Below are 247,443 nucleotides of genomic sequence, written 5' to 3'. Positions count from 1 at the left end.
AGTGAGAAACACTGTTCATTTATAAATTAAGTATTACTGCAAAAATTAGAACTTAACAATCTCGACCTAAAGACAAAAATTACAGAATTTAAGATCAGTAACCACTCCTAAGCAAAACTGTAATAGTGACCAGAAAACAGGGAGTGAATGTACGTAACTTCGTAAATATCATGTATGTCACAGGCGAACGACCTATAGAAAAATATTTAAGGTTTAAACTATACTGATGGGTCCATATACAGAACACAATAAAAAGATGAAGATGCCCTAACGAAGTTCTACAACCTAATGGCAATACCATCTATACTCTGTGGCAATGACATCTCAACAGTAAAATGTGGAAACGATATGAGCTACAGAAATGACGTTTTTAAGAAGAGCAGCTGTTATGATAAGGAATATATCAATCAGACAAGAACTAGGACTTAAAAGCATGTATTGCGAGATAAGGATTATATGAATAAATGGAGGGTGATCATGTCACAAGAATGGATGAAAACAGAATGTCTTCTAAACACGCCTGTGTTTGGTAATAAGTAAGTGTTATGTTTGCATTGTGTGCACTATTCCACTTAGCGCGCATAGTGCAGTTTGAAACCGACCTGTAAGGAAACGTGCTATTTCTCGCCTTCAGAAGAACGGCTGCCATCAATGTTCCTAAAATATTCCAGTGAGGCAGGAAGGGGATCTCTATTTTAGAACAGACACGAACTATTCCCTGTAATTGTATTTATTGGAATCACTTTTGCACATATTGGGTCATTACAATACACAAGAGCAATCAGACCTGTTCAGACAAAGGGAACCCGGTATTAAATTTCTCAAATAACATAAAATATAAAAGATCAATAATACCACAAAATTAAGGATAATTAATTATTTTATCTGAAAGAAAGACTCTCTGGGGGAAGACTATCCTAAGGTCGAGCTGAACAATGTTACCGGCTCTAACAAATTTTATTGTTTCCCCACAAATGTTAACGAAACGTGGCCATCGAGGGCACTAAGTAAATACTTTAATTTCGGGAAATACTACAAGGAGGACAGGTCTTCCTACTTTGAACTTCGTTATCACTGGCGTAATAAATGGCTTGTGACACGACATTTACATTTAACGGCGTGCTCCGTTCTTTACCTTGTGTTGCACAGCGTCGTCGGCTTGGCTGCTGCCATGTGTTGTCAGATCTGTAAATCTATCAAAATCCTGTATTGAGCCTGGCTAAATCTATATCAGAAAACTTGCCCTACGTGTTCGTGTGGCGAAAAACGTCAACTTCACCCTAGTCTGCTTTTAATGGCTAAGCACACGCGCGAGGCTGGCGCGCCATGTGTTGCTCTGCTGTCGCTGTTCTTCCAATAATTTAAATATATTGACACTTGTCTTTTTCCGCTCAGGAGATGTGCGAAAAGAATTCAGCCAGCTCTTGACTGAATTCTGAAGCCGGATGAACAAAGTGTTCACACCAATACATCTCCTTTCCCTGTTGTCAAGTCAGAGAGGGTTGCCCTCTGACCACACTCGACAACATCTGAAGGGAAAGTGCCTGTTGCCCTGGGTAGTTGCGCATCTCTTCAGCCTAGCTTCGCTTCTCTCTACAGTGGGTTTGGACACTGGGTGGAATAGCCAATGGCAATCTTTCTTTCATTTCTAGTAACCATGGACGCCCAAACAGCAAATGGCTTAGTAAGTATAGTGTCGTATAATTGGCTGGCTTTCAAGTGAACAGCCAGGTCTGTTACCCACCTTATTAACACTCCCATCATCCACAAGAACGGTACGTTATGTCCTCACGCGCCGCTCACGTGATATACTGTTCTTCCCCCAGTTCTCTGCCGTGCCCGTCACCTGCACTTGACCTTGACTAGGCTGCAGCTCTGCAGGCCGTTGTGTCACAGCATGGCTAACTAAAATTGGCTACCCTTCCAGTGATGCTTCCACCCCGCTTCTACCAAACTTAAACATGCAAATTTACGTAAGAAAGTTATTTTCCTCACTCTCGATGACACATGTATTAAATCTCAAACACATAAAGTGTACACACAGAAACCCTTCCCATGTCGCAAAACCAGTGTCTTGCAACACTATGAACGACACGTAAAACTGAGGCACCAAAATGTAATGTGTCCAAAATCCCGACACCTACCAGTCTAAAATAATACTGAATTATCGGCCAATAGACCAAAAGAGAAAACGTCAGTAAGGTAGTAAGACATGGTCGGAGAGATGAAACAGAAACTAAAAACAGACAATAGAGGCACTGAAAAAGAGAACAGGAAATTGTTTAACACTTCATGAAAGAACAAGAAGAAGATGGTTCAAATGGCTCTAAGGACTATGGGACCTAACATCTGACGTCATCAGTCCCCTAGACTAAGAACTACTTAAACGCAACTAACGTAAGGACATCACACACATCCATGCCTGAGGCAGGATTCGGACCTGCCACCATAGCGGCAGCGCGGTTCCGAACTGAAGCGTCTAGAACCGCTCGGTCACAACGGCCGGCCAAGAAGAAGATTAAAATTAATTTCCAGTCACCGAAATTTATATAACCGGCTCTATGTGGTGGAATTCCCAGATGTAATCAGCAGTGAAGAAACAGACTGTTTGGTACATCTGTCAGTTTAAACCAACAGTTACAAGTGACTCAACACTTAGAAAAGCAAGAGCGTCTAGCAACAAAGAGTTCGTGAGCTCCTCAAGACGTATAAAACGTTGATTTAACTTACGGAGAAGCATCATGGAGATGTCTTCGATCCGCCGATATTTTCAAGGTAAGAGATGTAAAGCGCTGAACAAGGAAAAATAGCACCCACACCCACACTGTAAACACTAGTGTCTCCGCACAACCAAAGCTTATTTTCATAAAACGCATCTCTGACTTCAGAGCACTTTGAATTATCTTGGCAACAGCACATGTGGCTCTTCTGTGGTCATCTTGGCGTTCTTTCATGAGGGGAGAACAATTTATCATTCGAACGATCAATTACCTATATTTTCTGGATAACGAGCTTTCAGCGATATTAGAAGAGGTTTCTTTGTCTACAAGGGTGGTTATGTTCTTCCACTACGATGGAGTCCATGAGCATTCCAGTCGACAGGTTACAGATTACCTATACCTTTCATTCACGAGAAGATGAATCGGCAGAAATGGTCACGCTTCGTGATAACCAAGTTTCCTGGACTATACCCACTTCACATTTTTGTCTGTGGGGAAGATTGAAAAGAGAAGTGTACAATGAAATGTGAAACACAAGAGACGAACTGATCATGTGGATTATGAGTGTTGCTGCGCTAATGAAAGATCGCCATGACGAGCTCAGATGAGAATTCGGAAGTGCGTTAAAGTCGGAGGTGGAATTTACGATATTCAACCTTGAACTTAATGATTTGCCTTTCCGTAACATCTTGTGTATTTGTTTCAGTTACATTCTAACAGGTATATCTCTGTAATCAATTAACACTAGACCTCCTAAAATATGTACCATTTCTCCTGAAACGCTCTTGTGGCCTCCAAGGTTATCATTAGGTCAATCGTAACTTACAGATGCAAACCATAAGACATCAATGAGGGCGTATGCACGTTTGAACACTAGGTCAGAATATACGAACTTAGGATCCTGCACAAGGTTTACGAGCCAGTTCATAACAATAATAATAATAATGGTATATGGAGGCTTGAACCGCTCTGACACTGTAAGATTTATAAAAAGCACCAGGATAGGCTGCGGTGGACGTATTCTTAGCTGGATGCTGGAAGAAAGACCAAAAAGGTTTTTGGACAGATACCGAATGGAAAACGAGACACGAAATCAATGAATGGAAAATATGGAGAAGAGTATGAGTATAAGAAGTTTTAGATGTAAGAGGATGGAAAAGAACAGCACCGGAGAAGCCAGAAAGCAGGACGCTTATTGAAGAGGCTGAAACCCGTACAGGTTTTCATTGCCAAAAGATGAAGAAGGAGGAGGAGTACTTTTAGAAGAATGTGTGATATTTCCTACCATTGTAATCACTCGTAAAATATGTGATAAGACATAAGAGAGAATACGGCGCATATAGAGACATAACTGATAGTCATTTTTCCTTCTCTGAATACTCGAATGGAATTAAACAAAACATTGCAAATACGCACACAACATACGCTCTGCCGTGCATTGTGCAATAGCTTGCGATGTAGACAAAAATAAAAGCAGCACTAGCTTTACAGTTTGCTCTATAAATATATAAAATTTATTACCAATGACGACATGTCAGGTCGCACAAGACAGCTAGGAATGTGAGAGTGGGACTTTGTACAATGGGGTGCCAGCTGTCGTTGCACGAACTTTACATTTTGCCCAATAAATATGTAAAATTTGTTGCCGATGATGACACGTCACGACGGGACAGTAAATAAGTTAGGGGAGTGGGCCTTTTTACAGACAGTGCCCTAACGTTCGCGTTTGGTGTCAAGGAGCGAGGGCCCGCACATCGCGTCCATGTGCAACAAAACGAAGGACTGATGTGGCGACAGGCCATGCACGCCCTCGCGAAGGCTCTGCTCCCTCTGCTGCAACAGCCTGCGGGCCGCCGCTATGCGCTTCTCTTGGTTGACGTACGCTGTACGTAGCTTCTCCAGGTCCGCCTTCGCCATCCTTAGTCGCCGGCGCACCTCCTGTAAACAAGTACAGCAGCTATGTGAAGTATTATTACCAGCCGTGCCACAGTATCGTGCATCTGGAGTAGTAAGGGGCTTTTGTACAGTCTGTGTGAGTACTGCAGGCGCGTGGCTGTAGTGTGCCACAAAGAGGGTGAATAAACTTTGTGTAGAATGAAGGCAGCTGCCAAGGATGACACATACCAAGTAGCCTAATACACAGCCTCATGCCCAGCATGTAGACTATCTCATTAGAAGTATCTGGATGCTCTATGTAATCCGGAATTGGCCATTAGATGTCACAAGACGCCGACTCGCAACTATAGAAGGATAGTGGGCGGTTGGGGGTCAGTAGAGAAACATATGCAGGACCTTGAGGATGAAGTGATCAAGAAAAGCTTCGAAAGCGATTTCACAGTACAACTCAGAACAGAAAAAACGGGAAGCGAATCCTGAGGTTGCAAAAGCATGGGACTACAGAAGAGAAAGCCCAGTACTTGTTCGTAACCCCTGATGAATATAAAAATTGAACGGCTTAGCCCCTATAAGAACTGACAGCTTACTGCGTAGGTGGAAAAAAAGGATGAAGATTTGAAGTCAGACGTACTGTGTCTCCAGGAACCGTATACTAAGGGGGAAATAGCTCCAGTGAGCCAATAGCCGCCCTAACCATCACCCGAGACCGACGTCATACGGCAGAAATGGTAGCATTCAACAAGGCCATTACACTGACGTTATCACACAAAATCTGTGAGGATATGTTAACCAGAAAGGAGAGTTACATCCTGTGTTCCATGTTTTTACAAATTAATGATGAGATCGAGAATACCTACTAAGGCTAAAAGATATTAATCACCTTGGATGATGTAAGCCTCTTGTTCAGGCCTTCGATGGAGACGAGACGACAGTGGAAAGTGAGTAGAAGAAACCAGCATGAAACTCAACCTACAGGTATTGAATACATCTCACCGTCCACGACACGGCGAAGGGAGAGTCGGGGAAACTTCAGACACAAACGTCAGCAGCGGCGCTCCGTGTGAAAGGCTGGAATGACGTCGAGTGATCACAACATATGTTGTATCACCACCGAAAGGGAAACCCAAGACACCACAGGAATCGGGTGCCTGTGAGCAAACTACTTGGAGTAACTAAGAACGGTGGGTGGTGGTGTAGACTTTGAAGTGCAAGAATTGACAGAGCCTATTACATAGAGTAGTGAAAGCACCGATGTCTGTTGTGAAAGATTCTAAATGAGGAGTACCTTGCATGTAGACTGAGGTAGAGTAGAAATTAAGATGTGAAACAAGGAGCCAGCGGGTGGGGGTCAGTAGAGAACAGCATAATCCGCGTAGAAAGAATACGATGGCTGCATGAAAAACTTTTTAAGAAACATGCAAAACAAAAATTGAGCTATGGAGATCATTCGTGGAAACTAACTTAGTCTGGCGTGAGGTCGGTCGCTTGACGGCGCGGCCCTGCCCGTTGCCGGCGCGCCGTAAGGCACGGAGGCTCGCACTAGGGCGTATCGCTTCTAGTCGGGCGTACCGTGGCAGTCCTCACAAGGAGAAGTGACGCGTCTCTCATAGCCTCTCCTTCCCAAGTGGCTCTTTCCACCTTCCCGTGGTGCCAGACATTAAGCTCGGCATTTCTGCCTTGCGACAAAAGGGAGAGCTGCGACCCAACCCGATGCGAAAGCGAAGGGTGCGTGGCACAGGGGGAGCTGTGTCGAGGGACCGAACATCAGTCTTTTTCTGTTCGCAGGGCACAGGCCAGCAGGTGCTCTGCATGCCGGCGACTTCGTTTGTCGGCGTGGGATCGCAGCGCGAGTCGGCAAGGGTGCTTCGCCGCGCCCCTGGGTAACCGGGGCGTGTTCTGCCAAACCCAGGAGGTGGTGACATCGCCTGGGCCAGGTTAGATGGGTCCAGACCGCCAAACGACTGTGGGACCGGCCCACCACCTGAGTAGGAGTGGGTCCTTGGCCGAGAGGGGGAAACTCGGGCAAGTAGACGGCGAAGGGCGAGAGGTGCATCCGCCTCTCCGGAGCGCGGGGTGCGGTTGCCGAGGAGCGTCGCGTTAAATCGTCGATGACGGAGTCACCGAGGGGGACCAGTGCACTGGCGACAGTGCGTTGAACCCAGCAGCTCAGGAGTGCCCTTGACCTAGGTGTGAGGTCGGTGGGTGAGCTGTTGAAGCCCCCCCCCCCCCCCCCCTCCGGGGCAAGACACCAGCTCCCACGTTTTTATCACTCGTTACAATCATGGCGACAAATGAAATGAGTGATTCGAGTGTGCCTCAACGGGCTTGCGCTGCACCTGATCCCTCTCCCCAGGACGAGCTGGGACAGGCAGAAAATGAGACAGTAATGCAAAGACATTCGAGAATCACGTTGCTCATGGAGCAACACGTCAAAAATGGGAAAATAAGTCAGGACCACATTCTGAGGCTGTGTACCAGGGAGTCGGCATGCACCAAGTGTGGTGAGACTGGTCATCTGGTCATAATCGTAAATATTGTAAGGCAGCAGCAATTTGCATACCCTGTAGAAATCGAGGTAAAAAATCTTGCGAAGCCACAGGACGATACTGCCCGACATACCGAATGCTCGAACAGAAATTAATCTCTAGAATCGACTATGGTTGAGCCCGACATACCGAACAAGATGCCAAAGCGAAAGTCTCCGAGTGAAAGGAGAAGGGACGCTGTGAGGGCAAATAAATTCAAGGAATTTTTGAGGTCGCTTTCGGGCGCCGCTAAAATTGAAACAATGGACAAAGCTATACAAACTGAGTTCCACACGCTGAACATAGGTATACAAACTGACCTTCCCCTCATAGTTGCAGTTCCCTCCTCTGAAAGCCGGGGAACAAAGCCGACAATACACCAACAACGGTAAGGGCATCCTGTGGCTGTGGCAGTTTCTAAAGATGAGTAAATAAATAAACAACAACCGATCCAGGAAAATATAGTGACAAGTTTAAGTAAAAAATCCACCACACAAGGCACTCCAATTGTTAGATTATCACCTGTCGACCCGGTAAGGGTGTACCCCAACTTAGAGTACACCATGCAACCATCGAGACTAGAGCAGCCGACAACAGCCGACAACTGCCTTACGACATGCGGTCCGTGTAGGACACGAAGAGGGTAGGAAGGCAGCCTTCTCGGTTATGGAGGCTGTTGACAGAATTCAGCTAAAATCAGTGAATCTCCCCACTGACTTCGGAGCCTTGCGAGACCTGCTAAAGAAAGTATTCGAAAGACGAGGAGAGAAATTCGATCTTGACGACATTTACCAACAATCAGTACTGGCACACGGACAAATTGTGTTCGACTGGAGCAAGACTTGGCCGAATGACCGAATACACACGTACTTTCCTTAATGACAAAAATAAATATTGGACAACTTAATACTCTTAACAGCCGACTTGTGATGCAGGAGCTCCGAAGGGAGGTGGAAGAGAGGAGACTAGATGTACTCTGTCTACAGGAGCCATACTCCCAAGCTGGGAAAATTGCATTTGCTGCCGCTACCTGGCAAATAGTCAGCAGAGGGGATGACCCGAGAGCGGCAATCATAATCACAATCAAACTTTTTAGGGTCACTACACTCCCACAGTTCACAACTAGTCATTGTAACGTCGTGGAGCTGCAATCCCCAGTGGGAATTATCACTCTCACAAAAATGTATTTTCAATACGGAGATAATATTGAACAGCATCTAGACCATCAAACGAGAGTAACCACGGCGTTACAGGGAAGAAAGGTAGTGATAACAGCTGACATCAACGCTAAATCCCCCCTGTGGTACACTGGCACAAGAGATGCAAACGGTGAAAAAGTAGAAGAGTTTATTATGGCATCGCAACTTGTGGTGGCCAACAGGCCTGGCAACCCTCCTACCTACGCTGCAGGAGGTGGACAATGAACAAATACTGATGTTACTCTCGTAACACCAAACATACCAAACATCATTCAGCACTGGAGGGTTATAGGAAACGCCACCACAAGCGACCACAATTTAATAACTTCACTTTGGGCGAAAGAGAGTGCCGCTGGGCCATGGTGTGGGAGGTACAATTAAATTACAAAAGAACTGACTGGGAACGCCTACCGAGGGAGCGCGACATTCCTCCATTACCGGAAGTTGACATACATCAGGACATAGACGTGGACGAGAGAGCAGAGGAACTGGTGAGTGCAGTAACCAGATCGGTGAGGGCTGCTGTACCAACTAGGAGGAAGGCCATGGCGGCCTCTCCGCCACCATGGTCGGCCGAACTAGGAGAACTGCGTGAATCTGTCAGAAGGCTGAAGAGGCACTACCAGCGCAGTGCCGTCTGGCAGCAACGACAAAGGTCCCAGTTGCAATATAGAGAGGAAAAGCAGAGGTTCCAAAAGGAACTGCGAGAGGTGAGGACGCGAAGTTGGGAAAGGTATGTGCTAAACCAGCTAGTCTTGGACCCATGGGAGCTCCCCTATAAGCTGATAAGAGAGAAAATCCGCTCTCCTACCGAGTTATCGAGAGTCAGGCACGGGGACAGGATGACGGAGTCTTGGCGGAAGACTGCAGAGGTCCTCCTCCGGTCCCTGCTGCCGGACGACAGTGCGGATGGGGAGACTGAAGGTTAACGGCAACTGCAAAATGAAGATCAAGATATATACAACAATGAGACGGCTGTCTACCCGTTCTCTGAAGAGAAGGTGGCAGCCCATATAAGATCATAAGAAAGAGGGAAAACACCTAGGCCAGACGGCATTGTGGCGGAGGTGGTGCAGTTCCTGGCCCCCCAGCTGACTACGCCACTTACTCAACTCTTCAATGAGTGCCTAAGGCAAAGGAAGTTTCCGAGGAAATGGAAAACAACAAATGTAGTCATAATAAAGAAAGGACCTGATAAGGACCCTGCAGAAATAAAATCATATAGGCCGATTTGCTTGTTAGATCTGTTTGTAAAGATACTAGAGAAATTGCTGGCTGACAGATTGGCAGCACACCGGGTGTTGTGCAGGATGAGCAGCAGGCAGTTTGGCTTCAGGCCGGGGCGGTCGGCATCTGATGCAATCGCCCTGGTGGCCGAGGTCTGTGGCTCGACCCCGCACAAGTACGTGGTTGGCATCATGGTGGATATCAGTGGCGCCTTCGACAACCTGTGGTGGCCTTTGCTCTTCTCCTGCTCACGGGAGAAAGAGTGTCCAGGGCCGCTATATGGTTGCCTGAGGAGCTATTGTGAGGATCGGGAGGTCTGGCTATCATCCTCTAGCGAGAAAGTTGGAAAAGCAATCACTAAAGTATGCCCCCTAGGATCCGTTTTAGGACCCCTCTTCTGGGACATCCACATGGAGTCACTACTAGACAGTTTACAACAAAGCGAAGTAGTGCTAGAGATGATAGCCTACGCAGATGAACTCCTCCTGTTGGTCAGCGGCCGCAGCCGGGAAGACATAGAACCGAAAATTGAGAGAGCCATAGAGAAACTCCAACAATGGTGCCACATGACTAAAATGACAATTTCACCCAGAAAATCCACATACCTGCTGTTAAAAGGACATCTAATTAGAAATCCCACTGTCAGAATTAACGGCTCACCAGTTCTCTGGTGATGTGAGACACGCTACCTAGGAGTCATTATTGATGAGAGGTGGAACTTCGGGAAATACATTGACACTGTAACCCAGAAAGTTCTGCAGATATTAAACAATCTCATCTCGATAGGACAGAAAAGATTCCATCTCCCCCCCACCCCCCCACACACACCTTATTAAACTTTACCATAACAGCATCCTAACCTCAATAGTGGATTACGGCTCGGGAGTCTGGGCGCAGAGGCACACGAGGGTTGTGTCCGCCATGACAGTAAGAAGGGTCCAGAGAAGTATGATATTGAGATCTGTGGGGGCCTACAGAACATCTCCAGGGGGGGGGGGGGGCTATTAGTCATAATGGGGCTTTGCCCTCTGGACATCAAAATAAGGGAACAGGCGGCTGGTACTGGGCGAAAAAGGGGAATTATGAGAAAATTGTAGACATCATGGGTGTAAGGGTGGAGGACAAAAGGGAAATAAGGAAAAGAGGAGAGGAACTTTGGCAGGGGTCTCGGGAGGTAGAAGAAACTGGACGTAGAACTTTCCAGTTCATACCAGAAGTGAGGGAGCGCTTGGACATGAAATACTTTGAGCCAATACGAGGACTGATCCATTTTCTCACTGGCCATAGACTCTACCCGACATGTCGATTTCGGAAGAGGGCTACAGCCGCGTGTGACTGTGGCGTGTCAGAGGGTACTCCGGACCATGTGGTTTACGAGTGCCCCCTCTTCAATGATGTTGCGACTACATTTCGAGACAGACTTCAAAACCACGACACATATCAACTGCTTAGTCGTGAGGACACTTTCCATCTGCTAAATACATTGGCCGAAGAGGTATCATGGAAAGTTTTAACAGAATACTTGAGGGACGTGAACTGAATAACTGAGACAACCAACACTGATTGCGTCCAGAGCCCTATTGCCATACCGCCTGTACGTGAACTGGCCTACTTTCCATCATAGTTGGAATCCGCCACGTGCAGGATTAGGGGAAGTGGGGGTCAGTGCTACCGATAAGGACATGCACCGGATATGACGTAGGATAAGTTAGTTTGTAGGACTTATTATAGGAAAATTATGTTAGGGAACTGCAGCGAATCAACATCGTGGCCTGCCCAGTGCCAGGGGCACGCTCTTCGGGTTTAGCTCGATGAGCAAGGCTATCAAAGTAGGTTTATATCTCACTGGCACACATGTGACGCTGCAGGTTATAGGAACTAGTTATAAGAAATGGATATAAGTCCTAGGTACTAGACATTAAATGCCCATTGTATGTAATACTAACTGTAGTTCACTTGCAAACTGTAATTAGCTGCAACATAATTACCAGTTGTATAATTATTATGACCCACTAATCAGATAAGGGAGGAGGAGGAGATTAGTGTTTAACGTCCCGTCGACAACGAGGTCATTAGGGACGGAGCGCAAACTCGGATGAGGGAAGGAAGTCGGCCGTGCCCTTTCAAAGGAACCATCCCGGCATTTGCCTGAAGCGATTTAGGGAAATCACGGAAAACCTAAATCAGGATGGCCGGAGACGGGATTGAACCGTCGTCCTCCCGAATGCGAGTCCAGTGTGCTAACCACTGCGCCACCTCGCTCGGTCACTAATCAGATAAGGAAGTGGGTTAATATTGTATAATTATTATGGTTTGTAATAAAGATTTTTTTTTAAAAATAAACTAACTTAGGAACTTTTTAACAATTTACACAAGAAAACAAATTTCACAGCTGAATACAGAAAAACAATAACATTAACCTAGATTTGTGCACAGAAAATTGCAAGAGCCATAATTTCAAAATCTACAGTTAAAAGCTTACAGCACCACAATTCCCGCCTCATCGCGTCACCCGATACACATAAAAAAGCTGCATATAAAACGATGTTACACAAGGCAAACAAAATACGATGGAACAAAGAGGGCATGCAGTTCACAATGTCGTGCCAGGTAGCGGGTTCATCGACGCACTTTCAGGCTGTTTTTCTACCGTTCCACTCATGAACAGCGCCTTGGTGAATTAGAAAGTTAAATTATTCTGTAAGAACTGTGATTTCTCTTATTTCACTACAATGATCATTTCTCCCTAGGTAGGTTGGCGACGAAATACGTTCGCACTCTGAGGTGAAAGTTGGTGATTGAAATTTTGTGACAATATCTCGCTGTAACGAATCACTTCTTCGTCTTAACCCACATATCAGATTCGTGACACTCTCTCTCCTATTTCGCGAAAATGTAAAGCGAACTGCACATCTTTCGACTATTTCTACGTTCCGTGTTGTCCTATCTGATGCGGATCCCACACTGCGCAGCAATACTCCAGAAGAGGACAGACAAGCATAGCGAAGGCATTCCCTTTAGGAAACACGTTGAATTTTCTAAGTGTTCTGCCAAAAAATCTCAGTCTTTGTTTCACTTTTCCCACAACATTATCTAAGTGATCGTTCAAATATAAGTTATTTGTAATTGTAATTCCTAAGTATTTAGATGAATAGACACCAATAAGCAAACAATCGTGGCTAATGACTTCCCCATCTCAATGGTAGGCAAAAATGCAAAAACAAATAGCCAAAAAAAGAAAAATTCTTGGCTCTTTAGAGGGAACAAATAATGTAATCGGATGTATGGCCAACACACCTTATGTAGGTAACATCTGACAGGAAAGAGAAAGTCCACTTAGTTCACATAAAGTAAAAGTACGAGCGAAGTTCAATAAGTTATGCAACATTTTTTTGTCGGGCATTTTCGATTGAAACAATGCGGAATTTGTTGTGGGACAGCGTGGAATGTAGTTTCTCGAAGTTCTGGTAGGTGGCGACCCTACATATAGCCTTCAAAATGGCATCTGTAAGGGAAGTGCGTTCCAAACTGAGAGCTGCCACTGCTTTTCTTTTCGTGGAAAGCTAGAGCATCGCAGATATCCATAGGTCCTTGCAGTATGTCTATTTCCTAGGAGCGAACAAAAGCATGGTGAGTCCTTGTACGAGGCATCTGTCACCACCGTAAGATGGTCGCGCAAACTTGTCCGAGCTCCCGCCGGCCTGCCGGCTGTACAAATCTGCCATTCCTGCAATGTTGGAAGGCGCAGATACTCCCATTTGCTGTGATCGACGGATCACAGTCAGAAACCTTGTGGCTCTATTGAACGTCTCTGTTGGTAGTGTTGCCATACTCTTTCACCAGTTGGAGTATTCAAATGTTTGTCCACTGGGTTCTTCGCCGCCTAACACAAGACCATAAAAAGCAACGAAAGGCCATCTGCGTGGAATTTCTTGCGGGTCACGAGGATGATCGTGACAATTTTTGACGAACATGGCCACAGGCGATGAAACATGGATTCATCTCCACGAGCGGGAAATAAAACTGGAATCCATGGAGGAGGAGGGGATCCAGTGTTTGACTTCCTGTCGACAAACAGGTCTTTAGAGGCAGAACACAAGCTCAGATTAGGGAAGGATGGAGAAGAAAATACGCCCTGTCCTTTCAAAGGACCCAACCTGGCATTTACCTGAAGCGATTTAGGGAAAACAGGAAAAACTAAAATCAGGTTGGTCGGACGCGGGTATGAACTGACGTCCCTTCTAATGCGAGTCCAGCATGATAACCACTGCAGCACCTGGCTCGGTTGCAATCCAATTGTGTGGCATCACGTCACCTGTCCTCCGAAGATGAAGTTTAAAACCCGACTCTCACCGGTAAAGTCATGGCGACAGTCTTTGGGGATTGTGAAGGGGTTATTCTGTTTGATGTTCTCCCTCATGGTACAACGGTCAACTCTGAAGAGTATTGTGCTACCCTAAGGAAACTGAACAAAAATGTAAACGAAATACCCCCTCACCATGAGAATACAAGACCCCACACAAATCTGCGCAACCGAGAGGAGCTCACAAAACATCGTTGGACTGTTCTTGTTCATCCACCGAACAGACCAGGTCTCGCACCTCCGGTTAGCACCTGTTTGGCCCAATGAAGGATGCACTCTACGGGAAGCAGTACGTATGTGATGAGGAGGCTTTTGATGCAGCAACACTTTGCGTCGGACGTCGACCAGTACAGCGGTACCACGCGGACATACAGGCCCTCCCAGTAAGGTGGCGTAAGGCTGTCGCACTGAACGGAGATTATGTTCAAAAATAGGGTTTTGTATCCCAAAGAGTGCAGAATAATATGGTGTACTGGAGTCCTGAATAAGACCAAACTACTTTCAGAAAAAACTATGTTCCTTTACTTATTGAAAACCTCTTGTAGCTATCTCCACAAACAACAAACAACAACAGGAATTAGTGCACACCTTAAACAATAAAGAAGCTAAATTTTCATGGTCAGGAACATACAAAATGGCACGTAAAATTTGCTGAAGCTAGTACATAGGACAGACTGAACACATGAACTGTTACACACATAACCTATTGATAAAATCAACGGTAGCAACATAATCAAAAAGGGAGGACAGTCATTCAAAAACACGGAAGAACACTTTAAGAAACTCTCCCCACTTCCAGAATCGCATACAATGGATTTAATGGAGGAGCAGGAGATTTTTGTACCTCACAAAAAATACGGGAAAAAATTCTCACTGACAGAATAGCAATCGGCTGTCTTTTCTTTACCCCGGCGTTAAAAGCATCCGAAAATTGACGGAGAACGCTTGTGACACTCGTTGGCATTCTTCTTCGGTCCAGCCACATCCTACTCGCATTTTCTTCTCTGCTTTGTCTGTAGTGGTAGCTGTGCATGACTTCCAGTCGATGGCATTAACCCTTTCGAATTATTTTGTTCCGGAAAAAAATCATGGCTTTGCTACCCAGCTCTTCGAATTAAATTATGATTCTTCAGATGTATGAAATATTGCGTGGTGCCTCCAAAGGGCGGATACAATGCGTCCCCAAATGAGGACATTGTGTTCAAGTGGGTGTAGTGTAAGTCTAAAAGTGAGAGTACTTTGATTTTATTTCACCAAAATACATAAATTACACAAAGCTTACCAAATGAATATGTACATAAACGATGGTTTTACACTTGTGAAGAATGATAATCAAAGAAACAATTGTCTTCTATCGACACATAAGTGTGACATTTTACACAATAAAATTTGGTTTTGCCTTTGCAACACGGTTTCTTCCACCTGTGAAACGATTTTGTCACTGATCACTGGAAGATGCCCAACATTGTCCAAACAAACATCAGCTTTTGGACGAACTTCCACATTGGCTCGTTTTGAAGTACTTGGAGTCGTCATTGGACTCACACTAGTGGGACGCCCCCTTTTCCTGACAGCTGGCTTATCTATTTTTCTCATTACTTTGGTCACACTTACCCTAAAGCGAAGCAAATCATGGGTCTTATTTTTAGTAACCCGTAATTCTGACGCGTTTTTCTTGTACTCAACCCATGCTTTTACACATGCAACATCAATTGCAAGAGCAAACATGCGAAGGGCACATTTTAGCGATCTGATGATGTGCTACAAATTGCGATCAGAAAATCCATCTTTTCGACCCCTCCCATATGTGTTTGTAGAGTTGAATAACTTCTACCGTTCGATTTCAAACGTTTCTTTACAGTTTTATCCCATCGTTTACACACATCTTTGCTTCCAATTCCCACTAAATTCGACGCCATTACCACTGGCTTATTGTCATACGATTTTGTTACTATAAATTATCCATCTTCACCTATCCGTTCCTCAGCAGAGCCTCTACCACTTTCTTTCATCTCTTCGTCACTCGAAAATGGTTGGTTCTTGAAGCGATTTTGGCGCACTGTACATATTGCGTACACATCCTTATTTCTCAAGTGCTGCAGGAGACCATAATTTGAGAAACAATTATCGAAATAAGAAGCACATTTGTTTGACTGAATGTTTCTGCTAATTTCACCACTACTGATTCACTAAGACCAAAACTATTTGACATTGCTGGATCAAGTTCTGTCGTCGAGCATTGATATATCATAAAATCAAACATCTGACCGCTTGTTACACAGAGTGCTAATATTTTTATTCCCCATGTTTTCGATTTGACCTTCACATACTGTTTTACATTCAATGATCCCTTGAAAGGCACCATTTCCTCATCGACACTCAGATGTTCTTCTATTGGTAAACTCAGCAACCGTTCTCTTATGGAATTTTATATTGGTCTGACTTTCCAAAATCGATCATTTTTATCAGGATCACTTCTTATGTCAACACATTGGAAGTTCTCTCTCAATTTTAGGAAACGGTTAGATGACATAGTATCTGCTATTTGGGAAATAACGTAGTGCGGTTTCCAGTAACGTCTAATCCTGGGGTATTTGAGATTTCCCATCAGAATGTTAATTCCTATAAGTGAAAGTATTTCTTTATCTGTCGAAGGAAAAAAATAACCTATGTTTCTGTGAACTGCATAAATATTTGTGCATTCCACACATTTCTACGCAAGAAAATCAGTGAAATATTGTATTTAAAAATTGTTACGGGCTCTCAAGGTTATCCACCGGCTCAGTGTAACTTTTGTACTATTCGATAAAAGGTAGATATATAAGTGAGTCCTCTTTTCCTCTACCGTATATTTTTTGTCCCTATTATGATGCCACTCTAGATCAACAACGTCCATCACATCAGTTTCAAGCACAGTATCTGTTTCAGCTTCGTCTTGTTCAATGCTGTTACAAAAAGGAAAACTCATAAAAAACGTACATCTGAGTAGTCGAGATGAAAAAGCCGCTAAATTCATTTTATGTCGATTTTGAGGTGAGCAGACGGCCGCATAGATTTTTTTCAGCGTCTACAGGATGTAATACGTTTCAGGTTGCAAAAGAGGCTCTAAACCGTCCAAAATGGCTGTCAAAAATAATGTTCGGTTTCAAAAGTAGCTAACTGCATGTTGTCTTCGGGTGCAAAGCCCGCCAAATGCCCAGTAGACGTGTCTATCGCCCTGCCATGTCCGGATGCAAAGCACGTGAACAGACCTCAGACTTACCAATCTGGACATTCAAAGCTACCTTTCAGTCTGTTACGATTAGAATGGACACTTTTCTTATTCAGCTTTAGGTTGACTGCGCTGTAACAAATTCGTACGCAACAATATCATTCTCGCTGCCAATGAGTTGTCGTTTGGATGGGACAAATGTTTCGAGATTATCTCAGTGTTTCTTATCATGCAGTTAGCGGGCTTTGCGTCTAGGCTACTCAGCTTCAGTATACCGTATGATATGTCTAACATTACCTCCATCATTACCCTCTTGTTCAAAATTATCGCCAGGATCATCGGATAGATCGTCAGTGTCAGATGAATTAAGGAGCTCTATAACTTCTTCTTCTGTAACTGGGCTTTGTCTGTCTTGGACTTGGGGCATTGTGAAATCACCGTAAGATGACTAAAAAGACAGCGAAATAATGTCCTAAATTTCTATGCTATAACAACCTTTCAATCACAATGTCCTCATTTGGAGAGATGTATGAAGTTATAAATATGTCACCTACCTTTCGTTCTGAAAAACACCTTTAGTTTTCGCCTTCAAGAATGCACCTTTCAACGAACATATAACTTTTTTAGCTAAACTGAGAAAATATTAACTTCCTGATGAGCTAAACTGAGAAAATATTAACTTCCTGATGGGAGGTACAAAGATTATTGGAAAGCATCCATGTGACTGTGAACATTCATTTTTGTTTTGTGGTACCACAGATTAACACGAGATGTTGACACTGTTCTCAAATAAACTCTCCGCTTATGACAATATAAAGACAACTATCACAAATGCTAAAATTTAACGAATTTTCATATACTAAGCATTTATTTAGTACATCCTTATATGAGGACGTTACGACCGAGAGGGTTAAGCTGCTATTTTTGTACTGTTTCGACTGCTTCTCTAGCACGTTCCTTTAGTGATGTTTTGTGTCTGCTTGTGAACCAAAGTTCTCCTAGAATACTTACAATGCTTATAATCATAGCTAGCATGAATATTTCGTTCGTAAGATGACCAGCATTTTTCAGTCGCCAAAAGGTTCCTAGTTTAACGACAAACAACCGCCCACAGCAATCTTTAGGTTTCGTCAATGTGGAGCTATTGTCTTCCAGTCTGTAACTGCTTCTGAAGGCTGCAAGAGGTCCCCGCTGCTAAAATGACATATTCTATGGGCTGTGTTCTGTCACTGATAGTTATCTTGCAATACATTTTCCTGTCGGCTGCACGTATTTCCAATTTGCGAGCATCAGCAAAGTCGCTTCCGTATCACAGAACATAGTCTTCTTCAGCTGACGACGATAAACAACCAACATTACGGAAAAGGAAGTTCCTGAGTCGATTAACGTCCAGACACGTTGACCATCGGTGATGACATCAATGAGACCCCGGGACATCACAACGACAGTCATCATCAAAGACTTCACCGCCACTGATGGTCGCCTCGCTAAGTTTTCCCGAATTCGGCGGCTACAAGAACGGCTCGTACCTCTGCACGGCGACAAGGAACGGCTACGGCGTGTTAGGGAGGGAACCCGTTTTGTGTACCGCGTTGGGCTTTGTCCCACTGTTCCGCTATAATCGTCTGCACTTGACTGGCGTGAACGGAAACACCATTATGCAAAGAGGTAGGACTTTCAGCAGGTTAACAATCATAGGATTTATTTCCTATTCTCACCAGAGATAGTCGTACTTAATAACAATAGAACATTTCTGATAAAAATAAAACAGTGCAGAGTGGGTTATTGGTCAATGGAACCAAGTGTGACACTGTCAGGATAGAGTTTCACCTTCCAGCTACAGTTACTTGTACCATGAGACTGTAGATGAATTAATCATTTCAGAAAAAGAACAAATTTTCGTAGCTGAAACGTTACAGCATGTTTGGCAATATCGACAAAAACGTAGATGGAATATCAGTAATATCAATGATCAACCACCAGTGTTACTGGGATACTACCACTCATTTGTGCAGGTTCCTTTTGTCTAAGATGGAAAATCACTCATGCAAAAGAAGGAACCATTCTTGAGACTCCTACGGAGTGGATGCACACTACCAAGTAAGAGATTACGGAGACCATAATACATCAAGAAGTAAACTAGGAAGATAATTTTAAACTATAGTAATATTTCGGTTGTGATTAAAGGAGCCGAAGGTTCAGTGTAAATTTAAATACATAAGACAGTAAACCACAAACAAGGAAAGAGCAAAATTCGGGACGAATTTTGTTAAAGTGGAGGAGACTGTTAGACAGCAAGATAGTAAGGGAACGGAAGAGAGAAAGTTTTTCTAAGTCCCTACAACTTGGCGCTGCTCAAGCACATGGAATTATCATTAGCCAGCCACTGGGTATAAATATTTCGATGCCGTCAGTCGGTCTCCAAGAGTGCAACATCAACACTTCTGTGTGTGAGTGCAAACGACCTCAGCGGAAAAGTGTAAGACAAGTCCAGACCAATCTGCTTTCATTATTCTCGTAACATTCTGTAAGAAGCAATAGGTAGGACACAATGACACCTATCAGGGGTTTGACAGGGCAGGTACAATACTGAAACAATTTGACTAAGCTAATACAGCGAAACTGGAGATCGCTGACGAATCGTAAAAAGTGGGGCCAATCCGTTCATTATAAATTACGTCATACAGCAAAGTTTCTCCTCAGCAGCACAAATACTCCAGACCGATAGCCTTGAGTCAGTCGATCAGTAGGATCGATGGCATTCGCGTTGTTCACACTCCACTCTCTGATTATTCCAATACAACATTTTTTGTGAGACTGTTGCAGAATTGGTCATACTCTTGCTGCCTGCTGTGATGACCATCGAACCTTAGCCATCGATAACTATTAACCAGCATCGACTACTGAAGCCGCCACTGATGGGTAGTCCATGAGTCTGCTAACACCAACAACTGCCCCTGCTCTGAAATCAGCATCTTTTGGGTTAGACAACCTTCTGAACTGGTGGGCGAAGATCAGCATTCAGCACAATATAACAGCCTCTGACATCACGTTCCACCTGAGGGGAGAACGTGGGCAGTGACCTGAGGTGGACAGAGTACTCTCAGGACAGCGTATGAGCCAAAGACACACTTGCCGCAGTCACGGCCTCATCCGTAGCAGACTAGCTGACAGGAAGTGCTTACTGAACCAATGGGCGGGCAACTGCCAGACTCTGAGCCACCGGCCTATGTTTGGGACTGATGCAGTGATCTTTGGCCGCCCTGAGTCTGGCTGTGCATTCAGCAGATTCAACTCTGGCTTACAAAGCCACCATTCAACGCGGAAGACATGGCGACAAGATTTATTCTGAAGAATAAAATAAGCAATATTTAATCTTGTTTTATTACCACACAGGTTCGTCAGCCTACATCCTGATAAAACTGTAGAGCTTTCCAGCCTGGAAGTGGGCGACCCATACGGAATTGTCAAACAAAATGGCAGTTGTCGAGCTGCTTACTCTCTCGAGAGCTTCATGCGTTAGAAGGCAAGTTATTTGCAACTTAATGTCCACCCACATCGGTAGTTTAATCTAATGACACTCAGACCTGTTGGCCAACAACGCTAATTCGTATTGTATTGAGCACCCCTTTGTAGCACATGTGTAAATAGTTCTTTCTTAATGTAGGTTCATCTAGAACTGAATGTGTTGTGTGCTTGCCCAAAAACTGTCAGAGGTGTGGTTCCTTCGGCTTCTCCAATGGGATGTTGCAAGACATCATCCTCTCAAACAAGTCCTTAAAAAGTGATCGGACATTTGAAGATGGACCAGTCTACTCAAATAGCAGGGTTTGTGTGCTGTCATTTTCAGCACTTCTCTCCACACAGTGCTGTATTTGGCGGTATGACAGTGTCGTTGCACAGTAGAATGCTAACTTTAACTTCATATAGTTTACAAAAAGTAATATTTTCCTATCATTCCTGAAGAGCTCCTCTTCAAAACCACTAACGAAACCTTGCAACTTCACGTTGTTGAAACACTTCACTCTCGGCTTGTTGAACCAGACTGAGTTTGTGTTCAAAATGAATATTGTGAACAGTTATGCGATATTTATTACATTCGAAGCCACCTTTGTCGGCTTCATGAGTATTTTGTCGACCTGCACCACAATCTCTTACTTCAGTGAACCGACTAATGTGTTACTTTCCGTGTGCACTACAGTTCTGATAAATAAAGCTTTGCACAAATAGTTGTAGTTTTTGTAACATCACCTGAAACAGTTTTTATTGTTGTGTCCTTAAAAATGTGACAAATATATGCATTTTGGCAAAAGTTGGTCGAAATATGAGTTATTACGGCAAATTCTGACGAAATATGACCCATTACTAACACAGTATAAATATGACTTTATATGAAGGTTTTGTGAACGAAATGCCACTTGTCATCTAACAATTGCTCTGTTTCACCCCCAGTCCAACAGATGTAGAATGCTTCGTACGCACTTTCTAGCGACATTTGCAGCTACCCACTGGTGCCACCAGGGCATCCCAGTAAGAACAGATGGATGATGCACCCTCGCTCCCGCCTTCCCCGGTCGCCGACCCAATGGACCTGGACCCACCATCCCCATGGCCGTTGCTGTCGCCTTCATTGCCCCAGGACATGCCCTCAGGCCTGGACATGTGCCCTGGCAGCAGTTTTCTGGAGGATGGTTCTATTGCCTCGCAAGCCAAATGGCGGGGTATGGTCGAGAGCATGCCGTCTTCCACAGTCATGGTTCCTGGCTCATCTCAATGTCCAGCGTCCTGCCTCTCTCCCCACTGTCCTTCACATCTTCCTTACACGACAATGGTGTGGCATTTCAGGGGGAAGAAAGTGCTGGCATAAGCTGTCGCCAGCACACCGGTCGGCCAAGATGTAGCAAGAAGATCGATAGTAGGCGCTGGATCAAGCACACCTTTCAGGAGAGAGGCCAAAGACAGACTCGCAAGCAACACGCCGACAACGCCCTCCCGACCACAAGTAATAAGATCGCCGCCGCTGATTGGAGTGCCTGTCTCAGTCTCAGTCAGTTAATCTTAGTGACTAGCTCAGTCTCAGACATTAGCTCAGTCACTATCCTAATTGCCATCTTTCAATTCACATCACTGGCTACAAAAGTGTATAGCGACTGGAATAGTGTTTAAACCAGGGCTTTTACTTCACCAGCAGTAAGGCTAACGTGGACTATTATTTGAAGAGCTTGTACTACAACACATGGATTCTCTTAAAGACACGTTGCCTCTTGTTCATGTGATAAATCACACTGTACCTGTAGCAGTCCTACCGGAGGATTGGCGTATGCCTGCAGAGCATTACATCCCATCGTATGTGCGAACAAGAGCGAAGAGCGGACGAGGTGAAGTTACAGTATTGGGATGTTTTTCGTGTTTAGTATATGGCATACGTATTGTGATTGGGAAAACGAATTTTACAGCATTATTTACTGTGTGCAGTAGAGGAACAATTCGGAGACTATGACAGTTTGTATAAACGTGACAATGCACCCAAGTGTAAAGCAGCATCTGTGAGGCAATGAATTGTGCACAATCACATACCTGAAGTGAACTGACCAGCCCACAGTCCCGTCCTGAACGAAATGGAACACGCCTGGGATGAGTTAGAAAGTAGACTTTGCTCCAGACCCCTGCGCGTGCTTCCATTCATCCATAGGCATTCAAGCATCTGTCTGAAAGTGTCCCTAGCAGAGGCGAATCATAGACGTACTACAAAGTTTCAGTGTATCTTTGGTTAGGCAGTGTAGTTCTCTACGATCTGGGCGTGATCAGATACTCGTACCACCATATTTTGCCCCTCCAGTGAACAGAGCCTTCCAGATGGACAGAACAATGTGTCATGACACGGCATGTCACGTACTCCACCAAAGCACTACATTCGTCGATGAGACAGCAACGCCTACGATATTACATATAGTAACTGAGCTAAATGTAATGGAAATACTCGTAAATTGACGTAATAGGCACTAATTGTTAACGCCGATTCAAACACAACGTTGAAAGCTGCCATTTTCCACACCCTTACGCTAAATGCTAACAACTATCCAAACACAAATGTGGTGGCAGGTCTCAACCGTGTAGAAGGCCAGCAGCTTGTGAGTTCCATGACTCACCTCGTGATCATGGAGTAGCTCCGGGTACGCCAGGAGTTCCATCTGCTGCGTGAGTTTGCTGTTCTCCTTGTACAAATCGTCACGCCGCTTCTTCGTGTTCAGCACTTCCTGTCGAGCCTGTGGGCAGAGACATAGTTCCATAATTACTATTTCTAACTTTTCCGTTAATGTCCACAAGTCAGGAAATATTTAACCTGCCGATTCTACCTGTCTGCTTTCATCGATTATGTTCTCAAAATGGTGGACATAAATCACCATGCGAAATTCAGGATGCTTAAAATACACGCCATAAAAGTAACTGTAATTCTTCTGATAACATCACACTCATTGACATCGCCAACTCAAAACTATACTACCAATTTCTAAAATTAACTTGTCTTTGGTTCATGTTATGGTTCAAATTCAAATGGTTCAAATGGCTCTGAACACTATGGGACTTAACTCCTGAGGTCATCAGTCCCCTAGAATTAAGAAATACGTAAACCTAACTAACCTAAGGACATCACACACATCCATGCCCGAGACAGGATTCGAGACAGTAGCGCCTAGAACCGCTCGGCCACCCCGGCCGGCCCATGTTATGATCCAGTACATAATCAGAACTGACATTTCGCCTTCACATTCGTTGGCTTGACCAAGTCACTATTGAAGTACACCCTTTTAACACAATTTAGACCTCGGATTATGTAACGATTAGTCTCGCATACCCAATACACAACACACATTCCGGAAAATGAGACAGAAGCTAAATAAATGTGGTCAGTCATCTGATCTCTCGCCTCCCCCCCCCCCACCCCCCTACCCCCCTTGAACACGTATGTCGACATACACCACAACTACTTTACGTCGAGCGTCAAAGCCAAGTAGGTGCTACACACTTGTAAATAAAGGGACCTTCATTACGGACATGCGTGTAAGTCACTAGGAGATTGTTTAGTGTGCACGTCGTGTGGACTCAGTTCTTGGGTATAGAGGTCCTTAAGAACTAATGAGCAGATTAGATGTATTTCTAGTCTAGGCTAGTTCTAGGGAAGCAAAATGCTCAGAAGTCTCGTTTGGGTGACATTATACATGACCAGATTCCTAGAATATACAGGATACTTCAAAAAGAAACATTTTGTTCACAAGTCTTAAGTATTCTACATGACTGGAAATTCAAACATGGGACGAATTGTAACTTAATAAAATGTAGCTATAGGATTCCAGACACCTTTTCAAGTCTCGAACATCTGCAACGTGCATGGGAAATTGCACTGAGTAGGGAGGAAAGCTAGACTAGTCTGAGCAGTTGTGCAATACCGCTGTGCGAGGCTGGCGTAGTGATCAGTGCATCTGCCTAGTGAGCAGGAAACAAGTGCTCGAATCCCAGGCTTGACACAAATTTACATTCATCGCTAAAGTGCGCATATATACCACATAGATGTTTGCTGCTGTAGCTCAAGCATTCACTCGAATTGGACTTTTTAGTGTTTTGGACACTTTCAATACGAGCTTTCCTGACCTGTGTTTTCAATCATTACGAGCGTATTTACTAGTCATGTGAGACAATATTTTTCATTATGTTCAGTTTAATACCGTTCTGCACTTGTATTTCGGCGAATATTCTGATTGACTCACTTTGCAACACAGTACAGCTCCACAAACTACTCACAGTGAAATGTGAGTCAATGTCCTAACTAAAAGCTTTCCTCTCTACAGCAATTTATGTTGTATGAAGACAGATCTGGCGATCTCACCATCAAGCAGATTGTTCACAGATAGAAGTGCCATGTATGGACGAACACTGTCCAGCTGAAAAATGGCTCCAACGTACAGTAACATGAGAGGTAATACATGAGGACGCAGGATGTCGGTGGTGTACCAATCTACAATCACAGTGCCCTCAGCCACTACGAGACCTGACCTCAAGTGACACCGATGTCTCCCCACACGGTGACACCAACTGTTACAGCCCTGTGCCTCGCCGGGTCGCCACCGTACTCCCCGACAATGGTCATCTGAGTTGGTGCCGAATGGAGATTCATCGCTGAATACAATGCAACGTCATCCATCAGCAGTCCATGATTCCGGATTATGGTGACTCTCCATACGCAGCTGTCTGTGTTGTGGAGTTAATGGCAGCCTATGCATGGGACGGTAACTGTCTTGTCTCCTACCAATGGTGTTCTGTTGTGTCTAGACAAGACAGCCTAGACACAATGAGAGGAAGCCGAAAGGCACGCACTACGTTAAAGCAGGATGGCGTGAGGTCTGAAACAGGATACGTAATGAATGCTATAAAGAAAAGTACGTAGCTTCTGGAATACTTAACTTTAATCCATCCTTTTGGTACATCTGGAGATTGTGGCGATACAAGTGAGACTCTTTAGATACATGCAATGTTACTAATGGCGCCTTGCTAGGTCGTAGCCATTGACTTAGCTGAAGACTATTCTAACTATCTGCTCGGCAAAGGAGCGAGGCTTCGTCAGTGTAGTCGCTAGCGACGTCGTCCGTACAACTGGGTCGAGTGCTAGTCCGTATCTCGAGACCTGCCTTGTGGTGGCGCTCGGTCTTCGATCACACAGTGGCGACACGCGGGTCCGACATGTACTAATGGACCGCGGCCGATTTAAAACTACCACCTAGCAAGTGTGGTGTCTGGCGGTGACACCACATGTTCAATGACACAAGATGTTCCAGCGGATCCATTACTTGTTCTGGAACGATAGCCTCAGATGTGAAGGGCCTATGATTGGACTGGTGAACAACAAGGTGCGATCCGCCCTTATGGAGGTCAGGAGTGGTCGACCAGAATGTTGACGGGGAGTTTGGCGACATTCGCATTCAGTCCAACACAGGGGCCAATGTCACATCCAAATGGCCCGCAAATCTGAATGTTGCGCAATTCTGACAGTAAACCAAATGGACACCAAAAATGAAGCACCTTTGAAACTCTGTCAACTAACGATAACACTAACTCACTTGGGTATGTGGCATCTCTGTATCCTTGACAGTGATCTAGAAGCATCTGACGCCATTCAAGCACCTTATACACTAAACACTAAAGCACAAAAAAAAAAAAAAAAAAAAAAAAAAAAAAAAAAAAAAAAAAAACTAACTGGTATAGGCGTGCGTATTCAAATACAGAGAAATGTAGACAAGGCAGAATACGGCGCTGCGGTCGGCAAGTGTCTGGTAGATCGGTTACTACTGCTACAATGGCAGGTTACCAAGACTGGTGTTATAACTGGCGCACGAGCGATGGGACTCAGCGTCTCCGAGATAGCGATGAAGTGGGGATTTTCCCGTACGACCATTTCACGACTGTTCCGTGAATATCAGGAATCCAGAAAAACGTCAAATCTCCGACATCACTGCGGCAGAAAAAAGATCCTGCAAGAACGGGAGCAACGACGACTGAAGAGAATCGTTCAATGTGACAGAAGTGCCACCCTTTCACAAATAGCTGCAGATTTCAATGTTGGGACACCAACAACTGTCGGCGTGCGAATCAGTCAACGAAACATCATCGATATTGGCTTTCGGAACCGAAGGACCACTCTTGTACCCTTGATGACTGCACGACACAAGGCTTTACGACCCGCCTGGGCCCACAAGAACGACTTTAGACTGCTGATGATTGGAAACGTGTTGCATGGTCTGACGAGTCTCGTTTCAAATTGTATCGAGCGGCTGGACGTGTACGGGTATGGGGACAACCTCGTGAATCCATGCACCCTGCATGTCAGCAGGGGACTGCTCAAGCTGGTGAAGCCTCTGTAAAATTGTGGGACGGTGCAGTTGGAGCGATACGGGATACTTGATACATCTAGATAAGAGTCTGACAGGTGACATGTACCTAAGCATCCTATCTGATCATCTGCATCCATTCATGTCCATTGTGCATTCCAACAGACTTGTGAAACTCCAGCAGGACAATGCGACACACCATACGTCCAGAATTGCTGAGTTTAAACACTTCCGATGGCCACCGAACTGCCCAGACACGAACATTATTAAGCATATCCAGGATGTGTTGCAACATGCTGTTCAAAAGAGACCTCCACCCCCTAGTACTCTTACGATTCATGGACAGCCCTTAGGGATTCATAGTGTCAGCTCCCTCCAGCACTACTTCACAAATTATTCGAGTCCAATTCATGTCATGTTGTGGCACTTCCGCACGCTCGCGGGGGTCCTACACGATATTAGGCAGGATGTGTGCCAGTTTCTTTCGCTCTTCAGTGTATATCCTACCAGGACTCGCAACAAAACTAATGCACTTTGTTGACCATCCTGTCACAGAGAACAGCACCACTAATTATTTGCGTAACAGATGATTGTGTGCGCGTGTATGAAGATACCCTGATAAAAAAAATGACTCTGAGCACTATGGGACTCAACTGCTGAGGTCAATAGTCCCCTAGAACTTAGAACTAGTTAAACCTAACTAACCTAAGGACATCACAAACATCCATGCCCGAGGCAGGATTCGAACCTGCGACCGTAGCGGGCTTGCGGTTCCAGACTGCAGCGCCTTTAACCGCACGGCCACTTCGGCCGGCGATACCCTGATATCTGGCCACGTTCTCTGCGTCCTTCACATTTTCGGTAGGCAGCGTATTTTCTGGCCGCTTTAGAGCTTCACAAATACTAGCACATGAAAAGCAGTGGCCTGGAGTTCATTTGTGCCTGTACATAACAGAAAACCGCAAGTTCGAAAAGTAAGATGGCTGAAGGTGACCGGAGAGTGGGGAAAGATAAGTATGCCACGCACCTAGTGCAAGAAACTGGGCTCTCGTAATCTAATGCAATACCACAAGCTATGACGATTAAAATGTATAGTTACTCAGATTAAAGAAAACGAAATATTTGAGGCTAAAAAATAATTTAGAGATTTCAATAATTACAGAATGTTCAAATTGACATAGCAATTTCATGTGAGATGTGATGACGGCACAGAGATGATAAATAGATAATGTGAGGTTTGCACAGCCGGCCGGTGTGGCCAAGCGGCTCTAGGCGCTACAGTCTGGAACCGCGCGACCGCTACGGTCGGAGGTTCGAATACAGCCTCGGACATGGATGTGTGTGCTGTTCTTAGGTTAGTAAGGTTTAAGTAGTTCTAAGTTCTAGGGGACTGATGACCTCAGATATTAAGTCCCATAGTACTCAGAGCCATTTGAACCATTCTGAACACTTTCTTTTCGTGAGACCGCGAGGCCTAAATTTTCTTATACCCAGTCTCAATGTGTTTCTAAACGCCTCTCTGTAATTATAATCAGTGTAAAATTTCACGGAACTTTCATTTTGTTAACATGTGTTCACTATTTGTGTGATTTAATTTTCGCCCACGTGCATGCTTATCTTGTGGTTGGAAACCCGCTGTTTTTATGTTCCTCTCAATATAACTTAATTTGAAATTGTGGTTAATGATTATCCACAAACACTTTATAATGCCATAATACTCGGACTACGTTTTCCTACAGTAACGATTCCTTTTCCATATTAGATTCATCTGCTGGTATGTACATTTGCACACACCGGTTACATCAACGTTCTTCCTTTCAGCATAATACGCAAGTTTGTCGCTGCAAGAGATTGCTAGATGCTAAACACGAGTTGATTCACTTCAGAGCTATGATTTCAGGGCTTTGTGATGTTTTGTTAATAATTATAAGTTATGGGCCTCTATCAGTAGAGGACATAATGTTGCTTCCCAGTAAACAAGGAACGTGTAAAAATACGAAAGTTTCCTTAGGTGACCCTAACATGATTTGATTTTCTCTGCTTGTTCTAATTAGTAGTGAGATTAAGTTAGTGAGACCAGTGAAACAGTTTAGGTAAATGCTTTGAGCCCGTTCTCCATACATTTCAATGTGTGCCTTCTGTGCATTGTTATTTACTTTTGTGTCTTATGTTTATAAGCATTTGTTGGATGATTTAATGAGTCAGGTGCAATTAAAATTTTGTCTTTTGGAAAAGGAACTAATACCCAGACATTCACATATTGTAACCATATAAGTATTAAATTTGTTACTTATTTTCTTAAAATAGTTTGCCTTATGCTTTTGTCTCTGAGGAAGGATCTGTGAATGATCATGCTTTACAGTTAGCAGATTGATCTTCCTGGAATAATTCACCATTCCATGTGTCTGGAAAATATTCACTGAACTCTCTATAGTACAGTTAATACACATTTCTTTTAATAAGTTTTTAGAAATTGCATAACATTTTTTTCTTTGTACTTTGTCTTGCAATGTTTTTTTCCCAAGTAAGCATAACAGCCTCAGGATATTTCTTCTGCGTTTCGTGTTAGTATGTAAGCTTCATTTACTAAAAATTAGGCTGCAATTTACTATGCTAATAAACGTGATATTGTGTGTTTTTTCGAGTGATTAGGTGGTAACCAGCTGAAGTATCATCTTGTACTAAGTCCTATTACTTTGGTTATTTTCAGTTCAATATTTGTATTCGCTCTTATGTTGAACTCTTTGTTGAAGTCTTTAAAGTTGCTATTTGTTTATAGGAATGGATGTGTTCGCGTAACTTTTTCACTGAATTATTTTGTAAGATTTATTGAAGAATTTGTGCTGTGTAAAATTTTGAGTGAATGTATGGAAATATGATTCAGTAGTTGGAAATTTACTGTTCAAGCGCCCCTTTTTTTATTTCTTTAGCTTATGCATGAGAGATTGTAGGGCACTCTCCCTTCTGATTCGGTGTAGGGAATACGATCTACGGCGATTTGACTTTATACATTGTGATGAAATGGTGGGCAGCAGTTTATGCTCTTGTTTGCGAGCTCTAGGGAAAGAAATATGGTAATCTTTACCTGCGTTCAAAGGAACAGGACGCCGACTTAAACGACTGCAGTAAAAGCACGGCATTGGTGGGGCGACAAAGCGCGTTTTTTCTGGAGAACGATGAGGAGACATTTCCAGACGGCCATGTGCCATGGTCGCATTGTGCAGAAACACATTAAGCTTGGCGCCAGACTGGGAGCAGACGTCCAGGTATACGACCTAGCGCCGAAAAGTCGCCGACAGCGCATTGTATGCCTTGTTAGGGAGCAAGCCGCCAAAAGAAATGTAAACGTTCTGCAAATGTCCGTGGTACAGGAAAACTGGCGCCCAGACGTCCAGACTCTGTTTCAAAACATTTTTTGTCAATGCACGAAGCTGTTTTCAAGTTTATGGCCATTCTTTGCAAACTTTGAAATGGATGCAACAGGGGAGATAAAAAGCTGTTTATGGTGGGCTGTGCTTCCACCCTGTACTGTGTTGGCAAATGACACGGCAAACATGTGGGAAAGAAGTCTCTGATTGGTCAAATCGGTTTGCAGTGCAAAGACCATTCTCCGAGATTAGAACGCCGGGCTCCTTATGTGAAAGTGGGGAAGTCAAAAAGAGAAATGTGCATTTGGAACAGAGCTGAAGAGGAAATGGGGAGAAAGGAAGAAAGATCAATCTTGTACAAGTCTCTTGTACTGGCGCTTCACTAGTAAAGAACTGCAGGTCTCTATCTAAATGGTGAGACTTGTGTCCTTTGCTAGTGAGCGACATAGAGCCTGTACCAGCTACCTTCTGAACTGTCAGAGGTACTGCTTATATCATCACAGGCACAACGAGTGACACGTGCATTTACTTATTTGTCTTGAGTCGGCCATCTAAACATTTGACGTATTCCGACAAGCACAGTCGTGGCACGGAGCCAAATTGGTTTGGCAGACCAGAAAACGGGTCCATATGCACACTGGAATCCATCAGGGTTTCAGAGGCTCTTAGGGAAGTACCTGTGTTCTGAATTAACTGAACGCGAGACCGCGTACTTGCATTTTTCAGGAACGCGCATTTAATAACAGATTGCCACCGTCCATGACTTCAGTCGCGGAACGGATCGTGGTATCCCGCCTTGACCAGTAGGATGGTAAAGTATTCGCTGCTGCGACGTAGGGCTATAATATCTATTTGTCAGCACCCTGTTCTTTCGAACCATATTTTTCGTTTTTTTTGTTTTTTTTATGGTATAATATAGATGCTTTGTGGTGGCGTAGTTTAATGCCATAACCTGGATTCATGTGTGTGAAGTGACATAGAGCGAGTAGTGTCCTGGTTAGTGTCGTGTGTCGATCCCCAGCAGATCACTCTGTCCACCATAGATCCCATTTTAGTAAGGCTTTTGTTAAATAAATATTTTTTTTTTTTTGTGTGATGTTTCTTTAATAATTTTGTTGTCTTGTCATGTTTCACATCAATAAATCGATTGTGAATTAGACTACAACTTCCCCCTGAGTTCTGATTAACAGTTCCTTCGCATTTTTATGGCAGTCTAGATCTGAAACATAAGGAGTAGCTTTTTCACTTGGTGTCCACTGCGTGAAACTTTTACTACATTTACAATAATCATCTTTCATGCTTATTATCCAGTGAAGTTGCATTGTGGTGTTCTCTGACCAAAATGGTAATAAATCCATGGAAAGGTTTGTGCCCTGTTGTGTAGCTGTGTAATCTGTGTCTGAACCGTTATTAAAATAAGAATGCAATCCATGGAAATGGCGCAAAGGCTTAAGCTGAGAATCAGTCGTGTTCGAGACAAACTCTCGATTAAAACCGAAAATATGCCCATGCAAATTAGACTAGAAATACGTGGGGCTTTCGAGCCTGATGTAAGTAAAATAAAGGAAAGGCTTGAAAATATAGAGGCAGAATAATTTAGGCAAAGCCCAGGAGCCATGAATGGAAACAGAAGTTGAGAGATAAATAGATATTAGCGAAAATATTGTACTGGCAGTTGCTAACGTCATTCACTTTAAATACCAAGGAGATAAATGTGATTCCCTCGGATGTGAATTAGAAAATCGAGGCCTGTTCTGAAAGTCCAGTACTGAATAACAAAGAAAAGTTCAGCAAGTTCGAAGACCTAGCATCAACATTAACTCTGGAAGTAATCCTGACGCCACGCTAGAGACTGTGACTGGAAGTAGTTCAGTCGTCGCAACGGATTAAAGAAGGCCAACAAACTGTTAATCGCCAACATAAACGAGCTTTCAACGAACTATATGAATACCTTTGCCGTGTGGAGAGTAAATTATATCACTGAACAGCGCTAACGATCTTTGTGGTTCCATTAGTAGCAACCAATAACGAGCAGCTTGGTTTGGAGTGAAGATGAGCGTACTTGCGGGCATGATCTTCTTGCAGGTCGTGCGTTAACTCGACATGGAGGACAGAGGAAAATTTGTATTCACATGAAGTTAATTGTTTCGATTAGAAGAAATCTTTTTTTCCTTTCGGAAATTTAATGTAGTTCAAAAAGCCGGAAACGATATGCATCTTTTAGCTTAGATTGAACAGTTCAATAATTCACTACCACCAAAATGGCCGTTTTGCCACAAACTTGGGGGAATATGAAGGTATCTTGAAAGGCATCCAGAATGTATCCTCTATCTCGTAAATTTCATACATACAGAGATTTTTGTTACACTTTCCTGTCTGCTTGTTGGATACAAGTGTCGCAAGGGACAAAAGGCCATGTGAAATACATCAATATATTCTGAAGCACTGAGCGATCTAATCTTCCGGAATCCGCACATTATTTTGAGCACATGGTTCGAAAGAAACAATTTCTGTGTAATGCTTACAGCCCTGCAGAGCTCATTTGGAAACGTGTAACTCAATTATTAGTTAAACTGACACAGATTATATTCAAAGGAATTAGAGACGTTGGCTGTGAGTGGACATTGATTTAAATCAATGGAGAAAGTTGAAAATTTGTGTCAAACTGGGATTTGAACTCCGGACTCCTGCTTACTAGGCAGATGCTGTGGCCACTAAGCCACCTGGGCACAGTAGCTTCCCACCAGACCCAAATTCTCAACTTATCCACATACTCCTAATGTAGTGTCCCTTGACCATTAGCCTCATCACACGTTGCATTTCACCAATTCCCGTAAGAGTTCCAGCCTGGTGTGCATCCTCACTGAAGGTGTCATCTACCACCTTCGACTTAATTATATGCAGCGTGTGGTGTCTGTTCTTTCGAACCCATCTGGACACCGTGGTCATCGCGACTGTACGGACCTAGTAAGTAGGAGACCCGGGTTCGACTCCCGGTCAGGCACAAATTTTCAACTTTCCCCATTCATTTAAATCAATGCCCACTCGCAGCCAATGTCTGTAATTCTTTCTTAATTCATAGTGCCTGCTGGATCAAAATGGTGTCTGTTCTTTCGGACATTACGTTAGTTGGCTGCTGCAAGGATGACACTGAAGCATTGAAAGGTCCGTTTCTAGATCTCAAATTTGACAATAGTAGCCACGCGCCAAAGAATAACAATATTGAGAATAACAAAGAATTCCAACCTAAACCCTACAGGCCACGTCGCTGGCAGTCCAGGAGCTAATTTAACAACCAGGTCCAATTCAGAAACAAGAAACGAGAAGGGGGCCCTTCGGATCTGAGGAGACTCCACAGTAATAATAACTACCACAGTGGTTACAGGAATAGATTCGGACCAAGCTGCTGAAATCAGGATAGTTTTCTCTCTCAGAGTCGTGGTCAGGTTGTTGACCCACAAAATAGTCAGATAGTACGCAGTTCCCCGCAAAATGACATATAACAACTAACTGCCTTCTCTGCGCGATATCAATGGAGATACTATCGAAGACAGTGCTGGCAAAGCAGAGTTACTAAACACAGCCATCCGAAATACCTTCACAAAGCCTCGTGATGCCAATTGAGGAGCTACTCGAACGAATAGTGGCAGCTCCGGTCAAAGAAAACCATCATAACGACCGGGAGAGCGGTGTGCTGACCACACGCCCCTCCCATCCGCTTCTTCAGCCGAGGATGACACAGCGGCCGGATGGTCCCGATGGGCCACTTGTGGCCTGAAGACGGAGTGCTATTGTGTTCAAACATTATGATTTAGATCGAAGAAAACTGTCTATTGACACACAGTCAGCATAGGGTTAGAAAACATCGTTCCTGTGAAACAAAACTGGCTCTTTATCACATGAAGTGTTGAGTCCTATTGACAAGGGATTTCAGATCGATTCCGTATTTCTGGATTTCCAGAAGGCTTGTGACATTGTACCACACAAGTGGTTTGTAGTGAAATTCCGTGCTCATGGAATATCGTCTTAGTTATGTGCCTGGATTTGTGATTTCCTGTCAGAGAGGCCACAGTTCGTAGTAATTGACGGAAAGTCATCGAGTAAAACAGAAGTGATTTCTTGTGTTCCCCAAGGTGTGTTATAGGCTCTTTGTTGTTCCTTATCTATATAATCGATTTGGGAGACAATCTGAGCAGCCGTCTAGGATGTTAGCAGATGACGCTGTCGTTTATCGACTAATGAAGTCATCAGAAGATCAAAACAAACGGCAAAACGGTTTAGGAAAGATTTGTGGTGCACAAATTTGCAATTGACCCTAAATACGAAAAGTGTGAGGTCATCCACATGAGTGCTGAAAGGAATTCGTTAAACTTCCGTTACACGATAAATCAGTCGAATCTAAAGGCCGTAAATTTTAATATATACCTAGGAATTACAATTACGAACAACTTAAATTGGAAGGAACACACAGAAAATGTTGTGGGTAAGGCTAACTAAAGACTGTGTTTTATTGGCAGGACACTTAAAAAATGCAACAGTTCTACTAAGGAGACTGCCTACACTACGCTTGTCCGTCCTCTTTTAGAATACTGCTGCGCGGTGGGGGTCCTTACCAGATAGGACTGACGGAGTACATCGAAAAGGTTCAAAGAAGGGCAGCACGTTTCGTATTATCGCAGTATGTGGGAGAGAGTGTCACAGAAATGATACAGGATTTGGGCTGGAAATCGTTAAATGAAGGGCGTTTTTCGTTGCGACGGAATCTTCTCACGAAATTCCAATCACCAATTTTCTCCTCCGAATGCGAAAACATTTTGTTGATACCGACCTACATAGGGAGGAACGATCACCACGATAAAACAAGGGAAATCAGAACTCGTACTGAAAGATACAGGTGCGCGTTCTTTCCGCGCGCTATACGAAATTGGAATAATAGCCGGCCGAAGTGGCCGTGCGGTTAAAGGCGCTGCAGTCTGGAACCGCGAGACCGCTACGGTCGCAGGTTCGAATCCTGCCTCGGGCATGGATGTTTGTGATGTCCTTAGGTTAGTTAGGTTTAACTAGTTCTAAGTTCTAGGGGACTAATGACCTCAGCAGTTGAGTCCCATAGTGCTCAGAGCCATTTTTTTTTTTTTTTTTTTGTGAATAATAGAGATGTGTGAAGGTGGTTAGATGAACCCTCTGCCAGGCACTTGAATGTGATTTGCACAGTATCCATGTAGATTTAGATGTAGAAAATGAAGCATTTGATAGGATGCAAGAGAATGCAACTAGTATAATTAATATGGTACAACTAGAGGCTGTAACGGATTTACTATTTGACAAGAATGTGGTCTTTCAAAATACTGTGGCTCAGTCTGTTGTTACTATTTCGATTGATCAAGTCAATCTGTCCAATGATCTAGATTCTGGGAGCCGTTGCTCTATCGTCAATAAACAGCATCTGATTAGTGTGAGAAGATAGCAATGTGGCTAGTCTTTCCCTAAAGGCGACAAAAGTTATGGAATTGATTCTGGATACAAGACCGCTACGGTCGCAGGTTCGAATCCTGCCTCGGGCATGGATGTTTGTGATGTCCTTAGGTTAGTTAGGTTTAACTAGTTCTAAGTTCTAGGGGACTAATGACCTCCGCTGTTGAGTCCCATAGTGCTCAGAGCCATTTGAACCATTTAATTCTGGATAAAAGTGTGGAAGTTCTAAGGCAAACATGGGGGCACAAATTAGCAGCGCAATTTTTGACAGTACCATTCCTTATGACAGATGTAGTCCTAAGGGGTAAGTTTTCGCATGAGCACCACACAGTGTTGAATTTTCGTGATGCAATGGAGAATAATCTTTCGTCAGTCAGGTTGAAGCTTGAGGATCATATATTGAAATGGAAGATTGAAATAAGTTGCCTAAAATTTCTCTCTCCCTCCAGGTTCCGAACCAACCTGGTGCTTTTCTAAACCAGTTGGTTGGTTGTTTGGGGAAGGAGACCAGACAGCGTGGTCATCGGTCTCATCCGATTAGGGAAGGAAGTCGGCCGTGCCCTTTCAGAGGAACCATCCCGGCATTTGCCTGGAATGATTTAGGGAAATCACGGAAAACCCAAATCAGGATGGCCGGACGCGGGATTGAACTTTCTAAACCAGTATGAGATTCTTTGAAATGTTATACTGTGAGTACAACTGATCTGCCGACGCACCGAAAACATGCCAGGGACGAACTGATGATTAGGTCAACATAGCGCCCAGTCCCTGAGCGGAGAAGATCTCCGACCCAGCCAGGAATCAAACGCGGGCCCTTAGGATTGACATTCCGTCGCGATGACCACTCAGCTACCTGGGGCGGATGGCGTAATGGTTCGGACGATATTTACGTCCCTGCCGCACTTGTGCGCGAGAGGTGTTTACGTTAAGAGTGTAGCGGTGTGCCGCGGTAATACATAGAACGAATCATGCCCCTGTCGTTCCGCAAAATCGACACTGAAAATTAGTATTGTTAACGAATATGCTCGACCGAAGGCTTAAGAGACAGAACATTATCTACAGGACGAGGTAAAGATCGAACCTGACGTTCTAGTTGGAAAACACTTATCTATAGTCAGCAGCGTCGTCTATGTCAAGCTCATGAAGCGGCATGTGACGAACTGCTACTCCTAAACCGCCAAGGACTTCGTTTCTGTCATTCAGATGGGAATGTTGGAGCGGTTACAGTTGAACAAACCGGGATGGGACTAAGAACGATCTGCGTCTTTGAGCTTCCATTCGAAGTGTCAGAAGAATTGCTGACAGACGCGCTGCGTTGTTACAGAATGGTCCTATCCCATGTGGTTGAAAAATGGACGAGTTTCAAAACGTATCCTGTCTTCAATGGCGTCAGACAACTTTGGATAGAGCTCCGAAAACGTATTCCGTCATACTTGTACATCGCTGGTTGTAGGGCGAGTGTAATCTATGACGGACAACCAAGGACGTGCTCTGAGTGCGGGAAGGAAGAACACATACGTTCTGAGTGTACTAACACCTGCACTTGCACATAAGGACTAACAATTGCACTGTTAGCAACGCGATGTTTTTTCGAACTTTGTTTTAATATCTATAAATACTTTTTTAAAGGGTGCCAGAGGTGGCCCCACTTTGATTTTGTTATTATTTAACGCTGCATGGTAGGATGGCAGTGAGGTTCCTTCCAGGAAAGTTATAATTTATAACGACGTACTATGGTTTTGGGAATAATAAAGGTTTGTATTTGTCCTATCTTCCTTAAATAAAAAAAAGTTGGTAGAGCAGTTGCCCATGAAAAGCAAAGGTCCTGAGTTCGAATCTCCATGTGGCACACAGTTTTAATCTCCCAGTAACTTTCAGTTATCTCAGTACTGGACCAAGGAATAACTGAATCAGCAGAGAGTTCTTATAAATTCCATTGATAGTAGTTCCAAAGAGCAATGATTCAATAGGGACAGTACTTGATTCAAGACAGATCACGGTTATTATTATGCCAGTGATGGATAAACTTCAGAGCTTAGTTGACTTATTACTAACGTTTCATGGTGTAAATGTGTGCCGGCCGGGGTGGCCGAGCGGTTCTAGACGCTACAGTCTGGAATCGAGCGACCGCTATGGTCGCAGGTTCGAATCCTGCCTTGGGCATGGATGTGTGTGATGTACTTAGGTTAGTTAGTTTTAAGTAGTTCCAAGTTCTAGGGGAATGATGACCTCAGAAGTTAAGTCCCATAGTGCTCAGAGCCATTTGAACCATTTTTTTTTTTTTTTTTTTTTTTTTTGTGAAATTGTATTCTTCGGTGGATTTAGGAGAGAGCTGAGAGAGCTACTGGTAAATGTAGCTCCACTCCATCTGTTGACTGTATACACTTCCCTTTGTGTTACCAGTGATACCAGTTTTGCACTCTCACTTGCACGAAATGTCTCCTCCGCCACCTATTAAGACTATTCTACCTAACAATTTGAAGAAAATAGTCTCACTCTTTGCTCATGATCAAGTCATGGTCTACCCACAGTCGTATCGTGTGCACTCTGTTGCAGTAGTTTCCTAATTCTGGCTTTATTGCAAACTTAGAAAAATCAGAGTTTGGGAAATCAATTATCAAATTTCTTGGATATAGTATTTCTGCTGAAGGTGTCCAGAAAAGCCAAAATCCACAGAAGAGTTCGTTATTCCTACACGCAAAAGCCAAGTGAGGACATTCTTGAGCCTTACTAATTTCTACTAGCAATTTGTCAATGTTACTGTCATGTCTGCTCCTAGGCTATGTGAGCTGACAGGAGACAATGTAGTATGGAATTGGGATAACAAGACACAAGCGAAATATCAAAGTGTTAAGTATACTCTTACTGCTGCTCCACTCTTATCAAATCTCAATTGCTCTAATGCTTTCTGTATCTATACTGTCAGTTGAAAAACTGCTTTGGGTAGCTATCTACTCCAATAAGTAGAAGAAAATATTGTAGTATGTCAGAAAATGATGGCGTTTGCCAGTAGAGTGTTGTCAAAGGGTGAACACACTATTCTGTCAAAGAGCCGTAGATTCTTGCAATAGTTCGTTCCTTCATGGAGCGAGTGCTCATCAGAGACAAGGGTGTCGTCAGGATTGCCCCAGGGAAGTGGGCTAGTGACCTCTGTCAGGTCACTGGTCACCCCCATGCTGCATTTCTATGGTTTGCATTTGGTACAGCTCCCGCTCTGTAGTCTTGGCCGAAAGCCATTTCCTAAGTGCAATCTGAAGGACCTCTGTTTCGACTCTTCCCATGGTTTCCAGTCCTCTCCTGTAAACGCAGGGCCGGCCGATGTGGCCGAATGCTTCTAGGCGCTTCAGTCCGGAACCGCACTGCAGTTACGGTCGCAGGCTCGAATCCTGCCTCGGGCATGGACGTGTGTGATGTCCTTAGGTTAGTTAGGTTTAAGTAGTTCTAAGTCTAGGGGACTGATGACCTCAGATGTTAAGTCCCATAGTGCTTAGAGCTATATGAACCTTTTTTTTGCAAACGCAGGTCATGCGTTTCTGGCGTCATACAATAGTCCATCCTGACTGAGAACTCTGCTTGTCTACCCAGCACTTAGTGGTTGTTGCACCGTCCCGACTTAAGAGAATCTTCTTTGATAATTGGCTGACCCATATTCGTAAACTAAAGACTAGCCGCCTGGGGAAGCGTAACGCTCTCTGCTTCCTTAACCGCATTTATTGAGGGGTGGATAACGCAACTGTTCTTCCCTGTTTGTCAAATCGTTTATGTGTATAGAGAATAACAGCGATCCTATCAATGGCCCACCGCTGGCAGCCGTTCTCTTGGTCATGTGGACAGCTGAGTGAAGTACGAAATCCAAACTGGGTACCCAGTGGTAGGAAGGCTCTGAAGCCCCAGTCATGGAGTGTACGTAAAATGTGATGAACAGAAAGAGTGTTGTATGTCTTATCGACGTCGAGAAAGACGGTAATGAGTTCCTGGCGGTTAGAAAAAGCCTGCCTGATTGCCGTTTTCAGCGTACACAGCAGCGGAGGCTCATTCTTAACGGCCAGGCAGCCTGGTCGCACCTGAAATTTTGTGACATAACTTTATTCTGTGCATTTTTTCAGTATTATATCAAGTAGTTTGAGTATGACATGATTTCGTAAGTGACAGAGACCAGAGGTAATTAGGTCCAGTTTCCAATGATCCATTGCAAGAACCCATGACGTTACTACGAGCTGTTAGTAGTGGGTCGACAGGGTCCAGTCGCCGTCACTCCTCTCTCATTCCCCCTCAGCGCTTCCATGCACGTGAACCTCTTTTCTTTTCCCCAGCCACCTCGAGGGCCAGCGCCAGGTGGCTCCAAATACTGCGGTCATAGTGGCGTGACCAAGGTGCTCCCTTTCTCTACCTCACCCCTCGCCACAGAATAGCTTGAGGTTATCTCGGATGGACCCGGTGAATGGGCCAGTTCACGCAACCTCTCTTTCCCTGCAACCCAGCTAACCCTGCCGTCACTGTCACATTACCACTCTCCCATCTGTCCGCTTGTCTACACAATGTTTGGGGCTAACTGACTTGGGCTTCTAGCCAGAATTTTCAGTCTTATAACTTAATCCACTCTCTTATAGCCGTTGTAACGCGCCTTTCTGCATCCGCCCCCCCCCCCCCGCCCCCCTCTTGCAACATACTGCCCCTGCTATTGCAAGCGAGTCAATCTCTCAGTAGTGTGTGGTATCCTGGAACTATGTGGTTGAAACTCCGGTATTCTTGCAGTGATTTTAAATTAATAGACTGTTTGCTAAAAACTTCCATTAATTTACTAATTATGGAAGAGAAGCCTAGAAATCAAGTGGATGGATACATATAAACCAAAAGATTTCTTAATGTCTCAACTCAATGAAGAGAACAACAGAACTTTCAGTAATACATGGTTCTGCATATGTGGTTAACCATGAGCGAAAAGAAACTTTGAGTTGGCTGTAAGGATCTAAAGCATTTGAGTGGTCGAATTAATACACATCACGAAAGTGGACTACATTTAGAAAATGCTTGTAAATACAAAATGTTTGGTACCATTAACACTCCTGTTCAGATTGATTCAGTGCATGAAATGTCAATTCACGAACGTTATGCATTAGTTATCAAGAATAGACATATATTAAACCGAATAGTGGAGTGCTGCAAATTTTATGAAACTAATGAGTCAGCACTAAGGGCTATCAATAACAAACAGGACTCAGCTAATAGTGGCAGTTTCTTAGAAGGCTGGAAGATTAGGGTTTAACAGTCTATCGACATTAAGGTCATTAGACATAGAGCACAAGCTCACATTGTTTCAAGGATGGGGAAGAAAATCGGCCTTACCCTTTCGAAGGAACAATCCTGGCATTTGTTGAAGCGATTTGGGGAAAGCATAGGAAACCTAAATCTGAATAGCCAGTGGTGAATTTGAACCATAGTCTTCTCAAATGCGAGTTCAGTGTGGTAACCACTGCACCATATAGCTCAATGCAATTACTTGGATTTCTTATCTCTTCTAGAAAAACTTGACAGTGTGACACACGACCACTTAAACAGCTCTAGTATTTCCATCTGTAAATATACGTCACACGTCATACGAAATTAACTTTTAGACTGTATGTATCAAGTTTACATTGAAGAACTGATAAATGACATTAATGCTGCTATTTTTGTTTCTGTGCTGGTATATGAAACAAGAGATATTACATACAAATGTCAGTCTGTCATTATTCTGCGATATATTGCAGAATAGAAACCTATTGAAAGATTCCTTTCCTCTGACATAAATGACAAAAATGAAGGTTACATAACAACGGTTCTGAACAATTCCGTCTTGCAGTTCATTGAAATTTTGAGCTCCATCGATGAAAATGAGCATGAGCTACAACTATTATCCATATGGTTGGATGTGAATCATCCCTCATGTAAGTCACACTGACCAGGATACAAAAATCACCGAGAAATTAGAACCGAGCACAATAAGAGGGCTACCATTCTTCTAAGCATTTTGCAGAGAATGTTGTTGACCCTAAGAGGTCTGTAGCTGCCGGTGGATGTTGGGCAATGATTTATATTACCCCTGAGAAGGAAAGACACCTTCAAGCCAAATACAGGTTGAAAACCCTGAATAGAGCTTTGAGTAACATTCAGATGTTGGATCGTCTGATTATTATTTGAGTCGGGGCCTAGGGCCCTAGTGTGAGATGTGGCAACAACGTGAAACAGTTGGCAGTCAGTGAGAGGTCCATTACATGATTCGAGAAGGTGACGGCTGAAGGAGAGGAAGATGTCAACTTCTTACTTTTTGGTAGGCAGCCGGGTAAGAAATGACGCCGACGCTGTCGCAAAGTGCGTTGGAATCGATGAGTCATTACAAAGACTAACCCAAAGGAAGAGATGCATACACTTGTTGATTTTTCGGGGCCCAGAAAACTACAGAGCTTGGTCTACACCTGTGACAAAGAGGCATGTGTTTGCAGCAAGGAGACATAGCACTCCCAGGTTTCCTTCTCACTGTGCTTCATTAGATGGTGAGCCTTATAGTAAAGTCATTTAAAAGTGAGGAGAGTGATGTGTGAACAATTTTGTTAGAGTCTCTTCAATGGTCTTTGATGGTCCTTAATGGCTGCTGCATTCTCTTTTGTCCATTATGACACCAGCTGATGGCGAAAGAGGTGATTGGAAAGGGATATGGTGATAATAATATAGGATAATCATATTGGAGACATATTCTACAACCTTGCTGATACAGTCTGATGAAGAGGGTGCAAAGCTGACAGGAAATGAATACAGTTTCTAGTTGGCTCTTCAAAGTGGCTAACATGATAATTGGCCCATCAGGTGGTACCAAGGAAGCGACAGGATCACCAGAAAATGGTCTTAGTCACAAAGCTAGCTATCATCTACTTCTACGTCTACATGGTTACTCTGCAATTCACACTTAAGTGCCTGGCAGAGGGTTCATCGAACCATTATCATACTGCTTCTCTACCATTCCACTCTCGAATGGCGCGTGGGAAAAAGGAACACCTAAGTCTTTCCGTTCGGACTCTGATTTCTCTTATTTTATTATGATTATCATTTCTCTCTATGTAGGTGAGTGTCAATAAAATATTTTCGCATTCGAAAGAGAAAGTTGGCGATTGAAATTTCGTAAATAGATCTCGCCGCAAAGAAAACCGCCTTTGTTTCAGTGACTGCCACCCCAACTCGCGTATCATATCAGTGACACTCTCGCCCCTATTGCGCGATAACACGAAACGGGCTGCCCTTCTTTGCACTTTTTCGATGTCCTCCGTCAATCCTACCTGGTAAGGATCCCACACTGGGCAGCAATATTCCAGCAGAGGACGGACAAGTGTAATGTAGGCTGTCTCTTTAGTGGGTTTGTCGCATCTTCTAAGTGTTCTGCCAACAAAGCACAGACACTGTAGGAGGCCCATGAGACTGGGTGAAGAGATTGTAAGGCCGATAGCTGAAAGATGTTATGTACAACAATAAAGTTTATATAGTGCCATCACAGACGGAAAACAGGTCAAGATCAGAAAGAAACTGGTCACTCAGAGGACTCCTATCGGAAGAAGTCAAACTCCCCCACAGAGACTCGCGTGCATTGAAATCATCAAGCGAGAGAAAAGTGGGGGAAAGTTGTAGGATTAAGATGTTCATCTCAAATTAAACAAGTGGTCTGTCTGCAGATAAATAAACGTTACAAATGGTAATCCGTGGGGCCATTTGCACTCTCACCACTACTGCTTCCAATGAGATACAGTCGCTGATGATATCTGTGTGAACGAATGTGTAGATAACTTCAGGTGCCTGCTTGGCACCTGTATCACTCTGACAGAATACATGGCAACCTTGGAGCTTTGGTGGATGGCCATCAGTGAAGCATGTCTCTTGGAGAGCAATACAGAGAACAGAAGAGGAGGAAATGAGTCGTTGTAGTTCTGGCACATGACAGAAATATCTATTACAGTTCCACTGGATCACCTTGTAGAGACTGTCCTGGTTAGCTGTGAACAGAATAAGACAATTGGTCATGTTCTAGGATCACTTCTAGTCACCAGTAGGGTTACCTCACAAATCAAAATTGATTCAGAATCTGATGGTGTGCAGGTATCAGGCACCTCTGGGGCTCCAGAGTACCCTTCTCCCAAAATTTCTTTTCTTCTCTTTGACTTTTGGCAGTCGATATTCTTGGGAAGGCTTGTGCTTTGTTGCTGTAGGAACAAACGAAGAGTGGGCAGCCCTCAGATCCACAGGCTGTGATACCTTCAGCCACTGGTTGGTATAACGTTTCTTATCAATAGGTTTCAGCAAAGAGAGCCGTAAGAGGGAGCTCTCTCGGTGGAAAATGGTAGATGGAGCTGCTTCTCCATGTGGGTGTGGGATTTTGTTTCCAAAAATGGTGCTTCAGAGGAGGGAAAGGGCTGTGGTATATTTAGTTTATCCAAGGCAGAACGGGTAACAGCTGTGAATTTTGCATAATTTGTCACCATGTAAACTGGATGCATGTTTTCATATTTTTTTCCTTGCTTCAGTATATGACAGGTGGTCAACTAATTTATATTCTTGCAGTTTCTTTTCTTTTTTTTTAAGCACTGAGCAATCTGGTGAAAGTGGGGGATGGCGATGCATACAATCTACATACAAAGGTGGTTTTTTCCAAGGATGACCTTCGTGAAGGAATGTCCTTGTTTCTGCATTTTAGGTCTGTTGCGCAGTAGGATGACATGATGTACCTGTAAAAGCATGAGCACCAGAAATAGCTCATGAACAGTAGGATGAAAGGTTTTGCATTGCATCTCTATGTCACAGCATTAACATTCTCTGGGACAGAGGGAGGAGGGCTGAGCAGATATTTCCTTTAATAATTAAGATAAAAACATCTGTACCTATTTGGATATCTTTTGGACATTTTTGTATTTGATAGACAAAATGTGTACCTTGCTGTTCTAGATTAGCTCATAGCTTTTAGTCTGCTGGAGTGTAAGGTCTCTATGAAAGGTAAATCCTTGTACCACAATCAAAGTTTTATGTGGAGTAATAACCACAAGTAACTAATGAGTCCACTTCAATTTTGTCTTCTATTTCTTCCATGATAAATAATGGTTTCTTCACTGTAAAATTAAATTCATCTGTTCTAGTACACACCAAGTATAGATTTAAGTGTTTCATTACCATTCTTATGGTTTGTTTCTCTTGCCAAGGGGCAGATGGTGTAGGGTTGGTTGGTTAGTTTGGAGATTAAAGGGACTAAACTGCAAGGCTATCGGTCCCACCAGCGTAGGGAAATCAGCTGCATTATGTGCTTACATTGAAATGTCAATACCTGTCTCTTTAGACAGCTGGATCATTAAGGCCATTATGACAGTGTAATCTCATGCATTTCATGTGCGAAACATCCTCTCTGATGCCACACACTCCAATCCATGGCAATCTCCACAGGCACCACCCAGCTGCAGCAACTGTCATTTGGCACGACAGCCATTGCCAGGAGTAGTGATGCTCCAAAAGAATGGGCATCTACTTCTTGGCAGTGCAGGAAGTTAGTAGCTCAAGTACCAGAAGTATGATTCCTGTGTTGAGGCTTTTTTGGAAGGGTACCTGACGATCTGATCCCACCATGTCAGAGTATCTACAACATGGGCTTTGAAGCATGTAAACAAGCCTTAATTGTTATTGTGTACAGCAGATCTTTACTTCTGTAGACAGGTGGCACGATGGAAGGCGTTCATCCCGAGTCAGATCATACTGTGGATCAAAAGATGTAAATGGATGTTAAACCCCAAAGGGGATGAAAAATTCAACCAAAAAGCTGATGTAAAGAAATGGACGAAGAGGAAAACAAACCACAACATATGAGAGTATTAGCCAGATCAATATCATGTCACCATGGGAAGGAGAGCAAAAGAAGTAAGGATAGTCAGAGATGAGGGATTATAGCACAAGAAAGGAGGTAGGTGCTGCAACAGCATGGGAACCTCTGCTTGACATGCACCTCATGACAAGAGAGTCATGATCTCCTTCACAGGAACATTGAAGCTACCAACTCATGCTGCATTCCCTCTTGTTGTATTAATTTATTCATGTCTTCTCAATTATTATTTTATTGTTTACTTTGTTTGCATGATACACTGTGTAGGTTGTGTGATGGTTAGATATTTTCCTTGCAAGTCTTCTGTCACAAGAGACCACAAATTTCTGAAAGTAATATAACTGTCAATAGTTTAAAAACCTCAACATAGAAAGAGCATACACAGTGTGTAGATATGAATGTAAACAAATAAAAATATTTTATGAAAGCTGTTTCAACAATTCAAAAGGCAATTCTGCTGGAAAATAGTTTCAGATATCATTTGGGACTTAGAAAGAAAACAAGTCACAAAGAAGGAACTAAAAATGAGCCTTGTACTGCTTTCTAAATATTGTTTCAAGTGGTTTTTTTAGTTTCTTGTTTCCAGGTAAGTAAGTGATGATCTTTTATAATTTTTGGACGATAGTTTCCCAGTCTTTCAGTTTACATCAGTGTGGAAGATTTACCCCACACATTTGTCAAGAATATTTATTGCAAATTTAGCTTTGATTACAAATAAACTATGCTATTTTGTTAATTCCTTAATGATGTTAATGATTTTTTTATAATTTTTGGACGATATTTTTCAAAACTTTTCAGTTTTACTAGTGTGGAACACTTACTGTACACCTTTGTCATGAACATGCATTGTGACTTTGACTTTGATTATAAATAAATTTTGCCGGCCGCGGTGGCCGTGCGGTTCTGGCGCAGCAGTCCGGAACTGCGGGACTGCTAGAGTCACAGGTTCGAATCCTGCCTCGGGCATGGATGTGTGTGATGTCCTTAGGTTAGTTAGGTTTAAGTAGTTCTATGTTCTAGGGGACTTATGACCTAAGATGTTGAGTCCCATAGTGCTCAGAGCCATTTGAACCATTTGAAATAAATTTTGCTACTAATGTTATTACAGAAATAAGGGTGGCATGGCATAAGCCCACGTTCACAGCAATCAGTGACCATAATACATGTAACTTTGGGGTCAACATTCTAAAGAAAATTGACAATTTGTGATAAGAGTGTCTCACTATATGTATAATACCAAGGGCACTGCAGTACTCACTTGCCATTTGCAGTTGATTGAAACGAGAGAGCCACTCACGTAAAATGGACTTGAGTATGTACTCCAGTCATGTGAACGATGAGCAGTATCATTGATTGGTTGGGTGTATGCTCCCCTGGTAAACTGTTTTGGCATGGAGAGATGGGCATAAATGTAGCACCACCTGCTCTGCTACTGATAAGGTATAAGTAAACTCCATGAAGTGCTGGGCACAGATGTAAATGTTCAAATGTGTGTGAAATCTTATGGGACTTAACTGCTAAGATCATCAGTCCCTAAGCTTACACACTACTTAATCTAAATTATCCTAAAGACAAACACACACACCCATGCCTGAGGGAGGACTCGAACCTCTACCGAGACCAGTCGCACAGTCCATGACTGCAGCACCTTAGACCGCTCGGCTAATCCCCTATGGCGGCACAGCTGTAGATCAAGTTGCTGTACTACCGGTGTGGTACACGGAAGATCTTGGCTGACACTTAAACTGGTATAGTGCCAGCTGCTATGCTACTGATGTGTGTGTACGCACCTTCTGCAGGAATATGGAGGCGCGCAAAACGCCGCGGCGCGTGTCGGCAACGTTTTGGTGAGCACCCTGGAGTGACTCACGCAGATGCGCCGCCTGCTGCAGGTCCCGCTCGGCGTCGTTGCGCAGTGCAGCCAGCTGTTCCGTGCGCTCCTGCACGTGTTCCGCCAGCTTCACGCCATCGGCAGACAGCTGTTCGTAAGCCGCTACTGTGCGATTCCTCCCAAACACCTCCAGTTCGCCCACCTGCTTTCTGGCACTTTCCAACTCTTGTGTGGCACGCGTATGCAATATCCGCTCCTTGCGCAGTCGCAGCAGCTGTGGCCATACGCGGTTCAGCATCTGCTCTGCTTCCTACGACAAAATGAGTTGGGAAAGTTCACAGCCTGCTAGTAACAGTGAGTGAGTGTTAATTACACTTAACTCATTCACTTACTTTTTTACTCTGTTGGTCATAATATTGAAACACCAGAAGATTAAAAACAACGAAATTTTATTTATTGTGCATATACAGTATACTAATTTCGAGGTGCAATAGAACTGCTACTTATTGGCAGCCACAATGACTCCAACATGGCTGAGCATCGAGTCAAACTGATCTCGGCTGACAGATACGTGTATATTATTACATGCTGCTTTATGTTGGAGTATGTGTGTGTTTGCAGTTTACAGGCACTCGACAGCTCATTTATCAGCACCCAAGCGAAGATTAGTGGCAACAAATGTGGTTAAAATGGCTAAAAATGTCAGAGGAAGAGGCGTAACCCTATAGAATTACACTCACTCACTCCCAACATCTCTAGCGGTCACACCCGCAATTACATTATCTCATATCCCTTACAGTAACATAAAATCACTAAAATGTTCTGAAACTGTAAATAAAACGCAAGTAATACAAGAGAAGAGCTAAGATAACTACCAAGGGAGATGTGACTGGCTCATCACTTACATGAAACATGGGTGAGCCAGCGACCCTGAATAACACACCCAAAATTTCTGCCCAAAAGTTTAGGCAAAAAGTAGGACAATTCACAAACATTGAAAATCATACCACTTACGTTTAATTGTCAAGTAACTAGTGCCTAAATCTGTCTGCAAACATCTGTTGCCCTATGGTCTGAAAATAAAACAGTCTAATAAAACGTGGCACACTATGATTTGTATGCTACAAGTACCATATAGTGGTGGGTCCTCTAGCTGGGGCAAGACACCATGCGACATAGCACTGTGTTGTATATGAAGACGAATAATAAGGACTACATCCTCCCATTATGGATGGAAGATTGTACGCCCTGGCCACGTGGATTTTACCAGATGCAGCTTAATGACATCTACACCACATCAATCGTAGTCGCTATCCATGGCTGCTGTGCCTCTTTCTCGGTAACCCATGAACAGATAATTTCTGAAGGTGAGTAATCTTGAGAACGTGTTGCCCAGTGCAACAGGCGAATATCCTCTCTGTCAAGATGCGTCAGTACAACACTGACAGCAGTCCTGGGTTATGTTGTTGTAAGATAACGTCGTGGATACCTTGAAGATATGGCACAAGTACTCGCTTCAAAACATCACAAATATTTGCTACATCCACATAAGTATTATGCAAGTCAGCACACGATGCACGGCGTGTACCTTGTAGTACTACTAATGTTTGCCTTTCTTGTTCCACTCGCAACTGTAGCAAGCGAAAAGTGACTGTCTATATTGTAAGTAGGCTGTTTAGGTTTTCTTACTGGTAACGCCACGTAGCGCTCTGTATGAAAATCACTGGCTGTGCTGTGTGCAGTCTGTGGCTAGTTTGCATTGTTGTCTGCCATTGTAGTGTTGGGCATCTGGATGTGAACAGCGCATAGCGTTGCGCAGTTGGAGGTGAGCCGCCAGCAGTGGTGGATGTGGGGAAGTGAGATGGCGGATTTTTGAGAGTGATCTGGACGTGTGTCCATCAGAAACAGTACATTTGTAAGAAGGGATGTCATGAACTGCTATATATATTATGACTTTTGAACACTATTAAGGTAAATACATTGTTTGTTCTCTATCAAAATCTTTCATTTGCTAACTATGTCTATCAGTAGTTAGTGCCTTCAGTAGTTTGAATCTTTTATTTAGCTAGCAGTATTGGCACTCGCTGTATTGCAGTAGTTTGAGTAATGAAGATTTTTGTGAGGTTAGTGATTTGTGAAACGTATATGTTAATTTAGTCAGGGCCATTCTCTTGTAGGGATTATTGAAAGTCAGACTGCGTTGCGCTAAAAAATATTGTGTCGGTTCAAGCACAGTCATGTATAATTCTTCTAAGGGGACGTTTCATATGGCGACCATGCCAGGATTTGAACCTGGAATCTTCTGATTTTTTCTTGTAGTTTGTATAATTGGTGTAGCTTTTGTTTATTGCTAGCGCGAATTGTAGACAGAATCTCCTTTGTAGATGCAGTCTTTCATTGTTGTACAGTAAAACAGTTGTGGCATGCATGTAGATTTGCACCAAGTATTTCGCAGCTGCACTTGCAATTAACTAGATATTATTTTCAATGCTATGTTAATGTGTTCTCATATTTTTGCTCTTCAAATTGTGCTTTTCTGTGTTATCGTGTGAAATATTGTGACAATAATGGCGTGTGAAAAACGTAACACTAGGCTCCAAAGTAAACTGAGAAATAATAGTGACAATGAGCGTAGCTTATCAGCACCACTGTGTAATGAATTAACAGCCATTTGAAGTAGTAATTTGGTAATTGTGCATAGGGAAACGGAGCGGGCAGCAAATAATGGCGTAGACAGTGAAACAATTAGTGAACAGGGAAGCATTATCGATCGATCGGTCGGCAACAGCTCGCCTCAGGAATCCGAAATGACAGGACACTATCTCGCAAATACTGTAGATTCAGGTTTTGGGTCCTCACCGTTTTCCCAAATAAGTCAAGACACATTTTCTGCTTGTCAAAATGTGAATGTTGCCGGTGCAAATTCGCTGCCAAAAAGCACTGAGGCACATGTTTCAGACACCAGTGCACTGTTGTTACAATTAATACAACAAATGGGACAAATGCTTCAAAAGTTAGACACAATCGAACAACATCTTCAAAAGTTAGACACAATGCAACAAAATCTTCAAAAGTTAGACACGATGGAACAAAATCAGAGACAAACACAGCAACAGCTTCGAAAGTTAGACTCATTGGAACAAACACGAGAAGGTTTAGCTGCTGAGTTACTTAAAATCGAACCGAAATGTCAAAAAGTCTGTAATGACTCAAAAACACAAATTTGTGAGCATTTTCAACCTATTTTTTCGTGGCATGAAAATGCATTACAGAATCATGAAGCAGCCATAAAAGAACTGCAAACTATTGTTCATCAAAATCATGAGACCTTGCAAGCTAAAATTGACTCAGTTGCATCTACCGATTCGGTTACGCAACTTTCAAAAACTCAGGAAAACTTAAAGGACACAGTAGATACTCAGAAAATTGGTTCAGAAAGACACATGGAGGAAATTAGTTCATTATTAGATAAAGTAGTTGAACTTTCGGATCAGCTAAATAATTTATCTACAAAGGTAGATGATAATCTGAATGACACAAAACTGGTAGTCTTTAATGACACAGAAGAGTGCGAACAAATTAGGAAATTCAAATAAAATCAGAATCAAATTAATACGCAACACCAAAGAGAAATCCGGGAAGAACGAGATCAGCTGAGACAGGTAATACAAGAATTAAGTATTTCAGAGGACACTCGCACTCCAATACGTGAAGAGGGACATAGAAATATGGAGCAGCCACAAAATAATAACACGGGGTACTTCGGAAATTATGAAAAAAATTGGCAAGGTACACCGAATTTTGACCGCCGAAACGAAGTAACAATGACCGATATGCAACTCGCCGACATGATGATTTTGACTATAAGCTGTTTATTACTACACGTATATTCAAAACATTTAAGAATTCCGGCAACGACATTCATCCACAAGCGTGGCTTCATCAATTCTATCATTGTTTTCTGCCCAACTGGTCATTAGAACACAGATTAGAATTTATGTGTGGCTATTTAGAGAATGAACCAGCTGTAAGAATGCGATCTGTCATTCACGATTGCCACAGCGAAGGAGAATTTTATCATGCCTTCCTCTCAGCATATTGTTCTCAAGCTACACAAGACCGAGTAAAACATAGCATCATAATGATGAAACATTTCGAACAATCTGAATTCTCCAGTCTTGTGAAATATTTTGAAGACATGTTGCACAAGAATTAGTATCTGTCAAACCCATACAGCCCCTCAGAACTCATCCGCAATTGCTTAATCAAATTACTTGAACATTTACGACATATTATTTTGGCAGGACGTTGCAAAGACGACATTGAAACTTTTCATGGACTCTTACGAATATTAGAAACTGACACTGACAATCGCGGAACGCGAAAACAGGAACACAACATTTACAGGTCACACCCATCGCAATTCCGCGATGAAAGAAATAATAACTGGACATGACAAGGCTATTCTCACAACACAAATCGTGACCAAAACAGACACTACCCGTATGAGAACTGTTGGCAGAGTAGTAATAATTACAGGGAAAGATCACCTCTCCATGGTAGTGACTATCACAGAGACAATCAGAGAAACAGACAATATGGGAACCAAAATAATTATTATCAAGGGAGACAGAATAACTTTAGACGCAATGGTCCAGCGCGCAGTTACGATTCAGGGAGAAATTCTCCACCACGTGACCGACAAGAAAGAAACTATGGAATCTACCGACATGACAACAGACTATATAATCGTAACGACAGACCTGAATTGCATCAGAACTGGCGAGATTCAAACAGGGCAGGGCCCTCTTGACAAGGTGAATTTGTAGAAGTTAGGTCTCCAAATCCCAACAACGACGCGCGCCATCAAAGAGACAATAGGCAATGACTCATACCACTGGCAGCCACAAAACGTACTAATGAAACTTACAACGCAGCTGCCGTAGCTAGTAATTACGTAACAATGGAAGACATTAGGGACATCTTACTCCAGAAACACGACGTAAAACATAACAACATTGCATATCCTGTGATTCACATTACAGTAAATGACGTAAAATTTACGGCAGTACTTGACTCTGGCAGTCCCATTTCAGTAATTAGTGAAACAGCCTTTAGAAAATGCAACAAATCGAACGATTGCTCCACACTTCCTTTACGTAAGATTAAATTACAAGGTGCAATCTTTGGAAAAAGTGTAGATGTACGCCAACAAAACAACTTAGAATTCTTTTGTCAAAGCCGCAGCTTCTCTATGAACTTTCTTATTGTTCCGTTATTGTCGACGGAAATTATATTGGGAGTAGACTTTTTTAGTGAATACAAAGCAATCTTAAACTTTCACGATGCTGAAATAAGTTTAGAGAAAGAAGGTAAGTCAATAGCTTTGAAATTTGAAGATTGGCTCTCAAACCATGACTAAGAAATTAATCGGCTTTACCTCCTGTTAGACAACAGTTCGGAATTTTCAACGGAACTTGACACTAACAATCACTCTGCAAGTACTGACAGGGATGATATCGACAGCGCATTTGACACTAATTTGTTAATTCAGAATAAAATTCAAACAATTGAGAATTGTAATGACACTGATAGGCAAGACCTTTTTGAGATTTTACAAGCACATTCCACAGTTTTTACTCACAAAACAGGAACAATCAAGGGATTTCAATACCAATTTCGTGTTCGTGAGTATACTAAATTTTGTGTTAGACCATACGTAAATCCGGCACATTATAGGGACCGTGTTAGAACAGAAATACAATCTATGCTTGACGACGGCATTATTGAGCCGGCAGTAAGCTCATACAACAATCCATTACATGTTGTTGAGAAGAAAAATGGATCGATCAGGCTTGTCTTAGATTCGAGACATATCAATACTATCATAATTCCTGAAACAGACAGGCTGCAAACGTTGGAAGAACTTCATCAAAATTTTAATGGTGTAAAAGTGTTGTCTTCTATTGATCTCAGATCCATCTTTTACCAGATAGAACTTTATCCAGAATGTAGAAAATACACAGCTTTCCTATGTTTCGGCGTTTGTTATCAGTTTTGGAAACTTCCTTTTGGTTTGAACATTTCTTCGGCAGCATTCTTCGCGGGCTAAATTCCATATTCCTTGAGTTCTTAAAACGTCACATCACCTTATATGTGGACGATATTCTGATAGCAGAAGCCTCATGGGAACAACATAATCGCATCCTTAACAGCGTGTTCATATTTTTGCAGAATCTGGAATTACAGTTAACTTGGAAAAGTCTGAATTCGGTAGGACAAAGGTGAAGTTTTTGGGACATATTATTTCTTCTGAAGTCATTCAGCAGGATCCTGAAAAGTTAGAAGCAAACAGAGCCATTCCAGTTCCATCCACAAAAAAACGAGTCCGCAGTTTTCTAGGTCTCGTAAATTTTTACCGTCGTTTTCTGAATATGCAAATTCTAGTTACACCAAAACCTTGTTCTCTCACTGGAAAAAATACTATTTGGAACTGGGACGAACAAGCACAGTTGGAATTCAATTCTTTGAAAGAATCGCTACTTAACGCGCCAATACTAGTTCTTCCAGATCTGTCACAAGATTTCTGCCTTAGCACGGATTCTTCTAAAGTCGGTCTTGGTGCTCATTTATTTCAAGTAGCCAAAGAAAATGACACTACTGTTCATAAAACCATTGCTTTTGATAGCCGAGTGCTAACAAAATCTGAAAAAAATTATTCCGTTACTGAATTAGAAGCCTTAGCTATGGTTTGGGCATTTAACAAATTCCGTTTCTTTCTTTCTGGTAAGCACGTAAAAGTATACAGTAATCATCGTGCATTACAATTTCTTATGTCTTCAAAATTAAATCATACCAGGTTAAAACGTTGGGCATTGTTTCTGCAAGAATTACACTTCACAATAGTCTACATTCCCGGCAAGGAGAACATTGTTGCGGACGCACGGTCACGCGCACCGGCTGGGCTTGGGAAAAGTAACACAGAAGGCAACCTCGAGAAAAATTTCAGTATTCTTTACATTCAGAAAGTCGCCTTTGAAAACTTCATCTTTAAAGGACATTGCTCATGAAAAAGATAAAGATCCGATTTGGAAAGAAATCAAAAGTAAATGGCATGAAAAGACACACACTCAGATTCGGCATACTCTTCAAACGCTGCACTGTTGATGACAAGCTATGGCTACTTTGCATTCCAGATGATTTTGTTAATAAGCTCATTTGGTACATTCATTTCAGCTACGCACATTATGGTCCACGAAAATGTTATAATATTCTTCGAACGACTTGTTATTTTAACAATATGGAAAAGACAATTCGAAGAGTCTTGTCTATTTGTAAACTTTGTCAAAAGGCGAAACCATCTACTATCTCACGTCGTGCTCCGTTGTTTCCTATCATTCCTTCTAAATTAAAAGAATTTGCTGCTGTTGATCTCTTGGGACCCCCTGTCAGAACATCGAATGGGTTTTCGTACGTTCTGGTCGCTGTTGAACTTACTTCAAAATTTGTTTCTTTCACTCCGTTACGTAAAGCCACTGGACAGTCTGTATCCAAAGCCTTTGTTAAAAATTTCTTGCGTGAAGTTGGACACGTTAGTAAAGTCATTTCAGATAACAGACCGCAATTCAGATCTGCTGTTTGGTCATGCATGCTTTGGAACCATAAAATCAAACCTGTTTTTATTTCATTGTACTCACCACATTGTAACCCATCTGAACGGATTATGAAAGAAATCAATAAGCTTTGCAGACTTTATTGTCACAGAAAGCATCAGCATTGGGACAGATATTTACACTTATTTCAAAACGTGCTGAATGAAATGCCTCATGACTCGACTGCTTCACCACCTACTCTTGTACTGAAGAATGAAGAACCACCTAACAGAATCAGAGAGCTTGTACCTTTCCTGAATACACGTAAACTTCGACACAAAGACATAATTGATTTGGCTATTAATAATATAAAATCTGCAGCAGACAAAAAGAGAAAACTACACGGTAAAGCAAATGCAAAGAAATTATATATTGGACAGAAAGTTCTCATTAAAGCTCATTCATTGTCACATAAGAAGAAACACTTGGGTCACAAATTCTTTCTAGTTTACAATGGACCTTACAGAATCCGACGTATACCACATGATAATTGCGTTGAAGTTGAAACTCTGCGTACTAGGAAGCGTAAAGGTTTACACCCCATTTCACATGTAAAACCGTTTATTGAAAGATAATCTGCTTTTTAACTTTGTCTTTGCCATAAAACTTTTCACTTCACATTTCTAGTATGCTTTGTCAGACTTAAGAAACTGTTAACATGCAACAATGTTTGAAGTTAAATATCCAGTCTAGAACCTAGGGAACATTTTTAAACAAAAATTACGAATGCATTGTTATAGTGAACAGATGACACAGTGTTGTTATTTGTACATTCTTGCTTGTTAGTTGCTCGATTATGTAACGACTATCAGGCTTACATACATAGAACATATACTGCTAATGAGATTTTAATGCAACATTTTGGTACTTGAAAAGATACTCTTTATTTGAAGTACATTCGGTGAGATTAAAGATGACTTAGCATTTGGTTTCTTTGATAGCTACACGATTATATCACGACGTTACTAATATGTGACACAATTTACATTGTTGCTTTTGCGGTGTATCTGTTTTATATCTGCACAGTTTTTCTGTATTATTCTGGAAAGTAAAACACCTTTTAGTAGTAACTTTTGTGGTATAGCTACAATGAGACAGCCTTTTTCATAGCACAACAATACGTTACACTATAGTACTTTCTTGATCACGGTAAGGTACGTAATAACTACGATATCTATACACAAAGCATTTCACTTTCGTTTATGATGAGGTAAGTACATCGACTTCAGCAGAACTTTGCTTACAGAGGACGATAACTACGACACTTCCACAGAATTATCTTACAGCAAGACGCACATTTAGCGCTACAGGACACGCATTTGAGTGATTAATTTTGTACTTATTTTTCAAGATTTTTGAATTACAAAGAAAGTTTTCCATGATACATTTCATTCCATTGCTGTAATCTGTAACACCTGAGGGTATAATTACATTAATCCTCAGGGGTACACGCCTACACTGTGTACTACGTTTTGGCAAGCACAAGGAGTCCTAGCTAATATGGCATTTGCTTATACAACTTTACACATCGGTACCATATTTCTCTAACACAGAATTACACAGCTATCTGATTATTTAACAGAGAAACAAAATTTTTTTTACTATGTCAGTGACACATGTTTACGCAATTACACAGTTGGATAATTTCACACTTACGAAATTGTATTTTGTTTGTACTTTGTGAACAGTTTATATTTTTCGGAACCATTGTGATACTATGAGAGCTTTGAATGATGTATTTGGTATGGGATAATGATTTTCCACTACTGAAATGAGCAGAGAATTTTTTTTAGGGTTTGAAATTATTGCAGAACGCTATGGAGGTTTTATGATGCTACTATTACGATGACAATGTGTATAATGCTGTTGAGGTATGTTTATGATCAATAAGCTGATGCTATATGAGGAATTTGATTATGCTATGTATTTATTATGATGAAATATTGAAGAAGTGTCGACGAATATGTATATGTGTAATAAGATAAGGAATAATGTGTAGTAGTTAGGGGCTCTGACTTGTGAAAAAGGATGTTGGAAACCAAGAATCGTACTTTAAAAGTTATGAAATGTGTGTAAATGCGTGAATGCATCACAATGCCGGTGACAATTTTTTTGACACTGTTATATTTATAGGATTTTGTTTCTACATATTTGTAACGCAAATATTTCGACCTGTGAAATTTTATTTGTATCAAACTGTCACTGTAGCGGAAACTGATGTCGTAAATATTTCGGTAAGGAAGGTAGGTCACCTTGACGTAATGCACTGTAAGCACCCAGCTGTGTGAGAGTCGCCTGGAAAAAAGCCATTAGTGTGTGCCTTTCAGAGGCACAGGTGGAGAAAAAAGAGGCCATTAACCTCGCTATTGACATTCCTTTGCAGAAAGCATCGCAAATATGACACGCTCAAACTTGAAAACATGATTACACTGTAGAGTTCTTAATTTATGACATTTACTGAAATGAAATGATGAGAAACACTTCACATCTACTGTCTTGCTACTTGAAAGATTGTTTACTGCATAATGAAATGTCATATGGCTAGTGAATGATGTTTCACGCCTTGCTTTGCCTATTTTGTATAATGATGTTTCACGCCTTGCTTTGCCTATTTTGTATAATATCTAGTTTCTAGCTGCACTGCAGCATTGGTTAAAATAAAATTTTATAGATGTACTAATATAAATATTTTCTGTCTACAGACCCAGTAAATAATAATTTTGTGATATACTTCCAAAAAAATGAGGGAGCACAAAAAGACATTTCCCTTCACAGGAACTGCATACATGATTTTCTTTTCAAGTACTTGGTAATTTATTTCATAGAATAAGTTTTAGTGGTGCACCACTTTAATTACATAGACACTAAGATGTGACATAGGTATTAGACATGGCCATCTTTACTGTAATATTTTATCTGGTTGAGCTTTGTCATGTTTAGGTATAAGTTATAGCATTTGCTGCTGCTGTTTGCCAGGCATAGTGCTACTGAATTTCACTTTGTATTCCTCTGTTAAGCCAGTTTTACTACTGATTTATTTTTCTTGTTGCTGCACATTGGCTCATATTAGTTGTAATGTTGCATTTGCTCTGTTAATTTACATTTACTGCTGCTTGCTTTGCCAATTTGCATTTTTTTGTCATTGCTGTTTGCGTTAATTGTTTTGTGCTGCTGCATTGCCTCGTCCCTTAGTTTAGCATGTGAGCTCAGTAGATTTAAGTTAGCTTCAGAGGGGGTAGACTATATAAGAGAATGAGTTGCGATGAATTGGAAGAAATGCATTGAGAAGTTATACGAAAAAAGTACAGAAAGCAGGTATAGAGAGGACTTTTTGGAAATAATGAAGAATGAAGGGAGAGCTCTGAGAAGTAAAGAAAGTTTTGTTTGCAAATGGCTGCAGTACCAAATGTTACACTGAAAACAAACCCTGTACTTTCCTTGTGTAAACCCACTATGTGTTTGTGTACTCTTGTGTATTTGTCTTTTTCCTGTCATTATGTGTTTAGCTGATATGAGTTATGTTGTGGAATTTTTCTAATAATATGTTATCTACTTTGTAAAGATGCTTAGACATTATTTATCTGTTCTGTTTTGTTGCTCATATTTGAAGTTAATGTTTCAAAAGTTATTCTGATCTTTATCTATGTACTTATGTCATTATTCTTGTAACACTGATGTGCATGTTTATTTCTATTCTTTTGTAAAGCCTGTTTTACTGCAAATGTTATCTGTATTGTTATGATCTTTAATGTTGTATTTTGTACCTTTGTTATTGTATTCTTATGTTATAAAATTGTAATTGACACCAGTTCATCAAATTAAGTAACTTGTAAGTTACATTTCACTGCACACGTTTCTGTTGGTCACAATATATGCACAGTATGTGAGAAGTTGGGACTGTTAGTGCTTGCACGTGTGTTGATAATTCAGCAAGGGACTGGATAACAGCATTGCTGGTTCTAAAGACAATTCCAAAAACTTTGTGAGTGCACAAGTGGTGGTTCATGGACTTGCTATATTATCTACAAGACTCTTCAATGGTGATCGTGCACCCACACAGTCACAACGGATGGCTGCTAGGCGTCTCTACAAGGGCTACAGTGGGTCTGCATCTTTGATGGCCCTCCAATACCATTATTTCTACAAGGACTGCAGTGGGTCTGCACCTCTGGTGGCCCAGCAATACCGTAATTTCTAACAGGACTACAGTGGTCTGCTCTGTGATGATCTACCTACCAATATTCTTCAAAACTTCGACTGACTCTGCTGTGGGCTTGCTCTGTTGTGGCCCATTACCTGCCTGCATGTCAAGAGTCAGCACTGTCTTTCCGTTAGAAGGACAACACTACTTCTTCAAGACTGCATGGAAATCCACTACTTCTGTGTGCATTTTCTTTTACTGCTCAGACTTTGAGAAAAACACTGCTATTTTACTGTGATGAACGATCAGGACTGTCTTTATGGACTGTGAGAAAATTTTAGCTTTTGACCAACATTGTATCAATAAGTGTGTGCATTTGATATCTTTGTCATTGTTATTATGAAATTTTTTTTTTCAAATCTGTACTGGCCACTGCCCAAAACAATTTGTAAACATTTTTGTGGGGACCATGGGGGCTACGTTTAGGTTTTCTTATTCGTAACGCCACGTAGCGCTCTGTACGAAAATCACTGGCTGTGCTGTGTGCAGTTTGTGGCTAGTTTGCATTGTTGTCTGCCATTGTAGTGTTGGGCAGCTGGATGTGAACAGCGCGTAGCGTTGCGCAGTTGGAGATGAGCCGCCAGCAGTGGTGGATGTGGGGAAGTGAGATGGTGGATTTTTGAGAGCGGGTGATCTGGACATGTGTCTACATCTACATCTACATCTACATCTACATTGATACTCCGCAAACCACCCAACGGTGTGTGGCGGAGGGCACTTTACGTGCCACTGTCATTACCTCCCTTTCCTGTTCCAGTCGCGTATGGTTCGCAGGAAGAACGACTGTCTGAAAGCCTCCGTGCGCGCTCTAATCTCTCTAATTTTACATTCGTGATCTCCTCGGGAGGTATAAGTAGGGGGAAGCAATATATTCGATACCTCATCCAGAAACGCACCCTCTCGAAACCTGGCGAGCAAGCTACACCGCGATGCAGAGCGCCTCTCTTGCAGAGTCTGCCACTTGAGTTTATTAAACATCTCCGTAACGCTATCACGGTTACCAAATTACCCTGTGACGAAACGCGCCGCTCTTCTTTGGATCTTCTCTATCTCCTCCGTCAGACCAATCTGGTACGGATCCCACACTGATGAGCAATACTCAAGTATAGGTCGAACGAGTGTTTTGTAAGCCACCTCCTTTGTTGATGGACTACATTTTCTAAGCACTCTCCCAATGAATCTCAACCTGGTACCCGCCTTACCAACAATTAATTTTATATGATCATTCCACTTCAAATCGTTCCGCACGCATACTCCCAGATATTTTACAGAAGTAACTGCTACCAGTGTTTGTTCCGCTATCATATAATCATACAATAAAGGATGCTTCTTTCTATGTATTCGCAATACATTACATTTGTCTATGTTAAGGGTCAGTTGCCACTCCCTGCACCAAGTGCCTATCCGCTGCAGATCTTCCTACATTTCGCTACAATTTTCTAATGCTGTAGCTTCTCTGTATACTACAGCATCATCCGCGAAAAGCCGCATGAAACTTCCGACACTATCTACTAGGTGTCCATCAGAAACAGTACATTTGTAAGAAGGGATGTCATGAACTGCTATATATATTATTAAGGTAAATACATTATTTGTTGTCTATCAAAATATTTCATTTGCTAACTATGTCTATCAGTAGTTAGTGCCTTCAGTAGTTTGAATCTTTTATTTAGCTAGCAGTATTGGCGCTCGCTGTATTGCAGTAGTTTGAGTTACGAAGATTTTTGTGAGGTAAGTGATTTGTGAAACGTATAGGTTAATTTAGTCAGGGCCATTCTCTTGTAGGAATTATTGAAAGTCAGATTGCGTTGCGCTAAAAAATATAGTGTGTCAGTTTAAGCACAGTCATGTATAATTGTTCTAAGGGGACATTTCAATATACCTCCTATCTTGTCTTCAGGAACCTTGCGCAAAAAGTACGTTGGTGGCAACAGAACTGCTCTTCAGCCAGCCGCAACTGCCAGTTCTCTAAATTCTCTCAATAATGTTTCAAAAAAAGGTCGTTGTCTTCACTCCATGTATTCTCATTTGAGTTCAGGAAGCATCTCTGTGATTTTCGTGTGTTGTTGGAAGACATTGGTAACAAATCTAGCAGCATGCCTCTCCATTGCTTCGATGTCTTTCTTTAATGCGGCTTAGTGGTGATCCCAAACACTCGAGAAGTATTCAAGAATGGGTAGCAAAAGTATTTTCCCTTATAGACGAGCCAAAAGTTCTTAGAATTCTCAAAATGACTCAAAGTCGACCATTCAGTTTTGTTACAGTGGTACCCTGTGCTATCATGGCAGATACTGAGCCCGAATGCCGATGACAATGAAATCTGGAAATGTCCATTCTCGTGGACCCTCCACTCATGGATATGTCCATTACACTGCTGCACTAGGAACTGGGAGACAGCTGGAAAGAACATGTGGTGCCATTTCTGTGACCAGTGTTGCTGTCAGGTGAAAATTGGGCACACACCACTGTCAATGTTACATTCTGAATGTAGAGCAAGTATTGGAAGAAAATGAGAACAAATTTAGAAAAGCTATTAAAGATAAGGGAGAAAACTAAAAATTTTAAATTTTTCTTATGACGTAATTATGTCGAGGATAAAAAAAATCGCATGGATAATCTCTTAAAAACAGGTCATTCTGAGAGAATTAGATTAGAAAATGAGACGCTGAAAGTAGCAGGAGGCTTTTACAATTTAGGGAGCAACTGATGCTGGCAGAAGAAAAAAAAATATGAAATGTACTTTGGCAATAGCAATAAAAGTGTCTCCTAAGGAGAGAAATTTTTTAACATAAAATATCAATTTAAGTTCTTGGAAATTTTCGTTGAAGGCATCTATATGGAGAGTAACATTGCATGGAAGTGAAACGTGGATGATAAACGTTCAAAAGGTTTTGAAGTGTATTGCTTGAGAAGAATAATAACGATTAAATGGCTAGTTTAAGGAAGTAATGGAGAGATACTGAATCAAATTCGGAAAAACAAGTAAAAAGACTACCCACGCTACGTATGTCTGTCCTCTTCTAAAGTACTTACCAGATAGAAGGAAGACTTCAAAAAAGTTCAAAGTAGGTCAGCTCGTTTTGTATAATCCCGTAAAACGGGAGAGAGTATCACGGAAGACGTTTTTCGTTGCAGTGACATCTTGTCACGAAATTTCAGTCGCCAATTTCGCCTCCTGAAGGGAAGATACTTTGTTAATTCGAGCCTATATAAGAAAGGATATTTTGTTAATTCGCGCCTATATAAGGAAGGATACAACTGACAGCCTTGGCAGAGCCAGTCCTGACAAAACTCTACCATCTGGTGAGCAAGATGTATCAGATAGGCGAAATTCCCTTAGACTTCAAGAAGAATATAATAATTCCAATCCCAAAGAAAGCAGGTGTTGACAGATGTGAAAATTACCGAACTATCAGTTTAATAAGTCACAGCTGCAAAATACTAACGCGAATTCTTTACAGACGAATGGAAAAACTGGTAGAAGCCGACCTCGGGGAAGATCAGTTTGGATTCAGTAGAAACGTTGGACCACGTGAGGCAGTACTGACCCTACGACTTATCTTAGAAGAAAGATGTAGACTCAGAGAAAGCTTTTGACAATGTTGACTGGAATACTGCCTTTCAAATACTGAAGGAGGCAAGGGTAAAATATAGGGAGCGAAAGGCTATTTACAATTTGTACAGAAACCAGATGGCAGTTATAAGAGTCGAGGGGCACGAAAGGGAAGCAGTGGTTGGGAAGGGAGTGAGACAGGGCTGTAGCCTCTCCCCGATGCTATTCAATCTGTATATTGAGCAAGCAGTAAAGGAAACAAAAGAAAAGGTCGGAGTAGGCATTAAAATCCATGGAGAAGAAATAAAAACTTTGAGGTTCGCCGATGACATTGTAATTCTGTCAGAGACAGCAAAGGACTTGGAAGAGCAGTTGAATGGAATGGACACTGTCTTGAAAGGAGGGTAGAAGATGAACATCAACAAAAGCAAAACGAGGATAATGGAATGTAGTCGAATTAAGTCGGGTGATGCTGAGGGAATTAGAGTAGGAAATGAGACACTTAAAGTAGTAAAGGAGTTTTGCTATTTGGGGAGCAAAGTAACTGATGATGGTAGAAGTAGAGAGGATATAAAATGTAGACTGGCAATGGCTAGGAAAGCGTTTCTGAAGAAGAGAAATTTGTTAACATCGAGTATAGATTTAAGTGTCAGGAAGCCGTTTCTAAAAGTATTTGTTTGGAGTGTAGCTATGTATGGAAGTGAAAGATGGACGAAAAATAGTTTAGAGAAAAAGAGAATAGAAGTTTTCGAAATGTGGTGATACAGAAGAATGCTGAAGATTAGATGGGTAGATCACATAACTAATGACGAGGTATTGAATAGAATTGAGGAAAAGAGAAATTTGTGGCACAACTTGACTAGAAGAAGGGATCGGTTGGTAGGAAATGTTCTGAGACCTCAAGGGATCACCAATTTAGTACTGGAGGGTAGCGTGGAGGGTAAAAATCGTAGAGGGAGACCAAGGGATGAATACACTAAGCAGATCCAGAAGGATGTAGGTTGCAGTAAGTACTGGGAGATGAAGAAGCTTGCACAGGATAGAGTAGCATGGAAAGCTGCACCAAACCAGTCTCAGGAATGAAGACCACAACAACAACATAAGGAAGGATGACTGTAGTGATAAAATGAGAGAAATGAGAGCTCACACGAAAGATTTAGGTATTACTTTTAGCCACGTGCTATTCGAGAGTGGAACGATCGATAAACACATGACAGGTATTCGCAGTTGCGAATACGGACAATCATCAGATATATATGACAGAATGACGACAATGAAAAATTATGATGGACCAGGACTCGAACCGGGATTTCCTGCTTATCGCTAGCGGTTGCCTTATCATTTGGCTACCCCAGCACGCCTCACGGCCAGATCTAAGCATCAATATGTCGGCAATCGTGTGTCTACAACCTGCTGTCGTACATCTCTTATGTAATTCACATACAGCACAGATATTTTAATTGAAAGTCACTTGCTCGCTGTCGGGGGATAAACACGATACTGCAGGGCATGAGTCATTCAGAAGTATAATGCAGCGTTCCTTCAGACATACATGAATGTCCGAAGTAACGAATACTGCACCGACAACAGCCCTTATGAAATACATTAAATGTCTTTGCAGCTGCGAGTATGGACAACCATCGGCTGTATAACGCAATGACAACAATGAAAATTTTTGCCGAACAGGGCCTCGAAACGGTATTTTTCGATTATCGCTAGCAGTCGTCTGACCATTTTTTTAGATGCTACCCATTTTTGAACGCTAACCACATTTTTTAAGTTTCTGCATTGTTTTACAACCATTGTACAAAAACAAAATAGTTTAAACAATCAATATACATTCTGTATACTTCTTCTAAATGAAGAATACAAAATTATATTTTAATTGCAACCTATAAAAATAATGTAATAGTAAACCCCTTAAAATAAATGTCAGTCTCATATGAAAAACGTAGAATTGAGAAAATAACCAATAGATCACATTAACTTGTAGAGACAGCAACGTAGCCTTTTTTCTTTTTTTTTTTTACACAAATTGATAAAGGCCTCTCCGGCTACATAACCAGAATAATAAAAGTCGTCCCGTTACGACTTAAGGCTGCTCCATGCCATAACCCGCTTCGGATTTTTCGATGGTTGTCGTCTCTTCGCTGTGTTGTTTCCGTTGTTTGTTCAGTCTCAATAAAAAGCGAAAACTGGAAAGAGGTTCGTAGGTTACCTTCTCATGTCATGGATAATCCAGCTGCGAGGCGGGTTATGGAATGCGCTCCAAAGAATATTAGAAAAATATTGTCTGTATTTAGGGTTCTTGAAGATCGCGTAACGTCGTTCGTTGAGATAATACCAAAAATCGAGTACTGTCTTTTCGTCATTACCGAATAGGTAGTGAATAGCGTGGCCGCTAGTCCACGTCACAGAGTTCGTTATTGCTCTTGGGAAATACACCCCATCTGGGAAAAGAAGTGAGCGTGTAGTTATCAAGAATATTAGAAAAATATAGTCTGTATTTAGGGTTCTTGAAGATCGCATGTCGTTCGTTGAGATAATACCAAAAATCGAGTACTGTCTTTTCGTCATTACCGAATAGGTAGTGAATAGCGTGGCCGCTAATCCACGTCACAGAGTTCGTTATTGCTCTTGGGAAATACACCCCATCTGGGAAAAGAAGTGAGCGTGTAGTTATCCAGTTGGGAGTCGTGCGTGTGAGAAAAGCCAATATCTGACACACCAAATACCAAACGTCCTTTGCCGACCCGCATTCGAAATGATGTTCATCCGAATCAATCACTTGGCATGTGGCACACAAGAGTGAGCCGGCGAGGTGGTTGTGATGTAGTCGGGACTGGCACAACTGTACCAATTCGTTCCTGCGCATGACAGACACATTCTAACTTTTGTGGTGCTAGCTCACCATAGTGCCTACTATCAACTTTTGATTTTAATGAACTGAAATCACCGATACCAATGAATTTAGTATAGCTATACCCATGTTGTTCTCGACAGCGCTGAAAGATCTTCACAGCTGAAGCACTTACTATTCCTCCACTGAATCCTTCATATTTTTCTGACAGTTGTGTTCTTGCAGTAGTTTCTTTTCACTGTTGATACTCACTTTGGAGCATGAATTGTAATGTTTTGGCAACGTTCAGTATCAAGCATCTACCCAGTATCAATACTTATTGCAGCTGTACAAGAATTTTTATATTGATGGCCGCTTTTCTGCCATGATCCGCCCAATGCAACAGAAGTGTCGTAACTACCGTCATTTTCTTCAACTGCTACCACTGTTGCAAATTTCATTGATTCTTCAGAAGTTACTTTTACTGTTTCCCCCAAAGCATCAGTATATTTCGAAAACCTAGAAGGGGAGCATGACAGATTCATAACAGCACACAAACTTTTTCCAGCCCTGGGGCCTTTACGTATACATCTCAGCCCACATAAATAACTGACGTTCGTCTAAAAAAATGTTATTGTTTCTTAATTTTTCTGATGTTCAGAATTCTTCCATACTCTTACAGCTCGAACAAGAGATTCCAAATGAAGAACTAAACAGTTTCTCTTCAAGACATTCTCAGAAATTCCTATCTCTTCAAGCACACAAATTACAGCAATCAGTTTGCTCAAACATTGCACTTAGTACACTTAAACCTAATATTAAGATGATATCACTGGCACTGGTTTCACTGTACATTTCATTGCTGTTCTAAGGCTACTTCCTGGAAGCATTTGATGGGGAAGTACTCTGAGTGTTGCTTGCCCTAACCTCATTTCCTGGATGAAAACGTCAACAAGACATGTTCTGTACAATCTATTTCCCTTCTTTCTTTTCTTCTTAATATTCACTTTGGTGGAGTCAAAAAGAGAAACACAACTCAATGAGCAGCAAGTCCAAATGTACACAACGATAGGTGTAAAGCGCCTAACGAAAGTGTGGATGATACTATGCATTATACCACAAACTGGAAGTGATATCAAAGCAACGAATGAAGCCAGCCTACACAGTAGGATGTTTACTACAAATCAACATACATAACCGCCTTCTACAGCAAACAGCTCCTGAAATATCTTGTAACTGAACATGTGCTCATTGAACCTGTAGAAATTACTTGTACAATAAATTAATTCAAAATAAATTAAAAATATTTAGTTATCCAAAGTCAAAGAAACACATATCAAATGAAAGAGAAAAATTCAAACACAGTTTGATATTTTTTAAAAAAAATCCATATTTTATACCCACAACACTTTTTGTGCTCCCATTAGTATGACAGGACCATGAATAACATAGTTAAAGTGGTAATGCTCACTCTTCTCATTAAGTTTGTTAAAGAATGACACCACTTATATTAAATTGCATGTTTAAAATAGTGAATGACTATTAATAGTCATAGAGTGTGCTGCAATTTTTTGTGTTCAGTCTGTTAATATACATTAGAAAGTCTGCTGATTACAATTTCACTTTAACGTACATTCACTGAGTTCATATCAACTGTTCTAAGCAGTCTTTAACATAGTAAAGAAAATATGTATCTAATATCTTGTATAACACATTTTAGCTTATATCAATGAGGCTCAAAAAAATAAAATTCAATGTAAAAAAATTCTAATTTGTGGGAAACAAACATCGAACTTCATAGAAAAGTTCCAATGATTTTAATACTGCTAACGCTTTATTCTGCAGTTTCATGTTAGACATTATCTTCTAAAATTATAAACGCAATTATTTTGGCTATCTAAAAGTTTTCTATCACTTTTCTGACATTGGTTGTTTTCGTACTGAAAGAGTTTCAGTGACGTTTATCATATTTGTTGTCTTGATGAGATTTATTAAGTATGAAATATGCCTATTTTTGCCGTTTTAGACATCACAACAAAATTAGATACTTCGGTAATTGCACGTTCTGAATGTTCTACATTTCACTCTATATGCCATACTTTAATATGAAGAGAGACAATGTTAGATAATACTGTATTTTACATTATATGAAGTCATTCTCCATATAAAATTATCACTATATTTATTAGTCCATATTAGAGGACGATGAAATAACTCTTACACTCAAATAAAAAGTTTTTCCTCACTCTGTAACTTTATGCATAATCATTTTTATGTAATAAGTACTCTACCCAGTCTAATGGATGGCCTCATAACAGGTTATGATAAAATACTCTACTCGATGGATGTATAAAGTGCATTAACAACTGTTGGCATTTGACCTTTTCTGCAGATAATCATATACATGTTCTAAAAATGGGTTGCAAGTCTTGATTCACCATATGTTTACCTCTTCGTGTTAGATGTCATATCCTGAACACCTTGTGGACTGAAGGAAAGTTTGTAGTACACATTTCCTGTCACTCACAGATGCATCACAATTGTTTTATCTTTAATGAACGAAATGACTCTCCCAAATTGTTTTGTTGTCTATGAATATAACATCGACAAAGATCACTAAAATTAAGAAAATCGTTCTGCTAAAGTTCGGCTACATTTATCAGTGGTTTTATAGGAACTAATCTGATCGAATTAGCCAATTCCCTAGATGTATAAAATTTTGCAGATGTATTCCACTTTTTTCAGCTTCATGTATGGAGTCAGTTGACATGTAGTAATGACCAAGTTGAAGGACTTTATGTGTGTAATAACCTAATGCCTACTATTGTACTTTTTTCCCTCATGAAATATATTCATGGGAATGAGTGAAGCTAATATTCCCATTTCATCTACATATTGACTTTGGCTGGTCTAGATGTGAAAAACATGGAAGATCCTTCACCAATGTGTACACTGATTACTGTTGCAAGAAGAGCTCATATGTTTATGATACAACATTAGTTTTCCAGAAGACATGTTCTGTAGTTCCAGTTAAAGTTAGACTTTGATTATTTGTTTTCTTATTTATTTAGTCATCTGTTGTTCCAGTTCCAGTTAGAGTTGGCTATTTATTTATTTATCATGTAGCAATGACAGCAAATATTAAGAAATTAATATACTTATCAATTACACATTTAAGGATTTAGATACAAAGGCAATAGATTAGAATTTTGAAATTTATAATTTAATAACTATATCAATGAGAACATTTAAAATACAAAATTAAGGTTGTTAATTAATAAAGATGCAATTAATGACAGTTCATTACCTAGTGAATGAAGCCAATTGATAGCAGAGGGAGCAGCATTAATAAAGCCACTGAATGGTCCTGGATATTTTCTCACAGGGCAGTCTCTGAGAATATGTTGTACGGTTTGTTCTTGTGGCCCACAGTCGCAGGCTGAAAATTTCGGAGTTCACACATGTGCACTTGTGCAGCTGTACACCTGGTGTGACCAGTGCTTATCCTGTTCCGTCTTGTCCACCCAGTTCTGTTCAAATCACACCCTGGTAGACTGGCAGATGGAGCTTTAAAACCTTGATGTTTTATTGTTGCATCAATCCATCTCTAGCATCACTCTTCTTTATTGTCAAGCTATTTCTTGTTTCTTCCGTTACACCACAGTAGAGAGCGTGATCTTTAGCAGTGTGGAGGAGGGTAATTTAAGACTGTATGAAATGGAACATCTTTGGTATAGTTGGAGTGAAGCAGCTTCCTCTATTCTTCATTGGTTGCTTCTTGGCGTTGCATTTCAGGTGGTGCAATGTTACGAACGGTGTGCAGATAAGGTATGTGTGTGGATTTTAGTGCATACTTAATAATTCTCATTGATTGATTCAAACGGATGTCTATTTTCATTGTATGAGCTCTGACTTGCCATACCAAGGCACAGTAATCAGCTATTGGGTATACTAGTGTCAAAGTTGCAGCGCCTGGAGTGGATGCATGAGCACATTTGGATGTGCCAAATTGTCTCATTATGATGTTATTTCGGCTGTTTAGCTTTGAGCTACTTTTTTCCAAGTGTATGTTATATATCAAAGACAGATACAGTGAGGCATGAAGGTATTTAGAATGGAAATTATGTCTAATCCTCTGTTGACAAAAGTTTACATTGTGCTATAGGTTTTCAATTCTGTTGTTTAGGTTGAATGTGCAGACTTCTGTCTTGGGTGCATTTGCCTGGAGTCTCCATGCTTTTTAATATGTGTTGAGATTTTCTCAACTCCCTATACAATATATTTTCTACTTCATGATGTGTGCTGGTTTGTATTGCTATGGCTAGGTCATCGGGGTAGCAAAACGTTTTCCAACACGTGTTTAGTATGTCACTGGTATACAGGTTGAAGAATAAGAGTGCTAGAACTGATCCTTGAGGAAGCCCATTTTTACAGTAAATGGCTTACTCTGGTTTTGTTCAAAGTCAACCTTGAAGTAACGATTGGTTAACGTGTTTCCCATAAGTGTCATCAGTTTCTTACTTGAGACATGCCTTTTGGGGTTCAGCAGTAGGTAACATAGCCATATCGTTAGACTTTAGTTCTATTAGACATAACACTATTAAACCTACACAGCTGATTGCCCAATGTACCTAAAATTCCATGAAAAATTTAGACTGAAGGTTATTGCGTTAAGCCACAGATAGAATATTTATTTACTTATTTACTTATTTAACCTGATCAGATTAGGGCCATCAGGCCCTCTCTCACATCGGACCAGTGTTCCACACATGCAGCATTTCACACATCAGAGTTACATCATGACCATAGTTTAAATGAGAAAATTAGCTTACTCTAGTGACAATATGAATAAAGAGTAGTGACTAAGACCTAATAAAGTAAATGCGGAAGTATTTTTACAACATGTGCTATACATACAGATTATGATAAAAGCAATAATAATAACAGTAAAAAAATCAAATAATAATGACAAACATGAGAAGGATTGGCAATAGTAATGAAGGTTTGTGCAGATGTACACAATATCTTGGTGTGTAAAGTAGATGTTTACTAGTATAGTGAGTTTTGGGTAAGGGAGATTTAAGGAGGGGGAAAGAGGGAAGTAATGAGGTGAAGTGCATTCATGTACAGAGGAAGGCATTACTGTTGCTTAAGTAGATACGTCATTAACTGTTTTTTGAAGCCGGACATGTTTTTAAGTTCTCTCACATAACGAGGGAGGTTAATCCAGAGTCGGGTTTCCGCTACTGTAAAGGACTTGGAGAAGGTGACTAAGAGCTGCAGTGGAATGAAGAGGATTTTATTATAATGAGAACGTGTGTTTCTGTCATGTTGTTCTGACATGAACGTTAGGTATGAGGAGAGATACGAGGGACGGTGTACATTTATAAGGCAGTAGATGAGACAGAGTCTATGGAAATCTCTGCGTTTGTCTGCACGCAGCCAGGACAATTTTGCATATGCTGGTGAAATGTGATCAAAAAGTCGAACGTCACAGATATATCGGACGCAGGCATTCATGACCAGTTCTAGATGTCGGGAATTTTCCTGAGAGAGGCCTTGTAGGATAATATCGCTGTAGTCAATGATTGGGAGTATAAGCGTTTGTACGAATTTCTTTTTCAGATCGAAAGGGAAGAGTTTTTTATATTTTTGTAGGACATGAAGGGAAGCTGATGCTTTTTTGCACACTGCAGTTACGCGCTCCGTCCAATTTAGATTTTCATCTATTATTACTCCCAAACTCTTTGCCTAGGGAGAGAAGTTAATATTTGTTCCATTTAGGATAAGAGGTGGTACGGATTCCCGATGTTTTGGGCTAATGAGGTTAGAGTGACCAACAACTACTGCTTGGGTTTTAGACGGATTTAGTTTTAGACCTATGTCCTGTGCCCATTTTGACAGTGCATCGAGGTCAGTATTGAAATTTTCAATAGCTTTCTTGCGATTGCTTGGTTTCGCACTTAGATACAACTGAAGGTCATCAGCATACATATGGTATTTGCAATAGGTCAGAACCGATGACACATCATTGACATACAGAGAGAAGAGTATAGGACCTAATACTGAGCCTTGGAGAACGCCTGACACTACCTGCCGCCATTGTGATTTTATATTCCCAGACAGGACGCATTGCTGACGAGACGTCATGTATGAGCGAAACCACTGCACTGCACTTGGTGAGAAATTTAGACCGCTAAGTTTGGCCAGTAAGATGTCGAAGTCGACAGTATCAAATGCTTTGCTGAAATCTAACAAGCAAATGATAGTCGCTTCTTGTCTGTCCATGGCAAGTTTCAGGTCATCTGTCACCTTTATCAGAGCGGATGTTGTGCTTCGATGTTTACGGAAACCTGATTGGTATTCGTCTAGTAGGTTGTTAGTAGTTAGGTATTGGTGAGCTGGTCATGAACTATACATTCTAAGGCCTTTGATAGTGCAGGAAGAAGGCAGATGGGGCGGTAGTCAGAGGGTGCTGTGGCGATGTCCTTTTTAGGCAGTGGCTTGATTTGTCCTGAATATGAAACAATTCTTCCACAGTAGTGGGTTATTGATCCTATAGTGTTTCATAAGTAGTTTCTAGATGAGAAGTCTCCTCATCAACTGCTTCTCATCATGTTCCACAAATAAATAGTTTTGAAAAGCAGCCAACAAGAAACAATTTATGATGATGGCTGCATCTTACAACTACTGTTTTGTGTACTAACATTTGTTAACAATCCCAGCTACAGAACAGCATGATTGGTTTGAGAAATCTTTAGCAGTGTGTCGACTTACAGGTTGGATTGCTATTGTTTCAATACTTTCAATCAATATTGACCTATGGCATAAACATTCTGGGCAAGGCAACTAAGGCCAAAATTATCAATTCTATAGCGCTGCACAGTAACAGTACTGTATACAGTTGTTAACCGAATATCTTCCAGTAGCCTTTTGGAGACTACAGAATCTTATATTTGCGTAGCAATACATATAGTCCCTAATAATATACACTACTGGTCATTAAAATTGCAACACCAAGAAGAAATGCAGATGATAAACGGGTATTCATTGGACAAATATATTATACTAGAACTGACATGTGATTACATTTTCATGCAATTTAGGTGCATATATCCTGAGAAATCAGTACCCAGGACAACCACCTATGGCCATAGTAACGGCCTTGATACGCTTCGGCATTGAGTCAAACAGAGCTTGGATGGCGTATACAGATACAGCTGCCCATGCAGCTTCAACACCATACCACAGTTCATCAAGAGTAGTGACTGGCGTATTGTGATGAGCCAATTGCCCGGCCACCATTGACCAGACGTTTTCAATTGGTGACAGATCTGGAGAATGTGCTGGTCACGACAGCAGTCGAACATTTTCTGTTTCTAGAAAGGTCCGTACAGGACCTGCAACGTTCGGTCGTGCATTATCCGGCTGAAATGTAGGGTTTCGCAGGGATCGAATGAAGGGTAAAGCCACGGGTTCTAACACATCTGAAATATAGCGTACACTGTTCAAAGTGCCGTCAATGGGAGCAAGAGGTGGCCGAGACGTGTAACCAGTGGCACCCCATACCATCACGCCGGGTGATACGATAGTATGGCGATGACGGATACACGCTTCCAATGTGCGTTCACCGCGATGTCGCCAAACACGGATGCGACCATCATGATGCTGTAAACAGAACCTCGATTCATCCGAAAAAATGACGTTTTGCCATTCGTGCATCCAGGTTCGTTGTTGAGTACACCATCGCAGGCGCTGCTGTCTGTGACGCAGCGTCAAGGATAACCGCAGCCATAGTCTCCGAACTGATAGTCCATGCTGCTGCAAACGTCGTCGAACGGTTCGTGCAGATGGTTGTTGTCTTGCAAACGTCCCCATCTGCTGGCTCAGGGATCGAGACGTGGCTGCACGAATCGTTGCAGCCATGCGGATAAGATGCCTGTGATTTCGACTGCTAGTGATACGAGGCTGTTGGAATCCAGCACGGCGTTCCGTATTACCCTCCTGAACCCACCGATTCCATTTTCTGATAACAGTCACTGGATCTCGATACGATAAACCACAATCGCGGTCGGCTACAATCCAACCTTTATCAAAGTCGGAAACGTGATGGTACGCATTTCTCTTCCTTACACTGAGACATCACAACAACGTTTCACCAGGCAACGCCGGTCAACTGCTGTTTGTGTATGAGAAATCGGTTGGAAACTTTCCTCATGTCAGCACGTTGTAGGTGTCGCCACCGGCGCCAACCTTGTGTGAATGCTCTGGAAAGCTACTCATCTGCATATCACAGCATCTTCTTCCTGTCGGTTAAATTTCGCGGCTGTAGCACGTCATCTTCGTGGTGTAGCAATTTTAATGGCCAGTAGTGTATGTTGCTAATAAGAAGAGTGAATTTTTGGATGAATTGTGCAAATCTTAACCACAGTTTTTGGAGCGGAAATAAATTATATACATCTTGTCTAGGGTTTGGTACGCAGTTTTTTTAATCTGGTGAAAAAGTCTATAAGAGATTGCTGATAGATATCAGACAGAAAACTGGAAGTACTCAGACAAAGTATAACATTACCTTATTTGCCACTCCTTTTATACCTTATCAGAACATCGTGAACCAGTGATTTACATTCCATTCAACTTTAATGATCACATTGAAAAGGTTTCAAATTTTGCCAGCACATTGTCAGCTGAAAGCGTTCCGTGTAAAGTTTCGACTTTTTTATGTTTTAGATCTAAGCAGTAGTCTATGAGCAGTTACCATAATTGTCAGTGTGACTATCACCAATCATAATTTGTTGTTAGTGTTCTTTACAAAGTAGATTGTAGTGATTGCGTCTGTAATTTCACGAATAACTTATTCCTTTAACAAATCTGGAGGTTCTGTTTCATAACAAGTCTTAAACACTGAATGAATGAATGACTTCAGACGTTAATCACAGTGTTTGCCTCTTCAGGTTGGTAATATCGTTGCGAGAGTCAACAACTTTTTTATTGTGTGGTGTGGTAGACCTACCTGCCGACGCACAAGCGGTGCCCGCAGCTTGGACATGGCCTTTTCCTGCAGCACCTGCAGCTGTGCCTCCTTCTCTGACACCAGTCGGCGCGCAGTGCTCAGGCGCAGCCGCAGCTCCTCCTCCACTTCGCTACAGTGAAGCTCAGCCTCCAGCTGACACCGCACCTGTGCCCACAGCTTAGTCAGTCTACAGTTGACATAAAAAGCCGTAGATAGCGTATTTTTAAGTTTTCAGTCGAGCTGACGATTCCATCTAGACCTCGGGCAGAGGTAGTAGCCAGTCGTCTGGCGTGTTGTAATTGTACCGGCTCCAGTCAGGTTCTGTCTCTAATGTGGCTGGATTCTAAGGAATGCTCACCAATGAAAATAATGCGTGGCTCTCTGACGTCCCCAAATTATTTCAGCAGTTTAAAATCCTTGAACTTCATGCAGTCTGCCTTGCGTTCCGTATACCATGTCCACACCTATCGGCATCCTGCACCAGCTGGTTAAGTTCCGACTCCTCCTCCAACACCTCCAATATCTTCATCATTCCCATCTCTCATACAACACCAATCCCCAACACACCACTGTATCCCTTAGCCTTAAGAATCCAAATGGCTGTAAGCAATATGGGACTTGACATCTGAGGTCAACAGTCCCGTAGACTTAGAACTACTTAAAGCTAACTAGCCTAAGGACATCACACACATCCATGCCCGAGGCAGGATTCGAACCTGTGACCGTAGCAGCAGCGCGGTTCTGGACTGAAGCGCCTAGAAGCGCTCGGCCACAGCGGCCGGCCCTTAAGAATCTAAGCACCCCATATCCGTTCCCATACTAACTTCCACCACAACCTCTCCTTCTCCACCCCAGTTCATGAAGTCATTGTTAACATCTACCCAACATAGCAGTCAGAACCTGACTGGTGTCACCGCCAGACACCACACTTGCTAGGTGGTAGCCTTTAAATCGGCCGCGGTCCGTTAGTATACGTCGGACCCGCGTGTCGCCACTATCAGTGATTGCAGACCGAGCGCCGCCACATGGCAGGTCTAGAGAGACTTCCTAGCACTCGCCCCAGTTGTACAACCGACTTTGCTAGCGATGGTTCACTGACAAAATACGCTCTCATTTGCCGAGACGATAGTTAGCATAGCCTTCAGCTACGTCATTTGCTACGACCTAGCAAGGCGCTATTAACAGTTACTATTGATGCTGTAAAACATGTACCGTCAACACCGATGTTCACTATTTGTGGATTAAAGATAAGTATTCCACAGCTACGTCCTTTTTTGCTAGTCTCATTTCCTTGACCTGTTCCAGACCTCACGCCAGCCTGCGTGAGCTAAAACGCGTGCCTTTCGGCTTCCTCTCATAGTGGGTTGGCTCTCTTGCCAATCCACAACATATTCTACTCCAAATGACGACTGACGACTCTGCCCTAATCTTTCCCTCAATAACAGCAACTCCACCCACCTTCTATCACCTACATCCCGTCTCATAACCCTGTACAAAACTTACCATTCTTTCGCAAATCACTTCATCTCCAGAGCCATCCGCATCGAAATCACTCACATAGGTAATGTTACTATTCGCTAAGCGACTATCAGCCTTACAGGTTTTGAAGATATTTGTGCATTTTATTTAAATCAAATACTAAATTTTGGTAATAATATCGCTGTCATTCTCCCCCTTTCTTTCGAAACCCCTGCAGAGGACAAAGCAAAAACAAAATTTAATGAACAAATGCACTTAAAACCACAGCTACATACGGATAACGGTTAGGTCAATCACTGATATCCTGTGCACTAAATGGAATCGCCAACTTGTGCAGAAAGCTGTAAACCTATCATCAGTCAATCACGCTGAGAAAATTTTAGAAATTATTTTTCAGGAATGATATTACAATATGACGTCAGATCTTAACACAACAGATGCCGAAATCACCACAGAGTGTAAGACGTCATTGTTGGAAATTTTATCACATTGAAGAATGAAGGATAACTACAGCTGCCAGGACATTCCACTGCGAAACTCTACTATGAGGTGACAGAAGTCATAGGATAACGAATACATACATTCAGATGGTGGTAGTTTTGCCTACACAAGGTATAAAAAGGCAATGCATTGGCACTCAGGTGATTCCAGTGAAAAGATTTCCGACGTGTTTATCACCGCACGACGTGAATTAATGGAATTTGAACGCGGAGTAGCAGTAGGAGCTAGGCACATGGGACAGTCCATTTCAGAAATCGTTAGGAAATCCAGTAACACCGAGATCCACAGTATCAATACCAAATTTCAGGCAGTGCTGACAGACAAACAAAACTGCGTGAAATAAGCGCAGAAATTAAACTGAGGCGTACGACGGACATATCCGTTAAGTCAATGCGGCGAAATGGGCTATGGCAGCAGACAAGCGACGCAAGTGTCTTCACTAACAGCACGTCATCGTCTGCAGTGCATCTCCTGGGCTCCTGACCACATGAGTTGGAGCCTAGACGACTGGGAAACCATGGTCTAGTGAGATGAGTCTCTTTTTCAGTTGGTAAGAGCTGATGGTAGGATTCGAGTGTGGGGCAGACATCATGAAACCATGGGCCCAAGTTATCAATAACGCACTGTGCAAGCCTGTGGTGGCCCCATAATGGTGTGGGCTGTGTTTACATAGAGTTGACTGGATCCCTTTGCCCAACTGAACCGATCATTGATTGGAAATGGTTATGTTCCGCTACGTGGAGACCTTTTGCAGCCAATAATGGACTTCATGTTCCCAAACAACGATGGACGGATTTTTCGTGAATGACAATACGGCATGTCATATGGCCACAATTGTTCACGATTGGTTTGAAGAACGTTCTTGACAGTTCGAGCGAATAACTTGGTACCCCTGACATTAATCCCATCGAACATTTATGCGACATAATCGAGAGGCAACTGCAGATGACTTCCAACGACTTGTTGAGTCCATGCCGCATAGATTTGGTGCACTATGCCGGTCAAAAGGAGTTCCGACAGACCATTAGGAGGTATCCTACGACTTTTTGTCACCTCAGTATAGGAGCTGGACAGGCTCTACTCTGTATGATGATACTACTCATATTCCTCTATCCGACTCGTTCCCGAAAATACTACGTACCCGCACACTGCCTTTTGTTAATTTGACAATTGTATTTACTTTATGGTACTCATAAACAGCAATACAATTAAAAAATAATCATACCAATAGGAAAATTAAGGCTATATCAAAAATAGACTCGAAAGTACATGTTGCAGAAAAACTAACAGAATTATGCCGTTGGCTAGTTTATCGTGTCGTACGTTAGGCCTTGCTATTGTTCCACAGCCCATCACACGCCTTACGTGCACACCACTTCTGATTGCTCTACTATGTTGGCCCATTGACGGTATTGTCAATGGCAGCGTCAGATCGACAAGTATACTGAATTTCTACACAATTAACCATACCTGAGTTCCAGTTGATGTACCAATAGCTAGCTGAACGAAGGCAGCGGACAGTTTAATATCCAGTCTATAATGGCGTCATTTGAGATACAACATTAGTTCAGAGTGTACTAGGATAAGGGAAGGGAATCGTAGCATGTTGGCATAAATGCTATGACACATGACTTAAGCCATATTCCACAAAAAAAAAATTAAATCGTGAAGTCAGATCTCAACCCCAGTGCTTTCAAACATGGTCCCACTGTCTTAAGTACGGTCCTGCACAAACGCACAAGCACATACACTCGCACGCGTGCGCGCGCGCGTATTCTTACTACTTCTGTTTGCGTGAGCTACTTGCTGGGTATGCTGTATTTTATGAGGATTGTTCAGTACCTAAAACTAAAGCCGAAAATTGTAGTCTCGTACATACATATGAAAAGTCTTTTAGGTGCTTTGATGTTCCTTCAGCCCATGTGTTCAGTTTCGAACAATTCCGACAGAGGGCAGAACTGTAGTGAATCATCAAAATGACGTGTATGCAAGGCACTCTTCGTAACTGAATTCTTGGTTGTGGAAAAAAAACCTGGCGAACATTCATAAGCGTATGTGCAGACTATATGGAATGATGCCGTTGACAGGAGTAACGTTGGATGATGGTAAACAGATTTAAAACATCAGGAAATGCTCCATGATCCGTCACATACGAGACGTTTTGTCAGAGCCACTGCTCGCGACATGGTGAATCCATCTGTCGGTTTCTACTAACAGGAATTACATGCTCTTACACAACACTGGCGTAAGGCCTTAGAACACGATGGAAGTTATGTAAATAAGTACAACATGTAAATGAAATGTTGGCTGATATTGATACCAAATTCTAACCCTAAAATAAAGGTTCTTAAAAAACTATAGGCATTGTTTATTGAACGAACCTTGTAATTTTCATCTAATGCACAAAATATAGATGGAACTCCTTTTCTTCTACTTATCTAACCTAATCTACTTATTTACAAATGGCTAGTCTCAGTTAAACACTTTGCCCAAGCTTCTGCTACTTTCCTAACTCAAATGGCTCTGAGCACTATGGGACTCAACTGCTGAGGTCATTAGTCCCCTAGAACTTAGAACTAGTTAAACCTAACTAACCTAAGGACATCACAAACATCCATGCCCGAGGCAGGATTCGAACCTGCGACCGTAGCGGTCCTGCGGTTCCAGACTGCAGCGCCTTTAACCGCACGGCCACTTCGGCCGGCTCTACTTTCCTAACTGAAACGCTTTTACACCAAATTATATTCCGAGTGAAACACAGAGAAGGCTAATCTTATGAAAAACGGATGCACTACTTTCATAGAGAAGAGTGGAAAGCACACTGTGAAATACACAGTCCCATTTATTACACACTTCTGGAAAAAAATAGTATACCTGGAGAGACGACGTCGATTTCGGCCCGATAATGGCAGATGCCACTTACGGACGGCGGTTATCACTGGAACAAACGGTTTTCGGTTTAGTTCAACGCCCATTTAACCTGGCTGTTACAACTTCTCAAAATATTCGCTTTCTGAAATAGCCGATTTTCGGTTAGTTTATTCCTATTATTTCCTGTAATAAACGTAAAAATCGAACAAAGACCGAAACTTTTTGGCTCTCTCAGTTTCATGATACATAGAATCAAAATATTAAATTAAATAGTTAATTGGAAGAAACCATAGTCCGTCCACTGTTCGCTGTTATTCTCGAAAAGTGATAAGTGGTTGAATACTACAGAAAATCACCAGTATTCTCATATTGATTCTAATTTTTGAAACTACTCTAAAATCATGTAGTAATCGGGAAACATACCATTGTTTGGGCATCATAAATTGTCAATACTAAAGTGTGAAAACTGAGGTTGTAGAACTCTTGCTTTTCGTGTTACTTTGCGCTATTTCACGGCTACAAGCAGATAAGGTGATATTATGTAGACACAGGCAACAGGTCAGGTACTTTTTATTTTTATTGTGTGCTATGAACGCATTTTTGTCAAGATTTTAATTTACTACTGTTACCAAAATTTCCTTTCTCTTTTGTCATTTCATAGAAATGGCAGACAAATCTTTAATCTCTTAAATCAAATGAAGAATTGTACTTCATTGCTGCGTTACTTCATACAAACATTTCCAGACTGGGGTTGATGCCATTCTGCAATACAACACATATCAGAAATTATCATACAAACCTCTTGGGGCAAGACCTGCAGAGTGCACATACAAGTGTACTTTAATCCACGATAAACGGCACATGTACATTATTGTCTCAGCAATGCTGTACCAATTCTTATGCCATGTGTTTATTGCTCGTTTCTGTCGGCATTGTTGTTAAAAAGGCACTGATAAATTTTCCTATTTCCTATAATAACACAATATTTCAAACCAATGTAAATTTTAGGAATAAAAATTTCTCCTTTTTAAAAATAGCTTTATTTAAAAACAAAAAGAAATTTAGCACTGCTGCTGTGTCTAATACACACACCAAAAAATGTTTTGCATTACCTCAGAAATGAGAGTTCCGGAACCCATACAGAAAATTGGAATAGACATCAACATAAACATCATTTCCACTCTTTTTATTGCTCATGAAAACCACACATTGCCTGTTGTAACACCATACAGCGAGACCTTCAGAGGTGGTGGTCCAGATTGCTGTTGACACCGGTACGTCTAATGCCCAGTAGCACATCCTCTTGCATAGATGCGTGCCTGTATTCGACGCAGCATACTATCCACAAGATCATCAGGGCACTGTTGGTCCAGATTGTCCAACTCCTCAACTGCGATTTGACGTAGATCCCTCAGAGTCGTTGGTGGGTCACGTCGTCCATGAAGGGCCCTTTTTAATCTATCCGAGGCATTATCGATAGGGTTCATGTCTGGAGAACATGCTGGCCATTCTAGTCGAGCGATGTCGTTATCCTCCAGGAAGTCATTCACAAGACGTTCACGATGGGGGCGCGATTTGTCGTCTATGAAGACGAATACCTCGCCAATATGCTGCCGATATGGTTGCACTATCGGTCGGAGGATGGCATTCACGTATCGTACAGTCTTTACGGCGCCTTCCATGACCACCATCAGTGTATGTCGGCCCCACATAATGCCACCCCAAAAACAGCAGGGAACCTCCACCTTGTTGCACTCGCTGGACAGTGTGTCTAAGGCGTTCAACCTGACCGGGTTGCCTCCAAACACGTCTGCGACGATTGTCTGGCTGAAGGATTATGCGACACTCATCGGTGAAGAGAACGTGATGCCAATCCTGAGCAGTCCATTCGGCATGTTGTTGGGCTCATCTGTACCGCGCTGCATGGTGTCGTGGTTGCAAAAATTGACCTCGCCATCGACGTCGGGAGTGAAGTTGCGCATCATGGAGCCTATTGCGCACAGTTTGATTCTTAACAAGACGTCCTATGGCTGCACGAAAAGCATTATTTAACATGGTGGCGTTGTTGCCAGGGTTCCTCCGAGCCATAATCCGTAGTTAGCGGCCATCCACTGCAGTAGTATCCCTTGGGCGGCCTGAGCGAGGTATGTCATCGACAGTTCCTGTCACTCTGTATCTCTTCCATGTCCGAACAACATAGCTTTGGTTCACTCCGAGATGCCTGGGCACTTCCGTTGTTGAGAGTTCTTCCTGGCACAAAGTAACAATGCGGAAGCGATTGAACCGCGGTATTGACGGTCTATTCATGGGTGAACTAAAGACAACACGAGCCGTGTACGTCCTTCCTGGTGGACTGACTGGAACTGATCGGCCGATGAAAGCAGATTCTACCTGCAAGCAAGTGATGGTCATCTGCACTTTTGACGTAGACTTGGTGAGCACTGTATTGTAGAGTGCATTCGTCAAAGACACACTGAACCGACCTCAGACCTAAGCCGCGCCATGCTTCTACACAGAAAAGTGCATTTTATCTAAATCTTCGTTACTTTGCACTAGTTCTAGAACAGCAGCACTTATTGTGGCAAATTCCTATCTACATAACTCCAGGCCAACTTTCCTGTACCTCGTCATACATTAGCATGAGAACCAATACTCAGCATACATGTTTTCATTCACTTGGCGACACCTTCATGATTGGTGTACCTTGCAACATTGCTTCAGTTGCAGCTGCTGTCCCTAGCGGAAATAAAGTTCTGTGAGTTCAGTCGTATCCACAAAAGATCTATTTTAACACGATGTTTATCAAGGAATTCTAGTCCGATAACCTTTACCAACATGCGGCAACACTTCCATGTACTCACGAAAACTCTTAGCTCCAGTACTGAAGTCGAGCAGTGTTGTCCCCAGTGATTACACGGCATTTGCACCGTCCCACGTAACCTGTACCGTCAAGACCTAAATCTCTTCCTGCCTAAGAGGTTCAGACTAACGACTCACATGTGTGCATCTTTGCATACTAAAAGCTTGCTCTGTATTACGCCTGACAAACAGCATTCTGTCTCTTCATATGCATGTGTTGTATTTCGCTCTACACAGAATGATTTCCGACAAGCGATGCCTTCCCCTTTGCGTTTGACGGACGCTTTTTATGGTGCTGTTTCCTTTGCTGCTGATTTATGTACTCTCATGCCTTATGACTGACTCGACCACACTCGGAACTCTCTGGTTGGTTACAGTACTTTTGCAGATGACCCTTACATCCACATCTGCAACGTCCTTCCGTAGCAATATCGATTTCTTCCAACTTTGTGGCGACGCTAAGATCGGCGGTCAGGTTGTGGTATCGATAGCAACGATGCCACGGTGTAGGTGCAAGTTCATAAGTTGGCACTACGAGACACCGACGATAGCGCCCTCTAGCCGGCGCTGTGGAGCTCTACGAGCATCGCTCCGGATTCAGCCCAATTTGATTCCGAGGAGACGACCTAGCAACATTGTTTCCGTTTCACAGTGGGAGAATCACTACTTGTACGCAAAGTTAAATAAAGGTGATTTTAGTTCACAGTGCAGTGCCGAGAGTTTTACATCACCTGCTAATACTCGCTTCCTTCATTCGGCCAACCTCTCAGTTTTCAGAAGCAGACCCACGTGCCACCTTCCAGGTGGGATACAAAACAGGACACTTGGATTCCCCACCTGACTCGGTATGACCTGTTGGCGGGGAAGGCCTAGAGGGAGACACTGAGAGCCCTATTATCAGCTTCACGCAAGGTAACTGCATCAGCTTCAGCACTTTGCTTCAGTTAATACGTTTATGCACTAACCAACCATATTCCATTTAAGGAGGATTCAGTTGACTCAATGTATTTCCGCGTAAAACTATTTTGTTTTTCTCTTACAAATCCCGCGATATTCTGTTTGTAATAGCGCTGGCGCAAGCCATCAGTTAGTTCCTGGATTATTTCTGCATTACTAAATGCTTTGTGAAACATTACCGTTCACATTTTTGGTTCGCCCACTAACCATAGGTTACTCATACGTAAGCATGGTTCATCCATCCAATTGCACATTTAATGAACACAGTTACGTCCTCCATTTTCTTCCTGCAAACAGGTGTTATCAAGATCACTGCTGATGGGTTGAGAGGAGGAGAGGGTACACTCAACACTGCCTTAACTTTAACTGATCTGACTGCAACTGCTGTACCAAAACTTGAAAAGTTTTAATCTGCCTACCTCTGTTTTCATTTTCTTGCTCTTTCGTTTGTACTCGCTCTGTTAAAGAAGTTAACGGTTTCACTCGTCGTAGAAACACACGGTTCTAACATTCTGCATATTCTGCAACTTCCGCTTCAGTAACGGAGATACAGGAATAAAAGACACTTGTCTTACACACAACATTGAAATCAATTAATTTCTACGCTGGACCATGGCCTAACATTATTGAGAACAGTCCTGTGCCAAATGAGCAGACTGTCTACAAATGTCACACATAACTGGTACTGTCTTAGTGCATGGCGACTGTGATGTCCTTAGGTTAGTTAGGTTTAAGTAGTTCTAAGTTCTAGGGGACTGATGACCATAGCTGTTAAGTCCCATAGTGCTCAGAGCCATTTGAACCATTTTTTGCATGGCGACTCATGCCTTGATAAATTACAAAATTTGAGCCTCACTGGCTTTAAACACACTTCCCAGGTATTTCCCCTAAGCAATGACAAGTATGAAGACTTACATTTATTCGATTTAAGTGTTACAGTTGAATTGACTTCTCCAAGGCCATGACAAGGGCAGTTGAAGCACCAAGCAGCTTTGTAATGTACTGAGTTGAGCACCACAGCAGATTCTCTAGACTGTTTCTGTCACATCTGCTAACTTAATACGATGGCTCCACGCAAGGCAGTGCGTGACAGCGTAGTTCACACACTGGCGTCGACCACGATAAATCGTCGACTGTTTTGTAGTACGTATTTTCATAGACATCGAGACGGTGTGCCATGGTAAACTCCAGCAACTCTGCATGGGATGTAGAAGATAGTGCAGAGTTGCAGCATGGCCTCTTCACCAGCGGCAGGCCATGGACGCCGACGTCGGCGGCAGCAGCCTTTAGTACACCTCCATGGTACACCAAGGTTGATGGTGTGCCAAACACCATCAGTTAAGCCCTCAGAATGCTAGAGGTAGTAGTCCTCAAGACTTCGACATCAGCAGACGAGATATTTATAGCTCACAGTGACCATGTTCAGCAGACCAAGCGTGCAGCAATCTACAAAGCATAAGTTCTCTGGCTAATGGTAGGCAGCATGTCACAGGGTTTGCAACACAGCTGGCTCACTGCAGTTGAATAGCATACGGGCTTGGAAGCCTCAGTATTGACTGCTGTCCATTTGAGGCAATGGCATTATGTCTTGTTAAAGATGATTGCATGTGTCCACACTTTGTGGCTCATCAGCATTCTTCAAAGGACCTCAGTGTCACAACAGTGGCTTTTAATGCTTCGGATTGGTGCTTTTTCTCCATGTCAGTGGCCTCATAGATGTTCTTGTGGAAACATTTACCCATTCTTGTGGCATAGTGCTTTGCTGTATGAATGACACTATGATCCCTCCTTAGCGAAATCATGTTGCTGAATTAACAACTCAGACTTCTCGCTCAGGCATAGCGGAGCAATCAGTTCTGGGGTAAGTCAAATTATTTGTAGTATCAGCTCCACGCCTGTTTGTCATTCTGATTGCTACATGGCACGCTGACGTCCGTTGACTTGAATTAGCTCTGGGCGGAGAAAACTATAAGAAAAATTTGATTTGCTGATGATGCGCTTCTACAAGGCAACAGTAACCTCAGCAGCTTGTGTCCTAAGGATGGCCACTACATCTTATTACCACTATTAAGGACAATACTTATGGCCAAGAGTTCTGGATTTTTTCCGTCCCCATACATTCATTATTTCTTTAGACAAAGTTGACTGGAATACACTCTATGAAATTCTAAAAGTAGCAGGCGTAAAATATAGTAACCAGACACAATTGACAATCAAAGTATATTTTACTGATATGGCTTACACCTGCCAATTCTTACCTCTCCGGCCTCCAAGAGTTCCTTCTCGAGAGATTCAGCCATCGCAGCTGTGTCTGCTACAGCCGGAGCTGATGTACGTGACACTGTCTGCACAAGACACGTTCACGTAATGCACTAATATGCAAAAAGTTAGCATAATCAAGAAATAAAAGCAATTTTTACTTTTGAGCATGTAGGGGATTACAGAACCTGGTTGAAGAGGAACAGGTGGCAAGAATGTGTAAGCAGTGTTTAAGAGCCTACAGCGAGGCTCAGCTACTGTGGGAACCCATCTGTACTTGGTGAGATATATCACGGTTAAGACCACGAGTAACAAAGAAATATTGAGACTTTACAGTATTTATCGGTAGTGTGACTGAGTGTAAATTTATCTGATTATCATAATTTTTATCTTACTTACTTACTCAAACTGATATGATTTGGATCTTTAGGCATTTTCTTACATCTGACAAGGCTTTTATGTGTACAGTATTTTTTAATAATATAGACAAAGTAATAATGATAATTGGAATTTGATAAATAGTAACAAAATGGTAGTAATAAATCTAAAACTGTTTTGAGACAAGATTGAAATGAACGAATAACAGTATTGATTAAGAACTAATAGCGATAATACCAACACTTTTACTGCTACTACTACCGTTACTGCTGCTAATAGTAATAATAATAGTAAACAGTAGCATATACAAAATATATTCATTGGTGTAGAAAAGCGATGTAGCGAGTTCTGAGGAAGAGAAATTTAGATACACTGCACCAGACAGGAGCTGTGGGAAATGACGAAGGTCTCGTTGGAAAGAAGGTTATTTAGCTATAATGGCGTACGGGGTGTGTGCAGGGCAAAAGCAGAGGTTGTTGTTGGCTTAGTAGATCTGTCATGAACTGTCTTTCGAACCAGTAGATGTAATTCAGGTCACTGACGGTGTCGGAGATAGTTCCAAATCCGGCTTGCCGCTACTGTAAAGAACTGAGTGATGAAGTGGGACAGAAAAAAACTTATTCCGATAAGAACTTGCGTGATGCATTTGAGCGTAAACACAAGCAAGATGTGAGGGTTGTACTCGTTGATAAGATGACAGAGGAGACGGAGAGTTTGGAAATATTTGCACTCTGAATGAGATGGTGAAATATATCAAAAAGTCTAACATGACAAATATGCCATAAATAGGCGTTCATCACCATTTCCATCTGCCGTGAGCTCTCCTGAGGATGACCTTTAAGGATAACACAGCTGTAATCAACAAACAGAAGTTCAAATATTTGTACAACAGCGTTTTTGAGGTCAAAATGGAAGAGACTTTTATATTTTTGTAGGGAATGATGAGTTGCTGATGCCTTCTTGCTGCGTACTCACCCCTATACATTATTATTCTAATACTTTTTTTCTGGGAGAGATAAAGTTATATTGGCCCCTTTTAGAATTAAAGATGTTACGGCTTCTCAATGTTTCAGGCTATCGAGCCTGGAATTTCCAACTAGAACCGCTTAGGTTTTGGGTGGATTGACCTCTAATACACCCTATGCACACTTTGATAAAACATACAGGTCGGGCCGGCTATTCTTGAGTACTGTTGTGAAGACGATTTGCATTTGGGTACAACTGGAAGTCGCCATGTAGAACGTCATATGTATCTAATCTGAGAAAAATACCTTCAGTAGTTTTTCTGTTATTTAATTTAGATCGAAACATTCAATATTCATAAAATTTTGAAGTAGGAAATCAAAAGTGGCTGTAACATGTAAGTACGAGGGCCACTCCAAAAGAAATGCACACTATTTCTGTAAAAATACAGTTTTCATTCTGCATGTGTGAAAGTTTTACAGCGTGTAGATACATCCTTCCTGCTTGTTTTCAAACTTATTTCAACCTGTTCCCGTGAGTGGCGCCGTCGCAGCATGTCTTCAAGGTAGCTGCTACACTCGGCGTGCGTCACAAGCAACGTGTTGTCATAGAATACCTGTGCTGGAAAACGAGACATTGGAAAACATCGACAAGAGGTTGAAAAAGGTGTATGGAGATGCTGCTGTCGATCGCAGTACAGTTAGTCGGTGGGCTAGCAGGTTACGTGATGAAAGTGGGCACGGCAATATTGAGGATTGTCCTCGCAGCGGCAGGCCTCGTACTGCACACACTCCAGACAATGTGCAGCGAGTTAACGAATTGGTGACTGCTGACAGACGCAACACAGTGAATGAATTGTCACGCTACGTTGGATAGGGGAAGGAAGTGTTTGCAGAATACTGAAAGTGTTGGCGTTAAAAAGGTTTGTGCCAGGTGGGTTCCCAGGATGTTGACAGTGGCTCACAAAGGAACAAGAAAACCGGTATGCAGCGAACTTTTGGAACAGTACGAGAATAGTGGAGATGAATTTCTTGAAAGAATTGTGACACGTGATGAAACATGGCTCCATCATTTTTCACCAGAGACGAAGAGGCAATCAATGGAGTGGCATCATGCAAATTCACCCAAGAAAAAATAATTCAAAACCACACCTTCTGCTGGAAAAGTTATGGCGACGGTGGTTTTCGATTCCGAAGGACTCTTGCCTGTGGACATCATGCCAAAAGGAACCACCATAAATTCTGATGCATATGTGACAACACTGAAAAAACTTCAAGCTCGACTGACTCGTGTTCGACCACATCGACAAAAGAAGGATGTTTTGCTGTTGCACAACAATGCACGACCACATGACAGTCAAAAAACCATGGAAGCGATCACAAAACTCGGATGGACAACACTGAAACACCCGCCTTACAGTCCTGACCTGGCTCCATGTGACTATCATCTCTTTGGGAAACTGAAAGACTCTCTTCGTGGAACAAGGTTAGAAGATGATGACTCCCTTGTGCATGCTGCCAAATAGTGGCTCCAACAGGTTGGTCCAGAATTTTACCGTGTGGGTATACAGGCGCTGGTTCCAAGACGGCGTAAGGCAGTTGAGAGGGATGGAAATTAGGTGGAGAAATGAAAATATTGTTCCTAAAGGATGTATCTACACACTGTAAAACTTTCAAACATGTGGAATAAAAGATGGATTTAAAAAAAATAGTGTGCATTTATTTGGAATGACCCTCGTACATGCACTGCCAATGACTAAAGCTACTGGGTTTTTACTAAATTTGATGAACATCGCTGTGCATCTGAGTAACTCTACAGATATAAAGGGTGAGTCCCGTAGCACTCCTTTTATTTTATGAAAAGTTGAAGATATGAGGGCCTGCCTCTAAAGCTTAGTGGTCCATTTGAAGTACCGATCTTAGATAGCTGGTACCGCCAAGGACATTTTCTTGGTAGGAGGACTGGTATGAGGCGCACTCACTCTCGTGATGCCAACTGAAGGGCTACTTGACTGAGAAATAGTGGCTCCAAGGCGCAGAAAGTCAGCAAAATGGCCGGGAGACCGGTGTGCTGTCAACAGACCATTCCATACAGCTTCGAATGACGCCGTTAGCACAGGATGACGCAGTGGTCAGTGAGCATTCCTTCGTCCTTCAGGGCCTGGTCGAGGAGCTCATTTTTTAGGATATAGAAGCGTGGTGTTTGGGAAATGATATAAATCAGAGGGGAACATAATTTTATGTTTGTTTAATCTTACTAAGTCTTGTATCAAGAGAAATATTTAAACAAATACTACGTCTTAAATTGAACGATACAATTTTTCTACAGGGCTTTGAACGCTGATTAAAAGTCTAATTTAGTCATAGAACGGTTGTTAATTTTGATGTTGAAACCTAACTTTTTGCACACGTATCCGAGAAACTTGTTCAAATTGGGAGTTAAAGCGTCTAGAGTTGGCTGTTGTGGTGTAAACATCGCCAATGGGGATGTTACAGCACAGAATAGCAAGAGCTATAAATTAGAAAAAAATTATTAAAATCATTCACATTGCCACAAGCACAAGCAAACTGGAGTCATGCAAGACACAGAGGCAGACGCATAAAGTTAGCCAGTACGTCTGTCGAGTGAGGATATGCATTCAGCGGAAAGGACACTGCAACAGAAAACCAAAGGAAGCGAGACACGCATGTTTGTTAGCTCATAAGAATATTGCTAAAAACTCTATCTCTTTCATAAGAGGGCATAGTTAACAGCCTGTTAAGTTAATATATCAGAATAAGGAGGACACATGCCTTCATAGCCTCACGCTACCTCCCTTTAAGTACCTCTGCTCTCCAGCTGGCATTCATAAGCCGACCGGGGTGGCCGAGCGGCTCTAGGCGCTACAGCCTGGAACCGCGCGACCGCTACGGTCGCAGGTTCAAATCCTGCCTCGGGCATGGATATGTGTGATGTCCTTAGGTTAGTTAGGTTTAAAAAAATGGTTCAAATGGCTCTGAGCACTATGGGACTCAACTGCTGAGGTCATTAGTCCCCTAGAACTTAGAACTAGTTAAACCTAACTAACCTAAGGACATCACAAACATCCATGCCCGAGGCAGGATTCGAACCTGCGACCGTAGCTGTCTTGCGGTTCCAGACTGCAGCGCCTTTAACCGCACGGCCACTTCGGCCGGCAGTTAGGTTTAAGTAGTTCTAAGTTCTGGGGGACTGATGACCTTTGAAGTTAAGTCCCATAGTGCTCAGAGCCATTTTTTTGACCTCAGAAGTTGTCCCATAGTGCTCAGAGCCATTTGAACCATTCATAGTAAAAGCACGCGATTCCATGCTTATGATACTGTAGCGAATCTTTGTCCTAGATGCTCCAGCACTGTCTCTTAACTAGCCGAAGATGTACTCAAGATGATGGCCTTCACCTAATGAACTTCGTACTGCTTGCCGGCCACCACCTACTGATGGAAAAACTGTCTTTCCACAACACCACATCGCAGAGTGCTGCCAACACAGAACTTCAGTGCGGAAGCCAGAAACAGGGTCTCTTGAGGCCCATGTTCCTGTTCAACATTCAGGCTCTTCTGGGTGTTGAAACCCACCAGGGATCAATCGACCATCAACTGCTGACATCAAGTACATCATGGATGGGTCATCAAGGGCCATCATAGAACTTTGAGTGAGACCGAGGACACTCCAGCAGCTAGCGCAAAACTACTACGTGCTGGGAAACAGCTATGCCTGCTCTCTGGCAGTCAGCCATGGCGTCAGTTTCGCTGATTATTATCCCGGGCGTCCAGCTGCTGAGCTGGCTGGACAAACTAGAATCCAACACGCAGCTGTAGCTTATCTACAGCCGTAGCTGTTGAGGAAGAACGATGACCTGCAAACATTGTGAATAAATGACTGAACTCGAATAACACTTTACTAGCGTCGAAGATCCTACACAGGTTCCCAACAACTATCATGACTTCACGTAGAGGTGTCTCCTCCTCTCGGCACTCTGCAGGGCTCTCAACCGAAGCTCCATCGTTATATATAACAATATTGAATGGTTATGCTCATACATACATATGAAGACACCCCATATCAAGACAGCTGTAGGAGAAAAAGAAAATTTTAACGTGTACACTGGACTGAGACAAGAAGGCGCCGTTTCACCTATTTTATTTAACCTCGTCTTAGAAAAATGGTTCAAATGGTTCTAAGCACTGTGAGACTTAACATATGAGGTCATCAGTGCCCTAGACTTAGAACTACTTAAACCTAACTAACCTAAGGACATCACACACATCGATGCCCCAGGCAGGATTCGAACCTGCGACCGTAGCAGCAGCGCGGTTCCGGACTGAAGCGCCTAGTACCGCTCGGCCACAGTGGCCGGCACCTCGTCTTAGAGAAGATCGACAGCAAATTTCGTAAAACTAAACCACAAGGGACCCAAATGCAGGAGATGAACATTATTAGATTTGCCTAAGCAGTTGATGTAGCATTAATAACCAGTCTCAAAACAGAATTAATCAAGATGATGCAAAATTATTACAAAATTGTTGAGAAAGCAGGATTACACATTAATGAAGAAAAGACGGATATCTGGTCCTAAGTAATAACAACTGATTGTTCATTCAGTGTTCATCCTAGTTGTGACCTTCCGGATGCCATCTCTCCACCTACTTCTGGGTCTTCCTCTTCGTCTCGTTCCCTCTATTGTCCTTCCGAATGCTAATTTAGGTAGTCTGTTTCCTTTCATTCTTGCTTTATGACCTTCCCAGTTCAACCTTCTCTTCTTTAGTACATCTACGATGTTACAGTGTTTGTACAACTCTCTTACTTGTTCATTTTTCCTTATCCTCTATTCCATGTTTTCTTCTTCATATACTACAGCAAAAATTTTTCTTAGTATTTTTCTTTCAAATATCAACTGTTTCTCTTCATCTTTCTTTCTAAATGGTAATGCTTCACATCCGTGTAATGTTACTGGTGTAATGGCCGACTGACAGAAGCGGATTTTTGAGTTAGTGCTAAGTGATCTTTTCTGTAAGTTTCTGATAAAACTAAAGAGTGTTTTGTCCACTGTTGCTAGTCGGGCATCTACTTCCACACCCATTCGATTATTGTTACTAAACAGACTCCATAAGTCCTTTAAGCGGTCAACTGTTTTGAAAGTGAATCCATCTGCAGCTAAAGGTGCATAGCTTTGGTTGTTGTTACTTAGGACCAGATATTCCGTCTTTTCTTCATTAATGTGTAATCCTGCTTTCTCAACAATTTTGTAATAATTTTGCATCATCTTGATTAATTCTGTTTTGAAACTGGTTATTAATGCTACATCAACTGCTTAGGCAAGTCTAATAATGTTCATCTCCTGCATTTGGATCCCTTGTGGTTTAGTTTTACGAAATTTGCTGTCGATCTTCTCTAAGACGAGGTGCCGGCCACTGTGGCCGAGCGGTACTAGGCGCTTCAGTCCGGAACCGCGCTGCTGCTACGGTCGCAGGTTCGAATCCTGCCTGGGGCATCGATGTGTGTGATGCCCTTAGGTTAGTTAGGTTTAAGTAGTTCTAAGTCTAGGGCACTGATGACCTCATATGTTAAGTCCCACAGTGCTTAGAACCATTTGAACCATTTTTCTAAGACGAGGTTAAATAAAATAGGTGAAACGGCGCCTTCTTGTCTCAGTCCAGTATACACGTTAAAATTTTCTTTTTCTCCTACAGCTGTCTTGATATGGGGTGTCTTCATATGTATGTATGAGCATAACCATTCAATATTGCTATATATAACGATGGAGCTTAGGTTGAGAGCCCTGCAGAGCGCCGAGAGGAGACACCTCTACGTGAAGTCAGGATAGTTGTTGGGAACATCTACTTCCAGTCCAACGATGGAAGTTATGGTGCTCGTAACATTAACATCGAATCGTGTAGAAGCCATTCCGTTTCGCGGACAAAAAGGGGTACAGTCTCTAGGAACTGTGGCAACGCATCTCGCAGGAAAACCAGGTAACGTGGACCAGTCAAATGGGGAGGCAGCAAATGAGGTCCTATTAGGTGATCTTGGTTAATTCTGTTCCAGTGTACGGCAGACACCCGACATCTTTGCGAGAGTGCGCCAGAACTGCACGTGCTGGTACAGTACGTCCACTGAGACTGGCAGTCGTCGGTTTGAACAATCACTATGAGCTAGGTTCTTACGTGTTATACACTGTGTATATCCGTGCACAATAAATGTCCATTTCCGACCATTGGCTCCCTGTCTCAATATAATTGGTTGTGAGCCCACTACCACCAGTTCCAATTTGAGCCAAAAGGTTGAAAAACCCTGCACATGGCTTGCTTTGACATCTGCTATCAAGTCAATGAGTGACATTTTTGAGTAACCAACTTTCAACTCTTTTTAATCGGTTACATTCTAACACGTTCTCCTTTGCTCCTTGGCCTCCAAGGCACAATCAAGCCGCGACCCCCAAAGAACAATCGTTCACCTGCACATTCATAAAACGAGAACGCGCACAGCGGGATATCCCACATTTAACAGCTACGTAAGACGACGTTCTCAAATTGGAAGAACATATTTCGTCAGCCTAAGAGGACAAAAGTGTAACATGTTATCCCATAGGACCACATATTACCCTACAGTGTACAGATGACGTCCACCGGAACCCTAACGAGGACTATGCCTGCTGTCACGTTCCCCTGCAGTTCAGCATCGGGTTACGCACGTACGAATGCCCCACAAATCTGGATACTGCACGATTCGACCAGTCGGCCAAATGAGGACCCTTTCAAATTCTGATAATGCTGATAACGCTGCCACACACCAGTATGCGGCTTCTCTGTGTCCTCCACAGCGATCACACAACATCTCACGCAGTTCTCGTTCCTTAATATAACCCACGAGTCCTAGAAACTGCATTAAATACAAACATGAGTAATGATCTCTGGTGGCCGTTCTACCTGGCACACACATCTATAACTCTAATAATTTACATACCCGCCGTTGGCGTGTACATGCTTCAATTTTAATGTCAGGAAAAGTGTTTCGTTTTATTTTCAAAAACCATTCTTGCTTCAACATCTCAGTCACTACAAGAAGTAACAGGACTAAACATGCAACAAAATTACGTGCCCTCCTACATGGTATAATTTCCCGAAGCAATGGGCGTTTTACGCCCTACGCGACTCTACTTGTTGTATATGCTTTGTTGGAAAACTTATTATAAAATTACAGATATTTAACAAACAGTACCGTAGCGGCAGGAAATTTTCATGTAAGTAGAGTGTATCAGTAAAGTTCTGTACGTGACCCGTTTGAAAAATTTAAGTTTATGTGATTTTATGGTGGGAAACTTAGGATTTGTACAGTGCACTGAAGTGACAAATGTCGTGGGATAGCGATATGCACTTATATATATAGCGATTGTGTCACATACGCAAGGTATACAAGGCCAGTGCATTGGCGGAGCTGTCATATGTACTCAGGTGAGTCTTGTGAAAAGGATTACGACGTGATTATGGACTCACGACAGGAATTAACAGACTTTGAATGCGGAATGATAGGTGGAGCTAGAGGCATAGAACATTCCATTACGGAATATTCTGGGATTCACAGCATCAAGAATGTGCCAAAAATACCAAATTTCAGGCATTATCCCTCACCACGGACAACGAAGTTGCCAACGGCCTTCACTTAACGACCAAGAGCAGCGTCGACTGCGTAGAGTTGTCAGTGATAACAGACAAGCAACACTGCGTGAAATAACTGCAGAGAAGAATGTGGGATGTACGACGAACGTATAGGGTAATACAGTGCGGCGAAATCTGGCGATGACGGGCTATGGCAGCAGGCGGCAACTTGAGTGTCTTGACCAACAGCACAACATCACCAGCAGCGCCTCGCCTGGGCACGTGACCTTGTCGATTGGACACTAGACAACTGTAAAACCATGACCTCGTCAGATGAGTCCCAATTTCAGTTGGCAAGAGCAGATGGCAGGGTTCGAATGTGGCGCAGATCCCACAAAGCCATGCATACAAGTTCTCAAAAATTTATGGTGCAAGCTCATAGTGGCTCCATAATGGTTTGGCCTTTGTTTACACGGAATGGATTGGGTCTTCTGGTCCAACTGAACCGATCACTGACTAAAAGTGGTTATGTTCGGCTAGTTGGAGACCGTTTTCAGCCATTCATGAACTCCATGTTCCCAAACAACGATGGAATTTTTATGGATAACCATGCGCCATATCACAGGCTCACAATTGTTCGTGATTGGTTTGAAGAACATTGGGAACAATTCGAGAGAATGATTTGGCCACCCAGATCGTCCAACAAGAATTCCATCGAACATTTATGAGACATAAGCGAGAGGTCAGTACGTGCACAAAATCCTGCACAGGCAACACTTTCGCAATTATGAACGGCCATGGAGACAGCATGGTTCAGTATTTCTGGACGGGACTCCCAAAGAATTGTTGAGTCGATGCCATACCAAGTTGTTGCACTACGCCAGATAAAAGGATGTCCGTCAAGATAATAGGAGGTACCTCTTAACTTTTGTCAGTGGGGATATATGTGCTTATTACGAAAGTTGTAACATGATTAATGACTGTTACTAAAGAAACTACGGCGGTACAAGCTTTTTCATACACACAGACAATATCAGAGAACTGTTGTTCATGACCTATTTTTTAAAAAATATAGTCTTCTATTTTTTATAGTTGGGGACTTACGATAGGGTAGTACATAGATACCGCTAAGCGTTACTAGAATCAACTCAATGTCCTTTGGTGAAATAAGAACACCTGTATAAGGAGCTGGCAAATGATGTAGGAAACCTACAAAACTGGACCTTGCACTGGCTCGTTTAACCACCCTATACAGATATCAACACAGCCGTGAAGTGTTCCCTTAGACGTACATCCACAGTGGGATGCGGCTGAGTTCTTTAGAGAAAGTTTTTGAGTGGAATACGATGAGAAGTTTTTCCCGCATGAAGTGTGTTATACCACACGTGGTAGAAAGCGCGCCCAACCTCAGGTGACTGACTTCTCGTTAGCCAGTGCTTCATCTTGGAGAATGCGTAGAGAAGCAGTTTTAGTACAGGACTGTGTGGCTGAATTGTTAGACATTTCATACCTGTACTTTGCGATTGTTTGAAATTTACAGATCAGTAGAGAGTCTATGTTGCAGCCTTGACTTTAAACATAATGAGCTCAAGTGCCCGTGAATTGGTTTCGGTTTACTTTCAAAATTACAGTACTTCATGACATGAGGGTTCCTTTTGTGCTTGTTCAACAACGCGTTTTCCCTGTCAGTTGAAGTATAACCTACCCGCTCAAATAGCATAAGCGAACAACTAAAGATATAAAGAAAGATCAGTTTGACTAGATATAAACAATCGTCGCTTAAGAATGCTAATTAAAAGATAAATCATTGTCTAAGCATGAAAGTGACCTTGCAAGGAACGAAATATTTTCAGGCTTTTAACGCTACTTAAAAACTAAATTATTGTCTCTGAATGTAAATGTTCTAGTACGAAATGAAATATTTTCATACTCTTAATACGAGGGTCGCTCCGAAAGATGCACATAATTTTTTTTTAAAATCCATCTTTTATTCCTCATGTTTGAAAGTTTTATAGTGTGTAGATACATCCTTTAGGAACAATATTTTTATTTCTCCACATAATTTCCATCCCTCTCAACTGCCTTACGCCGTCTTGGAACCAGCGCCTGTATACCCGCACGGTAAAATTCTGGACCAACCTATTGGAGTCACTGTTTGGCAGCGTGCACAAGGGAGTCATCATCTTCAAACCTTGTTCCACGAAGAGAGTCTTTCAGTTTCCCAAAGAGATGATAGTCACATGGAGCCAGGTCAGGACTATAAGGCGGGTGTTTCAGTGTTATCCATCCGAGTTTTGTGATCGCTTCCATGGTTTTTTTACTGGCATGTGGCCGTGCATTGTCGTGCAACAGCAAAACATCCTGCTTTTGCCGATGTAGTCGAACACGACTCAGTCGAGGTTGAAGTTTCTTCCGTGTCGTCACATATGCATCAGAATTTATGGTGGTTCCACTTGGAATGATGTCCACAAGCAAGAGTCCTTCGGAATCGAAAACCACCGTCGCCATATCTTTTCCAGCAGAAGGTGTGGTTTTGAATTATTTTTTCTTGGGTGAATTTGCATGATGCCACTCCATTGATTGCCTCTTCGTCTCTGGTGAAAAATGATGGAGCTATGTTTCATCACCTGTCACAATTCTTTCAAGAAATTCATCTCCACCATTCTCGTACTGATCCAAAAGTTCGCTGCATACCGTTTTTCTTGTTTCTTTGTGAGCCACTGTCAACATCCTGGGAACCCACCTGGCACAAACCTTTCTAACGCCAACACTTTCAGTATTCTGCAAACACTTCCCTCCCCTATCCAACGTAGCGTGATAATTCATTCAATGTGATGCGTCTGTCAGCAGTCACCAATTCGTTAACTCTCTGCACATTGCCTGGAGTGTGAGCAGTACGAGGCCTACTGCTGCGAGGACAATCCTCAATATTGCCATGCCCGCTTTCATCACGTTACCTGCTAGCCCACCGACTAAATGTACTGCGATCGAAAGCAGCATCTCCATACACCTTTTTCAACCTCTTGTGGATGTTTCCCACTGTCTCGTTGCTTCTGACGAACGTCAAGTGTAGCAGCCATCTTGAAGACATGCTGTGACGGCGCCACTCACGGGAACATGTTGAACTAAGTTTGAAAACAAGCAGGAAGGATGTATCTACACACTGTAAAATTTTTACACATGCAGAATGAAAACTGTATTTTTACAAAAATAGTGTGCATTTCGTTTGGAGTGACCCTCGTACAAAGTCCAATACTAATATTGTAACTTCGTTTACAGTTATAGGTATTTGTGATGCTACTGAACTGTATTGTCTGTGCTTTCGATCTGTTTATGTATGTTGGACCGTATTTCAAACACAAATCATGTTTGTATTGACATAGTGCAGTTACTAACTATTGAGAGGTACGTACTAACATATATATACCTGACCAATAATATTTTACATGGGAACCTATATTCTATGAAGAGTTCTGCAAACTTAAAAATTTGTTGATCCGACACTTTTCATTCCAATTTCATGGGATAATAAAGGGGCAGGCGGCGTCACAAGCCCAATTGCTAACAATGATTATCAGACTAATGAAGGTGGTGTAGATGAAACTGTTGCGCAGTGTCTATCAGGGAAGAGACGGTCTATCATAAGTATTGGTTGTGGATCTGTGGTTTGATTGAGTGGAGTGTCAAGCAGTGAGGGATCAGAGTACCATAGGTACTGGACATGGATCTGCAACGTAGTATAATGTACACTACTGGCCATTAAAATTGCTACACCAAGAAGAAATGCAGATGATAAACGGTTATTCATTGGACAAATATATTATACTAGATCTGACATGTGATTATATTTTCACGCAATTTGGGTTCATAGATCCTGAGAAATCAGTACCCAGAACAACCACCTCTGACCGTAATAACGGCCTTGATACGCCTGGGCATTGAGTCAAACAGAGCTTGGATGGCGTGTGCCTGTACAGCTGCCCATGCAACTTCAACACGATACCACAGTTCATCAAGAGTAGTGACTGGCGTATTGTGACGAGCCAGTTGATCGGCCACCATTGACCAGACGTTTTCAATTGGAGAATGTGCTAGCCAGGGCACCAGTTGAACACTTTCTGTATCCAGAAAGGCCCGTACAGGACCTACAACATGCGGTCGTGGATTGTGGTGCTGAAATGTAGGGTTTCGCAGGGATCGAATGAAGGGTAGAGCTATGGGTCGTAACACATCTGAAATGTAATGTCCACTGTTCAAAGGGCCGTCAATGCAAGAGGTGACCGAGACGTAAAACCACTGGCGCCCCATACAATCACGCCGGGTGATACGCCAGTATGGCGATGACGAATACACGCTTCCAATGTGTGTTCACCGCGATGTCGCCAAATATGGATGCGACCATCATGACGCTGTAAATAGAACCTGGATTCATCCGAAAAAATTACGTTTTGCCATTAGTGCACCCAGGTTCGTCGTTGAGTACACCACCGCAGGCGCTCCTGTCTGTGATGCAGCGTCAAGGATAACCGCAGCCATGGTCTCCGAGCTGATAGTCCATGCTGCTGCAAACGTCGTCGAACTGTTCGTGCAGATGGTTGTTGTCTTGCAAACGTCCCCATCTGTTGACTCGGGGATCGAAACGTGGCTGCACGATCCGTTACAGCCATGTGGATAAGATGCCTGTCATCTCGACTGCTGGTGATACGAGGCCGTTGGGATCCAGCCCGTCGTTCCGTATTACCCTCCTGAACCCACCGATTCCATATTTTTCTAACAGTCATCGGATCTCGACCAACGCGAGCAGCAATGTCACGATACGATAAACCGCAATCGCGAAGGGCTGCAATCCGACCTTTATCAAAGTCGGAAACGTGATGGTACGCATTTCTGCTCCTTAAACGAGGCATCACAACAACGTTTCACCAGGCAACGCCGGTCAACTGCTGCTTGTGTATGAGAAATCGGTTGGAAACATGTCAACACGTTGTAGGTGTCACCACCGGCGCCAACCTTGTGTGAATGCTCTGAAAAGCTAATCATTTACATATCACAGCATTTTCTCCCTGTCGGTTAAATTTCGCGTCTGTAGCACGCCATCTTCGTGGTGTAGAAATTTTAATGGCCAGTAGTGTAGCATGTAGCAGTGATGGTCTAGACTTCAAAAGGTTCTGGATGTGAACCTGCTGTGCACAGGTGTGTAGTGGCTAACAATGAGTGGTCGGACTTTGAACAGCAATGGATGTTAACGTGCTATGCAGGGGACTTTAATAGCTAACAGGGAGAGGTCTAGTTCTCAAGAGGCCAGGAATGTGAACGTGCTGTGATGTTCATTGTAGTAGCTGGGAGCGAGCAGTCAGACTTACGAAGGCGTGAATGTGGTATATGAAGAGAATGAAACAGGTACCAGTGAGGTTCAGATGTAACAGAGTTAGTGGTTGTCATCCTGCCATGCAGTGGAGTGTAGTGCCTAGCAGTGAGGTGTCAGGCATACGGTGGTAGTGTACATGGTCCTGCCATGCAGTGGTACGTGGAGATTAACAGCGAGAGAGTAGTGTTCCAGTGGTAACAGATGTGAACTAGTTGTGTAGGGGAGTCTAGTAGCTACCAGTGAGTTGTCACGTTTTTAGAGGCACTGCCTGTCTGCCTGCTGTGCAGAAGAAAGTAGTGAGAGAAGGCGAGGAGCTGGACTTACGGAGACCGAGGATGCGTGGGTTTTGGCCTTCGGGCGGCGCTGCATGCACCGCAGCACCTTGGAATGCAGCAGCATGTTCATGATGCGCAGCCGCTGACCCTCGTCATACAACGCGTCGAATTCCTCCAGCAGCAGCTGCCGCCTCGCCCACGCCTCCTGCACACTCTTTGACTCCGCCTCTTCCTCTTCTAGCACCTTTTCCTCCAAACTCCCCTCAGGAGACACGATCTCTTCCTGATAACACAGTACATCACTCTTAAATTACTACTGAATCATAAAGAGGGTGTCTTTAAGCTTAAGCGAAAATTACATATATGGATGAGGATCATAAACCGAATATTTTCGGATGTTCTTTTTTTTTTAGCTTCAGCCCAAAGACTGCTTTGATGAGGCTCTCAATGCTACTCTAACATGTGCAATCCTGTTCATCTCTGAATGATTACTGCAACATCCACTTTAACCTGCTTACTCTTCTCTTGGTATCTCTTTGCAATTTTTATCTCCCCCCCACCCACCACCCCCCTACATACCCTTCCCATACTATACTACTGGCTATTGCTACACCACGAAGATGATGTGCTACAGACGCGAAATTTAATCGACAGGAAGAATATGCTGTGATATGCAAATGATTAGCTTTTCAGAGCGCTGGTGGCGACACCTACAACGTGCTGACATGAGGAAAGTTTCTAACCGATTTCTCATACACAAACAGCAGTGGACCGGCGTTGCCTGGTGAAACGTTGTTGTGATGCCTCGTGTAAGGATGTTAAATGCGTACCATCACGTTTCCGACTTTGATAAAGGTCGGATTGTAGCCTATCGCGATTGCGGTTTATCGTATCGCGACATTGCTGCTCGCGTTGGTCGAGATCAAATGACTGTTAGCAGAACATGGAATCGGTGGGTTCAGGACGGTAATACAGAACGTCGTGCTGGATCCTAACGGCCTCGTATCACTAGCAGTCGAGATGACAGGCATCTTATTCGCATGGCTGTAACGAATCGTGCAGCCACGTCTCGATCCCTGAGTCAACAGATGGGGACGTTTGCAAGACAACAACCATCCGCACGAACAGTTCGACGACGTTCGCAGCAGCATGGACTGTCAGCTCGGAGACCATGGCTGCGGTTACCCTTGACGCTGCATCACACACAGGAGCGCCTGCGATGGTGTACTCAACGACGAACCTGGGTGCACTAACGGCAAAACGTCAATTTTTCGGATGAATCCAGGTTCTGTTTACAGCATCATGATGGTCGCATACGTGTTTGGCGACATCGCGTTGAACGCACATTGGAAACGTGTATTCGCCATCGCCATACTGGCGTATCACCCGGCGTCATGGTATGGGGTGCCATTGGTTACACGTCTCTGTCACCTCTTGTTCGCATTGACGGCACTTTGAACAGTGGACGTTACAGTTCAGATGCGTTACGACCCGTGGCTTTACCCTTCATTCGATCCCTGCGAAACCCTACATTTCAGCAGGGTAATGCACGACCGCATGTTGCGGATCCTGTACGGGCTTTTCTGGATACGGAAAATGTTCGACTGCTGCCCTGGCCAGTGTATTCTGTAGATCTCTCACCAATTGTAAACGTCTGGTCAATGGTGGCCGAGCAACTGGCTGGTCACAATACGCCAGTCACTACTCTTCATGAACTATGGTATCGTGTTGAAACTGAATGGGCAGCTGCACCTGTACACGCCATCCAAGCTCAGTTTGACTCAGTGCCCAGGCTTATCAAGGCCGTTATTACGGCCAGAGGTGATTTTCTGGGTACTGATTTTTCAGCACCTAAATTGCGTGAAAATATAATCACATGTCAGTTCTAGTATAATATAGTTGTCCAATGAATACCCGTTCATCATCTGCATTTCTTCTTGGTGTAGCAATTGTAATGGCCAGTAGTTTAGTTTGACGATTCTTTCGTTTCCCAAAAGGTGTCATATAAAACGATCTACTCTTGTATCAAGTTGTTACCATTTTTATTCAATTTGCTATCGTTTTGACGTAATTTGTTACTGTTTTGATGCAATTTGTTATAATTTTGGGCCAATTTGTTACAGTTTTGGAGCAGTTTCTCACAATGTAGTGCACCTGGTTGCAGTTTCTGGGGGCAGTTTGTTACAATTTTGCTTTACATATAAATCTATGAGGTTAAATGTCATGTAGTCTCCGCTGTGTCGTGCATGAATTGTTCCATTTCCTCATCATATTCGTGATTAATGTAAATTACTTAAAGTGTAAACTCATTCAAAATATTTCAGAGTAGCCTTCATAAAATCACACTCCCCACAAACTTGGATAAATCTATATACAACAATTGTCAGAAATATTTCAGTTTTACTACAGTTGACCTTGTTTCAATGTCCTACAAACTTGCAGGCTTGAAGAATATCCCCCCAGCGTACATGTGCAATTGTTCCGTCACATCTGCTGACATTTTATATTGTGATCAATAGAACAGCTCGTGCACAAGCAACATTTTAACTGTCTGTGGTATATGATTAAAATTGTTTTGCAGTGCTTCAAGAGGCACTAAAGTTGATGTAGTTAAGAATTCGTGTGATCTGAATGCATGTGGAGTGTTATTGGACATTAGCTCTTCACCCGCAATTCAAGGGAATTGTATAAACATATACACCTCTGAAAACCTGAAAAGACTCATCATTTGGAATTTAGTGAAAATCATAACAGAAAACCCTTGAATTGTGTGAACATATGATGTCACATCCTCTAAAAACTTGGAAAGACTCGTCATTGGGAGTTCAGTGTAAGTCATAACAGCAGACACTTGACATCGGCACCATTCAGAACCTTGGTCGGCAAAAGACTTACTGCACAAACAGTCTCATTGAAGGAATCACAGCTGCATTCGTTGGAAATTATTTAGAAATCCCATGTAAACATCGTACAGTACTACTGGAGTTATAGGTATTTCTACTGCAGACCAAAGCAGCTAAGACTGGTGTTTGTTAGAAGTGTCATGTGGAACTCTTAGTTTCCTAGTTGTGGTCCTCTGTCGTATCTGATATACTTGCAAGTATCTTGTGTATAAACCAAGTCGTTCAGTTTTATACCTGTAGCTACACTGAATTAATGACATGAACTGGTGAGAGTCTGTCAGTGCTACATGCATATTCCTCTTCCAACTTGCTTGGCAGTTATTTTGTGTGTGTGTGTGTGTGTGTGTGAGAGAGAGAGAGAGAGAGAGAGAGAGAGAGAGAGAGAAAGGTTATCTATTGCTTTCCTCTTGTTTGCAAAGATAGTGTAATATCAGGAGCATACAGTTAGGTTTGTACCACAAACGCCGATGCCTTGCATTTTTCTATTTCCATCAAACAATTTTCTTTCACAACATTTGTCAGACAGATTTGTACTGATGACAGTCATTGTCTAGTAAGCATAAACAATGGCAAACTGTGAAATGCTAGCGTTTTGCCACAAGCACTGGTTAAAATCAAAAGATGGTTTGAAATATGCATACACTGCGTACAGTTTCATACATGAGATGCAGCGCTTATGGGTAGGAGACTTTAAAGTTGTTTCCGTCAAGTTACAGACTGTGATATTAGAAATACTAAATGACAGAAATTATGAACAGCACATCTCCATCCCAATGTTTCCACTGTCCTAAGAAAGGCAATACCACAGATCTGCTCTCATGACGTCTTTCTGTAAAGTATCTAAGCTCATCTTAGTTATGATGACATTGAGATCCATGACTCACACACATCCATCTAATGTTCAACCTCGAAATCAGTAACATTACAATTCCACTGGAGATGTTAGGACATCCTATGTACAATGTAAAACAAACTTTATCTGAGGAATTGCTTATAAAATACTAACCCAGCTTGAATACTAGATCGCTTTCTGTTTATAGGAACATTGACTCAGGTCTAACCTACCACTGACATCAATGAATTAGTGAAATTATCGTATTAATCCAAGATCCTCTGATATGTGATTCACTTGAACACTGATGGTTCTTTTCAGTTGCAGCACTGAGATTTCACCCATCACCACCAAAATAAGTGGAACTCTACACAGAAAAAAACATTAATAGGTTTAAGTATGTCAGGTGCTGGAAATAGATTTCCTACATTGGAATATTATTAGTGTCGTATTTCTGATGATTATGAGACAGGAAACAGCTCCCACAAACCTTATAGAGGTGTAACATTGGTGCATTTCTGTTACCACATCCCTCACAACAGAAAATGTGAATTATTGTGCTACCTGTGACAACTGTGTGTTCTGTAATCTTTCACATTAATGTTTTACGAAAAGAGTGTTGACAATCCCAGGCACGCTGTAGCCCCCTTCCTGTCAATGTGTGGTCATAATGGATTTGTTAGTTCATGCATCACAATATCACACTGCTCAGTTCTAAAATTAACATGTATATCGCCATAAGAAACTGTCTGTGTAAGGGCCTGTTGGATTGCACTGCATGTCTAAACACCTCAACGAAGATATCTCACAATTACTGTGCTGGGTGAATGCTGGAGGAGACAGGGATGAGAAGCATTGGCTGCAGTCGCTGCAGCTGAGCTGGCTATGCCCATATGGAATAATACGAGACTGACAATAGTTGAGGATGTGGCATCAGTCTTTCCAAACCCATATAGTGCAGGTAAAAGCTGGACTACTTCACAGGGCCATCTTGGAGGGTGTAGGCAGCATGAGTGTTTAGTGGTCAATTCTGAGTACAGCTCTGCTGTGGTAGTACATTGGGTTCATATTAGAATCTGCTTGAGCACGCTAATGGGTCACTGTACATGGATGTTGCTATCCTGCTGACATCTCTCGACACATAGTGTGGTATAGTGGCTGTTTTCCATCAGACCCAGCCATCGAGAGGTACCCAATGCGCACTGTCACCTCAAAAGTGACTGTGGCATTGGGGGCAGTAGAGGCATATGTGGATTCCCAAAGGATAATTCCAGTGTGGTATTTGTTTAACTAATAAAGATGTAAGTGCATACCTCTCCCAGCCGCTGGCCGAAGTGGCCGAGCGGTTCTAGGCGCTATAGTCGCAGGTTCGAATCCTGCCTCGGGCATGAATGTGTGTGATGTCCTTAGGTTTAACTAGTTCTAAGTTATAGGGGACTGATGACCTCAGAAGTTAAGTCCCATAGTGCTCAGAGCCATTTGAACCTCTCCCAGTCCTGTGATACCTCTTACAATAGTGACCATTCATGAGACATACAATTTTAAGAAAAGTCAGCTCTTTCATTCCACACTCACAGTGACCATTATGTAAACTCTGATGTCAGAGGAGTAAGGGGTAATTTTTTAAACATAGCACAAGTAAACTTCAACTTAAGGCTAGTTAACTGTAACATAATAATAAAACCAATGACTGTTCAATTTTCCTGCAACTTAAACTTAGGATGGTCCAATATACACAGGCTGCCAATTTAAATCGCCATCCTGAATTCTGATGTCATAAAGGCTTGCCCAGCAAGCCAAGTTCACCATCTTGAATATCCATTTTGGACTGTGATGTCATATAGGTTGACCCAATATCCTAGGTCAGCCATACATAGCCATCTTGGATTCTGACACCATAAAACTTTTCCTGAATTTTACACTGAAAAAATAATGAACGATTTTGGATTTCCCACCAGTTTATACTCCACTTCTTCTGCGATGTCAAAGGGGTGGGGGAGAATCCCTTTAGTGTAATTGGGTCAATTTACCACCATTTTTGAGTATCCTGGCATTTTTTGAATTTACTGCAATTTTATCCATAGAGCTACTGCTTTATGTCAGAGAGGTGGAGTAAATTTGGTGCTGTAGCATACTGGCAACGATGATATCAGAAGGGGAGGTAGAACCTGGCAACAATAGAGGATGGTCCAGAACTGTTGCAGCCACACTACTCTCACTGTCTGTTGAAACAGAAGGTAGGTCATCTTCTGAACTAACCTTTGTTCTCGTGTATGCACTGCTTGTTGGACAGTTCTCTCACCTGAGCAAAAAGCCGTGTGTCGTCTGACTGTGCCTCACAGATAGTCTAGTGTTATATGAAGATGGTATCTGTTCTTTCGGACATGTCTGAAGGAACAGATACCATTGGTGACCATGCAGCTCTCTTAGAATGAAATGATAATTAAATCAAGGCACTAAGCTGTCGAGAGGCGTTGATATACATCAACGGGGACAGTTGAAAATGTGTGCCCGACCGGGACTCGAACCCGGTATCTCCTGCTTACATGGCAGACACTGTATCCATCTGCGCCACCGAGGACACAGATGATAGTGCGACTGCAGGGATTTATCCATTGCACGTTCCCCGTGACACCCACATTCGCAACTTAATGTCCACACACTACATTCGTAGTGCCCCTGCCCACTACACTCATTACTCGTCGCAGACAATCTTACTGAGTCCCGTAAGAGTTCGGACAATGCGTGTGCATCCAGCACAGAGGAAGGAGGTCAATGGCCGGTTAGCCTTAACTACAAATGTAGTGTGTGGACATTAAGTTGGGAATGTGGGTCACACAGGCAGCGTGCAGGGGAAAAATCCCTGCAGTCGCACTATCCTCTGTGCCCTCGGTGGCCCAGATGGATAGTGTGTCTGCCATGTAAGCAGGAGATCCCGGGTTCGAGTCCCGGTCGGGGCACACATTTTCAACTGCCCGCGTTGATGTATATCAACGCCTGTCGACAGCTTAGGGTCTTGATTTAATTATTATTTCACGCTAGTGTTAAGCTGACCTACACTTAATGACACAAAGGATGTACGGAGAGGATGAATTAAACAACCACAGATTATTATCTGTCAGTTCCAGGCAATTTTCTTCCCAGTGATAAATGACCCTACACTGAGAATACAACATGCAGGAAGACAGAAAATTATACTATGGTGGTTCTTTGGCTATCATTTCCACTAATTAATTTGCCTAAATTCCCATGTGCCCTGGTACTATGTAGAATGATCCTTCTTTACATTTACATGTTCTACATTTCTCCTTCATCACGAGCAGACGTCACGCTAGGCAGAACTTGAGGAGCAGTGTGAGCGGTCGTTTGACGCCGCTGAGGTAGGAGAACAAAAGAAGGAAGAAGAGAATCGTTGACCTGTAAGTACAATGCACTGAGAATGTCTACAGATGTATGATGATGCACTTGAGATATGATTGACAGAATTTCTGATGTTGAGCGGTGATTGGTGGAAAAAATTCTATGAGGGTAAATGAGGTTTTAGGTTCTCAGTACAATGTTTTGTCTAATGTGATGTACGCCAGGGTCTTACAAGGGAAATTCGTGAATGTGTCATTACTGAATTCAATGGGACAGCTGATTACAAAAACACAATGGGGGATCACCAAAGTCACTGTCACCAAAGCAGAATTGGGAATGCGTAATGTGTGTGTTTAACAACTTCATTTTCAAGGCCGAAAATGAGGACATACGTACGATTTTAGCAGCTTACAGAATAATGTGCGAAATCACCAACAAGAAATGGCAAAAGAAAAATATTTCAATGTGGTTAATGGGTGCGAGTCGTGCTGATGTTATAATTAGTTGCACACATACCCGATATGCGAGTGGTGAACAAGTCAATTTGGCTCAAAATCGGTTAGAAAGCTACTCCAATATCACAGACCTCAAGTCACGTAAATGATGGTCACTCTCGTTTTAAGCAGGGACATAGGATAAACACAAAGTTATTCGAGACGTATAGGCATGTGGACGTAAGTCCACTTATGCCTTCAAGTACAGACAAAGATTCATCGGGTTTATCAACTTGTGCTACCTATTACTTACATAAAGTTCAAAATCGTACAACAGCTGACGGCCAATATACATCTCGCAATTATACTGAAACTCCCGCGACAACCAATGATTGAAAAATACTCAAATAAGAATTCGGACAAAACATTTGTGCCACATGATCAGCATCTGTTTTTGCAACAATATCGTCATCTGGAAATGTATTTAAAAAAAAACACTGAGTGGATCAGAGGAAACACATGTCTTATTCAGAAACAAGTGTTTTTCACTACTGATTAACATTTGTGCCACATGATCAGCATCTGTTTTTGCAACAATATCGTCATCTGGAAATGTATTTAAAAAAAAAACACTGAGTGGATCAGAGGAAACACATGTTTTATTCAGAAACAAGTGTTTTTCACTGCTGATTAACTTCTGCTGTTTTATTTATAAACAAAATTTTACATTAATAATTATGTATTTTTATTGCACTTCTGAAATCGAAATAAATTACTTACTTTCCCAAAATAATATCATTAAGTTGACATCCTTCTTATTGGACTCAAGTTCGCAGCCTCTTCTCATAGCTTTGCACGGCCTTCTCTACCTTTTCGTTCGACACAGATTCAATTTCTTGAGGAATGATAATTTTGAGGTTATCTATTGATTGGGGCTTTTTCACACATACAATTGATTTCTTCAGACTGACCCACAGAAAGAAGTCAGAAACCGATACATTGGGACAGCATCCAGGTCAAGAAACATCGCCGAAACACGAAATGATATTTCCAGTAAACAGTTCTCGAAATGATTCCATGGATACTCTCGCCGTGTGAGCTGTGTCACTATCCTATTAGAACCACATTTATGTCACGTTCTTGTGACTTTCCAATTGACGACGCAAGGAACTCTTTACCTTTTACACGAAGCGCACTAACGCCATATCGAGTAACTAAAGTTTCTCGTCTTCAAAAAAGTAAAGACCAACGATCCCTATCTTGGAGACACTGCACATCACTCTTACTTTCGAGCTGTGGAGAGGTTTCTGGTATTGTTCACATTGGTTCTGATGCCCTGTGACGACAGTTGTATACATTAACGTGCCCATCAAACTGGAAATGGGTTTTGTCTCTCATCATTATTAGAGTGTCTGCGTCTCCTGTAAAAGTGCTGTCCATTATGCCGTAAATTTTTTGGGGTAGAACTAAATTCCTTTGATTTATCTTATGGATGATTCTTATTTTCCATGGCTGAAATTTGAGATCGTTATGTAACATGCTTGAGGGGAATGGAAGTGTTACAGCCTGTCGCCAAGAAGACTGTTTCGGATTTGCAAGAACCACCCCTCTCACTCAGTTTATGTTTTCCGGCGTTACAGCTGAATGGGGAAGACCAGGTCTTTCCATTTTTTTTCTTTTTTCCATCACAGATACAGTACTTCCAAATGCCTCAAACTAACAGTACGCTGTTTCAATCTCGGACTGCACATCAACGTTCGACATTAAAATTTCCGCGTGAAAGCCGTTGAACCGTGAATCTCTATCTATAAATAATTACATCTGTAAAAAAAACTGCTCGACAACCAACACGTGATGCTCTACGTTTCAACGCTTCGTACTGACTGAATCTGCGTTGTCGAGGCCGTCCCCCATACGTCGCCCAAGGTCAGTACCCCCATACTCCACTGAATACTAGCAGCTTAAAGAACATACGTTTCCTTCGTTCAATCTTACATAATGCCTCTCATACAATAGATGTCACAAGTATTTTGCAACCAGACATCAAATTATTTCCTCTCCAAAGCATGAGGCTTACACTCCCATAGTGCTCAGATCAAATTATTTCCTCTCCAGAGCATGAGGCTTACACTCCCATAGTGCTCAGAGCCATGAGGCTTACATGTACTTGGATAGCGGGGCACCAAACCCATTACATCACCAAACGTGAGAATTCAGATGCACGGGATTTCTTCAAATACTTACGAGACTAATACAGGGTGTCCGAAAAGACTATCCCTGATTACATAAATTGGTAACTCAGGCTAGAAGTAAGATACAAATATGAAACTTGTGTCGAATTGTTTACACGGGGATGTATTTGTTTTTTGAGTCTGTTTAATTGTCTTCTATCTTCCGGGTTGCGTGTTTTGAGCCATCGGCGTCTAGCTGCGTTTTTGAGGTACTTGAGATCTTGTATAAGTGGTGGCAGAGTGTGAACGTTTGTTTCAGGAAATATGTTTGTTGTAGATGCTTTCTTATAGGCTGTTTTAATTTTGTCTGTTAGAGAGCCGATGGCTTCTTCTATTTTTTGAGTAGTTGTTAGGTCTAGTGTGGGACGAATGTTATTATTTAGCCATCTCTGGAATTGGTCCCAATTTATTGTGGTTCTGTGTCGTGGGTGAGGCGGTTCTATTGCGTTACCGGTGTGGCCGATTACAGGTAGATGGTCGGAGGTGAGATCTTGAAAGGTTCGGAGATGCAGGTCGGGATCGAGGTTCTTGGTTATGCAGATACCTAGGACGTCCGGTTGGTGGCGGTGATTGAATGGTATGTGGGTAATATCTTCAGGAGCGGAAATTGCAGCATTCAGTCGTCCTTGTAGGTTATATAGTGTGTTTCCGCGTGCATTGTTACGTCGGGCATTCCACGTGGTGTTTCTTGCATTTAAGTCGCTGGCCAGTAAGATTTTGTTGTTGTTATCAAATATTTGTAGCAAGTCGTTTTCTTCGAATATTGCTCTGGGGCTGAGGTATGCAGCCACCAGGGTTATTTTTCCTTGTACTGGTTCTATTTTTACTATTGTGGCTTCTAATGATGTCATTTGTGGCGTAATTTCAGGATTGTGTCGTATATGTGAGCGAATGAAGATGGCCGTTCCGCATCCCTGCCGGTTGGTTCGGTCTGTTCGGTGGCATACCATATTCCTGAGTTTAAAAGATTGTGTTGGACGTAAATGTGTTTCAGTAACAAATAGTATGTCGATCTGGTTTTCTTCTACGAATTCATTTAATAGGTCTTTTTTGTTGAGTAATCCTGAGGCGTTAAAGACAAAAAATCGTAGGTTTTGTTTCCTGGTAGGTCTAATTTCCATTGTCGGTACCAAAGAATTTCATTACTCCACCGACAATTGCCATTATTTTTGATAGCATGTCTGGTGCAGTCATAAATTGCTGAAATGCGGTGGTGATGATTGATATGATGTTCGTCCACTGTGTGTTTTGCCAGAAGTTTTTAATACGGTTCAGGAAGTCGAGGAAGGAAGCAGGTCCAGTTGTTTGGTTTGAGGTTGAATTTGGTGCCTGTTGTGTCTGGGTACTTGAGGGTGATTCCTGATTTGTCTGGAGATTTGCCCATGTTTTGCGTCCTCTGCGGCTGGCTTCAGCTGGAGTTGGCATTGGTGTGTTCTTTATGGCTGGTTGAATTGTTGCTACTGCTGGAGTGGTGGTTCTTGGTCGTTGGGCTTGGTAAATGCGTATTGCTTTCTGGAATTCTTCGCAGTCGCGAAAGGACGCGGGGTGGCCATCTTGTTTGCAGTTTACACAGTGTGATGTAGCATTTACTGGTAGGCTGCGTTCTCTTGCTCTATGGGCGCCACCGCAGCGGACGCAGCGAGTCGGCATAGAACAATAGTTTGCGGTGTGAAAGAAACCCTGACACTTTTTACATTGTGGTGGACCGTCTTTATTTTGATAAGATTCAATTGTCTCCTTTGTGTCAAGGATGTAGCGGACGTGGTAAATGGCGTCGTTTTCTGGTTTTTTGTCAAGTGTTACGCAGAAGACATCCATGGGTCTTAATTGTTTTGTATTATTGTCTCTTTTCTTGTATTGGTGAACGTTTCTTGGCTTGAAGTTGAGGTATCGTAAGTCTTTGTCTACTTCTGCTTCTGTGACTGTTTCTGGTAAACCTTTTATCACTACTTTTAGGTGTCTTTCACTTTGCGGTTGATGAGTAAAATTGCAAATGTTGTGGTGATGAAAGACGTCGAGTGCTGTCCGTTGGTCTTTCATTGAGTCAAAGTGATATTTGATAGTGTCTCCTTTATAGATAGCCTGTATTGGTCCTTCCATGTGCGTTGAGCGTTAAGTAGTGGCCTTTGTATTGGATAGTAATGGGCGGGATCCTTGGTTTCTTTGGGATGGCTTGAGGTGCGTTTGATGATGATGGAGTTGGTTGGGTTGCAGTTGCTGGATTTCTGGTACTATTGCTTCGTTGTGTTGGAGGTGAGAGAGGTTCAAATCCGTTTTCTGTTTGAATGGTGAATTGTTTGTGCGATGCTGTGTCGTCTTCAGTGTTCTTCCGTTTTGCTGTTTTCCGTGGGGGAGGAGTTTGGAAATCCCCTTCCCCATAGTCTTGTTCCATCTCTTCTTGCTCAGATGACTCATTTCTGTGAAATGTTGTCATCGTCGTATGTTTGATTTGTGTCTTCATTGGTCGAGTTTTGCTCTGTGTCCTGTCGTGGTGCGCCGTGATTGGTTGGTTGGTTTTGGCGGGAAGTCGCCATGTTGTTGTCTTGCTGTGCCTGTTGTAGCTTCTGGATTTGTTGTCTGAGTGCATGTTCGACATCTGTTTCCTGTGTGTTGGTGGTGTTTGGCTCAGATCTACTCGCGAGATCTACCTCAGCCCTATTGCTAGTTCTTTGCCTGGAAGGCCGCGGACGTACAGCTCGCGGGGGGCCGGCCTGCTCTCGGTCGGGCCCCTGCGTCTGAGGCCCTGGGTCTTCATCGTTCCCTTCGCTATCCATCCTATCCCAGCTATTCTGGGGAGGCTCTCCTGAGTCCTATTTCGCTCTGTCAACCTATCGACACGACAATTCCGCAATACATTCACAACGGTGCGACGTAAAAACGCCGCCCCTTTGTGACCGTCACACAGCTTGCGCTCCTCGGCGCCCGATCACGCTCTCCTGACATAACCCCATTAGACTTCTTTTTATGGGGTTATGTCAAGGACGAGGTCTACCGAACACGTGTACCAGATCTTGAAACCCTGCGGCAACGGATGACCACAGTCGTTGAATCGATCCCTCCAGTGATGTTGGCTAATGTGTGGACGGAAATTGAATATCGCCTAGATGTGCTACGTGCTACCAAGGGTGCTCATGTGGAAGTTTATTGATCTGTGAAAAATAATTTGATAGTTTGTAAATAATTAGACACCAGTTTCATATTTGTATCTTACTTCTAGCCTGAGTTATCAATTTATGTAATCAGGGAAAGACTTTTCGAACACCCTGTATTGGTGACTTCACAAGCTTCAATAAATTACAAATTTCGTCATTTTTTCAGTACTATTTAAATGTAGTATTGTAAAGGTAGACACTAATGATGCATAAGTATTACACACAAGCCGTTTTAGAGGCAGGGATGGCGGATATCGCTGAAACAATCGGTTTTCGGATATATAGTTTTTTTACGCCAGTTTAACCTGGTTGTTAAAACTGCTCGAAGTAACTAGTTTCTGTAATTACCGATTTTCAGTATTCTGTTCCCATTATTTCCTGTAATAAACGGAGAAATCGAACAAAGAAAAATAGTAAGTGGTTGAAGACTAGAAAGAATTTACCAGTACCCTCGTATTGATTATAATTACTTGAAACTCGGTTCCAAAATCATGCTGTAACCAGGGATCATATCAGTATTTGGCCATTATGAATAGTCAGTGCTAAAGGGTGAAAACTGAGGTTGAAGGAATCTATTGTTCCTGTTAATTTGTCCGTTTTCAAGGGTTACAAGCAGATAAAGGCATATTATGTAGACAAAGGCATCAGATCAGCTTCTTTTTATTGTTCATTATGAATGAATAGTTAAGTTTTAAATTTATTATTGTTATCATAATTTCCTTCCTCTTTCATTGTTTCACAGAAATGGTAGACAAATATTTATTCTTTTACAGCAAATGATGCGCGGTAATTCACTGTTACGTCACTTCGTTGAAATATCCCCAGACTAGGATTGGTGCCATTCTGCAGCACAACGATGTCCGGCCACGACAGCGAGAAACTACCATATAGACCAGGTGGGGGCAACTACAGAAAATATTTCAAAATAACTCAAATTTTTAGTATAATAATTACTTCTCTTTTAATAAAAGTTTATTTAAAAATGAAAAATTTTAGCACCGTTGCTATGGCCAATTAACATTTCGTTTTTTTACCCGGATATTTAGTAAACAATAAAAAAACCATGCTATAACCGAGACCAAACAAATACCGAAAAACCGGTTACTCAGGACCAAAATACCAGTAACAGTTTTAACCGGTGGATTTTCCTCATACCTAATTAAGAGGTCGACACAGCAACACAACTTCAGATAAAGGACTACGAGGTTCAAGACTAAGCAAGGTCTAATTACAATAAAGGTTAATATCACACATCATATACCTTATAAGTATGCATCGCCTTTAAATAGCACGAGCCGAAAAATTTAAACAAAATAGCTTACTTACAAAACAAGTTCTAGCTGCAACCTACATCTGGTTAAGAAAGAATTGATTTTATTTCAAGGTCTTTATTTTAACGTTCTTCTTTTCTTTATTATTTCGAACAGTGGCTAGCCTTATTTTGACCAAAATGCATAGAAAGTGTCTGAATAGTACAGTGTCAGCAGGTGGATATAAAGGTCGATCCCTGGTCAGTCCCAGAACTTTTATCCACCTCTGGCAACATATGTCAAGATGAAAAAAGGCGAGTGCATTCTGATTTGGTGCCCATTATGACCTCTACGTCTCCCTATAACTGACAGGGTAATCCCGCTTAAAGGTCAAAAGAAGGCAACGGCATACCAAATCCTACAGGATCGTGCCTCGTAATGCACTGAGGTATGCAAACGAACTTTGGAGTCAATGACAGCTTTATTGTATATACCCCACAAGCCACTGTAGAGATGTCGGTCCTGGACATACTGGACATACGAGGGTAATCCCAAAAGTAAGGTCTCCTATTTTTCTTTAAGAACATAGACCTGTTTATTTCTACAATGGTTTACATCAGTTTGCAGCTTGAACATTTAGCTATTTTTCGACATAATCTTCATTTTGATCGATAAATTTTTGTAGACGCTGTGGCAGTTTTTGTAGGTCCATGTCATACCAGCTCGCCGCCATGCTGTTCAGAAAGTTATGAACTTCTTCTTTCACCTCGTCGTCGGAGCTGAATCGCTTTCCGGGCAAATGTTCTTTTAACTTAGGGAACAGGCGATAGTCACTGGGCGCGAAGTCAGGGCTATAGGGTGGGTGGTGATTACGTTCCACTGAAACTGTTGCAGGAGAGCAACGGTTTGACGAGCGATGTGTGGGCGAGCGTTGTCGTGGAGGTTGTTTACGCCCTTGCTCAACATTCCTCTTCTCCAGTTCTGAATTGCCCGTTTGGGTTTTTTCAGAGTCTCACAGTACCTGTCAGCGGTAATTGTGGTCCCAGTGGGCACGAAGTCGACCAACAATACTCCTTTCCGATCCCAAAAAACGGTTGTCATGACTTTACCGGCAACCTGTGTTTATTTCAATTTCCGCGGATTTGGCGAAGAAGGATGCCGCCACTGGCGTAATTGTTGCTTGTTCTCAGGTGTAAAGTGGTATGCCCAGGTTTCGCCACCCGTGACAATTGAGTCCAGAAAGTTGTCCTGTTCGGCTGCAAGGCGATGAAGAAATGCGCGGAAAGCATCAACTCGTTGCCGCATGTGGTCCTTAGTCAGCATGCGTGGCACCCATCTTGTGCAACCTTCCGGTAATTCAATGTTTCTGTTAAAATTTTGTGAGCGGTGCTTCGGGAAACCTCAGGAACCAACGTGCAGAGATCATCCAGGGACAAAGCGCCTCAGCGTGGCGTGCGCATGTTTACACACAACGTGTGAAGCACTCTTCGTAACAGTGGGCCAACTGCCACACTAACAGAGTTATGTACTTATAAAAAAACAGGAGACCTTACTTTTGGGATTACCCTCGTATTTGTCTGCTGGATACACACATTATATAGATTTAACGGCATACACCATTCCTAGCAGGCTGGATATTCGCAACAGAGCATATATATGCATATACAGGGTGATCAAAAAGTCAGTATAAATTTGAAAACTGAGTAAATCACGGAATAATGTAGATAGAGATGTACAAATTGACACACATGCTTGGAATGACATGGGGTTTTATTAGAACCAAAATAATACAAACGTTCAAAAAATGTCCGACAGATGGCGCTTCATCTGAACAGAATAGCAGTAATTAGCATAACAACGCAAAGATGATATTCTTTACAGGAAATGCTCAATATGTCCACCATCATTCCTCAACAATAGCTGTAGTCAAGGAATAATGTTGTGAACAGCACTATAAAGCATGTCCGGAGTTATGGTGAGGCATTGGCGTCGGATGTCTTTCAGCATCCCTAGAGATGTCGGTCGATCACGATACACTTGCGACTTCAGGTAACCCCAAAGCCAATAATCGCTGGTCTGGGGACCTGGGAGGCCAAGCATGACGAAAGTGGCGGCTGAACACACGATCATCACCAAACGACGCGCGCAAGAGATCTTTCACGTGTCTAGCAATATGGGGTGGTTCTAATAAAACCCCATGTCATTCCAAGCACGTGTGTCAATTTTTTTTACCTCTCTATCTACATTATTCCGTGATTTATTTAGTCTTCAAATTTATACTGACTTTTTGATCAGCCAGCACATTTGTGTCGGTGGATAATTAATTACAACACGAACCCATTTCTCAGTCCCAACCGTTCGTGTACCGCTAACCTCAGTTTCTTCCTCTTCTAACTCCTCCACTTGTCGAGGTGCCAAAAGATCTTCTGTGGAATCCACCTCCTTCATTTCAAATTTGATTTTCCCTGCCAACAAAGACCAAAAGTTTTAGTTCGTTATTGTACGTCGTCCACAATGTGCAAAAGAACAAGAAACGAAAATCACAGTATCAAAACAAAAAAAAAAAAAAAATGTATAAAATTCTGCAGTTATTGGCTTGATCGAAATTGATTATTACTGAAAAGCAATGTGTAAAGGAAAACTGTCTAAAACTTTTTGCGAATACGTACTAAAAGAGCTTAAATTGGAGATTACACATTACAGATTATCTTACACGCTTAATATCAGAAACATTTGCTCTCTGAGTAATTGACTCTAATACTTTCCACTCATTGTTTATTAATCCCATTCCGTATGTTACGACAAGCTTTGGAAATTCTACTTTTACAACAGCTTTTTTCACTGCAAAGGAACTAACTATGATGCTATGGGGACTATACAGGCTGTCCCAAAGTCTAGGGTAAAATTTATAGAGACAGTATAGCATCCTACACAGTGGAATTTTGAGACAAGGAGCCAATGACCAAAACGGTATACTTGAGACGGTATGAAGTTTTGGACTTGTAACGGTTTCTTCAAGAGTGGCGATCAATTTAGATGCGGTACAAGTATCTTAAGTCCTTCCAACAAAATCCAGTCGTATAACAACACAACATGCACCTAAAATTGTGTGTGCTTTCAGTTTCGCCTCGTAATCTTCCCGTCGTAAATTTAATCGATGCAGCAGATTCATGCGTCTCACAAGCAGTGCTGTAATCGAACTCACTAGCTTATAGTCATTGGAAATTAGGAAGAGTCTTTTGAAAATATTTGTCTTCCTACTAGCTTACATAGACGTGCAACGTGTACGGTAAAAGATACATGCAATAAGAAGCTTTTGGACTGTGGCGCTACACAAGAACGCTAAACTTACGGTATGTTGATGATTTTTTCTTTTTGTTCGTCTAATTACAACTGCTATTTTAAATTTTGTTTTTGAGATTTCCAGCACTAGAAACTGAACACTTGTTTTGACGCTATGTTGTACCAAAACGTAGCATCAAAACAAGTGTTAAAAAAAAGCACAAAAAATGGAACAGAAACACAACATATAGAATAACATTCACGGAACCCGCCACTGAAGATTCCTTGCAACGGATAAAGGCGAAACGCGTGTGGCACGAAAGCTGTTTCATTAAGTTGTAATTAGACGGTCCAAAAGTAAAAGTTATCAACATACGTTAATATTACACGCACCTGAGGACGACAGTACTTCAGAAGTTGAAGACGACGCTATACTTAAGTTTGCTAGATAGAGTGACTTGGTGCCTGGATCGAATTTTTCCCGAAGGGTGCTTGTCTCACAAAAAAAGAAACAACTGCCACAGTGATGTTGGGACGGTGCCTTGAAAAACGAGAGACAACAGTCTGTGATGTATCTACGGTGGGACCATTATATGTAACAATAACTTGCAGAAACGCTTTTTAGTATTTGGCGTAGTAGGATGTAATTCCCGCAAGTTGTGGTCCACTGCTCGTGGTCTAGTGGCTGCTTAGTGTTGCTGCCTCTACAGCGTAAAGTCCTGGAACCGATTTCCGTCCTGGTCAGGATTTTCTTCACTCGGGAGCTGGGTGTTTCTGTTGTCCTAATTATTTCATCTAATCTTCACCGTTGAGAAATTCGCTGAAATGGCGTCGAATAGAAAGACTTGCACCAGGCAGCCATCCCAGAGGTGTCGCCTGGCCAATAATGTTATTTCCAGAAAGTCGAACAAATGCACAGAGAAGATTTTCACAACCGGCGTCATCGTTTTTGGAACATGTTGTCCTGAAAATAATTTCCAAGCTTTAGTTTGCCAAAGTTCTTGACAAAGAATTATTCACAGAGTAGACACTGAGGAAATGGTGTTGGAACGCTTGGGAGAAGATGTATCAAAAACACCCATCAACTTAATTGTGAAGTTCACACATCGAAGAATACAGTGTGGAGAGTGCTGTTGTACCAGCACGTACACCACTACCATAAACAACGTGTGTAAGCAACAGGACCAGATAACTACAGACCAGAGAACACTGCTATCAATGGATTACATTGCAATACATTCACTGACACTGGTACTTGTCACTTGGACTTGTTGCTCATAGCTCAAGGTGTTTTCTACACAGGGTAACTTGCTTATATCAATAAAGATTAAATCTCCGACTATGAATTCCTTATCTCACAGCAATCAGTTTAGGATTGTCTACTGTAGTAACTATTTTGTGACATCCAATATACGTAGTACATTTGAGGGCGGCGGCTAAAAGTGAATCTTGAATTTGTTAGCCGTGTTTCTCGCGCGAGCATGGCAACTAATTTTGTGGTCAGCCAGAAAGCGAAGGGAGACATACTGACCTTAGTTTCCAGTCTGCACTGCCACATTCTGGTCCAGCTCACTGAAAGAAAAGTTACTATCCACTCATTTCTATGCGGTGTCATGACTATGATTTTAAATAAAAGTACACTACTGGTCATTAAAATTGCTACACTAAGAAGAAATGCAGATGATAAACGGGTATTCATTGGACAAATATAATAGAATTGATATGTGATTACATTTTCACGCAATTTTGGAAGTCAGTACCCAGAACAACCACCTCTGGCCGTAATAACGGCCTTGATACGCCTGGGCATTGAGTCAAAGAGAGCTTGGATGGCGTGTACATGCAGCTTCAACACGATACCACAGTTCATTAAGAGTAGTGACTGGCGTATTGTGACTAGCCAGTTGCTCGGCCACTGTTGACCAAACGTTTTGAATTGGTGAGAGATCTGGAGAATGTGCTGGCCAGGACAGCAGTCGAACATTTTCTGTATCCAGAAAGGCCCGTACAGGACCTGCAACATGCGGTCGTGCATTAACCTGCTGCAACGTAGGATTTCGCAGGGATAGAATGAAGGGTAGAGCCACGGGTCTTAACACATCTGAAATGTAGCGTCCATTGTTCAAAGTGCCGTCAATGCGAACAAGAGGTGACTGAGACGTGTAACCAATGGCACCCCATACCACCACGCCGTGTGATACGCCAGTATGGCGATGACGAATACACGCTTCCAATGTGCGTTCACCGCGATGTCGCCAAACACAGATGCGAACATCATGATGATGTAAACAGAACCTGGATTCATCCGAAAAAATGACATTTTGCCATTCGTGCACCCAGGTTCGTCGTTGAGTACACCATCGCAGGCGTTCCTGTCTGTGGTGCAGCGTCAAGGGTAACTGCAGTCATGGTGTCCGAGCTGATAGTCCATGCTGCTGCAAACGTCGTCGAACTGTTCGTGCAGATGGTTGTTGTCTTGAAAACGTCCCCACCTGTTGACTCAGGGATAGAGACGTGGCTGCACGGCCCGTTACAGTCATGCGGATAAGATGCCTGTCATCTCTACTGCTAGTGATAGGAGGCCGTTGGGATCCAGCACGGCGTTCCGTATTACCCTCCTGAACCCACCGATTCCATATTCTGCTAACAGTCATTGGATCTCGACCAGCGCGAGCAGCAATGTCGCGATACGATAAACCGCAATCGCGATAGGCTGCAATCAGACCTTTATCAAAGTCGGAAACGTGATGGTACGCATTTCTGCTCCTTAAACGAGGCATCACAACAACGTTTCACCAGACAATGTCGATCAACTGCTGTTTGTGTATGAGAAATCGGTTGGAAACTTTCCTTATGTCAGCACGTTGTAGGTGTCGCCACCGGCGCCAACCTTGTGTGAATGCTCTGAAAAGCTGATCATTTGTATATCACAGCATCTTCTTCCTGTCGGTTCAATTTCTCGTCTGTAGCACGTCATCTTCGTGGTGTGACAATTTTAATGGCCAGTAGTGTATAAAGTTCCAATCAAAATTGTATTGCGTAAAGTTTCTAACATACAATACTTGTAAATTCACTATTGGCAATTGAAAGCAAATCTTTCTATTCTAACAGCACATTTAGCAGTTCAGTGGCGACCTCTAAGGTACGTTCCTACCAGATTGTCTTTCTCCCCGACTAAAATTACTGAAATGAAAGTTTTCAGTAAATGTCAAAATTAAAACTCGCCATGAACGTGGAAATAAAGTCACCACTTGCCATGTCGAATTGTAATTCACACGGACGGCACATTATCAGTTAATTTGGCGAATTCTAAGCGATCCAGGACGCTGTACAATCCTCGCGAGTTCACTATCCGTTTTTACCGCAAAATACGCACTTTGTCACAGCACGGCACTGATGTCATCCGAGGCAGAGCGCGTCCCGACGTTTCACAGACGTGGATCTTACCGTAGCTGAGTGGAAGTGCCCTTATTACTGCTTGCTTGCTTTGTGTCATCTCGAAGCTGCAACTTCGTTAGGTTGAAGGGTTAGCAGGTCTAGCTGCTTTTCCTTCTTCTCCCTCTGGTTGATTTCCAGTTCATCGCGTCTTGGTTTATTTCTTCTGGTTTGACACTTTTCCTTTTCCTCCCTCTTGCTGCCTCAGCAGCGTTGCTACTGAAAGTTTGTCCACCTCGTTGTCTCTCGCCAGTGAATCTGGTTGCCCAGATTCCTGATGAGAGGATTCGTAGATCTTCTCGTGTCGGCATAGAAAAGTCTCGCCGACTGCTTGAAGCAGTCCTTCAGCATCGGCATGCCCGTTAGCCGATGTAGTTCGGCCGTGCTGAAGCATTCACCCACACCACGGCCGCGTATTCCAGCACGGGTCTAATAAGTGCCAGATGTAGCGTCTTTCCACTGTGTGGAGACAGTGTGGTCGTGGAATTGAGGAAGCGGTAGAGAAGGCGCATTCTGCCAAGCGCCTTCCCCCGTATTTCGGTGATGTGCATCTTCCACGTAAGGAGCCGATCCAGTGTTACACCCAGGTAGCGGCCGGTGTTCGACCATGGAAGAGGGCCTCCTATGGCTCTTACCGTGGCTGAGTGGAAGTGAACCTTTCTACTGCATCTCAGTCTTCATTTACGAGGGTCACTCCAAAAGAAATGCACACTGGTTTTGTAAAAATACAGTTTTGATTCTGCATGTGTGAAAGTTTCACAGTGTGTAGATAAATCCTTCCCGCTTCTTTTCAAACTTAGTTCAACCTGTTCCCCTGAGTGGCGCCGTCTCAGCATGTCTTCAAGATGGCTGCTACACTTGCCGTTCGTCAGAAGCAACGTGCTATCGTAGAATTCCAGGATTTTGACAATGGCTCACAAAGAAACAGGAAAAACAGTATGCAGAGAACTTTTGGAACAGTATGAGAATGGTGGAGATGAACTTCTTGGAAGAATTGTGACAGGTGATGAAACATGGCTCCATCATTTTTCAACAGAGACGAAAAGGCAATCAATGGAGCGGCATATGCAAATTCACCCAAGAAAAAAAAAAAAAAAAAATCAAAACCACACCTTCTGCTGGAAAAGTTGCGGCTACGGTGTTTTTCGATTCCGAAGGACTCTTGCTTGTAGACATCATGCCAAGTGGAACCACCATAAATTCTGATGCATATGTGACGACACTGAAGAAACTTTAGGCTCGACTGAGTCGTGTTCGACTACATCGGCAAAAGCAGGATGTTTTGCTGCTGCACGACAATGCACGGCCACATGACAGTCAAAAAACCATGGAAGCGATCACAAAACTCGGATGGACAACACTGAAACACCCGCCTTACAGTCCTGACCTGGCTCCATGCGACTATCATCTCTTTGGGAAACTGAACGACTCTCTTCGTGGAACAAGGTTTGAAAATGATGGCTCCCTTGTTCACGCTGCCAAACAGTGGCTTCAACGGGTTGGTCCAGAATTGTACCGTGCGGGTATACAGGCGCTGATTTCAAGATGACGTAAGGCAGGAATAGTATGAGAATGGTGGAGATGAATTTCTTGGAAGAATTGTGACAGGTGATGAAACATGGCTCCATCATTTTTCAACAGAGACGAAGAGGCAATCAATAGAGCGGCATCATGCAAATTCACCCAAGAAAAAAAAAATTCAAAACCACACCTTCTGCTGGAAAAGTTGCGGCTACGGTGTTTTTCGATTCCAAAGGACTCTTGCTTGTGAACATCATGCCAAGTGGAACCACCATAAATTCTGATGCATATGTGACGACACTGAAGAAACTTTAGGCTCGACTGAGTCGTGTTCGACTACATCGGCAAAAGCAGGATGTTTTGCTGCTGCACGACAATGCATGGCCACATGCCAGTCAAAAAACCATGGAAGCGATCACAAAACTCGGATGGACAACACTGAAAAACCCGCCTTGTAGTCCTGACCTGGCTCCATGTGACTATCATCTCTTTGGGAAACTGAAAGACTCTCTTCGTGGAACAAGGTTTGAAGATGATGGCTCCCTTGTTCACGCTGCCAAACGGTGGCATCAACAGGTTGGTCCAGAATTGTACCGTGCGGGTATACAGGCGCTGATTCCAAGATGGCGTAAGGCAGTTGAGAGGGATGGAAATTATGGGGAGAAATGAAAATATTGTTCCTATAGAATGTATCTACACACTGTAAAACTTTCAAACATGTAGAATAAACGATTGATTTAAAAAAAAAAAAGAAAACAGTGTGCATTTCTTTTGGAGGTACCCTCATATATACGTGTCAGAGCGGATGGCTGAGGGACCATGTGTTGCCTACGGCTATCTGCATACTGCAGCAGCCTCCGAACGACCGCTTTCTCGGGCACATAACCTTTAATAATATAGTTAGAAATTACTCCAGAAACCTCTTAACTTTTGTTTGTATTCAGTTGTTTGAAATCACCGAAAAAGTTTCAGCTTGCTAGAATGGAAACTTTGTATTTTAGAATTTTTATAGTGGAACTAACGGTAGATCGTTACCTCTGAACCATACCTTTACTAACACTATACCAGCTGTTACTGATACTAGGACTCTCAAATTTGGTATAGCTTTATCGTTTGGTATGTTTTATCATTCACTTTAACCAAAATTGCCTCTCATTAGTATTACAAAAAAAATGGCTCTGAGCGCTATGGGACTTAACTGCTGATCATCAGTCTCCTAGAACTTAGAACTACTTAAACCTAACTAACCTAAGGACATCACACACGTCCATGCCCAAGGCAGGATTCGAACCTGCGACCGTAGCGGACGCGCAGTTCCAGACTGTAGCGCCTAGAACCGCTCGGCCACCCCGGTCGGCATTAGTATTACAGGTACTTAATGTACAACAATTGGGTACATTTTAGTTACATAATTTGTTTTCATTTAATTACTCAAAAACTACAAGAGATAGCTTAACGTGGTCTTTCATTTATTATTTTTGGGGTGAACTGAAGCATAAAACAAATTTTCCTGTTTCTAAATCCATTATTTAGCTCTTCTGATTTTTCCTAAAAACGTGGAGTTCAAATGGTTCAAATGGCTCTGAGCACTATGGGACTCAACTGCTGAGGTCGTTAGTCCCCTAGAACTTAGAACTAGTTAAACCTAACTTTCCTAAGGACATCACACACATCCATGCCCGAGGCAGGATTCGAACCTGCGACCGTAGCGGTCTTGCGGTTCCAGACTGCAGCGCCTTTAACCGCACGGCCACTTCGGCCGGCAAACGTGGAGTCCGGCGTTAATTTTTATTATATGGTTTTGGGAACCAGCACCACTTATTTATGAGCTCTAACTGCACCTTCTGATCAAATTCTGGCTTTCTAGCTTCATTATTTAGCGCCAGTTATTTTGCTCTTAAAACGGCATTTGTACGTAAACTGTCAAGTCTAGAACATAAAGACTTGGTATTTGGAACATTATAACACTAAACTATATTTTAACAAAGTTTTAAACGTAAATTTTGATTTTAAATTTCATACTTGGCGCGCTACGTGCAGGCGCTACGTGACGTGGCGCTACTAGCAGTGAACTGGGATAAGTCCTGGCACACTCGCTCGCATCTGTATCTCACACACCATACAGCGCTTGGCTTGCTTCACATTCTTCAGCTTCCTGTGGACAGTTGTTTAAAATATCTTTCCTTCCTTGTGAAGTCTGTCGTTATGAATCTCACAGAATTTGGAAACAACACAGTGTTAATACATGTAAAATTATGAATTAAAGTGCCTCCACTGTTTGCTACTTATGAAGACTGGTATAGAAAGAGCAAATTAAGTAGTGTTGTGGCTACACAAGAAGCTGGTAGTCGTAACAGAAAAGTGAGGAATGATGATGTGTGTTTGAAGTTATCTGAACCTGTAGATAGTGTGATAATGAATACCACTGTTGGATATTATACCAAAATGTTACTATTAATTCATACCAAACTCTCACGATAGCAGAAAGAGTTTTCGACTTCAGTTCTGATTAAGGGGGCACTATGACCGCTGGATATATCAAGTTATAAACTTTCTTCACAGGACGCCAGTAGAACAGAAACGAGGCAACACAAAAAGAAATCAATAACATTTATTGGTAACGATAATACACAATTGTTCTTAACTTCGGTAACAGTTTGATACGTTTCATTTGAAGTGTATACCTACTTCAAAGATATCTAAATAACTTTGCTGCCTCTTGGCAGTTCATAATTTAGTCATGATGACTGTAAGTATTATGCAGACACTTCTAGTTAACTGTTCATATTGCTCCGTAAATAACGAATGTTAGTCTTCTAATAATTTCCGGGTATGCAGCCGGATCCCGTCGACATTCTGCCACGATATTTCGGCCCAGAGACGTCCGGCCATCATCAGGTGAGTACACAACTACTGAAGAGCCCAGGTGCAGTCGCGGTATTTATGCCGAATACCCGGAAATTATTAGAAGAAGAAATACGCCGGGAAAATTTCAGAAGTCACAACGAATGTTAGGTTAGAACTGTGATCTTCTGAACGAAACTGCCAGAACTATGTGAAACTCGCCTAACTGTGAAAGTGCTTCAATCCGAGGGAATCGCAGGAACTGACTGTCAGCGGAACGTCGCCTTTTGTGCCTGTTGCGGGAGGATATCCATCCGCTCAGTAATCCACCGTTGACGAGGCTCTCTCTGGTGGCCTGCAACACAAACTCAAACGTGCTGATAGACGTGGGGCAGAAGGAGAAAATAGGTCTAACTGGTGAAACCGCCTGGAAGCTGCTGTTTACAGTTAGGATGGCGTCTGGTTAGAGATGTCCTTGTGTGGTGATGGTCTGTCGTGATATTGGTATTCCTCATGGGTTACGCACACAGCAACAACAATAAGCAGTTCATTATGTTTATAATAAGCCAAACCGCTGCTACATTCAAAGATTTTTTATTACGCTGTTATTTTCTGTTATAAGTTACAAATAGACATAGCTACATGCGGTAAAAACTCAGTATATTCTCAGATAGCTTGATAATGGCCTTGGAGCAGAAATAAGCTTATGGCATTAGAATGTAATATCGTAATTGTAAGTTTTAGGGTATAGCACACAATGTGCTTACAAGATGTCTATAATGCTGCAGGCCCAGAAGAATTCAAAATAGGCAGTTCAGCTGAAGCGTAATGGACATCTCTAAAAAGGATAATCACGTAAGTTTTACAGACCAATATGGGTATAAGGTATGAAGCTGCTAAGAAACCTTGAATGACAGAAGAAATACCGTAAGTAATCCATGAAATAACGAAATATGAATACAAAAATATTTAGAAAAATATAACAAGAGCAGGGAACCCTAATAAAACGGCTGCAGGAAAATAATGAATAAATCAAGAAGGTAATCTACAGGATACATTCAGCGTACAAACAACAAAAAATAGCTTATTGTGAAATTAAAAGCGAAGGCGTCAACATTAAGAGTGCAAAAGGAAAACAACCGTTAAACGCAGAGGAGACAGTAGATAGGTGGAAACAGTACACTGATAGTCTCTACGAGGGTGTAGGAACTGTCTGCTGACGTATGGAGCTTTAAAAAAGGTAATAAAGTCGTATGACATGAATGGCTGGTAGTCCCGGAACAGCAGGTTCAGCCGCCGAAATGGAAAGGTTTTCCACATGCTTTGCGCACGCAGGCACCTTCCCTTCGCGAAGTATGAGACCTGTATGAGTAAGCGTAGATACTGTAATGGGTGTGTGTATACTGTAGTGTCATGTTCGTATTATAGACGATGAGAGAAGGGAGAGGTGAAACCCAGTGCCGGCACATAGTCTACTCCTGCCGAGGAGCATCGAAGGGACCGCCAAGCTTTAACTCGCCATCTAACGGATGGATCACCATCACCATCAACAGTGTCACGTGCCCTCACTTAATGAGACACTGCGGAGAGGTTTTGTATTTATACCAGAAACCTGGCGCAAAGTCTGGTGATCATCAGAAATTTCACGCCACCACCTCTCCCCCCTCCCCCCCTTTTGCTGCCAGCAAAATACCAGCAGTGAAAATGTTCACCACCAGGATTCGAATCGGCTTACCTCCAGATAGATGATTAGGAAAACACATGGGATCAGGTGTAGGAGTCAGGCCGGCCATATGTTGCCAAGGTTGTTTCGATTACGCTGCAGAAGTTCCGCTGGGAAGCCCTTACACATCCTCCACACAGTCCCGATGTCTATATACGTACATCACATCTACCAACTTCAGTTCCATTGGGATAATTCCTCAGTAATTTGTCTTAGAGTGTATTTCTAAAGCTGGCGAACTAAATCTCTGTCCGGCATTCTTGAACTGAAAAGTGAATCTCACCACAAATTATGTTAATCAACAACTTAAAAGTGCACTCTAGTCGCATTGGAAAGCTGTGGATGCTGTAGAACTGATACCAATCGTTCATGGGACCCTCCACCAATGACATATACTAAGGTGACAAAAGTCATGGGATATCTCCTAACATCGCGTCGGATCTCCTTTTCCCCAGTGTAGTGCACCCACTCGACGTGGCACAGGCTCCACAAGTAGTTGGAGGTCCCCTGCAGAAATATTGACCCTTGCAACTTCAGTAATCTCCCACAACTGCGAAGGTGTTGCTAGTGTACGATTTTGTGCACGAACTGACCTCTCGATTATGTCCCATAAATGTTTGATGGGATTCACCTCGGGCGATCCGGGCGGCCAGATCATTCAGTGGAATTGTCCAGAATGTTCTTTAAACCAATCTTGAGCAATTTTGGCTCAGTGACATGGCGCATTGTCATCCACATAAACTGCATCGTTGTTTGGGAACATGAGGTCAATGAATGGTCTCCATGTAGCCGAACATAACCATTTCCAGTCAATGATCGGTTCAGTCACACCAGAGGACCTAGTCCATTCCACGTAAACAAAAACACACCAACACACACCACTAAGGAACCACCAGCAGCTTCCACAGTGACTTGATGACGATTTGGATCCATGGCTTCGTGTGGTCTGTGACACATTAGAACCCTGCCATCAGCCCTTACCAACTGAAGTCGGGACTTTTCTGATCGGGTAACTGTTTTCCAGTCGTCTAGAATCCAATTGACGTGGTCTTGACCCCCGAGAGGCGTTGCAGGCGATGTTATGCTGCTAGAAAGGCACTCATATCGATCATCCGCTGCCGTAGCCCATCAATTTCGCCGAACTGTCCGAACGGATACGTTCGTCGTACGTCCCACACTGATTTCTGCTGTTATTTCACGCAGTGTTGCTTGTCTGTTAGCACTGACAACTCCATGCAAACGTCGCTGTTCTCGGTCGTTAAGTGAAGGCCATTATACGTGGTGAGAGATAATGCCTGAAATTTGGTGTTCCCGGCACACTCTTTGCACTAGATCCCCTAGCAATTTCCGAAGTGGAATGTCCCATGCGTCTAGCTCCAACTATCATTCTGCGTTAAAAGCCTGTTAATTCCCATCATGCGCCTAAAATCACGCTGGAGACCTTTTCACATGGACCACCTGATTAGAAATGGCAGTTCCACCAGTGCACTGCCCTTTCATATCTTGTGTACGCGATACTGCCGCCATCTGTAAGTATGGATTTCGCTGTCCCGTGACTTTTGTTACCTCAGTGTAAGTCGTGACAGTGAAGTGGTGTGTACATACTACATGATTTATATAATCATCACACTAGTATGGGTCCAGGATCACATTGTGAAAGATGTTGTCCAATTTATTGGTGTATCAAAGTGAATTATCCAACGAGTCTACAAGTAATTGTGTACCACTAGCAGATAGGAAACACGATAAAAGAACAGTGGTCATTTAGTTTCAATTCCACCAGAAATTGCTGCTGCTTTAAGGCTGACGTTAAAATAAACGGTTTTTGTGCTTTTATAATTCAATATTGTCAGACTGCTACTTGAAGCAATGCAATATGTGACTTCTATTTATTGCTGAACCGAATATTAACTGCCAATTTTGCGACACCCTGTGGTGTGAGTAATTGAAGGCATTGGTACAGTAACCTGGTAAGCCACGTTTCCACAATTTCGAATAAAACATAAAATACTGTGCATAAACTGGGAACAAATTTTAATCGGTCTTGGCTTTTCTCAAAATTTATATACAGTGGTCGGAAACAGTCTGAGGAGCTTGTAAGAGTGTTGCAGGGTAGACTGTGCTGAGAAATAATTGTTAAGAAAAAATTCGATACGTTGCGCCGCTTCCGAGTTAATTCGCATTGAAGTTAGCCGATCAGGAGGTTGCGCGCGTAAATTCAATCGGTCCCCCAGATATAATTAGTCAGCCGTTCTCATGGCGTAGATGATAGTGAGCTAGACTGCTCAGCTTTTGGCTGGCGTTCGATCCTTATTACCGACCCATGCCCAAATTTTTTAATCACACCCTTGTTAGGTTTTAGGAAACCAAACTAAGTACACGTTTGGCGACACAGCCTCCAGAGGGCCGCTTGAACTGGCGCGCTCAACGGCGTAATTGGCTAACTTCAGTGCTAATTAACTCGGAAACTGCGCAACGTATCGAATTTTGTTCGTAACAAGTAATTCTCGGCACAACATTTCCCGCAACATCCTTGCAAGCTTTTCGGCCTGTTTTTGACCATCCTGTATATGCCATAAGTACACTGTAGTGGCTTATTACTGAAGCAAACAAAGATTTATTGAGACATTTATTAAATTTAAAAAGGAGATGGACCTGTCACCTTCTTGCACTAAACAACTTTGTTTTATGAATATAAGCTTCCAGCCTAGACCTTCACATCAGCACAAGCAGTGGTAAGGCGCTTTCCTTGGTGCGGCGTAAAACAAACACAAGAGATACTACGTCAGAAGGCGCGAGTTACAGTTTTCAGAGAAAATAAATTTATAGAGAGAAGAGAGTGCGTCAGAAACAGAATCAAGAGCACAACCCAACGTTCCAATTACGATCACCTGAGGAGAGAACAGCTAGACCAAGTGGGGTGGTGCATTGTGGGACGGGGACGGAGCCGCCATCTCTGTCTGTGCAGAATCCATCACACAAACGCCATTTTACTTGAAACTTCCTGGCAGATTAAAACTGTGTGCCGGACCGAGACTCGAACTCGGGACTTTTTCCTTTCGCGGGCAAGTGCTCTACCACTTGAGCTACCCAAGAACGACTCACGCCCCGTCCTCACAGCTTTACTTCTGCCAGTACCTCGCCTCCTACCTTCCAAACTTTACAGAAGCTCACCTGCGAACCTTGCACAACTAGCACTCCTGAAAGAAAGGATATTACGGAGATATGGCCTAGCCACAGCCTGGGGGATGTTTCCAGAATGAGATTTTCACTCTGTAGCAGAGTGTGCGCTAATACGAAACTTCCTGGCAGATTAAAACTGTGTGCTGGACCGAGACTCCAGAATGGAAACATCCCCTAGGCTGTGGGTAAGCCATGTGCCCGCAATATCCTTTCTCTCAGGAGTGCTAGTTCTGCAAGGTTCGCAGGAGAGCTTCTGCTTCTGGAAGGTAGGAGACGAGGTACTGGCAGAAGTAAAGCTGTGAGGACGTGACGTGGGTCGTGCCTGGGTAGCTCTGTTGGCAGACCTCTTGCCTGCGAAAGGCAAAGGTCCCGAGTTCGAGTCTCGGTCCGGCACACAGTTTTAATCTGCCAGGAAGTTTCATATCAGCGCACACTCCGCTGCAAAGTGAAAATCTCATTCTGGGTCATTTTACTTGCATACCATTCTACGCATCGCTTAGAAATAAACTTGAATTCTGGAACAGCAGGCTTCAGCTCACCATCCGATAAACTTGATTCAGGTTACCTGAGCTCTCATAAATCATTTCACGCCTTCAGGAATGCGCCAACAGATTCCTTCCTTCATACTCGTCCAGATGGAACTAGCGTTAAGCGTCTAATGCTCTCAGCGTCGTTCAGATGCTAAACTTCTTTCGTGTCTTTGGATGCACCCTGAATGTGGTTGAAGACGTGGAGCCCTGGAGACTCACCTTCTCTCTCTGGCAGTTTGCCCTCAGCTGCCAAGTTCAGAAGAGAATCCAGGACCTTCTCCATGGCGACGATATTTTCTTCATGCTCCTCGGCGGAAATTTCCTTTGGTTCCGCTTCCCCTTCGTCCTCAGTTTCCTCCCTGAAACAATGGTTATTAAGCAGCTTTACAGTGGCATGCTACGAAGGACTACTTGCAGAACTCAAACTAGCAACTACAAAGATGTCCAAAAACTAAGCAGAACCTGAAAAAAGGAGAAGAGAAGACTTGCTGCGAATGACTCTAAGTCCTTCCCTTCAAACGGCAACTGTGCTATCGATATAATGAAGTAGAAGTACTCCCTGCTTCGAATAAGCACATGGTTCGTAGATAACGGAAAGCAGTGCATGAGATCCATTATGTCTGACAAAGAGTTGTGTTCAAAATTCCCATGTACATTGCGTCTCACGTCTATGCCACTCCGAAGGTAAAGCTGCACACATTCGAAGATCATATGTAAAGTTATTAGAGGTATTTAAATTCCGTCTGTGCAACTTCTTAAGACGAAATCCTTGCGAGCGGTCTCAGGCGCTGCAATCATGGACTGTGCGGCTGGTCCCGGCGGAGGTTCGAGTCCTCCCTCGGGTATGGGTGTGTGTGTTTGTCCTTAGGATAATTTAGGTTAAGTAGTGTATAAGCTTAGGGCTGATGACCTTAGCAGTTAAGTCCCATAAGATTTCACACACATTTGAACATTTTTGAAAAACTCGAAAGCTGCACATGTAGGGCCATATGTAAAATACGACTAAGGCACAAGAAGTAAACTGCGGACCTCAACATGTACCACACAAATACTCAAAACAGCAACCACAGGCCGAACGGGTGCGAACCTTACTAACATACCACTAACAAGTGAACATTCCCAAGTGTAAATAAACGATCTTATGTAACTTCGTGGATGCATGTAGAGAGGACAACATAATGCAATACGTATTTTTTTTTGGTGCCCAGTTTTACTTTCCAGGATCAAAACATATCCCAAAATGTAATTTCGCATGTTAGGCTGAAAGGGCATGTCTTTGAAACGATGATATATTAAAAATGTTTTTCATATAAAAGTTGGTATGTAATGAACGTAATTTTATAATAATTTGATACTCTGTAAAATCGCCATCACCACTACCTAATTTTGGAAAATGAAAACTTGTTAAAACACAAATTAAAGAAGCTTCCAAGTCATATACAATTATGTGTAATAAAGCTGGTTTCTGAAATTCCATTTTTGGAAAATAAGCTGTCCACAATGTGCTGTCAGAGTATCTACAACATACGCAATTAAAATACCTAAACGTTCACTGATATTCTAATTATTTATTTTACTTATATTTTTTGTTTTAAATTGTTATTTTATGTTTTACATTCATGTTTTTTCGAATGTTTTTTAGTTTACCGTTTCACGTACATGGAGCTCGTTAAACGATAATACATCCCCATAAAAGTCAGACGGTATGAGGAATCGTATTAGCGTCTGGTATCGGGGCGCAACTTATAGAAACCATGGCGACAGCGGCGGTCATCTTTAAATATGCCATTTTGCATTTGGGTTACGTGTTTCAAATGGAAGGGAATCGGGTGGCACATCATTTTGAACTGTCTCTTTCTCAGGAATACATATGAGAAATATGTTTTAGAATATCTTTAATTGCTTAGGAGTTACGATGTGCGAAAGTTTAAAATTTCAAGGAGGTTATCAATTCAGTTTAGGGTTGCAGGTGAAGTGAAATGTCGCGTGGCTAGGGCCCCCCGTCGGATAGACCTGTCACCTGGTGCAAGTCTTTCGAGTTGACGCCAAATCGGCGACTTGCGTGTCGAAGTGTTGCAAGGTAATACAATGGCACTTACACAGCAGGAACGTATTGAACTTGTGTTAATGAGTGATGAAAGAAGTACCAGAGTGACTGCTGCCTGGTATCCTGAGAGAAATGACATTTCGCATATGACAATATCCAAGTTCCTGGACAAATCTCGTACAAAAGGTTTAACGAGGAGACTTCGACAGCAATTATAGCAATATTCCTGAACGTCCACACGCGCCGGTTATCAGCAGTATAAGGTTCAGCGTTCAATCCTGCGTGTGTTGCATACACATTAACGACACCTGAACAAGTCATAGTTGCAACACCATCTCTCAGAGAATGACCCTCATCGGCCGGTACAGTTTGCAGAATGATCTATGGATCAGTGTAAAAGGAATCCAAACTTCCTATGACAGGTGTTGTTCAGCGACGAAGCTAATTTTTATGTGCAAGGAGAAGTAAACCAACAGAATCATCTTCACTGGTCAGGTGCAAGTCCCTCGTCAGTGGATTCTTCTGAAGGTGCTGGTGGTGAAAAATTGATCGTTTGGTGTGGGATTTGGGACGGAATAATCCTGGGTCCGGTGTTTACTGATGGAATCTTGAATGGGGTGATGTATCTTAACACTATGCCGTCCGGCGACACCACAGTGGTGTCGTCTGCATTGTATCGCTCAGTGGCTAGCGATACCAGAGTGGTGTCGTGAGCATAGTACCGCGCAGTGACCGGCGACAGCACGTTAGTATCTTTTGCATTCTGTTGGTGTTTTGTTACACACGTCAACGAGTGTTCTGATTTTATAAGTACTTGTGCTCTTTCATCATGGCGGACGAAAGACACAATAGGATTGTTTACGATGAATGCGCGGACGTCTTGTCTGACGTTCCGGACGACTTGGCCGATTGGGAAGAAGACATTGGATACCAAACAAATAAAAGTGAAGCAAAATTGTAGGAAGATAGTGAAATACGTCCAAGAAGAATTCGGCGAACACTACGGTTGCCAACTGATTCGGCCGAATCAGACGAAGAAGACAGTCCACCGTGATCAGACTTTGATTTACCGAGGACCAATAATAAATTTGAAGGTTCCCCGGGTCCAAACGTATTTCCCAAAGATACACAGAGCATCGAGGATATCGTACAATTATATATTGGGAACGATCTATTTGAATATATTAGCAACGAAACCAAAAAGCATTACAGTCAAAATTGCAATAGAAGGAAACTGGATTTAAAAAATGACAAGTTTGTCGACGTTACGGGACCCGAAATTGGAAAATGGTTTGGGCTTGCTATCCTTATGGGAACTGTAAGAAAAGCAAGGATCAATGATTATTGATCAACGAATCAGTTGATAGACACGCCGATATTTCGCAAAACGATGTCCCGCAACTGATTGAGACAAATATTATCATTTTTACAATTTTCCGACAGCAACAATAAACTGGATAACGCCTCCAAAAAGTTTAAATAAACGTTTAATCTAAGTCAAAACATCTCAACTGATGAAGGAATGATACTGTGGCGTGGATGGTTAAATTTTAAAGTTTACAATCCGTCGAAAATTACGAAATACAGGATATTCATTCGGATGCTGTGTGATTCGAGTACGGGATACATTTACTCATTCAAGATATATTCCGGCGCTGGACAGCCTTTAGCAAAAATAGTGATGGAACTATTGACACCTTCTGATGCAAAGTGGCATCACCTCGGCATGGATAATTATTATAACAGTGTAGAACTTGCAGAGAAGTTACTTGAAAAGAAAATTCGAGTTTGTGGAACGATAGGGCAAAATAGAGGATTTGCGGAAAATTAAAGCGAGCAAAAGTCAATGCGTTTGAAGCTTGTCATCAACGGAAAGGTGACAAGCGGCCGGCGACAAGCCAGGTAATCCGACTTAGCGCTGCCGGCGCCAAGCGAATAAATTTGTACGACACGTGCGGACGGCAAAGTGTTCATATGCTCCGTGATTATGTGCTTCCAACGCTACTGAATCCGCAGGATGATTTCCCAACCTTCTTCCAACAAGGCGGTGCACCTTCCAAGTTTGTTGCTGAAGACATTTTCTGGATAAACAGTTTGGAGATCCGTGGATAGGTAGGAAGGGTCCTATCCAATAACCAATAGGGTCGCCTCTTGCCCTTCATCTGTAAGGACATTTGAAATCAATTGTGTATGAGGTGAAACAACATCTTTGCTGGCATATTGAGGAGGCGTGTGCCTCTGTTGACCGACATGCAGCAGGACTGGCAAAAAAGACTCCGATTGTGCCCAGCGCAATGGAGGTCATGTATGCTGTAATGCCGACTCTGACAAGTGTCCTACATTTTAACAGGTTATAATTCAGCCAGAAATAACGATAACATGAAATAGATTTCACATATGTATTCTTGAGAAAGAGGCAGGTCAAAATGAAGTGCCATATGAGCCCCTTTCCATTTGAAACACGTACCGGTAGCCCAAATCCAAGATGGCGTATTTCAAGATGGCCGCCGCTGTCGTCATAGTTCCCATAAACTGCGCCCCCACCTACAGACACCCCATACCAGACGCCATTATAATTCCTCACACCGTTCAACTTTTATAGTGACGTAACCAGACTTTTGCCTCACCCTGTAATAAGTAACTGATTATTGTGGTACATAATCGTTACCATAATGCCAACATGTAAAGAAATGCTTAAAACATAACGTTTCTTTACACCATACACATAAAATGAATGGAGTTTCTTCACATAATACACACGAGAGAGAACACAATATAAAACAACATTCAGCAGGATTTCGAATTGTCACGGGTGATCCTCTAAATATCCTGATTTGTACCAGGCATATTTCAGTACATAGGTAAGCCATGGCGAAGAGAATCGATTATGTACTAGTGACTGCAGCTTCATCTTCATTACATTGCTTCTCAAATGGGGACTGACATCGTAATCATTCAGGAGAACTATATCTGAAAATTTTCTCACAAAGATCGTCCAACATCGAAAGCCATAGATATCCAATGACTGTATCTGTCCTATCGAGCTTTTTTGGGATCACCAGATGGACAAGATTATTGTCCTCAGGTACGATGGTCTAAACGGTTCTTTCACAATGACCGCCTGAAGAATCTGACAATAATATAGATTTTTCTCTCTAACTAGGAAATAAAACCACTGTAAAACATCTGCTAACTTGGTCAGACGTTGTTTACCAGATTTCGGTGATGTCATAAAGAAACCTGGGGCTTCAAAAAGAGATTCTCGAATGCTCTACCCAAACTTACTGTTACTTTCCTTTAAACCTACGAAAAGGCGGTAAAAACGTTTTGGCATTATACCTGAGGACAAGGAATTTGTTCAGCTGATGATCCCAAAGTGCTCGCCGTCACAGGTAAAATCAAGAGAAGTATATAGCTTTTGACACCGGACTAACTTTGTGAGATTTTCAGATGTACTTCTGTTGCATGATTATGATGTCAATCTACACTTGAGAAGCAATATATTCAAGCTGCAATTACTAGTACAAAAAGATTCTCTTCGCCAAGGTTTCCCAGTTTACTGGAATATGCCTGACACAAATCAGCATATTTAGACGATCACTTGTGACAGTTTGAAATCCTGACGAAGTTTGGTTCAAATGGCTCTGAGCACTATGGGACTTAACATCTGTGGTCATCAGTCCCCTAGAACTTAGAACTACTTAAACCTAACTAACCTAAGGACATCACACACATCCATGCCCGAGGCAGGATTCGAACCTGCGACCGTAGCAGTCGCGCGGTTCCGGACTGAGCGCCTAGAACCGCTAGACCACCGCGGCCGGCATGACGAAGTTTGTTTTATATTGTGTTCTGCGTCGTATATATCACGAAATGTATTTTATATGCATGGTGTAAAAATCGTTATGTTTTAAGCATTTCTTTACAGATTATCATTACTGTGCTGATTTTGTATCATAATGAGGTTCTTACTTTTCAATTACCAAAATACAATTGGTGAGGCTTAAGCTAAAAAATAAAAAAAACATGAATGTAAAATAACAATTTAAGACACAAAACAAATATAAGTAAAATAAGTAACTAGAGTAATAAAGAATGTTTGCTTATTTTATTTTAATTAGGTGCATCAATAAAACTCCGACATCAAATTGTGTATTGCTTATTTTCCAAGAATAGTATTCCATAAACCAGCTTTATTACACATGTATGAATGTGGCTTGGAGTCTTTTTTAATTTATGTTCTAACAAATGTTTTCGTTTTCCAAAATTAATTAGTGGTAGTGTGTATTTTGCAAAATTTCCAATTGTTAAAACGTTCATTGCACAGTTTTCAAGAATGCTGACTACATATCAATTTTTATGCGAAGAACATTTTTATATACCGTCGTTTCGAAGATATTCCCTCCAAACCTAATACGCCAAATTAGCATTTAAAAGTGTTTTACCTCTTAAAACTGAAATCGGACACAAACAAAAAAGCATGTATTGCATTACTTTTCCCTCTCTACACTATCGCAAAGTTTCATCAGCAGCGTTTATTTACAATTGACAATATTCTCTTGCAAGTGATAATGAATAACACCTCTCAGTACAAGGTTTAAAACACAGTGATGAGCCGCCAGCAAAAGAACACCGTATAAAAGATCTCTTTTCAGGATCTGAACATATTCTCACCACAGAAGAAAGGAACGACCATACTGTAATGTAAAAACAGAACTAACAAGAGTATAAAAGAAGAAATTAAAAACGTAGCAACACAGATTAAAACAGAAAACAATAACGCAATGGTAACTGTGATGAATGAATCAAAACTAGAATTCTCGTTGCCACTGCAGACCCAGAGGTGTGCAGTTGTAAGCTGGCACTGTACGTTACTTTATTTTCAAAGTAGGCCTACTGTTGGAAATAAAGAGAGAGTCGGAGGTCACTATCGACTGGTAGACAACGGGATGTTGATTCAGTCGCATAATTGACAAGTTCTTTTCTGTTCTCTATGCACAATGGCTCCTTCCCATGTGTGGCGTGATAGATGGTTCTCAGGCAGGGAGCCTACCTATGTAGCGTGACAAGTGACATGATGCATGCCGTGGCAGAAATGTGTCTATGGCATGTACCTCAACGACAACAGTAGTAATGCAGTATCATCCAGGCCTGCAGGTGACACTGAATGACACAGACAGAAATCATAGAGTGGGGTGTAGGACGCCAAGACCTTCAAAACCTAGACCGAAAATGGGGAAGTTTGCGTCATAGAGGAAAAGATCTGAAACCATAGCGAAGAAGAAACTCGTGAAGTCAGATCTGGCAATATGGGAGGATCTCAGTTCCGAAAGATTAAGGATATTTAACACTGTGATCTCGAGAGCGGGGCTACAAAACATGTGGACAAATGACGGCAGGATAGTGCTGAAGACCGAAAATGGAAAAAGATCAGTCTGCAGTGCAGATGAATTCGAATGCCCATGCCGTAGGAAATAAAGACATTTACACTCTTGCTGCCTCTAGTGTGTGTTTATTTTTGTATTTTTATTTTGTAAACAAAAATTTATTTTTGTAATGCTTTTCTTAAAATTGTTTCATATTAATATCATTTGTTTGTTCAGGTATGTTTTTAGTACTAATTATAAATTTTTGGTCAGTTCTCATACTTCCAGTTAATGATCTCAAAGGGCACTAATTCAGATAAATAATTTACCGTCTTACTTCCAGTTTTATTTAGCAATTTATTATCGCATTACTGTTGTTACTTATCACTGGAACCATTCGTAATACACTTTGTTTTTATTCCATTTACCTTGCTTTCAGTTCTTTTACGCACAGATTATTCCAACTCTCGTTAGCGAATGATTCCTCCTCCTGTCTCCAGTCGGCTGTTCAGTGACTGGCTGGCCTTGGCCACAATTCCTTCCCTCTCCCTGAAGAAACCTGCCAATCTGCACGTCCGGGAACCCCACTCTCCTACCATCTATACCTCCCCAGAGCGCTCCTCGGGAATGCATATCCCCCCCACTCTTACTGGCTCAGCGCCTCTACTGTCCACGAGTGGCACCCTTGCAAGTTTCACGCCCGAACTAAGCTACATATTGTACACACAAATGTCCAGTATCTGCCATCTCGTCTTTACGAGTTCCGACATATATTTCAAGACATAGAAATCCGTGTAATACTTCTACCAGAGACCTGGCTCAAACCAAGTAATCCCACAAGTTAGGTAAATCTAGATGGCTACATCTTTCTAAGACACGACAGATGCAGTCGATGGAGGTATGGAGTAGTGGCGCACATACGCTCTGTTTTATCGTCTATTGTGCTATACACATCTAACAATAATGAAGATAACCTAGTGGAATATATGTCCATGAAGATCAAACCCCGTAACGGAAAGTGACTGATATGTGTCCTCTGCAAACCTCCGTAAGTAGGAGGGTTTGCCTTCGAAACTGCTCTTTCAAGTCTCGGATCGTCATATGAGCATATAATTTTAGCTGGTAACACTAATATAAATTTTCTATACAACAGATCATTCGGTGTGAAATTTAAGCGGTTACTTTCTTCTTCGAATGAGTCGCTACATCAGCTTGCTCCTATCAGTCATACACACAGTAGTCACACTCTCGCAGATATTTCTGCAACGAAATCCCCAAACAGATCAGCTTTCACTTCTCAGTTATCTGCATCCATGACATAATCTTCGTGACATAATCGCTAGAATGTCCCAGAAATGAACCCACATGACTACATACTCAGACTTCAAACGCATTAATTTATCTTAACTTGCAATCCAGGTACAAGAATTAGCTTGGGGACGTCATCTGCTCCTTTCTCGAACATAAAGAAAAATTTCGTGAGTTTTCTCAACTATATGACAGATATACCCCTTAAGTAAGAGGCAAACCTGCACCTTCGGTAACTGAAGAACTAAAAACAACTGATGAATCTCAAAGACGCTGCACATCGAGCCTACAAATAGCGCCCCACGCCTGAAAATCATAAGCGGAACAGACTCAGTCAAGCTGTGTGAAATCCAATACTCAGGCGTGACCATAAATTAGCTGACAACAGAAAACTGTTCTACGGGAAAACCCTATTGGTGTTCGTAGAATCAAAGTAAAAGCTGCACTTGAGCTCATTGTCCCAGCCCATGAACTGAACCGGTACTTTACATTACCAACAACGACAATTGAACGACAAACGGAACCGAGATACAATGATTACTTCGTGGGGATAAACGACTGTAGCTACGAAAAAAATCTATCTAAAGCAACACTGTCAAAAAAAGGCATTGCGTCTGGAGACCAGCATCTACTGACCACGATGGCATTACAGTCCAAATGATGAAGCTTGTTATTGACTATCTACTGCCCTCTATAACAGATGTCTTCAAGCACTCTTGAACCACAAGTGTTTTTCTGAGGCCTGGAAACAGGGACTAGCTAAGCCATTACCTAAAAAGGACGCTGTTGCAGCACCCTCTGATTACCGATCTACTTGAATCCTTTCTACACAGTCCAAGCCCTTAAAATATATAATCTGCCACCAGCTAAGAAACTACCTAAATACGAACAACCTACTAGACGAATACTAATCAGGCTTACGTAAACATCACTGCTCATCTCCTTAATAAAGGTAACAGATTACCTACGGCTTGCCCAGGTTCCACAAGAGACAAATATCATGTACTTCTTAGAATTCAGCAATGCCATTGACACCCTCGACTATAAAATTTTACTTGCCAAATTTAGCAGCCTAAATTTCTCGCCAAGTGCAGTGCAATGGTTTCGCCCATACCTGACATGTCCCCAGCATAGCGTCATGTCCGGCACCATGAAGTCACAACGGAGGCAGGTAGTATTAGGCGTGCCCAAGAGTTGGGTGTTAGGTCCTGTACTCTTTTCGTTGTATGTAAATGATGAGTCATCAGTTTTGTCCTACTACAAATATCACACATATTCTGATAACCTCCAGTAGCAGGATGTTGGGTTAAAGCTAAACGCCTCAGTGGTACTGGTTAGTCATTCTAGGCTCATTAGCCAGAAATATCAGGAATCACTACCATCTTTAAGCCTAAAAGGTACAAATATCAAGTTCTCTCCTTCATCAAAGAGTCTAGGAGTAATTATAGATGAAAATCTGAATTGGACTGAGCACGTACCTGCAATGCGCAAGAAGGCATCAGCATCTCTTCATGTCCCACAAAATTATAAAAAGCTCTTCGCTTTCGACCTGAAAAATAAACTGCTACAAGCACTTACAGTTCCAATTATTGATTACGGCGGGGTCATCCTGCAAGTCTTTCCTCTGGAAAGCTCACGGTGCCTGGCACTGTTAAGAATGCCTATGGTCAATATATCTGTAATGTTCGATACATTTATCACATTTCATCTTCATATGCTCACCTATCTTGGCTGCGCGCAGACAAGCACAGAGATTTCCATACCCTCTGTTTTTTCTACGGTCTTATGAATGAACACTGTCCCTCATATAACTCCTCGACCTTAACGCTCTTGCCTGAACCATACGGCAGACACACGTGTTCCCATCAGAGTAAAAACCTTTCTGCCCCACTCTATCTTTTAGCCATCTTCTCTAAGTCCTTCTCAGTAGCAGGAACCCTACAGCAGAACAACTGTGTGCTTTATATTGGAGAACTAAATAAAATTTCCTGCATCAAAAGACAGGTAGTGGCATATCTAGCAAAGCAACAATAAGGATTACCACTGTCCCTGTATGCACTCGTTACCCTTGTACATCCTTCTTCCCAACCTGATCTTCCTCATTTCCCACTATTCTTAGCCAATGAAGTCTCCTTAAATTTCCTTTTCCCAGAATTCCCTAATCAGAAAACATCTCTTTTGTACATCTATACATTCTTCTTATATCTGCCATTATATTGTTCTTAATGTCACTGTTATTGTCATTATTTATTACTATTATTACCGTTATCATTGTTAGCGGGAGCAGCTGCAGTAGTACAAGTAATGCCAGTATTAACTTTGTCAGTTCATGGTGATTACGGTTTACTCACATTGCCACTTCACACACACCAATCATTTTTAATACTAGTTATCATATTAAAATTGTTATTTCTGACGTAACTACAGTGTAATACATCCTGTATGTGTGAAACCGTGGTCCGACGTAAGACAGGGCCCGATAGCCCTAATCCAACCATATTATACAAATAAATAAACAAAAGTGTCTTCTTTGGATGATGAAAGTGTTCTGGTCTTAGTCAATCAACATTTTATAAAAATGAGCTAAAACTATACCCATCTCTGTACTTAGTTTCTAAGTAGAACTGTTACTTTCATGTGAACAAATTGAAAACCACTCTTTTGGGATTCTCGTGTTTTCTCAAGTAGACAATTTTTCTCTTCTGTTATGAAGAAACAAATCGATAAAACAATTTTATTCTTTCGCCACTTATAATCTCACATCTTAACTTTATAATGAACAGGCTCTCTTGTCTTTTTTTTTTACGAGGGTTGAATGAAAAGCAATGCCTCCACCTTCGTTAACTGGGTTTGGATAGGAATATTTTAATAAATAAGACGCAGAAATAATCCTTAGAATGTGATCTTTAATTACCAATATTCACTTTTCCACATAATCAGTAGCCAATTGGATACATTTCTGCCAACGATTAACAGGTTTTCTGAAGCCGTCACGGAGGAAATCGACGCTCTGTTTCCGCAACCACAGTCTCACAGTTCTCTCAACGTCTTCATCAGAAGCATCATGATGTCCCCGCAATTCGTCTTTCATTATCGGGAACAGATGGAAGTCAGACGGTGCTAAATTTGGTCTGTACGGGGATGCTGTACGGTGGTGAGATTCAGTCTGTGAAGTTCTGCTGCGGTGGCACGTGAAGTGTGTGGTTTGGCTTTGTCATGCTGAATTTCCACTTTCTTTTCGGACCTTTGTTAGCCGTTCTCTCTGAGTGATACGAGGATCGTCCTGAACCAGTCTATCAATATTTTGCTTGTGAAACTCGGTGGTTGCTGTCACAGGACGTCCAACTCTGTTTGTCCCGCAGGTCAGATGTTCACGCCCCATCATCTTTAAACTTACTCGTCCAACGACGCACAGTACACACATCAACACAATCACCATAAGCTGCTTTCAGTCTCTGATGAATCTCCTTTGGGGTGACACCTTCTGCTGTCAAGAATTCAATGACTGCACGTTGCGAAAATCGCATTGACCGACCGTCTGCGCAGGGCTCCATACTTTACACTGTAACAACACAACCGTTCAATGCTGAGGCTTCCCGCCAACTAGAGCTGTAGAGAAGAGGCTACGGAACAAGCCAGTACCTGCCGCATAGCAATGATGCCAACTGTTGAAGGGTTGCGAAGGTGGAGGCATTACTTTTCAGTCAACCCTCGTACTTATTTGGTACTTCGAAATTAAGTAGGCTCCTGCAGATACATCGAAAAGTTTATGTAGAAAAATATAGTCACTGGTCAGCTTACGTTAAGTGCATTTAAGTCATACATTATTGTGTACAAAATGTACGTAACCATCGAAACTATTTAATACTGGAAAGAGAGGAATACAGGTTGCCAGTCTTGAGTAAATAGGTGGCACATTTTGGCAGTTGATTATGACAGGCTACAACTTGTCACCCTCAGCACTATGACTCTGTGCTATGTGGAGTGGTAGCTTGTGTTACACCCCTTCATAAGTGGTTTATGAAGTCAGTTACGGTCACACTCTAAAAAGTTAAGATAACAAGAGAATATACAATCTCAAATCCAGTGGAAAACTTAGTTTTATGTACTATGAATCAATTTTTCTTGTCTGCACTTACACTTTCATTTACGAAATGTTCAGTGACAGTTATCGTTCACATATTGTCGAACAAATGATATGCTTTCGAGTGACCGGTGAACAGGAAATTGGATTTTGCTATTCATATAACTAAAACATACTGTGTTCTGGATTATTATGCACACGAGAGAGATGTTGTTCAAGTTGAACGTACTTTTACTGTGGCTAGAGTCTGCCACAAACTTAGATAAAAGAAGAAGAAATGTGTCAGCTATGTCGAAGGTGTTACATAAAGCAGAATATGAGTTGCCAGTCATAAATTTATCAGTTTGACCTGAAACTGTATCAACTGTCACAAAAGATTTATCAGCATGCCACAAAAATGTATCAACTTGTCCCAAAAATGTATCAACTTGCCGTAAAAAATGTATCAGATTGCTCTGAAATGTATCAGCTTACCCCAAAAATTAAATACAAATTGTATTACATCCTTGTGGTGCCAATCGAAATTCACTACAGGACATATACGATTTCAAGCAATAAGTAGCTTTTGCAATCTACCTTGCGTGATGTATAGCCTCTGGAGCACAAAAGTGTGCTTCCACAAGAGAGACCTAATTCTGAAAATTCAGTAGAACTCTCTCTGAGCCGCTGTTCTTTCGAAGTATGTGTAGTAAAATCGAGGTATAAAGACTCATCAAGTTGCTCTATGTGTTCCTTGACCGAAATTCTGATTATAATTTGCTCCCTTACCAAGCATTTTGAAGCTTTCTTAATTTTCATGGGGTCGTACCTTTGTTTCTACAGTTCATCTTTTCATTAAAAAGGCTTCTGGGTTTAATTTCATATACTTAAGTCTGTAAGATAAGTACAAGAGAACATTTTCCACAACGTTTTCAGTCTAAACATGCACCTTTAATAGTGTCTGCAATTAATGATGCTGCTTCAAAAACTAATGCATCAACACATGTCTCAAAACTCCACTCATCGAGACTTTTGTAGTTAACTTTTGCTATTTATTTTCCATAATAAGTTCAACATCAAAAATATGCGTAAAATTACGAGTATTGAATGAATATTAAGAGACGAGTTTTTGACGAGGGAATAAATTGTTTACTTTGGTAATTCTCACTGATGAGATCACTTTAAGCTGTGGATCAAAAGTTGTGTGCATTTTTGTTTTCCAACGAATCATGTGCGTCATATTACGCCATGCTATGAGAGTCAGATGCAGTGAGGTCAGGAGGACAAAGACTTCGCGGAACAACCAAAATGTTCAGTCAGTGAGTTCGGTTTTGTGACACTTGACAAGCATTATAGAACAATTTAGATGTGGATAATAATTAATTTATGATCCGTTGTGTACTCTCTGAAGTACTTTGAAACAGTACACGTTACATCCGTTATAAAATTTTTCAGAGAAATACTTTTGATTATAGCAAAAAAAATATCATTTGGATGCTTTTAATCGCCCTGTAAAGTACTTTCAGAAGAGAAAACGCAGCATTGTAGAGCGATTCACTAGAACTCTTAAGGGTAAACATCTTTAAACATTTCACTGCACGAAGTTCTTTCGAATGGATTGGCATAATGCAAGATTGTCAGAAAGCATGGGTACTGTATAAAACTCATATAGTTGGTGTAATGGTCGTAACTTTAATATAATCAGCATGTAAGCTGAAAAAGTGAACGGTAATTTGATGTGCACGACATACAGAAGCAAAGGTAGTAGGAATCACATTTAGGTAGTGATCACGTCAAGCAGCTCACGTAAAATCAGTATTCATCTTTTTTTCTATGTTGAAAGCCTCAATTGTGGAGCGATTCAACAGAACTCTTTACGGAAGACGTTTTTAAACATTTCACTACACAGAGTTCTTTTGAATGGATTGACAGGATACAAGATCTGCTAAATCATAAAGTAAGAATATGATCTTCATAATACTGAGGACAAGGGTTGCTTCTTGGTTCCTGTGTTCCGACTGAAAACATGTGTTACAAATGCATTAAACACAGGTTCTACTGAAGGTGCGTATGTTATCTATAAATGTTTTGGAAAAAGATCTCCTGTAATTACCTCGCAAGACTCTGTAGCCAACTTCTGCCTGTATTTTTCCATAGTAAGTTCAACGTACAAAATATGCATAAAATTACGAGTAATGCATAAGTTGTCAGATACAGGTCTTTGACCTGGGTAAAACATTGTTTATTTCGGTAGCTCGTGTTGACAAGTGCACTTTAAGCTCTACGTTAGATTGGCAGTAATGTCCATGTGTGTTTTCTAGTGCAGCATGTGAGCCATGTTACTTCAAGTCAAGAGTCCAATGCAATGGTTGTCAGCAAGACAAGATTTGTCAGAACGAGCAACACGCCCAGTGAGCAAATTCAATGTTTTTTATGTCTGCCAACCTTCTTGGTAAATAAACGCCGTGTGACTAGGGCCTCCCGTCGGGTAGACCGTTCGCCTGGTGCAAGTCTTTCGAGTTAACGCCACTTCGGCGAGTTGCATGTCGTTGGGGATGAAATGAGGATGATAAGGACAACACAACACCCAGTCCCTGAGCGGAGAAAACCTACGACCCAGCAGGGAATCGAGCCCGGGCTGTTAGGTATGACATTCCGCCGCGCTGACCACTCAGATACCAGGGGCGGACACCTTCCTGGTGACACAGAACAATTTGGATGAGAGAGATAATTAGTTTGACGCTACGTTGCGTCTTACGCCATTTTTGGCAACGAAATCTAACTTTGCCCGTACACAATTACTGCTTTTCATAATATTTGGGTAAATACTTTTGAAGATGGTGTAAATTTTCAGAGCATTAAGGATACTTTTGGGCTCCTGGTAAAGTAAATTGAAACACTTTAAGTTGCACCCTTTGCACAGTTTTCTGGATAAATACTTTCAATTATGGTGCAAAAATTTTAGAGCATTCCGATACTTTTGTGCACAAGTGTACCCGTAAAGTGGTCTGTATGGGGGTTGGAGCAAGACCTGGGATATGGAGTAGGAGATCCCGGGTTCGAATCCCTGTCGGGGCACACATTTTCAACATGTCCCCAATGATGAATATCACCGCCTGTTTGCTGCTAGGGTGTCGAGTTAATTATCATTTCATTCTAGAGAAGCTGCACGGTCATCAATGGTATCTGTTCTTTCGGGAACAGATACTACTTTCATATATAGTTAAAATATGGCTACCCGGCCATTGGCCTTCTTGTGCGAAAGCACACGCTATGATCCAACTTGTACGGGACTTGGTAGATTAATCTTCCACGAGTAATGAGAGTGTGATGGGAAAACATCTATTAGGCGCACTACGAATGTAGTGGTGTGGACATGTTGGGAAAGTGGGTCTCACGGGGAGCGTGCATGTGATAAGTCCCTGTAGGCGCGCTATCCTCTGTGTCCTCGGTGGCTCAGATGATAGAGCGTTTGCCATATAAGCAGGAGATCCTGGGTTGGAGTCCCGGTCGGAGCACACATTTTCAACATGTCCCCAGTGTTGTATATCAACACCTGTTTGCAGCTAGGGTGTCGAGTTAATTATCATTTCACTGACTTATAAGTAGCCATAAAAAAGTTGCAGTTCTGATCCTATTAAAAACCTGCGTAATACTGGCTTTTAAATCATTTTATTGAAAGAAAAACACCTGACAACATTGTAATTTTTCCTTTTCCGGAGAAGTATGGGTGCCGCGGTCCTCCTTGCCATGATAATGGTTCAGAAAACACAATTCAGAGAGTTTGGATACTTTTGAGCACCCTGTAAAGTACTTTGAATTACAGCAAGTTACTCCCATCACTTAATATTTAGGATAAGTGCTTTCAAAAATGGTGCAAAAGGAAGTCTGAGCGTTCAGATAGTTTTGAGTAGCCTGTAAAGTACTTTCTAAAACTGCAACATATAGATTTAACGTAATTTCTGGATACATACTTTTGAATATGGCGCCTATTCAAGCAAAAAAGTATGTTTATGTTTTGTGTGTGTGTGTGTGTGTGTGTGTGTGTGTGTGTACTTACGAAATTTTAGTGATACGGAATCAAGATGCTTTTACACACAGTGTCCAATTCAGGTGCAGAAGTAGTGAAAATATGTAGTATAACTGGGCACTTCTGAATACTATACAAAAAGAAGAAAATTTGTATGTCTGTGTGCACACGCAATTTTTGATAAAAGACGCTGTGGGAAACACTATTATGGATACTTTTGAACACGGTGGCTTTGGCAAAAAATATATACTGCACTGTGAGCGTTTTTAAAAATTTTCTTGTCAGTGCCATCTTGCAGGGGGATTGTTTGAAAATATCGCCCCCGCCCCCAATCTGCCATCTTCATTTTTTTCTAATTTACCACTATCTACCATCTTCAATTTTTTTTACATTTCCAACCATCTGCCACCTTGTCTTTTGAAATTCCTGGCCATCGTTGATAAAGGGTCGCGGCTTGTGACGGGATGATGATCGCTTTAGTAAGGGGGGTTGCCTTGTGACATCACAAACGTAAACAAATTAAAACAGTTTGACTACATGTAGAGCCTATAGCCTTCCTACTTTACGCTTTCAGCGTTTTCTTAAGCGCCATAATGGCATACGGAAAGAGAAAGTATTTATAGTAGGGGTGGCTGTGATTCCGGCTCTCAAGCCGTTCCCGGGCACCAGAGCAGAGCAGAGCAAATGTAAAACCGAGTCGTACGCAGTGCGGCTGCACTGCCATATTTAAATGCAACACGTTCGCAGTTTTCCCCTCTTCCCTCTCCTTCCCCTCCTCGAGCTCAGACAGCGTTGTGTGGCGGTTGGGGGGAATTTGAAGCGAGACAGAGCGCTTTGCTCTGCCTCGCTTCAAATTCCCCCCAACCGCCACACAACGCTGTCTGAGCTCGAGGAGGGGAAGGAGAGGGAAGAGGGGAAAACTGCGAACGTGTTGCATTTAAATATGGCAGTGCAGCCGCACTGCGTACGACTCGGTTTTACATTTAACACTTCTCAACAAGATAGGTCACAAACAAAACAAATATTCAGTATTATTTAATTGTTTTTGGCGCACTAAAGACATAATACAATTCTTATCTTGTAGAAACTGACGGCATTCGGACAGACTCAGAAAATTTCACAGAGTTTTGCACTCAAGTTGCCATTTAATTGTGATCTAGTCTCGTTGTCGAAAAAGGATCTTTGTCACAAATATGTCGATCGAAATATTGTAGCATGTTTTCAACCACATTATGAAGACTTCGAAACTCTACCCAAGCAAAGTAATGTAGACGTCCTGGGCAGTTTTAATGTATAAGGATTTGTCATTGAAATGGGAATCACCCGGTTGGTCAGTTAGTTACATCTGCACATTCACAGGGCGCTTTCAACTGAAACGGCAAATGGTCTCGCAAACAGCTTCGAAGCAGGTGTGCGATTGACAATGTCGTCAAAAGTTTGACGAAACTATCCTTGTAATTCTTTCAAGGCCACAATGAATTCCTGAAACTCTGTGTTTTCTTTAATGGCAGTAAGGTTAGGGAACTGCACTGTATTTATCAGAAAGTGTTCCTTCTACTCTGTGATTTTCTTGTTAAATGCATCATCATCAAATCAGAAAGACTTTGTTTCTCACCTTGCAGTGTCTTACCTTGGGGAGTCTGCAGTCAAGTCCACTTAAAATGCAGATTCAAAAATGGTTCAAATGGCTCTGACCACTATGGGACTTAACTTCTGAGGTCATCAGTCATCTAGAACTTAGAACTACTTAAACCTAACTAACCTAAGAAAAATCACACACATCCATGCCCGGGGCAGGATTCGAACCTGCGTCCGTAGCGGTCGAACGGTTCCAGACTGCAGCGCCTACAACCGCTCGCCCATTCCGGCCGGCAAATGCAGATTCTGCCCTCCATTTCCGACGTTCTAATTTTCGTTCCTGCACTCCTTTTTCCTTAATAAACTCGATAGTAGCGAGTGTTAAAATGAAAAATCGTTCTAGGCATGCCCCTTGACTTAATCTTCGTACTTAGCAGTAACATATGGAGTTTCCATAGTCTTCCTTCGTTCCACGAACAAACAGCGAAGGTTAAACAGTGCTGAGAACACGATTCTGCAGAACTCAGAGAGTTGCGCCGACCGAAAAATACCGCACCGCAATGCTAAATGAAATGTAGCACTGTTCCGCTACTTCCGAGAAGGGCCGAGCAAAGCCGAAAAACCGGCTTACACATCCTACACCCCATGGCCGACGCTGAATTTTATACACTTTGACTGAAACAGTATTGTGGAGTTTGCGGTACTACCTGTCCAGGTTGACATGTGACGTAATGCACTACGCGACTATGCGCCAGACTAGTAATCAACATACCTACTGCAGCCTCATATCTTTGGCAATGTTTTTCATTATATATGAAAAAGCAGTTACCGTTACTCGATTTTTGTACATCAGAAGAAAATAACACGAGTTACAACTATGATAGTGTATCGTAAAATGAGTTTGAGGCTGCAGTAGAGACCACGATACACACTTTGAAATAAAAAAAAACTATATGTCGTAAAATAGTAGAAGCTTATATCTTACAATAAACCTCATCTATACTATCTTATCTGAAGTATCCGGACACCCCCAAAAACATACGTTTTTCATATTAGGTGCATTGGCTGCCACCTACTGCCAGGTATTACATATCAGCGACCTCAGTAGTCATTAGACATCGTGAGAGAGCAGAATGGGGCCCTCCGCGGAACTCACGGACTTCGAACGTCGTCAGGTGATTGGGTGTCACTAGTGGCATACGTCTGTACACGAGATTTCCATACTCCTAAACATCCCTAGGTCAATTGTTTCCGATGTGATAATGAAGTGGAAACGCGAAGGGACACATACAGCACAAAATCGTACAGGCCGACCTCGTCTGTTGACTGACAGAGACAGCCGACAGTTGAAGACGATCGTAATGTGTAATAGGCATACATCTAACCGCACCATCACACAGGAATTCCAAACTGCATCAGGACCCACTGCAAGTACTATGACACTTGGGCGGGAGGTGAGAAAGCTTGATTTCATGGTCGAGCGGCTGCTCACAAGCCTCACATCAGGCCGGTAAATGCCAAACGATGCCTCGCTTGGTGTAAGGAGAGTAAACATTGGACGATTGAACAGTGGAAAAACGTTGTGTGGAGTGACGACTCACGGTACACAATGTGGCGATCCGAGGGCAGGGTGAGAGCCCGGTGAACGTCACCTGCCAGCGTGTGCAGTGCCGAAAGTAAAATTCGGAGGTGGTATTGTTATGGTGTGTTTTTCATGGAGGGAGCTTGCACCCCTTGTTGTTTTGCGTAGCACTATCACAGCACAGGCCTACAATGATGTTTTAAGCACCTTCCTGCTCCCCACTGTTGAAGAGCAATTCGGGGATGGCGATTGCCTCTTTCAATACGATCGAGCACCTGTTCATAATACACGGCCTGTGGCGGGGTGGTTACACGACATTAACATCCCTGTAATGGACTGGCCTGCACAGAGTCCTGACCTGAATCCTATAGAACACCTTTGGGACGTTTTGGAACGCCGACTTTGTGCCAAGTCTCACCGATCGACATCGATACCTCTGCTCAGTGCAGCACTCCGTGAAGAATGGGCTGCCATTCCCCAAGAAACCTTCCAGCACCTGACTGAACGTAAGCCTGCGAGAGTGGAAGCCGTCATCAAGACTAAGGGTGGGACAGCACCATATTCCGGCATTACCGATGGAAGGCGCCACGAACTTCAGCCAGGTGTCCGGATACTTTTGATCACATAGTGTATGTGAACAGTTGTGCAGATAAGCGCCAAATAGAATTGTTGGTTTACTGTCTGGTTTTCAGGGACAAATTCAGAATGTACGATCCCTTTGATGTCAATAACACAGATCAACATCGTTTTCACATTCGATTTCACTTGTCGAACTTTTTTGGTCGAGGTGAGCCAGGTGACTTGCATTGTGATGACTGTTGTTTACTTTCTGGATCGTACCCATAGCACCATGACTCATCACCTGTAATGATTTTGTTGAAAAAATGTGGATCATCTTTGAACGCGTCCTTCATTTCGAGACAGGCTTGAACGCAATGATCCCTTTGATCTCCAGTAAGAAGCTTCGGCACGAATTTTGCTGCCATTCGTCGCATCCCCAAATCGATGGTCAAGATGTGCTGAATTGAGCTCCAGGTCAACCTGGACAAGTTCTATAGTTGGTCGATTGTCCTGCGTCGATCTTCACTCATGAAATCACGGATTTTGTTGATGTGGTCTTCGCTTCGAGCAGTTGAAGGTCGACCGGAACGAGGCTGACTTCAACCACCATTTCTCCCTTTTTTAAACCGATAAAACCATTCATACACTTGCGTTTTACTAAGAGCATGGTCTTTGTAGGCTGTCTGAATCATCGCAACAGTTTCTGCTGCGTTCTTGCCGAGCAAGAAACAAAGCTTGACTACCGCAAGTTGTTCGTAAGAACTAGCCATTTCCTCGTGTCATGTCTGCACTGTACACACACTCAAAGAACTGCCAAAGAAACCGTACTTCTCACTGTTGGGTGACGCCGCGTGGCAGAATGGCTCAGCAGAGCTCCTACTACAACCATCTGGCGGCGCAACCTGCTACTACAAGTACACGATGTGCAGCATTACGATTCCGGTTACGTTTGGGTCCCCCCTCATACATCTCAATCGGACAATACGCTACACAGTTAATAAATATACACTATCTGATCGAAAGTACAAGCGGACTGTGCCTGTCCGTCAGTACATGAGATCTACCCGGTCTTGGTTCAGCTGTGGTTGTTCCTTCGCATTTTCGCTTCACAGTAACATCACCAACAGTCGACTTCGGAAGAATTAGAAGGACTGAAATGTCCATGATACATTTGTTACTCAGGTGGCATGTTCGTTGATGTTCGAAGTCACGGAGCACTAGGGACTGACCCACTCTGCTGTTACAGCTTCTCTAATGACAACACAACACTCTCGTAACATTTAGTGGTCAGGACGTCTGGACATTTTCATCAGATAGTACAGGTTTAACAAAACCGAAGCATTACTGACGAATATTACTTCAGTGAACTTCAATGGACTTTTGATGAAAAATATTTTAAATCATCATCATCATTTAAGACTGATTATGCCTTTCAGCGTTCAGTCTGGAGCATAGTCCCCCTTATAAAATTCCTCCATGATCCCCTATTCAGTGCTAACATTGGCGCTTCTTCTGATGTTAAGCCTATTACTTCAAAATTATTCTTAACCGAATCCAGGTACCTTCTCCTTGGTCTACCCCGACTCCTCCTACCCTTCTCCCATGCGTGTAACATGACACCACCATCTAAGCCTGTTCGCCCTGACTGCTACATCTATAGAGTTCATTCCCAGTTTTTCTTTGATTTCCTCATTGTGTGGACACCCTCCTGCCATTGTTCCCATCTATTAGTACCTGCAATCATCCTAGCTACTTTCATATCCGTAACCTCAACCTTATTGATAAGGTAACCTGAATCCACCCAGCTTTCGCTCCCGTACAACAAAGTTGGTCGAAAGATTGAACGCTGCACAGATAACTTAGTCTTGGTACTGACTTCCTTCTTGCAGAAGAGAGTAGATCGTAGTTGAGCGCTCACTGCATTAGCTTTGCTGCACCTCGCTTCCAGTTCTTTCACTATGCTGCCACCCTGTGAGAATATGCATCCTAAGTACCTGAAACCGTCCACCGGTTCTAACTTTGTTCCTCCTATTTGGCACTCAATCCGTTTATATCTCTTTCCCACTAGCATTACTTTCGTTTTGGAGGTGCTAATCTCCATACCATAGTCCTTACATTTCTGATCTAGCTCTGAAATATTACTTTGCAACCTTTCAATCGAATCTGCCATCACAACTAAGCCATCCGCATATGCGAGACTGCTTATTTTGTGTTCACATATCTCGATCTCACCCAGCCAGTCTATTGTTCTCAACATATGATCCATAAATAATATGAACTGATGTGGATAGATTAGACAGTGTCTAGCAAGAAAATTAGGATTGTGTCAGTATATTCGCATTGTGAAGAGACAAATCTAGATGGATAGTTTTTATGACGCACTCAGTGATGTAGTTGTTAGAGTAAAGGACAAGGACAGTGTTCTGCTCATGGGTGATTTTAATCGTTATAGGTACGGAAAGCTGGCTGAAGCCAGAGATAAATTCTGCCGAAATTTTTACAAAGGCATAGACGGTGTTTAGAAAAGATAGATTGCATGCTACCGGAGGTGGCGTGTTTGTCGCTGCTAGTAGTAGTTTATCCTGAAGTGAAGTAGAAGTGGATAGTTCCTGTGAATTATTATAGGCGGAGGTTACACTCAACAACCGAGCTAGGTTAATAATTGGCTCCTTTTACCGACCTCCCGACTCAGCAGCATTAGTGGCAGAAAAACTGAGAGAAAATCTGGAATACATTTCACATAAATTTCCTCAGCATGTTATAGTCTTAGGTGGAGATTTCAATTTACCAGATGTACAATGGGACACTCAGATGTTTAGGACGGGTGGTATGGACAGAGCATCGAGTGACATTATAGTGAGTGCACTATCCGAAAATTACCTCGAGTAATTAAACAGAGAACCGACTCGTGGAGATAACATCTTGGACGTACTGATAACAAACAGACCCGAACTTTTCGACTCTGTAAGCGCAGAACAGGGAATCAGTGATCATAAGGCCGCTGCAGCATCCTTGAATATGGAAGTAAATAGGAATATAAAAAAAAGGGAGGAAGGTTTATCTGTTTAGCAAGAGTAATACAAGGCAGATTTCAGACTACCTAACAGATCAAAACGAAAATTTCTGTTGCGACACTGACAATGTTGAGTGTTGATGGAAAAAGTTCAAGGCAATCGTAAAATGCGTTTTAGACAGGTAAGTGCCGAGTAAAACTGTGAGGGACGGGAAAAACCCACCGTGGTTCAACAACAAAGTTAGGAAATTACTACGAAAGCAAACAGAGCTTCACTGCAAGTTATACGCAGCCAAAACCTCTCAGACAAACAGAAGCTAAACGATGTCAAAGTTAGCGTAAGGAGGGCTATGCGTGAAGCGTTCAGTGAATTCGAAAGTAAAATTCTATGTACCGACTTGACAGAAAGCCCTAGGAAGTTCTGGTCTTACGTTAAATCAGTAAGTGGCTCGAAACAACATATCCAGACACTCCGGGATGATGATGGCATTGAAACAGAGGATGAAACGCATAAAGCTGAAATACTAAACACGTTTTTCCAAAGCTGTTTCACAGAGGAAGACGGCATTGCAGTTCCTTCTCTAAATCCTGGCACAAACGAAAAAATGGCTGACATCCAAATAAGGGTCCAAGGAATACAAAAGCAACTGAAATCACTCAACAAAGGAAAGTCCACTGGACCTGACGGGATACCAATTCGATTCTACACAGAGTACGCGAAAGAACTTGCCCCCCTTCTAACAGCCGTGCAGCGCAAGTCTCTAGAGGAACGGAAGGTTCCAAATGATTGTAAATGAGCACAGGTAGTCCCAGTCTTCAAGAAGGGTCGTCGAGCAGATGCGCAAAACTATAGACCTATATCTCTGACATCGATCTTTTGTAGAATTTTAGAACATGTTTTTTGCTCGTCTATCATGTCGTTTCTGGAAACCCAGAATCTACTCTGTAGGAATCAACATGGATTCCGGAAACATCGATCGTGTGAGACCCAAGTCGCTTTATTTGTTCATGAGACCCAGAAAATATCAGATACAGGCTCCCAGGTAGATGCCATTTTCCTTGACTTCCGGAATGCGTTCGATACAGTTCCGCACTGTCGCCTGATAAAAAAAGAGCCTACGGAATATCAGATCTGCTGTGTGGCTGGATTGAAGAGTTTTTAGCAAACAGAACACAGCATGTTGTTCTCAATGGAGAGACGTCTACAGACGTTACAGTAGCCTCTGGCGTGCCACAGGGGAGTGTTATGGGACCATTGCTTTTCACAATATATATAAATGACCTAGTAGATACTGTCGGAAGTTCCATGCGGCTTTTCGCGGATGATGCTGTAGTATACAGAGAAGTTGAAGCATTAGAAAATTACAGCGAAATGCAGGAAGATCTGCAGCGGATAGGCAATTGGTGCAGGGAGTGGCAACTGACCCTTAACATAGACAAATTTAATGTATTGTGAACACATAGAAAGAAGGATCCTCTATTGTATGATTATATGATAGCGGAATGATTTGAAGTGGAATGATCATATAAAATTAATTGTTGGTAAGGCGGGTGCCAGGTTAAGATTCATTGGGAGAGTCCTTAGAAAATGTAGTCCATCAAGAAAAGAGGTGGCTTACAAAACACTCGTTCGACCTATGCTTGAGTATTGCTCATCAGTGTGGGATCCGTACCAGGTCGGGTTGACAGAGAAGATAGAGAAGATCCAAAGAAGAGCGGCGCGTTTCGTCACAGGGTTATTTGGTAAGCGTGATAGCGTTGCGGAGATATTTAGCAAACTCAAGTGGCAGACTCTGCAACAGAGGCGCTCTGCATCGCGGTGTAGCTTGCTGTCCAGGTTTCGAGAGGGTGCGTTTCTGGATGAGGTATCGAATATATTGCTTCCCCCTACTTATATCTCCCGAGGAGATCACGAATGTAAAATTAGAGAGATTCGAGCGCGCACGGAGGCTTTCCGGCAGTCGTTCTTCCCGCGAACCATACGCGACTGGAACGAAAGGGAGATAATGACAGTGGTACGTAAAGTGCCCTCCGCCACACACCATTGGGTGGCTTGCGGAGTATAAATGTACATGTAGATTGGAAATCGAACAGAAGGGTATGAAAAGGTTATGGGTAAATTTGGAGAGGATATGGAGGCCAACAGGCACGGAAAAAAATTCTTGGATTTCTGTGCCAGTATGGGCTTAGTAATCACAAACTCTTTTTTTAAACATAAGAACATTCACCGGTATACTTGGGAAGGCAGGGGAACCAGATCTGTCATTGACTATATAATAACAGATCAGGAATTCAGGAAGGCTGTTGAGGGACACACGTGTATTCGGGGGATTCTTTGATGACGCTGATCCCTATTTAATATGCAGTGAAATTGGTATTGTGACGCCAAAAGTGCAGGAGATCAGGTCCATATGTAGGAGGATAAGAGTGGAGAAACTTCAGGATAAGGAAATCAGGCACAAGTACATAACAGTGTTTTCAGAAAGGTACCAGTTAGTTGAATGTAGTCAATTACAGTCATTGGAAAAGGAATGGACAAGGTACAGGGACACAGTACTAGAAGTGGCTAAAGAATGTCTTGGAACAGTAGTGTGTAAAGGTAGGATATTTTAAAAGACAAATTAAATATATCATGTAGTTATTGTAGATAATAAATTACGAATCCTGCAGACGTTCTAAAAATACCCAAAATAAAACATAATCAATATCTTATTGTTTACGGCAGCTATTTTGTATTAACTGAGGCGCTGAGAAGCATAAGGGCCCAAAGCGCAGACACAAAGCCTTGAGGTAAATAGATGTTTGTGAAAACCGATTTTGTAGTCAAACCAAACGCATCATAGGACTGAATTGTTTTTAACCTAGTCTCAACATCCTGTATTTCCTACGAAGAAAATAGTGTAACCGCTGTATATTACGAAATATTAGTCATAAGGATTATATTTATTGTTGATCTTAATTCCAAAATTTTCATACATAAGCTATTACCAACAGTGTCTTTCGTAAAAATCTGTAATTAATGTGAAAACAGAACGTAAAGGACAATTACTAAATGCATCACATACACAATTATGACCTATTCCAAACTTCATGCTCTTTGTCAATGTCATATTCATTATTTATATTCAAAATGGCTCTGAGCACTATGGGACTTAACTGCTGAGGTCATCAGTCCCTTCTCTGCCTCGTGACGACTGGGTGTTGTGTGATGTCCTTAGGTTAGTTAGGTTTAAGTAGTTCTAAGTTCTAGGGGACTGATGGCCATAGATGTTAAGTCCCATAGTACTCAGAGCCATTTTTTTATCAGTCCCCTAGAACTTACAAATACTTAAACCTAACTAACTTAAGAACATCACACACATCCATGACCGAGGCAGGATTCCAACCTGCGACTGTAGCGGTCGCGCGGTTCCTGACTGTAGCACCTAGAACCGCTTGACCATTCCAGCCGGCTCATTATTTATATTCTGCGACTTGAGTAACACTTGTAACTGCCGATATACCTCCGATTACGAAGTACTAGCATTACGTTCATGGTGTAGACACTAAATTACTTTGGCAACCCCAGGTAACAGTTGAGCAGCGCAGACCAAAATGGGAGGTTCAAAATTATTATGCTTTGTGCCTTGGGCCCATTCTTTTTTTTTTTTTTTTTTGGTCGTCAGTCTACTGACTGGTTTGATGCGGCCCGCCACGAATTCCTTTCCTGTGCTAACCTCTTCATCTCAGAGTAGCACTTGCAACCTACGTATTCCAATCTCTGTCTTCCTCTACAGTTTTTGCCCTCTACAGCTCCCTCTAGTACCATGGAAGTCATTCCCTCATGTCTTAGCAGATATCCTATCATCCTGTCCCTTCTTCTTATCAGTGTTTTCCACATATTCCTTTCCTCTCCGATTCTGCGTAGAACCTCCTCATTCCTTACAGCACCACATCTCAAATGCTTCGATTCTCTTCTGTTCCGGTTTTCCCACAGTCCATGTTTCACTACCATACAATGCTGTACTCCAGATGTACATCCTCAGAAATTTCTTCCTCAAATTAAGGCCGGTATTTGATATTAGTAGACTTCTCTTGGCCAGAAATGCCATTTTTGCCATAGCGAGTCTGCTTTTGATGTCCTCCTTGCTCCGCCCGTCATTGGTTATTTTACTGCCTAGGTAGCAGAATTCCTTAACTTCATTGACTTCGTGACCATCAATCCTGATGTTAAGTTTCTCGCTGTTCTCGTTTCTACTACTTCTCAATACCTTCGTCTTTCTCCGATTTACTCTCAAACCATACTGTGTACTCATTAGACTGTTCATTCCGTTCAGCAGATCATTTAATTCTTCTTCACTTTCACTCAGAATAGCAATGTCATCAGCGAATCGTATCATTGATATGCTTTCACCTTGTATTTTAATTCCACTCCTGAACCTTTCTTTTATTTCCATCATTGCTTCCTCGATGTACAGATTGAAGAGTAGGGGCGAAAGGCTACGGCCTTGTCTTACACCCTTCTTAATACGAGCACTTCGTTCTTGATCGTCCACTCTTATTATTCCCTCTTGGTTGTTGTACATATTGTATATGACCCGTCTCTCCCTATAGCTTACCCCTACTTTTTTCAGAATCTCGAACAGCTTGCACCATTTTATACTGTCGAACGCTTTTTCCAGGTCGACAAATCCTATGAAAGTGTCTTGATTTTTCTTTAGCCTTGCTTCCATTATTAGCCGTAACGTCAGAATTGCCTCTCTCGTCCCTTTACTTTTCCTAAAGCCAAACTGATCGTCACCTAGCGCATTCTCAATTTTCTTTTCCATTCTTCTGTATGTTATTCTTGTAAGCAGCTTCGATGCATGAGCTGTTAAGCTGATTGTGCGATAATTCTCGCACTTGTCAGCTCTTGCCGTCTTCGGAATTGTGTGGGTGATGCTTTTCCGAAATTCAGATTGTATGTCGCCAGACTCATATATTCTACACACCAACGTGAATAGTCGTTTTGTTGCCACTTCCCCAATGATTTTAGAAGTTCTGATGGAATGTTATTTATCCCTTCTGCCTTATTTGACCGTAAGTCCTCCAAAGCTCTTTTAAATTCCGATTCTAATACTGGATCCCCTATCTCTTCTAAATCGACTCCTGTTTCTTCTTCTATCACATCAGACAAATCTTCACCCTCATAGAGGCTTTCAATGTATTCTTTCCACCTATCTGCTCTTTCCTCTGCATTTAACAGTGGGATTCCCGTTGCACTCTTAATGTTACCACCGTTGCTTTTAATGTCACCAAAGGTTGCTTTGACTTTCCTGTATACTGAGTCTGTCCTTCCGACAATCATATCTTTTTCGATGTCTTCACATTTTTCCTGCAGCCACTTCGTCTTAGCTTCCCTGCACGTCCTATTTATTTCATTCCTCAGCGACTTGTATTTCTGTATTCCTGATTTTCCCGGAACATGTTTGTACTTCCTCCTTTCATCAATCAACTGAAGTATTTCTTCTGTTACCCATGGTTTCTTCGCAGCTACCTTCTTTGTACCTATGTTTTCCTTCCCAACTTCTGTGATGGCCCTTTTTAGAGATGTCCATTCCTCTTCAAGTGTACTGCCTACTGCGCTATTCCTTATTGCTGTATCTACAGCGTTAGAGAACTTCAAACGTATCTCGTCATTCCTTAGTACTTCCGTATCCCACTTCTTTGCTTATTGATTCTTCCTGACTAATGTCTTGAACTTCAGCCTACTCTTCATCACTACTATATTGTGATCTGAGTCTACATCTGCTCCTGGGTACGCCTTACAATCCAGTATCTGATTTCGGAATCTCTGTCTGACCATGATGTAATCTAATTGAAATCTTCCCGTATCTCCCGGCCTTTTCCAAGTATACCTACTCCTCTTGTGATTCTTGAACAGGGTATTCGCTATTACTAGCTGAAACTTGTTACAGAACTCAATTAGTCTTTCTCCTCTTTCATTCCTTGTCCCAAGCCCATTTTCTCCTGTAACCTTTTCTTCTACTCCTTCCCCTACAACTGCATTCCAGTCGCCCATGACTATTAGATTTTCGTCCCCCTTTACATACTGCATTACCCTTTCAATATCCTTATACACTTTCTCTGTCCGTTCATCTTCAGCTTGCGACGTCGGCATGTATACCTGAACTATCGTTGTCGGTGTTGGTCTGCTGTCGATTCTGATTAGAACAACCCGGTCACTGAACTGTTCACAGTAACACACCCTCTGCCCTACCTTCCTATTCATAACGAATCCTACACCTGTTATACCATTTTCTGCTGCTGTTGATATTACCCGATACTCATCTGACCAGAAATCGTTGTCTTCCTTCCACTTCACTTCACTGACCCCTACTATATCTAGATTGAGCCTTTGCATTTCCCTTTTCAGATTTTCTAGTTTCCCTACTACGTTCAAGCTTCTGACATTCGTTGATTATTCAATCTTTTTCTCATGGGGGACTATTCCGGAATCTTTTGCCAATGGAGAGAGCATCATGACACTTCTTCAATTACAGGCCACATGCCCTGTGGATACACGTTACGTGTCTTTAATGCAGTGGTTTCCATTGCCTTCTGCAGCCTCATGTCGTTGATCATTGCTGATTCTTCCGCCTTTAGGGGCAATTTCCCACCCCTAGGAGGCCGGCCGAAGTGGCCGTGCGGTTAAAGGCGCTGCAGTCTGGAACCGCAAGACCGCTACGGTCGCAGGTTCGAATCCTACCTCGGGCATGGATGTTTGTGATGTCCTTAGGTTAGTTAGGTTTAACTAGTTCTAAGTTCTAGGGGACTAATGACCTCAGCAGTTGAGTCCTATAGTGCTCAGAGCCATTAACCATTAACCCACCCCTAGGACAAGAGAGTGCCCTGAACCTCTATCGGCTCCTCCGCCCTCTTTGACAAGGCCGTTGGCAGAATGAGACTGACTTCTTATGCCGGAAGTCTTCGGCCTCCAATGCTGATTATTAATCAAAATTTAGGCAGTGGCGGGGATCGAACCCGGGACCGAAGACGTTTAGATTATGAATCAAAGACGCTACCCCTTTTTTTTAAATCTCATTTTGCTCGCTTTTTGTTCGTTGGATCTGCTCGGGGCGGACGTCGTAAGACATCCGATTAAGTTCGTTGTTGATCGATTAACTCAGTTTTTTTTATTACAGAGGGCAGCTAACCCTCTGACCGAACACGCTGAGCAACCGAGCCGGCTACCCCTAGACCACAGGTCCATATGGAAATGAATAGCCGAGAAAACGGTGAATCAGCTTTTCGTGAATTTTCATATAAACAATGTGGACCTACAGATATAGATAAAATTGATTCACCATAATATCAACAATTGCCAAGAGCATGCTTACGCGCTACACGCTCAAAGTCGTTGACGCTGTGCTTTAGATCCTTGCACAGTGCAACTAACTGTCCAGCGAGATTTAATACATCCAATATATTAGACGTTTACCGCTGTGGTTAGCAAGTAATTTACGACTTTAGATGCTTTAGTATATGTGAGAGTTTCATTCGTGCTAAAATAACAAGGCACCTAAATTTCGATAAAAGAATCGTTCAAATGGTCAGTGTAACATGTAACTAACTATCTAACTACCTATCTTAAGTCAGACTTACTTCCAGTTTTCTTACAAACCCAAATTCTTGAGCAAAGCAGTCGGTGAGCACTGTCAGAAATACGTTTACGTACATGAGGATTCAGCTTGCACGAACAGAGTATAGCTGTCCAAAGGCACAACTTTTAAATGTTCCCATATTATTATTTTAATCAGGCACAGAAAGCTTAATCTTGACTTCCTTTTTATGCAAACAGCTGACCGTGACACCTGAGAGATGGTAGCAGCAAACTATTGGCTAGAGGGCAAGTAAATTACATTTCCCCTCCACCTTCCTTTTGTTTGCTTCCTCCACCTCGCTCCAGTCCTTACTTGGCACAAATCTGAAGCCTTCTATCAAATTAATTGCGTTTTTGTTCTCGCCGGCCTTGGAGATCCTACAATACCGGAGCGAAGTAACAACAAGAACTTCATTGTTGAACGTACGCGAGCTGTGAAAACGCAGCTGCAACAACGTCCATGTTACCGATAGACATCTGCTCGGTAGTAACATATTATGATGCTATCGAGACGAAATGACACTGCGCGGTCATCAGCGCCAGTACGAAGTCCCAGTTTTTACACAGTCAAATTTTTACGCAGTCCCATCTTGCCACTGTCACGAATGATGATGATGAAATGAAGAGGACAGAGAAATGATGAGGGTAGAGGAAATCTCCAACCCGGCCGCTAGTCGAACCTGGGACCCAGTGAACCAGAGGCAGCAACGCTAGCCACAAGACCACGATCTGCGGACGATCTGTGATGGAGACCTTTCTGTTTCTCCGACGAAATACTTTTTAGTTTCAATGAAATGTCTTCTGAGTTTTAATAGTGAAAAATGCAAGTACCAGCTCTGAATGTCAACTGAGCACACTTTCTCTTTGTACCTAGCGAGCGCATTTACTACGAGCGAGTTTAGACCCTGGAATTTGTGTTTGAAAATTTACTTGCTACAATGATACTATAATTTTTCAGTTAGTTTATGTGTACTATTTAAAAAAACGCACCAACGTATGTTATTTTGTGTGATAAAGTAAAATACTTCAGGCTTTATTTAGTGAAATAAAAGCAACAAGCAGTATTTAAAAGACACTTATATAATTGTAAAAATAAATGTTATATAACTTATATTAAAAACTTCATATGATTTGCGCCTTAAATATCAATTTAAGCATACGGGTACCAGAGACCCCACCTCGTAGTATGCGTTACAGAAAAGTCACCTCATGAGTTAAGGGTTAAAATCCTAGCTGATCTGCGGAGTACAGATTAATAAAATAACTCAGGTGTGTGGCTGGCTGATCATTTATCATAACTTATTAAAACTTTCTCCCTAATACTGTAAGGAACAAGTCAGACGTCTCATAAAATCTTAAAAAGTCATACCACATTCGTCTCATTGTCTGCTAAAATAGAGGACGAATCAGTTGTTAAACCACGGATGGCCATCCTTTTAGCTTACCTGGGCCGAACTGTATGAAGACGAGTATTTTTGAGCCATGCATGATATACTTAGCACTACTAACAATAAATGCTGAGAAGAGAAAAAAAAAGCAATTTGATAGACCAATGAGAGAATAGCATCGTGTGCCTGGAGATTCAGATTGAAAATATTCAATTTATCATAACTTCACACTTTTTCCTTTTAGTCGTGCGATAGATGCTAAAATCTTGGGCTGCCCCGATTAATGCTTTGGGCCAAACGCAGGCCTCTGGTTGGACGCTCCCATGTTAAACTTATCTCTGCTCTCTTATCCACTTTTTCCAAACAAGTTATTTCGCTACTTACCTCACCCTAACCTTTTCTGGCAGGTATCATCTATATGGAATGACATGGTGACTCACCCCAAACCACCCTCCGCTGTTGATGATGGCTCAATAATTTGCGGTGGTGATTCCTCTGCCTGCGATGCTGGTTTCTCCTCTCCTTCCTGTGCACCTTCAGCTTGCTCGGCAGGCGCTTCATCCTCAAGCGGAGTTGCTACATCCTCGAGCCCAGACGCTTCTTCCTGACGCGCAGGTGCTACATCCTCAGGCCCAGGCGCTTCTTCCTCAAGCACAGGCGCTTCGTCTTCAAGATTGGGGTTTTCATCTTGAATGGCATCTAGTGGTGTCTCTTTGACGACCTCCTCAAACTCTGTGGAACACAGAAGCACTTGATTCACGACGAGTACTTAGATGTAAATAGGATACCACAACATCATGGAAATCTATTTTTACTCTTATCCTCAAGTATTGCCGTAGTCTTCGATACATTTATTTATTGGTACGAGACCGTACTGAAAAGTACCACCTCCGACTTTTCGTGTAAAAACTCTTACAGCTTTTTAAATAAAGCAAATGTTATTAACAGTCAGCATCTTTACAGCATCTACATATTTGCAGCCCTCTTGCACTAGGAGAGATCCGAATTTTAGCGCTTAACATGGTGATATATAACGTAACTACACTACTGGCCACTAAAATTGCTACACCACGAAGATGACGTGCTACAGACTTGAAATTTAACCGACAGGAAGAAGAAGCTGTGATATGCAAACGATTAGCTTTTCAGAGCATTCACACAAGGTTGGCGCCGGTGGCGACACCTACAACGTGCTGACATGAGGAAAGTTTCCAAACAATTTCTCATACACAAACAGCAGTTGACCGACGTTGTCTGGTGAAACGTTGTTGTGATGCCTCGTGTAAGGAGGAGAAATGCGTACCACCGCGTTTCCGACTTTGATAATGGTCTGATTGTAGCCTATCGCGATTGCGGTTTATTGCATCGCGACGTTGTTACTCGCGTTGGTCGAGATCCAATGACTGTTAGCAGAATATGGAATCGGTGGGTTCCGGAGGGTAATACGGAACGCCGTGTTGGATCCCAACGGCCTCCTATCACTAGCAGTCGAGATGACAGGCATCTTATCCGCATGACTGTAACGGACCGTGCAGCCGCGTCTCTATCCCTGAGTCAACAGGTGGGGACGTTTTCAAGACAACAATCATCTGCACGAACAGTTCGACGACGTTTGCAGCAGCATGGACTATCAGCTCGGACACCATGGCTGCAGTTACCCTTGACGCTGCACCACAGACAGGAACGCCTGCGATGGTGTACTCAACGACGAACCTGGGTGCACGCATGGCAAAATGTCATTTTTTCGGATGAATCCAGGTTCTGTTTACATCATCATGATGTTCGCATCTGCGTTTGGCGACATCGCGGTGAACGCACAATGGAAGCGTGTATTCGTCATCGCCATACTGGCGTATCACCCGGCGTGGTGGTATGGGGTGCCATTGGTTACACGTCTCGATCACCTCTTGTTCGCATTGATGGCACTTTGAACAATGGACGTTACATTTCAGATGTGTTAAGACCCGTGGCTCTACCCTTCATTCGATCCCTGCGAAATCCTACGTTGCAGCAGGATAATGCACGACCGCATGTTGCAGGTCCTGTACGGGCCTTTCTGGATACAGAAAATGTTCGACTGCTGTCCTGGCCAGCACATTCTCCAGATCTCTCACCAATTGAAAACGTCTGGTGAATGGTGGCCGAGCAACTGGCTCGTCACAATACGCCAGTCACTCCTCTTGATGAAATGTGGTATAGTGTTGAAGCTGCAGGGGGAGCTGTACCTGTACACGCCATCCAAGCTCAGTTTGACTCAATGCCCATGCGTATCAAGGCTGTTATTACGGCCAGAGGTGATCGTTCTGGGTACTGATTTCTCAGGATCTATGCACCCAGATTGCGTGAAAATGTAATAATATGTCAATTCTAGTATAATATATTTGTCCAATGAATACCCGTTTATCATCTGCATTTCTTCTTGATGTGGCAATTTTAATGGCCAATAGTGTATAACGTAAATATGTCTGTGCGTGACAAACCGTGTGCTGTAATAGTGTTTCGAATTTGAAAAGTTTGTCCGCACATGGAGCACCATCTCCTTCAGCACGACAATACCAGACCACACACGATCGCTGCGATATCTGCAACAATCCTACGCCTTGGGTTCATCCTTACAGATCATCCTCGACACACTTCCGATTTCGCCCCACCCGGTTTTCATCTGTTTGCAGAAATGAAAAAGCACCTTCGAGGATTTCACTTTGACATTGATGAAGCTTTGCAAGCGCAGGTGGTGTTGTTGGTCCGTCACCAAAGCAATCATTTTACACTGACTGTATCAACTAAATGGTCTCTCATTGGGAGAAAGTGTGTTCGTCTCCAGGGTGACTGTGTTGAGAAATAAATATGCAGACATGAAGAATAAAATTGTAGAATATTAGTAATACTTTTTTTTTAGAAAGCTTTGAGTCTTTTAACACAAAAATATCGGAGGGATTACTTTTCAACACGCAGTCGTTTAACAGCTTTCTCGTCGGTTCTCTAGCATCACGGAGTAGGAAGTAGGTGATCTTATCAGTTTCAGGCCCGACATGAGTTACATACACCGGGTGATCAAAAAGTCAGTATAAATTTGAAAACTTAATAAACCACGGAATAATGTAGATAGAGAGGTAAAAATTGACACATATGCTTGGAATGACATGGGATTTTATTAGAACCAAAAAAAAAAACAAAGTTCACAAAATGTCCGACGCATGGTGCTGGACAGCAAAACGTCAGTGACTGCCACCGTGACGGGTGAGAGGTACGCCAATATGTTACAGAATCGCATCATCCCCAGCCTGGCTGATAAACACCTGCTGGAACTTACGATGTTTATGCAGGGTGGCGCTCCACCCCATATTGCTAGACGCGTGAAAGATCTCTTGCGCGCCTCGTTTGGTGATGATCGTGTCCTCAGCCGCCACTTTCGTCATGCTTGGCCTCCCAGGTCCCCAGACCTCAGTCCGTGCGATTATTGGAAAATTATTCCTCAACTAAAGCTATTGTTGAGGAATAATAGTGAACATATTGAGCATTTCCTGTAAAGAACATCATCTTTGCTTTGTCTTACTTTGTTATGCTAATTATTACTATTCTAATCAGATGAAGCGCCATCTGTCGGCCATTTTTTGAACTTTTGTATTTTTTTTTGTTTTTGTTTTAATAAAACCCCATGTCATTCCAAGCATGTATGTCAATTTGTACCTCTCTATCTACATTATTCCGTGATTTATTCAGTTTTCAAATTTATACTGACTTTTTGATCACCCAGTATATACTCAGCGTAACAGGGTGAGACATTCCGAATATTTTATGTATTTATTTACTTAACTGGCAAGACTAAGGCCATTAGGCCCTTTTTATATGTAACCAGTGTTCGAAGTATTATGTATTACATTCTTCGTGAGTAGCGCGTTGTAAGATTTATCTAACACACAGCATTATAAAACGTCTAACAGTTACTAAAGTACAGAAAGAAAGAAAAGGTTCACACAGCTTACAGTCCTTCACGAATACAGCAATAGAAACAACTTACTTGAAGACAGATTTAAGGTACGAGAGTCAGCAACAATGGTCGTCGAGGAGGGGGGGGGGAGGGGGGAGGGCGGGGGGAGGGAAGGGGGGAGGGTGAGGGGAAAGAGGAACACAGTTGAAGAGAAGAAATGTCAAACGATCGAGGTGCCATTTTTCCAAAAAATGCGATATGCGAGCGAGGTGTTGCAGTGGTTAGCACACTCGACTCGCATTCGATAGGGCGACGGTTCAAATACGAGTCCGACCATCCATATTTAGGTTTTCCGTGATTTTCCTAAATCGCTCCAGGCAAATGCCGGGATAGGTCCTTTGAAAGGGCACGGCCTATTTCCTTACCCCTTACCCATCCAATCCGAGCTTGTGCTCCGTCTCTAATAACATCGATGTCGACGAGACGTTGAAGCCAGTCTTCCTTCCTTCCTCTTCCTTCGTTTATCTGTTGCATATCCCAGACTTGTTAAAAGTGCCAAATCGTGGAGAAAACGTTTAAAATATACATTACTAGATGGCGCATGGTCTTTATGCGAAGCAGTGCTTCCGTCCAATTTCCAAGTGCCATACGTTAAGGTGTCCTTCATTTAGTTGATGTACAGTTTGTGTTGCATACCGAATCAATGTAATCCTGTCTCTGTATAACATATGATCCCAAGAATGGAGTTTTGTGAGAAACAGAAGTCGGTATTGTAAGATTTCCTTCAACTTAATTTTGTTAATCTCCCAGAGAAAAATTTAAAAGACGTGATGGTTTTTGTTGACTCCAGTTACTACTGTATTTCTGTACTGGCGTTATCACGAATAAAACGCAGTATCTCAGTTTTAATGGCACTTGACAAAAAAAAACTTCCTTTTTCTCACTTAGAACCAACCAGTTCCCTCTTATGGCACCCAGAACATTCTACAGATTACTTGCTTTCTGATCTGTCTCAGTTTTTGCAGTTGATGGGGAGCAGCCTAATTCTGTGGTATCAAAAGACCGTCACAGGTTTTTTGGATAGAAATATCTTATGTACCCAAGTCGAAACATTGAGTTTTTATTCGGCTGACAAATCTGAGATTTGGACTTCTCTCTTAAGTGAACGGAGATGGGGGGAAAGAGGGTGATGCGACTAACAGAGAAATGAAAAGAACAAGGAGCATAAATAGAAGAAGATGGAACAAGTTGCTTTATTGCTCTGGAAATATCCCCCAGGCTGTGGCTTTATTACTCTGGAAACATCCCCCAGGCTGTGGCTAAGCCATGTCTCCGCAATATCCTTTCTTTCAGGAGTGCTAGTTCTGCAAGGTTCGCAGGAGAGCTTCTGTAAAGTTTGGGAGGTAGGAGACGAGGTACTGGCAGAAGTAAAGCTGTGAGTAGGGGGCGTGAGTCGTGCTTCGGTAGCTCAGTTGGTAGCGCATTTGCCCGCGAAAGGCAAAGGTCCCGAGTTCGAGTCTCGGTCGGGCACACAGTTTTAATCTGCCAGGAAGTTTCAAGTTGCTTTATTGTTTGATGAAAGGAAAACTAGCCGTATTGGTTAATGTTTGGGGAAACTTTTTAAGTGTGACAGAACGCTTTGAACTAACAAGGAGACCGCGCCTTCATCATCGGTTTCGTCATAGTTTGTGATACAAGCAGTTCTTGAACAAAACAAGTGACAGAAGTGGGAGTTCCAGATGACCAAGCGTTTAGAAAAATTATTGTGTTTCGAGCGCGGCAGGCGATGTGTGAGCCATTTATGCGAGCGTAGTTTACCAGGAGCAGCTGGTGCAGCGGAAAAGAGTACAGAACGGTAATCCGAAGGTTGTGGGGTCGCTTTTCTGAGTGGAATGTTTTTTTTGTTTTCAGTAGCTCTGAGCACTATGGGACTTAACTGCTGAGGTCATCAGTCCCATAGAACTTAGAACCACTTAAATCTAACTAACCTAAGGACATCACACACATCCATGCCCGAGGCAGGATTCGAACCTGCGACCGTAGCGGTCGCGCGGCTCCGGACTGTAGCGCTTAGAACCGCTCGGCCACCCCGGCCGGCTTTTATTTTCAGTTTTTGCGTTACTTACCCTGTAAATAAATTGAAATATAATGTATTTTCAAGATGGAGGGGGTCGTTATGCAGTATTAAAGTAATGCCCACCAACTGCACTCCGCTAGTCTAAGCCATGCGATCTCTATTTTTATCGCTAAGTAAAGAATTTGAACATAAAACTTCAGAACTAATCTTAACTCATCGAGAGACAGAAAAAGAAATGAGAAGATTGCATCAAAATACCGGGTGATCAAAAAGTCAGTATAAATTTGAAAACTGAATAAATCACGGAATAATGTAGATAGAGAGGTACAAATCGACACACATGCTTGGAATGACATGGGGTTTTATTAGAACCAAAAAAATACAAAAGTTCAAAAAATGTGCGACAGATGGCGCTTCATCTGATCAGAATAGCAATAATTAGCATAACATAGTAAGACAAAGCAAAGATGATGTTCCTTACAGGAAGTGCTCAATATGTCCACCATCATTCCTCAACAATAGCTGTAGTCGAGGAATAGTATGTCAGGAGTTATGGTGAGGCATTGGCGTCGGACGTTGTCTTTCAGCATCCCTAGAGATGTCGGTCGATCACGATACACTTGCGACTTCAGGTAACCCCAAAGCCAATAATCGCACGGACTGAGGTCTGGGGACCTGGGAGGCCAAGCATGACGAAAGTGGCGGCTGAGCACACGATCATCACCAAACGACGCGCGCAAGTGACCTTTCACGCGTCTAGCAATATGGGGTGGAGCGCCATCCTGCATAAACATCGTACGTTCCAGCAGGTGTTTATCAGCCAGGCTGGGGATGATGCGATTCTGTAGGATATCGGCGTACCTCTCACCCGTCACGGTAGCAGTTACAAAACCAGAATCACGCATTTCCTCGAAGAAAAAAGGCCCGATAACGGTAGTTGCGGTTTTTTTTGTTCTAATAAAATCCCATGTCATTCCAAGCATGTGTGTCAATTTTTACCTATCTATCTACATTATTCCGTGGTTTATTAAGTTTTCAAATTTATACGGACTTTTTGATCACCCGGTTCATACCATTGTACATCACCAGCTATCCTCGACAATATTTGGCGAAATGGCGCGTTACACTTGGTTTGCTGCCAAACTGTGAGATGAGAGAGAACACTTTATGGAAGTGCACCAAATTTGTTTTTCTACAGAAATATTAAAACAACTATGTAATTACAAAAAGAAAGTTTATAACGTGTGAAAGATGGCGAGAATATTACACCTTTCCCTGCTTTTACGATGAATATCATCCCAGCATGCGTAAATCCTCGACTGTATCTAATTTTACACACGAAGTCCTCGTGTATTCCTTACAGTCCTATCCTGTAAATTTATTTGCAATCCCAAATTTTTCCTTTACCTCTTTTCTTCACGCCTTCTATGAAAATATTAATAAATCCAATGTACTGAGCATTGTTTCTACTTATCTTTACAGTGTGGCGTCAAAGCTGATAATAATAATAATAACAATAAAAGATTCCGCTTCGGAACGAACCTCATGATGTAAGACGTGTATATTTCTATTGTCTATTGTCAAACCACAATTTATGAAAGATGTTTATATTTTATTAATAGGATTAAGTACGAATAATTAATATTTGCCATGTTGGAAATAATTGTGGTAGCAGGGAATGTCTGCACCAAAGTATTGTTGATATAATTTTAAAAAGGGCGGGAGAAACCGCGTACGGATACATTTTAAGAAAAGAGCGGGAAAGACCGTGCATTGATACATTTTGTAATGGTAGCAGGGATTGTCTCCACCAGAAAGCATTGTTGGCAGGAGAGACCGCACTCTAGCGTTCGTAGGATGTCAGTAGTAAGCGAGAAGTGAAGCGAGTCGGTTGCAGGTCTGAAGCGAGATGTTGAAAGGAGCGGTGTGCCTGCCAGCCACTAGCTATGATTTACAAGAGATTATAAACGGATATACAGAGACATCAGCTAACTATTATAATAAGAGGAACTAATATTATTGAATTAATTTTTTGAGAAACTCAAGACTACTGAAGGTATGTTTGCGCATTGCTAGTTGTAAGATTATTGTAAAAAGTAAGTCCCATCTGAACGTTTGTAAAATCATTTCATTCAGAATATAATTAACTTTTGCCAGCAATATTGCATTTCTAATTATAATCCATCCCAAAAACCATCAACGTAAAACTTTGCAAAATTTTATTGTTGTCAAGAAAAAGTTTATCTATGAATTACGTAATTTCAGTCAAATTAATTATAGAATAACGTCAGCTTTGATATTAAAGAATAACATCAGCTTTGGTAATAAATACAGCCACTTATTATGAAATCCCACCAGCAGCTAATAGAGTATAGTAAAACAGAGTAAATATATTCATGTCGCAGTTCGATGTAGCATTCAGATGGCGATCCAGTAACAGAAAAAAAGGTAAGGAACAGTTTTGGGTTATTGCAGATAACGACTGAGGGCCACGACGACGACACATTCTATGTTTCGTCGAAATAATCAGAAAATCACTTTTAATAAGCAGCAGTTAAATTTGTATGCGAAGATAGAGAAAGAGAATAAATTTCAAAGGGAAGATTTCATTTGTTATTATTAAGCAAGAGATAGAAATCCCAAGAAAAGGTTACATAGTTTGTTGTAAAATGAAAGGTTACCAATAACACAAGAGGTATAGAGGAGACGGGAAGGTTTCAATGACCGTCGGCTTACCGTTCTATCCTCCTTCCGCTGCCTGGAAACAACGCTAACGTAAATGACTGATGCCTCGACTATGCTACTTTTTTTCCAAACGTTTAGACGTTTGAAGCTCCCGCTGTCGTTACTTTCATTTCTGGAGAAGCCCTGTGTATAACATAAACTGCGACGCAATAGGTGATCACGTGAAGGCGCAGCCCCTTGTAAGCACATTGATGTATGCACGCAATTTTTAACATTCGTAGCTGCCGAATAACGAAGGCGACTTTGTTATTTTATTGGTAGTATATTTCTTTCTGTGGCACTGTAAGGAGCCTTTGAAGCGGATTTCAAAGACGTAACACGTACGGGACATGCCGAAACAGTAAGAAGTTACGAACACCATAACCAACTGTCCCACCGTCAGGACAAAAGGTCCGACCCACAAACTACTGCCCTGATGTACCAAATGTAAGCAAAAATCTAACTCTGCTACGGCTGAAGCCCATCAGTCTTTTCTCTGCTGTTGCAATGACCAGATAACTCTCTCGCGAAGCTATTGATCCCTTCACAATGTGTTCTACAATCAGGGCCGTTCTGAGAAGATTTTCCCACGTAAGCGACTTATCTACAGGGTGGCGCACGATAAATCAACTGATTTGTTTCATGAATAACACATTTGTTGTTGACAATATTTATAATTTATTGATGTAAAAGTAAAGAATACAGCTTGGAAATACAACCTAACGAATCACATGTTCAATATGACGGCCGTTTTGCTTTACAACTTCAAGTCGGCAAGTGCATTTATTACGACTCTCCGACGCAAATTTCTGGAATGGCGCGGCGTAACTCCACAATGATGGCCCTAAGCTGCACTGCATTTTAGGGTTTTCTGTGGCATACCTTCTCTTTAAGGAACCGCCAAAGGAAGAAATCACATATGTTGATGTACGGGCTGTGGGGCGGCCACATTTCTCCTCCAGCTAACGTTCTGGAAATCTGTTTGACAATCCCTTAAGGCCAAGTCTTTCGTGTAGGGGGCGTGCTCCATCCTGCGTGAACCATTGTGTCTGCAATGGAGGGCACGAGGCCATGAGTTGAGGAAAGAACTGGTTCGCAGCATGTGTAAATAGAGTTCACCGATTACTGTAGCATCGAAGATGATGATGTTTTGGTTTGTGGGGCGCTCAACTGCGCTGTTACCAGCGCCTGTACAAATTCCCAACCTTTGCTCAGGCCCAAATCGCCCTTTTCATGAATGATGATGAAATGATGAGAACAACACAAACAACACAAACAACCACTCATCTCGAGCCAGGTGAAAATCCCTGACCCCGCCGGGAATCGAACCCGGGACCCCGTGCTCGGGAAGCGTGAACGAGACCACGAGCTGCGGACAGCCTCGAAGAAGAACGGACCGTTCATTCCATGGCTTAACATAGCGAGCCACACGCAAACTTTCTCCTGTAGGTGTCTTTCATGTGAATTATTCGAGGAGGTTCACGTGCCCAGAATCTAAAGTTGTTTTTTTTTTCGCGGCACCGTTCAGGCATAAATAAGCTTCGTCAGAAAACTGTGTGTTGTGTAGCACTACCTCTTGGTCTTGCTCGATTGCCCACCTTGCAGTCTCCGCTCCTTATCTCTCGCAGTAAGCTTATGCGCCACAGTCATCGTGTGTGTATACAAGCGAAGGTCGGGCTGAATAACTGTTTGTACAGATCGGCGTGAAATTCCCAACTCGGCACTGGCTCTTCTTGTTGATTTGCTCGGGCTACGAGTCAAAGACACTTCAACTGCTTCAATGTTTTGCGGCGAAGGCACGGTACGTGGCTGTAGCCGCCGCTGACACTACGAAGCAGATCCAGTACCTTCAAATTTTTGTTGTAATCCGCATGTTGTCTGTGGGATGGAAGCCCGCCGTGTGCCGAAATGAGCACTGAACCCTCTCTGTATCAGTGTAATGCTGTTCGTCGCCGCGAACAGTAACACAATCTTCGTCTTTCGTGCAGCACTCAACCGTCACTTGTCTGCCATCGCGGCAAACTGAAATGGCAGACTCACAACGGAAGCGATGAACTCGCAATGACATCTGGCGTAATTTCTATGAACTGCACGAAGTTGAGCGCACAATTTGAAAGCTATTGCCCCGATAGTATACTTGTAGGATCAAAATTCAATCGGGTGATTTATGGTGCGCCACCCTGTATTAGCGACATCCCCCTCCACGCTCACTCTTTTTTTCTCCGTACATTTTCACCCGTTGTGGTACGCACTGTATACAAACCTCGCACTATGGCGCCCCTCTCAACTTGGTGTCCCAAATGGCCGCTACTAATTGTGATCTGTCATATTCAGAAATCGAACAGCTGTAACGCCCCTCTCAGCTTGGCGTCCCAAGCGGTGGCTTGTGTCGCTTAGGACTTAAAGCAGCCCTAACAATAGTCGAAAAAGTGGGTATGGTTGTCGTTTATGGTTGGGTCAAATGGCTCTGAGCACTATGGGACTTAACTTCTCAGTTCATTAGTGTACCCTAGAACGTAGAACTACTTAAACCTAACTAACCTAAGGACATCACACACATCCATGCCCGAGGCAGGATTCGAACCTGCGACCGTAGCGGTCGCGCAGTTCCAGACTGTAGCGCCTAGAACCGCTCGGTCACCCCGGCCGGCTTCTCGTTTATGGCGAAAGTTGTTGACGTCTTAGAGCCGTACTTCACATGTATGCTGCGGCTGGTCCCGGTGGAGGTTCGAGTCCTCCCTCGGGCATGGGTGTGTGTGTTTGTCCTTAGGATAATTTAGGTTAAGTAGTGTATAAGCTTAGGGACTGATGACCTTAGCAGCTAAGTCCCATCAGATTTGACACACATTTGAACATTTTTTTCACATGTATGCTGAAAAGTATCCTCATAGTGCCAAGCAGTCACGATCTGTCTTTGCAAATATTATAACAAAGATTTCAAGGAACTGGAAGTGTCGATTGGTTGGCTCATTCGTGGGAGGGGACCAAACAGCGAGGTCATCAGTCCTATCGGATTAGGAAACGATTGGTTAGGAAGTCGGCAGTGCCCTTTCACAGGAACCATTCCGTCATTCATCTGAAGCAATTTAGGGGAATCACGGAAAACCTAAATCGGAATGGCCGGACGCGGGTCTGCCCGAATGCGAGTCCAGAGTGCTAAACACTGTGCCACCTCGCTCGGTAACTGAAAGTGTGAAGAATAAAATAAGCCAACCAAAAGCAGCAAAAGTCGAGAGAGATGGTACTAACATTTTAACAGGAGTAATAGGCGAGGCAGCTTGACCGTGTAAGTAGTGTCAACCAAAAAAGTGTACTGCAAGTATTACATTCCCGCGCCTTTCATCCTTTCCACATTTACCTATATCAACACCCTCATGCCTATGACTTTTAAGATCGGCTACAATTCTCGGAATTATGTCTACCGGAACTGCTAAGTGCAACGGTTTTTCTAGGTAATATTTTGTTTACGGATGGACAGATCATTCTCAGTCATTTGCACTACTGATCACATGAAAATGCAATCTGAAGAAAGTCTATAAACTGCGACGTTGGTCATACAGTATGTGGTGTGGGATTTCCAAAATGGGTCTCATTGTTCCCTGTTTTATTGATTGCACTCTATATAGTCACAAGTACCTACAGTTTCATACAAATATGCTGCCACAGTTATTGGAAGACATCTTACTAGACGTAAGGCGGTCTATGCGATAGTAGCTTGTATGACAGATGTCCGCCCATTCCGCGCAGATAACGACAGACTGTAACAGAGCATTTGGATGTGACAGGGTTGGTCGTTGGGGAACCACACTACACTCTCACCAGACGTAAGACTTCTTGACTTGTACCTACAGGAAGAACTGAAACAAGAGATCGACAAGAAAAGAGCGAAGATCCTTGAAGGCATGAAAGGCCATATAACATGGGCCTGTGCTGCAAAATGTGCAGACCAAATTGTCTGTTGAGAATCGTTTTATAGCACGTACCGATCAAACAATATGAGCACTATATAAAGTCATAATAATAAAACTACGGACCGTACCAAAGGCACATGTTTACTTTCATCTAGTTAAATAGCGCAGACTTTGTTGGCATCTCTACTCCTGACTATGGAACAAAGCTACAAATATTATCAGATCAAGTTGCACACATATTATGACCTTTAAGTCCTCTGTGAAAGCTCTTTCCAAAGCAACAGAAAAAAACTTTATATTTCCATTAAATGATGGACAAGAGCGAGTAGGTTGCGCGCCGTGGGAGTTCCATACAAACTTAATTATGTTCACTGATTAGAAAAAAAAGTATTGACGTTCAATGGGCTGGTACACGTCTTTCTACTGGACGTCACTTCGGCGACCTGCGTGTCTCCAACCTATCAAAGTTGTCCAATCGGAGAAAAGGGACCTACAATTTAACGTGGAGACTCTTCCCCTTGTTGAGAGGTGGAAAGTAAGATTGAGAAGTAAAGATTCGATCCCGGGATCTCTCGACAGGTTCCGATGTGTGATATTTGTTTTGTAAATAAAAGCCGACTTTTCTTGCTGCACTGTATTTTGTTTCTCCCAGACGAGGTTCGCCATTTTTACTCCAAAGCTTTTTGTGTGGGATATAGAATGATATAGTTTTATTTTGATGTGTGTTATTTGTAGATTATAAAACAGCTCACGATTCGTTTCAATGTAAAAAGTGATTACTTACAGTACTTCGCGTTTTTGGTTGGCGTATGCGTTTCCTCCATCTGGCCACATGCTGAAGATCGCACTACCTCTTCATTTACGAAACATTATCACGTTTCCATGTTTCGAACTTGTTTTCAATTTTCATATTTTTTGCTTTGCTGTTGTGGAGCATTATTAGTCTTCTGTCACTAGTTATACATATTTGATCGAAAACTTTGATCAAAAGCTGTAACTACTGTGAGTTCACTATATGTCTCAACCTATTTGATTTGTTTATATTTGCTAACCTAACGAAGTACATGCTGAACACTAACGTCCATTAATTTCTGTTATGTTTATCTCTCTCTCTCTCTCTCTCTCTCTCTCTATATATATATATATATATATATATATATATATATGGGGTGTTACAAAAAGGTGTGTGTATGTGTGCATGGTGAAACAGTGTGTATACGTATGGATTAGTATTTTGTGTGTTTTGGGGGGAGGGGAGGGGGGGCTTTTGATGGTTATTCAATGCAATTTGTAGAATGTTGAATATGAATGTAATGGCTGCCTGAGAGTGGTTGAAAGTTCTGGTGTCCAGCTGCCTTTAGTTCTGGTTTAAATTTTTTGTGAAGGACTTTATGAACAAGTGAGTGGAAAAGGGTTGGATGGTATTATCATTATTACTATGAGTGTTACTCTATCATTTTATCTATTAGTGTAAACAATGAGCTGTCTGACATGTGTACTTATTCATTCAGTGGGGTTTTCCTTGCTGGTTTGGTTTTCTGTATGTGGTAATTTTCTTGCAAGATTAGGATGTGTTTTTTTATTGTTGATTCTAATTATTTTCATGTTTTCTTCTCTAGTAGTCGGTTTGTGATTGTGTTCTCTTAAGTGTTCTGCAAATGTGGTTTGTCCTATATTTCCAAACTCTCATTTATGTTACATGTATCCACCACCACAAGTGTTACACTGCAACTGATATATACCTGCTTTTGGTATATATCTCTGTTCTTTGTCAGTTTTGGGGTGTATTTTTGGATCGAATTGTCCGTTGTGTATCTATGTTTATGTCCTGTCTTTTAAAAATGAAGGTGATTTTATGTGTGAGTTAGTATTTGCATATCATTGTGTACCATCTTGTGCTTTCTCTTCTATTATCCTGATTATCCTGTGTAGTTCTTATGGTACTGAGAGTACATGATTGTGTTTGTTTTTGTTGTGTTATTGTTGTCGTGTTGTGTCTTCTGCTTTTATTTTACTTTTAATTTTGTTGTTTAGCTTTGTGGGTATTTTACTATTGTAACCTTTGTTTTTGGCTATCTGCATTATTATGTCAAATCCGGTTTGGTAGTTTTCTTTGTTGAGTGGTGCTGTGTTGAGTCTATGGACGATTTGTCGAAGAGCTGCAAGATTTTGTGAGTATGGGAGGTTCGAGGATTGGGGAATGATAATGCCAGTTGCTGTGGGTTTACAGTAAATTTCAAACATATGCTTATTGTTTAGTTTTTTAATTGTTATATACAAAAAGTTAATTTGGTTTGTCTGTTCCCTTTCAATTGTGAATTTTATATTTTTATGTATCTTAATGATGTCAGCATGAAATTTTTGAGGTTTTGGTTGTGGTTCGTCTATTAAGCAGAGAATATCATCCATATACCTGAACCAATATAGTATGTTATATCCTTTTGCTACTATTTTGTACAAATGATCTGTTCAGTGTGGCTTACAAAAGTATTCTCTAAGGTTCCTGAAGCTGGGGATCCAATTGCTAATCTAGCTTCTTGTGAAAAAATTCATCATTATATTGGAACTAATTTTCTTCTGTTATGAGCTTTATTAATGTATTTCGTTAATCTGTTCATCAGGGTGCTGACTATGTGCTTTAAGGTTTTTATCTATGATTTCTGCTGTTTCTGGTACTGGTATGTTGGAATACATGCTTTCCGTATCAAATGAGAGGACTGTTGCCATGTCCGTGATTTTTAAATCTTTTATTTAGTGTATTAGCTGTCTAGTGTTTTTAATGGTTCTGTCCTCCTCCAAATTGACATTTTCAGACAATATCTGTAACACGAATCGTGCAAGCTTGTACGTGGGGGTTTTCTGAAATCCAATATTGGCCTCACAGGAAGATTCAGTTTATCCTTGGATGGCTTCTGAGGACAGCTGCAGTGGGATCATGTGTGTCAGCTTTCTTTTATCCGTGTTATCGAGTATGATGTCTATATTTTTCAGGGTGTTTTTTTCTGGAATCTGATTGTTACGTTTGATTTTAATTTTGTAATGTTATTTTATGAGATGAATTCTTGTGCGTTTTTCAATGTGTTGTTTTTTGTCTATAAGTACTACTGCGTTTCCCTTCTTCGCTTTTGAAATGATGATATTTTCATTTTGAAGTTTTGCCTTAGTTATCTGAGCGATACAGATTCTGAGTAAAGGCAAAACGTGTTTGAGAGAAACAAAATACAGGGCAGCAAGAAATGGCGGTTTTTATTTACAAAACAAATATTTCGTGCTTACTACGGAAGATGTCCACGCAAACAAAATTTTCCGATGAGTGAGTTTGCAAATATCAAAATATGTGACATATATAGCTGTATCTTTTGATTGTATTGACCTAGAAACTTTTAATTATTTACATTGCCAACGGGCCGTATACTTAATACTCTGTTCATCATAAGAATGAACCTGGTGTAAACATTACGCCGTGTACTCTTCCGCGTTTGCCTGAATCTCAATAGATTTCCTTTCACGTGGAGCGGAAGCCAGACTCTGACCAATACAGTCTAGTGCCATCTTAAGGATATATTTTATGCTTTGTTACACGCACATAGATTGAGCCATAATGCGGGACAGCAACTTTACAGACGGATTAAACTTGGACAGCACTGGCCAGCCAGGTGGTCCAACAAGCCTACAACGATGTGAGCAGGTGCAGTTCAGATGTAAATACGAGGCGAGTAAAGAAACAATATGAGTTCGAACGTCGCTTAATTTTTGAAGAGAATGAAATAATATTCGGCAATATCGAGAGCTTCTTAGATGACCACACGGAAAACATAAAATGCTCTCGTTATCACCTGACACAGGATTCTGATTAGAAACAAGATTGATGAAAATTCCTAACTTAAACACAGGGTAATTTTTCTGAGCGAGCTACGCAGGAATTTCATCGTACTGTTGAATACTGAAACCAGTGAAGGTATTAATTAATCAGTCGTGTGGTACTGTCTTAGCTCCTTCCCTATCCGGATGCCAGAAATACATTTCACTTCTGGAACTCATCTGCTACGTTGATAACGAGTCGATCAACAACCGAATCCACGGAGCCAACCAGGCGCCGCCATTTTCTCCTCCTGATTTATGACGTGCCGTTGTATAACCCGCCAGCGTTCGGCAGTGATATGTGAAAAAGCTGCGTGCGTTAGTTACAGTACGTCCGGCAGCTTAACAATCCTGATATTTGTCAGACCAAATCCCTTACCTTGGCTCCTCATCAGTTCTGTAGGGTTCATATTCCAATGCTACAGTAGCAAATGTAAAAATGTAGCATTTGGAAGGTGTGCTCGGTGCTGTGAAAACGATTGCTCATCATGTTTCTACGACACTTACCTACAACTGTGGTATAAAACAGTGGACATAGTGCAAATAAAGAGTATCTGGTTTTTCATTTTTGCCTTAAAAATTAAATTATGTTTTCTTCTCTACTACACTACCGGTTCCGCTATTCGTCCTGTTTGTACTCTCAGCTGTATCTAATACAGTCCCTCAGAAAACTTTAATGTCGATTATCTCTGTAAATTTACGAAAAAATTTAAGGTCCAAGAATGATTGCCTCTTGAAGTCGCCAGGTCGAAACGATGCATATCGAACGTGCGATCCTAAATCGATCACGCGACTCTGGTGGCGGGCGTTATGAGTATGTTTACAGTGGTCACTAAAGCAACACCAAAAGAAGAGCGTTACAAAAATACTTGTAATTACAAAGGAGACGACTTACCTTCCTCGTTGTCGGTGTTGTCGTCATGTGAAAGTCCATGTGATATGTACGCTACGGGAACAATTCCCTTTTTGTCATTAATCCTCGGAAGTGTGTAACTTTCAGCAACTAAGGCAACGACGGAAAACAGATAAAAATGACGATCGCAAATAATTGATCATAACGCCCGCCAACAGAATCGATTTAGGATCGTACTTTCGATATGTATCGCTTGGACGCCGCGACTTAAAGAGGCAATCATTCTTGGAAATTAACAAATTTAAGAACAACCTATTTCTCGGCGCTTTTTTACCGTTTTCAGTAAAGAACAGGAAGCAGCGTCAGCCGTTTTCATATTGCAGAGCAAAACAGTGCAGACGCTGTGACTGAACACGATTTTTGAAATAAAAACTACGCAGCTAAAGCGCGGTTAAGGAAAACGTTGATGGCTGTTAATACTTTTGAATATCTTAAAGTTTCATTTAACGTAACTTAGTAATAATGTATCTAATACGTCAGTAGGACCTACTTCCAAGAGCGTAACAAATTGAGTGTACGTGTGCTACTGCTTCTACCAATCATCGCGTTTGTGTTTGTTTAAAAAATTCAAATGGTTCAAATGGCTCTGAGCACTATGGGACTTAATATCTGTTGTCATCAGTCCCCTAGATCTTAGAACTACTTCAACCTAACTAACCTAAGGACATCACACACATCCATGCCCGAGGAAGGATTCGAACCTGCGACCGTAGCGGTCACGCGGTTTCAGACTGAAGCGCCTAGAATCGCACGGCCACATCGGCCGGCTGTGCTTGTTTACATCAGGTTTATTCTTATGATGAACGGAGTATTAATAAAATTTCATCTCGATACAGATTGCGGTACGGAACTCTAAGAACAAAGTCAGTTATCATTCGGCTGCTACAAGCGTTAAAAAGTACTTGCTATGTCAGAAAATTAGCCACATTATCCGCTGTAACTCTGTGAGAATCGCATCTTGACATATTTATTCATCCTAGGGCGAATGGCGAATAGTCGACTTCGCTTTATTGGGAAAATTTTAGGAATGTGGGGTCTAGTGAAGCAGGGGATACAACCCGTCGGCGTTGACCAATGACGTCAGAATTGCCCAGAGATCATTTATTACACAGATGAAAGAGCTGACAAGAATGTTCAGAAACAAAAGAATACGAGAGACGAAAAATATAGTTGACATATATAACGGACAGTAGTATCTTCACGTTAAGGATATCGCGTTTTTATTTCGTATTATTTCCCTGGAAAATGAAAGGGAAAAATGGATGGAAAATATTGGTAGCATAGAACACATTACGTCACACAACACACACACATATATAATATAATATATAATATATAAAAGTTGTATCTCGAACCTCATTCGAAGTGTATTGCTTAAGTGCAGTACGTGATACAAGTTTGGCGTACGTCGATTTCTTCGTTTTCACTACCATTAGTATACTGTTGTTCAGTTGAGCTATGTATCCCCCGCTTCGCTAAACCCTCTAAATGAAGCACGGGATACAAATTTTGCATGTGTTGTTTATTTCGCCTCCGCTGTCACTAGCAGTCTGTTCTTACGTAGATATTAGTAGTACCGATGGCAGAACGAGCTACGTACATAATATTTGTATCCCACACTTCCGCTGACCTCGATATTTGTACACTGCTAACGAAAACGTGGAAATGGACGTACGTTACATTTGCAACCGGTACCTCAGTTGAACTACGCGAAGAGGCAATAAGACGACACATATACAATTTGTATCCCGTACTTCACTATGGGGAACAGTTTTTTTTTTCGCCTTAGATGCTAATGTTATCCCATTCTGTACTTGAGCTATATAGCTATACGCAACATTTGTATCCTGCTCTCCAGTTGACATATATTGGTAAATCTCTTCAATGTTCGAATACGTAGTGTCAGTGTAAAGGTCAACTGAAGGACGGGATACAACACAGAACTGTTTTATTGTCTATGGCTCGACGTGAAGACATTACTATTTATGAGTAATGTATGACGTCATTGGTCAAAGCCGACGGGTTGTATCCCCTGCATCACTAGACCCGGAATGTGTGTTTCATCTGTAAAGGAGAGCGCATACAAGACAGGACACTAGTTTGTTCCGTTGTTGAGTACTGCTCGAGTGTTCGGGATAATCATCAGTTGGGATCAGAGAAAGATGTCGATGCAATTCAGGCACAGGCTGCTAGATTTGTTACCAGTAGGTCAGAACAACATCCAAGTATTGCTGATATGCTTCGGGGACTCGAATGGGAACCACTGGAGGGAAGCTGACGTTCTTCTTGACGAATACTATTGGAAAAATTTAGAGAGCTGCCATTTGAGGCTGGCTGCAGAACTATTCTACTGTCGCCATCGTTCGTTTCGCGTAAGGACCATGAAGATAATATCAGAGAGATTTAGGATCGTACAGAGACATTATTTATAGCTAACACTTGGTTCAAGAATCATAAAAGAAGGTTGTATACCTGGAAGAATCCTGGAGATACTAAGAGGTATCAGATAGATTATATAATGGTAAGACAGAGATTTAGGAACCAGGTTTTAAATTGTAAGACATTTCCAGGGCCAGATGTGGATTCTAACCACAATCTATTGGTTATGAACTGCAGATTGAAACTGAAGAAACTGCAAAAAGGTGGGAATTTAAGTAGATGGGACCTGGATAAACTGAAAGAACCAGAAGTTGCAGAGAGTTTCAGGGAGAGCATAAGGGAACAATTGACAGGAATGGGGGAAAGAAATACAATAGAAGAAGAATGGGTAGCTCTGAGGGATGAAGTAGTGAAGGCAGCAGACGATCAAGTAGGTAAAAGACGAGGGCTAATAGAAATTCTTGGGTAACAGAAGAAATATTGAATTTAATTGATAAATGGAAATGTGTGGCTAGGGCCTCCCGTTGGGTAGACCGTTCGCCTGGTGCAGGTCTTTCGATTTGACGCCACTTCGGCGACCTGCGCGTCGATGGGGATGAAATGATGATGATAAGGACAACACAACACCCAGTCCCTGAGCGGAGAAAATTTCCGACCCAACCGGGAATCGAACCCGGGCCCGTAGGATTGACAGTCTGTCACGCTGACCACTCAGCTACCGGGGCGGACATTTAATTGATGAAAGGAGAAAATATAAAAATGCAGTAAATCAAGCAGGCAAAAAGGAATACAAACGTCTCAAAAATGAGATCGATAGGAAGTACAAAATGGCTAAGCAGGGGTGGCTAGAGGACAAATGTAAGGATGTAGAGGCTTGTCTCACTAGGGGTAAGATAGATACTGCCTACAGGAAAATTAAAGAGACCTTTGGAGAGAAGAGAACCACTTGTATGAATATCAAGAACTCAGACGGCAACCCAGTTCTAAGCAAAGAAGGAAAGGCAGAAAGGTGGAAGGAGTATATAGAGGGTTTATACAAGGGCGATGTGCTTGAGGACAATATTATGGGAATGGAAGAGGATGTAGATGAAGACGAAATGGGAGATAAGATACTGCGTGAAGAGTTTGACAGAGCACTGAAAGACCTGAGTCGAAACAAGGCCCCGGGAGTAGACAACATTCCATTAGATCTACTGATGGCCTTGGGAGAGCCAGTCATGACAAAACTCTACCATCTGGTGAGCAAGATGTATGAGTCAAGCGAAATTCCCTCAGACTTCAAGAAGAATATAATAATTCCAATCCCAAAGAAAGCAGGTGTTGACAGATGTGAAAATTACCGAACTATCAGTTTAATAAGTCACAGCTGCAAAATACTAACGCGAATTCTTTACAGACGAATGGAAAAACTGGTAGAAGCGGACCTCGGGGAAGATCAGTTCGGATTCCGTAGAAAGGTTGGAACACGTGAGGCAATACTAACCTTACGACTTATCTTAGAAGAAAGATTAAGAAAAGGCAAACCTACGTTTCTAGCATTTGTAGACTTAGAGAAAGCTTTTGGCAATGTTGACTGGAATACTCTGTTTCAAATTCTGAAGGTGGCAGGGGTAAAATACAGGGAGCGAAAGGCTATTTACAATTTGTACAGAAACCAGATGGCAGTTATAAGAGTCGAGGGGCATGAAAGGGAAACAGTGGTTGGGAAAGGAGTGAGACAGGGTTGTAGCCTCTCCCCGATGTTATTCAATCTGTATATTGAGCAAGCAGTAAAGGAAACAAAAGAAAAATTCGGAGTAGGTATCAAAATTCATGGAGAAGAGGTAAAAACTTTGAAGTTCGCCGATGACATTGTAATTCTGTCAGAGACAGCAAAGGACTTGGAAGAGCAGTTGAACGGAATGGACAGTGTCTTGAAAGGAGGATATAAGATGAACATCAACAAAAGCAAAACGAGGATAATGGAATGTAATCAAATTAAATCGGGTGATGCTGAGGGAATTAGATTAGGAAATGAGACACTTAAAGTAGTAAAGGAGTTTTGCTATTTAGGGAGTAAAATAACTGATGATGGTCGAAGTAGAGAGGATATAAAATGTAGACTGGCAATGGCAAGGAAATCGTTTCTGAAGAAGAGAAATTTGTTAACGTCGAGTATAGATTTAAGTGTCAGGAAGTCGTTTCTGAAAGTATTTGTATGGAGTGTAGCCATGTACGGAAGTGAAACATGGACGATAACTAGTTTGGACAAGAAGAGAATAGAAGCTTTCGAAATGTGGTGCTACAGAAGAATGCTGAAGATAAGGTGGGTAGATCGCGTAACTAATGAGGAGGTATTGAATAGGATTGGGGAGAAGAGAAGTTTGTGGCACAACTTGACTAGAAGAAGGGATCGGTTGGTAGGACATGTTTTGAGGCATCAAGGGATCACAAATTTAGCATTGGAGGGCAGCGTGGAGGGTAAAAATCGTAGAGGGAGACCAAGAGATGAATACACTAAGCAGATTCAGAAGGATGTAGGTTGCAGTAGGTACTGGGAGATGAAGAAGCTTGCACAGGATAGAGTAGCATGGAGAGCTGCATCAAACCAGTCTCGGGACTGAACACGCTTGGAATGACATGGGGTTTTATTAGAACCAAAGAAATACAAAAGTTCAATCATCTGAGCAGAATAGCAATAATTAGCATAACAAAGTAAGACAAAGCAAAGATGATGTTCTTTACAGGGAATGATCAATATGTCCACCATCATTCCTCAACAATAGCTGTAATCGAGGAATAATGTTATGAACAGCACTGTAAAGCATGTCCGGAGTTATGGTGAGGCACTGGCGTCGGATGTTGTCTTTCAGCATCCCTAGAGATGACGGTCGATCACGATACACTTGCGACTTCAGGTAACCCCAAAGCCAATAATCGCACGGACTGAGGTCTGGGGACCTGGGAGGCCAAGCATGACGAAAGTGGAGGCTGAGCACACGATCATCACCAAACGATGCGGGCAAGAGATCTTTCACGCATCTAGTAATGCTTTTTTTGTTCTAATAAAACCCCATGTCATTCCAAGCATGTGTGTCAATTTTTACCTCTCTATCTACGTTATTCCGTGGTTTATTAAGTTTTCAAATTTATACTGACTTTTTGATCACCCGGTATATGGTGGCTTGCGGAGTGTCTATGTAGATGTAGTTGTAGACCTGCCTTAGCTGCCCCACTGTGTATACTTCATGGCTGACCTGGCAGTAAAGTCTTCTACGTAGCATTTTTGGCAAAATCCATTACAAAACTTTTGAATCTATTTTAACTAAAGAAGCTGAAGTAGTCCTGTAAAATAAGTATACGAAAATAAAAATTCTTGTACGCAATTTAATGAAAATGACGTTGTGATCTGTGAAATATTTGTCTCGATAATCCACGCACTACAGGAAACATTCGCAGTTTGCACCTGAGAACAGATATAGCTGTCTTTAATTAAAACCGATCAAACGAAATTTCTATAGCGCTCTTGCTGAATTCTACATCTGTTCAGAGGATAATGGGAAAATATTTACGTGTTTTAGTTGGTCCTGTAACTTGTTAATAGTAATGTAAGTTTCAAAATTATTTTGTGAAATGGGGCAGCCTGCTGAACTGATTGGATGGATGTTAGCTCACTATACAGGACTCTTAGCTAGCATATTCCATTATTCTGTGCGTATAGAAATCGCAGCTAATGACGGAAAGCATGATTCTCGAGTGAAGAATCACGTGTTCTCATGAGACGTAGCTTACCGACATGTGCTCCTTCAGGTGCTTCTTCTGCCATTCCGGTCAGTATTTTTCACAAATTTTGAAATATAATGACGCAAAAATATGTGCGTAAGAAACTCCGTTTCGCGAAGAGAAAAAAATATAACGTAAAAAATAATACGTCTGCACTAGCTCCCTAACACCGGAAAGCCTAGTTTCAATAACAGTGACGTTGTTTTGTTTTCTGTCAATCACGTGACAACTTCTTAAACAGTATTCTTTGGTGTCAAACTATTATTCATTCTTTTCCATGCTTCACTGCCATTCTCGAAATACATTTTTCGCTTTAATAATCTACTCAGTATTTGAATTCGTTACACAGTTTCGGTTCTTTTCCGTTATCCTCCATTCAGACAAAATAAAATTCTCCTCGCATGTGTGATGTCTCTGTTGCATTCCGTCTATTGCTGAAATCTTACAATATGTCACATATCAAGCGAATATATCGGATTATTAGCAAAAGAGACAAATACAATGGCACCTCATACTTCATAGCGATTTCATGCACGTATACTAGTTGAGTTGTGTTGTAATATACGAGGGTTGGAACTTAAATAGTGACTACCATTTCTTCACAACCGATACAAAAGTGTTACATGTTACTGTCCTTCAAAGTAGTCACCAGCGTTGTGTAGAACCCATTGCCACCGATGTGGAAGGCATAGTATACCGTCAGCAGAGCCTGTGCTGTTGATGGTGTGAATGGAGCGGTCTACTGTCTGTCGAATCTCTGGAACAGTTCTGAAGCGAATGCCACGAAGTGGTTCCTTCATCTTTGGAATCAAATCAAAGTCACAAGGTCTTAAATCCGGGGAGTATGGTGGATGGTACAGTACTTCTCAGTCCCATCGACCGAACAGAGCAGCCACAGCTTGCGCTGTATGCGCCCGTGCATTGTCGTGCAAAATGATGGGTGGGTTCCGCAGAAAGTGTCGTCCTTTCTTTCGCAAAGCTGGTCGCAGCTGATTCTCTAAAAACGAGCAGTAATACTCTGCATTGACGGTCTGCCGTGGAGGCACGTGATGCTTTAGGATAACACCATCACAGTCATACAAGAGAATCACCATAACTTTCACCATACTGGGCTCTGACGCACTTTCAACTTTCGCGGCGGCCCATAATGACGCCATTCGCTGGATTGGCGTTCCAGTTTTGGCTCGTACGATGTGGCCCATGTCTCATCCAGTGTTACGATACGGCATAAGAAGGCCTCTCCTTCGCGCTCATAGCGCTTCAAGTGCGTCTGAGCAACGCCGTAAGGCATCCAATTCTGCATTTCCGTCAAGTCATGCGGAACAAATCGTGATGCAATTTTTCGCATGCCCAGGCATTGGGCCAGCTCACGAATCGTATGGCGTTGATCACTGTCCACTAACGCGGCAACAGCATGCACTTCTTCTTCAGAGGCGCTAGGACGACCTGCCCGATGCATGTCTGCCACAGTTTGCCGACCTTCGTTGAAGGCTTTTACCCAACGTGCCACTGTTTTGTACGGCAATGCCGATTCCCCGCACGCCTCTTGAAGATTTTGATGACACTGTCGTGCTGTACGACCTCTGGTACATTCAATCTTGATCCAACTCGAGTGTTTTGTGCTGTTTCGAAAACATAGTGACACTGTTAAGTGACTTGTGTTTCCCTCGATTGTGCGCACGCCGGTGACGAGGGACGGGCGAGTCCATATGCTCGGAGGTAAGATAGGTATGTTAACAACGTGTGGTATCAGCGACAATAGTAGATGCCATTGCATAGTGTCTCCACAGCAATGTTGCCATTATTTAAATTCCAACCTACGTACTTGATACTTTCGTTCTTATGTCTTTCATTAATGGCGTTGTTCTTGTGGTTTTCAGTCTATACACGTGATTTTTGCAATATGTCTTAAATCTGTTTTCGTGTCATAACAGGGGCTGGCTGACAAGAAGATTATTAAAGATGCAATTCGAAAGCATTCGAAAAGGCGTGGAAGGAAATCTGCCGTGTTCTTATTAACAGGATCCACCTCTGAATTTACGGAAATCACTAAAACCTAAATCTGGATTACCCGTCCAATGCAAGTCCAGTTGCTACACATCTACATGACCAGACTGCCCGATTTGGCCGACACAGTTCCAATTTTCTGAACCCGGTTCTCTTGGTCTCATCAGGTTCTGCAGCGACGCCTGAATGTTCTGGTTTTTAGACGTGAAATCAAATTCTGGGTCTTCTGAGGTTTCATCATATAACTTCTTATTTTTCTAGCATTGTAATAGTAACTAAATTTCAATATAGTATCCCTAATTAACATGCCGTGTTACGTTTTTGTTACTTTTTAGATAATCAGCCCTCATCTCTTCATGCAGCAGTTTGTTGAAGTTGTAGAGACTAGAGAAGAACGTCATGATTTAAGAACGAATATGACAGAAAAAAGAAAAACCGGATTAATGCTACACGTTATAACAAGAGTTTTAAGCAAATTTGAATGTAAGGGGGATATAAACGTTAATAAGTTCACTGAACCCATGTATGAATACTATGATGGTAGTGCACAGTAGATTTTAATGCCTTTTCAGACTACAAACAAACGCTTTGGAACTTATGTAGCCACATGGGATTAGTTACAAAAATGCTACGAGTCTCTTACAAATGTGTTACCAAACTGCAAAATTAGTGGTAGTGACACGTTCCAATAGTGTGTTAATATGCATCAGTTTGTCACGCAACAACAAACAGAGACATGGAGCAAAGAAAAAAGTGTCACTGACATGTGTTGGGTATAAATGTTACAGAACTTCACATCCAGACATAACATCTTCCGAAAAAATTTCTCAGATTGTGAAACTTACTTAAGATTTCCCACTACAAATTCAACAGTTGGGCGTGTCTTTTCTTCGATAAATAAGAGAGGGATGTCTGAGAAAACTCAAAAGAAAGTAGAGACTTTGAAAGCAATATTGATGATGAAAGTTAATGTGAAACAGAGTTGTTCGGAATTCCATGATTTATTAATCTTAAAGGGAAGGAAACATCTGCTCAATCAAACTCATTCATCACAGAAGTATAGGACATGAACAACTGAACGTTAAAAGCTGTGCGTAGTTACCTATGCAAGTGTTGTGTCCTGTTTACTAACTTTGCCTGCGTTTTAAATGGTTCAAATGGCTCTGAGCACTATGCGACTTAACTTCTGAGGTCATCAGTCGCCTAGAACTTAGAACTAATTAAACCTAACTAACCTAAGGACATCACACACATCCATGCCCGAGGCAGGATTCGAACCTGCGACCGTAGCGGTCGCTCGGCTCCAGAATGTAGCGCCCAGAACCGCACGGCCACTCCGGCCTGCCTGCGTTTTAGATTGTTTGTTATATTATCTTTCGGTGCCTACTATTCATTTTGTTGCAAGCTTTAATAATGTACTACAATTACAGAGCATATTTGCATTAGTTATAAAATTGGTGCCAGTTCGATTCACGAAATATGGTCACCCTATCTGTATTCCAGATGTGGAGGGTACTTAGTGTTTCACTGCAACTGCCCCGTTCCATTTTGTAGTCACGAATGTAGGCGTGAAAAAAGACTGCTGGTAAATCTTCGTGTGAACTCTAATCTCTCATATTTAACATTCATAGTCTTTTCGGGAGATATATCTGGGAGGAATACATAAGATCTTCTATGTATCTACGGTCTCTGAATTTTAACACTAAACCACACCACCGTAATCCTGGCCTACTGTAACATACACAGTAAATGCACTCCGGCTAATTTTTGCTATACACTGCGTCTGCAGCGCTCCTAGCGGAGAGTAAACTACATTTTTGCACATGATAATGGATGACTGTGCAGCATCGTGTGTATTGTTTCGTAACATACTTTTCACGAGAGTCAGCGTTTGCAGTGCAATGAAAATTAGCAATAACTAAAAAATTACACTCCGTTTGTCTTTCTTTGACTTCCTAAGGACGCTGTAAAGTTTGAAAGGGTGCATTACAGGGCAGTTTATTTACAGTTCTCTTGTGACATTCAAGAATGTCGTTTTCCCGTAAAACAAAAAGGGCTAGTAAACAGCAGATGAGCTGACCTCCTGCAGAAAGACATCGTGTATTTACCCAACAATGCGAACTTTAATTCGCTACACTTCCAACCAAATAACTGTATGCGGAACGTAGGAAACGTGTTTGGAGTGCTGTACTTAACATTATTTAACGCACCAAATAGGCCACCTAACTTTAGCTGAAGTGAAAACCACACAGACGTGATAATAAAACTTCAAAAGCAATAAAATTGCTTCCCAACACAGGAGAAATCAGTTCTGCAATTGTTGCTGCCTCTGAGCCACAAACGACAAGAATCTTCAACATAGCCGCCTTTTGAAGAAAAGGTAATTAAATTTACAAAAATATTGGTATATTAGAAAGTAGAGTAACAGTATAGAAAGTGAGAATCATTAAACTCTATAAATATTGTTACCTATTAAGGAAAGTGACTACCATAATAAGAACAGAGAACAGCAGAAAAGTATATTTCTCAGTGATAAACTACTGTGTTTATATATTGCTTTCAACGGAGTAAACAGCAGTTACACATGCGTTAGAAAGTATTTCTTCACGAATGAGTTGTAGTTTATGACACTGAACCATTGAGATTCGGCTTTTCGTACGTTTATTTCACGTACATTCATGGCTCTTGCTCGGAAAGCAAAAAGGTGATAACTATTTTGTAATTAAGTAGAAATATAATTACAAATAAATGTTAATCTTACGGCTAGCTTTATCGTAGCTAAGGTCGCTAGCGTCGTTCCGACTTATGTTTATATCGTCTACCGGCGGAACTGGGCAAGAATCTCTGTGGAGCTTTTTCGCTTACCTAATGAATCTGTGACTAAAAGCGCTGCTCTTCTTTGGAGTTTCTCAATCAATCCTTCCTGGTAAGGGTCTCAGATTGAGAAGCAATATTCAAGTATCTCTCGAACAAATACTTTGTGAGCTTTCTTTCGCGGTTGGACTACACTTGGAAAGGATTCATCCCATGAATTTCAGTCTGACATCTGCCTATCCTACTATCAGATTTATGTACTAAACATCGAGATGCTGTATTCTATTTTTCAGTATACCTTCCACGTAATCACATTCTGGGTTGTTATTCCAGACCCTCGTACTCTGTTTATTAGGCGACAGAGCAGAACTGTTTCGAAGAACTACCACTCCATCTCCTCGCTTGAACGTATCCTCACAGTTTATATACTTTCGGAAACAGACACGGAATTTTACGAAACTACAATTGAGTAGGCGTTAAGTCGATCCTCAACAGCTGAGTGGGCTGTGCTCTGCAGACTCATCTAATAATGTACCGCGATTCTGTAATCGTCTCTACGGCAACGCCTCAGTGTTGTCAAAGCTCTGTAGACAGCTGCTGTTCTCGTATACAGCCGTTAACCTTCGCAACTGAAACTGGCAAACTGCTGCGAGCTGTCAAGGACCTTCTTACACCGTCTCGACCTCGACTACAGGTTTGATAACTTGTCGCAATCACAGCCACCTGTTTAGCCTGTCAGAACTTAGTGAATTCATGTTGATAATCTCACCTGAATGAATAGTTTGATTTTTTAATCACAGTGAGATTTGCTTATGTGAATCTAAAAAGGATCTAGGTTTTCCTGGTTGTACCTATATTGTTCTTCCCTTCTATATTTGCTTGTCTAGATACATCTGTTGCGACTTACGTCTGATGCAAGCTCTACCGACTGTCCTACTTCTTTGGAAGGAACTGATGTTGCCTTTCCACAACACAAAACAGGGGTATTCAAACTGAAGAATGTTATAGGGCAAAAATATTTTGAGACTCCTCAGAATCGATTAATCGTCTCCGTATTCATTGGCAGCTTCACATGGTTACATGCACGAGAGATTCCAAGGAAGCAACAAAAATAAGGTATGTAATGTTGCCCATAATATACCACATATAGGCTGATTTTTTTAGGAGCTATACTTGCGCCGCTTATACTATCCAGGAGCAGTTGCTAATCAGATGCATCACTGCAGCTACAGATAACCACTGTTCGTTTTCTGTGGACTCTTCAAGGTCTGACTGGAGGACAAATCATCATGAAGTTAGAGGAGTTTTTATAGTTTGTAGCTTTTTATTCTCTGTTGGATGGTGCATGATAGAGAGAATGTTTGGGTGACAAGTGAATGGACTCTGAGGTACACAGATGTGCTTCGAACTGCAGTATCTGCACGTAGTTTGGAGACATACTGCAATGCAATAGAAAATCTTCGTCCTCTCAGTTCCCGTTCTGTCTTCTTATACTGCATCCTCGTGTTGCAGGAGAAAGCTGCGCTTGGCGCTGGACTTACACATCGTACACGATTCCCAGAGCTACGATAACATGTTCCCATTTCCACCAAGTGGTCAAAACACGGTCCTGTCACATTAACTCAGCTTACCCTGTTTCTACACGGGTTGCAGAAGGTGGTAGATATAGTACTCTCTGACTTCTGCCCAGTTCCGACTTAGGTTGGAACGATCACATGCACAAAGCTGCAGGAACAGTTACGGGATGCATAGAGACTGTTTAAAACCACGTTGGAGTTATACTGTAGCAGATAGGTTCGAAAAAATTTGACTCGGTTCGAGATATGAGAGTGCCACGAATATGATTCACCAGTGCCTGTAATCATTAAAAGACATCTCCTCCAACGCAGGTATATGTATTAATGGAAAGACTTGATTCCAAATTACAGACAGCATTTCAACCATAAAATGTTCAGTATAGATCTGATAAGCTAGTGTACATTTCTTACGACCTCATCCTAGCGTTGCATTTTTTAAGAGTGATTCGCCACATAGCACATCGTCTATTGTGTGTGATTCTTCTCACTCGACCATCGCCTATAGCCCAGTGGATTTATCGCAGAGCCTCTGACATGGCATCGAGATTGAATGTGTTACAAATACTGGAGAAATATCTAGCAGCGGCATGAGAGAGTTGCAAATATTGGCTTCATACCATGTTCCTTAGCCTAGTCCCTTTCTAAATTCGGTGATTTTATGACTAGCTTACACCGCAGGCGACGTGAACCCACACTTTTGGTCTGTTAATACACACCCCAGTCAATGTCGCGGTATTTGTGTGGTAGTTCAATTCATTTGGAAGCAATACCATACCTCAATTTATAAAGCCAGTGTAGTTTTTAACGCGGATCTTTGCGTGCTCCACTAGATTCGAGACCGCTCGTGACAGAACACTGTCATTGTGATCATGTTTTTAACATCTGGTGGCTTGTAAGACGATTACGTATCTGTTCCTAAGAGACACTTGTACCACTCACAAGAAAAAAACAAAAGAGACATATCCATCCAACGCGGATTTTTGCTCAGTACTGTTTGACGTCACCAGCATTCAGTTATTGGCAAAGTATTATACTTGCTAATAGAGCATGCGTGATAAATTCGCGTCCGCAGCTCGTGGTCGTGCGGTAGCGTTCTCGCTTCCCGCGCCCGGGTTCGATTCCCGGCGGGGTCAGGGATTTTCTCTGCCTCGTGATGAATGGGTGTTGTGTGATGTCCTTAGGTTAGTTAGGTTTAAGTAGTTCTAAGTTCTAGGGGACTGATGCCATAGATGTTAAGTCCCATAGTGCTCAGAGCCATTTTTGATAGATTCGCTGTGATCAGTGGGCTTATAAAGTATATGTATGTTCTGACATATGCAAATAAAATGACTATATCCTGTCGTAAAGAAGGTCTGGATTTGAAGTGGGAGACTGCAGTAGCCATAGGGGGAGTGAAACGTTTTTTCCTTCTTTTTTTTTTACTTTTTTAAAGTGGAAAATTAAGTCCAGTGATAAGAATGGTACAGATATTTCTATGAGGTTCACTCAATTGAAACCTGGTCAGTGCATCTACCTTTGCCTTAACGTAAGGTGGCACCATGTAACTGCAGGTATGGTGGCTCCACCTATTGGCAGAGAGACTGACACATGTGCACCGTTTGATGTTGCATAGCGCCAGTGTGCTTTCACGCCGAAGAGAAGGTGGTCACACAAGTTACCATCCAATACCGAACATGCAGGCGAGTAAGCAGGAACAACGAGGAGAGATTCGATTTTTGACGGAGAAGGGAGTGAAATGTATTGAAGGATAAAGGCTGTGTACAGTCAGTACAGTTTGAGTGATTCAAATGTTATGGAAGGGCGCAAACGATCCGTTGAGGGGCGCGGGTCACTGGAAGACGATGTTCATCCTGGACAGCCTCATCGTGTCATCACAGCTTCTTCAAGGATGGAATCAACAGGTTACTGTTGCAATGGGATAAACGCGCCAACAGTTTTGGCGACTATTTTTGATTACGTGTACTGTGTATAACTAACTACATTTTTGAGTTAATAAAATCGTTACCATTACTTTAAACCAGTGACCGGGTTTCATTTGGATGGCCCTTATATTTCTAGAGCCACAGCCGTCAGGAGGTGGTATTTCTGATACTACGCTAATTGTCGAATGTCGTGAAATTGAGGCAGCAATCGTAATATTTAATTGTAAATACAGTGATAAAATACATGTGGCTGGTTTCCTAGGCGATTCAGTGTGGGGTGTGGCAGTAGCCTGACGCTGGAACGATTGACGTTTCCGGATTACGGTGGGAACCGTGCGGACTGCAGAAGCTGGACGGCTGGGGTACAATAATGTAGCTGACCTAACCGTGTCGCCCTCTAGACGGCTTAAATGCGAACTATCCAGTATGTGTTGAGCAGCCTTCATGATCGCATGTGTTCTCTGTGGAAATTTGAGAAGATTCAATATGAACGTTTGTTTGTGCTGAACCATTACTCCCCACCGCGTAAATTGTCCTGTTGGCTGCTTCTACACATTTCCTGTCGCTATTTGGTCGAGAAAACATCAAGTGTGGTGTGTTTTGTGTGCATCTAGATGGTGGAAGACACGTTTGGTGGTTATCTGGACATGCGAAACACCTTAGTTGAGTTTCTATGGTAGAAGGATGATTTGGAATCTGTTATGTCACTGACATCGTTATTCCCCAGAAGAACTATCAATTTCCTCTATTTTTTCGAGTTTTCACGTAAAGATCTTCGCAGAGGAGATAAGTTTCTAGTTACTAGGTGGTTTGGAGCACGTTCCACCTCACTGCACCTCACAGAAGTTCCAGGTTTCTAGAGAAATAATTTCCACTCTTTATCTTCAGAATTATACTGTGCAAGCGATCGGTGGCATACTGCTGTCTGAACTACCGCGTAAATGGTAATAATTTGGCAAGCTATGTGAAAATACATGTGTTCTTGTAATCCCAGAGTATGTAGATGACTGTAGAAAGCAAGCACGCAACTAGGTGACGGCCAGAAACAGTGCTGCCTATGTGCCGAAGGGAACCAGCACAGCCTTTGTACAACAGTTCAGAGAGTCAACGCAGTCTGCTGAGGGCACTATGGTCGCATATCAGACAAGCATGTCCGGGGCAGCTGACTCGTGATTGTTGGCCGTGGTGGATGACTGATGGACCTCGCAAGAAACATCTACTGATGCTAGGACTATACATGCTGCATGTGTTTATGCAGTCTGTCTCGCGGTATGTGTATGATTGTCTGGTGGACGATAGCTATATGCAGGATGCAGAAGTGATGATTTTATGTTTGTGTGTACTACTACATCGAGATGGTATGTGGGGATACAGCTTTCCTCGACACTAGCAGAGCAATGTAATTGAGGAAGTGCCATTGGTGATAATTTCCGTATTTCATGATCTGTAGACCACTTTTGCAGCGTTCAACTGTTGGAGCAATATGACAGCTGCATGTTTTTTTTTCTGTGCAAAATAGTTTTGCCACTGAAAGTATCCTTACAGACTGAAAGAGTCCTTACAGACTGGTTCGAACAAGGCTGAGTTAAGGCGTCTACTGAAAGTTGCATGACATCTGAGAGTAACGTGATGTCTTCTTTGTACGAGTGTACAGAGACATGTCCAAGCAAACCATCATCATCGTCCGCCATTGTGACTTTAGAGCATCTCCAGAGCAGCAGCTGGAGGACACCGAAAATTCCAGGCATTTTTCTCTTCTGTAGGAAAGTGCTTCAAATTCTGTTTGTGTAATTGTTCTGATTTTCCACAGTCTGTGCTTAGACACCAGTGTGCATTTCCAGAAGTGAGGAAAAAATAACGTCCCTGACTCCGACAGCAGCAAATATAAACAAAGCCTACTCATCGTTTCAAAAAAGTTATGAACACCACAGCAGCAGCATCAAACAGCGAAAGCTTGAGAAGTGGTGAGCGTCCTGTTTAGAGTTACAGAGATATTTATTTCGACTTCCAAATATCATCGTTTTGGCGTGTAAAAGCTGATATTGCAGTTGTTTTTGGCTTCTGGATCTGTTTCACACAAAAGCGTATGATGTCTCTTAAGGAGATTTCACAAGTGTGCAGCAATCTATTTAGAGCCAGTGTTCAAGAGTGGCCGCATACATCGCGAAACAGGCAAACTACTTTGCAGCGATGTTTCTGAAAGTGCGTTTAGAGACATATTCAATTGGATTTAGTAACTCTTGAATCAGTCATGCTCAAAGACAAGGGCATTTCCCACAAAACCGCGCGAAGCGTCTCAATTAGGGCGTGCAAGTTATGTAAGTGACAATATTCCGCAACATCAGATGTGATAGATCCTGAAGCAGTTCATGTTAAAGGACAAAGTGTATCTGTGCATCAGTGATGCGGAGGAAGAAGGCCACAGGTATTTCCAATGCAACAGAAAGTGCTTAGTGGCTACCACATGACCATGCCATAAGCTGGCGCACTCCCTGGCTGTGACATAAGCTGGCATATTGTTTCTCTTCCAGCAGTGTGTGGAGACTCAGGGTGAATGTCTTGCTTCTTGCGCTTTGGAAAAGTTACTGGTCTTTAATCGGATGATCTATAGGAAAAGAACACACTTTTATCAGCACGAGTTGCAATGTATAACTTAGCCCCATCTTCATTATTTCATAAAGCATATTTGTATTCACCAAGTATCATTGCTATCAACACTGTCCTGTGCTCCTTCTCCAGCACAGACATTTCATCCATTGAACACAGTACACAATTATGTCTGTCCTCACAGTCCAGCAGCTAGACACAGACTGAGCCCTTTTCCCACCATTTGGATTACGCCAGGGAAGGAGAGAGGGTGAGGGACAATAACTCCTTTTGGTGGTGGTGTTGTGAACTAGGTCAGTTTGACTCCGGACTTCATGCTGAACACACTGCCTGGCGCTACTGCCTATGACACATCAAATTACTTAAATAAACAATGCTTGCAAAATAAAGAGTTGTGTCCATCTTATCCAGAAGCCCAACAGAGACTGAGTCATTTTCCCACCAATTTCCTGAGGGGAGAGGGGACGGGAGCAATGCACACAAAATAAATATTTACATCCATTCTATCCGGCAGCCCAGTACAGACCAAGTCCTTTTCCTGCCAACTTCCAGACAAGGTAGGTGAGAGGAGGAGAGGGGTACAGAGGTGGTTAGGTTAGTGGAGGTGGCCCAGCCGATCTATTTTCCTGCCAGAATTTAAACTTCCTGCCATGATGTCACTGCGCCATTGCCACATCTATGGCCGCCATATTGGATCCGCCATCTTGAATAAATTTGGCAACAATGCAATGTGGGGTGGCTCTCTCTTTGTCCCCCTACTTAAAGGAATTTAGATTAAGCAACTTTATGCAACAATGTTAGCACCAAAAACAAATATAGAGTGAGTTTTTGATGTTTGTTTCCATGTTTCTTCTTCCTTTGGCTCCAGTGCAAGTGCTCAGTAAAAGTCAACGATGCTGTGCACTCGCTAATTGACTGCACACAAACTGAAAATGTGCATTCGTTGCTTGAGCTGAAGAACAGGAAAGTAACTGATGGCTTCACTCCAAACACTAACGACAGTTGCCAAAATGTCATAATGCACTCATTGGCTGAGTCGTTAACAGAACAACCCTTTCACAAATGTGCAAAAGGTATGATGAATGTAATACTCAATTTAGTAATGATTTATATGATCACACTATATGTTGTCTATTTGAATGTACTACATGTTAGTAACTACTTTTCCTGTATATAACGCTAGAAACAGCTCTCAAAAATATAATTTATTTTGACTTATTGAAATAATGTTTCTGTCTTTGAATTTAATCAGACATATAACAAATAGTAACCCGAAATTAACTCTTGTGGGATAGCAATTTTTCCGCTGACCATTTCGTTCCATAGATGTGCCTCATTATGTTATGAAACAGCAAGGAATAATGAAGCCACTGGAATATTTAATCAATTCAGTAGTTACTAGCTATTTTACTACATATATTACAATACTTCTTACTAACCTTAACATTTAATCTAGTGACATGACAGCTATTGTAGTTATTCCAGTGCATAAATTTGAGTAAACACTATAGTAACAAGAAAAAAAGAAACATGGAACACACACTGAAGAGTGAAAAATCATGTTTTATTTGCTGATGCACTTCATTTTTGAAATTACAGATAATTCTCTATAACTAACTACGATTCCCTTGCATTTCTTCATGCTCTGTGACAACACCAATTATCAGTCTTTCTTGCTGTAGAGCAGGGATCGCCAAACTACAGCCCATGGGCTGGATGTGGCCCATGAAATCATTTAATACGGCCCACTGACAGTACCTGAATTTGCCTGATATACACATGGAACACACGACATTGTGATACGATTTAAATATTATGTTTAGATTATTAGGAGATCTTCACACATGCAGAGACCTCTTTGCTCTTATGTGCCTTAAATTTACTGTTTGCAACTTCCAGGCTCTCAGTTTGTACACTTCACTATACATCAGCAAGTACTCTGTGGGAAGGACTTAGTTTTTTTGTTGAATGAAACCAGTCTCTTCTACTGTGAACTTCATTCGGGGACATGCATTCAGTCACAATCAGTCCATGGCTTTTCTTGAAGAAATTGATTCTGAATTCTGTGACTTGCCTTATCCCACAGCAGTGAGGTGGCTCGGCTGTGGTAAAGTCCCATTTCGTTTTTAAAAACTCCGAATTAAATTAGATGTATTCTCACTGAAAAACAAAAAGCTGATCCACAACTACCAGTTCCTATCTGGCTGTCAAAGTTGTCACATTTGTTCGACATCACATTTCACATGAACTTGAAACTCAGGGAAAGAATAACCCCATATGTGATCTCTGTAGAGTCATCGAAGGATGTCACAGAAAGATGTCATTGTTTGAAGTGCAACTGGAAGGAGAGAATATTATTTGTAACTTTAATAAACATTTTTTTGGAGAGTGACATTCTTTTGTTCCAGAATCCATTTGATTCGAACCTTGATTATGTGCCAGTTGGAGTCATTGATTTGCAACCAACTGACTTATTGAAAGAGAAGTACAGTGAAGGAAAACCTGTTAATTTTACCTCTGCTTACCTGATGCCGAGTTACCAAAACTGAAGAAATTTTCCACTCGAATGTTGTTGGTGTTTTGAACAGATTGTGTCTGTGAATAAAAGTTTTCATTAATGATGTATGTTAAGTCAGCACATGAAACAGGATTGACTGATGAATATTTTAAAGCAATTCTCTTGACTGGATGCAGCAATACCAAAACAAATATTGATGATATCTTGAACACCAATCATCAGTTTCACAAATCTCACAAACGTTCTTTTGCTGCTTAGTTTGTGAGATCTGGATATGTGCACACTATGTCTAATGTAACTCGTATGCTAATGACCCCTCCTTTGATAACTTTTTTACTAAATAAATATGTTGGTTTTTATGTCACTCATCCATGATTAACATGGACTGCTGAACTCAGTTTTTTATCTTTGTTTCCAGAGCTTTAATTCAGGCTTGCCAGTATTGTACAGAATGGTGATACGGCCTGTGCTCTTCATTTTGTCAGATATCCAGCCCACTGTGACAAACTGTTTGATAACCTCTGCTGTAGAGAAACAGCGACTCACTGTGTTGCATTGGCTTCTAGTCTTTCAGGGCAAATCTAGTATGAATCTTTCTTCTTTTTGGTGAAAAACAACCTTCTTTGCTGGATAAAATTTCTCTTCAGCGAAACTTTTTTTTATTTTGAAGATTGGCACCCGCTCACTTTCATTGCTTGCAGCATCCAGTGTCCCTTTTTAAACAGACAGTGTGCTTCTTGACAGTACTAAACTCATGTATTGTAGCTATATCATTAACCACATGAAATAATGAGCAGCAATTATGTCCTTCTGTTGTAACAATGACATGGAGCTCTTGGTGTTCACAGTGCTCTTACCTGGACTAATATTGTATGACACTCATTTGCAGTAGAACTGGCTTCATTGTTTATCTTTCTTTTGAGGGAATTTGAACAAGTTGCTCATGCACCTGAAGTTGATGTACGCTGTAAGTGTTTGTACATGATCCACTTGGTCCTAGAGGCCAAACACACGAAGAAATACCTTTGTATACTTGTACTGTATTCGTCCATGTCAGATGACGTCGACACTAAACGTCATTTTCTTGCATGGAGTACACTTCTCTTATTTTTGATGAGGATGCTACCTTCTGTGTACGTTCTTCCTTTAAAATCATCTCCTTTTTTACAATAGCCCTTGACTTGTGCCTATGACGAATTGCTGTTATTTTGTTTGCAGTTTTCCTTTGGCAAGCACAATGAAAATGTCAAGAATTTCATAATTAATGAACGACATTAGAGTGAATGTTCCCTTATCTAGATATTTCATTGTTTTCCATGAAGATATATGTACCTAAACTTGTGGTGCATCCTCTCGATATGCATGTTTGTATTTATATCAGCATGAAGCCTGGAAGAAAGTTCAGCATTCTGCTTTATTTGCATAGTTCTCCCAGATGTAGGTGGAAAACTCTGACTTTGCTCTATGATACTTCATGCTGTTGAGAGCAGCAGGAAGCATCACATTAAATGCAGTAACATCTGTCTCTTCCAACAAAAATGTGACAAAGTTGTAAACATATGCTTGTTTTCCTTGGCCTGTGACTTGACTGTTATGATATTCTCCTATGCTTGGTCCACACGCCATGTACAGTGTTGCCTCATTTTTGGAATGTCCATTGTAGAGTTTCAGGCATTACAGAAGGACTATGCTAAGTCAGACACAAAGACTTTATGGTAAATCTTTCCAGTTTCCACATTTATACAGTGTAAAAATATGGGCAACACTTGATGTCGCTCCTGTTGGAAACAAAAAGGCACAAGAAAAGTCTTGGCACATGTCGTCTAACACTAGTAATGTAATGAAATCAAAACCATTGTTCTTAAGTCCGTGCATTCCATCAATAGACATGCAGTGATTTCTACACTTCTTCGATATTTCACTCTGCACAACGTTCATTATTATTAACACAAACCCCGAACTTTTTAATTGTGGATGTGTTTCACTTATTGTGTCTTGTGGTTTATAAAATAGCACGCATGGACTATCAATCATGTTCACTTCTCGTACCTATTCCTCAACACTCATTCCATCATTATGGTGTCTGACAGAGGTGAAGCACAGATCATAACATTGTTCAGTGTTCAAACAAATCTCGGGCTTGCAGTGCGCCATTTAATTCATTGTATGATATGCCGACTGAGCACCTGACAGTCGTCTTCAGATGAGCACACGAAGACTGATGGAGAACTCACATAAACTTTTTCTGTGGACATTAATAAAACCGACAAACTGCAGGGACGAATTCCTGACTGGGAATGGAAGAAAAAAAAGATCTTATTAACATGCATCTGGAAATGCATTATTGCCGTAGGATCTCACTGACAAATGACAGTTCCTCTGACCACATGCCACATGTTCCTTGTGTGTTGCACACTTAGTGGTTGATGCAGCATACTGTAAGCAGTAGAATGGTCATTCATTTCAGCAACAAGCCGAGATGGTATTTGTGTACAGCCAAGCAAATGGAAATGATTGAGAGGCAGCACAGCTATGTCAAAACAAGTATACCCACAGACATCTACCACATCACTCAAAATTTCAAGCGCTTTCTGGACGTTTGTGTGATCATGGCTTCTTTCAGACAGACTAACATGCAGGGAGGCAGAGGACTGTGGATACACAAGATTTGGAGGACTATGTTCTATGTGCTATTGAGACAAACCCTAGTACAAGCTCCAGGCAAATGACCTGTCAACATGGTGTAAGCCAAAGAACGATTATGTGTATCCTACATGACAACCACTACTATCCTTATCACCGGTAATCCCATGGGGACAACTTAGAACACCTGTTATGATGTGAGTGTGACGCAGCTCTGTAGTGTGTTCCAGGAAGTTTTGTCATCATTGCACACACACCATCCATTTCTGGACACTTTTTCGTAGGACCTTTTCTCTGCCATTTCCAGTCAGGAATCTGTCCCTGCAGTTTATTGGTTTTGTTAATGTTCGTTATGTATAGTATGCTGCAAGTATTCTGCATAGGCATCAAAATTCAAGTTAGCAAATGGATCACACTTCTCAATGGCAGGCGTATTTCCACAGATTTTTTAACAATAGAGCTGCAAAAAGATGTTGCTGTGGTCAGAATCGTAGTTCTACCACACTTCACTAAATGTCCAGTAGAAATACAGTGTTTGGCAATAGCGGACTTGCTCGGTTGCAAAAGGCGAGTGCAAGTTTGATATTCAGTGCAGCGTTCTTCCACAGTGTGTGTGTTCTGTCCTATGCAAGCCAAACTACATTGACAAGATATTTTGTAAATTGTTTACTGTATCACACATCCCTTATCATCATTAAAGTGAATTTTAATTATGCATTGAAATTGACTTGTTTTGAATAAATCTTAATATTCAACCAGAGACATAAACAAACAGCTTACGCAAAAGAATTTTATGATTGAGCGGGCCAGAGGTCTTCGTTCTATCAAGGCACAGACTCGATATCTTGCAACTGGAGTCAAGAGTGTCAAGTGCTACAAGCACAGACTCCACAGCTGTGGATATTGTGCCGCAGCCCACACAAAAGCTATGTCGAAAATCAACCAGAGTCCTCTAGAGATATAATGATAATCTAATGTGAGAATTAAAAATTTTTCAATTAATTTACTGAAGACAGATGCAAGCAATATTGGCCTATAGTTTTAAATGTCAGTTCTAGGTCACTTTTTATGAATAAGGTTCACTATGGTAAACTTAGGAAGGTTGGAATATACCACTTAAAAGGACAAAATGAATAAGGTGAGTCAAAACAAGAGTCAGTTCAAGTTTACATTTTTTCAAAAGATTTGGAGAAAAATTGTCTCAACCTGATGAGGATTTTTTCTTATGATTGTCAATGATCTCAATAAAATTTTCAAAAGTAATACTAAATGGCACACAATGACCTCATCTTTTGTAATTAAAGAAACATTTCCCTTATGCGTATTTACACCATCATGACCTCTGCTCTTTTTACCTTTTTGCGAAATAGTGATTTATACATTCTACAACTATCTTTACGCAATTCATTTCCAATACTTACAAAGAAGTCATGTATGTTACATATGTCAAATCGCAGAGTAAGCACATATACTCCAAAAAAGATCTTACCTTTTTTACTGTTACTTATTTTACCACTTTTACAAACCGTTGTAACGGTACAGTTTATATCTATATGGTACATGAGGATAAAAAAAAAACCTTTCCGTTGATTGTTTACCCTTGACCAGAGAAAACAGTGTCCCAATTTTCTGAGGCTAAGCTACGTTTTAGAAGTGCAAATTTTGCATCTAAAATTTTTCTCTTACGTTCAACTGACAATCTTGGGTCATTAAATCATTGAAAGCAATTAACTGAGCAAAGTGGTCAGCTACGAAACTATTTAGTACAGTAGCCTCAAAACAATCTATATTTGTAATCACGTGATCAATAGAAGAGGAAATATTATGGGTATTTCTAGTTGGCAGATAGCCAATACAGTCAGTCAGCCCGACAGATGATGCAACTTCATCCTTGCTCCTGTGGTTTTATTGCTGCCTTGAAGCTTTTAATACCTGGCACTCTTACCTTTAGACCAAAATATAAAATAGCCCTAACGATGACATAGACAATGTCTTAAAACTGTGAGCAGCAGCTTTATACCCATTGTTCTTAAAGAAACTATGAACTTGTCGACTTCTCCATTTCGTGCTTCCGTCTTTGAAAGTCTTTAAAGGGTAAAAAAAAAATCACCTCTTTCCACTTGCTCCGTATTTTGTGTGCAAATGGTAAACGTCCTGACAAACAGTTTTCCGTGAGTTCTTCACGATTACAAACGCAGCACCTCAGTGAGATTTTTATTGTAAGGATATACGTGTCTGTACTCTGAACACTCAAACTGCTTAATTACACTCGTGGTGGAAGAAGTCACTTAAGAACAAAGCTACGATTACTACTACGCTACGAAGAGAATGAAGTAGCACACAGCGCGCCAAGCGTTAGCTTCCTAATATTTCAGCTACCAACGGTAGCATTTGGAGTGGAACTTCTAGTTAACTTCCCGTCTCTAATATCGAGGCATTCGCATATGTTCGCTTCAAGGTGTCTGGCGTCTGCACCCTGCACGACATCCAACGTTTCAGCACACGCAGGAGGTTGCGAGCTTGCGTATATCGGAACATTGCATCGATGTTGAACTATCGATAAATATAACATCGATAATCGTTCGGTTGAACACCAACCGTGTGCAGTGTTTTGACTTTTGAGTGTTTCGTGTTTGGTATTGTAAGGGAAGTGGCAGGAGTTGGATGTGAGTTGTTTACTGTATAAGACGCTCTGGGATAGGTAGTGAGTGTACCGTAGGTAAATAAATATAACCATGGCGGATAGATTAACACAACTTCAAGATACGATTAATCAGGTTTGTTGTGCTGTAGTCGTAAAATAAATTGAATGTATTGTTTTCGTCTCTAAATTGTTACAATCTCTCTTTGTAGCAAGCCGATCACTTCTGTAACAGTATTGGCATCCTACAACAATATTCAACACCCAGTAAATTTTCTGGATTTGATAGAAGCGGGTCCCAGACACCTTCACAACAACAGCAAGAAGGTGAGCACTGCTTCACATTAATTTGGTTTGTTCCAGTTTTAGATTAAATTATTAGAATACCAACGGTTTTATTTGTTCCAGATTATGCGCAGCTTTTTGCTACGTTAATCGCTAGATGTGCTAAAGATATAGATGTCTTGATTGAATCCTTGCCAAATGATGATTCCTCAACGGAATTGCAGGTATGTTTCCCAGATTGTTACACTGCTACTATACCTGTACATTAATCCACTTGGTTCCTCTTCCCTAACAATCTTGTTAATTTTCGATGGACACGTGGTTTCCTTTAATGAGTACCTTTCTTGCAGTACCATACAGAATAGAGTCCAATAATCCTATCATGTAGGTAGATTGGCTATATGTTAATGCAACATTAGCCTACACTCGTGAACTAATGCGATGCTCAAAACCTGTAGTGCCACAGAAGATAGAGATGTTCACTTTGGCAACATACACATCATTCTCCTACTTACGATGTTTAAAGTTGTAAATAGGTGTAATTACGAAAGGAAGTGCGATTAAGTGAACAACAAAAAGTACACGATCTCATGAAATGACTCATAGGTACGTGGTGAGGTATTCCATTAGAAAAATCTTACCCTGTTCCTTCCCCGTAGTGAGAATAGCTGGATTGCCCAGGAAAATATATATAAATACCAGGACATTGAAGTACATGTCACTTTTGTGAAAGGTATGACTCCCATTCAGTCAACAGTTGGTTGATTTTGACTTAATATTTGTGAAAAAATTCTGCATGGCTCTACTGTCATGAGAGAGCTATATGATATTTGAACTATAGGTTTATTCATGCAGGATGATTGGTTTAATGCACCACATTTTCATGGAAATGTACTGTAAGAACTTAAATAAGCTTCATTGGGGAGTAAAGGCTGTTATGAATTCTGGTGGAAAAGGCAGTGGCTTGACATTTTTAAGCTTTTTCTGAGCTAAACTATTGTCTTTGACGTAAGAAAACTTTCTGGAATTGAATTGGTATGACATTGGTATACTTACTCCTCTTATGTACGGGTATAAGATTTCCCAGTTTAAATATTCAAATTGTGTGTTAAAATTAATTACATCTTTTGCAAATACTGCCTTAACATGATTCTTGAGACAGCTAAAAATAAGTTCGCGATGCACATTGTAAATTGCCTTTTCATATCAATTTCTGTTCAGGTAATTGCATCAGGCAGATCAGTCAACGTAATCAATTTTTGCTGCCGCACTACTCAAATTTCTGTTTCTACAGGATAATGGGTTGCCATTAGTAGATTGTGTTCAATTAGTGGTAATTTAGAAAGTTATGTCCCTCTCCCCACTTTTTATTTTCCATGAGCAACATTTGATATGTTTGCATCAAAATATTTACCAGGTCTGGTCTGTTATAAAATTATTATTAATGACAGTATCTTGCACCATTAGTCATTTATAATGATAAAGTGCATTAAATCTGAACTGGATGTAGAGGAGCAAGAGGAATATGCAATATCAGTGGCCTGCTTTGATCAGTTACGTAATATTAATTGCTGCTATGACATATCATTTTGGTATCAGTCTTCAAAGTTTGGTTGTTGGTTGACAAAACCAACAGATACAAAAGCAACAAACCTGGTTGTGGTGCATAACGAATCTTTGGTTTAGCCTGTTTAAAAAATTTGTGACTAATATTGTTGCATTTGTCATCTGTATGACATTTGTCAACTGTTTCCTGCAAAGCTGGTCAGAGCCAGTGACTAGTACAGATTATTCCTCTTCATTCACTGTAGATTTTGGACTATGTTAAAGAAACTTTTAGTCCATATTCCCATTTGTTAGTTCTGCAAACTCAGTCGAGTTGTCACTTTCTTGCCAAACCTACAAATCAGTCTGTCCCCATAACCAAGATTTATGGGGTGTAACTATCACAGGAAAACATTTTCATCATTTGTATTTTGGTTCATACGTTGTATCCACTAGAGTATGTCAAGGGCACAAGGTGGTTAGAAACTGACTACAGTTAGTGCATGGTCCTCGATCATTGGGGAAATTTATTAAAGGAGGAGCGAGATTTTGAGCTTGACATTCTTTATTTAACTGATTCTTCCAATATGAAGATCTGTGCCTGGGTCTAACTCTGCCAAGAAGTGCACAAAACTTTTCATATACTAAATGATTGATATTCGCCCTGTGTATTAATGAAGGTTAAATACATTTGTACCTAAAATGTAAACATAATTCATTAATGCATGCAAAATAAATTGTTTAAATTAATGCCGAAGATTAAAAATGGGAAACCGAAAGTGTCAGACCACAGAGGAAATTTTGATGGGCATTGGGTGCCTGGCAGAAAGTGCCATTGATTTATCCTACGCAAAGTGGAGAAACATATAAATGTTGCCTATACAACTTTTCATACAAAAATTTTTCATTGAACCATGTCGGATCATATTCATATCTTCAACTTCTAATTGTTTACTGGTATAATTACAGATGGACAAAATGTGTTACGAAAGCTACAGTCATGGGTGCTTTGCATGCAGTGTAACAAATATTCATCTAGACTAATGCGGAAAACCTCCCAAACCTGTACTCAAATTGGCCTGAGAACAGAGTTAAGTTTAGGACTGAATCACAATGGTTTTTGTCTCCCTAGTGTGTGCAGCCATACCACATGGGTTGCAGAATTCATAACTATGATGTCTACTTATTTGTGTTGCACTCAGAGAATTGAAGAAGCCAACATGTAGAGGGGACATCATTTTTGACATCAAAATTTCACACTTCTTGTTTCTTTTGCATGAAATTGCTTTTTCTTTTTCAAACTGTTACATTTGTGTCCACATATGAAGCACAGATGAGCACACTTACCAAATAAAAGGGTTTTGTTCTACAGACTGGTTAAATCTATCTTCCATTTAAAACTTGAGGCAGTCTTAGAGCCATCACAGGTTTTGTTTACACACAGAAAAAAAGATTTGCTGCTGTTTTTGTGAGACGTTACACATCAAGGAAAAGGGTAGTGTCCTGGAAATAATAGTCAGATTTCAACCAGATGTATACTACAGCTGTGATTGTTAAACGGCCATTGGAGGAACGTCCTGTGAATCTGCAGTTACCTTTGTGTGCTAGAGTGGTGACCTAGCATTTCTTGCAGCTTGGTAAGGGCTATGCAAGGACATGATAGAGAAATTCTGGGCATTATTTCAGTACTGTTCTGTGTTGGTTCACACTGAACGTGATTCGAAGTGCCGAAACTGATACAGCACTATTTCTCCTCTACAGTCTGCCAGAGAAGCAAACAGTTATATTCTGATTCATAAAGTCACTGGTCTTTCCACCCCTCTCCGTAATGATAAATCTGCCATTCGCATGGATTGCAGGCAGTTATTTTTAGATTCATTACCCCACAATTTAGGATAGGAAAGGTTCACCTCCAGCTCATTGTTGTGGATGCCTATGACATGGTGTGTGGACACATGAGATTCAAGCTCATGCCCCATACTCCTTTAAAACTGGTGCACTGTGGGCACAGTACACAATTGATTCATGATGTGTGACAACTAAGACATCCATGCTCAACAATAGACTGTAGTGAATTTCCTAAGCCTACAAATCAGTATTTTTCTCCTCACCAACAACCTACTATGCAATTTTCATTATTTCTTTCACTATAATGTTGCCTTAATGGTCATGGAATCTGTTGCTGCAATATGTAGTACTTTGTAGCAAGGTTGTTGTGATTTAACTCAACCCAAAAATCCTACTGTGTTTCATTATGATACTTTAACATACAACATTTTATGAAATTAGCTTTATGCAAATTAAGAAGTGCAATCATTTATTGAAGGCAACTATTGACTAGTAGTAGAATTTAATTAATATTGTTTCAATTTTCTATACCATGTAAGAACTCAGTTAAATAAATTTACACTTACAGAAAACTAACTTTAACTTTATGCAGAATCGCAATGACTGTAAACTGCAATTTAGTTTGGATGTAGAAATTTATAGATCTTCGCTAATTTCTCACTCTTTCAAATTATTTCTTAATTTTGGCATTTCAGAGAAGATTCCCTCATTCGATACAGTGCGGGCAGGGTGGGGAACGGGGAACTAATAAAATATTTGTAAGAATTGGTTAGTGTTTTGAATAAGTGAATCACAGGTGTTTACGTTGAACTGTTTAATCATTGATACAAAACTCCCAAAAAAAAAAAAAACAATAAAACCCATAAAAGTCCAATTTTAGCCACTGGTTTGTTCTTTTCTTGGTTTCTTAAATACCTGGGTTTTTCTCAACCGTGGTTTGTGGGGAATGATTATTGTATATTGTTTGACCACTGGCTGCATCTAGGCATGTTCTGATAAGAGTAAATACAAGTAAGTATTGGATAATTTTGTTTTGATGCCAAGTGCTTTGAGTAAAAAAAAAGTACTTGTATTGAATTGGAGCTTAAAATGCAACCATTGCTACTCAAGTGAATCGAGGAAGATGCTTCTTTGTGTACTGTAACAGAGGAATTCAGATTTGGAAAGATCAAAGACAGCTGGAGCAACAAAAACAAAAAGGAAGCACACTAATGTGACGAGTTATATCTTTGTATGTCAATTCATGCAATGTCGTTAAAAAGCAACCCATTTCTAGTATGGGAAGAAAAAGAGTTATTTTTCCATGTCTGTGCAAATATTCTGTCATATTATCTTTAGCTGCTTTTATGTTGTCTTGTCTCTGTAGAGCTGTACCACGGGAAACAAGGAGACAACGTTGGTTGGTGGCCAATATTGTCGTTCTATAACACAAACTGCATGCAATTAACTGTTCTTTATTTGTAAACAAAGAACTACTTAACGTAAGTTTCCATGTGCTGTAGGACAAGCTCTCTTCTGTATAGTCCGTGTAGCCTCAATACTGTTGAAGTAGAAGTCTGCTATGTTTACCATAAGGTTGATATGTGCTGCCTGTCTCTGTACGAGAGTCTAAGTCTGTGGCTCCATCTTGGTGATACGCTGGAACTCCACAGCGTACAGACTCGAACTAACTGGCTAAACTGGCCCTCTGGCCTGTGGCAGCGATTCTAAATATTGGCAGCTGAGAGGGCGTTGGCGGTGTGTTTCCAGCAAGTATTGTCATTGGCCTCTATCAAAACTCTTGTAATCTCTATGCTGCATGATCTTATTGTCATTGCAACATCTGTGTCTAGTGAGTGTTCATTTTCCAAAGCCAGTGCAGCTATGACTCCACATAAAAAAAGGTATTTCTTCTAAATACAGGCTGGTTATAATCATAATTTTTGCTACTTCAGCCATTGTAGATTGAAAACTACTTACTGTGTGGTCACCCAACTTTACAGAAATGATGTTCAGACTGTACATTACAGGATTTGTGTCATTAGTAGCGTTAATGTCCTGACTACATTGGGCTCAAGTATGGGTATGGTGACATGGTTGACACAAAAGCTTTGTTATGCTTTATAGTTGCACACAGTCAATGTGGTTCTGGGATTTGTTCATAAAGCTGTTCTATCAAAACAGCATCAACAGTTCTGCTGCATTATGTGAGGCCAATGCATGAAAGGAATGCGGAGAGGTCCTCTTTCTGCATCAGGGTTGAAGAACGTGATTCGGAGGTTCAAATTATCTGGTAATTTGGGACTTGCTCATGGAAGAGGCTGATGGCCATTTGTGCCACATATTGTTGAAGTCGCTGTTACCATGGCTGAGAGTGCTGGGTGCAATGTGCGATCTTCAAGCAGTGTGTGAAGTGCGTCATGACAGCTGGTCCATATCCCACCTGAGGTGTTTCGGACACCAGTAGAGCAATCTCTAGTGTGGTTCCAGGCTGTCGCAGGTGTGCATGCATAACCTGTTGAGTAATTCCTGATGTGTTGGCCCATAATTTTAGTTTCTGGTCTCTGTTCTGAAACTTTCGTTGTCATTAGATAGGACTTCAAATTTAATTTTGTGCATCTCAGTAGTCCCACGTACCTCCTTCTTATTATAATTCTTATTTTCTTTTTTCTTTTCTAACAGTTATATTTTGCTCAATATTGTGATCTCAAATTGTTGTGTTGGATACACATGCAAAATCCGCCGGCCGCTGTGGTCTCGCGGTTCTAGGCGCGCAGTCCAGAACCGTGCGACTGCTACGGTCGCAGGTTCAAATCCTGCCTCGGGCATGGATGTGTGTGATGTCCTTAGGTTAGTTAGGTTTAAGTAGTTCTAAGTTCTAGGGGACTGATGACCACAGCTGTTAAGTCCCATAGTGCTCAGAGCCATTTGAACCATTTTTGCAAAATCCATGTGGCAGCTATTTTTATACATGGTATTGTTATGTATCAGTTCTTCCGAAATAGTATTATGAAAAGGAAAGTTGCTGCTCACCATATAGCAGAGATGCTGTGTCGCAGATAGACACAACAAAAAGTGTCAGAATATAAGCTTTCAGCCATCAAGACCTTTGTTGAAAATAGACGAGAGACAAACACACACAACTGCAGCCTCTGACAGCTGAAGACACACTTTATTTGAAACTGACATTTGCCTTGATTGATGGCTGCTGACTAATTGTGGCATGGAACTATGAGATCCTCCGAGGTTTTCAGTAACATCACATTTATTGGACTGTTACTGTATTTGGTAACTAGTTTTATCAGAAACATAATTTTGTTGTATATGTTGTAGTGTCTTGAACATGCTGGGTGTTTGTGGAGCCTTCGCCTAAAGTTACGTACTGGACTCCCCAAAAATCTTGATTTTGATGACAGACTGATTTGTAGTGCAGCCCGAGGTCTAGGCTAGGTTGGAAGGTGACAGTTTGGTTGTGAGTTAGCAAAGCCAATGTATGTGGAAGCAGAAAATCTGGTTGTGGTAAAAAATTGACTGGCATCGAAGCCAAATGTTTACGTCAGTTCAGTATTGGAAAATGGAAGGGGGGTTCAACATGTCACTTTTACGCAGACCTTCAGCTTTGCTAAAATTTGTTTCCATTGTGGCTTGTGCATAGGTTTTGCAGATAATCTGATTCACCAACTGCTCATTAATCATAATAAAAGTGTTACATTACATAGGGTTATTTTAAATGATGGACCCATTTTCAGAAATGCGTAGGTATTCAAGTACAAATCCAAAATGAACAAGCCTTATACCAATGAAAAGAGGAAGTTTCAAAGTTTTTGGGGGTGGGTGGTGATGGTTTCAGAAGCGGTTGTAGATTTCGCGCGGCAATAGAGCCGTCATTCCGTTTCACGGTCAGTTGTGAGCGAGATGGCGACTGTGGAGTACAAGGTTTTCTGTGTTCTTGAGTTTGCAAAAAGTGAGTTGCAGATTGCAGTGCAGCTAGCATTTCGTACCAAATTCGGTATTCAACCAAAAACTTGCAAAAGCATTAGCCATTGGTTTAAGCAGTTTAAACAGTCTTGGAGTGTTCGCAAAGGGACAAGCACAGGCCGCCCACATGTGTTGGAGGATAATGTCTACGTCTCACATTTTGTGGTTATGTGCTAGCAAAGATGGAGGATGACACATTTCTACAGCATGTAATTTTTTGCGATGAAGCAACATTCCATCTTAGTGGAAAAGTCAAGACACAGTGTTTGCATGTGGGGTTTGGAAAATCCACATTCACCATTACAACACGAAAGAGAATCATCGAAGATCGTGTTCTGTGTCGTATCCTATACAGAGGTTTATGGACTCTTTTTCTTTGCAAAAAGAACTGTAACGTGAATCACGTGTCTGGACATGTTGGAACAATGGCTGTTCCATCAAGTTGTGGAAGATTCCCAGGACTCCATTTTCCAACAGGATGGAGCTCTGCCCCAGTGGCACTGTGATGTAAGAGGCTTTTGAATGATTCCCTTCCTCAGTGCTGGATATGTCACAGGGGACTTCAGGACCTGGTTCTGCACTTCTGGCTGCCAAGATCTCCTGATTTCTCACCCTGCGACTATTTCTTATGCGGTTATGTGAAGGAAGCTGTTCACATCCCACCTCTGTCGACCACTTTGAACGATCTGCGGAACTGGATCACTGCTGCCATGCACACAGTAACAGCAGATATGCTGTAGTGTGTGTGGGCCGAGTTTGTATAACACTTTGATGTTTCCCATGCAGCCAACAGTGGCCACATTAAACATTTATCACATTTCTAATTATTATTTAATTACAAATTATTACATTTATTAAATTGATATCTAACATTATGAAAGAAAGGAACTTTGTAACTTCCTCTTTTCATTGGTATAAAGCTTGTTCATTTTGGATTTGTACTTGAATAAATATGAAGGTTTAAAAATGGACCCATCATGTAGAATAACCTGTACAATAGAACTATCATTATGTATTGTATTTGCTTCCCTGTGGAGCAACATTGCTTAATTCCCCACCCTCCATATTATTTATTTACTGTATATATTGTTTTGTATTCACTGTGGCTTATTAATAATGTGCAAGTATCTTTTCGTTAGCCCGGGTAAGCAGTAGTACATCAGCTGCCTGTACTCTTGTGGAATATTCACATTTACCATTTTCCTTTGTTATACATTAGTGTGCTGATTTCTTTTGCAGTGTAACAGCTTGCGCTTGTTAGAACAGGAGAACAAGGAAGCAGGTGAGCAGCTAGAAGAAGTGGTGCGGCGTGGTGAGGCCCTGCTGCAGCAGATCCAAGATGCACTTGCAGACATTGCACAGAGTCAACTAGACATGCAAAGACTTGCTGCAGCTGATAGTTAACAGTGCTCAGTGGTTTGTGACAAGCCCATCTGGACATGAAACTGTAATGATGAAGTTTTTTATGTGAAGACTGTGTCAGTTTGTTGTTTACAATATTTGTAAATGTTATTGCTTATTAAAGTTTTTCAATTTTGAGTTTATCATTTTACTAAACAATATTTTAAATGTATGTCCTGTAACATAAGCATTGTTCGAATACAGATCACAAGTAACTTGTGTTGTATATTTCCTCCATTAGTTATGAAACCAAGATTTTAAAACAAAAGAATTTCACCACTTATCTTGGTTTTGTAAGCAGGTGAAGCTTCTTTCTATACTTCATGAATATGCATATGGCTAGCTCCAGAAACCGTTATATTTGTTTTAAGGGTGCAACACATCTCAGTACGCCCAATAGGTGCAGCATTGTTGTGTAATGATTCCAAATCAGTCGAACACTTAATTACATGTGGTCTGATTTAGACTGTTATAAGCAGTTTGTGTGTTATAGGCACCACAAAGTAATACTTTCCTTAATACACAGTGTACAAAATTTGTAGAAACAAAGTTTTGCAACGAAAGTTCTTAGTTGACGTTCAGCTTTTGATGCTGTTATGTCATCACAAAGATACAGTTCTTGTGCAATAATGGTCTCAAAAATATAAATAACCAATGAAAGGAAAAATTGAAGTGCATATTTCATTCACTTAATTGTTTTGGAGTCAGTCTGATGCAGACCTTACAGGGACCCCGGGAAGATACCCAACAGACAGTTATGTGAAATAAGTGGCAATGTCTGTACCGCTTCACTGCAGTTGTATGGCTGAGTTTACTGGAGTGAAGAAGATTGAAATCCGGATGTTTGATGTACAGGTATTTGATTCTCAAGAAGCTTCCTTCGGTGAAGGGGGGGGGGGTCACTCAGATTTACAGACAGCATCGGGACGGAAAGCACTGACTAACAAGGTTATTGCAGTACTGCTGGCTGTTAGACAGGATTTAAGGAGGGTAGTAAAACCTTTATAAACTATTGTGTTTGAGGACAGATTGTTTTTCATTTCGGTGTATAACAAAGTGAGAATTTTTTTAGAACATTGCCCTTAGGAAAACAGTGATTGGTAAAATTGTATTAATTATTTCAATAAGCTTTTGCCATAAAACCACAAGCAACTGCACTGAACTCAGCACTGTTACACACATCCAGAGTGGTGTGCTCCACACCATCGCCTCCTGCGCTCACCTAATTGTCTTATAAAATAACAGTAACTGTCACCAAATGAAATATCTACAACTTGCCCTGCAATGTAGATTGTTTGATTAAAATAATTTTAACAAACTGAGAGCTTTATTTATATTGCATGATATGAAGAGCTATTCATAAGTGTAGCAGAAGCATGTCAGATGTACTGTGCATGACTTGATAAGTTTGACTCTCAGTGGGGCTGTTATTGAGCCATACAGTTGAAAAGTACTCAGCTGATGTATTAACCTAGGCATTTGCAGTCATCCTGTTTTTGTGTCAACTCCCCAAGAAGCCCAGTTAGCATTTGGAATAATCTGTGGCAACTTAACCAGTCATGCAGCTCTATTACTAAGTTGGTGTTGGTAGATGAATAAGATAATTTGGAGTGGTATTAAATTGAAATTGATTATCTCTGAATATTAGATGGGGACAGTAGTTTTGGACATTGGTTGCTTAGATCTGTATTTGTATCAAGGATTGTTCTGTCAATAACTTAAATGCATTACTTTTACTCAAATATCTCATTTTAAATTATTATGGTACAGCAAAGAATCTCACATTTTTAGTATGAGTCAGATACCTCCTACTTCAGTGACCGGTATGGCAGTTGCTTATTCATATACATTATGTTTCTTCGGTGATATTTAGCATTTTACATTAATGTGAAAGACAAAATAAAATTATAGAGACAGATAGGCTGGACATTAATAGTTCAGCAGATACAAATCCCAGTACTTACGATACTAATTTTTAAAACAGGTCACCTAACTGTTTCTTTTTCAGGTAGGAAAGAGTAATTCGTTGGGGAAAATTGGAAAGGAGCAGCAGGTGACGTCAGATAGTAGGCTAATATAGTATCTTGGTCAAGATCCAAAGTAGTTTTTTTTACCTTGTGGAAGAAGGATCTTCTACAAAAAGGTAGATGTGTTTCTATTGGCTGCACGGAGTTTTATCTCATCCCTAACCTTTCTGTCCCTTTACGGGTTTAACAATTCATTCTGTCTTTCAGTTTTATGCAGCATATACTTAAAAAAATAAATTAATTTATACACAAGCACTAGTTACTTAGAGATAAAATCTTACAATTATTTATGCACTGTGCAGAATATGCTTGTAAATAAAGTAATTTGTAATACCAAAATTGTTACCATATTCATTCAAATTAGTTTCACAGTGATTCGTACACTGGACTTGGGTGGTTCCTTTTGAAAAGGACATGAGCCTTCCCAGTCTGCATTTATGTTGTATCTCTAATGGCTTTGTTGCCCACGACTGTTAAAACTTTATATCCTTGCTTGTCTTTTCCAAAGAGGTGTTCATTTAATGATAATACATTGTCAAAACTGGTAATGATGCAATGCCTTATCATATTAATTGCAGCATTCCAGAATAACTAGGTATCTCATTGAGAACCGTGGGCAGCTGAATTAGGATTTTGTAAAAATGAGCTGAAAGATATTAATGTCAGTGAATATTGATTTCTGGATTCAGTTGAAAGGCAGATGCGCTGCTCATAAAAATGTTACTGGAATATGAATGTAATAGGAACAATGTCATCCAGAAACTAGAAAAGAAAATAATTTTTGTTCCAATGTTTGATTCATAATGACTCAGCATGCATGCTTTGCTGCTTCTAAGGGATGTCAAATATCTAGCTACAGTATTTCAGGCTGTAAAGTCAAAATATCTCGCTATCCTTGAATTTGATTAACTTTGTTATATCCACAGATGTGTGTGTTCATTGTTTTGGCAATTGTGAATGAGACAAGCAGTCTTCTTTCAGGGAAGAAAAATTTATATGTCATGGTTACCATCTTCGTATTGTGCAGTAAGGCAAAGAAACCTGGTGAGGATACATTAGATCCAATCTTTCGCGGACCTTTTGTCTCAGCCCTGAAAATACAAACGGAGGGAGTGAACCAATACAGCTACACCAGCTACCTCTTGTAATGCATCCAAACTAAATAATGTTGCAAAAACTTGGAATGTTACGTAGTATACAAACCTAATACTGATGATACACAGTCTCACCAAAACTGTAATGGCTTTCACTTGTGCTCAGAAAGATGTGTAGGACTCACTAAAGTGTAGAGGTAAGGACAATAATAAGTCTGATACCAGTAATCATGTGTTTGAAATTGTTTTGAGGAACAAAACAGTCAGCTGCAGTGTTGGTCAGTGAATTGTATTATGTTCCCCCAGTGAAATTTATAGTGAGGAGGGTGGGGAATCTTTTAATGCCCCCTTTAGTTCAGTGTAGTGTATACAGCTAAGAGCTTCTGTAGATAAACTAAAGCTTCATCTAGTCTGTGCTCGGTTAAACACTAAAGTGTGCAGCAAAAGGTACGTCTTATTTTGCTGTATAGTTTGGTTTCTCCTCGTCAAGGACTACCACCTTAACATTGGTGGGAAAGTTTGTGTGTATCAGTGATCCACTGAGCTATGCTCCCAGTAGGGTCACCCATACCAGACAGGTCAGTTCATGAGATTCCAGACAGAGTAGTCCCCCAAGGGGGGCCTCCTGTCTTGGAAGTATGTGGGTGGCAACCACATAGGCCCTGAGCTAAGTCTGACATTACTTCCACTTACTTGTCAGGCTTCTTCTGTTTTCTTCCCTATCGGCCTCCCTTGGCCAAATCTGTCTTTCGACCCCAATAGTATTAGGTTTCGAGGCCTGAGGGTGCCTTTCATTTCTCTTTTCTATTCTCCAACAATCAAAGGTTGGCAAATGACCCCGGAGTCTCTGCTCGGGCTGCTACCACTTGATCCAGTCTTTCACACAGCTTTTGTCTCAGCCCTCTGCTCGGGCTGCCGATACCTGTTTGCAGAAACAAAGCTCTGAGAAATATCCACTGATATTTGAGAAATCCATCAGACCTCAAGGATTTCAATGCAGCTCTGTCAACAGACCCTACTCCCACATCCTAGAAGGCATGAGTCGTGAGATCCCTTGGCAATGTATGACACACAGTGGAAACAGACTACAAAGCCAATGGGAGAGGATGAAGGCGAATTTATTTCCGGCACCTTGGAAAAACCGGAACATATCGGCTAAGGGAGATAACCCCGAAAGAAAATCCGGGTCCTCCTAGAAGGGGGCTGAGCAGATGGCTGGTAACGAACTCTCCGAAAACACAGACCACTCCCAGAACCCAAATGAGCCTTGGAAACAGGATGGTCTCAAAGGTAAATGACAAGGCTAAGAAAAAGGACAAACAAAAATGGATAAATGGGCACATCAAAGTAGCAGCATGGAATGTGAGAGGAATTTCCCAAAAGAAGGTAGAACTAGTAAATATACTAAGCAACACAAATATCAATGCTGTAGCACTCACAGAAACTAAACAGAAATTAAAAGGAAATGGATATGTAGGGGATTACATTATGTTCTATAGTGGTGTTGAAAAACATAAGAGCAAGCAAAGGTGTAACACTACTCCTGCATAATAAATGGGAAAAGACATTCAAGATTGTACATACGTAAGTGAAAGAATATTTATATATAAAAACAAAGATGAGGTGACTTACCGAACGAAAGCGCTGGCAGGTCGATAGACACACAAACATACACACAAAATTCAAGCTTTCGCAACAAACTGTTGCCTCATCAGGAAAGAGGGAAGGAGAGGGGAAGACGAAAGGAAGTGGGTTTTAAGGGAGAGGGTAAGGAGTCATTCCAATCCTGGGAGCGGAAAGACTTTCCTTAGGGGGAAAAAAGGACAGGTATACACTCGCACACACGCACATATCCATCCACACATACAGACACAAGCAGACATCTGCTTGTGTCTGTATGTGTGGATGGATATGTGCGTGTGTGGGAGTGTATACCTGTCCTTTTTTCCCCCTAAGGTAAGTCTTTCCGCTCCCAGGATTGGAATGACTCCTTACCCTCTCCCTTAAAACCCACTTCCTTTCGTCTTCCCCTCTCCTTCCCTCTTTCCTGATGAGGCAACAGATTGTTGCGAAAGCTTGAATTTTGTGTGTATGTTTGTGTTTGTTTGTGTGTCTATTGACCTGCCAGCGCTTTTGTTCGGTAAGTCACCTCATCTTTGTTTTTATATATAATTTTTCCCACGTGGAATGTTTCCTTCTATTATAATGGAAGAATATTTAGTTAGGCTGAAACTGATATAAGGGGTAATGCCACCTTTGTAGGTGTATATGCACCTGAAGGGAAAAAAAGATGAGTCTAAAAGCTTCTATGAAGAACTACAGGAAATGGGGTGAATACAGTGCTATTGATCTGATTATTATGATGGGAGATTTCAATGCCAGAATAGGAAAACCCCAGTAACAAACATTATAGGTCCGTTTGGAGAACCAATGTGTAATGGAAATGTAAAATTACTAAGAGATTTCGTCACTTACAACAATTTAAAAATCACAAATTCACTTTTTAAGAAAAATGATATACACAAGTATACTTGGGCCAGCAGAGGTCTTAGATCAATAATTGACTAAATCTCAGTAAATGGTAAGCTAGTGGGCCAAGTTATGGATACAAGTGTTTATGCAGAACAAGGTATAGGATCAGATCATTTCTTACAAACCTCCAGAATAGATCTGTTTACAAAATGGAAGAAAATAATGAAATGAGTAACAAACCTACAAGATCAAAGTGTTTATAAGATATGCTTGCTTGAAGAGGACAGTATCAGGCACCTGCACCAAAGGAGATTAAATGAAGAGCAAGCAAACTTACAAACTACAGATAATATGGAAGAAGAATGGCAAACTCTGAAGAATAGTGTGTGTAGAGTAGCAGGAGAAGCTCTCAGTAAAAAAAAAAAGAAAAAAAATGCAGAAAAGAAAAGGACTAAAAATTTGGAATGAGGATATAATGAAAGCTGTCAAAGAAAAACAGGATGCGTATATAAAATACTTGAGCAACCCCACTATTGAGAACAAACAATACTATAAGGAGAGAAGAAATAATTTAATGCGTACTAATGAAAGTACATCAGGAACACTGGGATAGGTTTATTTCTAATATTGAACATGATATCCACGACAAATTCCATATAAGGTTTTAAAAACTTTAAACACAAGAGAATGAGAGAAGATACAAATAAATAGTATTGAAGAACATTGGATGAATCATTACAGTGAATTGTGGTACGATCATACAGCACAAGGAATTGAAATTGAACAACTAGACGAGAAAGGATTAGATGAAATAGTCTGACAAATTAACATTTGCACTAACATCACTTAAGAACAGAAAAGCAACAGGAAAAGATGGCATTAATGCTGAATTATTAAAATGTGGAGGAATGATGCTCCACCAACAACTGCTACATCTCTTCAATGAATGTTGGAACAAGAAGAGTATTCCCAAAGACAGGAAAACAGAGTGATATCAGTTTTTAAAAAGGAGATAAAAGCCTATGCAGTAATTACAGAGGAATAAGTTTAGTGGACTTAAAAACATACCAGAAGCAATACTGCGGGAGGACATATGGGTTTCAGGAAAGAATGCCCCACAGTAGATGAAATTTTTATTCTACAGCAAATAATAGAAAAACAGAGAGAGTATAATAAAGAAACACACATTGCTTTTATTGACTTTAAAAAAGCTTTTGACAGTGTCAATAGACAGAAACTATGGGAAATAATGACGAATCGCGGATATCCAAAGCATTTAGTAAATGCAATAAGTTTACAGCAAGACACAAATATCACTCTAGATCTCAATGATAAAACAACTAATGAAATACCAACTAACAAAGGGGTACGACAAGGCTGCTGCATCTCTCCAACTTTGTTCAACATCTACATTAATGAAATAATATGTATATAGAAATCAGAATTTCAGAAAGGCATCTACCTAGACAGGAACATTCTTTTAAATAATTTACTGTATGCTGATGATGCAGTGGTCCTAGCAGACAAGGAAGATGACCTTCAGAAAGAAATCTACTTGCTAAAACAAGTACAAAATTTAACATGGAAATTTCAAAAGAAAAAACTAAGACCATGGCCTTCATGGGGAAGAACCAAAATAGTGATAGATTAAAAGATTTTAGAGCAAATAAACCATTTCAGTTACCTTGGATGTGAAATGACATATGGCTACAGCAGAGATATTGAAGTTAAGCTTAATAAATCCAGCCAGGTATGAGAAACAAGTAACAGAAACCTAAAAAAAAAACCAGGAAAGACACTCAAAGTAAATTTTACAAAACAGTTGCAGTTCCCACACTGCTGTATGGAAGTGAGGCCTTGGTGTTTACCCAGAAGCAAGAAAGCCGAATTCAGGCACAACAAATGAAATTCCTTAGAGATGTTAGAAGGTTTCACAAAAGAAGACAGGCTAAGAAATCAAGAAACTAGAGAAAAACTGCAAATCCGTAGCTCCAATGATAAAATTAGAGATTATAGAAGAAAATGGAGTGAACATCTGCAAAGAATGAAGAGTGAAAGACTTTCTTTGAAGCAAGAAATTATAAGTGCCATGGGAGAAGAGACAGAGGAAGACCCCGACAGAGATCGGAACTGTAACAGGCAATTCCTGCCTAATGCCTGAAGAGAAGATGAAGTTTGATTTCTTTCCGTTCCATTCATGCTTAGTGGGTCAAGAGAGTAATTGATTTTGTGTGAGTTATATTCCTAGTGTTGTGTGCATTATCTGTAATTCAGACTCGGGGGACAGTAATATTCATAGTTTCTGCCGTGAAAGATGGTTATTGAAGTTTGCAAAGCAGACTCATCTGAGATACATGGTGCCTCCTGTATGGCTGTTCGTTAAGTTTTAATAGTATTTCCTGTACATTCTCTCACCAGTCAAACAAAGCTGTGGCCATTCACACTGCCCTTCTTTGTGTGAAGTCAATATTCCCTCTTATTCCACCCCCATATGGGGTCCCATAGACCTCAGCACCTGAACTATAGAAGTGTTGTAAGTGATACCTGTTGTAGATAAACTGAAGTTCTCCAGTATCCAATCTATGAGTCATATCAGCCATACCCTTTACGTATAACAGTCCATGTCACTTTTCCAGTTCATGTGTGTACACATTATTACTCAAAGTTACTTGTGTGACATAACCAACCAATTGTGACTTATAAATCCTATTGTGAAAGTTTATTACCTTTCTATTTTTTGTGAAGTACACAACTGTGTATCCCTCTACAATAAGAGTATTTGCCAGTTTTTGCACCAGCTGATAAATTATCAAAATATAACTGGATATTACTGCAATTTCTGCATGATAGTCTTCTGATTGTTAAATGAATATTTTGTGAAAAGACTGCAATTAATATCGTCAACTAAATCATAATACATAACATGAACAGCAACAGTCTAATTATGCTCTCTTGGGACACAACAGATATTATTTGGTTGACTGTAAAAGACAGTCAATCTTGGACAATGCACTGCACTCTGCCTTTCAGACAATTTTTGATCTAGTGACAAATATATTGACTAACACTACGTTCAAAATACTGCAATTGTAAAAAATTGCAACACCAATAAAGGAGTCATGAGACATAAATGAAAGTTGGTAGGCATTATCTACACCTAAAAGGCAATGTCTATTCAAACTTCGCTCCTGTCACTTAAGAGTGGTGTTAGTAGCACCACTATGAGGATGCAAATCAGGTTTGATTTAAATACATGCTGTATCACTCATGAGCATTAGTTGCTTTTGAGATAGAATATGGTGAATTGATGTTAGTCAGAAATGCCTTTAAGGCAACAAAGATGCCATTATCAGCACCTCACTGACTTTGAACAAGGTTGTGTAATATGGTTACGAGAAGCTGAATGTACCTTCTGCAATATTGCAGAAAGACTTGGCAGGAATGTAGCCCCTGCACATGATTGCTGGCAGTGGTGGTCACAAGAATGTACAATCGTATGAAGACCGGGCTATGGATGGCCACTTAGCACTGCTGAAAGGGAAGACCATTATGCTCGGCGTGTGGCTCTGGCTTGTCATACTGAATATGCAGTGGCAATTTGAGCAGCAGTTGGCACCAAGTGACACAACAAACTGTTAGAAAGCAGTTAACTCAAGGACAGCTCTGAGCCAGGCAACCTATAGTGTGTATTCCACTGAGCTCAAACTTCTCCCATTGGCGGCTTCAGTGGTGTCAAGTGAGAGCTCATTGGAGAGCAGGGTGGAGGTCTGTTTTCTGGTGAAAACTGCTGGTGGTGGCCATGTGTCGGTTAGGAGGAGACCAGTTGAGGGCCTCAAGCAACCTGTTTATGTTATAGACGCAGGACGTATACCTGGAGTTGTGGTGTGGGCTGAAATTTCATATGATGCTGGGAGCGCTGCTGTCATTATCCCACACACCCTGACTGAAAATTTGTACATCAATTTGGTGATTCAACCTTTTGTGCTGCCATTCATTTACAAAATTCCAGGGGTGTTTTCTAATAGGATAACACTTGCCCATGTGCTGCTGTTGTACCCCAACATGCTCTACAGAGTGTCAACATGTTGCTATGGCCCACTTGATTACCATATGTCTCCAGTCGAGTGCATATGGGACGTCATTGGACATCATCTCCAGCATCATCCACAAACAGCCTTAACTGTCCCTGCATTGACCAACCAAGTGCAACAGGCGTGGAAGTCCATCCCACAAACTGACGTCTGGCATCTTATAATGCAATGCATTCGTGTTTGCATGCTTGCGTTCAACATTTGACAGTTACAGAGGCTAATAAAGTACCAGCATTTCACATATACAATGGCTTATCTCACACGTACATTAACCTGTGATCTTGAAGTCTTAATCACTTCAGCATGTTCCCTAGACAAATGTATTCCCAAGATTTCATTACTCAGCATTAATTCTCTCTCATGTCGCAGTTTGTTTTGGATCATGTTGAAGTGATTAATACTTCAAGATCACAGGTTAATGTATGTGTGAGATAAGCCATTGCATATGTGAAATGCTGGTACATTATTAGCCACTGTAACTGTCAGGCTATCAACCAGTACTACTGCTGTTAGGAATTCGTCTGCAGGCATTCCGCGATTCAAGTGAAAGAGAGCTCCTTGTTATCAAAGGATACTGCAGTTAATTATTCTGACTCTTGTGCTCTCTAGCTTTGACGGGCACTGATCTGCGAGAAATAGAAGATATTTACATTTCAGATATCATTACCTTGTATGTCATCCATGTCAATGTTTTTGAAATCTGTGAAACAGCCTTTTATTTGGCAGAATGATCAATGCCTTTTTGCAGTTAGGTAAAAGTTGGTATTGATGAAATGTCTTAAGAGCACTACTACGTGAGAGAATCTCTTGATTTTTAAACTATTGTTACTGAAATGTTAGTGCTGCTGGTGAAATTTGATGCCGCTGTCATACTGTTCTTCCTATAAGAAAATGGCATCAGCTTCTTCATGTTCTTCGTTTTCAGTGCTAAAAAGGAAGATTTGAGTGTTCTGTTTCCAATGAAATTATTAGTGCCAAACTATCTTCAATCAAGCAAGTTCTAAGTGTTTACTTCTATATTTCAAGAACTGCAAATCTTACAATGTGGCAAAGTGCAGAAAACTTCCAATTTTTGGAAAAAAGCACAAATTCCTACTAGAAGAACAGACTACTGCACTGAAAAATTACTCAATCTGTATGCTGTATTCTATAGAAAACATTTAATTAGCGTTTCAGGCGCAGAAAATGGAAAAAGAGATATCATTGTGGAAAACATGGATGATCACTTTGACATAGCTCATTCTGGTAATTTGGGACAGGTGAAAATGAAGAAGATAAGAAATTTCTAACACTACAGTTTACTAGATTACTATATCAGGAAGTGTTCATTGAACATCAAGATGGCAAGGAAATGAAATCAGTGACGATAGTGAGAGATCCTCTGTTGTCATTTAGCAAATAAGACTAAAAATAGCAGCAGTAAAAAACTCGAACACTCCAGTTTTTTACTCCTCATCTCTCTGAAGTGTTTATTGGGTATAAAACCAATCATAGAAATGGAGTTTACTTGCTGCTGCAGAAGCTTTCAGGCATGAAACTGAAAACCTGCTCATAAATCAAAATTCTTTTCAACATCTCAGAAATATCTGGTGTGGCCATGGATATTTTCAAGAAATTTGCAGTAACCTGGTTGAGGATATTTATATAACTGGTAGCAGTGAAGTACCTGGCCCTCCCAGGGGACACCGCCTTATAGTAGGCACCTTCAGTGCTGGGCAGGAGGGTTTGTGTGCTTCGCTGAAGTCGAGAGCTATGCCAGTGGTAGCATAGCTACTGGCAGGGTCACCCAAGCTGGATTGGTCTCAACAGAGGAGCCAGACAAAGTGTGTCCCACAACATAGGGCAGGGAGGGCTCTAGAGGTGTAGTGAAGCCAGCTAGCCTAGAGGAGTTAAACCTCATACAAATCCAGGTTGGGGGTTGGGCATGGGGCTAGTAACCCCATACTGTAAAAAAATAACAGAAATTAGACAGAAGCCTCGGAAACTGAATGGAAAGCATGTATCACGACCCTGGCAAAGGAAACGGATAAAGGATCTGACAGTAGCATCATGGAAAGTGAGGACAATGCTTCAGCCTGGAAAAATGAAAGAAATAGCCAATTAAATTTTAAAATTCAAATATGATATTATAGGGCTACAGAAAATAATATGGCAAGGGAATGGGCAGATAGATAAACCTGAGTACTCATTGGTATATAGTGGACCAGAAGAAAGAACAATCCAACTTGGAACAGGGTTTATAATAACTAGGGAAGTTAGGAAAAGCTTTCTAGAATTTGAACCCATAAATGAAAGGATGTGCAGACTCAGACTACGAAGGAAATTTAGAAATATATCAATAGTTAATGCACATGCACCAACAGAGGAAAAAGAGGGTATAATTAAAGAACAGTTCTACGAGGACTTGGAAAAAGTATACTGCGCAGTACCTAAATATGACCTGATGCTAGTAATAGGAGATATTAATGCAAAAAATAGGGAGGAATGAACACCCATATGGAGTTTCTGTAAAATGTTCACTATGTGAAGAAAACAACTAGAATGGAGATTTACTATGCCAATTCGCAGCAAGGAATAATATGATTATTAAAAGTACCTGTTTTCCAGATGAAAGGATCCATCTGGGTACTTGGAAGTCTGCAGCCAATCGAGTAGTCAATCAGATTGATCATATTTTAGTAATTGCTTGCCACTCCAAGTCAGTTACGGAGGTGCCGAGGACCAAACTGTGATTCAGACCACTTTGTGATAAAATTAATCTTGAGAGGGAAATTGTCACTAACAAATGGCAACAGAACAGGAAAGACGATGAAATGTAATACAGACAAACTGAAGCAGAAAGTTGAGCAATGAAGAGACCGCAGTAGGAGTAGATGATAGGTGGAACAGGATTGAAAAAGCCATTAAGGATGCTGCAGAGGAAATAATAGGCATAAGAAGGAATAGAAGAACCCAGGAATGGTTTGATGAAGATTGCAGGCGAGCAATAGAGGAAAAGAACAGGGCAAGAACCAAAGTACTTAAAAAAAATACAGAAATAATGGGGAACAATATAGAGAATTAAGGAGAAGAGCTAACAGACTGTGCAAGAGAAAGAAAAGAGAGTGGAATAATAAGAAATTTCAAGAACTAGAAGAATTAAACGAACAGAGTGAAATAAGAAAGTTCTGTTGTGCTACTGGCAAAATGAAGAATAGATTCCAACCAAAAACAATGGCATGTTTCAGTAAAGATGGGAAAATGATAAGGGAGGAAGAACAGATAGTGGGAAGATGGGCAGAGTATTTCAAAGATACGCTAAGCACCAGCCTAGAAGATGAAGAGACAGCAGTACAGGAGGAAAGAGTGGAGCTGGAAGTAGACAATGAAACCAATAGGGCAAGAAAGCCAGCACTACAAGAGGTCTCCCAGGCTGTGCACAAGTCAAAAAACAATAGAGGCCCTGGAGAAGACAGCATAATTGCTGAATTAATAAAAATTGGTGGTGAGGCTGTAATGAAGGAACTGCACACATTGATATCAGATATATTGGAAACAGAAACTGTGCCAGATAATTGGAAAATTGGAAAAATAATCCCCATGTATAAGAAAGGGGAAGACCAGCATGTGAAAACTATAGAGGTATAACACTCCTAAGCATAGCTTATAAGATCTTCACAAGTATATTAAACGAAAGGATACAAAGCATGCAGAAGGCATACTAGAGGAATATCAGCGTGGCTTTCGGCCAGACAGAGGAACAACTGATCAAATATTTCTGATAGGACAAATGATGGAAAGTCCTATGAATATGATGTAGATCTACATTTCCTATTCGTTGACTTCAAACAAGCCTTTGGCAGCATAAATCAGCAAAAACTATACAGAGTACTGAAAGAAGTTGGTGTATGTGCTAAACTAATAAGATTAATCAGAATGACATTGACAGAGACGAGCAAAAATAAAGGTTCTTAACAGAACAAGTGAAAGCTTTGACTTAAATAAAGGTGTGAAGCAAGGTGATAGCCTCTCCACTGTCCTATTCAATATAGCCCTGCATAGTGTAGTAAATAAAATCAACAAAAGAGGCACCATATTTATGAAAACTAGCCAGATACGTGCATACGCTGATGACATCGCTATAGTAGGAAGAAATACCAATACACTCCTAGAAACATACAAGACAATGGAAACAAAAGCCTTAAAAATTGGCCTCATAGTAAATGAAAACAAAACAATAGTATTAGGTTTCGAGGCCTGAGGGTGCCTTTCATTTCTCTTTTCTATTCTCCAACAATCAAAGGTTGGCAAATGACCCCGGAGTCTCTGCTCGGGCTGCTACCACTTGATCCAGTCTTTCACACAGCTTTTGTCTCAGCCCTCTGCTCGGGCTGCCGATACCTGTTTGCAGAAACAAAGCTCTGAGAAATATCCACTGATATTTGAGAAATCCATCAGACCTCAAGGATTTCAATGCAGCTCTGTCAACAGACCCTACTCCCACATCCTAGAAGGCATGAGTCGTGAGATCCCTTGGCAATGTATGACACACAGTGGAAACAGACTACAAAGCCAATGGGAGAGGATGAAGGCGAATTTATTTCCGGCACCTTGGAAAAACCGGAACATATCGGCTAAGGGAGATAACCCCGAAAGAAAATCCGGGTCCTCCTAGAAGGGGGCTGAGCAGATGGCTGGTAACGAACTCTCCGAAAACACAGACCACTCCCAGAACCCAAATGAGCCTTGGAAACAGGATGGTCTCAAAGGTAAATGACAAGGCTAAGAAAAAGGACAAACAAAAATGGATAAATGGGCACATCAAAGTAGCAGCATGGAATGTGAGAGGAATTTCCCAAAAGAAGGTAGAACTAGTAAATATACTAAGCAACACAAATATCAATGCTGTAGCACTCACAGAAACTAAACAGAAATTAAAAGGAAATGGATATGTAGGGGATTACATTATGTTCTATAGTGGTGTTGAAAAACATAAGAGCAAGCAAAGGTGTAACACTACTCCTGCATAATAAATGGGAAAAGACATTCAAGATTGTACATACGTAAGTGAAAGAATATTTATATATAAAAACAAAGATGAGGTGACTTACCGAACGAAAGCGCTGGCAGGTCGATAGACACACAAACATACACACAAAATTCAAGCTTTCGCAACAAACTGTTGCCTCATCAGGAAAGAGGGAAGGAGAGGGGAAGACGAAAGGAAGTGGGTTTTAAGGGAGAGGGTAAGGAGTCATTCCAATCCTGGGAGCGGAAAGACTTTCCTTAGGGGGAAAAAAGGACAGGTATACACTCGCACACACGCACATATCCATCCACACATACAGACACAAGCAGACATCTGCTTGTGTCTGTATGTGTGGATGGATATGTGCGTGTGTGGGAGTGTATACCTGTCCTTTTTTCCCCCTAAGGTAAGTCTTTCCGCTCCCAGGATTGGAATGACTCCTTACCCTCTCCCTTAAAACCCACTTCCTTTCGTCTTCCCCTCTCCTTCCCTCTTTCCTGATGAGGCAACAGATTGTTGCGAAAGCTTGAATTTTGTGTGTATGTTTGTGTTTGTTTGTGTGTCTATTGACCTGCCAGCGCTTTTGTTCGGTAAGTCACCTCATCTTTGTTTTTATATATAATTTTTCCCACGTGGAATGTTTCCTTCTATTATAATGGAAGAATATTTAGTTAGGCTGAAACTGATATAAGGGGTAATGCCACCTTTGTAGGTGTATATGCACCTGAAGGGAAAAAAAGATGAGTCTAAAAGCTTCTATGAAGAACTACAGGAAATGGGGTGAATACAGTGCTATTGATCTGATTATTATGATGGGAGATTTCAATGCCAGAATAGGAAAACCCCAGTAACAAACATTATAGGTCCGTTTGGAGAACCAATGTGTAATGGAAATGTAAAATTACTAAGAGATTTCGTCACTTACAACAATTTAAAAATCACAAATTCACTTTTTAAGAAAAATGATATACACAAGTATACTTGGGCCAGCAGAGGTCTTAGATCAATAATTGACTAAATCTCAGTAAATGGTAAGCTAGTGGGCCAAGTTATGGATACAAGTGTTTATGCAGAACAAGGTATAGGATCAGATCATTTCTTACAAACCTCCAGAATAGATCTGTTTACAAAATGGAAGAAAATAATGAAATGAGTAACAAACCTACAAGATCAAAGTGTTTATAAGATATGCTTGCTTGAAGAGGACAGTATCAGGCACCTGCACCAAAGGAGATTAAATGAAGAGCAAGCAAACTTACAAACTACAGATAATATGGAAGAAGAATGGCAAACTCTGAAGAATAGTGTGTGTAGAGTAGCAGGAGAAGCTCTCAGTAAAAAAAAAAAGAAAAAAAATGCAGAAAAGAAAAGGACTAAAAATTTGGAATGAGGATATAATGAAAGCTGTCAAAGAAAAACAGGATGCGTATATAAAATACTTGAGCAACCCCACTATTGAGAACAAACAATACTATAAGGAGAGAAGAAATAATTTAATGCGTACTAATGAAAGTACATCAGGAACACTGGGATAGGTTTATTTCTAATATTGAACATGATATCCACGACAAATTCCATATAAGGTTTTAAAAACTTTAAACACAAGAGAATGAGAGAAGATACAAATAAATAGTATTGAAGAACATTGGATGAATCATTACAGTGAATTGTGGTACGATCATACAGCACAAGGAATTGAAATTGAACAACTAGACGAGAAAGGATTAGATGAAATAGTCTGACAAATTAACATTTGCACTAACATCACTTAAGAACAGAAAAGCAACAGGAAAAGATGGCATTAATGCTGAATTATTAAAATGTGGAGGAATGATGCTCCACCAACAACTGCTACATCTCTTCAATGAATGTTGGAACAAGAAGAGTATTCCCAAAGACAGGAAAACAGAGTGATATCAGTTTTTAAAAAGGAGATAAAAGCCTATGCAGTAATTACAGAGGAATAAGTTTAGTGGACTTAAAAACATACCAGAAGCAATACTGCGGGAGGACATATGGGTTTCAGGAAAGAATGCCCCACAGTAGATGAAATTTTTATTCTACAGCAAATAATAGAAAAACAGAGAGAGTATAATAAAGAAACACACATTGCTTTTATTGACTTTAAAAAAGCTTTTGACAGTGTCAATAGACAGAAACTATGGGAAATAATGACGAATCGCGGATATCCAAAGCATTTAGTAAATGCAATAAGTTTACAGCAAGACACAAATATCACTCTAGATCTCAATGATAAAACAACTAATGAAATACCAACTAACAAAGGGGTACGACAAGGCTGCTGCATCTCTCCAACTTTGTTCAACATCTACATTAATGAAATAATATGTATATAGAAATCAGAATTTCAGAAAGGCATCTACCTAGACAGGAACATTCTTTTAAATAATTTACTGTATGCTGATGATGCAGTGGTCCTAGCAGACAAGGAAGATGACCTTCAGAAAGAAATCTACTTGCTAAAACAAGTACAAAATTTAACATGGAAATTTCAAAAGAAAAAACTAAGACCATGGCCTTCATGGGGAAGAACCAAAATAGTGATAGATTAAAAGATTTTAGAGCAAATAAACCATTTCAGTTACCTTGGATGTGAAATGACATATGGCTACAGCAGAGATATTGAAGTTAAGCTTAATAAATCCAGCCAGGTATGAGAAACAAGTAACAGAAACCTAAAAAAAAAACCAGGAAAGACACTCAAAGTAAATTTTACAAAACAGTTGCAGTTCCCACACTGCTGTATGGAAGTGAGGCCTTGGTGTTTACCCAGAAGCAAGAAAGCCGAATTCAGGCACAACAAATGAAATTCCTTAGAGATGTTAGAAGGTTTCACAAAAGAAGACAGGCTAAGAAATCAAGAAACTAGAGAAAAACTGCAAATCCGTAGCTCCAATGATAAAATTAGAGATTATAGAAGAAAATGGAGTGAACATCTGCAAAGAATGAAGAGTGAAAGACTTTCTTTGAAGCAAGAAATTATAAGTGCCATGGGAGAAGAGACAGAGGAAGACCCCGACAGAGATCGGAACTGTAACAGGCAATTCCTGCCTAATGCCTGAAGAGAAGATGAAGTTTGATTTCTTTCCGTTCCATTCATGCTTAGTGGGTCAAGAGAGTAATTGATTTTGTGTGAGTTATATTCCTAGTGTTGTGTGCATTATCTATAATTCAGACTCGGGGGACAGTAATATTCATAGTTTCTGCCGTGAAAGATGGTTATTGAAGTTTGCAAAGCAGACTCATCTGAGATACATGGTGCCTCCTGTATGGCTGTTCGTTAAGTTTTAATAGTATTTCCTGTACATTCTCTCACCAGTCAAACAAAGCTGTGGCCATTCACACTGCCCTTCTTTGTGTGAAGTCAATATTCCCTCTTATTCCACCCCCATATGGGGTCCCATAGACCTCAGCACCTGAACTATAGAAGTGTTGTAAGTGATACCTGTTGTAGATAAACTGAAGTTCTCCAGTATCCAATCTATGAGTCATATCAGCCATACCCTTTACGTATAACAGTCCATGTCACTTTTCCAGTTCATGTGTGTACACATTATTACTCAAAGTTACTTGTGTGACATAACCAACCAATTGTGACTTATAAATCCTATTGTGAAAGTTTATTACCTTTCTATTTTTTGTGAAGTACACAACTGTGTATCCCTCTACAATAAGAGTATTTGCCAGTTTTTGCACCAGCTGATAAATTATCAAAATATAACTGGATATTACTGCAATTTCTGCATGATAGTCTTCTGATTGTTAAATGAATATTTTGTGAAAAGACTGCAATTAATATCGTCAACTAAATCATAATACATAACATGAACAGCAACAGTCTAATTATGCTCTCTTGGGACACAACAGATATTATTTGGTTGACTGTAAAAGACAGTCAATCTTGGACAATGCACTGCACTCTGCCTTTCAGACAATTTTTGATCTAGTGACAAATATATTGACTAACACTACGTTCAAAATACTGCAATTGTAAAAAATTGCAACACCAATAAAGGAGTCATGAGACATAAATGAAAGTTGGTAGGCATTATCTACACCTAAAAGGCAATGTCTATTCAAACTTCGCTCCTGTCACTTAAGAGTGGTGTTAGTAGCACCACTATGAGGATGCAAATCAGGTTTGATTTAAATACATGCTGTATCACTCATGAGCATTAGTTGCTTTTGAGATAGAATATGGTGAATTGATGTTAGTCAGAAATGCCTTTAAGGCAACAAAGATGCCATTATCAGCACCTCACTGACTTTGAACAAGGTTGTGTAATATGGTTACGAGAAGCTGAATGTACCTTCTGCAATATTGCAGAAAGACTTGGCAGGAATGTAGCCCCTGCACATGATTGCTGGCAGTGGTGGTCACAAGAATGTACAATCGTATGAAGACCGGGCTATGGATGGCCACTTAGCACTGCTGAAAGGGAAGACCATTATGCTCGGCGTGTGGCTCTGGCTTGTCATACTGAATATGCAGTGGCAATTTGAGCAGCAGTTGGCACCAAGTGACACAACAAACTGTTAGAAAGCAGTTAACTCAAGGACAGCTCTGAGCCAGGCAACCTATAGTGTGTATTCCACTGAGCTCAAACTTCTCCCATTGGCGGCTTCAGTGGTGTCAAGTGAGAGCTCATTGGAGAGCAGGGTGGAGGTCTGTTTTCTGGTGAAAACTGCTGGTGGTGGCCATGTGTCGGTTAGGAGGAGACCAGTTGAGGGCCTCAAGCAACCTGTTTATGTTATAGACGCAGGACGTATACCTGGAGTTGTGGTGTGGGCTGAAATTTCATATGATGCTGGGAGCGCTGCTGTCATTATCCCACACACCCTGACTGAAAATTTGTACATCAATTTGGTGATTCAACCTTTTGTGCTGCCATTCATTTACAAAATTCCAGGGGTGTTTTCTAATAGGATAACACTTGCCCATGTGCTGCTGTTGTACCCCAACATGCTCTACAGAGTGTCAACATGTTGCTATGGCCCACTTGATTACCATATGTCTCCAGTCGAGTGCATATGGGACGTCATTGGACATCATCTCCAGCATCATCCACAAACAGCCTTAACTGTCCCTGCATTGACCAACCAAGTGCAACAGGCGTGGAAGTCCATCCCACAAACTGACGTCTGGCATCTTATAATGCAATGCATTCGTGTTTGCATGCTTGCGTTCAACATTTGACAGTTACAGAGGCTAATAAAGTACCAGCATTTCACATATACAATGGCTTATCTCACACGTACATTAACCTGTGATCTTGAAGTCTTAATCACTTCAGCATGTTCCCTAGACAAATGTATTCCCAAGATTTCATTACTCAGCATTAATTCTCTCTCATGTCGCAGTTTGTTTTGGATCATGTTGAAGTGATTAATACTTCAAGATCACAGGTTAATGTATGTGTGAGATAAGCCATTGCATATGTGAAATGCTGGTACATTATTAGCCACTGTAACTGTCAGGCTATCAACCAGTACTACTGCTGTTAGGAATTCGTCTGCAGGCATTCCGCGATTCAAGTGAAAGAGAGCTCCTTGTTATCAAAGGATACTGCAGTTAATTATTCTGACTCTTGTGCTCTCTAGCTTTGACGGGCACTGATCTGCGAGAAATAGAAGATATTTACATTTCAGATATCATTACCTTGTATGTCATCCATGTCAATGTTTTTGAAATCTGTGAAACAGCCTTTTATTTGGCAGAATGATCAATGCCTTTTTGCAGTTAGGTAAAAGTTGGTATTGATGAAATGTCTTAAGAGCACTACTACGTGAGAGAATCTCTTGATTTTTAAACTATTGTTACTGAAATGTTAGTGCTGCTGGTGAAATTTGATGCCGCTGTCATACTGTTCTTCCTATAAGAAAATGGCATCAGCTTCTTCATGTTCTTCGTTTTCAGTGCTAAAAAGGAAGATTTGAGTGTTCTGTTTCCAATGAAATTATTAGTGCCAAACTATCTTCAATCAAGCAAGTTCTAAGTGTTTACTTCTATATTTCAAGAACTGCAAATCTTACAATGTGGCAAAGTGCAGAAAACTTCCAATTTTTGGAAAAAAGCACAAATTCCTACTAGAAGAACAGACTACTGCACTGAAAAATTACTCAATCTGTATGCTGTATTCTATAGAAAACATTTAATTAGCGTTTCAGGCGCAGAAAATGGAAAAAGAGATATCATTGTGGAAAACATGGATGATCACTTTGACATAGCTCATTCTGGTAATTTGGGACAGGTGAAAATGAAGAAGATAAGAAATTTCTAACACTACAGTTTACTAGATTACTATATCAGGAAGTGTTCATTGAACATCAAGATGGCAAGGAAATGAAATCAGTGACGATAGTGAGAGATCCTCTGTTGTCATTTAGCAAATAAGACTAAAAATAGCAGCAGTAAAAAACTCGAACACTCCAGTTTTTTACTCCTCATCTCTCTGAAGTGTTTATTGGGTATAAAACCAATCATAGAAATGGAGTTTACTTGCTGCTGCAGAAGCTTTCAGGCATGAAACTGAAAACCTGCTCATAAATCAAAATTCTTTTCAACATCTCAGAAATATCTGGTGTGGCCATGGATATTTTCAAGAAATTTGCAGTAACCTGGTTGAGGATATTTATATAACTGGTAGCAGTGAAGTACCTGGCCCTCCCAGGGGACACCGCCTTATAGTAGGCACCTTCAGTGCTGGGCAGGAGGGTTTGTGTGCTTCGCTGAAGTCGAGAGCTATGCCAGTGGTAGCATAGCTACTGGCAGGGTCACCCAAGCTGGATTGGTCTCAACAGAGGAGCCAGACAAAGTGTGTCCCACAACATAGGGCAGGGAGGGCTCTAGAGGTGTAGTGAAGCCAGCTAGCCTAGAGGAGTTAAACCTCATACAAATCCAGGTTGGGGGTTGGGCATGGGGCTAGTAACCCCATACTGTAAAAAAATAACAGAAATTAGACAGAAGCCTCGGAAACTGAATGGAAAGCATGTATCACGACCCTGGCAAAGGAAACGGATAAAGGATCTGACAGTAGCATCATGGAAAGTGAGGACAATGCTTCAGCCTGGAAAAATGAAAGAAATAGCCAATTAAATTTTAAAATTCAAATATGATATTATAGGGCTACAGAAAATAATATGGCAAGGGAATGGGCAGATAGATAAACCTGAGTACTCATTGGTATATAGTGGACCAGAAGAAAGAACAATCCAACTTGGAACAGGGTTTATAATAACTAGGGAAGTTAGGAAAAGCTTTCTAGAATTTGAACCCATAAATGAAAGGATGTGCAGACTCAGACTACGAAGGAAATTTAGAAATATATCAATAGTTAATGCACATGCACCAACAGAGGAAAAAGAGGGTATAATTAAAGAACAGTTCTACGAGGACTTGGAAAAAGTATACTGCGCAGTACCTAAATATGACCTGATGCTAGTAATAGGAGATATTAATGCAAAAAATAGGGAGGAATGAACACCCATATGGAGTTTCTGTAAAATGTTCACTATGTGAAGAAAACAACTAGAATGGAGATTTACTATGCCAATTCGCAGCAAGGAATAATATGATTATTAAAAGTACCTGTTTTCCAGATGAAAGGATCCATCTGGGTACTTGGAAGTCTGCAGCCAATCGAGTAGTCAATCAGATTGATCATATTTTAGTAATTGCTTGCCACTCCAAGTCAGTTACGGAGGTGCCGAGGACCAAACTGTGATTCAGACCACTTTGTGATAAAATTAATCTTGAGAGGGAAATTGTCACTAACAAATGGCAACAGAACAGGAAAGACGATGAAATGTAATACAGACAAACTGAAGCAGAAAGTTGAGCAATGAAGAGACCGCAGTAGGAGTAGATGATAGGTGGAACAGGATTGAAAAAGCCATTAAGGATGCTGCAGAGGAAATAATAGGCATAAGAAGGAATAGAAGAACCCAGGAATGGTTTGATGAAGATTGCAGGCGAGCAATAGAGGAAAAGAACAGGGCAAGAACCAAAGTACTTAAAAAAAATACAGAAATAATGGGGAACAATATAGAGAATTAAGGAGAAGAGCTAACAGACTGTGCAAGAGAAAGAAAAGAGAGTGGAATAATAAGAAATTTCAAGAACTAGAAGAATTAAACGAACAGAGTGAAATAAGAAAGTTCTGTTGTGCTACTGGCAAAATGAAGAATAGATTCCAACCAAAAACAATGGCATGTTTCAGTAAAGATGGGAAAATGATAAGGGAGGAAGAACAGATAGTGGGAAGATGGGCAGAGTATTTCAAAGATACGCTAAGCACCAGCCTAGAAGATGAAGAGACAGCAGTACAGGAGGAAAGAGTGGAGCTGGAAGTAGACAATGAAACCAATAGGGCAAGAAAGCCAGCACTACAAGAGGTCTCCCAGGCTGTGCACAAGTCAAAAAACAATAGAGGCCCTGGAGAAGACAGCATAATTGCTGAATTAATAAAAATTGGTGGTGAGGCTGTAATGAAGGAACTGCACACATTGATATCAGATATATTGGAAACAGAAACTGTGCCAGATAATTGGAAAATTGGAAAAATAATCCCCATGTATAAGAAAGGGGAAGACCAGCATGTGAAAACTATAGAGGTATAACACTCCTAAGCATAGCTTATAAGATCTTCACAAGTATATTAAACGAAAGGATACAAAGCATGCAGAAGGCATACTAGAGGAATATCAGCGTGGCTTTCGGCCAGACAGAGGAACAACTGATCAAATATTTCTGATAGGACAAATGATGGAAAGTCCTATGAATATGATGTAGATCTACATTTCCTATTCGTTGACTTCAAACAAGCCTTTGGCAGCATAAATCAGCAAAAACTATACAGAGTACTGAAAGAAGTTGGTGTATGTGCTAAACTAATAAGATTAATCAGAATGACATTGACAGAGACGAGCAAAAATAAAGGTTCTTAACAGAACAAGTGAAAGCTTTGACTTAAATAAAGGTGTGAAGCAAGGTGATAGCCTCTCCACTGTCCTATTCAATATAGCCCTGCATAGTGTAGTAAATAAAATCAACAAAAGAGGCACCATATTTATGAAAACTAGCCAGATACGTGCATACGCTGATGACATCGCTATAGTAGGAAGAAATACCAATACACTCCTAGAAACATACAAGACAATGGAAACAAAAGCCTTAAAAATTGGCCTCATAGTAAATGAAAACAAAACAAAATATATGGTAATGTCACAATCTGAGGCCCCTGAAAACCTAAACATCAAAGGGAAATGCTTCAAAGGTGTGTCCTCTTTTAACTACGTAGGAGCCCTAATAACAAATGATAACAGTATTGGAAAGGCCATAAGGGAATGAATAAAAGCAGGAAACAGAGCTTACTTTGCAAATATGCAGCTTTTCAAAAATAGCCTTGTTACAAGAAAAACAAAACTGCAAATATATAATTCCCTAGTCCACCCAGTTATCACATACGGGTCAGAGGTATGGACGTTGACAGAACACGATAAAAATGCACTAAGAACCATTGAGCAGAAAATACTACACAAAATCTATGGGCCAATAAGGGAGGAAGAAGGCTGTAGAATACGCTACAATGCCGAATTACAAGAGTTAATTCAAGGCAGGGACATAGTAAAATTTGTTAAATCACAGCGAATACGATGGCTAGGACACTTGGAGAGAATGGCAGAGGATAGAATTCCAAAGAAAATGATGAAAAGTGTGATCCATTGAGCTAGATGGAAAGGGAGACCTAGAAGAAGATGGATCAACGAGGTAATAATGGATATCACCAGTATGAGAGTCCGGGGGTGGAAAAGAGCAGCAAATAACCAAGAACTGTGGAGGAAGATTGTTGAAGAAGCCAAGGCTCACCAAGTGCAGTAGTGCTACTGAAGAAGAAATGAAGTACCTGGATAACGTTTGGTCTATTATCTATTATTCTTGAACTTCTGGAAGACCAACTTTCTACCCAGAAGCAAGTGCAAGATGATTACTGAAAACTGCTGGAATTAACAATGATCTTTCTTAGTGGTATTGCAAAGAATGGGCTATCGTTTTGCATTTAAGGAGCTGTAACTCATTCTAGATGGATAGCAAAGGCCATATATGCATTCAAGTTACTGTATACATGTTTCAAGATCAGTTTCACTCATCTGATATGGGGAAGAACTTATTAACAAGAATATGTATTTTTCTTGCACTTATGTATGTCCAAGCCTGGTTACTGTTAGCAGAAGCAATTAAGGTACCTTACCATGACTTCTTGTACATGAATCAATTGATAAATTACCAGGCTATTGATCCAGTAATCAGAAAGGCTGGGGGGGGGGGGACTCGAGTCAGCTTTAGTATTAGTTCCAGAAACCGATTTTAGCTTTGTTGGACAACAATGTTCCAACAAAGGTCAACGAAAATACAGCTCAAGGTAGCTTAGAATTGGGAAAAGATGAAGGGGAAGGAGAGTAAAAATCAAGTAAAAAGATACATTACACACAAAATGATCTTTCTTCGTTTATGACTAGAGACCAGATTATTTGCACTACAAAAACCATAAAATATGCATTAAAAATGCACGAAAAGTGTCAAAATATGCGAGATCAAATGATAGAAAAACATGGTTTACTGCATGCATTATATCTCAAAGTCGAACCTGTGCGTATCAATTATGAAGAAGAGTGCAAAATATCGTTACATTTAGAACGCTTATATTATTTTCTGAATACTCTGTGGTAGAGGTTAGAAAAGAGGCCTTTCTGAGGTTATTTTCTAAAAATTTTCAAAATGAAGATGCCTACTGTGCATCAAAAATTGTTCCTTCTTTGCTATACAAGCACATGCGATGAGAGTGAGTAGCAGTGAAATAATCAATATTTACAGGACCAACTTCAAGATATATCACACACAGAGGGCACATTCAAAAACTCTGTAAAATTTCATTTTATTAAAAAAAAAAAAAAAAAAAAAAAAAAAAAAAAAAAAAAAAAGACATACAATCATGAATTTTTTGAATAGCATTAACTTTTAATTAATACTATTGGACCAAAGCTTCATTTAAAATTTATTTTACTTTTTCTGCTCTAGTAAACATAAATAACCAAGTACTGTTCCAAATTTTCCATAGTAAGATTGTGTCTTTGACCACTCAAAACATTTTTATAATCAGAAACGGACCATTCTACATCAACTGACATAACTGGGCCATATTTGAATTTGGGTGCTATGTGGGAACTTACTGTTTCTGGTAAAAGTTCATCCGTCCTGTTAATAAAACTATCAATTTGGCCCAAGGGTTCAAAGTCTCGATTATTGCTTAAAATGTTTTCATACTTTTCTTTAAGCTTTCTTGGGCTGGCAATGGAGTTCACTAGAATAATTTTATTCATTAACTGAATATTTTCAAGCTTTTTAATACTTGCATGTATATGGGAAAAAGAGTGCTAATCACAACAATGTCTTTTTTTAATACCAGAATCATTAAAAGCTTCCGTGCACTGGCAAACTGCCAAAGCCTCAGCACTATTGAAGTCGTTTACTACCCCTCAAATGACCTCAAAATGTTTATTGTAAAACAACACAGCTTATATCCACATACCACAATGAGATACCACTGGTTCAGGAGGTAATGGCACATTTGGTAGTTTTTCTTTGCAGGTCTCGACGCAAGTAGGAGCCTTTAGAAACACTTTCCGATGCAAGTAGGAGCCTTTAGAAACACTTTCTTTGTGGATGAAATCAGTTTTTTTACATTCACAAATGTGGAACGTACTTGTTCATCAAGGCGATGTACTCCATGAACAAAGCACATCACGTGAATCAAATTGGGATAAAATACTCGGAAGGCTTTTCCCACTTTGATCATATAGGGAGCAGCATCTGAAATAAACGCAAACACTCTGAGTCTCTCAAGATTCTGGAAATATTTTTCTAATACCCGCATTCACAAATCTGGCAATCATAGGATGATTTACTTTTTCAAGTTCTTTGCAGGCCACTAAATATGAAGAAGGAGGTTTTTCTTTTAAAGCACCAACAATTAAATTTACAAAATAACGGCAACAAGTATCTGTGGTTTTGTCAACTGAAATCAAGATAATGATGTCCTTGAGTTCATTGCGTATTTCTTCCAAAACATTTACATTAATTTTCGGTATGTATATTTTACGCAGTGTTGATTCATCTGGTATATTTTGATGTAAGCAATATTTTTGTGCAGGGAGCCTTTGAGGATAGGGTTTGTAAGTTTGCAAAGAGAGATATCACTTGCAATGAATGCTCCACATAGAGCAATGTTAAACTGACTTTTTTGGTTACATTTGGACAAATCCCTGCTACTACAAGTTGCTGTTGTCAGAAGTTATCATGGTCCTTTCTTATGCATTCCTGAAATATCATGACTTGTCTTGACATGCTGATCTATTTGAAGCTCTTTTTTGCACAAAACGTTTCTCTCGCAAACTTGACAATGTAAAACAATTCCATCATATTTAAATGTTCTAGGATGGTCAGCTATCCACAGAATGACATTTCTTTTTTTGGGTGGCACGGCATACTACACATTACACACTACATGTCATAAACATGTTCAACTGTGTACAAGTAAATAGAAAGCTAAACTGAAACAATGGATGTGCGACTAAAAGCTTGCGTAGTTTAATTTAATTGTTGCTGATGCATACTGTATGACAGCGGAGGGGATTAACCAGGGGGCATGGGTGTAGGAGAATTGACTCTTTCTGCCTGTTTCTATTCCTGTTCATGTTCCGCAATGATTTCACTAGGCAGTGCCCTCTCGGTTAGCGATTGCATGCAGTTCTAGGTCGCGGTCAATCTGAGACACATCAAAACTGGATCGAGCTAGAGACCGCCCATCTAAATTTTTAAAATATTGTAAACATAGACTGAAAATATGCATAGGTACTAGTTTTTATTTAAAATATGCAAATGCACATAATCTGGTCTCTATTTATATATGTTGATTTTTTTCTGTTGTTACAAATGTTAGGCAAATTCTCTTTATGAGGTTTTGTATCAGCACCAGTTTTCTCCATGGAGACCCCTCAACATGAAAGTGCTATTTAAGAACTTGATGCGATGGGAATTACGTTGCAAAGAGAGATGTCAAGCTTGTTCAGGACAACAATAAAATTCTCACAAAAAATTACAAATTGTTGCTGGAGACTATAAAAAATATCCAGCTGTTGCTAAATCTTCTTTCAGGAATATATAAAGTTCAGTATTTAGTTAATCAAATTATCTTTTGATTCTACAGAAATGAATGTTGTAAAATGATTATTGTAAATAAAAGAGTTTCTCAAATTGAAAATGTGTGCATTATCAGAACTAAACTTGATATTTCGTAAACTTTCCACTTGTGTTTTGAATTCTGTAAATGAATGTTTCAGTAATATGAGTCAGAATGATTTTTAACAATTGCTGCATTTTCCTTGTATGTGTCTCTCACATGAGTCTCACAAGAGGGTAGTAAACGGTGGAATAAGGAAGAATATGACATGTTTTAATGGAAATAGTTATGGCAGATGCTATGATCCAACTTCATGGGTTTGAGGGTTGCGTAGAATTTGTTGGAGTTCACACAAAATTTTTAACAGACTACGTTTTTGTCACTTGTAATAAAAGTGTGCGAGGAAGGGGGGAGTGGGAAGAGGAGGAGAGATAGCAAACTTGTAACTTTCAGAAAATTTCATACAGCTGTGGTCCACCCTGTACTGTGTAGTATAAAATACTCATACATTATTGCCTTGGAAGATGAACCTTCTGCCAAGATATTAACTGTAGGGCAGTCTAGTTGGTTACAGTATATTTTACTGATACTGCACAGACCTCAAATGAGAATAGGCCAACATCTGTACATGACACTAGCCCAAAATATAACTGAAGCATCATTGTTCTGAACCTGTGGGACCGCATACTTGTGATATGTACTGGTACCTGGCTACATCTACACTCTTCAGTAACTATGAGGCAACAGACAAATACAAGCCCATCAATCCAGGTTCCATTTTGCAGGTGTGTCCTTGTCTACCTTCACGATGCATTCAAGTACTGGTGAAGATTTGTACTGTTGTTTGTAATGGATGGCTAGAGGCCAAATTGATTGTGTGGAAACAATTGTATATGACATGGCTCAACAGAGCTCTCCTAACGGCCTCCAAGAAGGCCAATTGCAGTTGTTGCGTTCTAGTCAGTGTAGGTAGCAGTCATCAGCTGATGTTGACCATCGGTGACCACTACAAGGCATATCATCAATTTTTAGTGCACTACAGTAAAAAGTGATCATATGGCATTGTTGGCTGGGAGGTCCCGTCCTGGTTTGGCCACCTTGTTGCAAGTCTTACTTCATGTGACGCCACATTGAGTAATTTGCAAGTCAATGATGATGAGAGGATGATGATAACACAAAACCCAGTCCATGGGCAGAGAAAATCTCCAACCTGTGTGGGAATCAAACCCGGGTGCGCTGCTTGGGACGCAGGTACATTACCATTCAGCTAAGCAAGCAGACTAGTGTACTGCAATAGTAGGTGGATGTTTGAAAGACATTGCTGTGGTGTCCACCAATTTGGCAGATGACTTCCTGTGCTGACAGTCCTCCTTACTGTTACACAGCAAAGAGTGCACTCTCTAAGCTTGAAATGATTTGTTGAGACATTTTGGCAGATTGAGCAGTGTGCAGAAGCTGCATTGTCCCATTCTTGACCGAAAACGCAGTGTACTCCACCAAACTGTACTGAGAATGCAGGATTATTTTGATGTCCATTACGCTTATGGCTGCATGCATTGATTTCCTGTGGTCAAAAGAGTGATTAGAATGAAGTTGATGATGAAAAAGCTGTGCAGGTCTTGAGAGGGTGAAAAATGTTCTTTTGGCAATTTATTTTAATTAGGAACAAGGTTGCAGTATGTCACCCATCTTGCACAATTTATATGTAGAAGTGGCTCTCCGAAATTGGAAGAACAGCTGCAGAGGAATGGGAATCACTGTCAACGATGTACAGATATTTTCATTAAGTTTTGCTGACAATCAAGCTATTATAGTGCAAGATGATCATGACCTTGAGTTCATGATATGCCAATTACATCAGGAATACAACAGATGGGGACTACAAATGAGCCTAACAAAAACAGAGTATCTGGTGGTGAATAGTGATGCTAAATTTGAAGTACACATCAATGACAAAGCAGTTACGAGACAGGTAGAGAAATTTAAATATCTTATGACACATACTGATAAAAATGGACTGGGCCATACAGAAGTAAAATATAGAATACAGCAAAGCAGAATAGTGCTAGGGCGTATGAGTTCTTTTTGGTGGGATAACAATATGTATTTCCAACAGCAATAAGAAAAGAGTAGGCAAGATAATGGTTGGATCAGTGCTATGCTATGGATCAGAACTATGGATCTTAAATGCAGATCTCAAAAGAAGACTAATAGCTGTGGAAATGGGTTATTTGCGTAGGAGTGCCAGAATATGAAAAATTGAAAGGAAAACTAATGATGAAGTAAGAGCTAGAATGAAGGCAAATGATACAGTGATAGACAGAACTGAAAGAAAATCATTAAAATGGTATGGAAATATGATGAGAATGCCAGATCATCGGTGGCCAAAGAAGGTTTATGAATGGAAACAATCTGGCAGACCTAAGCATGGAAGACCACGACGTTCTTGGACAGACCACATAAATGGAGTAATGGAACATTGACAAGGAAGATGCACTGGATAAAGAGGCCTGGTGGAGGATAACAGGAATAAAACAAGATGTTGTTATTAATTAATCTTTGTATTGATTAATCCTGTAATAATAATAATAATAATAATAATAAAACATGGTTGTTACCTGAGGGTCTCACAGAATTTTGCTGTAGTTCTTATTATGACTGTTACATGACAAATTCATAGTTAGGTTCTGTATGATACAGTGCTTGTATTTGTTAGTGATTTGGAGAGCCATGTTTTCAAACATGTGTCGTTTGCCTGTTCACAATGAGAATGTCCCCCCAAAACTACATTACCCAAATACCTGTTAGTTGATTCAGCGAGTCTCTATGTAGTACCTTTATAGAGTTGTTTTGAAATTTCTTGTTTCTGTAATAATAGTGGCAACAAATTTGTGAAGCAGATAGTCCCATTTGAGAAACTTATGTCATACATCGACAGTCATTTTATCAAGAAACTTTTTATTTTCCATAAGAACTATGCTAACAGTACTTCGTATTTACCAAAAAATATCACTACAAAATTATCAATTAGGATGTTAGTTTTTAACCTATAACTATTCCAACTGTAGGTAATCTAATTAGTCACTTGATAAAAGTCTGCATTGTTCACTCAATAGTGTTATTGCTTGGATCAATTCCTGGGACACTGATTGCAACTTACATTGGCTTATTCAGACACACTCATTCTGAGCCCACACACATTGTTCCCTGTCACATTGAATTGGGTTCAGTGGTAGTTTTTACCTTTGGGAATTTACTGCTATTACTCTTGCAAAAACAATAATTGTGTATATTCCTTATTGGTGTTGGTGTGTCTTCACGAATGTGATTTAGCTATGGATATTTTGTCTCTGGCACCTTACAGTCTGATGAGTGAATCCACTGAGGATTTGTAGTGTTGGGGGTCGTTGAGCTTGTCTAATTGGTAAATTATTGGGTTATCAGGCCTTCTTGATTGCCTGTAAAATTGTCTGGCATTGTTCTTAAATGTTTTTATAACTTCTAACCGTTTGGCCGCATCAGGAAGATAGCATGATGGGAAGTTTGAAAGCATGTGGAAAACCCTCCAAAGTGCCTTATCCTGGAAGGATTGCACCCTATGTAGTTATGTTCCAGCTGCAGATAATGCATGTATAGTTCATCAGTGGGCCTATGAACATTTTTAAGGTTGCCAGATCACAGTTGATTGATGATTCTAATTTTTTGTTAATTAGGGGGTGTGATTCACTAGCCTCTGAAAGATTTTGCATCAAATTTCTGAGATGTGGCTCCACCTGGTGAGTTTTATATCAATGAGAAAATGTAGGTTTATAACTGATGTGGGCCATTGTATTGGCTTGCCAAAAAGTTGTACTTCTGAGCGATTTGGTTGATGGTTTTTTTGAAATGAGTCTAGTTTGCTGTTGGATGCGTTAAATCCTAGATACCATTTCATTGTCCAGTTCTCCAGGGTGTGACATGCTTTTTGGAGTTGATGATGAAGCACTTGTTGCCATCTGCCTCTCATTATCAAAACTGTCACCTGTATAAATGGCTCATGAAATTCATTCAGCATTAGCTTCATTTGGTCTTCATACTCAGATATGAATTAATTTGTTTTCAAATGTGTCACCCTAACATTTGTATAGGAAGAAATTAGAAAACAGACTTGAAATTAAATAAGCTAGAAGAATGGTTAATAAATGGCAATTGCACGCATTGAACTTCAAGCCAGTGATCAGCATGATTGACTACAATACAGAGGATGCATGTTTAATTCCTTATATGATTGATTTTACTTTTGTTAGGGGAGCCTAACAGGTTGGAATTCAGATTTATGAAGATGACCAAAGAGTTACTTGAAGCAAAAAAGTGGCCACATTATTGAAAGTCAACACAAACTAACCGGAGAACAGTATGCTAATTGGATGCACCTCCAGAACTCCTATATGATGGAGTCTTACACAGAGAATGAAGAATTAATATACCAGCAGCATCATTTGGCCCCCAAGTCTGGCTATTGAGCTACTTTTTGTTTTGTCTCAAAAAACAGTTCTTCTTTTCAAATACTGTCTTTTTGCTTTCAATCTACAACAA

The 247,443-nt window shown here is 41.4% G+C and overlaps 2 protein-coding genes across 3 annotated transcripts; one reads left to right on the top strand and one right to left on the bottom strand.

The window, feature by feature from the left end:
* Nucleotides 1-4,433: 4,433 nt before the first annotated feature.
* LOC126419630 (coiled-coil domain-containing protein 96-like) lies at nt 4,434-187,195 on the bottom strand. Its single transcript, XM_050086819.1, has 10 exons — nt 187,162-187,195; nt 164,035-164,326; nt 131,257-131,396; nt 116,893-116,984; nt 100,407-100,640; nt 85,760-85,846; nt 74,835-74,999; nt 47,536-47,886; nt 23,291-23,407; nt 4,434-4,658 (listed from the first exon to the last, which is right to left on the bottom strand). Exons 1-10 carry the CDS (start codon nt 187,193-187,195, stop codon nt 4,434-4,436), a joined length of 1,737 nt encoding a protein of 578 aa, XP_049942776.1.
* Nucleotides 187,196-205,815: 18,620 nt separating this feature from the next.
* Nucleotides 205,816-215,055, top strand: LOC126419277 (mediator of RNA polymerase II transcription subunit 21). Of its 2 annotated transcripts, none has more exons than XM_050086447.1 (4): nt 205,816-206,017; nt 206,094-206,208; nt 206,290-206,390; nt 214,783-215,055. In XM_050086447.1, the coding sequence occupies exons 1-4, from the start codon at nt 205,976-205,978 to the stop codon at nt 214,918-214,920; spliced, it is 396 nt and encodes a 131-aa protein (XP_049942404.1). In that variant the 5' UTR covers nt 205,816-205,975; the 3' UTR covers nt 214,921-215,055. The 2 variants fall into 2 exon arrangements, with proteins under 2 accessions (XP_049942404.1, XP_049942402.1); XM_050086445.1 differs by having other exon boundaries at nt 205,823-206,017; nt 214,756-215,055.
* The last annotated feature ends 32,388 nt before the right edge of the window (nt 215,056-247,443 follow it).

The sequence above is a fragment of the Schistocerca serialis genome, chromosome 9 (genome assembly GCF_023864345.2).
Source record: "Schistocerca serialis cubense isolate TAMUIC-IGC-003099 chromosome 9, iqSchSeri2.2, whole genome shotgun sequence".
In the NCBI taxonomy this organism is placed as follows: domain Eukaryota; kingdom Metazoa; phylum Arthropoda; class Insecta; order Orthoptera; family Acrididae; genus Schistocerca; species Schistocerca serialis.
This window is presented reverse-complemented; position numbering and strand designations above follow the sequence as displayed.

Coding starts and splice junctions, on each gene's coding strand:
- LOC126419630 (XM_050086819.1), bottom strand. CDS start 187,195: ATGGCAGAAGAAGCACCTGAAGGAGCACATGTCG. Junction 131,397..164,034: donor ACAGCGGAGGGTGGTTTGGG/GTGAGTCACCAT, acceptor CCATTGTTTCAG/GGAGGAAACTGAGGACGAAG. Junction 116,985..131,256: donor CAAACTGCCAGAGAGAGAAG/GTGAGTCTCCAG, acceptor CTTTGTTGGCAG/GGAAAATCAAATTTGAAATG.
- LOC126419277 (XM_050086445.1), top strand. CDS start 205,976: ATGGCGGATAGATTAACACAACTTCAAGATACGATTAATCAG. Junction 206,018..206,093: donor TTCAAGATACGATTAATCAG/GTTTGTTGTGCT, acceptor CTCTCTTTGTAG/CAAGCCGATCACTTCTGTAA. Junction 206,209..206,289: donor TTCACAACAACAGCAAGAAG/GTGAGCACTGCT, acceptor TATTTGTTCCAG/ATTATGCGCAGCTTTTTGCT.